Genomic DNA, 243793 nt, shown 5'->3' on the forward strand with positions numbered 1-243793 from the left:
CCACGGCGGCCAATCTCAAGACTAATTAGCCAACTACACTATAGATATTATAGTGCACAAGTGTGTGCGCCAATACAGGTGCACTCTATTCCCTGACCGGAAAGAATTCAGGCACAGGACCAACGGCTTTACTTGATTTCCGAGACACGGGAGTGTCACTTCCAACTTTCAGACTCCAGGCTGCTACTGAGAATTTACTGACAAAAAAAAACCCATTACTTTTTTTATTGGTCCAACCTGGGCATTGAACCCAGGACCTGCGGGTACTTACATCAAGCCACTAGACCAACGAGGCAGTCACTATAAAAAAAGACTATATAAAAACATAAGTAAGATCTGATACACCATATTAGTTATGTGTAGTACCTGGATTCTTAATCGTGGATTGTGTTCATATGCTTAATTTGTACTCATAATTATCATGTTCGGTAGCGAAGGAAAACGTCGTATGGTAACTTGCATGTATTACTAATAATCTACACTAGAACACCCTGGTGGAATAATTTTCAAACCTTATTTAACTAGCAGTGAGACCAATAAATTTTTCACTTTTATTTATAATATGTACCTAAGTTCTAGCAAAAAGGTGCTGTCAAAGAACTTGTAACTGGCCACTTTGCACGTTGAAACAAACGGAGCGAATACAAAATAGGTCGAGACCAAAGGAACAAGTTGCACAGAGAAGACCTATTTCATTACGTCTCTTATCATTATACTGTATCAAAGAGCATACTGAGGGTTACGTGTATTTCAACTCAATAGAATTTTAAATATGACCACACTTTACAAAAAAAGGTTTTATATTTCTTATATTAATGTAAAGACTATATTTATACTACATAATATATATGCCAATATATAACAATAGTCAGAACAGGTCTTGAACACGATAAGATTCCTAAGCATAGCGACACAAAAACGGTGACGTAAAGATGACGGTCTTCAGTTATGAGGTAACAACTCCAGAAGAAGCTGAATATCACTCGATATTATGAAACAAAATTCCTTATTGCGTCCGTGTGTCTGAAAAACTCAAAACTACCGAATGGATTTTCATACGGTTTTCACCAAAAGACGGAGTGATTTACAAGATCTGCACCTAAGATTTATAATTAGTTAATTTAAGGCTCTGTGAACTGTTCTTTGTGCCTGAAATATGACGATAAGTGTTGAAGATGTCGAAAAAAAAAACTTGGACTTTAATGACGTGTGTCGCGTAAACCATTAGTTATATGTATTACTATATAAACATTTTACGTATGGTATACGTATCCTGCCCGTGCGAATTCGGGACCGGTAGACGTGTAAAGACGTGTGAAAAAGCTTTATTTAATACTTTTTAGTGTGTTTCGGCTTAAAAGGTAATTAATAATTAAATATTAAACCAGCGTCATTACAATTATAATGGACTTATCATATTAGATCCCGTGGTAGGTTGCTTAGCTAGTATGGTGTAGAAAATGGTGTACTTCTTGCAAGTGATTATTTCCCATAAGTTAAGTTAATGAATCCCCTTTAATCGTCTGCCTTTTTAAAAGAAAAAAGATTGTTACAATACGGACATTAAATTAGTTAAAAGTTAAAAGCGAAACCACCCCAGTCTCGAAATGTACTACTAAAGAGGTGAATCGAAAAATAAATCTTTAGAAATATATACAATGATAATTAGGTAAAATTACTTCCTGTAAAACCATTCTTTAAGAAAAACAACGAATATTATTATTTCTAATATTAATAAAGTATTAATGATTTTCAATTAAGGTTATATTAAGTAAAAGGAAAATATGTGCGTGGTTGTATTATAGAATCGAATACCTTCCCTGGAATGTTTGATTTTGCAGAGTTGGAATTTACGAGGTATTTATTACATTAACTGTATAAAAATGTGATGAGAAATAAATTTGTTACGATAGTAATAATTTATTTAGTGATAAATAGATTTTGAAATATCGTAATATTTATATGAATTATAAAGTAGTAGTTTAAAAACAAGCAAGAACTGGGGCAGGACGGTTCATTAAAAAGCTTCAAAATATTTAAGCATATTATATAAACAGCGTTGAGTTCATTTTCATTGATTTCTAAGCATTACATAAATACAATAAATTATAATCATGTATTGTGTATTTTATTTGGAAAATAGAGAAAGTACTAAGTTTCTTGGCGGTTTTTCTCAGTTAAATATATGTATGTTCATACCGATACGGTGATATTTTTGGCTTTTAATCAGTAAAATGATTCAAGTCTTCTTGAAGCCTTTCTTCATATTTTTTTAATCAGCAATCGGAAATTAAGAATATACAATATACTGTTTAGTACTTTATATTATGACGTAATTCCCCAAGGTTTTGCCAATGCGCCGTCGCCTCTAAGATATAATTCGTTATAATCATAGTGCACTCTAATTGACTGTCTACCTATTTTTTTTTCTTAATACCATTATACAATAATAGATAAAATAAAATAATATGACTTGTATTGACAAATTATCCAGATATCAAAAGGACTTTCATAGACAATAAGTACATATTATTATTTTAATTAAACGAAACTCTTGCGTTGATTTTCAACGTGAAAGTAGTTGCTAAAAGTTTAAATACATTTTAATGTTCTAGAATATAAATTATGTATTGTATTTATCTTTTTAATATTTGTTAACGGTTATTTGTATCAACAGTTTCCGCTTATCACCGCCACCGTCATGCGGCAGCGTGGCCGAGCGGTCTAAGGCGCTGGTTTTAGGCACCAGTCCGAAAGGGCGTGGGTTCGAATCCCACCGCTGTCAAATATATTTTTTAAAAGTTATCCTAAGAATGTCTATTACTCTATTTATCTTTTAAAAATAGATTTTAAAACGTTAGACATTAAACAAATTTTCATTGTATACTAACAATATTTCAATATTCGAATAGTTTTGGAATTAATGTTTTGGATGTAAATAAAAATGAAATGTGTATAATGCAAAATTGAATATCAATTTTTTTTTTCCTTTTATTTTAGTAAAGAATATTTCGAATACATATGGAAGGGTGATCACTAAAATCATTAGCTTGTAGGTACATAGTTCAATGTCAAACAAAATGTAAATAAACAATACGAACACAGCGCGCACAGTACTCTGGCAGTAGTGATTACAGACAATACACACTCCGCACACTTGTGTTACAGTGCGTACGATTTGTAAAGTAACAGCCGAGACCTCTAGTTTTTTAATCTAATTTTTCTCACACGGGCTGAATCAATAACTATACAAATATTCAGCTTGGAGCTGTTGACTAGACTGAGACGGAGACTAAAACTGAAATTAACCAGAGTGCGCTGACTACCACGCGCCTCGAACTAGCGTTACAAGTGTCATTTTGTTTATTATTCTCTCACTATTTAGTTCATAAAATATAAGGGGGTAAATAAAAATTTTCGTCGCAAAAAATGTCACAATGAATATGAATGCTATAATGACATTGGCTGAGGAAAAAACTGCATTGGCTTTACAAGAAAGAGTCGCTATCAGTGATAAAACCGCCATTGCATACTTTTATTTTCGAGTCGATTTCGATTTACAAGAACATGAAATGAAATGAAATTCACGCTTGTCACGACAATTATCTAAATTTAAAGCCGTTGAAATTGCAAATCGCTTTTTTATAGAATAGGAAGGCGGACGAGCATTTGGACCACCTGATGGTAAGCGGTCACCGAACGCCCTTAGACATTGGCATTGTAAGAAATGTCAACCATCGCTTACATAGCCAATGCGCCATCAACCTTGGGAACTAAGATTTTATGTCCCTTGACTAATGTCGCTACTTATATAATAATAATATGTACTAAAACCATCTCCGAAACACGCTGCAACTTCTAAAAGAAGTTATGTGTATATCGGTTTTATCGTTTTGTCAGTTAGGTATTACAAAAAAAATTCGTCTCATCAGTTATTCATATCCATTGTAACTATCGATACGAATGCTCGCTTTTGTATCATACGATTGTAATGTAATGCTCCATACATTACCATATATATGCTCCTGTATTGCATGTTTTATGCATACACACCATCGAATTCCAATTCTCTACATTACATTAGAATCCATAGGTCATAGGAAATTTAATAGTATGTCGATGTATCCTACCTATCATAACATCTGGAATGCTTTGAATATTTTTGGGGTTTTGTTAATTAAATGGTTTTTATTTAATACAGTTGTATGTCGTTTGGTAAAGCAATGGGTGTATAAAAGTTCTAAGTAACAGGAACCGTTGGAGCGGAAAGTGTTTTTTTTATAGCTAACAAAGATAAACCGCATCATTTAAAAAAAGTTTCTTAACAAAAAATGTATTTAAAATCATTTTAAAGCAAACATTCTGTTAAAATTTTATTATGATAAAAAATATTTACTAAAACACATACCTACTTTGAAGAAATTTAATGAATCACCTAAATGAGTATCTAGAGATACGTAATAATGATGTTGAGTTTTAAATTAGTGCATATTCGCTTTGTCTAATATAATTGCTGACTATATAGTTTAAATATTTCATTTTAGCCTAAGCCTTTAAAAGCTTAAAAATGAAATAAAATCGTCAAAAAGAACTTTGGCACAAGCTACACACTAAAATGAATAAGTCATCTTATAATATGACACCAGAAGCTTTTAAAGAAACTTATGGATATTTTTTACATACTAAACATATTCAATATATATTATTTATATACTATAGAATAACGATTTGGCATTGAAAACTTGAAACAGCATACATTTTAGTTAGTATTATTTTAACAGATACATTTATATTCCCTTACATTAATTTCGGTTTTTTTTTTTATTTCATCGAAATTAGGCGAAAGTCTTACACAATGCAGCCTCGTATTTAGTATATTTCTTAATTTATTAAAGATAATATTTCACTTAACAAATTATATTTTTATAGAATAAAAAAATTAACAAGAATAAACTTTTTGATTCATATAAAAAACAAAGCTGGGTGCTGATCGTATCAACTTAATAATCAGAACATTGATTCATCCACGCATCTCATTACCTACATAGCAAAGTATCGAATTTTGGCTATCCCTGATTGGAATAATCCAGTTACTGAACAAATTGTCATGAAACCTAATGGAACCAATCATCAACCGAATCCACAATATTTCTGAATTAATCGACATACGTAGGTATATCTACATTATTTCATACACTTACAATATAAATATTAAACATACACATTATACAATAATGTAAATCGAAATATTGGAAATAATTTTGTTTTAAGGAGGTTTTAATGCACGTGTAACGTGGCCAGATTGAATGACATTTACAATATAGCCTGTGGTGAAACGTGCTGCGAGAATGAAAATGGCGGCAAGATAAAATACATTATATTATTCATTATTAAGTATTTTTTATTAATTTTAATTGTTCGAAGAACAAATTTAAGTAAAAGAGCAGCTTCAAACATTTTCTTGACGCATAAAAAAGTTTAAACAATTTTTTTTTAATGTTGCGTATTACTAAGCAACGAAATGCTATTATCATGTTGTACATATCGAATAATCTAGAAATGTTGGCAAAATTCAATTTACTTTAACAACATTTTTTATGTAAAACATTTACAAAATTTTTCGCTTATTTTTCTATATTTACATACTCACTTTTCTCAAAGGAACAATAGACCAAATGCTTATAAACTTCGTTTTTATCTACATAATATTTTATTGGCCTAAATATACACAATACTAGCGACTTTTGATAAGTTTTTTGTGCTATTGCAATAGTTTCTGTATTTTTTATATTAAGTTTATAAGTTTCAGATGCCGAGGTCTTGGGTTTAAATTTCTGATCAATAGATCCGGATCTATCAGGACTATGAAAGTTTTTGAGTTTTGCTTGTAAAAAAATTGCATTAAATGGCTTATAAAGTTACAAGCTGATAAAATAAGAATTGTATTTATTATTTAGATATAATGCACAATACACAAGAGTATAAATACTCAACTATAGGTGACTGCTTAATATGAATGCTCCTTTATGAATGGCCACAGAGGCCGAAATCATTCAGGTTATGTGAACTTTTTCAAAAGTTGTATGGGGTACAAAAAATGTACATGTATTTTTTTAAGAAACGCAAATGACTTTTTTCTAAAACATTTTGATATATACAATTCTCCCAAACAAACATAATATCAGCGAACCCATAATAGTTCCATATAATTGCCCGAGAACGCCACGACATCGGACTTTACGGTGCGTTTTTTGTGCGACCTCAAAGTTATTAACTTGTGTCATAAAATATACAATGTATAAAGGCTTGACTGCCTCGTTGGTCTAGTAGCTTGATGTAAGGCCGGAGACCCGGAGATCTTGGGTTCGATTCCCAGGTCGGGCTAATAAAATGATATTGGGTTTTTCTGTCAGGAAATTCTCAATAGCAGCCCGGTGTTTGAAAGTTGGAAGTGTATACACTTCCGTGCCTCGGAAAGCATGTAAAGCCGTTGGTCCTGCGCCTGAACTCTTTCCGGTCGTGTGGGATTGCGGCCCCTCGGATTATGAGAGTTAGGGAATAGGTCTGAAGGACATTATTAATGTATAAAGAACTATAAATGTATACTTATATATTTAATGATGATCAGCAAATTCATACTTATTAATTTTTGATGTTTTAATTTTTAAAAATTACAAAAAAACTTTAAATAAACAAACATAAATTACTTCCTTATAACATAACAATCGGGTAACAAACTAGTGGTAGTAAATAACAGTATTTTTACGAAGAAATGTCGAAGTGGGCGGATATTCGTAAATATAGCTTAACCCTCTCGAGGCCGTAAATTTTCACTCCCTTTGATAAAAGATAGATAACTGGTACTATACTGTATTGGGAATATATTTTTGTCGAGCCAAAGCGTCTTACAATAATAGTTGGTGAGTGACCCACTGCATGAAAGGCTTCATGTTAGGGAAAGATTCGAAATTACTCAACCACGCTTGTCCAGTTAGGGTTCCATAGGTTATAGTCCTTTTATACTAATAAAGATTATCCATGAATATCACTTTCGTATTTTAACTCTCACTACCTAGACCAATTTCGCCCATATTATTTTCCTGGGCCATCGTTCGCGTCCGTGATTAACTGTACTTCAAAATCCAACAAGCTTAAAGTGAACAAAACACTAATTTTCACATCGAGCCAAATTCCAATTTTCCGCGGTTCTGTCACTGCAATATCTATTCATGAGCTTTGGGTGACGTGTTCAACAAAATTGAAAGTACATCAGTGGTGAATCTTATCACAATACGATAAAGTTCATTTTCATATATGCTGAATGAAAATAAATTATTGTCTGTCAGTTTTTCGGTGACCGAGTGTGTGTGGTATTTTTCCTTTTGACGCTTTACGTCAGTTTACGTTTTCATTCGTTATAACTTTATTAAGTATTCATAACGCTATGACTATGGAGTTGGTTAAAGCCGCAGAAAATTCATCCTGCTATTAATTTGTGATGAATAAACTTCACGAAGACACATGTTTCTTACCGTCAAGGTGACTTTTAAAGTTCAAAATGTTTGCTCGTTTTAAGGTTGTGTATTTATAGTTATTAATTATATATTTATGGTAGTAGCCCTTTTAACATTTATCACATATATTGAAAAATAGCATGAAACAAGCCGAAATAGCTTGTGACTATTTCTAACTGAACTGGTGGATTTGTAACAAACTCGAGCCAACGGAGTAACTACTAAACTAAAGTAGGACTTTATTTTAGTCGTTTGTTTGCACTACAAACGACTAAAATAAAGACAAAAAGTTCAGGACCTTTCTCTCCTCTGTTTGTCAACTAATTTCTTTATTTTTTGTTGATAGCTATTGATGTGCTTTAGTGTCATTAAAAAAAGAAATTGGAAATAAGAGTAAAAAAATATATGTTCCAAACATACAAACTCATATAATATGTTTGCCTGTTATTTACAGTAATGATTATATGGTCGAATTTTGACCACTAGGTGAACACATGTATACTCTTGGTACAATTTAAATTATCAATCATGATTAAGAGTAGAAATTACAGCGTATAAAATAGGTTGCATTTAAAAATTTTAATTTGATCGTCAACTAGTTCGAAAAATCTCCACAATACCACGGCTTGTTTTAAAGAAAACAAATTAATCTATCTCCTATAGTTTCAAAGTTTTCTATCATGATCCTTGTCAAACGCCTGTGTACAGACTTTAAGAGTTTTTAACAAGTAATGTACTTTTGCTTAGTTTGCATAGTTAAGATTAAATATATTAAAGATTCGAAAGTCCCCAGTTTAGTTATTTCGTTAAAGAAAGGACGCTAAATAACTTCACGTATTTTTTATATCAACAATATTTTTGTCTGTTTTCAGTATTATTTTAGTTGCACCTTATTATTCTATTATTATATAATTTATGATTTCATAACTCATTTTCATTCAAAAAAATTATTATTCAAAATTACATTCATTTCTGGAGACAATTTTACGCATACTAACTTAAAATAAAAGGAATAGTAGGTACCGACTTCAAAGTTGCACAGATAACTATAAATATTTATCTCTAGATATGGTGGTAGAGCTTTGTGCAAGCTCTTCTGGGTAGGTACCACCCACTCATCAGATATTCTACAGCAAAACACCAGTACTTGGTATTGTTGTGTTCCCGGATCCCTTAATTACAGGCACAAGGGACATAACATCTTAGTTCCCAAGGTTGGTGGCGCATTGGTGATGTAAGCGATGGTTAACATTTCTTACAATGCCAATGTCGATGGGCGTTGGTAATCACTTACCATTAGGTAACCCATATGCTCATCCGCCTACCTATTCTATAAAATGTATATATATATATATATATATATGTTATCAATATAGTGCCTATCAGTGCCTACCTAGAGCTTTTATATCTTACCGCAAACCCAAACCTTCTAAAGCTTATGCATATTTTAATATATCCGAAACTGGTGGTCTGAATTATAAGATAACAAAGGAAAATTTATTCAAAATACAAATACATTATTTATCTAGGCTATTTCAAGTACTTCATTTGAAAGCAAAGCTACCACAGGTTTCGTATATAGATTCTACAGAAAAGAACCGACCAAATATTATTAGTATTATGATTAGGTTAACACGTTTACTTTTTAATATTTTATAAAACATTAAAAATGTTTCAACGGTAAACATTTCATCCTAATTCCCCTTGGAGTGATTCTGTTGCAACAGCTATGCTAAGTTAATTACTTAAGCGTTAACGATTATCATATACTCGAAATAGTATCATTACCTTTTCGAGGTTAGAAGAAGTTAATACTCATGAACTTTATCGCGATGGACATTTTTAACGATGAAAATTTACTATTCGTAACCTTTGGAGCCGAGACGACTTAGTGGTTTAGCACCGCCGGATTTTCATGTGCTTCATTTGTTTTTATAATTTATTTTGTATCTAGGTTACATAAATTTCCGTTAACATATAAATTAACAATATATACATGCATCTAGATTATGATGTAATCTTGTGAAAGTAAAAAATCCTCATAGCCGAGTGAACTCGTCTATTATTTTGTTTGTAAAGGTGTGTATACAAAGCCCAACCTTTCGGCAACCACGACAAAGGAACTTTCCTATAATAATCAAATTTAACTGTTACGTATTTACAAATAAGCAGGATAAGGTTCAAGGGTCTTGTGTTATGTGAAAGGGAATATCGATTTACTCGTTAGTGAAGTACCCATTTTAAACCCTTGTGGGCAGATCGGGGATGAGTTTGTTGTTTTTATAGTTCTGTCAAATGTTTCTGATAATGTTATTTATAGTATATCTCATTATGGTTGAGATAATTCAAAGGTTGGTCTCATGAATCTGGTCTTAGAAAATTTGGTAAATTTTAGCCAATGTTATTGTCTTGGATTTACTTTTGTATAAATTAAGTTCTAATAGGTAACTTTTATGTTATTGCATATATTTCTTTATAATTATGGAATTCAATAATGGAGATATTTACGTCCATTTTCGTTGTTATATTACCCAACAGATTATTTACTGAAAACGTTTTCAAATGCATGTATTTCATCTCTTTATTAAAACAAATCTAGTTTTTATCATAAGCAGCACAAAAATAACCGGGTTATATTTATTCTAACCTATTAAAAACTACCATGAGGGTATAATAAAATGAGCCTGGGAAACTGTTCGTACATAAAATATTAGTGTAAATAACAGGCGTAAATTTTGTCTCGCTCTGATAACGCACAAAGCATAAAACCAAATAAGATGAGCTCCAAAAAGTATATCCTTGAAATATCCATCCACATAATTGGGGAATTGGTTTATGAATGACACGTTCTAAATGCCATGCAGACTTGTGATTTACAACAGAAAACAATCCATACAAATTATTTATACCTACAAACTTATCTGTCGTGCACAGAGCGACAGATTGTCATAATTTTTCGAATGGAGATTGATAGGACGTAGAGTGAATATTCTTTACTTTTTATCTAGGAAATATGAACGGTTGGAAATAGATAGGAATATATAAATGTACTCTATTTATTGTCTAATATTTGAAAGGAAAATTTTCTTAATTCCTACTATTATCGTTGCTTTTAAGGTTTAATTTTAATTGAATTTATTATATCAGCAATCTTTATGTATTGTATGTGTATCCTCCATCGTACGTGACTTTGTTATGTAATGATATGTATGTAATGATCCTTTCTCTCTTCGTACGCCCGAATTCGCAAACTGAAAATACTCGAATTGAGATATACAGTTTCGTAATCGACTATATTTTCTTTTTTATGTTTTTCTTGATTTAGAAAAATAACTTCGAAGTCTAGATTATGTGAAATATTTAAGCAGTTTTTATGTTAATATGCATAATTATCGTAATTTTATTATTCGTGCAAAATGGATATTATTCTCTTTGTTATAATAAAATGAAAAGTCTGTATACCCATCCACCTGATCTCGCCGCTGTGAACCATTTTCTCTCAGAACTCCCTTCAGTAACAGTAACAGCCTGTAAATGTCCCACTGCTAGGCTAAGGCCTCCTCTTTCTTTTTGAGGAGAAGGTTTGGAGCTTATTCCACCACGCTGTTCCAATGCGGGTTGGTGGAATACACATGAGGTATTATTTCGATGAAATTAGACACGTGCAGCTTTCCTCACGATGTTTTCCTTCATCAAAAAGCACGAATAAACAGAAATTAAGCACATGAAAATTCAAAGGTGCTTGCCCGGGTTTGAATCTACGTTCATTTGTAAGGATTTACGCGTTCTTACTACTGGCCATCTCGACTACATCATTACTATAATTATTATTCCTTAATTAAATGTCCAGTCGAACGGCAATACTACACGACCGGAGAGAGCTGGCTTACCATACATGTCGAATCCAATCCAGATATTTTAAAGCGATACTGAGTATATATATTACAGAATATTATATATGAATTATTATATATGTATATATCCATTTAGTAATTGTAAGTTGGTAACTTAGGACTGAACTTTAACTTAAATCCCTGGACAATTTGATCATACAGCCGGATTTAATCATCTCTCTTTAAAAAGTAAATAAATCTAGTATAATTCTCATAACTTTTCAACCCCGTGATCAATTAAAACAATTTTTTTATATTATCAGTAATTACTTGTACTCGCATAACGAATATTTATAAAATTTAACTGATAACACTTATTACGCATAATTAAATGTTTATCATAATTATTAATTGTCGAAAAAAGTTTGATATGAGAGAAAAATAAATACAATTATTTGTGACATTATTTCCTTTAAAATTGATACTGTTCGGTCGAAATATTTCTGATGTGTGTTTTTATTAAAACAAATTGATATTTTTCGATTCGATACATTCGTAGAAAATTAATTCCTGAAATATAATTATAAATTAATTGATAATAAAAATAACTTTATATGTGAAGTAATAATATAACTATTATATTAATAACTATTTGTGATTACAATTATTACATCGATTATAATATGGGTATAACATACGAAGTAATGTAAGTAATTATAACAATACAAATTAGATTATCACAATTTTAGTAGCCTAGTTGAAAGAACACGTGTATATAAACAGAAATATGTGAGTTTAGTATATAAGCAACATTAATAAGGTTGCTTAATTTTTGTTTCTTTCGTCGGTTCTTTTCAGCTTACAGTATTTATTTTTCTTAACGGTGGTAGTTTCTAATTTATATTTATTCTAGTTTCTGATTAAGTATAATGATTATATGAACAAGGGATTTTGATTTGATTTAATTTCTAATTTAGCGGTGAATACCTATAATTTATAATAATTTAGTGGAAGGAATACATAGTGAGAAAAGCTGTTGAATTTAATCAGCCAAATATATTCTTTTTATAGTGTAGGCAGGCAGACGAGCATATGGGCAACCTGATGGTAAGTGATAACCAATGCCCATATACATTGGCATTGTAAGAAATGGTAACCATCGCTTTGCCAATTCGCCACCAACCTTGGGAACTAAGATGCTATGTCCCTTGTGCCTGTAATTACACTGGCTTACTCGCCCTTCAAACCGGAACACAACCAAGAACTGCTGTTTTGCGTTAGAATAGCTGATGAGTGGGTGGTACCGAACCAGACGAACTTGCACAAAGCCCTACAACCAGTAATATCCACTAACAATACATTGGAGCAGCGTGTTAGACTCCAAATCGTTACCTTAAAAGAAGTTCTTAACCCAGCTTTGGGACATTTATAGATGGTTACTTTTTACGTAGCATATACTATTTTAAAACATAAAATGTAACGAAATTTATTACAAGAAAAAACATATCCCAATCGGGCTTAATGCCCTTTTGAAATTAATGATTCTAACCCATTGGGTTCACTGCAGCAATTCTAAATTTGAAATGACCTTAAGAGCGACCTAAAGTTAATATATTAAATGGCAAAGGGTTACTCGTTTTTGTTAAATAACAAACACGATCAAATAATGCGAATACACACTGAGTTTAGTTTAGATTAAATTAAATACGTAATGAGTACATTCATAAAAAGTATATTCCTTGGTTCTACGATGTTTTTTCGGTTTTCATCTGTCACTATAATAATATTGCTGGTGCCTTGCAATAAATCATTTTATACTTAAAATATATATAAAAATATACGTGTAACGGAACTGATTCATAGCGTATTCGCAATGAAAATCTAGCGAATCGTACCAATTTACGTTCCATTAAAATCATGTTCCATCATTGTTTTCCTGTCAATTTTTGGATACGGCACACGGGAAACCAGCCTTTAATATATAACTTGTTTTTGTAATTATGTGTGTGTAAAACATATGTGCATCAACTAAATCCTCATCACTCTCATAAGCCGGTTAGGGTCCGTTCACACAGACCGGCTCGGAGAGGAGAGCAGATTTTTATCACGTTGGAAACAGTGTTTTGAGTGATTGTAGTAAAGTTTATTTTTGCATTTGCACCTTTTTTGTCATTAAAAATGCCTGAACGCGCTTCGTGTGAAGTAATAAAAGGAGCCGACCGGCTCCGCTTGCGTGCTCTTTCTCGCTCGCACCCGCTTTCAGATCTCTTCCAGCCGGTCGATGTGAAATAGTTGGCGGCTCCGCTCCGGCCAATTCCAAGCGTATACGACCCGGTCTGTGTGAAAAGAAAAAAGCAGGCCGATGCTCTCCGAGCCGGTCTGTGTGAACGGACCCTTAGACGGCAAATCTGTCTGACGACAAATTTATTGTCAGAAGAACAATAACTATTTTGTTGACCTTAACAAGGAATTGATCCCAGGACTTCAGTATTTGCAGCTTTTTATGATGTGTACTAAGCCAATAAAGTAATTAAATGATGACATTATCTATTGCAAAAGAAGCTTGACACTTTTCATATTTTTAACACGTATAGATTACAAGCCTAAGCTACGAGTATAAGCCAAATTGTCCACACTCCTGTCAATAAAGTTCCGACATATTTTTCATACATCGTTCAATAATTTATTTTCGTTTCTCTCTTTATTTCTCCAGCAAACTAATGTGTTACGATTTCATTGGAACGTGTAGCCTCTGAACTTCCAAGCACTTGGTATTTTACAAATTCCGTACAACATTTTAGTTTCAAATCGTTGATCGAATCGAAAGTAATTTGTAAATGTGCTTCAAAATGCCCGGCTGACCTAAATCTTAATGCTAGGTATCGCCCAGCAAGTTTAAAGTTATAAGTGTATTTTGAAATAACAAAGTAATACGAATATCCGTTGTTTCTCGACTACTTCGAACAGTTGTTGGCACTTGATCGTAATAACATATATTATGAAGTACTTATACTAGACGGAAAACTTGAATTATATGACTTAGTGACATTTGGTGTGAATGACCTCTTGAACGATTTTTAACCTTAATTAGTGCTGAACGGAGTAACTCTGAAGCTCAGTGTCTGCAGCCTTATTTGTATTTTCTTTAAGTCTGCCTATCAATGTGTTTGCAGCCTTAATTAGATTTTTAATTTTGAATCCGTGTTATGTGGAATTCTTAATTCTTAAAACCTCTGCCATGGCCGTCGGATTGTGGTGAATAAGTGACATCGCCCTCCCGTACTTCTCCATAGTTCCTAGTATGTACTTTAGGGCAATGCCATCCCGGCTTCTCCTCCTGTCGCTTTAATATTCTAGACAAAGTTGAGCACGCACCATAAGATGATATCAACTACATAAGCTTATATACAAAAAATCGTTACACATAAGATTATTTGTATATAAGCTAATGTATTTATTATTGCATATTCTGTCAACTCAGAATATAATTTCATAAGTAAGAAAGAAAATGCCGTAACTTATTATCTCGGCGTTAGGTACTAAGCACAAGATATTACGCTAAATGACAGATAATAATATTATATTAAGGACCATTACACACAGCTGGTTTAGATATGTATAATTGTACGTACGTTTTTCGTCTACTCTATAAATGGTTTGTGTCTCTGTGTATCTCATGTGGAAACTTGTTAAGTTTTCTATTTCCATATTTGTGTTTTCTGACCAGCTTACTAGAGATTCATCGTTGTCTTTTGCATAAATCTTTATAATTATAATAGTAAGCTTTCCAAGGCACGAGTGTTAAAAACAATCAGATAGCTTAATATGGGTAATTACAGAGATTTCCTTCAAGACCTCAAGATCTGCAGTAAACGAACTAGCCAGTAGACCAATGAGGTGAATCCAAATTATTAGAATTTACAATATTTTTAGAATATTATAATGTATATTTTGCTCAATTTCGTGTGTACGTAGCATTACAGCGGTTGTCAAGTCATGTTTAACAACTTTTACTGTATATTAATACAGTGCTACACACTTAAACAATGAGGAAGTAGTATACAATAAATATTATGTTAGATATTATACAATATTGTACGGATGCAGATAATACGGTCCAGGATTGAAATCATGGGTTTGGCATTACAAATAATTGGGTTTAGCGTTAAATATTTTTACAATAGCAACCCAGAGTTACAGATTGGTGGTTAGCCTCAACAGCAAAGTAACAAATGTTGTACCCCTAATCTAGCTCCATTAGTGAAATAAGGCAATAGAGAGTATACCTGCTTGCCCACAGACTTGTGTACCGTATTATCTTTAGCTGGCTTACTGAAATGAAGTTGATAGGATAGTTTTGTGAAATACATAGCATATATTAGTGTGTAATTTTACAATTAAGCAATTATTATTACACGACAAATTCTTCAATTTATATTATGGATAATTGCATATTCTCTATAAAAGATATATCAATGGTATGAATTTCACACGCCTGTTAATGTCCCACTGCTGGGCTAAGGACTCCTCTCCCTTTTGAGGAGACGGTTAAGAGCTTATTCCACCATGCTGCTCCAACGCGGGTTCGTAGAATACACGTGGCAGAATTTCAATGAAATTAGACACAACCAGTTTTCATCACGATGTTTTCCTTCACCGACAAGCACGAGATGAATTATAAACACAAATTTACATATATAAACACACATGTTCTACGAATCACCCATTTAAAGTTTTTCTACATCTGGTACAGTTTTGTCAGCGCTCGTTATAAAATCACCAATAGCCGCGCTGCATATATTCCTGGTAATAACCAACATGACGATCACATAGCTTAACACACGTAAGTTCATCACAAATTAGCGACTATATGGAGTCTAGTTTAAATAAGTTTTAAAAATCACAAGCAATAATAAACATAGCCAGCACGATTTTTTTTATAAGTTGTTAACTTGTAATATTTGTATAAACAATTCAATACAGTAATGGTTTTGTACAAGCCCTTCCAGTTGGTACCACTCATCACTCATCTCTACATAAATAAGCGCTGTAAATAATTGTTAATATTTCTTACAGCACCAATGTCTATAATGTGATGACTGCTTACTATGCATATCTGCCGCCTTCGTATTTTAGATAACAAAAAAAAAATAGTATTATTCCATTTTCAAATATGACAATAATAATCTTAATAGAATGTTACCAATGTTCTTGGAGTCGATAAAATCCATCGATTATCGATAGTTTAACTTCTTAGTTACTCTTGTTCTTTACTCTTGTAAAGCCCCGTGCCACACAATTCATCTTGAAATGACAAGTTTAAAAGGCGTGTTTCACGGGTGTTGAGTTTCGAAGAGGTAAAAACGTATTAATGCGAAATGAAGACGATCCGCTACAATGACTTTCTATAAAAGTGTTCTCTTTGCTTTCGTTATTCACTTTCTTTCATAATCTGCGTGTATATTTGGGTAGGTAGTTTATTTTTTAGTAATTTAAATAAAAATAAAAATTGATTAAATTCAGTTTTCCTTATTATTAAATCTATCGCTTATAAATCTATACATTTTTACTAATAACATATATAAGTACGTAAATACTGTATCAAAATTGCTACAACAAAACAATAAAGTTAAATGTTATCTATGTGATTCTTTTGCAAGCAAAGCCACTGAGTCAATGCGGCTCTTATGCATAGTGACGCTAAGCAAAACTTGTGATAAATCTAATAACAATTCATAATACGTATATTTTCGCAATAAGATGGATTTCTTTTAAATCTCTTTCCGAATCGTTGAAAGTGATAAATTATTCCCAAAGCATTTACGTCTTTAGAGAAATTGACCGTTTATTTAAGTTTGAAATAAATGACGTTTTCAAATATTTATGTTTTATATAAACAGAATTAGTAATAAAGCTTACAATAATAAAAATGAGAAGTGCGCTTCAGGAATCAGGAAAATATTACCGTACCGTAACCATAACAGCCTGTGAATGTCCCACTGCTGGGCTGAAGGCCTCTTCTCCTCTTTTTGAGAGCTTATTCCACCACGCTGCTCCAATGCGGGTTGGTGGAAAACACATGTGGCAGAATTAACAGAAATATATTAAGTAGGTTTTTATTAATTCATATAAGTACATAATATCAGAATTAGTTTCAATTAAAATTATATTGAGAATTATAGATTCTTATAATTTGACAAAATTTTATGGTTACAGCCAGTTATCCAACCGACATTACACGTAATATGGAATCGGTGATATCTTCTAAATTATTCATTCGAATGAATAATTTCCTAGGTAAATAATGTATTATTTGAATAAGATTAACAATGGATTGGTAAAAATGGCTTCGCAAAAAACCTATAACTTTTTTCTAACCTAATCTATAATAGATAAAAATATGTATTATGGAACTATGGAAACCAGAAAACTGTTATACTACTTATCTTTTGTAAATACATACTTATATAGATAATTACACCCAGACTCAGGACAAACAGACAAACATACACTCAAATGTCTGTCCTGGGTGAGAATTGAACCCACAACCATCGGCGTGAAAGGCAAGTATCTACCAACCACGCCAACCGGGTTTTTTTTTTAAATTTATAACAAAAAAATATTTAATAATGAAATATTGAAAATATGATAGCTCCGTTTCTCTATGATGCAAAATTAATTGATTTAAAAGGTCATTAACGCCACTGTTACTTTACTTATAAATATACTGTAACAAGCGTGTTGGAATATTATGAAAAATATAATTTTAAAATGTATCGTTAATTACACGACTAATTAAACGTAAAGCTACAACATTAATATTCGTAATAGTGTCCACGGCTCGCAGAGATAAAACTACATTACATACGAGTACAATACTACTTTATCCACACAGATTAATTATAATTGCACATTTGTTAACTTTTCATTTAGATATAATTTTTGACGTCGTAATAAGTCTTTACTTTTTATAGATTAATGATGTTTGCGTGTGTATGTATTATATTTGTATAAATGTCTTGATTAGCTTATAATCCTAGTTCCGAGGTTCCTATAAAATGATGGTTCAAAAGTGCTTGCGGAAGCCTAAAAATAAAGTATATTTTGGTTTGAGATGCAAATCTCGAATCGGGCTTATAAGAATCTTTTGGGTTTTTCCATTTAATCCAGTAGAAGATGGCAGTGCTTATATACCAGTGATACCGGTGTTCTCTATCCAGTTCCAAAAGTACGTTAAACCGTTGTCGGATTGCCATCCCGACGGATTATGAGGTTGAAAGAATAAAGAGTGCGCACTCTTTATGCATGTGCAGACATTTGTTCACTATCCTGTACCTAAACTTAGCTTGATAAGTATTCAATTTCATAATATATACATAGCTACATGTATAGTTTAGTAACCATACAATATACGATCCTTTTTACAAATATTAACGCTAAAGTAACAAAGATAGCGAACGCAAACAACATATTTCAAACAGTTATATTTACAGAAGCCTACGTCAGCTGAGTCGTTATAACTTCGGTGAAGTTTTCAGCACAATCGCAGGGAGCATTTGCGAAATAAACATTTGAATTTATGTCTCTTACCGCCGAGTTTCCTTCGGACGTTTAAAAATAACTCCCTCGAGTTAGTTTTACGAGCGCACCCGTTTCGTATTTATCGAAGGTAAGGCACCCGATTTTATTACCATATGTACGTTTCACAGCTAATTAAGATTTGCTGCGTTAAGCTATTAGCTTTATACGCCATCGCGCTTGAATCGTATTCGCAAATAATTTATTCAAATTTTGTATAATTTCAATAGTAGCTTATTGATAATTAGACGTAATGTTTCTGTGATGTGAATTGAAGTGATGTAGTATAGTAATTTTGTATGCAGATGTAAATAAAATACAATTAAAAATATTGCTTATTGGTTTTCTTTCAACTGTCATTCTTCTTTACTTGGTAGAGTTATCTGTAAGTCTGAGTAGCTATCAATCACTCTTTACTTATTCTACCACCAAGCGGCATTACTTACTATAGTTGTGTTACTGTTTGCAGAATGAATGAGCCAGTATAATGACAGGCCCAAAGGAACATAATTGCTTACTTCAAAGTAATTTAAGGAATGGTTAATATTTCTTACAGTGCTAATGTAAAGGGTGATAGTAACCGCTTACCATGAGATGGCCCATTTGCCAATACATCTTACTACTAGAAAAAAAAAACCAAAGAAGCAGCTTGTAATTCCAAATAAAATACTTTAACACTATAAAGAAATTCCCGAAGCATTTTATCTATCGACCCGTCTCGTGCTATCCTACTCACAACGTTTATTTTAAAAATAAAAATTACAAATATTCCATCAGACGTAACGAACAAACCACAATTACAATTGAAAACAATTTAAAATATCGATTCCAAATTTAATCAACGCGATCATGCAGAGGCCTCTCATTAATCTACTGAAACAATAATATATTAGCAAACAAATTAACAGAACGCCGCAGCATTCACATTGATCGTACATACGAACTCGATAATACAGCGATGCAAACTTAAAAATTATATGCAATTAGATATTTTTTCGGTATAGCAGGGAAAAGACATTTATTATGTTTTCAAAATAGAATTAAAGTTTTTTTTTTCTAAATGACGCTGTTCTAACAATACTTATTAATTTCGCTTCTAATTTCGTTAAGGGTATGGCTTACGTGCCACCTTGGGTCAGTTTTACCATTATTTTTATATGAATAGAGTATATGTATATAAGTAACGAAGTGAGCCTTATCTTGTCCTTTATGAAACACCACACATTCATCTCAAAACAAAATATGATTAAAAGAGAGAGGCTTATCCTTTATAAACATCACACGTCCATTTCAAAACAAAAAAATAATGTACCTAAACATATTCATTATAATATTATGTCTGAGATTGCATTTATATATATATATATATATATATTTATTTATTTATACCTTTAACTTGTATTTAATGTTTAATGATTTCACTTAGAAATATTTTTAGCAGATGTTTAGCAAAACAATGATTTATCTCTTTCTGTGATCCGTGTTTGAGATTCGAAAGAAGAAGACACAATATCTGGTAACTAATTAACCCCTAAATAACATTTACAGGTAAATATTTAAGTGTATAAACGTGCGGTGACGGCCAACATTGGCCGTTTTTAATTCAATTATCGCCAAGAGAAGAAGTATTCCATAAATATATATTCAAAATCTGTGCAATTTTTGCTAATTGTTTGCTAATTAAATAGCTTTATTTATAATTGTTGTTGGTTAATGCGAAAACGCACAAATTAATTTCAAATTTGCATTCAACTCGACAGTACATCGCTAACTGCGTTTCATTTAATAAAAAACGTTACTTGTATAACTGTAACATTTAATTGGAATTTGCGAAGCATTAAATTCTCTCACGGCAACATGATAAAAAAATACATTTTATTAGTTATTTTGTAGTAGCCGGTAATTTTCTATTAGCTCAAAGATTTCTTAGTTATAGTAGCTAATAATCCAAATCTCCATATGTATAATATTGTTTTGTAAGTTATATAATTAGTTTCAATTGTCAAGTTAACAATGCGAATTTTAATTAAAATTATTAATGATATGTTACGTATAATTATAATTATCTGCAAATAAATATGTATATGTAAAGCATACCATGTGCGCTTTTTTAAATAGAATCAAATATCACCAAATAAATACCAGTTTTGCATAGATTTGCGCAAAGTTTGCTTAACTAAACTTGTGCGTATAGATGATAAGTCGGTTAATATTAAAAAAAAACGAATATACGTTTACTTCTACCGAAACTGCTTGCGTGCGTAAGCTATTAGGTATAAATTAAAGGAAATATTAACAAAGACCCCTTTGTTAGCTAGTTACGACAATATGCATGTCTTATGTCTAGTTTGAAGCAGAATTGAATCACACTCACACAAACATGAATGAAAACATATGTTGAAAATCATAGCACCTTAGAACCAAAGAAGTGGCATAAGCAAGAATAAACAAACAGACATAATGCCCTTTAATTCGTTACTGTTAATTCTTATAAATACAGAAAAATCAAAAGTGGAAATTATTGGAATTAATTGAAAATTACAATACATTCAAACGTTAAACGTTGTTACGTCAAACGATATTCTATAAAAAAAACGTTGACATTTTCAATCATGTCTTTATCTGGGACGTAAATTATATAACATATTATGCAATCATATTATGCATCCACCTGGGCAAATATTATTCAAGATGCAGCGCGGCACGGAATATCTCGCCCGGTTTAAGCCAACCTCAGCTTAATTAGCTAAACACATAAACTAGAATGTAATTTAATTTTCTTGATGTCTTCACTCGTGTTTGAGATAAGTGAAGACGTATTATTTCGTGGCCAATTTTTTTTCATAATCTTATTTTCTTATTACAAATATATGTTCTTATTACAATTATAGGCTACTTACGTACGAACGTTGCTGTGTACATTTATTTTTATGTAGAATATAATAAGTTAGAAATTTACCAACTTTTATTTGGTGATATCCCAAAATGAATTTTCATACGCAAATTTTATATACATTTTTTTCACATAGATATAATTGATGTGATCGAGTTTATTCAGGCGCTCGAAATACTGAATTTTTACGGTTTACGGTTTTAACGAGAAAACTTTTAGTATATAGTATCTACTCGCATGGAGTAGGAAGTTATTATCGATTTCATTTTTCTGATTAAATTGCATTGCATAAAATATTTAAAGCGAAAATTAAAAGCAAGTAAATGTCTCACGGCTGGCCAAATGTCCCTTCTCTTAAAGAGGTTTGGAGACTGTTCCACTACTCTGCTCCAATACATGTGTCTTTTTTGAGGCAGGGCTTTTTGCGAGCCCGTCTGGCTAGGTACCACCAGGTTCCACCAAACAGCAATACCTTGGACCAGTGTTGTTGTGTTCCGGTTATAAAATCTTAGTTTCCAAGGTGGACAGAGCATTGACGATGTAAATAATATTTAATTCTTACAGCGCCACTGCCTTTGCCCTATTTTTTTTTTTATAGAATAGGAAGATGGACGAGCATATGGGCCACCTGATGGTAAGTGGTCACCAAACGCCCTTAGACATTGGCATTGTAAGAAATGTCAACCATCGCTTATAGCCAATGCGCCACCAACCTTGGGAACTAAGATTTTATGTCCCTTGTGTCTGTAATTACACTGGCTCACTCACCCTTCAAACCGGAACACAACAATATCAAGTATTGCTGTTTTGCGGTAGAATATCTGATGTACCTACCCAGTAGGGTGGTGGTACCTACCCAGACGAGCTTGCACAAAGCCCTACCACCAGTAAAACCGTCCTACTTGTTTTATAAAAAAATGTGGGGTACACATGGGGAATAGTTTTATACGATACCTACGGGCTGTTTCTCTACGACTAGTTTTTCTAACCCGACGAGCTACTAAAAATATTTCTAAAAACAAATTTAATTGAATATCTAAATGTAGACATATACATATATAAATGCAAAAGTAAGTTTCTGTCTATTATGCTTTCAAGGTACAGCAAACATTGGCAATAGGACATAAGCATTTTTATACCTGAAAAACTCCCCCCCCCCCAGCATATAAGGCGAAACTGCGGGCAAAAACTAGCTAGCTCTATACACAAAGAAGTCGGTGTTTACAAATAAACTGAATGTATACACGTAAATGAGTTTGAGAGACAGCGGGAAGATCTTTAACAAAGTTTTGAACGACATCTTGTCATTATGTCACTAAGCGAGCGCTGTATAAGTAGTCCTTACAACGTAGGCACGGGATATTATAATATCCTTACATTACAGAGCCCTGGAAACCTTATCACGTCGTCCTAATTACTACGTTGTTGAAACAACATTTCCAGCGTTGAAATGCTTGATTAGTCTAATTTTCATTCGAGTAAAAAATGTTTTTCCTAATGAAACGAAATGTAGTTTCACATAACGATATGATTTTGAAAAAATGTATATTTTTGAAATTTATTTTAATTAAAAATATTATGTATAAAACATTGAAATCATGACCATTACATCTACAGAAAACTATCACAAAATTCTTAATAGCAGAATTTAATTAACAAATCTTAATAAATATTATGTTTCTTACTTCATCTTTATCATCGAAACAAGCTATCAGCAGCTTGCAGCAGCTACAAAGTGGATCGTATAATTAATTCTGTTCGTTAATTGTGAATCTCTTACATATTATATACATACAGTAAATTATCAGTTCCTATTTATAATTTATTATATACCATAAGGTGTATAAGGTTTCTAATATATGTATAAGAAAGGTATATAAATAATATTGTATACCATAAGGTATACAATAAATTATACATAATAAGAGATATTGCAAAATGGAATAAATCTTTGTTTTTGCTGGTATTCCAGAAACGCAAAAAGGAAACGCGGAAGACAGTTTCGAAGGTAGGAAGATGATATAAAAGCAACAACAGGGAATACATGTACCAGGACCGCACTAAATAAAAGAGAATGTAAAGGAATGAAGGAAGGAATTAGCTAACAGACTAAATCGTCGATGGAAACTTACCAGAGTGATAATGTTAGTAATATGTAACAAAAATGTGTTTGAATATAGACTTATTTTTTAAATTTTTATATACCATTATGATATAGTACAAAAAATTCAACTAATAAGTTTCGTACAAGGGACGGTCTTCTAATTAGCAACGTATTCCAGACCATTATTTTATAACTTAATAAAAAATAAAAAAAATAAATGGATCATATATCATCGTAATCTGTCTACGTATTAGCGAAGACGTACGAATTCACGATGACATAAGATCAAGTTTTCCGAACTACGAACAAGTGTCGAGTTGCAATAGGGTTGATGCTTTTGCACTGGTTTAAGAACCATTAAAAAACTTAACGAATTTCTTCTGATTTGACACAGATTATTAAAATATGTTATTGATTTCTTTTTTATAGCTTTCACTATATTTTCTTAGTGTTCGTTTTTATCAATGGTAAACATTAATTACCACTTATATTTTACTAACACTAATTGTTTTCTGTGCGAAAAGTTTTTTTAATATCAAAAACGCCTATGAAAATATTGTCTTGGAATAATCTCTATATATATATATATATATCGCTGTCTGTACATGGAACATATATGAGTAAAACAATAATTGGTAGAATTTTTGTCTATTTGTCTGTTTGTCTGTGCGTTTGTGCACGCTAATCTTAGAAACTGCTTAACGAATTTGGCTGCGGTTTTCACTAATGAATTGTGGTTAACTACTCTTATGGTTAACTTCTCTCTCTAAGTACCACCCACTCATCAGATATTCTACCGCAAAACAACCGTACTTGGTATTTTTTTGTATTTGCAGTGTAATTACAGACACACATCAAGGGATATAACATCTTAGTTCCCAAGGTTGGTGGCGCATTGGCAATGTAAGCGATGATAAATTTTTCTTACAATGCCACTGTCTATGGGCGTCGGTGACCACTTTAACATGATTTGACCCATATGCTAATTCGCCTACCTATTGTATAAAAAAAATGATCAATCATATTTAATAGAATTCAGCTTATGCTGGTATATGTCGGTTCATTCGCCCATGCCCATGATAATCAAAATTGTTCTAAAATAATGCAATATTTGAAAAGTCGATTTTTATAAAATATTGAATCTTATGAAAAATATCGAGATAAGATCATAGACAGTTTTTAGTACTTTTTATAGTTTTGATAATACATATTATTATTACAACGGGTAGTTGAGTAGGTTGTTTGAAAATACTCATACATACGTATTTTCAGTTTGTAAATAACTTTGTAAGCTAAAGTTTATAAGTTAGGTAGATAGTTTGTTTCTTTCATGGTTTCGTTAAATTTATTCTTAGTCAGTTAGTTTGTCAAGTGATTTAGCTTTAAATATATACAATTAGAAAAATTAGAAATTAAAAATAGTTAAAAATAGTACGAATCGTGACCGTGTGGAATGGTGGCAAGAGTGCTAGCAGTATGTCCCCTTTGAATCGCAATTCCAATTTCTCTTCCGATAATAAATAAAGAACACAATTTCCTGTGTCGTATGTCGGAATAGATTAAAGGGAATGATGTTTTTCTCATGTATGATTCCAATTGTATGTTGCCCTGAATAAATACTAATATCCAACAAAAAATAAAACTAAAAATGTTGTATATACTGAAATACTATAAGTCTGCTCTTAGTGATTTTTTTAAATTATACGAGGGTGCAACCGCGGGCACAGTTAGTATAAATTATTGACGTTCAGCTTCTGATAAGATTACTATTTTACATCAAGTATGAATATTATTTAATATATATGCCAGTGTATTCAGTTAACACGAAATCTTATTGAAAATTTAAAAAGGAAATTATCTGTCTATTCGCTAATCTGGATTATTTTAATTTATTTGCTTGTGATATTAAATGTATTGTACTAATATTATCAATACGAAATTTTGTATGATTTATATTTATTATCGAAATGGGCTGAAACGTAATACTTGATTCCAATAAAATTTTCAATAGAAGTCGATACAATAAGTATATTATTAATTATTAATAAAATAAATCAAAATAAAAGTTACACATCAAAAATAAAACATTACAATTACATTTGAATTATTGTTCAAAGTATTACAGTGTATTATATACTGTTCATTGTACATCCCTATTGTTACAAGCTGCAACAAGATAGAGAAGTACACTCTTATTGAGTTTCACAGCGTGTCGCCAGCCTAATGACTCAGTTATATTACATAACAGCTGTCAACGATTACACCATTGTTATCTCTTTCGTATTAAAAGCCGGTACGATCTAGTGTGTATAAGACGTGTAATCGTGTAACCGAAAATAACGAATTGACATTCAGGCATATTGATTTCTTTTTATAAAGGTTATCCGTATTATTATCAGATAAAGTACATAATATATAATGTAGTAAAAACAAAACAATAATTCTTCATAAATTTTTAATATATAAATTTATTTTTTAAACAAATAAATATACAGCAACTCCTTTACGTTGTTGAAGCAGTCATGGACCTCATCTATGGAATTCCCTGCCTCGAGAAATTCGTCAAGCTGAATCTATACATATTTTTAAGAGTCGTTTGCATAATTATTATTTATAAATATAACTATAGCATATTGTATTATTATATGTATGTATGTATAAGTGTATATGTATATATAAGAGTATGCATGTTGGTATATTACATATTTGTATTAAGTTTACAAGTATTCAATAAATTTTAAGTATTAATTTGTTCGCACACAATGCCCGATTAATAAGCCTGGCTAAAAAAACATAAATATTTATCTTTATATAGGTTACCTGGAAGAGATCACTGTAATTTGTTTCTAGTTTTATTGCTTCACTCGTAGCTGTTAACACTACACGTCTTTAAAACAAGCTAGCTAAGCTTGATAAAAAAAGGAATGATTTTAGTTAAATTTATTTGTAATGAAATACAGTATTTTTTAAACAAAATAAATAATGCAGACTGGTCACGGTGACGTCCGTCGTTTGACTCGATACTGTACTATTATATGTGTTAGTTTAATTTTTAAAAAAACGTGGCTGTCACGGGAGAAATTGAAATTAATGGTTACTTTAAGAATTTATAATAAAAGAACGCCAATGAATGAAAAACATGGAGTAATAAAGAACAAAAAAAAATATTTTCGTAAAAAAATAAACATCTTATTATTATAATAACTTAAATCAATGAAGTATATATTATACGCGCCGCGTACACACACACAAGGCTTATACACACTTAATAGGCTTAAAAAAAAAAGCGTCATGCAGTTTGACGACATACGATTTCCATTCCCCAAGGCGTGTTTCTCGCGCTTATATATTATTTAACCTGTATAAAACGATTGGAAGTATTAGATGGATTGATGTAGTCATACTTAATATCAGCAACCCTACCCACGGTCGTAATACCGCCATTCGTAATGGACATCGCGTCCGTACAAGACTGCATACGCTGCGCTCTATGATATCACTACGTGAGGAAAATTCATTAGAACACCATTCGAGTAACGTCTTTGATCAATTTTAATACACTTTTGCATGATCCGAACGTAGGAAACTTTTTAAGTACATTTTCACACGAATTTAAAGTATACGCTAAGCTAAAAATACGCCAATTAATGAATTTCAATAAAATGTTAAGAAATCTTTAACTAATTAGGAGTATTACTCGATATTGGATTCAATAAATGATAAAAAAGTGTAAAGTTATGTTCATTCCATGTACGATAAATAAAAATTCAAGCGTATTTAATTATCTGTGTAACTTGTTTGACGAATAAGAACTTGTTTCCAATCTGTATATATATTATTATACCAATAGTCATGGCGATCACACGGTGAATTCGATGTTCTGTAGCGCTCTCTAGCGGTGAGTTACAACAATGGATCCATGAAAAAATACAAACTACACAAAACAACTTTCATGGTGATCACACGGTTTTGAAGTATATTAATCTCGAATGGAGATACCACCAGCAATCTTCAAAATCAAAACTTTATTTGAGTGCAATCTTTTAAAATATTACGTCAAAAATATTATATTTAATGTCGCTAAATGTAATAATGCCGCTGCACAATATAAGCCTATGCGGTTTCAAGAGTATGCGGAAAGGTAGATGTGACGTCAAAATTCAATTTTATTTTATTTATTTGTATTTAATAGAAACAAACAGTACATAATACATTTTATAAATATCCAACATATTAACAAATCATTACCAACGAAAATTTCCAATGATTGTCTAATTCATAATAGGCGTAGATGCAACGGATAAATTATCAGTCATAATTAAAAGTTAGGTCCAAAAGAGAGAGAGAAAAATGACAAATATTATGGATGATAAATAGAAATAAAAAAAATCTTCTTTCTTTTGACAATTTTTTTAAAGAAACCAAATTATTCATCTTTTTTCAGCGCTATCAACAGCCTGTTCTGATCAGAATCACTTTATTAAGTTCATAATTGATCAACCCATTATCATTAATGGATTAACCCACCGATCTGTACCACGTTCGTGACCCGACGGGCCATATACCTCTACTTCTTAGAGGAAAAGAAAGTGTTACAAAGTTTATTCGAACGTTATAAACTTATTCCTGTTTATCCCCGACGGGATAACGCGATTCTCGTATGTTCTCGAAAATTAATAGAAAGAATTGACATCTCATACTTACTTCTTTACTTCTTTAGTCCCTTATGGACGATCGGAAATTTAAAATAAAGTTCAATGTTTATAGTATGCTATTTTTATTTTTCTTATGCTATTTATAAAATATTTTGATTTTCGAATATTTTTTTTACAACATAGGAAGGCAGACGGTCAAATAGACCACCTGACAGTAAGTGGTTTCCACCACCGACAGACACTATTATTTACAAGTGATCCTTGCTGACTTTTTTATAATATAATCATTATAATATTTTTAAATTTACTTGCTTCAGAGATTTTCTTCTGACGGATAATTCTAATCTTTAAACACACAACAAGCTCAGTTCGAAAGTATAAATGTATTAAGCGCGAGCACCTTCTAATACCTACAATAATGGTTTATTACCAATATCTATTCTTAATATTATAAATCTAGAAAGTTAGTTCATTTGTTTTATAGTATTCGGATTTGAAAAAAATATATTTTCGATAGTTTTTCCATGTATTGATAAAGGTTAAATATTTTATAACATCTATCCAGAAACTATAGGTACATAGCAGTAATGTTTCACGAGGGTGATACTGTGAGTGTATTTTGTTTATAAAAATACTCTAACATACATTCCTGTAGACTATCTTTTTTAAATTAAATATAAATACTATTCAAGTCAAGCTACGAGTAAGTTACCCTAATTTCCTATCATATTTTTTCTTAACACCGTGATAAAACTTATATTATACGTAAGTACTATGTTGGTCGAATAAAAGTATTTACACGAATCGAGATAAACAAACAAATAAAGAAACTATCCTTTTTATACCATTAGTATAATTTATGGATAACACAGTAAATATGTTTACTACGTGTAATAAATAACTAGAGGAGATAACGACCTTATCTTTTTTGTTTGAATTAACTGGCTAAAAAACACGAGAGCTACAATTATTATGATTTTAACTAGAAGTATACTGAAAATGAGAAAATCTCAAGAGAGATTAGCCAACTACACAGGAGATATTATAGTGCACAAGTGTGTGGGCAAACACAAGTGCAATCTCTATTCCCTAACTCTCATAATCCGATGGGACGGCAATCCGACACGACCGGAAAGAGTTCAGGGGCAGGACCAACGGTTTTACGTGCTTTCCGAGGCACGGCTGTGTACACACTTCCAACTTCCAGATTCCGGGCTGCTACTGAGAATCTTCTGATAGAAAAACCCAACAACTTTTTATTGGCCCGACCTGGGAATTAAACCCAGGACCTACGGATCTGCGGCCTTACACCAAACCACTAGACCAACGAGGCAGTCAATACTAATATTATAAATGCGAAAGTAGCTCTGCCTGTCTGTTACCTTTTTACGCCTAAACTAAACATATTATAGTATTCAAATTTGATATTGAGTTAGCCTGATAAATCGACCTAGGCGGGGGTGCGATAAACAGCTCAATTTTCAGTCTTGTTGTAATTTTACTTAACCGAAAGAATTATTAATCTTCGATCTTTAAATACACGAACTAAAACCGTAAAAACGTTGAAAACATTTACATTATTACATTTAACAGAATTTACTCTGTAGTGATGATCCCAGTATCATATATGAACTTTTAATAAATACAGTAACGGAATAAACAAGAAAATAGGAAAAGAAAAATCTTAGGTTGTACCAATATCTAGAAATAAATGAAAAATTAAACCCTGGATAAAATCTGGTATTTTACGACGTATGATAGCTAGAAACAAAATGCACCAACAGTTAGTGTCTGATGCACATAATGAAATTTTAAAAATAGCTTTAGAAGATACCAGAATTATTGAAATAAACCTATTAAAAAAAACAATTTAAAAATTCAAAGAAAATATAAAAAAAACTGTAAAAATATGAAAAACATAACAAATACAACAGAATCTAAAACAGACACGTCAATATTAAACATCCGTCTCTGATGATTCAGTTGAATATATTAACGAGCACTTTACCATACTTACCTTACCTTTACTGGTAATTTAAGTATAAACCTTGTTCGAAAGCTTGAGCACGTTGACAAAAGAGGAAAACCTTTAAACATATATATTGTGTATCTCAGTGAAAAAAGGCAGTAAGTCAAAATAGGGTAATATGTTAGTATTGATATTAACGTTCACTTTGGTGTACCACAGGGTAGTGTTGTGGGGCCGACCTTATTTCATTTGTTCGTTTGCATTTCTAAATTAAATCTAGAAAAAAATATAGCTTAAGCATGTTGTACTACAGGCCAAGGCTTTAGAATCACACCAAGTGATTTATCTGCAAGTAATTCTAGTACATAAAAACTTATGACAGCGATTTTACATACTAGTACTGAGTGCTTATAGCAAAAATTAAGTTCTTTACAAATATCATTAGTATTTTTTGCGTACAAAAATTTGGGGAGAATTATGAGTATGAACCAAACTAATGCCATCTCCAGGCGATGTCATAACTTGAGCATTGTCGAATACGTAGCGAAGTTTAATTAACAGGCGCTAAACAAAACAAGATAATTAACGAAGTTCAGCGCAAAGTTCGCCGCTTTATAGTATAATGGATGAGATTAAAGTTGTTTCTGTTGTATAACCAATACATAAGTTGCCCGCATGAGCTTAAAAATCATCCGCTATCCCTTATTTCATCCCTTTTGGGTGCATATAGTTTTTTTTAAATTAAATATGAATGAATATAAATTTCAGTTTAGAATATTAGCTGTTACTCAAAGCTTAGCTTACGTGATGTCCATTTTTTTTTCTATAAAATAGTTACGGGGACGGGCAAATTGGCTACCAGATGGTCAAAGGTCACCATTGACAATGGAGATGAACAATGGACGACAGTAGAATGGTTAAAATTTACTTAGATGCCAAACTTTAATAAATTGTTACCATTCCTGCCTTGTGGACTAAAATATTATGTCCCATGTGCCTCAGCATCATCATATATTTTTTTTGTTTTTTTTTTTTCGCTGGAAAAACGCATTTACGCGTTTCCCCCACATGAAGTGGTGGGGGGTATGTGGGGCTCGCCGACGCGCCGCGAAGGCGCCGGAATACCCACTAAAAAACCAGCGATACCCACACCGTCTTTTCGGTGGACGCCACGGGATCGCTTGCGCATACTACCGTGACGTTCCGACGGTAGGCCCGCCTCTGCAGGCCTCCAAATTCAGTCAATTCAGTGTCAATAAATACTCCATATAAGTTATCTTTAAATGAATTGAATCTAACAAGTCCTTTTTGACGACGTACTCGGGATTATCCCAGATAAAATACGTACGTGAGAGCTGTACAAATGAAACTTGAAAAGTTTCTTAAACGGTCGTTAAGTTCTAAGGAAACAGTATTATATAGTTGTAACAAGACCTAAAACACTTATTTAAATTCAAAGAACATTTTACTATGAATTAATGTTTTATAAATAATTTTTCACTTTATTGGTTTACTCAAAAATAGTAACATAAAAGCATCTATATTAAAAAGAAATACAGTTATAAATATTTATTTAACAGTTACACAAATAAAAACCAGATTTAATTTCTCATTTAATTTTAGAGACGATAATAATTTCCGTACATAATTAAATCAAATTTTATTATTACTTTAAAGTATCTAGTTTATAAAGGAAATTTTTAAAAAATTATTCATTTATTTACAATTTCACTATTAGTTATTTATTCGCTTAGGTTTGTATTAGAAAAAAGATTATATATTACATTAGTAGATGAAGTTATCCTCTTTCGTTCATACCTTTGAAGGATACTTTTAAATTAAAGTAATTCAACAGAAAGTGCAAATAAAATATACAAATATAATGCTTTTGAGTGAATTTTCTGTTATATTTAATTTTGTTTTATTTTTATTTTTTTTAATTTACTACCAATTGGATGAAAATATAACAGTGATCTCGCTGCGATTACTCATCGGTTTTGCTCATTTCGTATGTTGTATCGTAATGTGTATATATAGTTATAAGGCAAATATCACATCACACCTTCGATAGCTCAGTTGGTAGACCGGTGGACTGTAGAAAGATTAATATTGTAATCCATAGGTCGCTGGATCAAATCCGGCTCGAAGGATCATTTTTACTAAATTATATATAGAAATATTATCTATTTATTGTATAAGTAGATAAAATGATATATCTTCGTTGATCTTTGTCATGATAAATATACATAATATTTTTAAGTTAAGGATAAATGGGAAAATTTTCTTTTATTAATTTATATACTTATTCAGACAAACAGACTACCTCAGTAGAATCATATTAAATCATCCAAGTTAGTCCAGAGTATTTGGTAAATATAAATTTAAAAAAAAAAAAAACACGCGTCGATCACACTCGTCTCTTTTTTTTAAATCAATTAATGATTGCTAAAGACTTTTGTCTTTTTATTATAAAAAAAATATAATAAAAATTATACGAAATAGGAAACAATCATCAAGGACAAGAACCTTTAATGTATTTGTTCATGTATTGTCTAACTTGTATGTTATATATCGTTTAGAGAATTTACACAACCAAGATTTGTTTTAGTTTCTATTTTAGTTATAGTTCGTAACTATCTTTGTCAATGCAAAACAGCTGAAATAAAATACAAGACGTGTCGGTCTGGGCTTGTCGAGATGTTATTTAAAATAAAAAATGTATCTAGACTATGCATCACAAAAACAGGCAACGACGCTTGGTCGTAAGCAGTCACAATCACGTATTGGCTCTCTGAGAAATAATAGCCATTCATTATATCGGTAATATGGCGGTAATATAGGGGAATAAAATATTGTATCTGTTGTGACTGTAATTACAGTGTATTTTTTATTACCCTGTAAACACATACACATAACAAACGATTGATATATGGCATTAAAATAACTGTAATGAGAATGTGTGCTAGTAGCCACCAACCAGCCAGCGGAGCCTCCAAGTAAGTTTGTGTTCTTAAAATTTTAGTAATTAGATTTTTCCTTGAACATTTTCATAGTCAATATTATATTAATTTTATTCTGTATTTGTAATTGTTAATACACTACCTACTACATTAATTGTATCATTCATTCATATTGAATACATTCATATTTAAGCTCGAAATTGGAACAAATATATATATCTTTATTAAAAAAACATTGGTATCAATATATATTATCTTGTACCATTGTACACTATGTATACATATATATTACATAGTATATAACGTCAGAGCGTTTATTTCATTTGAATATGTAGTTATAAGACGGATATCACGTCATACCTTCGATAGCTCAGTTGGTAGAGCGGTGGACTGTAGCTTGTTAATTGTAATCCATAGGTCGCTGGTTCAAATCCGGCTCGAAGGATCATTTTTACTAAATTATATGCAGATATTATTCAGATATAACGTTCTATGTTTATTGATTTTAAACATGATAAAATATATGTATACATACAATTCTCGGTAGTTTTAGTTTTTTTAATTATTAACTATATTTTTTGGCCAACTGATGGTTTTTTTATAGAGTAGGAAGGCGGACGAGCATAGGGGCCGCCTGATGGTAAGTGGCCACCAACGTCCATAGACTTTGGCATTGTAAAAAACGTTAACGTTAACCTTCGCTTACATCACCAATGCGCCACCAACCTTCGGAACTAAGGTGTTATGTCCCTTGTGCCTGTAATTACACTGGCTCACTCACCCTTCAAACCGGAAAACAACAATACCAAATACTGCTGAATATCTGATGAGTGGGTGGTACCTGCCCAGACGAGCTTGCACAAAGCCCTATCACCAAGTATTTAAGCTTTAATAAAATATATTTTTAAGTATTTAACTTACTTGAACACCCATTTTTTAATTCATCTTAAAAAATAAACGTAATTATTTTTTCGAATAACGTCAGCAACTAGACCAACTCAGACAAAACTTTCGTTATAATCTTTTCTCCTATAAATAGAAAATTGTTAACAAAATCGAATAAACACGAAATAAACCCAGAATTAAAATCGAGTGGTTGAATTTAAAAAAGGAGAAAAAAATTAAAATTCATGCCGACATTGGCGTGGATACCATCACACGATATATGGGCTGTATAAAGTACGGGGGACAATCCTCTGTCACTGTTTCATGGTTTACACCCTCGTAAATACAAAGATCATTGGAATTTCTGTTCACAATGAAACTTCAGAATAGATAACACCCAAGTTTTTTTAACGTTCTGAAAGCTCTCTCAAACGTCTACAACCACGTTAACTATAATTAATATTAATATATACTATAATTTTGAGTTGCTATTTAATTTATTTTTTATACACACATACAATTATATGTTTTTCTTTTATGTATCAAGTTTTTTTTAATATTTTGTAACCTATTTGGACTTATTTATTCATCATTGCAAAAAATTAATTGTAACGCAGTTTATTACGAAATAAATAAATATGAAAAACTTATATGCCTTTAAAACTTAATATTTATTTATATAAAAAATAGAAATTATACTAATAAATAGCTCTTCTCTTTCTAAAATATCAAAGCACATATTATAATATTATTATCCAATTTTCAAAATATTTAAATATTGAACTTTTTGCACTATAAATTTACATTAATACGCATTTCATTTTAATCATTTCATAAATAACTCTGTTTTTACTCAAATTGTGATAATTTAAATAAATTATAGTATGATTATTATACACACATTCTATACTTACATATTAAAACAACTAAATGAATATTCGACCACTAATAACTATTTTAAACTGATACGCCTTTTTATATTATTTGTAAACATCCTTAATGAATATATTTTTATTAATAATTAATCTCGACCTCAGTGTTAGAAGAAAATCTAATAGATGTATTCACTAACCCGCATATTAGCATCTTGGTGGAAAAAGTTCCTAACCGTGTCCTCAATCGGACTATAGCTTTTAGCCCAGCAGTGGGACAGACATTTATGGCTTGTTTTGTTTATTTAATATATTTATGACTAATTAATGTAAATTTTAATTTATTGCAAACCATTATGTTTTTCTAAGTTTGTGTAAACAATATATGCAATAATTTATTCTTTGAACGTGCTGTATCCCATTGTTCTTGTGGTTTGGTCAAAGGTACAGAAAAGGACAAATGGTAATCAACACCTCCCCCCTCACACGCGGGCGAAGCTGCAGGCGGAAACTAATATCTTATAAGTACAAAAATTAATGTTCTTTTTTGCGTTGATTAATCCGATAGGGTTAAAACTTTGTACAGTTATCGACCGCTGCCTAAAATTTCTGGTATGGTAGCAAAAACATACGACATAAGACCCGTTTCTTGCAAAAAAAAAATAGTTACGTAAATAATAAAATCGAATAAAGTATTCGAATTTCAAATGTCCGGTACATTCATGAGTAATAAATACTCGAAGGCCTTATTGATACAAAATGTGTCATGTCACATAATTTTAATAAATAGTTACCTACATTTGGAGCATTGATGTTGGTCAAAGCTCAGCAAATACATATATTACCAGGGACGGAATTTATGATCTCGTAAATACGCGACGTGTCACCAGTTGAATTTGGGTACACGTCGGCGTCAATAATTTGCACAATACAACTGTTTGTGATCCACTATTTACTTATCATATATCCGAACATAATTTGAATTTTCCAAAAGAATTACTTCAAATCAATACATAAGAATCTTGATTCTTGAATAGAAATTTTGTTTGAAATTGAATTCGTGATAAGAACTGATAGATGAATCTTGCTAAAAAGAAATAATCACTGTTTCTAAAAGTAACAGAAAATGCACTAAAAAGTTAAATATATTCATTTCAGTTGGTCTCTACATTTCAGCATATAATAGAATAATAAAATTATGCATTAACCTTAAGTAAGCTCTATCAATTTTTTTTTATTTTTTTTATAAAGAACACTCTTCATCGCAAACTTTGTTTCGTTTTTTTTATTGCAACACTTTCTTACTTAAGAGCTGTAGTTTATAGTTTACCGGTTGGCTTCGTGAAAATATTTAAAATAGTAAAATCTAGTTTTGCTGAATCTCTTTGTTTTATTTACCTAAAGGTTTTTCATTAAAATTTTTACCAATGCTTTCACTGATAATGGCATTGGCATTGTGCAAGCCTGTCTGATTTGATAGCACCTGCTCATTAGTTATGTTGCGAAGCAATGATTATGATGAAGATGATGTTTCCTAACTGATTTCGGCCAAGGTGGTCCTTTTTAAAGGACACTAGCTCAGAAAAAAAACTATAGCACACAAGTGTATAAACACAAATACAATCTCAATTCCCTCACCCTCACAACCAAACATATTACAGCTTAACGTGCGTTTCGAAGCAAGGGAGTGTAAACCTTGGCAATTTCTAAGCTCCAGTGTTCAGACTAAAAATCGAATATTTTTTTAATGGAACGATCTAGGGATTAAATCCAGAACCTCGGAATCTGTAGTCTTATATACTAGTCACCAGACAACAAGAGGCAGTTAGAAGCACTTATTCATCTGTTCTGCTCCGCCGAACACCAATAATAATTATGTATTTCCCTCTCCTTTTTTGACGGCGCATGAATGATGTATGGAATGGTAAATCTATCCCACTTACTGTTACAGAGACAATAGTATATATTTAAAGAAAATTATTATATACAAACTTCTTAATTCTGTTATCGACTGCCAGTTGTAAATTGAAAAAACGACGAATACAATATAAATGTAAAAAGACATTTTTAAATAAAGTCTAAAATGTTGTTTTTGGATTTTTTTAGTTGAATAATTATTATTTTAAACAGATAGATAAATATTATAATAGATTAAGATATTATAATAAATTTCGATTCAGAAAAACGCAAGTGAATCTTTATTTATTTATTCCTAAATAAAAGAAAAGATATATATATATAACAAACATTATTATATATATAGACACCTATAACGATACAACTGACCTTTTCATGGGTAAGGTTGAAACTGCTCCAAGCGAGGCGCTAAGGGTTATAATCAGAACATCAAGATTTAAGCAAAAGAGACATCGTGATTTCAAGCAGCTCACTAAACATGACGTTGCGTTGTCTAATTTAATCTTACTCCGCGTAAAACTGACGATGTGAGTTACGCGGCTACCACGCAGTCACAATACAAATAAAAGTAATAAACAATATGTATATGTTTGAATTCGTGAATTCAATTTTATGTCATTATTATTCAATACATTTAATCTCTTAATGAAAATTAATCACATAAAATCATATTATAAATGTTATGATATCTATATTAATATTATAAATACAAAAGTAACTCTGTCTGTCTGTTAGCCTACAGAGCTAAACCACCGAACCGATTATGATGAAATTTATTGTGAATCATGAACCTCAAGGTAAGAGGCTACTTTTTTATACCGCACACTTGACCCCTCATCCCATCCCCTAACACGCATGTGAAAGCTCCATATAAGTTCGTTTGAATAACAACCAGACATACATTCGAATTGTATCAAATTATAATCAAAGCAATTCGTAACTTTGCTTGTTTAACGCTAGCGAGTTGTATTTGTCATTGGTATGAAACGCTTACGATTTATTGAAGTGAACTATTAATTTTTATTGCTGATAAATATATTTTTAAATTGTTTTATCGTTTCAAATAAAGCGCTTTAAATTTAAGCAAAGTGCGAAATGTAGCGCTTATTGCTAGATAATTTCATTTTACTTGTTTTCTTGTAAGTAATAAAAGTAATAGGTATTTTAATTATATATTTGATATTTTATATTTTTGTTTATCACGTGTTTCTATTAGAATGATAAGTAGGTACGCTCATTATAATAGGTATTTCTTACAGTGCAAATGTCTACTACTTCTTACAAGCAATATAATACATGAAATAATGAAACGTTGTAACTATATGTATAAAAAAAATTAAAATTAACTTGTTGAAAACAAGTTTTATGTTTACAAAATCCGAACAAATTTGTAAAAACATGACAAGAATGGAGATCTTATTTTAAACTTATTTTTCAATCTTCTTCACTAACAATTTCAAGCGAAACTTATTCTTCTCAAAGATTTCGTGTCTAACCACCCCGCTGCATCTTATTTACAATGTAAATATCTGAAGTACTAAATCCAAACAAGCTCTGAATCTCCAACGAAGTCATGAAATATAAACTAGTAAAGGATCACAGATCGATGACCTCTGCCTGTCTGGTGTGGAAAAAACACCTTTATGTTACTGTTTTAATTCTCCTTTCAAGGAAATTCTACTTCTATAGGAAAATATCTATTTTTTTGTAAGATTTTGTCGCTCTAGATCTATATACATATGTATCTATATTACAATCATCTCACTTAAACGCTGTGCGTCCGTTTTTGAAACTTATTGAGCTGTTCTGTTATAGTACTACCAACGTTCAATAAAAATAATAATTAAAGAGTCAATAACTAATATACTGAATATTAAGATATCAAATATCTCGTTTTATTCAAACGTTACCCAACAGGTATCAATAAAACGACCCTAAAATTTTAGTCTCATCGTGACCATAACTGTTTAACTACACACATAAAAAATTAAACTCCAGCCAGAAACGCTTTCATAAAACGACACTTGTATATTTACAAAATTCTTGTTTTCCCGCCTCGGTCAGTATTTACGATTCGGCACCCAATAAGTGTGACAATATTTCTTGGCGCGAGAAGCAATCTTTTAGACGCAAGCGGAACCGCCCACGGTTGTTTACGAGCAATAAAAGTGGTCAGTTTTACGTGTTGTACTTCATACTGTAATTCTTCCTCTGGTAAGGTATTAGGCTTATTCGTTTTTAATTGATATAATATTCTGATCTTTGTGTAAACATATGTATCTAAAATTATAGATTTTCTAAGCTAGAAACGACTATATTGACAATATTCTAACTAAAGACATTATTTATTTGCTGATAGGGCTTTGTGCAAGCCCGTTGCGGTCCCCTTCATCAGATATTTCATCTGGTTTGCAGGATGAGTGAGCCAATGTATCTACATGCTCAAAGAACATATCAGCTTAGTTCCCAAGGTTAGTGGCATTGGTGATATAAGGAACGCTAACGTCAATAGGTCAATAATAATAAAAAAAATCTGACTCGTAAGCTTAAAATGGCATGGGTCGGTGCAGTAAGTAAGAAACAATAAATAATGATGTGGCATCGGAGCCCCCATGCGTGATTCAGACAGCCCTGAGGAAGACGACCGCATAATCTTGCGGTGTCGTACCCACTTAGTGATTACGAGACCACCTTTTATACTCCGATCTATTATAGTTCGGTAACTCTATCGACAAAAGCCATTGTGGGTGTATGTGTGTGTGTATTCACACAAGTAATATAAGGTGATGAAAATTACATGGTTTAAGTATTTCAAATAGCATTTCATCCCCAAAAATACTTGATTTATCAACATTAATTAAATGTCTCAATTGGCTAGAGCGTCGCTCGCTTAAATAACAAAAACAGCATAGAAATAACATTCACCCTCTCTAATTGTTATTATAAACAACCGTACGATAAACGTGCTTGGCATCTTACGCTTGTAAAAATACAATAAAATAGTATGTACGTGAACGATATTTTTTTTTCATAGAATAGGTAGGCGGACTAGCATATTGGCCACCTTTTACTATGGTAAGTAGTCACCAACGCCCGTAGACATTGGCATTGTAAGATATATTAACCAACGCTTACATCTCCAATGCGCCACCAACCTTGGGAACTAAGATGTTATGTCCCTTATGCCTGTAATTACACTGGCTCACTCACCCTTCAAACCGGAACACAACAATACCAAGTACTTCTGTTTTGCGGTAGAATATCTGATGAGTGGGTGGTACCTACCCAGACGAACTTGCACAAAGCCCTACCACGAGTAAATAATTACTTAAAAAGTCTACTTACATAAGATAAATGTATATTGTATTTATATTGTATTCACTAGATAGTTAAATACAATATAAATGGTGACTTATAAAACTAGATAAGTTGGTAATTAATAAAATTAAACAAAGAGATCCTTACAATATTGTAATAATTATAATTTATAATAAATATATACAGTACACCAACATTTATTATATTTTATCATTATCATACCAATTAAATATATTCACCGATTAGAGTCATGATTTTGAAGAGGCGAACTTATCAATAAAGCTGATAGTGGTTATTATACACGATATATATTAAAAGTGCTTATACGTTATAATAATAATAACTGATAACATTTTACAAAAGAAAAACAATTACTACAGACTTCGCCTTACGTTTATATCACCGTAACCGTAACAGCCTGTGAATGTCCCACTGCTGGGCTAAAGGCCTCCTCTCCTCTTTTTGAGGAGAAGGTTTGGAGCTTATTCCACCACGCTGCCCCAATGCGGGTTGGTGGAATACACATGTGGCAGAGTTTCAGTGAAATTAGACACATGCAGGTTTCCTCACGATGTTTTCCTTCACCGTAAAGCACGAGATGAATTATAATCACAAATTAAGCACATGAAAATTCAGTGGTGCTTGCCCGGGTTTGAACCCACGATCATTGGTTAAGATTCACATGTTCTTACCACTGGGCCATCTCGGCTCTTTATTTATATTTATATCAATTCAAGTAATATTGTCTAAAAACAAAACGAAATAAGACAACTTTGAACACCATCGAGGGTAACGAAAAAGTAGATAATATTTACCCACTTTATTGACATAATTAAACTTTTAATTGGTTATTTATATATAATACTCTAGAAACATGACGCTTCTCCCAGCACTAAAAGGAAAAGTTTCCTTCAAGCACTGCTCAAAGTTCTGACATCAAGTGGCCCTGAATCAACATGTTCCATTTAAAGAGACAAGGATCAATGTGTACTCTGCCTTATTGAACCTATCCCATTATGTGAATAGCACCTAATATTGATATAAGTGAATTATATACTTGGTTAATAAAATCCTACAAACATTATATTACCAGAAATTTAAAGCTCTTTCTAAAATTCATAGTAATAACAAAAATTTAGATATGTATACATTTATCAGCTCTTGATTAAGTTTTATTTGTCTTTTATTCATTAATACATTTTATTCTAGGAAATGTCAGAATGCCAAGCTCAGCGGATGAGCAATACATCATGTTATAGATATAACCTGTACGAGTACATCGGCAATACTTCATCCTTACTAATATTGTTTGTTTGCTTGTTACACTTTTATCTCTAAACTACTAAATCGATCATCATTAAATTTTAGACACGTTGTTAGCAAATATGGGGGGGAGTTATCGAAGACGCGGCCGAAAAATTGTTAATTTAGTAGAGGACACGAAAACATGTAGCAGAAAAACACGTCAGTTGCAATACAATACAGTGTGTACGTTAATAGTATGTGTTTAATATATACATACATACTTATTGTATTGTTGATCAAAAATGGTTGATTTTTTTATTATTCTGTACTATGTAACACAATCCAAATACGCTAATCTAAATTATGATCTCCGCGGGTTTGAATTTAAGCATAAGGTTTACACATTCAAATGAATAAAAATGTGAAGTCATAATTACTCAATAGAGTTCATATTTCGAATCGAATAAAGAACATTTTAAATTTGAATTCGATATGCAAATTATTACAAAAACAATTTTAGCAGTATAGTATTGACTGAAATTTCCACAGATAAACGAAATAAAACAGAAATTGTAAGATATAAATCAGATATTCTATGAGTTACATTTCAAATTATTGTTTTATATATTAGATTAAATCAAATAGCATACTCGGTACTGTCAAAGAACTCTTGCAACAATTTCCAGAAACTAGATTTCTAAATTCAGTTATCAAGTCACGGAGAGACGGAAAACTTGAATTTTGAAGTGAACTGTGTCTTAAATAAGAATACCCTGATCTAGATTGATCTACTTCGAATTAATTTTTGATTAAATCTGCATTTTGAAACTTCGATTAACTTAAATTAAATAAAAATGACTATTGTTTATGGAATTCTAAATACGAAATATATTTTTTTCTAAGAAAACAATCCTTCTTATTCTGGTCATATTAAAGCTAGCCAAAGTGACGTATTCTGGTCATATTAAAGCTAGCCGAAGTGAGAAAGTGTTATCGTATATAATATATATTGAGGCAGCATATTACATTATACCCGTCATCATGATTAATACAAAAACCAATATCCATGAAATTTTATTTAAATCAATTCAATGGCATTATTTAAACGATCACAGATAAATAAATGTTTTTACGTCCATTAATTGTTTTTTGATCTCTGCATCAATATTATTGAACACCAGAATCATACCTTAAAAATATTTGATAAAACACGTTCCATTAAAGCTTCATATAACATATACATATGTGTAGTGTTTGAAAGCAAGTTTAATTAAAACTTAATTAAGTGTAGTCGCAGTCGAATTTAGTCAGTTATTACGGTCTCCTTTTCCTTTATTTGTAAATTTAAACATGGTTTTGTATGAAGGCAAATGAGATTCCCGGTCTTTGCACGAGTACAACAATTAAGGATTTATTTCAAGATATATTATTTACCCGTGTAACCACAAATATATAGCCTTTACCTATAAACGTTGTTTGGGGAGTGATTAATTTTTTTTTTTTTTTTTTATAGAATAGGAAGGCGGACGAGCATATGGGCCACCTGATGGTAAGTGGTCACCAACGCTCTTAGACATTGGCATTGTAAGAAATGTCAACCATCGCTTACATATCCAATGCGCCACCAACCTTGGGAACTAAGATTTTATGTCCCTTGTGCCTGTAATTACACTGGCTCACTCACCCTTCAAACCGGAACACAACAATATCAAGTATTGCTGTTTTGCGGTAGAATATCTGATGAGTGGGTGGTACCTACCCAGACGAGCTTGCACAAAGCCCTACCACCAGTAAAAAACAATACTATGTAAAATTAAACAATACTATGTCTTCTTCTTTCGAATATTAATTTAATTATGTCAGAGAGAGAGAGAGAGAGAGAGAGAGAGAAATCAGTGGTTAAATAACCCGCTTAACGATTAAGTAAAATAAGTAAATTAAGTAAGATAAGTAAGGCCGTCTTACATACAGATATCGACATCAAAATAATAAAACTTTTATTTTAAGGTAACCATGATAACTTTGTATTATATTATACCATTATTCATACTTTTCTCTTGCATCGTATTGACAGGAAAAAAAATGACTAAGAATGTATATGTATGTATTGCAAAGAAAAATATAAAATGACAAACAGTACCAACCTTAATTTTACATTAATAATACATGAGACACACAATACATTGACTAAAGATAAGGAAGATGTGCTAGAGACGTCCTTATTGCTATGACAGCTAACTGCCTCGTTCGTGTGGTGACTACGTTATAAGGCTGTATATATCGAGACATTGGTTTTAAATCTCGAGTCGGACAGGAAAATAATTAATGTTATTCTGTCAATAAATTTTCAGTGGCAATCTTTAAATACAGAGTTGGCTGTCTTTACTTCCCATTCCTCGGAAAACACGTAAATTCGTTGTTTGAAAGTCTGAATTATTTCCAGTCTTATTAGATATACTATCACTTCGGGTTATAATGCATCTTTGATTAGAAACTCATTTGAGAATGGCTGCCATGCATGTAAGTAGGTCATCTGAAGGTAATTATGTCACCATTCCTTGCTCCAACTCCAATAGAGTTTTTATATCCCTCGTGCTTGTAGTTACGCTGGCACACCCTTCAAACCAGAACACAACAATACTAAGTATTGCTTTATTACGGAAGAATATCTTATGAGCAGGATTTACCCAGACGCGGAGAAGAAAATCACATAATTATTATATGTTTAGTGTATTTGTAAGTCAAATATTCCGACTACGTAAATAGTTCAGATAATATCATTTTAAATAGAAATATACACATTTAAAACTAGAAATATTTAACTATCTTTCGCGCTGTACGAAACATCCCTGAAGCTACAAATTGTTTGATCAGATGCCTTCGTAAGCGTTTCGGGTTATCGCTCGGGGCTTTGACTGTTGACGCGTTAACACTTGGTAGGATAGCTCACCGCGAATTCAAATTTAGATTGTGTTGAGTGTTTCATTAAAAATACTAATATTAAAAACTTTTGAGAGGTAAAAAATTGTTTTGGAGTTCGTATGAGAACATATGTTTTAATTAAAGGCGTAGCTAGATGAAAAATGAATAGGAGGAAATAGGTCACCTCATATGTTCCTTTAACTTTTAACGCGAAATTAAACTGAATAGTAAGTATATAAAAATATTTTTTAAGTATTTATATTTTATTAGAGCAAGAAATTGAACAAAAACACACTGTCCAGATGACGGAACGGTTATGATAATTGTTATTAAAATTATATCTTTCTATTTATTTATCTTAATTTAAGAAAAAAGTTATATTATTAACCCCATGATCATCTAAGTTTCGAAGCTCTGAAGCAATAATTTACTAGCTATATCAATAGCTTTAATATTATCTGTCGAATGCAAATTATATACATGCATATAATATATTTATATTTTAGTTACCATACATAAAATGCTTTGGTGGCATTTCGGTTATCTTATAGGGCTACAAATTCTTCCAAAGTCTAAAGCCCTGGGCCAGACAAATAAACGTTTCATCATTTACAATGGACTCTGTTACTTATACGACGTTTTATGTTCGTATCGTTCAATCGTCTAGAAAGATTTTTTGAATTATGAAATTTTTTTTTTATTTTACAAGTATAAAAGATAACACGAAAAACAATAAAATATCACTTTCGATTTTATCGAACTATGGCAAGCGCAAAATATAACATCTCTATCGCGGAATGTCACCTCGAACCGCCAATACAAATAGACTTTGTATTTTATTTAGTTCGTGACGCGCGTGGCTAAGACACCGATGTATACAGCCCGGGACCCTTTTTAAAATATTGAAAACTCTCTCTCGTATTGAAGTAATCTGGAAAAACCGAGATTCTTCAGAATCGATTTATAAAAGCAAACACTTATTTTTATTAACTTTAAGACCCATATATTTTAAAACAATTTATATAAAACACAATCACTAATTATTGTATTTAGTGTGAGGTCAATCTTATATACGTGAATTAGCAAGAAGGTTATTAGTAATATCGATTTTCAATTATTGTTGAAATTAACTTCTAACTGCCATTTTGTAACCCGGAGCTAATATACCACAAGTATAGCGCTGGTAGTAAGCGCTACTTTGGTGATATATTGCCGTATATATATAAAAAAATGCCAAATTTAAACAATTGGCATTGGCAGTAGTGTTTATAAAATGTTATTGTAACAAACAAAATTGAAGTTTTTTCTTTTCTTCTATTAATTCTAGAATAAAAAAATCTAAATCTAATTATAAATGTCTTATTGGCTAAACTACTTAAATATTTATAAAAATACAATCTCCGAATTTAAAAATTGGCGGTAAACAGAAAATAGATATTCTACCGCAAAACAGCAATACTTGATATTGTTGTGTTCCGGTTTGAAGGGTGAGTGAGCCAGTGTAATTACAGGCACAAGGGACATAAAATCTTGGTTCCCAAGGTTGGTGGCGCATTGGCTATAAGCGATGGTTGTCATTTCTTACAATGCCAATGTCTAAGGGCGTTTGGTGACCACTTACCATCAGGTGGCCCATATGCTCGTCCACCTTCCTATTCTATAAAAAAAAAAAAAAATCTTCGAATAAACTAAAACAGAAAACATTATCACCGTAAAAACAAACACAAATTCCATCGATCCACAATCCTCAAAAACACTACTAATATTATTACAATAAATTACAAGTACTACTAAATAAACTTCAAAAATATAAACAGTTAGAAAGTACTGAGGTCACTCTAAGAATCCATTATTCATTACAGCTTAGAACGGCAATTTTACAAATTATGAATACTGGCCATAAAGACATAACGACAAATATCAAAATAAAAAGTTAGAACCACAGATAATCAAGAAGCACTTTTATAGCAGTCTCGAAAATGCGCGCTCGTAAAAACTGAACGTTCTTAATTCAAATGTATCTATTCCATATTCAAATTAGCTCGCGCTTGAAGTGCTCCGTTCCCGGGTAGGAAACGCTCGATGCATTATTTACGCCATGAATACATATTTCGTGAAGAATAAATATTATTTAAGAGATGTGAAGTTAAAAGGATACTATGCTGCAGAAAGATACATTATATCTTAAGTATTTCCTTCTTTCAAATTTTCCGGTGGTGTAGATGAGCAGAAATTATAGTTATTTATATATAATATTATGTGTGAACTTTAAATTTATATGAGTTGGCATATAAGAGAATGGAATTTTTAATCCAACGTTTTTATTTACTTTAGATATACCGTTTCAAAGTTAACCATTTCTGACGCTAAATATATTTCTTAATATACCTTAAAATTATTACAAAAATCCAACCTAAAAATAAAATTTAAAAATAAAATCCTTACATTTCGAATAAAAGGAAAATTTAATATAAAGATACAAGAACAAAGTTCAATGTGTTTATACAACTTGTTTTATATAACTTGACTGCGGCAAACCGGGAGGGTATTGTGGTTTACACCACTATTGAAACGTACGCCGTAACCGCACACAACTGAGGTTTTCTTTAATCAAGATCTCCTTTAACGTTATAACAGAATGAGACGTTATTTCAAATAATGCTAATTAAAATAACGTTACATACATACCAATATAAGAAAAATAATATTCTACTTCATTTCTGATGATTCTTTTCATAAGGAAAAAAAGAACGGACTCAGTACACGTAAACTTAAGTCAAATGTCTTAGCGTAAGAAACATTACAAAAACGTTGCACTTATTCACACACATTTTTTTTTCTCTCTATTTGAAGTCAAACAGAAGATCTTTGGAATTGAATACTGTTTTTTTTTTATATTTTATTTGCGTGCGACCAAACGGTTAACATGATGTTAAGTGTATGACGCCGCCCGTTGACATTTGCGAAATTATAGAAACTGTCATTGCGTTGTCAACTTTCGATGAATCTGTTTATTTAAGGGCACAGTAGGTGGAAATTAGTCCCATAGCTTGCAGATACGAGAATAACCTGGAAGAACACCAGCTTGTGGCGATAATATTCTCTTCTAAAAACACAATTCCAGTAATATTAATTATTTTTTTAAATGATTACATAAAATAAACTGATATAAAAACAGACTTATATACATTAAATTTAAAATTATAAACAAAATCTCGCAATATGCTTAATTATTTAAAAATGAAAAATCATAAAATCAAATGTCGTAATGAAGTCGCTCACAAAACTACCCTTGAAACAGAAATTCATATTACGTTTAGACATTCTTTTATTATTCTTTACATTTCCATGGAAGGCACACATTCAGCTGGTCTATTATCACGTCGTCTTTCATCGCTATAACAATGTTTTGTTCCTCCTTTAATGCATTTCTCGCGTTTTCCAACAGAAAAAGACACAAAAACATTTGCCCTTAAAATGTCTGAATGCGGCGAATTATGAAAAGTTACCACGGAACTTATTTAGGTAATACTTTGTTAATTTCAAAAGATTTGTAAAGTTAATTAATCAACAATTTATCTTCTCAAATTCTTCTTTGTTCGGAAGAGAATAATTGAACCCTCTCTTATTTGCTTTGCTGAATATTTTAAATTAAAATGTTATGACAGTAGAGTACTCAGTCTCTTAATCGAAAATATTTCGATAAACTTTTATCAATAAGTTTCAGAAATATTGAGTGCCAAGTTATCACGCAGCTGTGCCTATTCGAACTTGGAACATATTTTGTACATTTTAGGCTATTGATATTAATTCTTATAAAATAAAAATAAAACCGTTTTTATCGAAACATTTATTAAATGTTATCCTCAAATTTTCATAATGTATATCGTTGAATTTCTTCCACAGCGCAAACACTATTATTCATAAATTTATTTACACAAAAATAAACAAGAAATATTCATCACTCACGCGTTTATTTCGTGTTTAACGTCTCAACTGTCAAAGCGAGAGTCTGATAACAGTTGTACCGCGGAGTGATCACTTGAACCATGAACGTGCAGCCTTTGTAGCAGTTTTATAAGCCGTGAATATTATTCAAGTTCTTCATTAATATTACTGAGAAAATAATTGTTGTACACGAAATTTGGTCTGTGTGTGACTTTTATTGTATGATATACTAGCTTAGTATATAATTATCCCTTAGACAACTGTAATTGCAAATATTCATACATGAATACACACCCACATACACACACACTCAGCATTCGCGCGCGCTTACGCACACATATTCAATTATATTTGTTAATTATAAGCATCTCTATTTTAGCAATTTATTGTATACTATGTAAAGCTTAGATGATCTATATTTAATTATTGATTGGGTTAGTATGTTCGTCGCGTTATAAAAATTAGGACAATAACAAAAGAAAATCGTACAATCGACATGGGGGGCGCGAGGATGATCCAGTCGGCCACGACATTATTGTGTAACTCAGGTGACACGTTAGAAAGGTTTTAAGATCGCACTTAAAGCCTAAATATAATAGTTAATTAACAGCCTGCTCATGTCCCACTTCTGGTCTAAAGTCTTATGGTTTTTAGAAGAGAATGCTCTTCTCTAGAAGGGCTTTAAATGACTGGCAGGGCGGCATTTCGATAGGCGGGACGAAGATTAGCAACCTTCGATATGCAGATGATACCACTCTAATCGCGTCATCCGAAGAAGAACTTGGCGAACTCTTCAGAAGAGTCCATCACGAAAGCGAGCAAGTTGGCTTAACAGTCAATAGAGCAAAGACTAAAGTTTTAATAGTAGATAGGGCTGGTACACTAACTCGAACCAGAGAACTAAGTGACCTTGAATTTGTCTGAGTTTTTGTATCTCGGCTCTCTACTGACTGACCAAGGAGGCTGTTAAAAGAAGATCCGGTGACGATCTCCAATGGCCAAGTCTACAATGAGCAAATTAACCCGAATATGGCAGAACAGGAAAATATCGAATAAAACGAAAAAACGGCTCGTTCAGACTCTGATATTCTCCATCTTTCTTTATGACTCGGTATCCTGGACAATTCGCTCACTGGAGAGGAAGAAGACCGACGCGTTCGAGATGTGGTGCTGGCGAAGAATGCTACGCATACCATGGACGGCCAAGAAAACCAATGTCTCGATCCTGCAACAACTGCACATAAAAACGAGACTGTCAAGTATTTGCTACCAGCGTGTCCTTCATTATTTTGGTCATATAGCGCGAAGGCAGCCTGATAGCCTCGACAAGCTGATGGTGCTTGGCAAAGTAGAGGGGAAACGACCAAGTGGCCGCTGGCCCACACGGTGGTCTGACTAAGTTACCAACCTCACTGGTCTCCAAGTGACCACAGTCCTGAGGAAAGCTGAGGACAGGAAGGATAGGATAAAATTCACAGAGATCGTGACCCAGGCCCTTCAGAGTGGACGCGACCTTCAGCAATGAAATAAACGACCGAGAAGAAGAAGAAGAAGCTCTTCTCCAATGCTCAGGTAGCAGATTTATCAGACACTTGCAGATTTCTTCCTTTCCCCTACGCCAAGGACGAGATGAAATATACACACAATTTAAGCACATTAAAATTCAGTTGTTGCTCGGGTTTCAACCAATTATCTTCTGTTAAGATTCACGTGTTCAAACCATTGGGCAATTTCGGCTCCATATAAATGCATCTAATTTGACTTGAAAACCAACTTTATACTGATATATATATGAATATATGATATGATAAACAAAAAGAGTTTGCTTATGCTAGTACTCGTACGTTCCAATAACACTTAGCCCAGTGTCGCTAAGCTATCTTCTGAAAAGCAGTGACTGACTGACAATGATGTGAAATATTTAATATAATTGCATACAAGCACCCGTCAGATAGAAAACAGTTAAAGAATTCTAGCTGTTTTACGCAATTGTGAGCAAAAATGCATCAAGGACTTCAGCTATTTTATTATATAAAAGAATTCGTATTTTACGACGCGCTTCTGTCGTGACTTTATTGTTGAGTTATAGCTTTTAATTTTTCAATTACGTCTAGTAATGTTGTGTACAGGGCTGAGTATCACATATTCAGTTTATCATTTTGTCTTATTGTATTCCTATTAGCTTGAAGAGTTATTTTTTATGTTATCGGTAGGCGGACGTGAAAATGGACCACCTGATGTCAGTGGTCACCACCACCTATAAACATTGGCGATGTAAGAAATGTTTACCAATCCTTACATCGCCAATACGTCTCTATAAGTAGTTACAATGGCTCACTCACCCTTCAAACCGGAACACAACAATATCAAGTATTGCTGTTTTGCGGTAGAATATCTGATGAGTGGGTGGTACCTACCCAGACGGGCACAAAGCCTTACCACCTAGAGTCGCTAGGTCTTAGCGGGTAAGTAAGAAGTTCTATCTTTTCCATAATGGCGTGTGTGTAGGAGCCGAAGTCACCCAGTCTGATGGGAGAACCCAGTACCAATTTACTTTTAAATGTAGACCACGTGAGACCGCAATGACAATATAATAAGAGAATGTATTGTGTCATCATGTCATTAAGCGATGTGATGATACGTATACGAGGCCGATTTTGTACATAAAATACTTTATGATAATATGTATTCTTTGATAAAAAGTCAAAATACAATATTTGTTATTAGACTATGCAGACATTAAATATAATTATTACCAAATATATAGCAATTAAATTTCAACTACAGTTTACATACATACATACATACATACATACATACAGTTTACATACATAATCATACATATATATATATATATATGATATATATATGATATACATATATATATATGTATATCATATATAATATATCATATAATATATATATTTCAAATAAGACAAATTCAGTTTCATTTACACTGATATAATACCAGAGATTAGAGACAGCTTAAAGTTTTCTGGATTTACCAGTTCGACTTGAAAATATAATTTTGCATTAAATCGCCCATTTCAAGTGGCCGGAACAATAACTTTGAGTGCGGTTAAAAACGCGCAAGCAGTTTGCATTTAATATAAGATAGAATTTAATGAATGAAATATAATTCTCAATCTTAACAAAAACGTTAATTATATTTTATATTTATCTCTTAGGGTATTTAAGTGTAAATAAGTTATAAATTATTTTGAAACCATCAAAAACAAAAGGAAAACTAAACATTTTATTAAACGACTCCATAATGGCAGCGGTTAATGTCAAGAGGTATTCGCACTTCAGAACAAAGCTCTGAATATACCATGAAGGCTTTTGTTGCTGCGATGTAGTGCCTAGTTAACTGTTGAATGGCTAAGCGCGACTTATTAATGAATGTCAAAGAAACACTTTTTATGAGACTGCCTGCCTCCCTTTGAATGCAAGCGGTAATTCATTCTGTTACTAATTATTAAATTTGTTTGTTTTATTCAGACGCTTTCGAGATTGGATGTATTTTATTTATTTATTTTTGTCAAATTACATGCATATATATTAAATGCCCCTATAAAACACTAATTACCTCTAAATTTACCCATAAACAAATTCAAATCATAAGTTTTTTTATATAGTTTAGGTCAGCTGCCAAGTGCCAAGTACTGCTGTTTTGCGGTAGAATATCTGATGAGTGAGTGGTACCTACCCAAACGAGTTTGCACAAAGCCCTACTAGCAAAAGTACTCCAAACTTGTAATATCTTTCCTGGAACATAGTATTTGATTCTATATTTAGACCCAAGCCCTAATTAATAAATTAAAGATTGTGTTAAAAAAGGCATAAAGAAAATAGCATGAAATTTGTCGTGTTGTTGATTTTGCTTAGCCTAGATAGATATATTCAATTAATTAAATTCTGTTTCTATATAATAAAATATTTTACTTGGTGATAGGGATTTGTGCATGCCCATCTGGGTAGTAGTAAGTACCAAACTCTCATCACATATTTTACCATCAAACAGCAATACTAGGTATTGTTGAACTTCGGTTTCAAGGGTGCGTGAGCCAGTGTAACTACAGGCACAATGGACATATCATCTTCGTTCCCAAGGTTGATGGTGCGTTGAAAATGTAAAGAATGGTTAATATTTCGTACATTGCCATTATCTATGGGCAGGTAGTAAATTTGCCCTTGGGTGGTACCCACCCCGACGCCCTTGCAGAAAGACAGCCTACCAACAAATACAATTTTTTGTTAAGTGCAACAATCGATCGAGCGTGTAAGTGCGTCACACGACATCGGCTGGTCTGTACGGCCGGTTCTAAAAAGTTCGCATTTGATAAATCATTTCTATGTTGTTAACACAATTTGCAGACTGTGCATGCCACAAACATACACAAAACACTCACATTCATTCCATAAGCGTATAAACATTGGCTAACTTACCCCTCCCCCTCCTCTCACACGTGGGCGAAGTCACGGTTTGAATCTAGTAATAAATAAAGCTAGTATTCTAGTCGATGATCAATAGTTTCGCAAGTATTGAATATCTGGTGTGAAACATTGTGCAGGTCTTATCCAGGTCAGCAGGTCAGTTCCGTAGTGTCCGTAATGAAAATGTTTTCATTGAAACGTGTTGTTACCGACCGATGGTTGAAGCAACAAACTTTTGTTTGTTACGGCATTGCGTAATATCTATAAGCTTAAATTATTTACGAGAATTATAGTTATAATAAATCCTTAAATATAAACTAACAAAAAATATGAAGTATAGATAAATAACAGCCTGTATGTGCCCCACAGCTGGGCAAAAATGACAACGTTGCCATTTCATTGGGAAAAGTGGATACACATGTGACATAATTTTGATAAATACATTATTTTTTTATATATTTTATATTTGGTAGGCGGACGGACAACTGGACCACCTGATGGTATTTCTCCACAGCTCCTAGGCATCGGCACTCTAAGAAATATAAACAGTTCCTTACATCGTCGCAAACCTTGAGAACTAAGACGTTATTTCCCTTGTGCCAATAATACTAAGTATTACTATTTAGCGGTAGAATATCTAATGATGTGGCGGTACCTACTCAGACGGGCCTGTACAAAGTCTTACTTCTAAGCGAGTAGAACGTAGTATGAGTACATAACGCTTATATTCCCATATCTACTTATATAAGTAACAACATAACATTTATCTTAAAAAATTTAACATAATACAATTTTGGTAAATTAATTGTTAATATCGCACCTCTCCTCTAAACCCCCCTTGAGATTACAAGTTTGCTTATTGGGCCTCCTATCGGCTCCATCGATTATCCTAACGACTAGAAACTTCAATACTTACACATGGCTTAGTTTAATTAAATTACTCCTCAGTGTTTACTAATTCGGTAAATTAACTCTTTAATAAGTAAGTGACAGCTATTAAATGACAACTGGTTCTGGATAAATCATTATTTCCAACAATAATATCATTTAATAGATATGCTAAGTATAAGTTCAATATATTTAAATTAATATCAATCCTGCATGATAAGCAAATAATAACTTAAATCTAGAAAAAAATTGAAATTTTCTTCCTATCTATTCTATTATTACTTCAATCACAGCATTACTTCAATTAAATCTCTAAAACAATATGATAAAAACAATTACTAATTCAGTTTCTACACTGGCTAATGACTAAATTTATTTGTAAAAACTTTTTATTAGATTTACTGTTCAACGCGTACATACTTTATTGTATTCTAAGATCCTATAATTACCTAGCTCCTAGAATATTTAACATATTGCATGCCAAGCTTAACATTAGGAAATACACAAACAGACAATTAAAGCAATTCATCTTTAAGTACCTTTTGGATTTAAATGACACAAATGTAAACAGTTTATTTACACCTTTAAAATTGAATTAAATGCAACACACATACACACACACAAACACACACACACACACACACACACACACACACACACACACACACACACACACACATATACAAACACACACGTACCAACGCTAACATAAGCATGGACGTCTTATTTACTTTATTTTATATTTTGTATTATTTCTTACATCCCAGCTTATACATTTATTTTTATTTTTTGTTCATATAAACGGGAGTGGAGGCCTGGTGTCTTGTAGAACAGTTTATCTATTGCAAGTACCAGTCTTCACATTAATTAGCTGTTATGTAAATGTTACATTTTACTTTGTAAGCTTTTTGTGAAGAAAATAAATAAATATATTATTATTATTATTATTCTCCGTAGCTTCACTCCCATAAATAGACGACGTGAAAGAGGCCAAGTTCTTATATGGTTCTATAAAAATATGTGAAATGTAAAATAGCACAGCTTTTAAAATATTAATCTATTTACCTGAAGACGCTTCATAAATATATTTTTTTATCATAATTATTATTATATATTATGATTAGAACAATATAAAATATTACAATTCTATGGACTTAAAAAATCAATTGTTATGCCTTTTTTTATTACGCATTTAGTCGCAGTACTAACGTCATTATGTGCTTTTCGATGCACAAAAATCTAAAAACTTCCATATATCGGACTGTACTGCTAAGAAATTTCGATTGAATAACTCAATAAATTTTACAGACCATGGTTTTGTACTACGAACCTCCAACTCTACAGCCATTTAAGCTACTATACCAACGAAGTAATCGACAAGCCAAATAGAAATACTGTTATAAAGGAACAAAGGCCGCCCTAATGTATTCTTAAGCCTTAAAAAATTCCCCGCAAGTAAGCCCCGACGACAGGAACGAAGTATAATTTAACACATTTTCAGAATTCGTAACTAGATATTAGTGAACTTTTTTAGTATATTTTTTGCTTATCCTGACCGTGGAGAAATTAAACTGTGAAGGAACTCAGAATTTTCGTTCTAATAAAAATATTAAATCATTCATTTCAGAAGGGAAATTTAAATCCTGACATCACAATATTACTCTCGAATTAAACAAGAATCTCTTTATCAGCAAGTTTATTTATGGTATCAGAATTTGTCGTAATTTACCATTTTTTTAAAATGGCTTCCTTTCATTTTCTTATTTTGCTAAAAAACGATGCGCTTAATTTTTTATTTTTTCTGGTACCCATAATTTAAAAATAAATAAGCTTATGCTAGGTTATTCGCTATTATTTTCTAAGTTACCATGCTTGGTATGTTCTTTAAAGTTTATTATACTGTGTGACATGTCATCTTCGTCTCTTATAGTGTTAAAACAAAAAAAATAACGAGTGATTTATCACATGAGTGAATTTTGCTTAAATATTATTCTTATTGATTCCTTTAAAATCATTGAGATCAGTGGGGACATAGTTCCACCCAGCTTTTTTTATTTCCGTTATTAGTATAATAATTTGAGATTTGATAGAAATACAAAGTTATAAGAACACGTTAATGTAATATATACATACATACATACTGTAAAATTAATTACGGTTTCATTAATATAAAAACTAAACTTATATATACTTAAACTTACATTCATAGTTAAAAACTTTTTTCGTTTTCTTCCTTAATTATATTTAAAAATATATATTGTCAATAAATCATACGTCAAGATGCCGATCAAAATTTCTGGTGCCTTAAAAAGGATTTTTTCGTTTCGGTAATACTCACCTTTAATATTTTTAATACGATAATGTTTATGCACATAACAATATAAGAGATAGTTTTGTAACTTGTTGTATCTTTGCCCTAATCTCATCTAACATTACTATATACACTGTATAATTACAAAGCATAGTGCGATCATCACGGCCTATTCCTGATGATTTTTTGAGAATACATAAGTTTTGAGAATATATTACTGGTGGTAGAGCTTTGTGCAAGCTCGTCTGGGTAGGTACCACCCACTCATCAGATATTCTACCGCAAAACAGCAGTACTTGGTATTGTTGTGTTCCATTTTAAAGAGTGAGTGAGCCAGAGTAATCAAAGGCACAAGGGTCATAACATCTTAGTTCCCAAGGTTGGTGGCGCATTGGTGATGTAAGCGATGTTAACATTTCTTACAATGCCAATGTCTATGGGCGTTGGTGACCACTTACCATCAGATGGCCCAAATGCTCGTCCGCCTATTTTATAAATTTTTTTATTAAAAAATACATATAAATCAATTGTTAATTAATTTGCCGTGGAGTACCGGCTTAGAATAGTACTCCCCCAATCTCATCCCGTGGGTGTCGTAAGAGGCGACTGAGGGACGGGGAAAAGGGGGGATGGGCAGCAGCGTCCCCCCTCCCATAAACATCTTACCCCCTACTGCGCTCGCCAACACGCCTGCCCAGCGCGGCGAGTATGGGTAAACCCCTCCCTAAATGGCAGATGCGCCCAAAAAAAGGCCCCCAGTTACCGGCAAGCCCGCTAGGCCCGACCAAGGTAGCGGTCGCGGTATCGGCAGGGCAGGGGGTGCTAAGAATCACCGGTTCACGGCAGGCTACCGTATAAAGCGACTGAAAATGGCAACGTATAATGGACGCTCGATGAGGCTGGACCATCACCTCGCCGAATTAGAAGTAGAGTTAAGTCATATAAACTGGCATATACTGGGGTTATCTGAAGTCCGAAGACAGGGGGAGGACACGATAACTCTAGAGTCCGGTAACTTACTCTACTTCCGCGAAGGTGATAACCTCTCCCAGGGTGGTGTCGGTTTTCTAGTCAAAAAGGATCTCATTAGCAGCATTGTGGAAATCAGTAGTGTGTCGAACCGGGTAGCGTACCTTGTCCTAAAACTTTCCGACAGGTACTCCCTGAAGGTTGTACAGGTATATGCGCCAACTTCGACATACTCTGATGATGTGGTCGAAGCGATGTACGAGGACATCGCAAAGGCCCTCAACGACAACTCGAGGGCCCACTACAATGTTGTTATGGGAGACTTTAATGCTAAAGTGGGAGTACAAGATAGCGGTGAATCGAAAGTCGGACCTTACGGCTTGGGCTGCAGAAATCACAGGGGGCAAATGCTGGTAAACTTTCTCGAAGCGCAGGGGCTTTTTTTGATGAATTCTTTCTTTCAAAAGAAGCCTCAGAGGAGGTGGACCTGGCGAAGCCCCGATAACGTGACAAGGAACGAGATAGACTTTATTATTTCGAATAAAAGGCACATATTTAGAGATGTTTCAGTGATCAACAGGTTTAATACCGGAAGTGATCACCGCTTGGTTCGAGGCACTCTAAATATCAACTTAAAAGCCGAAAGATCGAGAATGATGAGGTCTACTCTCCGACCTACCATGCTCCAAGCTGCTCAAGGCTCCGAAAAGTTCCAAATGGAACTTCAAAATCAATTCACCGTGTTGGAAACCATAAACAGCATTGATGAGAGAACCGACACGCTGGTCAAAATACTGCAAAACACATCCCGCAAGTGTTTTCCGCCACAGAGAAGAGACAACGCACCAAAACTCTCTGCTGAGACACTCGAGCTCATGAGAAAACGACGAGAACTACCATCGTTTTTGTCAGATAAGGCCTTAAACCGAACAATAAAAATGCTGACGCGACGCGATCTCCGACGCTCCAATACCCGTGCCATCATGGCTGCGATTGAGCAAAATCGGGGATCGAAAGTGTTCGCTCGCAAGTTTGGGAGGCCGCGTCTGACAAAACGTAAAACTGAAAATGGTGGGGTCGTTACCTCTAGGCCTGAGATTATCGGAGAAGTAGAGAGGTTTTATGGGCAGTTGTTCTCTTCAAGATCGGATAAACCCGTGGGAATCAGTATTGATGGCCAGCGCGCCCCTCTTATGCGCCATTACTCCGAGGAGCTCCCGGTCGTTGACCAAGGAGAGATTAGGGCGGCTCTAGAACAGCTTAAAAACAACAAAGCTCCGGGAGATGACGGAATCACAACAGAGTTGCTTAAGGCAGGCGGGACCCCGGTCCTGAAAGAGCTAGCAAGCCTCTTTAATTCCGTCATCCAACATGGCAAGACCCCGGAAACGTGGAGCGGGAGTGAGGTGGTACTGTTTTTCAAGAAAGGTGATAAAACCCTCTTGAAAAACTACAGACCAATCTCCCTCCTGAGTCACGTGTATAAGCTGTTTTCAAGAGTCGTCACGAACCGTCTCGCCAGACGACTTGACGAGTTCCAGCCCCCAGAGCAAGCCGGCTTTCGATCAGGCTACAGCACCGTGGACCACATCCATACTGTTCGGCAGATTGTGCAGAAGACCGAAGAGTACAATCAGCCGCTGTGTATGGCATTTGTGGACTACGAGAAAGCCTTCGACTCCATCGAAACCTGGGCAGTGCTCGACTCATTGCAGAGATGTCATATCGATTGGAGATATATCGAGGTACTGAGATGTCTGTACAACGCCGCTACAATGACTGTCCACATCCAGGACTGTAAGACGAAGGCGATCCAACTGCGCAGAGGGGTGAGACAGGGGGATGTAATATCCCCGAAACTGTTCACCAACGCGTTGGAAGACGTTTTCAAAACGCTGGATTGGACTAGGTATGGAGTCAATGTAAACGGCGAGTACATCTCACACCTTCGATTTGCCGACGATATCGTCATCATAGCAGAGTCGCTGGAACAACTCACCGAAATGCTGCGTAGCCTAGGCGAGTCTTCCCGGTGTGTCGGTCTCGGTATGAACTTGGACAAGACCAAGGTCATGTTCAATAGGCATGTCGTGCCGGGACCGATATACGTCGAGGGGAAACCTCTCGAAGTTGTTAGTGAATATACCTACCTAGGACAGATAATACAAGTCGGTAGGAACAACTTCGAGAAGGAAGCCGATCGAAGAATTCGCTTGGGATGAGCAGCATTTGGCAACCTTCGTCAAGTCCTCAAGTCGTCTATACCGCAATGTTTGAAGACGAAAGTCTTCAACCAATGCGTCTTACCTGCCATGACATACGGTGCCGAAACGTGGACACTAACTGCGGGACTAGTCCACAAATTCAAAGTCGCTCAGCGTGCTATGGAGCGAGCTATGCTCGGAGTATCTTTGAAGGATAAGATCAGAAATGAGATTATCCGGGAAAGAACCGGAGTCACCGACATAGCTTGCAAAATTAGCAGGCTGAAGTGGCAGTGGGCTGGTCACGTATGTCGTAGGACCGATGGCCGTTGGAGCAGACGAGTCCTAGAGTGGAGACCGCGAATCGGCAAGCGCAGCGTAGGGCGCCCTCCAGCCAGGTGGACCGACGACCTTAAGAAGGTGGCGGGCACCAACTGGATGCGGAAGGCGGAGGACAGGGAGCTTTGGCGCACCTTGGGAGAGGCCTATGTTCAGCAGTGGACAACGATTGGCTGTTGATTGATAATTAATACTAAATTATGGGAAAATAAGTTATATTGACACAATCCTGTTGAATGGTGGCAACAGTAAAAAATCTATATATTGTACTTTATAAGACAAAAGGAAGGGCTTCCACTTATATTGAATAAGTTACCTATATTCTAAGATTGGCGATAAAATATTTGATCTTCCACCCAAGGTACCAGATGGATTGCATATTGGCCTACCACAAAGTATATCTTAATCAAAATCTCCGTTTTTATGTAACTTTCAGTTTCAAAGAGAGAACTTTGACCTGCACAAAATGCTGGCAAGACATTCCACACACTAGTAACGCCGAACACATCAAGTTGGCCAGCGTGCAACTGACGCCTACACTACGACTCCTCTCGTTCCGCGTTTCCAAAAACTACTTATATTTCAGCTTCGCGAGACCAGACACAGATCTTTTGGAGTACACTGAACTTTGTGGTGAAGACGGTGAGTCTATATATATTGTATTACAAAAGATCTTAGTTAATACGCTTTTTAACTAGCCTATATAATATTTCAGATTTATAACAATCTTCCAAATCTAAAACGAATTAAGAGAAACGTAAGAAAGATAATTAATCGTCCGTAATAAAAAACTAATATTCAAAATATGGAATACGATATGATGTACAATAACAGAATATTATACAGCTCTAAACGACCATTAAGATATAAGGAGCTAATTCTTTCAAAGGTGCCAATTAAATGTCTTATGTTTTTGTGAGCGTTAATTGTCGCGCTGTTACTGTCGTCAAGAAAAGTGTTTTTGTAATGCAAATGTGATATTACCCTATGTTAGTAAAAATAAGTATATTGTGTCGTTTTACAATGCAATATTTGAGCAATATTGAGTTTTATTTTTTTCAAACGAGCTCCGCTGAAGCAGGGCGCATTTGCATAAGCACTTTTGTGCTCATATGTACTTTTAGACCGGCTCAGACCTGCATACATTTACGAGTTTTTAGCATGTTGGCAAAAAATATTATTCAAGGTATTAAATTGAATATATGAAACCATAAAGATAGGCGGTAAGTGACATCGGATTCTATTTTTAATATTCAATTTAATGAGCAATTAATCGAACTTCTAACTTGTTGAGTACAACAATCTGTTTCTTATATTTTATAAATTTAAATATTTAACGCGAATGTGATTATTATACATAGTTACTGTTTTATTATAAGAACATTATATTGTTTATTTATTTTTCTGTTTTTTTTTTCACAAAGAATACGCAATTTGCTCCTCTTTGGTTGTTTTGTTTCGTACTGTTTGATTTAATTTTTCTCTTTATTTGATAAAATAAACAAGAAACTAAATAAAATTATATAATAATATATTACATCAACGACATATTCACTATATATTTTTTTTATTATATAGTACAATTCTCTATTACACAAACGTTTGTATATATAACTTAAAGCAATATATTCGAGTACAGATGATTCGATTGAGATGAAATGAATCGAATTGAATTTTTAACTGAAATATAGTGTATTTAAAATATTTTATGTCAGGTATAAGTTTAATTCTCTTTAACGGTTATGTAAATATGTGATTAGTCGACTAAAATATTTTTATTTTAATATCCTATATTACATATATGAAAGCCGAGATGGCCTAGTGGATAGAACGCGTGAATTTTTACCGAATGAATTTTCATGTACTTAATTTGTGTTTATAATTAATCTTGTGCTGACGGTGAAGGAAAACATCGTGAGGAAATCTGCATGTGTCTAATTTCATTGAAATTATGCCACATGTGTATTCCACCAACCCGCATTGGAGCAGCGTGGTGGAATAATCTCTAAACCTTCTCCTCAAAAAGAGGAAAGGAGGTCTTTAGCCCAACAGTGGGACATTCAAAGGCTGTTACTGTATATCACATATAGGAGGACAGAATCACAGGATTTTTTATATAAATAGTGTATCTCCGTTTTTAAAGAAAATCGACTTAATCAATGGCGTTGCAGTCGACATAGAATTTTGTAGTTTGAAAACATAAGAACTTGAAAATAGAATTATATAGTAGGATTGGATGTTTTATTTAAAGCTCTCCGATTTGGACCGAATAGTAAATAATGCGTTGAACATTATCACTCGTGAATCGATTCTGTGTCTTGTTTTCGATAGCAAAATATCAAACAGTCTAATATCGTAACCACCAACTAGCATGATTAAATTAAATTTATCATGATTGTTGTCACCGAGGCTTAGCAACCGAATCGTTGCGGTATAAAATATTCTTTTCTATAAATAAAAAAGCTACCAATCGTTGACTGTATCTCATACACGAGTCAATTGCAAGGCTAGATCACTCCCAACTTTTACGTAAACAATAAGTAAATAATTTATATATTAATTTTCGCTCACTGGTCGAAATTGGACTTTAATAATGATTGAAAAATTCGAAAGCTTCGTAGTTTTGAACAATAATAATATATGTGAACCCACATACATTACGGAACAGTGGGTCGAAATAAAACCCGAAAGATGTATGTCTAAATCATATGGGGAGAAGTGTAAATAAATAATAATAATAAATAGCAAACCCCTTATCATAGAAGCCAATGCCTTTACAAACATTTGAATATCTAAAAAACGAATATAGAGAATTTTTCCATATTAAATAAGTTTTCTAACTAAGCTCATTAAAATTAAAAACACAAATAACAAAAAAGGAGAAATATTATTACATGTTACATTCTGTTTGTGTGTGAGTGAGTGTGTATGTATGTGATTATCTATGTGCATATGTAAGTGTTCTTTTTCCCAGAACTATATAAATATAAACTACTCCGCAATATTGTACATAAAATTTCCAATAAAACACATAAATCAACAATTTATAATCTCTTAGGTTACGTTAGATTACAAGACAAGTTCACAGGTCTGTTAAATGTTGATAAGCTGTTATATGTATAAATCATATCTTATTTTATTCTCATAGAGGCACCTTGACGGAATTTCGGTGACTAGCCATCTGCGCAAGTGATATTATACATAAGTGTGAGACAAATACCCACATTTACATCTACATTTATATCTTTATTCAACCCAGGAATTGAAAGATGAAATACTTCAACCATATAACTACTTAAACAACGAGAGAGTATTTTTATTTTAACAATATGCGGAACTCTTAAATGAAATACAAACAATTCTTTCAAAACAAAGCCAAAACAGTTACGAGAGGAGTAACTTTTTAAAGCAGATTTTTCCAGAAATTAAGCCGCCCTACTTGATCTACGAATGTTAATAAAATTATGATTACGTAGCAAAGTTCAGTGGCTTCATTAACGCTTGCAAGCAGATGTTGTCACCATACATCGTGACTTTCCAGGACATGTCTCGTTACTAAGCTTTCAAGACTCGTCTCCGTGAACATATTTTGTCAGAAAGTTCCTAGTTCTCTTCATCTTTAATCTATAATGCATTATTTATGTATATATATACTGCTTAGCCTAAAGGTTGACTGGTAGAGAATGCCTTTAGGTATTAAGTCCACCTTTTGTCCTACTACACAATGTATGGTGGTCAAAAAAGTATTTAAATAAATAAATAAAAATAAGCTTATTATATTTGTCTTTATGGCATTTCATGCGAAAAATACAACTGTGCTAATTGTTATGATATTCTTAACTATAATATCGTATTATTTAAATGCTTGATTTACTATTTTTGTTCATAATATACAAATATTGAACCACAATAACCCCCGACATAAAGAGAAAGGTTTTATAAGTTTATCGTATAGCGTATCTGTGTATCTGTCTATGGTATCGGAGCATTCAAACAAATAGACCGATTTTGATGCGTTTTTTTTTCTGTTTGATACCTGATGTGATCGATGCTTGTTTTACAATATTACTAGGCTTTTAATGAGTAAAAGGGCCAACAAAAACATTTGGTTTTTTACTTGTAAGTTCTTCTCCACGTTGGAAGCGTTAAGTATTGAAATTTTTAATTTAATTTTAGTCATTGTTTATAAAATATAAACTTTTGATAGACCATTTTTTTAATAAATTAAATCCCTTTAAAACGCAAGACATGGCCAAACAGATAGAAATTGGTTCAAAACGAAAATAATAAAAAGGTTTAGTTATTTCCTAATAATCATTATACTACAGAAACATTTACTGTGTCCATTCGAAGCTTTATGCGTGGCAATACTACACGGAGATAAAAACAGAATAACAGTTAGGGGAAGCTGCCAACAGACGTGATTTTCAAGTTTGCAGACCTGTTGCGTTGGGTCGAACGTATTCTGTGAGATTCTAGAACGCCTCTCGGAAGATTAAAATTATCTTGGCATGCACTCAAAAGCGCTAAGTAGGTTCTAAAAGAATCTTAATAGAATCTTTAGACATTTCTGCATTTATTAAAAATGTACTCGGAATTTTAATACCGTAACAAGTTTTTCAATTAAGCAATGCATAATTTTTCGACGTGACGAAGCTACTATTTAATGCGGACTAGTTACCCGTTCCGTATTTGCAAAGTAGCATTTATTTCACTCATATTTGCGTAATGATATTTTTGTAAAAAAAATATTACGAGATACAGCTATATATACATTTATTGTCTTTTTTTAATAACAGCGGTAGACGGCAAAAATGCCAATTAATATAATAGTAGTATTTGGAATTTTTTATTATTTTACAGAAAATGTGTGGACTATCAGGATTAAAATATAATTTATTTATTATATGTTTTTTTACTTTATATTTATTCCTCAAAAATATACTTATATACTTATTTATTTCCAAAATAATGCAGAAACTAGACTTACAATTAGTGCTCAATTCTCAGCCCGTGAAGTAAAACATAACAGATATTAAATGGATATACCGTAACAGCCTGTGCATGTCCCACTGCTGGGCTAAAGGCCTCTTCTTCCTTTTTGAGGAGAAGGTTTGGAGGTTATACCACGCTGCTCCAATGAGGGTTGGTGCAATACACACGTAGCAGAATTTCAGTGAAATTGGACACATGCAGGTTTCCTCACGATCACGGTTTTCCTTCACCGTAAAGCACGAGATGAATTATAATCACAAATTAAGCACATGTAAATTCAGTGGTGTTTGAACCCACGATCATCGGTAATTCAAACACATTATTGTAAATCTAATTAAATGTTTTTTCAAGCAAAGCTAACATTTCTATTACATTTCCCATCATATAACACATGTTTATTCCCGTTATATTTTACAAATATGTTCATAAATAAATACTTTACTTATAAATCTAATATTTTAGAAGAATATCTTCAGCAATCTCTTATTTCAGAGGACTTATCCGCTTTTCTTATAAATACTCAATAATAAAGTATCCAAACCTTAGAAGACATTACATAGATAACATAAAATATCCACATTTGAAAGTATAGCAATGTCATAAAAAAATAACCTATACTTAAAAACAATCAACAATATTCCTTTTAGTTGCTTTTTTTTATTTAGTCCACAAAACTGACTACAATTATATATAATTATATATAATATCAATCATTACTCTTAAGCCTTCAAGTTTTAAAACGCAGTTGGTTGGTCCTAAATGACTTTTATTCTAGCCTGCAGTTTACTTTACATCCTTAACTGAAAATTTTGTCAATTTATAAATGATCATGATAGTCCCAATGCTGGACTAAAAATCCCATCACGCTGCTTCATTTTGAATTGATTGATACGCACATGCGTACTATACTACATAGTAGATTTTTATCTGTCACATTCAGATTTTCGAACGACATTTTCCTTCATCACCGAAAAAGAGAAGATTGAACCCGCAATCATCGGTTAGCATCCACATGTTCTAACCACTGGGCCGTCGTAGCTCTTGTAAGACATAATGATTATTTCCAAGTTACCTGCGACCATTGTCTTTATCGAGTTGCGTCGAAAATAATGAAATTAAAGAACCTGAAATAAAGCAATAAATAAAGCATGGCTGAAGGAAATCCAAATCATAACGAGGCGGGACGCTGTAATCCTGTAATAACTTCGAGAGAACGCACCACCTGGGTTCTGTAATCAAGAACAAGTTGTATTATGCGGTTATATTGTACATATTTGTGCCATAGAGTTAATATCCGAAGTGGATTATTTTTAATGAATTTGCTATTATTTTACAATTCAAAAAGTGTTTTATGATTCCAATCTAATTAAAAAGCCCTATCCTAAAGCTGTTAAAAAGCAATCGTTTTCATTGTTCATTTGTATATGAAAATAAACTAAATATCTAACACAAATGGGTTAATCTTCATTATAACCACGTTCAAAGAGCACATTATTCCAACTACAATGAAGCAGTAATAAGTCACTTGCAACAGCTATTCTTCAAAGATTGTTAGATACAAGACCTGACCTGGTTTAAAGCACACAGTGTAGCGTGCTTATCTGCCTGATAAATACGGCACCGACACGCGATACCACTGCGCCGAACATCGATCAATTTGTTACTTGTATTTCTCTTCGCTATGCAGTTCCTTCATTTTTATGCGGTCCTGGTACCAAGCTTACAATATGGATATATACTTAAAGATAACATTATACCAAAAAGCATTTATGTATCCCTTTCTCTATAAGCGGGGGAAGGCTACCTGGCTAAATGCCAGACTACCCACTAAACAATTTCCGTCAAGGTAGTCAGTCTCACGAGATCGCTTACGCATAAAAATGTGATTCCCCGACAGCAGACGTGAACCCTGACCACAATTAGCTCTGTTGGAGGCCCATGTCATCAGATGTTTTTTAATTGCTTGTAAATATTTACACATTATTTTTATGTAGGAGCTACTTGAAAAGAGTTAAATGAAAAATATAAAGTACGCTCATTTGTTTTCATTTGTATAGGTGGCAATGCGTAATGAACAATCGAATACAAAATAGATGATAGAATAACCTCACATATTCACATATGTAAGTTAATTCTGTCATAGTAGTAGTAGCCATTTTGTCATCTGTAATTGAACATTGGATTATAGTGCGTATGTTCTCCGTATATATGGATTAACCTCACCAGTTATTCTACCGACAAAGATCGATACATAGTATGATAGCAATACAATAGCTCCGGTTTAATAGGTTAGTAATACTATTTACAGACACAAGAGACGATGGTCTAGAAATAAGTTCCAAGATTAGTGATTCAATTCACATACTATTACGTAAAGTAATTTATTTCACAGATGCAAGGGTATCCCATAGTTAGTGGTATAATGTTATCATGAAGATTTTTTCAATTTTTTATTTGGTCGATATCTGCCAAAGTATTACATACCACTCGATAAACCAATTGCGTAGACATTGATTTACATATATAACAAAAAAAAACATTCCGACAAAGTACTTTAATTAGAAGTCATAAGCCACTGTGTTGTGTAAGAACAATCTTATCTGAAAAAGTAATTTGAAATCAAATAAACATAATTTAGTAACTCAATATAAAAATTTTAATAATTCTAGTTACTTTTCTTTTACCTACTCTGTATTACTCGTTCTAGTGTAAGCCAATTTAACTGCAACTCGAAATTCCACGAAAACGTTTCATAAGCCCTGAACAGAGCTCCCAATAAAGTCGCAGGGGACCGGATAAAAATCCGGTCCCCTATACGTTAGGTTGAAGCACACTGTAGCGTTCAACAAAGTGATGAAACTGATTCTTTCAAAGGCGATTTCCTACGATAGCCGACGAATTTTACGTCCACCCATAAAATCACTGTGCAACTTCTATGGACGTTATAAACAGTTTCCCTCTTAGATACGACATGGACTATTTAAGCCATTTTGAATCTTCCACGCAAAACATAAGGATCATAATCCTGGTTTTTCGTTAAATATTCTAATGTTCGTCTATGGAAGTATTTGGAGATAATACTTGAGCAACTAGTGCTCTGATGTCCTTTTGATTCTTAAACGGCTTAGAGCCTAAGTACACAATGATGGTTCTAGTCTCATATACCCTCTTGCTTTAGGCGACTTAAGCCTTTTTATTTATCAAATATGCTTTTTTATAAAATAGGTAGGACAGACAATTGGGCCACATGATGGTAAGTGGTCACCAGCATCTATAGACAATGGTACAGCGAGAAATATTAACCATTCGTTACGTAGTCTATGCGTCACTAACCTTGGGAACTAAGGTGTTATAGTTACACTGGCTCATTCACCCTTTACACCGGAACTCAATAGTAAATTTCGTTGTTTGGCGATAGAATATCTAATGAGTTGGTGGTATCTACCCAGACGGGAAGAATTGATGTATAACCCAATTTGAAAATCTCATTTAGAAAGATTATAACATTAACTCTTATTACTCTGTTAGTAATAATTATATATAAAAGTCGTCAGAGATTTATGTTACCTGACGTGATATATTACAAAAGTCAATATGTGCTTAAAAAAACCGTATCGTTTTTAATATAAATTTATTTATTTGTAATAAGACACATACAACATACATATAAAGCGTTGAAAAAAAAAATTTATAAAACAATAATAGTATGCATGTCAATTACAAGTGTGCATAACACTTCCAGATTTAATCTAATCAAATTCAAATTAAGAGTAACAAAAAATCATCAGTAATTTTTAAAAATGTCAATAATAAATAATGTCATTGTTATAATAAATAACGAATCGGCGAAATAATTATTAAAATTATTAAAATTAATAATGTCTTGTGGTCTGATTGGACAGAATAATAGAACACCCTCATCTCGAAGGTGACATAAGAGTCGTCTAACAAACTATTTGTGTAGCAAGTGCACATACGTAAAAGCCTATATACTAGAATTTTATGCAGTTCGCTTTTATAATATATGAATTCAAAGTTTTTATTAAATTAAAATATACATACTCAACAGAGATTTCAATAGCAGACAAGTCTTTATATGTTCTAATTCTTATCCACAAAATGACCCATACCCATAATTTTCCTAAATTTATCTGGAGTGTCTACCTTCATCACAGATTTTTATTTTTTTATTTACATATTTATTTTGAACAAATTATACATATCTTAAACAATAAATACGACAGTAACTACATTAGTATAATACTGTGTCGTAGCTACTAACGCCCTCCAATTCGACAGCACATTTATTTATTATTTGTTCGTTATAAACATAACACTCAAATATCATTTAATTTAATAAAATATAATATATAAATATATACATCTAAATATATATATACTATAAGGAAGGGATGGTGTAGGAAGAAATAATAGGTTACTGTTCGAATGAGCTGCATGGTCCTGCCGTTCGAAAATGTGATCTTTAACCGATTTTACCAGTTCAGACCCGAGCAAGCTCATCTGAATTATCATTAGCTCGAATCTCCTTAAAAAAGGTGTGAAGGTCTTAGACCAGCGTTTGGACATTTACAGGCTGGTAACTTAATTTACTCAGGTTACTTAATTTACTGGATTTTTTATCCACTAAAACACTTCTTATGGCCGTCCTCAACATGAATCGGAGAGGCCTTGTACGCAGCTCGTATCTTAGGGGAACAAGAGAGTGAGTGATCGCCCTCACCGTATGCTGGACGATGTCCCTGTTGTGTCATGCGACATGATATCCGGTCTATTTAATCATTGTCGGGCATTGTCTCAATTGACTTTTCAAAATGTCGTTGATGAAACTGTTACTTTGCATAAGATTTACGATATTCGATAATTATAAGCATATTTTTTATAGTGCCGTCTGCTATAAAAATTCTTACTTCAAGTAATTGCTCATGTGTATTTCATGTTATCAGTTTTTGCTCACCGGTTTGACATCTATCATAATCGATTTTGAATCCGATTGGAGTTTAAGATTTATCAGGCTTTTCTCTCTGGAAAATATGGATTCAAGCGTTTCTCCCATATAATGTGGGACTCATATTCACTACAGTAACAGCCTATTAATGTCCCACAGCTGGGCTAAGGCCTCCTCTCCCTTTTGAAGAGAAGGTTGTGGAGCTTATTCCACCACGTTACTCCAATGCGGGTTGGTAGAATACACATGTGGCAGAATTTCAATGAAATTAGACACATGCAGGTTTCCTCACGATGTTTTCCTTCACCGTTAAGCACGAGATGAATTATAATCACAAATTAAGCACATGAAAATACAGTGGTGCTTGCCCGGGTTTGAACCCACGATTATCGGATAAGATTCACGCGTTCTAACCACTGGGACATCTCGGTTTTTATATTCACTAGATGCGTCGTAATATCTACTAAAAAAACTAGCGGTACTTACTCCGTTGGGGGGCGTCACGGGATCACTAAGCAGCCACTAGACCAACGAGTGAGTGTACTCGTACTAGTTGTTAATTTGTATATATTTCCATGACACGTGGTATAAACGTGTAAAATATCAGGTTATATAAAAATCCCTCGTACGGAACGTCGAACAAATCGTTCACCCGGCGAGGGCCTCGCAATTACGAGCGTGACTGCCCTCATAATTGGGTCAGTGTACGCTTTGATGTGAAGGACCGAATTGTACTTTTTACTCCCAAACACCGTTTACTGTGATTGTACTTTTGTTAAAACTTCTTTTGTTAAGAAGGAAAGGCTTCTTATACGCCCTATAATGTTCAACAAACATTCGCTTAATACAATCATACGTCCTGCGCAGTTAGCTAGTCGCCCTTGAAATTGGCTGCCGTGACCGAAATCATCGGTCAGGAGGACATTATCATGGTCTATTAATCAGTTTTTCTCTCATTTTGTAATAGGCTTGATATAATATTAAGAAGTTTCTACATACACATATAACTATACATACATCAGACAACTTTCACTTTTATCACTAAAACGTCTCCAATCTTTTTTATTTTTTATTGTTTACGTTACGTTTAGTAACAATGAAATGAAAAAAACTTCAATCAAAATTAGTGCTTATAGCTTATTCAGATGAATAGTACTATACAAAAATACAACTTGCGTAGTTTTATATAGGTAAATATCTACTTTATCGTTAAAAAAATCGCTCTCTTCGGCGATACATTCTCATTTCTCATTTCAACAGGTAATCAATACTAGTGTTGCTTCAACTTTACAACTAGCTGTTGTTCCAACAAGTCAGTTCCTAGAGATTTTTAATCCTTTGTAGATTTGATTCCCTGCGACATTATTCGCACACGGGTTATTGATCCCAAACTAAGCAGAGTTTGTACTATGGAAACCAGACAACTGATATACTACATATACTACTTTTCTTTTGTAAATACATACATACTTATATAGATACACTCAGACTCAGGACAAACAGATATATTCATGCACACAAATATTTGTCGTGGGTGGGAATCGAATCCACAACCTTCGGGGTGAATGGCAAGTATCTACCATACACGCCAACCAGCCCGTCAGAATATAAATATTTAATAATTCAAAATCAGATTATTATTAATAATAATAACAATGTCCATTTTAAGGATAATACTTAAATACCTATTTACCCGTACAATTAAACGTACGGCTTGTGTTAGCAGTGGGGACAACAGTCTAAGGGGTCACGATTGAAACTGGTATTTTTTCATCGCTACGCGACTTGTAAACCATTGCGCTATTTACGTTCCAGAATTATAATAATGTTTATTGAAATACGCTTTTATAAGCTTTTATGAATCAAAATATTACAGGAGGAAATTCAATGTAATACTGCCATTAGATTTGAATGTAGATTCTACCCAGAACCGGCAAGAATCTCAGTATTTACTCTTTCCTTAACTATTTCAATAACATATTTATTAATTAAATACAATTAGATTTTATTAGATATAGATTAGATTATACAATTAGATTTCCTGCATGAAAACTAATAACTATAATGTTAATTTCACACTCTTTTATATTCAAAATACAATTTAGTGTTTCTTTAAATGACAAAATATTTTTAATAATGTTTGTATAAGCAATATTAAATAGTGTATATGTTTTTATTTAAATATTTACAAAACGTTTCCTTTTTTAAATATTATGACTTCCACTTCCTCACCGTATCTCATAATCTCCAGACGGAATATATACAAAACATACATGGTAATTTATGGAATGCGATATAAGTTACTTTCAGACATAAATATTTAAAAGATCTCGAAAGTCACTTCATCTAACTCAACATAGAGTATAACTAGAATCGTTTCTGTATATTATGTACTAGCTACCCATCCTTTGCAGGCATACAATTAAGTTTTTGACCCATTATTAATCTTAATGTAAGCAATATAAATAATATAATAATAATATCCTGTGACATTTTTCACACACGGCCATCTGATCCCATATTAAACTTGTACAGAGCTTGTACTATGGAAACCAGACAACTGATATACTACATATACTATTTTTCTTTTGTAAATACATACTTATATAGATAATTACATCCAGACTCAGGACAAACAGACATGTTCATGCACACAAATATCTGTCCTGGGTGGGAATCAAAGCCACAACCTTCGGCGTGAAAGGCAAGCATCCACCAACCACGCCAGCCGTCTCGTCAAAATAAAATTATTATAGTGTTATTTATTAATTATTATTTGTGCCTTGAATTTTTTATTCGATAAACTAAAGCGAAGGTGAAACTCCTTTATTTACTGACGTAGCATTCGTGACAAAACGCAAATAGTCTTGCTGACTGAATTTCAGCCACAGCGACTGATTTCAACCTAACCAACCTTCTTACTCGAGTTGCTAATGAGAATTTATTGATTGAGCTTTAGCTAGTCAATCGGATCTGGAACTTCATGATTGAATTTTGGAAAATTTGCAATTGTCCACAATACAATACTATCCAACGTGCAGGTTACACTATGTTAAAAAGGCGGCGTTGACCCTGTGAATAGAACACGTTAACGTTAAGCGATTTTCGCTTAACGTTAACGTGTATATAGGTTATATTTCGAGCAAGCACCACTTTTTCAAGTGCTTTTTTATTTATTTATTCAGAAGGAACTCCAATAGGAGTACACATAAAAATATATTATATAAAAATATTATTTTTTTCTCTATTTAATTTAGGGACTTTTGTTTTACACAGGCTAAAAAAATATAAATATACAAGATTTAAAAAAAAACTGAATGGTCCTCCAATTATAGGAGAACACAACGTGCACAAAAACAGTATCGATACTCACAACATAATAATTAATTAACAAAAAAGATTAAACTAAGTTGACTTAACAAACTGACACAATAATTTAAATTTAAAATTTTTTTTACAAAAAATAAAAAAATAAATAAACAAAGCAAACAACAAACCAAGGAACAATAATGAACTTAATTAAATCTCATGCTCGGTAGTGAAGGAACACATCATGGGAACGCCAAGGTGTCGAATTATGTGTTGTGGAATAAACCCCAAAGAGAATAAGGATACAGTCCTTAACAGGATGGGAGGTCTTCGAGCAGAGTGAAACTTATTGGTTAATACTATATTCTGTATAAATAGTGTTTTTATTTAAAAATGTTATAGTTTTAATGAACTAAATAAAGCCTACAATTATTTTAATATTTATTCCATGCCGTGTGAAAACGTCTTAATTTAAATTTCTAAGCACGATAAATAAGTACGCTAAAACTAAAACTGATATTGGTGTTCTAGAAAGTTTAAGATCCTAAATAATATTAACGATATGCGAAAATACGACCTAATTATTAGGTATTACGGCACAGATTACTATACTGAAATATCAAAATCGAATTTACTTGCTTATGGTACAATAAAATTATTCTGAATATTGAACAAGCGTGACTTGAATAAATATAACATTTTGCCGATATTTCAACGAAACATTAAAATAAAGGATTTAAATGTATAGTATAAAATCTGCTTAATAGTTTCGGATTATTTGCCTTTATGTGGAGTTCATTTCTTATATTGTATAAGAAAGATATTATATTATGTAGACGTAAAAAAAACATCATCATATTATAATAAAAGAATTTACTAATACTCCATTACGAAATCTAATAAAATAACATACGAGCACTATTAACAACTGACTCGTTGGTCTAGTGGGTAGATATAAGACCGCAGGTCCCGAGGTCCTGGATTCGAACCCCGGATTGGGCCAGTAAAAAGTTATTGGATTTTTCTGTTAAAGATTTTCAAAAGCAGCCCAAAGTCTGGAAGACTCCCGTGGTTCGGAAAGCACATAAAACAGCTGTTCCTGCGCTTGAGCTCTTTCCGGTCGTCGGAGTGCCGTCCAATTGAATTATGAGAGTGAGGAAACAGAGAGTGCACAGTGTATGTGCAAACACTTGTGCACTGTAATATGTAATATTCTGCGCACTCGGTTTATTTCTCTTGAGATTTACCGCCTGACGTCGGTCGGGGGACGTCATTATCATAAAATCTTATAATGAATGTCCTTTAAATTTATTACTATGGCATCAATTGGAAAGGGCAGTACTCAGTAGAATTACTACACCACTGAATACTGAAAATGAAGTTTTATACGTGTCTTCATTATTCGTTAAAGACATTTTAATATCCGAAAATTTCTTCGCGACCCAACCTCATAAGAAATAAAAATATTTCACTTGGTGGTAAATTTGCGCAAGCTCATCTGAGTAGGCAACACTCACTCATCAGATATTCAACCGCCAAACAGCAACACTTAGTAATATTATTATTATGTTCCGACTTGAAGGGTGAGTGAGCCAGTGCATCTACAGGCACTAGGGACATATCGTCATAGTTCCCAAGGTTGGTGGTGCATTGGCGATGTAAGCAACGGTGTATATTTCTTACAACGCCAATGTCTATATGTCTATGGGTGGTGATGACCAGGTAGCCTACCTATTTTATATAAAAAAAACATTTGTTGCCTGATTCCTTCAAAATCCAATATTAAAAATATTAGAATACAAACAGAATGACGCAAACAGTTTCTATCAAATATTTCGTAAACATGTAAGTTAACGTAAGTATGAAACGTCATTTATATTATAAACGAATATATGTTACACACATTGACGTTGCCTAACAATGTGACCCTCGCATTTAAAGTAAACAAACGACCTCGTAGACTATAGACCACCTGTCGCCTTCCCGCCGTATAAAGCGCTTCAAGCACAAAGAAATAAACATATCCTCTTCAAATACACGACAAAATAAAATTCATATCCTAATCAAACAATATTCACAAATATCAAAAAATATATATTCATAATTCGAGTTAGAATCGATGTATCGTTTGATATCAATGATAATATAACGATAAAATTAACAAAACTAAAACTCCACATTCAAAGCTCTTTAAGGTTACAAAATGTGTCTATTGCCTGAATAGTTTATACCTAACCAGCGTATATACACGACGTAATATAAAATAATAATTTTTTGGTTGTTTCTCTTTTATTAATTTAAATATCTCTTGGTACAATATGAAATAGTAAATATTAAACTTAAAGCGTTATTTACACCAAAATATAAAGATATACATTTTTATTTAGAACGAATTTATTTACTGGTCATCTCGAAATCCTTTCGGACATAGGCTATTGTAAGTCATGCCCTGTTAATATGTAACCAACCACATAGTTCTTGCGGATTTCTCAAGAACTGTCAAGATAATCCAGAGAGACTTATAACGAAAAAAACATGGCTATCACAGAAAGTCCGAAATATGTGTATTTATTTACAAGAATATACTATATAGCAAATACATATATATATACATGTGTATTGTATATGCGCCACATACAAGCAAAGAAAGTAAAGCGCGGCGGCGGAAGCATGAGCGAGCGTCAACCGTTTACCAACGTCAAGACATATAAGTCGGTCTTATCCCCAAAAGGAGACAATAGATGATTCACATTAAAATTACAAAAATGTGATATATATCCAGCTTTTAAACTCAGGTGGTATCCCCATGGGTCGTAAAGGATAATATTTCTAAACGGAAAAGGGGTCATGTTGAAGTATGCATAAAATCCGCATAAAATATAAACATAGAATAGAAGATTAACAGTTAAGGAAACGTAAAAAGTCCCTCAGCCTTTCCTCCATTTTACCTCAATTGAAAAAGGTCACGTACATCGCGTATCGGATGTATTTTCCTCAAACAATAATTGATTTAGATCTTTCCGCTAATGTCGCCGTTTGTTAAAGCCGGTAAATATGATAGACGAGATGATAATACTTTATTATAATTAAAATACTTTATTATAATACTTTATTATAATTAAATTACTTTATTATAATTAAAATTTAAAAAATTTTTTACAAAAAATAAAAAAATATTTTGTATTAAATGATTCTAATTATAAAAATTGTGTGAGCGCCAAGGTACTTATGAGAATTGATGTGAAAATAACAAATCCCACGCGACATCATTTGACGCCCGTTAAGAAGTTTACAGATCAGAAATTTTAATTGGCGACTTTATGCCTAATTATACGTTTATTAAGGTTTTTTTATGATTTCTTCATCAAACAATTTTTACAAGAAAACTTTACGAAAATAATTGACGGTCTTATAATTTTAAAAATAACGACTCATAAACGACTTGGATGTTTCGTTTTTATTATATCCAAATCTAAATTTATATCCAATTTTATTATATCGCCGAAGGAATTTATTAAAATAAAGTTTTTCACATTTCTCGGTCTTTATAAGTACAAATACTGCTTCGTTTGTCTAGTAGCTAGTGGTAGCTTACATTTGGTTGCAGATCCAGGGATTTCCAGGGTTCAAATCACATTTAATATTATCTAGTATAATAACGATTGAGATTTTTTCTCATCCTGATGTGTGATTATTAAAATCAAGAAAAAATTAATAATATTGATAACACTTGATAATGAGATAGAAATATTTATCATATACCTAGAAATTTAGTTCGCCAGCGTCAGTACAACAGATTTAGTACCGTTGTTAAGTTGCATGCATGTTGCTTGTTTAACGTCATTCATTAAATGATATATTAAAAACTTATATAATACTAAAACGCTAACAGGAAATTAATAAATAACAAACAAGAAAATGACTATTAAACAAACTATAATCAATCAACTTATACTCGTACTGCTGTAGTTATTGTGTGACACACACCTTCATACGATCGCTTGAAACTAAAGTGACCTAGTAACGACACAAAATTATTTATTATATTTTTTATTAATAATAAAGCAAGGGCAAATAGACGCGGCTGCGGTGCAGCGCCGGTGCGGCTCGTTTGCGATGACATAAAATATCACTAGAAAACTTGCACGCTGCATGTCGTATAATATTCTACCACATGTGTATCTACCAACCAGAAGTGAAGCAATGTGGTGTGGAATAAACTCTAAGCATTGTCTATAGACGGAATGTTACTATAACAATTAAAATATTTTATATCAATTTTATACAAAATGAAAATGAGGTGTTTCAATTAATTATGCAATTTCTATGATAAATCGGGACGTCCCGCGTATCGGGAACGGGACACCTGGTAACAATAACTCTTACCTACAAAGCCACGCTTCGAATGAATGATTACATTTGCCGCCATTAAAAGTATGTAAACTAATAAAATTATGCGGCACAATGATCGATGGAATAAAGAAAGTCAGCGAAAAGCATTTCCTTGTTTTAACTGTAACAGGCAACAGTCAATTTGGAAAACTGGAGTACATATGCATCGTTTGAAATCTATGATACTATAATGATTAAATTATCAAAACTACAAATTCCACTTTCAATGCTCTTTAAGGTTTCTGAACGTGTCTATTGACTGAATAGTTTCCCAAACCATCCTGTATACACGATCTAATATAACACAATAATTATTCGTCGTTTCACTTTTATTAATATATTTATTTCTATGAGACCGAAAAAACTCTTGATACATAATAAAATTGTAATCATAAAACCTAAAACGTTATTTATACCAGACTTTAAAGGTTGTACATTTTTATTTAGCACAGCACTCTTCATCTCGAATTACAGTTACACTCATATTTAAATAATGAAGTACAATTACACTTATCTATACATATAATTAATTAAATTAATTAATGGAATTCCTTACCAGCTCACGTGTTCCCCTCCTCTTGCAACCCGGGTTCCTTCAAACGAAGCGTGAAGAGGCATCTTGCGGGCCGGCAAGGCGGGGACGGCTAGTACAGAACATTCTTTCCGACTGTACTGGCCGTCGTCGCGTTTGGACTCTACTACCACTTACCATCAGGTGGAGTAGAGTCATTTGCCATCCCGGCGCATATAAAAAATAAATAAATAATAAATCTGTAACTGATCGCTGTCTGTACATGGAAGATATGTGAGTAAAATTATTACCGGGGCCTTTATCAACGCAATAGAACCCAAAACAATGATTGCTAGAATTTTTGTCTGTTTGTCTGTTTATCTGGTTGTGCGTTTCTGCACGCTAATCTTAGGAACGGCTAAACGGATTTGAGTGCCGTTTTCACTAATATATTATGGCTAACTTCACTTAAAATTTAGTGTTAGTTTTATCTCAATCGGTTTATAAATAATAAAGTTATGTCAGTTTAAGGAATCACGTCGAACATATATTTGACACAATTGCTATAAAATAATTTCCAATGTAAGTTAAACTCAGATCTATATGATTAATCATATTAAATAAGGTTCAGCCTAGCTGGTATATGTCGGTTAACTCGCCTATGCGTGGATATATGACTATCTTTTAAGGTTGACTATAACCTTTTGTAATCAAATTTGTTCTAAAATAATGCATTATTTGCAAAGTTGTTTTTATAAAACGTTAATTCTTATGAAAGATATCGAGATAAGACCATAGACAGTTTTTAGTACTTTTTATAGTGTTGACATATTATTATAACAGGTAGTTGAGTAGGTTGTTTGAATTTTCGTTTTAGTTTTAAAAGGGCACAATTTTTTTTATCTGTGAAGGTATCGTTTGCAGTCACAATAAATAAAGCATAGGTTAGCAAGTATGTCGGAATAGATTTAAGGGAATGATAATTTTCACATATATGATTGCAATTCTATGTTGCCCTATCTGGGTGCGTTGAAAACTGAACGAATACCAATATCCATGAAAATAAAACTAAAAATGTTCTATATATTGAAATATTAAGTCTGCTGTTTGTGATTTTTTAAAGTTATAAGCAGGTGAAACCGCAGGCACATTTAGTACTTAAATAAGTTTATTTAAATATGATTGCAACTGTATTCCCGTTTCGCGGTTATCGCTTCGCCGTTGATCAGATTTTAATTAATATTAATTCATACGAATTTATTCAGTACACTACTTCTATAATCAAATTAACGGTGCCATTCTCTATCAATACTTTTATACGATTGATTATGTTATGCAACACATACATGCAATTATGCCATGATTTGATGTGTATTGGTGTGTTATAAAAAGTTTTTATGATGATAATGATGATGAGCATTAACCATCACATGTCCGATAGACCTCACAGATGACCCCGCATATAACACAGAAACCATTATTTTAAAAATTACAATTTAAATAAATTACATTTCAGTTACTTTTGCTAAAATGCAAAAAAATCAATCCGTTGTTATCTTTACTGAGTGTCAATCACCACGTGATATCTTTTTTAAGTTATTTTTTTAATAATATCTAAACGTTCAATATGAATTTTAAAATAAATTTTCTTTTGTAATATATATCGTCTAAATTATATATTTATATTGATATATCTTTCCTAATATAATAAATACGGTAGTGCGTTTGTTTACGCTATCACGTCTTACCTATTCAACCCCTCAAACGCGGGCGAAGACGCGGGCTACAACTAATAATTTATAAATTACTTTATTTTGTGTTGTTGTTTGTTTGCCTAAACGTGCGAATCTCAGGATCTAACTTCCGATTTAATAAACAAAACTTTATACGTTAAATAGCCGATAGGTATAATATCGAGTACATTTATTAAGAAAGATTATATATAATTAGATTACGGGATGGATGCGGACTGCCCAAGATCGAGATGGTTGGCGTTTCTATGTGAGAGACTTTCGTCCAGCAATGAACGGCAAAAGGCTTAAAAAAATAATATATATATATATAAACTAATATTTGAGTCAAAATGGGCGGAGAAGTAACATTCAACTCGAATTAATTCGCACGGCAGATGCATTTTAAAACATTTATAAAAAGCTGCTTTAACGTACTGTGTATTGCTTTACTTCATCTAATAGAATATAAAATACAATAAAATAAAAGCGGCAGACTTTTAGACATAAATAATTTAGTTATTTATGCGTCACTCGTATTCCACATGGGACTGATCGTCCATTACAAAACACCGAAAAGCGCTCCAATAAACGTAAAAACAGATTACAATATTATTTCAAAAAAATATATGAGTGAATATATTTCATAAATAATTTAAAAATATTAGATGTTACAATGTCACATATACATAAACTTTAAACTTTTTCAATGTGAATTATATATTGTGTTATTTGATAGAACCCAGCAGATACGATTAGGTTCCAGGATATTTTTATAACAAAATAAAATTTCTATTTCACCCATACGAAATTGAGACGAGCGGACGGGATATATTTTATTTAGGTTTTAACAGACCATTACCTATTACTATTACATAACCATTTTTATTTTATAGATATTTTGACATAGTTGCATCTGCCAGAATCGTGATTAAATTTTTATGTGACCCTGAGAGTGAAACAAATACCCATTTCCAATTCAGTCCGAATTTGTAAGCTGTACTTCGTGTACGTGACGCTGCAACCGCACCGGCGCCGCGTCTGAACCGCGAATTCCATTGAATAGTACAGCAGACATCACAGTGCATTAGAGGAATAAAAGCGTATCCGTGGATGGTGCGGGGGTGGTCTAGACTTAGGTATAAAATATAGTTATTGGTGTCCAAGCTTGCTTCATACCAAATTTCATCAAAAACAGTGATGCATGTGGCTTAGTCATGAAAGCGTAACAAACACACAGACAGAGTATTTTTCGTATTAATAAATATAGTAAATAAAAAAGGTTATACTCTTTAATATCTGGTCCAGTCAACTAAGAAAGTATATTTTTGATAAACAGTTTTGTAGTTTTTCAAAATATATTTTTAAGACCAAAAACGAAATGTTATCTTAAAGAAACAAATTGAAATCTTACAAACGAAGTAGCACAGACGTAACAATGAATGCTCCGTGGAGTGCGCACTCGACGTTAGTTCTTAACGAATTTCGTTGTTCTTGTACGTATAAATATTTATATTATATTTGAGATCACAGTATAATTTAAGTGAGTTTATATTTTGATTAATGACAAAAAGCGTTTTCTAAAATTTTTTTTTTTTTTTTTTTACATTTTATATAATCTAATTTAAATAGTAGATAGTGACGAAATAGAACATATTTTATGAATATTTATAACCGCTGGCTAACTTACGATTCAAAGCGTTGATGTTGATTTATACAACTCAACGGAAGTATAATATATGTTCTATTTATGAAAAAAATGAAAAATGAAAAAATAGTTTATGCTTTATCAAGTTGTACATAGAAATAAAGGTTGGGACCCTCTAGTGAGTATAATTTAATACTCGTGACAGAAGGACCCGCTCTTCCATAACATACAATTCTGTCCATGTTCTTAAAAAGAATAAACAATATCTTACTACATATATACTAAAACTCACAATCAGTAGGTAAACTAACATTATATCAAAATGAATTTTACTTGTGTGTTTGTGTGTGTGTGTGTGTGTGTGTGTGTATGTGTGTATGTGTGTGTGTATGTGTAGGTGGGTGTATGTGTAGATTACAGTAGATTAGATTATGTTATATGTATTTATAATATTTATGTTTATGATACACGCCTAAAATAAACATTGTGGAAAACACATATGTAACAATGTGCCATAATATTCTAGCAGCAGCAAAATAAAAAATATAATATCGTGCATTAATACTAACCTTTTATTTGTAAATATTGTTGTCTGAGATCTTAAGTCGTAAGTCCAAGCAATTAAGAATGTCGGTTGCTTAGAGATCAATAATGAATTGTTCTCCCTTTGCTGTTCATTATACAATAAACAGTAATTATTGAAATAGATCAAAGTATAACATTGTATCGCAGCGTGTTTGATCCGATATAAATCAAGTACCTCACAGACCCTAAAGAGCTTAACTTTATTAGAATTTCCTTTAAAAGTTAAAGGGAAAATGCTTAATAAATATGAAGGTAATATCGATATGAAAGGCTCCAATTAGCTAAAGGCTCAATAACGTAGAGTGGCCTCGTAATAAAAAGGGCCTCGAGCACCTACACTTTTTATCTATAATATAAGCAACGTACTACATGTGAATTCGGGAAATCCTCAGAGTTTAACGAAGTTCTTATCATAGCAAGTTATTAAATTAAAAACAGAACGGAATTGAATACAATTTTATTTAACCAAATCTATGAATTTGTAGGATTCTGCAGTGTCATTGACCTGGCTGTCGTGACTTTGCTCAATGTTTGAATACGGTTCCCGAAATTGTTATCGATCGATTTTTTACTAAGCTGCATATCTATCTCTGGCTTGTGGATGCCGAAAAACTTTAAGCAGGACTAACGATAGTCAATGGACAACTGTTTTATTTTTTCCCAATTTCATATACACATCATTTATTTTATGAAACTACATATATACTATATACTGCAGGAATATTAAATAAAGCCGAAATAAACCGTTTCTCACACTTCGGTGGAAGCTGTTTTATCTAAACATTACGCCTCAAGCATCAAATTTCACGATGAAAAAAAAAACAATGTAAAGGTTGGTGACCTTTAATCGCCATTTGAAGTTTACAGAAAAGCCACAAACAAATGTTAGAAAATAAATACATAAACAAAACAAAACTAATCAGTAAATTAACATGCAAAGTTCGTTTGGTAAAACGACGCTGTCTACCAAAAGTTTTCAATTTTTATTTTCCATGTTCGTTAAAGTGGTTGAATTTATTCATCTCACGTACGCCAGAGGTGGGCTCGTAATGTTTGACTTAGTTTCACTTCAGCTAAATCCGATTTGCGGCGCTCGTAACACACGAACTCACTGGTGACTTTCAAATTACAAATCTTGTCGCATGAAAAATGTATCATCGCTGTTCTGTTCCAGTCGATTCAGCTGATATCGGATGTTGTTCAATCTCCTTTCACATCGGTACCATTAAATGGAAAACTATTTTAAAGTCGTTTTAAATTGAGCTGACGCAGTACTAACGCGCGTTTATCTATTGTGTATTGAAGGTTGCTATTTCGATATATAAGCATCGGAATCCATTCATATACTACTTATAGGCAAAGTTATTTTCCTTTCCTTTTCCTTTTCCATCACGTTCATTCGTTATGATTTGGTGGATCTCCAGTATGTGTTGCTCCACTAAAAAGCCTACAGCATTTTGTCCTCAAAGAATAATCCACACGATGAGTATAGTTTAGTAGAACATAATGAGTTTTAAATGTATAAAAAAATACCGTAAAGAATTCTCCACGTCCAATTTGAGTTTGTAAGAATGGCAATATGTAGCAGCTGTAGTACAGCGCTACCATCCGCTTGCAATAGAAACAAACTGTGTATGAAGCAAACGTTATACTTATCACATTTTAAAATTATACATAAAAAACTTAAATAAAACGAAAGTGTCTGTCTGTGTTTTCAAAATAACAGCCTCTGTTTGAGTTAATAGCTATTCGTGAGTTGCCAAAAACAAAACAACCTTCTTTTTATTTTATACTTCCGCTGATACCTAATAATTTTAATATTATATATATAATTCGAATAGACATTATATATATTAAATTATTTTGAAGAATTGTCGTCTTAAGAAATGGATAATATAAAACCCAATTTCCATAAAATATATAGGTAACATCCTTCATGATGAGTAGTCAAACGGGTTGAAGTATAAGGTTCAATCTCTAACAGATATACCAACATATAATTGTATTTACTTCGCAGTTTACTTTAATTTAAATTTTAATACGAAACCTCTGTGGGAGGTACTAGTCAATATTTATCTGAATAACGTTATTGATTGATTGAATTCGTTTGTTGAATTTAAAATATTCACGTGACCAAAGTTTAACGAAATAACGACTACAGAAATCGTTTGAAATCGAATTAAATGCAGTTACTAAGCCCGCTGGTGTGACTGTGCCAGGATATCGCATTAGGAAGGACAGACGTTTGCGCGTTCAGTATTGAAACATTTATTCATTTTGCATCATTGAATTAATGAGTCAATAACAGAATGAAAGTATGTGACAAGTATAAACAGTAATATCATTACAATGTTTTTAAAATAGATACAGATATAGAAATATAGTCATGTAGACTATAATTAATTACGTTACGTATTATTATTTCGAATATATTCGTATTTTTTAAATTTGAAACAAAAATAGTAAAATTTAATGAAGTAAGAATCCACACCTGACGCAAAGCTGCCCATAACACAGCGACGTTTTCACGCTGTACGGCAATGGACAACCCTTGCGCCAAGACCCAGAGTGACTATTAGTAATGATGGTAACTAGTAAGTAAGTAGTGATAACACTGGTTCGTATGTATCGAGAACCGACAAAAAAATTAACATTAATCTATGTAATATGTAATATATATATAACATAAAAATATTTTGAACTTCCAATATGAAAATCAATAAAAATAATTAATGGAGTATATGTATGTTTGTAATATGATACACAAATATTCAAATATTTACATTCATTTAAACAAAAAAACATTTTTCGACCAAACCCATGAAAATGTTATGACTCAAAATGGCTTGCAATTACCCGTCCGCTTATAAAAATACCATCCAAAATTATTATAAGGGAATTCTAAAATTGTTTTTAAAGAATCCATGTTGGATATTATGAAAGTTACTCATGATGTTACCGGGTCGAGGGTGGATAGCTCTTAGTAAAATATTAATTTAAACAACTCGCTTTTGTCTGTCGAGTTATTGCTCGGCGACATGATACATTTCAATTATTAAAACGCTAATTTATACTTAGACGACTTCCAAAATCATATGAATATTCTGTTCAAGCTTGAAACCTTAGTTACTCTAAGTTTAAACTAGTACCTAACTTATAGGAGGCATATGTTAATATTATATTTGTTACGACAGACAGACAATGTAATAACTTCGACACCCGTGTTCGCTATTGTGCATTAAATTTTGATGATTTGATTAAGTAGTTCCTGCAGCTTTGTCTGAAGCTAGCTTACTCCTACACCCATTAGGGTAAGGGGTGGTAGGAAGGTGCTGTATTATATCAACTGGCAGAAAAATATTTTAAAGATATATAAATGTCTAATAATGCAGTGATAATCCTTCTGGCTCATTTCGACCACGGTGACCACTTTTTAGGGACACTGACAACTGTACAAAACATAATATTATAGTTTGTCGCAGGTTTGGTTTGCCCAAAAACACGTGCACTCTCTATACCCTAACTTTCATAGTCCAGTGAGGGGTAATCCAATACGCATAAAATACATATTTATTTATTTATATCCAGAAGCTTGAATATAAAATTACATGCCTTCTAACTTTATAAATGAGGGGTTTCCATACAATCTTTCATCCCTTATTTTAATCCTTTAAGGGTGTAATTTCCAGAAATCCTTCTTTAGTGGGTGTTTACATCATAAAATGTATCAAATGTATCAAAATTTCAAGTTTCTAACCCCTGTTTAGGCTCTGCGTTGATGAATCAGTCAGGAAAAGTCATTATAATGTATATAGATATAACAACAAAAATACGTATGTTTTATAACTTTTGATAGACTCAACCGATTTTGATGAAATAAAGATTAAACGAAACCTCGATATACTTCTCGTAATAATTTAGTTATTTCAATTTGTAATTTTTAGCCGTTTCCGAGATTAGCCTGGACAAACAGACAGACAGACAAAAAAAAAGAAATGATTGTTTTGGTTTCGGTAAATCGCCATATTAACTTTAAAAGAGACAGTTATTTTGAAATCGAAGACACTTCAATTTTATTTATATGTATAGATGTATAGATTTATAGCCGAGATGGTCTAGTGGTTAGAACGCGAGAACCTTAACCGATGATCGCGGGTTCAAGCCCAGGCAAGCACCACGGGATTTTCAAGTGCTTAATTTGTGTTTATAATTCATCTCGTGCTTCACGGTGAAGGAAAACATAGTGAGGAAACCTGCATGTGTCTAATTTCATTGAAATTATGCCACATGTGTTCTACAAACCCGCATTGGAGCAGCATGGTGGAATAAGCTTCTCCTCTAAAAAAGGAGAGGAGGCCTTAGCCCAGCAGTGGGATATTAACAGGCTGTTACTGTTTATGTATAGATTAATAAATCAATTGAATTAAAAGTTTTAGTATCGGCAAACACTTTTTATCTGTACCGTTGCTTGGTGCTGAGCACAGATTGATCCCGTAGCGCTTACAGTCACATCAGTATGTGCATAGCATTTCCATAATGAACTAAGCGCCGAGTCAACTCAATCCAAACTTACGAAAGCGTTTAGAGATTTTACGCTGACTTTTTACACTTTTTTTCGACGTTACAAGAAACTGTTCCTGTAATGAATCCAAGATGGGACGGTATGACAAACTTTCTAGAAAATATCGTCCCCTACTTAACATCTTTCTCAATCAGCTTTATTTAGTATAATATACTTGTATAATATGGTTCTAAGATCGTGTTGTTTATATACTACCTACTCGTTTGATATTCTCAACCAAAATCAAAGTATGGATTACATCATCAAAATAGCAATACTTGGAGAGATTGGGTCGTGATGGAAGCGCTTGGGGGTATGATGGGAGGAGTAAAGAAGCTACATCCATAATAGAAATCAAGCTTATGCTGTGATATAATAAGAAATTACAGTAACAAAACAGGAATAATTGTTATCGCAGTGTTTCAATCATAAGAGACAACAGTTTATTTTGCTCTGTATGTTGATGGCATAAATATAGTAATTATTTTTAAATACTTCACGTATGAAGTACCGTACCCGTAACCGTAACCGTAGTTCAGCTTAATCTGCTTGCCTTTAAATAAAATAAAAAATGTCAAATATTTGTTCCATTATTACTCATAGATTTAAGTTTATTTTGAGCTTTTTTATATGATATAGGTGGCAGGTGGTAGGCGGACCAGAAAATGGGCCACCTGATGGTAAGTGGTGACCATCGTCCATAGACATAGGCGCTGTAGGAAATGTTAATCTTTTCTCTCATCGTCTATGTGGCTCTAACCTTTTTCTCTAACATCCGAGGACTCCACGCTAACCTCAACGCTGTCCACCACCAACTCGAGACAGCACGGCCAGCAATGTTGTTTCTCACGGAGACGCAAATACTCCGCCCTGCCGACACCAGCTACCTTAACTATCCCGGCTACATCCTTGAAGAATCTTTTAAAGCGAAAGCCGGAGTATGCTTGTTCGTCAGGGCGGATGTTTGTTGTCACCGATTGCGCTGCTTGGAGGACCCCTCCTTCTCCATGTTGGTGGTACGTGTGGACCTGGTTCGTCAGAGTCGAGTCTACGTGTGCCTCTACAGATCCCACAATGGTGCCTTGGAGACAAGCCGATTATTTGACCATCTTTCTTTGCCGCACTACCAAAGAATGGAATTCCTTACCAGCTCACGTGTTCCCCTCCTCTTACAACCCGGGTTCCTTCAAACGAGGCGTGAAAAGGTATCTTGCGGGCCCGCAAGGCGGGGACGGCTAGTACAGAACATTCTTCCCGACTATACTGGCCGTCGTCGCGTTTGGACTCTGCTACCACTTACCATCAGGAGGAGTAGAGACATTTGCCATCCCGGGGCATATAAAAAAAAAAAAAAGATCTAAGATACGATATAATTTATGCCGGTAGTAACACTCACCATTCAAACCGGAATACAACAATCGTTGGTATTACTGTTTGGCGGTAAAAATGTCATAAGTGGGTACTTACCCAGACGGGCTTACATAAAGCCCAAGTAATCTTTCAGTAACGTGGGCCGCATGATTAATTGTAGTTGAATATTGCTCATGGTTCTAAGTACACTATGTAGCGGTGCTTTTCTGTAAGAAGTCGCTTCGTAGTTCACTCGTGAAATGTGTAAAGCTGACAGACGATTATTTTGAAGCGTGTATTTGTATTTGTGTTTTCAATTGCTATAGTTATATCAGTTCTGTCTTCGACTCGAATTTCAAGTTAATATTTCAACGTAAAACGTTGAAATGAATGTGTTGTTTATTTTGATAAAGATTAATAATATTTAGTGACAAACTAAACTAGTCGTTAACTCAATTAATTAATTAATCATTGTATCTTGTAAGTTTTTACATCATTGTTGATGTAAAAAGAATCATTTTTAATATTGTAACTTCTAATTAAAATAAATGAAAACAGATTTAATTGTTTTTAGAAATTCAACCCCAAACGGGAGAAATGGGGTTGAAACATTAATATAAAAATGAAAAAAAAAAAAATCCGAATTGCTTGAAATTTACTATTTGTTTTTCTTGATTGAATTGATATACACATATTTCATACTTTTCATAAATTCCACCCGAACGGGGTGGCAATTTGTTTTGTTTTTTTAAGGGTTAGAACGGTCGTATGTACATATTCGTTTACAAACTTCATTCACATACCTCAAAATGTGCAAATAACGAAATGCAAAATACACAATGTCTTAATATCAATATCTTCTAGGGCGGTGGAAGTAATAATTTTTTTAAGCGAACTTCAACATGTTAGTGAAATTTGTATAAAGAAAACGTGTTCCAGTATAGAGATGTGCACCACTTAATTGATAGTCTCGAAGTTTTAACTCAGGATGACCCTCAATTCCTAGAGATATATTTTAGGATGTACTCGAAGAGAGGTAGTTTTCATTCCAAGAATACCGTCACATCATAACATTTGAATTTAAAAGAATATAGTTCCTTCTTAAAGTGTGTTTCCCCATGACATTCAAAATTCCCATTGCCTGTCGTTTAACATAGCCGGCGCTGATTTTAGTAGGAACTGTTAATCTGATGAGTGGGTGGTATCTACCCAGACGGGCTTGCACAAAGCCCTACCACCGTTTACAAAGAGGTGCTTCGATTATTAATTATAAATGAAGTTTTCAGTAAGTTTTGTTTAACCGGAGTTTGATAAAATAAAAATAAAAATTGGTACGCTTGCTCATTTACAGTAATAATAATAATAGTAAAAATAATAATAACAATAATAGTAAAAGTCATAATAGCTATATCCAACAGCGTGGATAGAAGTGGGGTATGTAAGCAACAGAATCGTAGATCGGAAGTATTGTATAAAATAAATTTTTCTTCAAGCCATTTAAGTCACTATAAAATATATTAAGTGAAACTACAGGGCTTCACAATAAGTTCACTGGTGATTATTAAAAGCATTGTCATCAATCTAAAAATTAAAAAAACCTTCTCTTTTTACTAAACAGAATGACATTTCATGCTTCTTGCTTTAAAATCATACACATCCAAACAATCATTTATCGTTTCCTTATACTTAAGCGCGAGCGAAGCCGCGGGCTAAAGCTAGTTGCTAAATATAACCTTAGCTAGGTTATTCAAGTTTACGGTAGCATGCTAAAACGATCCCGTGGCGCTCCTCGTTAAGACGGAAAAAAATAAAAAAGGTTATTCAAGTCCTTCATTGTTTAATATATATTAATAAGAAATATCACTTAATACGTAATTTATATTTAGTGTTTTTATATTTATTTTACAATTTAATACATGCAAAACCACTCTATAAGTTATTTTAAAGTGAAGAACACAATATTTCATGGAATACAAAATGTAATATGAATTTTAAGCTCGTTCTACGCTTAATAAATACTTAGAGGATAATAAAAGCTGATGGATAGACAGTATAACGGGAGGCTTTAATAATAAACGGTTTTACTCTTTTATATATAATGTTTATCCAATATCTCATGTACTGAGGACGTTTTAAAATAATGAAATTGATGATATATTGACATGACTGGAGGTCGTCATGCGACTTTTTTTTAATTTCATTATAGCAGGTAGGACAGGCGTATGTGCTACGAGTAAATGATCAACAGTCACTATAAAAAATATATATATATATGGCTCTTGTGCCTGTAATAATCTTATCCAAATCACTCTTCTACTGGATTATACAATTACAAATATTGATGTTAAAATCTCAACTGAAAATTACGGGTTCATTCAGAACCTCATTCAGAGTTTTCATATACTTATTTTGTGTTTTATAAGATATTATAAGTTTTAAAATAAAATAAAATTATAAAACAAAATTTTATAAATATATATAATATATATAAAGTTTAGTTTATATAGTAATATATATAAAAAGTTTATATATATATAAACTAGAAAGTGTGGGATGAAATTATGCCACCATATGTATTCACCGCGAACCAGAACAGTGTGATTGTATAACTTCAAGTCAATTCCTCAATAAAACGACGAGAAGCCTTAGCCCAGCAGTGGAAAAGATAGAAAATTTAGATTTTAGCGATTTGTTAAATAGCAGCTTTGTAGACAAATTTACGATTCACAAAGGAACTACTTGTGTATTTAAGATTATTTTTATTCTTTAAATTAAGGGATTTTAATTTTATTAAAAATATTTAAGCATCTATTTGTATTCGATATATACGCAAAAATAAAACACAGGCACTCGCGTAAAAAAACATTTGTTTACACATATGTGTAAAAAACAGATGCATAAAATTGTAATATGCATAATCGTTGTGAACATTTATAGCCAAAATGTTCCCAACGATTATTCTCATAAAAATATTCCATGAACACTTCACTGTCACTGATTTATTAAATATGTTCAAAATACAAACTATCCATAAAACAATAAAATGTACTTCATGAAAATAAATTACCAATGAATTTAAATACAGATAATAAAAATATTAAATAAGAGTCGAAATTTTTTATTATATTATAATATTCGACATATATATGATGTTGTATATTTATATATGTAAAATATTCAAATGTGTTTATATATGATTAATTGTTGTTATATTATTTATTTTAATATTTACTGGTGGTAGAGCTTTGTGCAAGATCGTCTGGGTAGGTACCACCCACTCATCAGATATTCTACCGCAAAACAGTACTTGGTATTGTTGTGTTTCGGTTGTAATTACACTGACTCACGCACCCAGCGTGAGCCAGTGTAATTACAGGCACAAGAGACATAACATCTTAGTTCCTAAGGTTGGTGGCGCATTGGCGATGTAAGCGATGGTTAACATTTCTTACAATGTCAATGTCCAAAGGGCGTTGGTGACCATTTATCATCAAGTGGCCCATAGGCTCGTCCGCCTACCTATGTATATATATTATGAAAAAATGTATAATACATACATATTTATACATTTTTATTGCAACACATGTCTACCACTTTCACAGCACAATTTATATTATCTGGAAGAAATCGCTAGTAAGCGATAAGGCCGCCTTGTTGTACAAACAAGTATTTTTTATGTATTCTTACGTACTTCTGTATTTCTTTTTTTTGTGTGTAGTGTACAATTAAAAGAGTATGTAATATTCCTGCGTGTCCAATTTGCGAGTCGTCCTTAAGAATGGCCGATCAAATCTTCAATAGGATATCAAATAAATTTATTGCTATTTCGAAAAAGAAAACATTCCAATCTCATTGATATGGCTTTACCGAAAATTCGAACCCATAAATTCAACTGTCTCACGTAGCGATGTAATAGTAATAACGTGAACCAAAATTACACGTAACCCTGCGAGATCTAGGCAACCTAATTTCAAAGATGACTCTGTGCAGTCCCGACTGAATAATTCATCGCTAACTCGATAGTTCTAGATAGTTAAACTAGTTTTACTGTTAGTCAAAATAGAACAGTAACACTCGTGCAAAAGTTACAAAGATGGCAAAACTGAATACATAATGCAGAAATATTGGGCGATACTTTCGTTATAACTTTTTCAATCATATAATTATAATTTCAATCAACCGCTTAGTAATAAGACTCCGCTTCATTCTTTTTTTTTTATATAGAATAGGAAAGCGGACGAGCATATGGCCCACCTGATGGTAAGTGGTCACCAAACGCCCTTAGACATTGGCCTTGTAAGAAATGTTAACCATCGCTTACATCACCAATGCGCCACCAACCTTGGGAGCTAAGATGTTATGTCCCTTGTGCCTGTAATTACACTGGCTCACTCACCCTTCAAACCGGAACACAACAATACCAAGTATTGCTGTTTTGCGGTAGAATATCTGATGAGTGGTTGGTACCTACCCAGACGAGCTTGCACTAAGCTCTACCACCAGTATTCAAATACTTTACTTGGTGGGCTTTGTGCAAGCCCGTCTGTCTAGGTAGGTTCCTAACAGCAATAATTAGTATGTTTGTGTACGGTTTTAAGGATGTTTGAGCCAATGTAACTAAAGGGATAAAACATCCTTGTTCCCAAGGTTGGTGGTGCATTTGCGATGTAAGTAATGGTTAATTTTTTGTACAGCGTCAATGTATATGGTTGATGGACTATAAAACAGATCATTAGTCCGTCAGCCTTCCTATTTTATAAAACACAACATGTCTGACGTTACAGCCACAGATAAGCTTTGCCTTTTCAAGCACTGATGATAGAGCTTTGTGCAAGCTCGTCTGGGTGGGTGCCACGCACTTATAAGATATTCTCAGCAGTACTTGGTATTGTTGTGTTCCAGTTTGATGGTTACCACGGTTCGTGGCTTACAATGCCAATGTCTATGGACGTTGGTGACCACTTACCATCAGGTGGCCGAGTACCTCGTCCGCCTACCTATACTATATAAAAAAAGAACTTAATTCCAAAAAGTAACATATGTGGAATGTCTGAAAAGTAGTATTTGCGAAGCAATGCTGGAATGAAATCATAAATAAAACGAATAACGTCTTATAATTCATAGGAAAGTTATATCCCAGCATGGAACCACCATTTCGTTGATATATCACGTGAAATTTTATTACATTGCGAATTTTTTTTTTCAATAAATTCTTCCGAAAACTGATTATTGTCAATATGTTATTCGGATGACTAATACGCAGGGTCCTATGGTCAGAATACCTTCAGATATAATAATTCTTTACTCCGAAAATATTATCAAAGAAAAGATATTTAAAAAAAATGTTTGCTGGCAGTTTGTAGCAGTAATTTTGTTTTTAATTAAGAATATTCTAAGCTAATACGATTTATTAAAATAAGGAAGCTTCCAAATTAATTATTCAATTTTCTACTGAAATTAAGTAATAGAAATGTGTATACAAAAATTTAATTTATCATACTTGATTACACTACAAAGAAAAGTCTCAGTCATCGCAGATATGTTTTCAAGGCTTTCTATCGTGCCCAAGGAAAAATGCAGTCTATTTAGATTTTCAAAACGTAAGTTCGAAATCTTTTAGTATTTTCCTCCGCAATCTCTTCATATTTTTCTTTTCTATGTAGTACATTTTTGTGTAGATCTAGATTTGTCCGTGTTTGCTTAAGAATTTTTGCACATATATTTTAAGAAGCGTGACAGACTTTTAAAATATTATAGCAAGAATTTAATATTCTCAGTACAAATCTAAACCTTAAAACATAACTACTAAAGAATGAGAGGAAAGAAGTAAATTTTTGAATTAAATTAATTTTATCATCCATAAAATTTATTATAGAGCCAAAATGGCTCAGTGGTTTGCTGGCTGAAACAATCAAACAGGCAAACTCCACTGAATTATCATGTATTTAATTTGTTTATTATATAAACAAACTACTTCTGATTGTATTCCACTTATCTCTTTTATAATAACGATTCCAACTTTTTATTTAAAACTTTTAAAATAAATATTCCAATACACAAATTGCCTCGTCCGTAACACAAACATCCTCCAATTTACGTATTTCCGCGGCACGGTGAGGTAAATTTTTCATTCGAAATTTAAAATGATAGGTAAACGATACCTCCAAACTGTGTTTGAATTTTATATATATCAATTTTATATTTTTAAAATAAATATAGCTGGTTACGATTATTATTTTTTTATTTATTATCGATATCTGCCGAAGACATAAGACATTGTAAGATGAAAATGTATGATTACAGCTTCCTATTCTGAGTATAAATCAAACACATGATCATAAATAGTTGCGCAAGAAATTAATCAATCAATCGTGAGCATCTTACTGATATTTTTTTGCTTTTTATATTTATTTTATTAACGAATCTGTTATATTTATTTTACTTCTTATTTATTTATTGATTTTCTTTAATTTAAAATTCTTTCAAGAACCATCAATTATACGTTTTATTTTTAAGGTTAATAGTTTTAGCTAAGTTTTCTTTTTAGTATTTTATAAAATGTTCTTTGTATTATGTTTTTTAAAATATTATACAACTAAATTAAAAGTTAGATTATATTGTTACTTGACCGAAATAAATTTTATAAATAAATAATATCCTGGGACATATTCACATACGGCCATCTGATCCCAAACTAAGCAGAGCTTGTACTATGGAAACCAGACAACTGATATACTACTTTTCTTTTATAAATATATACGTATATAGATAATTACACCCAGACAAACAGACACATTCATGCACACAAATGTCTGTCCTGGGTGAGAATCAAACCCACAATCTTCGGCGTGAAAGGCAAGTATCTACCAAATACGACAACCGGCCCGTCGAAAAATATATATAAAAATATCATCTTTTAAAAAAATCGTATTATCAAGTGACTGAATAATAATCGCTGTATACAGTTCATACTATGTATGAACTGTATCAACGACCATATACACCATGTACCAAGGGACCGTCCAGTGATTGGAATACATCACACGAGGCCACTTCACATATGAATTTACATAAGCTAACGAGTTATTTGTTTAAGCTAACAATGTTACGGGAATTTGATTTTTAATGACTTTGTAATATTATATATGTTTATCCTATATCTTTCAAAAATCTTAATTTATTAGGCATAAATTAAGGAATAGTTTTGTTTGTCCATAAAACAAATTATAAGATTATATACTGCAATATTTTGACAGCGGATAGATTACAACGAAATTAACAACTCCACGAATTATTTTGAAAGAGACGTCAAAATAATTCTCCTAAACATTAGGAGGATTGTATCGAAATAAGTCCTACACGAATGATAACTGGACAAACATATGTTTCATATGAAATCGTGCGATTCTGTAAAGAATCAATCCATTACTCACCCGTGAAATGTTGTCAACCGACTTATGGTGATATACTATTTTGATGCGTTTGTTATTGAAATTTTGTAATTATTACGACCAATGTCGCACAATGTCGTTACTGGTGGTAGGGCTTTGTGCAAGCTCGTGGGTAGGTACCACTCACTCATCAGATATTCTACCGCAAAACAGCAATACTTGATATTGTTGTGTTCCGGTTTGAAGGGTGAGTGAGCCAGTGTAATTACAGGCACAAGGGACATAAAATCTTAGTTCCCAAGGTTGGTCGCGCATTGGCTATGTAAGCGATGGTTGATATTTCTTACAATGCCAATGTCTAAGGGCGTTTGATGACCACTTAGCATCAGGTGGCCCATATGCTCGTCTGCCTTCCTATTCTATAAAAAAAAAACACTTTCTGTAATTTCACTGCCGTGAATTTCGAGTTCGTTCTTACAGAATCAAATTCATTCATACCGATTCTTGAAAGGGTCATTTGGTAAGTTCGGTCGAGTTCTATAATATTCGAAAGTTTTTCTATTGTCATACAAATCATCAGACACGATTTTGATTATATAGATATAACTATTTGATATCTCATATCAATACTCTAGTTTCGCCTTTTGGCTTTTCTCTGTAACTATATTTACTCTCTTCGTTAGGTGTGGTTGGCTGTGTGTTATCTTCTAAAACCCAGTAGTCAAAAAACATATACCTACCTACCTACCTAATTTTCTTTATTGAAACGCTTATTATCTGTTATCTTTATACCCGTTTCTTCGTTATTCGCAGCATTTCGATCCGTAAGATAACCTGTGCTAGCGTTTAAAAACTACCTATCAAAATTGATGTAAAATTGTAATACATATTAAATTTACATGCCGAACCGATGATAACTTTACATTTAATTCATTAACTTGACTATTCAAATGTGCTCTTACTAATCAACTTGAATGAATAATATTTTAGATTAAATGATGTTTCAAAGACAATTTTACTAACCGCAAGCAAATTCAATCGCTTCTTGAATATAGTAACCGAGCATAACATAGCAAAGGCAATCTATTATAACATAGTTGCCCCATTATAGTTAGGTCAATCTACGGAGACGCACCCCACTATTACAGCTGATTATCAGCTGCGCATTTGACCTGTAGAGATTGGAAAAATAGATTGGGGCGCGTTATTGTAGATTTAACTATATATATATATCTACAATATATATATATATATATATTGTGGATGGAAAGTTCGAAAATGATGAAACATGTCGAAATTGTTATGATACCCTTTTTAAACAAGAAAGTTCAACGTTAACAATCTGTTACAAAAAGAATAATTTAGAATATATGAATAATTTATTACTCAATGTACATATATATATATATATATATATGTCCATTGAGTTATATATATATATATATATATATATATATATATATTGTAGATTTAACTATATATATATATATATATATATATATATATATATATATATATAACTATTATATATATATATATAACTCAATGGACATATATATATATATATATGTACATTGAGTAATAAATTATTCATATATTCTAAATTATTCTTTTTGTAACAGATTGTTAACGTTGAACTTTCTTGTTTAAAAAGGGTATCATAACAATTTCGACATGTTTCATCATTTTCGAACTATCCATGTTTTGCCTTCATCGCCGTTTATAAGATAAACTTGAGAAACAAGGAAACATTTTTAGTTTGGAATTTAAATCTTCGTTCCTTCCAAGTTTAAAACAAATGCAGCTGGCTGATATTAAATAGAAAATACAAAAGAAGATTTTAATAAAATTATTTTCTAATTTTTCAGTCTGACGTGGCGGCAGGTGTGGGAGATATTGCTGCTGACGGAATGAATCGATCCCTCGAGTTTCTTAGTTATGAGTGTTACCAAGTTTTCTGTTAGCAATTTTCTAATATTCACCTTGTAATATGTTAGTACCTTGTAAAGAACTGTATACATATTTGTTGTTAATATTCTCGTACTTGGAAAAGAAAGACATAGCGAAAACATATATAGCTTTCCATACAACATATATGCCTTTTGTCCAGTGGCGAGATCGTAACAGGCTATTATACCTTACTAATATTATAAATATATTGTCTATTTGTTATTCGATCACGACTAAACGATTGGACGGATAACATCGTCCGTTTACGGAAGATATTCAACTTTAATAAAATCATATTCATGTCTTGAAGATAAAATAGGACGAATAAGAATATACAGGAAGCTCCTGCATCTTTGAAACGTTTTATTTTCTTGTATCCTATATTATTACTTGCTATCTAAACTCAATCTTCTAATTTCTACTTCCATTCCTTTACGGATATATATAAATGGTAAGCAGTTATGCTGTGGAAATAACTTATGAATTTTATTTTTTCTACTCAGTCCTTAATTTTATCATTTTAGAAGAAATTTATGATAATATGAATATATAAGTTATTAAATAAATAATTAGGCAAGCTAGGTAAATTTTAAAAAGTCAATAATGTGAAACAATTCTGCCAGCTTAACATACATAAGTACATACAAACACACTTACTACTTGCACATAATCCGCTAAAACCATGCCCTTCTATTTGGCTTTGCCAGTCTGCGAGTTATTGTTCGGAAATTCTCTGCTAAAGCTCCTTCGCTGGAGAACTATTTCTTGTATTTTCGATATACTTTAACAAAGTTCCACTCCATTTCCATGACGCGTGGATTATAGTTAGTTCATATATATAAAGGGTTAACAGAAGGTAATAAAACAACGCTTTAGTATAAATCAGATTGCTTTAATTTTAGTTTTATACAAATCGAATACTACTTACTCAATTTAACGAATAAATGTATTACCCGTTGAGTTTTTAATAATCTTTACAAATTTACCTTTGTGTTTTTATAATGACGACTATTATAAAAAACCTCCATAGGGGCTTTCATTTAAAAACTTACATTACTCTCGGTAGTATTTTTTATCTTACCTGCAGTCATATATTTTTTTTAATTAATTTTAATTAATTTATTTTCGACTATGGATAAGCCACAGGAACACAATGTGGAGTATTATGTGAAGGCATAGAAAAATAAATAATGCGATGTGTGATTGTAATCATGATAATCGAAATTGATTGTTTTAATGTATTTAATGTTTCGTAGTCATCCACTTGATTATTAAAAAAAAATTAACATCTTATAATCTGTCTAAGTCATTGTAATATTTTACTTTTTTTTAAATACCTGGGGTCAACAATACTCAGACATACGACTTGGATGACTACAAAAAAGCTGAATAGATTAAAATAAGGAATATACTATTTTATGTAGCTTTGCGTGTAGGTGTTTGGTAACTTTGAAATTTTCTGTCATGTATTTTTTTTCACATATCTCTTCAAGTCCCAATTTTAATTATTTTGAGAGACCTAAAATTATGACTTATGAAAGACCGAAACCATATGAAAAATCAACCTGAATTCGTCGAAATGGTTCAGTTAACGAAACCATTTGCTTAAATTGAATTGAAATTGTAAACTTGGCATCAGCTTGGAATAGCCAATACCATATGAACTGTTTATCCAATATCTTATCTCGTTCTAATCGTAATTGCATCCTCGCTTTTGTTCCAATATCTGCGACATTTGCTTTGGATCTTAATTTAGCTTCGAACATTTTATCTATTGTCTATTCTTTAATTAATCCTTGTGAGTTGATTTAAGACTCAATCAATGAAGTTCCTTTTTATGACGATTTTTCTAGTCATTTAAGTCCACATATATGTATGACATTATAATATATTAACTAAATGAATGCTACTTAATATTAAAATCGACAACGTATTTTTTTATTATCTATTCTTGACAAAAGAAATAGAACTGTCAATTTGATGGTAAGTGGTCCCCCATAGTCTTAAGCATTATAAAAGATCTCATTTTCCACACCAGTGGTAATATTATTTACCACGAAATAATTTTTATAATAATATATTCAAATGGTAAGCGTGTTATGTTATAATTTTTTTTTACTTCAAAGTTACCTTTAAACCTTTTTAATTTTTTTGTTTTGATGTTCAATATTTACGATCGCTACGTGTATTTAAATATATGTATGAACAATATAACGAAATATTAGTCGATAATTTCGCTTTGATGAGATACGAATCTTATATTTTATAATAAAGATTCAATCATGAAATCTTAGACTACAGGTATCAGAGATACAGAAATAGTGATAAATATACATGAAAGTCAAAAATACCTGTTTTATAATTAAAGCATTTAGTTTCGGTTGTGCAATATGCATATATAGTTCTGTTTGTGTAGTTTTTTTTTAATTTATAATCTGTACTTTTAATTGCCTAAATAAAAGTCTGCGAAGGTTCTATCAAATGTTTTTTTTAAAGATTAATAAAAGGTTATTGATTAAAGGTTATTGATTAGTTGAATTTTTTATTTTAAAATACTACACAAACAATACCATGTCACGCATATATTGTTAAATATTAAACATAATTTTACACCAAAATGTGTTTCAAATTTAGATACGTTCAAGAATTTTGGTACAAGTGCATGAAATTGTTACGTGTAGAAGTAAAAATATTTAAATTTATGATGAAGAAATGTTCCATTAATAAGTACAGGCAGCATAAATTGCGAAAATTATTTTAAATATCCGTCAAGCGATCTTAGAATATTATCAAATGTCGTATTTATCTAAATTGGTGATTATACAAAATATTTAAAATATACTTCAATATGGCAGCTTTTTTTACTTATTTTATCTAAATGATCAACCCACAAACGTGCTCGACACTAACTTCTTTTTTGGTATAGCGTTTTTTTTTCATTACTTTTAAAAAACAAATTGCATATGGCCAGTGTTAATATTTTGTATTAAAATGTCTTTCGCATCACAGTTATTTGACAGATCTGTAAATAAATGGCATAATGAATGTAATGTTGATATTATTACTATTTTTTCAATGAGCATTAAAGCAAAAGCATTTTTTAATATGTAAAGTAAAGCACTGCAGATGAAAGAGTGTTGTAATGCATCAGTTCATTTTTAACGTTTACATCCCGCCCGGTCCCGAGCAGGCGTTTGAGTTATTCTTTTTATTTTATACGTAGATTCAATTCTACATTTTTTTAAATGTATAGTTTATCAAACATAGAATCGCAACCTACGGGCTTTTAAAACCTTTTCACAACCTCTTAATTATTTATTTTTTTTAAATAAACTAAGCTTTTAAAATCGGCTGAATGATCCCGTAGGTGCGGCCCAATGTGGTTACAACGTTAACTTTAAATTATATTAACAAATACACTATTTCGTTTTTATTAGTTTTTACAATAAAATTTTCAACGTTAATTTTATAATTTATAATCCTAAAAACCAACTTAATTCAATTTTATAAATCCTAAACTTTGGCACTCACAAATCTAATTTATATATATATCGATTATTATTTTTCATCGCTTGCGAAGGTCAGTATAATTTATTAATACTGTTATATTTACTGATACAAAGGTCATGAGAATTCTCAATTACAATATAACAATGTTTAAGTAATTAGAAATTAATTTTTATATACAAAGAAATCAGCAAAATTGATATAATCTGAGCACCATACTGTATATGATAAAAGTAATATTTAATAATGACATAACTAATTAACAAACATTATAATATTTTAAAAAAAAACATTCTACTTTTGAAGCAATCAAATTTTTCGAAATTGGAATAACATTCGAAACAGAATAGAAAGAAGCGAATTCAATTGCAGCAAAAACACAATATATTTTTTTATAAAATAGTAATACTTGATTTTAATAAATACAATGATACGATTTATTTAATTTTATATAAACCACTAGAGTTAGTGAGCTTCCTTATAGTAACACGGTAGCCTTAATTAGTAAGAGACACGACATTGACTAGGCTATCACGACATCTATAAGAGCGAAATTGAGGAACGGACATAGATAAAGACGTGAATAAATGTCATAATTACATAATTTATCTAAATTACAATAGTCGCTATTACTACAGTAAGTGCTAAAGGATTTTTCACCCGAATCAAAGATAGCACCGTCACTCAACACATTGAAGACACAATAGCTAATATTCACGTCTCAAAATACTGGTGAATGACAATGACGCTATCTTCTGGGTATTCGCCTACATATTTAGAACGTTGCTTCGCATTTCAATTTTCATTGCTATTAAGAACCTAAATCGCGGTACGTTAAATTACCCGCATTTTATATACATATTTTCGTATAAAATCATACACACGATACATTATAATAATCAGCAGCGTGTTACATTGCAACTATTATCAAGGGTCATCTATTCAACCAAACGTATCTAGTATTATCATTTAAACAATATTCAATTACATAACTGATCCTAAATATTTATTCGCATCAACACACGTCGTACCAAAATTAAGATGACTCTTCTCATCTACAACTTAAATTAATACATAATTATATTTATTTCACGTTTCAATTTAAGTAGTTTTTTTAATTTAAAATTATTTAATACGCGTATCTACTTTATATTCTACCGTTACTTTGGTTCCTTTTACTTATTTAATCTGGTTCAATTCCACAAACGTTACCAATTCCCGATATCGTACGGTATCTAAACCGATAATCCAAGTATCAACGACCGATCCCAATGATATTACAAAACAAAATAACCTGATAACGTGACCCAATACTTGTATCTATTATGATTCTAATATAGTTTACGTTATGTACATTACTTAACTTCCTACGGTAATGTCATTGATAGTGATCCCTCATTTGCTAAAAGGATTCGTCTCATCTCGGATTTCTTATTACTCTTCAAAAATGTAGTTACTCGCTTTGATGTTAAATCTCTGAAATAATTTTATTCAGAATGAAATCTAATAAAAATTATCATGTATCAAAATCACCTAAGTACAGTAGATATATTTCTTATGTATCAAAAGATATCAATACTTTAAATAATATGTGGATTGTTGTATATAATGAACCAAAGTAAGTCTGATTCACGCTTGCCATTTAAAATATTTTTAACTAAACATTTTAGTCATATATTTAACCGTATTTATTAGAAATATAATTATATATTTAACAAATTATACGTCAACATTTACATGTACCCCCTATTCAACATCACAATTCTTTTATAAATATTAATGCTGGACTTAACTAAGCTAAATGTAACGTTTTAAAGTTTTCACCGTTTACCGTCTTTCGACTTAGTTTAAGAGACGTGTGCGTTTGAACCACGTATCAATGTAATTAATTATATTACTATACATAATTATAATTACATTTTTATAACTAAATTAGTTCTCTCGTAGTTGCATTAAGGGACTAGGTTAGCGTTGTTCACTGTACGATGATATGCGGTGCCGACAGCAACACGGCCACCGTCGCGATGATCGTAAATAACGTGAACACGAACAAACAGAACCTGTAGATCATATTAATTATCTATAATATCTTTAATTGGTTGAATTGTATATAATTTTTCTTTCTTTCTTACTCTATTAGGACTTTAACCAATTAATTTATTTATATTTAAATTTACCTGTCCACAACCATCGCTGCGAATTTCCAATCGCTAATGAGTTCTGCTTCTTCGTCTGCTTTTTTCATCCTTGCCGTGATGAACTGCAACTCCCTTAAGATTAAGTGTAGTTCTCGATGGTGGCTCCCGAGACCACCACCGACGTCTTCCATGGTCGATGGTCGGACGAACGAACGACGAAAATCCGTTCTAAATATTGAACATCTGTTAAAAAGAGTCAATTGCTAGAATTCGAATGATAAAAATAATTTATTAATGTGCTACAATCATAAGGGAACATAATGCATTGTCAACTTCCCATATTTAGTAACACATTAAAAAATGTAATTTCATTCAAATTTCTTTCAAGTATCTCCCATCTTCTGTAAAATCCATCAACTACATAACACACACTTTTTACTGGTGGCTTTGTGCAAGTTCGTCTGGGTAGGTATCACCCACTCATCAGATATTCTACCTAATACTAGGGACATACTATCTTATTTCCCAAGGTTGGTGGTGCATTGGCGATGTAAGTGATGGTTAACATTTCTTACAATGCCAATGTCTATATGCGTTGGTGACCACTCATCAGGTGGCCCATGTGCTCGTCCACCTATCTGTACTATAAAAAAATTTAAAAAACACAAACCAAATGCAATAGCATTTAAATTATAGCTAGCTAGCTAGTAGTGCTTAGACTTAAACTATCTTACCCCGGTCCTAAGTTCCCTGTAGATGCAGTACTGTTTGGTGGTGGTGGTACATGTCTAAAGTCATCATCTATATCCAATACGTTGGCTAGTAGAGATTTGGACGAACGCTCTTTTAACTCTAACTCTCTCATTCTATTTGACATCATTATCGTCTTCCGTGTTATTTTCTTCCCTGGTCTCGACATGCGCAAGATCCAAGGCAGCCATTGTAGGAACACTGTTTTTATCTAAACAAAGAAATGTTCTCACTTTATTTTTTTAATACAAAGCTTTGTAGTCAGTGTACTAAGTGTTTTTTCAAAATATTCCCATTGAGTAAGTTATCGTCAACTACTAATGACCTTATAAATTTGCGAAAACGATAAATTATTAGGATTTTTTTTTGTTGTAAATGAATCTAAAATAACCGATGAATTCATTATTATGACATATTACAATTTTGATTTCAAACACACACTCCTACGTGGTATTGGCCAATTAATTTTTCTATTTGTGGCTAGAACTAAGACGTCCAAAATGCTACACAGACAGTGTTTACATTGAGATATATTTCCCGAAGGTTGCCTTACCCATTGAGGCATTTCATGTATATCCGCTGTTCGATGGTGGTAATTTAAAACGACGACAGTTAGCACCACAGACGAAGCCACCATAAACATGATGCAATTGAAGTAAGTCCCTGTTATTCAGAAGATTATAATTTACAATACAGATATTAAATAATAATGCTTTATTTTTTTTATTTGTCTTTTTTTATTTTTTATGGAATTATATATACAACTTGTTTTATTTACACACACATTTAATAAACGTTTTAAAGTAGAAAGGAATAAAAAATATAAAAGTAAGGAGAAAATTAAGTACATTTAAATTAAGTGGTTTTATATTTCATTAAGTTTGTATTTATATGTTTTTTTCTCAAATGTGAATAAGGGAAGAATCATACTTTCTATATTTAAACAACTAAAATAAATTGTGTGCACACTAACATGCTCTAAAATATTCATCAAATTATATTTTGTTTATTTACATCTATTTTATATGCAAAACAAAAATTAAAGGTGCGTGCTGAAAAATTAAAAATATATTTAAATTTTAATATTAAATAATTTAATATATTTCAAATTTAATAAAAACTATTATAAAATCATTTAACAATAACATCATTAGACTAAACAACAGATATTCAACGAATCGTTACTTTTATAAAAAAATATAAGTATATAAATAATTCTGCTTTATATAAGAGAAAAGAATTAATGATATTATTGCAAAACGGACACAAAATAAATATATAAGACGTACGTTACAAAGATACTTGGAGGCTGGATCCTCGCTAACGAAATGTTTTCAGCTCACTTTTATCTAAAAGCAACTCTATATGTATTAAATAATAGAGATCATTTTCAAAAATCAAGGAGAGTTGTGCATTATGTAATTTTGTTATGTTACACAATTAGAACATGCTCCAAATAGCGTTATTAATAACCTAGTTACAATCGTTTTATGTGAATAAAAACAAAAGGAAATGGTGTCAATTGTGGAGAGAGAAGAGCAAAATGGAAAAATCATTTTAATACATTACAAGAAGTTAATCAAGATTAGAGGCCAGTTTGAAAGTACCTTGAGATTTTTAGTAGTTTGAAAGATATAGCTGAATTTAAACAAACATAGCTGTGTAGCCGCCATACTCATTCCGAGCATTAGCAACTCAAAGCACATTAATTCCATCTTGAATTTTCTAAAATGCAATTAAAAGTAAAAAAGGTTAAGGCTCTATACTTTTTAGATAGATTTCATTCAAGCAGACTATTTAGATCGTTGTTAACATTTTTCGATTCAGGAATGAGTAGAGGAAATGTTATGATTAATTATATTATGATGAAGTTATTTAAAATAAATTGACAAACAATTCCTCTGAACCCATTCCCCATTTTAGAAGATCTATTCACATGTTAATTTTTATTTATTAGATTTTATTTTATTTTAAATTTTATCACTAGCAAACACGAATTTCTCACCTATTAGGGGGATCGCCTCAGAGGTTTTAGTGATGACGTGCCCCACCAATAGAGAGAAAACAGTTTGCGACAGGAGAATTGTAACACCTGGAAAGACCAATACAATTCCATGATAAATGTCTAAATATAACTGTTTCGTAACCCATATAATTTAACATCTCATTCCATATCGAATGACACTTTGTATCGGCTTTTGAAAAACACCTGTTCGTGGGCTGTGTCGGTAAAAAGGTTACAAGTGAAATAATAAACAAAATAGAACGAAGTAGTCATGCAGATACTGTTTTAGGTAGTTTTATTTAGTTTTTATTTTAATATTTATATTAGAAATTTTAGTTTATGCAAAATTGATAAATATATTCGAATGAATCACATCAGACCACCCTCCAAGTATCTAAAAATACAATTAAAGGATCGGCAATCGGAGTATAATCGATTTTCAAATAAAAAAATAAACAAATAACACAACACAAATAATGGAACCATGGAATCGATTACGTATATTAATAAATAATGTAAATATAACAATGACTTACCTTATATTCATACATAAACATATGTATTTCTTTTCAACATGCCATGCATTTGCTTTTCATTATGCATCGTAGAAAAATAGATATTTATGCACCACATTAAAATATAATTTATTTTTAATAGATTAAAATAATCATTAATCAAAAGTATTTATTATTTAATTCAATATGCAATATTTATTTATCTTAGTGCGGAATCGATTCCAAGATTTATTATTTATTTCAACACACATTACAAATAACATCATAGAACTTTTAGCTACAATGAGATGAGTGGCTGTATTCAGATTTATTCAAAACAGTAAAGTGGTATTATTAATTGACAGGCAAAAGCATAATTTTTTTATAATTTTATTAAAACAAAACTTGTTAAAACATAGAAATTTGTGATTATTTGTGAATAAAAGGATATTTTCAATTATTTCATTCTACTTTTTAGTGTACATAATTTACTCCTTGTAATGTTTTAAAATAATATGTTTAGTATATCAATTTAAATAGGATAAAAAAATATATTGAAAGAATTGAACAAAAATAAAGTCGTAAAAAGTTTAAATGAAAAAAAAATCGGAGCCATGGTTGTGAACAGAAGTAAACAGGGGACGTTGAGGTGGGAATTCGAGTTTTGGCCTGGACAGTGTACCTAACAGGGGAATTGCGTCGGAGACCTGCGGCAGGGTCTCAGCAACCAGGTTGAGGAACACCGTCAGCGATAGAAGAATAGTGACTCCTGAAATCAAAAGCATAGTTAACCCTACAAAGTAGTTTCGAGTTGATCCGTTACTGCCTTCGTTTTAACAAAACCCGTGTGTAACACAACTCTCCAGTGCGCGCTATTATAGTCAAACTTTACAACTAACCATCTATCCCTTGAGACCCTATCAAAATTCGTCAATGATCGTGATGAAACTAAGCGTAGTTGCATACTTACTTTTTGATAAATCTGAAATCTGGGTTGGGCTGGGAAACATCTAACATAAACAGTCATCGCAAAGTTCTAGAAACATTCAATATTTAGGCATACACTACTAAATATGTTTCATGTGATTGGGACTCCATATTCTTATATAGATTAGTAAAAAATATTTCCAAAAGTCAGATGACACCAAAAATGGATAACATGTATTAAAACGGGCCGAGAGAAGGGCCCTGCGGGGTTACAAACATATAATCTAGAAAGAGCATGCGCACATTCGCCTCCTACAGCGCGATACCTATCAGAGGTACTGCATCCGACGTAGAAGGCAAACTTTCAGCCACCAGGTTGAGAAACACAGTCAAGGACAACAATATTGTCACACCTGTTATTCAATAACACATCATCTTATTCGACAAAACAGACATTGATATTGAGTAAATGTCTTAGAAAAGTATTTATTCTTATTTTATATATAACATTGTATGCATTGTATAATTTCATTAATGATTACTGCATCAACATCCGTTAAGAAAAAAATAAAACTGGTAATTTTATAGTCATTATTTTCAAATTTTACTCACCAAGTGTCAGTTTTTCCCCGGAGTCAGGTGGCAGGGTGAACCCGAGAAGGGCCATAGAGGATATCAATACACAAGGGACTATCAAATTGAAGAAATAGTATAGCGTTCGCCTTCTTATCATAATTGTAAACGTCACGTCCACATACGGTTCTGGACAGCAAGCGTATGTTATTGTATTCTTCTTCCCTGGCATACCTGAGAAAATGACCTTTCTTAATAAAATTTACTATATATTAAATTCAAATGACATTATAAAAATTATACACTCAGCTTTACGTCCTAAAAGTAATCAGTTGACGTTTAAAATCTTACCTATTAAATACCATTCTCCATTCGTTATAAAATCAGATAAGTCACCGCCTGCCTCATCTTTTAACACCAGATCCAGCTGTTAGTGCAGATTAATATTAGTAGAGGTCAATAAACTTAAAAAGTTCAAAACTACGATAAGAATACTACTAACTAAAATACATGCACAATCTGCAATTGTATTTTATTAAACATTACAATATAAATACAATGAAAATAAACTTAATTTGGAAAATACTGGGATTGTAAATGATTTAGCAAGAGATCATAACATGCTTATAATTCTATTATCGTCCTACTAACTGCCAAACGGATTTACGCAAAACTAAATATATAAATAAATAGTCAAGAAGACAATATCTATAAATTTATAGTACTGTAAATAAAAACTAAGTTATTACTTTTACATGGATATACACAGGCGTTATTTTTTATTGTTTGAACAAAAAGTAGACAGATGAAATTACGACATGCCTAAAAATAATTTAAATATTTATATATATAAAAAATAAGTACAAATAGGTTAAAAAAAACATTACTTTAAATCGTGAATAACGTGAGATTGATTGTCTTTGAGACAATCAATCTCACGTTATTTATTAAAGAAATGGTTTTTATTATAATAAAACTTATGTTACTATGCGTATCCGAATGGCAGAATAAGAACAGATCGGTACATATTTTATTAGGAAGTGCTTTGTGTTCTTCTTTTTGTTTGCATCATGCAAAATAGTACATACAAAACTTTTAGGATACATAGTATCCGTCTGGTTTATCACATGATTCCCTTAATGGTCAACTATACCTAATTTTACCTAATCTAATCTAAGTAGACTCTTATATTATAATTTAAATTTTTATCTTAAATATTTGCAAAACTAAATTTTGATAAGGTTTAATTTCATTTACTATTATATTTATTTATTTTTATGTATCTATCAATAAAATTAAAACAATTAAATATAAATGTAAGAATGTTTAACCTGACTTCTTATATTTATTTCCAAAAGTATTGCAATCTAATACTTTAGATGCTCTCTTATTTAAACATTGAATTAAATATTAAAATATATGCAATATGATGAATTATTTTAAATCCATTAACTAATTCTGACAATTATAATCATGGCAATAAAATGAAGATCCTATATTTCGCTGTACCTGATTGCCGTCGTAAGTCCAGCTACCGAACTTCATGTCGCAATGTTGGTCATCGAAGGGAAACCAGGTGATGTCTATCTTGCATGTGCTCTTGAAAATGCCCGGGGGTACGTACAGGCAACTGCCGTTGTTTCTGACCACCACGTTGGTCTGGTACGTCCCATCAAAACCCTCGTCAGCACTATACCAATGAGAAAATCGTAAACGTTTAACTGCAGTTCATTCTTGATCAACCCGTCCGAAACATTATAACAGCCTCGACCAAATTGTGATCCATATTTTAATACTTCACAGAAGAATAAATATCGATTTCGCTCCATTCGAATTTCACAACAATAATAAAAGCTAGACGCAAAATCAAAGACCCAGGTTAATAAATCTAAATCCCGAGTGGATAAAACTAATGAATTTCCACTGAATAATTTAAACAAATTTACCGATCCGTATCATGTCCTAAATTGTTAACCTAAAAAAGCTTTTTTAATCAATAGGAGAACGCTTTTAATTTGCGTAAAACGTTCCGCTGAGAAGTCATTAAAATTTATTACGCTTCAAAATTTTAAAGCTACAGTTAATATATTACGATATTTCATACAACAGTGTGCAGACGATAAATAAAATTGTAAATTTATCCTGAAATTCGAGATTCAAACATCAAAGCATTACAAATAAAATGCACCAGAGAAAGAATAAAATTGTACCAAAAGAAATGAAAATGTTAATTAGAGAAAGCTTTTGAGAAAATAACAGTGTTTTTATTTAAAATTTAATAATTTTACATTGTTTATTTAAAAGCTGTGACGGAAGCGAGTTTTATTTATGCGTTTACGTATTATATTAGTGCTAAGGTTTTATCTGGGACGTTTTAGGAGAGGCCGTCAATAGTAAAAGAACTGTACAAAGAAAATTTCTTTTATCGTTAACGGCACTATATTTCATCCCATCGCTTATGCAGATCGAAGTCAATATTATTTCTTTCAAGCAAGAAATGAAAAACTGACGTTAAGTCATTTATTTAAATAGTTATTGCATCTGATAAGCGAAACGATGATTGTGGCGTGTCAAATCAGCGACTAGATGCCCATGTACGTTTATATGTTCATTTTCAAGTGTGGCAACAGGCAGTAGGAGGTTCATCAATACGACGAACGATTGTTACAAGAGTACCAATCGCAACAATCGGGCAACCTCCTACTGAATTGTCACTAAGTCTGAAATATTTTTTATAAATATTATATTTAACATAAAATTTAAGGTGAAATAAAATAAATAATAAAGCAAGCTAAAATACATACTTTACCGTGCATATTTGAATAATACTTACACGCATTATTTCAATCCATTTTAATTCATTTATATTTTATTACCAAATTAATCATTATACTTCGTGCATATAAACTGTATAAAAAAATGTGTACTTATTCATTACAGTTTGTATATAAAATGTGTTGTTTTAAATCTATCCTCTTTATATTTTACACATAAAAGTGCTTCCCTTTTATCGTGCACTTATACTTAATTAAGAGCCAGTGCAGTGCATTTGGAGGTAAAATCTTGGTTGTTTCCGACGAGCGATATAACGGAGAACAAGAACTATTTAGAACACGGTTAAACTGTTATTTGTCTGAAATACAACCTAGGGAGCGTCTGACTTTAGTTGGAATGTAGATTCAGATTATATTGTGATGTTCACTACCGAACAAAACAAGTTGAACTTTGTAAGATGGATATTTAAATGGTCTCCTCTGGTTCATAGATTTCATGTTGAATTTCAACAGCAGTGAAATTAAAATCTTTGTATCTTGAGCATTTTATTAATATCTATATTAATTTAATAAGATTGAAATTAAGTCTACGAAAATATTCGAATAATTAATTATTACACATATGTTTTATTTGCGATTAAATGTTGTTAAGGATTAAATTAATTTTATTTTATACGATGTTCGAATACACTCCAAGAATGAGAATCTTCACAAAAAGTTAAGTGAAAACTAAACCAAGCGAGAAGCCTGACACTTTATCACCGAGTAACCTGAATCGAAACGAGCTAGATTGGAAAATAAAAGATACTTTCAGGAAATGAAAGGAACTGCTGTTTTATTATTAACGAATAAATAAGAATTATAAATGCTCCAAGTCTATGTCAAATGTTTATTTAAACGGGTCATTTGTTAGTTTCAAACGCAGTATTAAAAATTGCTGCGTTTTTATATTAAATCAATGTTTTTGGAGATGATGTTTTAATATAAATAGCGTTTTTTGATTTATCCGACTATTAATTTTTTTTTATTTGTCCCTTAAATTTAAGCGAATTCGAATCGAATTTGTTTTGTTTCACAAATTTTATTCTGGAGAGGTACCTGGAATTAGAACCCACCCATCATATATTAAATAACACCTCCCCCAAGTTTCTTAAATAAAAGATAGCGTAAATACAAATTGTAATTAACTTTTATTCTCAGATTCCTTCGCACTTAATTTTCTTTCGCAAAAACACAGAACGTTAAATCATTTTTATTATTCACGAAAATGAATTTTTAAATTTATTTTATAGTGGACGAATCACCATGAAGGTTTTACTTTTTCTTTAGGCAATTTGCAATTTTACTTATTTCATAATAAATAAATAAATCTCTTAATGCGATTGGATCAAAAAACATCAAATACTTGGCAGCGATCCAAAATGGCACTACAGAAGCGTTTGATAAGGGAGGCTTTTAAATCACTTACAGGTTTCAGTTATAAAGGCCGTGTTTACTGTCTCCACGATGTTTTGCTATCGTCGGTTTCACTGGCCGTCTATCATACAGCAACGTAACACGATCGAATCTTATTTATCACACTCTTATCTAGATTACTTGTTTGGTTTTAATCTTAATAAATATTGAAAATATAACGTAGGATATGCAGTAGATTTTACTTTGATAAATAATAACTATTAGTTTTAAGATATAAGTATATTTCTGCTTATTTTATTATTATTAATCAAACTACGTTTAATTTAAAAATTATTGTAGAAATATACACAATAACCTTTTTATTTAGAAAGCTTTTCCAGCGCTGTATACGACATTAAGCAGTTGGTAAAATAGCATTAGCTACAAAGGAGCATATAAAATATATTCTTTCAGTAGTGGACGTTGTGATATGCGGTCCACCTGAATGCGGATTTGTTGGCAGCCTGCCAGTTTAGCATGGCACACATAGTGGTTCGACAATCGCATGTAAATTTCAATCTTAACAGTCCGAATTTAAAGTATATAATGCTATAAAAACATCGATGTGACCGAACGTACGAGTCATGAATTCTACATCCGCCTCTGGAGACTTCTGTTGTCATGAATTTGCACCGATTTTGGGCTCTGTCACATTAATAATGCATTTGACTAGTTCTTTTATAGATTTCTGGACTGAATAAAACTGTAAAGGATGTTTAATGTGTTCAGAATATAAACGTACGTTTTATACGGGGTATGTAGTAAATAATAATTGTTACACCTTGAAAAATTAAAATTTCAATTAACATAAAATAGACGATTTACTAGTGATAGAGCTTTGCGCAAGCTCGTCCGGGTTGGTACCACCCACTCATCAGATATTCTACCGAAAAACATCAGTACTTGGTATGGTTGTGTTCTAGTTTGAAGGGTGAGTGAGTCAGTGTAATTACAGACACATGGGACATAACATCTTAGTTCCCAAGGTTGTTGATGAAAAAATTAAGTCGATTCCGAAAACAACAAACAAATAAATCAATTTTTGTTTCTAAAGGTTATATACGTATTACAAAACTGACAGACTTTCGCGCAAGCTCGTCTATGCGATTTCCTTTTAGACCCAGATATGATGTTTGGTAACCACCTTGTAACAATGACAACCTTAAAGGAAGATAATGCAAGGTTGTTAACTTATCAGATATCACGGATTAAACACATCGTGATGTGACGTCTGTTTGCAAACAATATCCACAATAAAGTGAACGTGGAAGTAATACTGTACAAAGCACATCAACCCGTCCTCAGCTCACGAGCATGAAATCTGGCGCGCGGCCAGACGACATTGATAAAGAACTGTTAACATTTAACATTCAATTTCAAGAAATTTAACGGAGACTCAACGATCCTATTTATTATAACGATAATTTTAAAAGCCCCTTTTTAGTATTTGTACATTGAAATAATTAATTTTTATTTTTTTATTAATTTCATACACCAATTTTCCTGAAATAATATATTTTCATGTTATTCAAAGGTAAACGTTAAGCGGACCAGCTGACGGTAAGTGGTCTTCACCGCCCATAGACATTATCTATGTAAGAAATATTAACCATCGCTTACATTGCCAATGCATCACCAACTTTGGGTACTCAGAAATCCTTTGAGGCTGCAGTAAAACAGGCTCGCTGACCCTTTAAACTGGAACGTAACAATACTTTTAAATTTACTGGTGGTAGAGCTTTGTGCAAGCTCGCCTGGGTAGGTACCACCCACTCATCAGATATTCTACCGCAAAACAGCAGTACTTGTTATTGTTGTGTTCCGGTTTGAAGGGTGAGTGAGCCAGTGTAATTACAGGCACAAGGGACATAAAATCTTAGTTCCCAAGGTTGGTGGCGCATTGGCTATATAAGCGATGGTTGACATTACTTACAATGCCAATGTCTAAGAGCGTTTGGTGACCACTTACCATCAGGTGGCCCATATGCTCGTCCGCCTTCCTATTCTATAAAAAAAAAAAAAAAAAACTAAGTATTTCTATTTAGCTGTAGAATATCTGATGAGTGCATGGTACCCAGACGAGCTTGCACGAAGCGCTTCTGAAAATTTAGTAGTCCTTCGGTGAAGCATTTCTATTGTCTTGATTTACCTTATTTGTAACGTTTGTTTTTTTTTATAAGTCAAGTTAATTACAAATACTATTGGGACTAGATTATTTAATAATTATTTTAATATTTTTTTTTTTTTTATAGCATAGGAAGGTGGACAAGCATATGGGCCACCTGATGGTAAGTGGTCACCAAACGCCCTTAGACATTGGCATTGTAAGAAATGTCAACCATCGCTTACATAGCCAATGCGCGACCAACCTTGGGAACTAAGATTTTATGTCCCTTGTGCCTGTAATTACACTGGCTCACTCACCCTTCAAACCGGAACACAACAATATCAAGTATTGCTGTTTTGCGGTAGAATATCTGATGAGTGGGTGGTACCTACCCAGACGGGCTTGCACAAAGCCCTACCACCAGTAGACCATATTTCTAATGAGATATCATTACTCCAGAGACATGACTATAATCACCAAACCATTGGCACGATTCGCACATTACTATATCGTTACACATGTATACATGTTGAATCAAAGTATATTAAATTGATAAATGATAAACAAATATTGGTATGAAATATGTCCACTATATTTACATATATGCTTATTAATTCAAAGCCTAAAATCCGTATTCAATACATAATATTTATTTTTAAATTTTACTTATGTATTGTCAAAAAAATCTACTACCGATTCAGAAAAAACCTCAGACCTGAGGCGAAAGGAACTCAGCAAATTAACAATAGTGGTAGGCTTTGTTAACGCTACTACTACTAAAGATCGCTGTTTTTCGATTTGAAAGGTCAGTGAGCCATTATAATTACCGAAACGTGGGACATAATCCCTTCTGTGAAAAAATATTCCCTTAGTACAAATAGATATCAGACGCTGCGTCAGACGGTCGTAAAACTATTACACGAACGAGTTTCTTCTATGTTTTAATATTGAATAAAATTCAAAAGGAAATTTTAATATCACTATAATTAGATTTTCAAAATTCACTTCCGTATTTACATAGTTATTATAGACGGTCCATTTGACGATCTTGTAATGAATGTTGGTAATTTTCTAGCGCACCTTTCAACACGTTTCTAGCGTTAAATTCTAGTACTTTTAAACACGTTGAACGGTAATGGCGAAGACGAAGTTTTCGTATCGTATTTGCATTTAGAGCGCGCTGGCCGGCTGATAGTCTATAGGTATCTGTTGAGAACATAAATTATTAAATATATTTTTAGTTTCGCCTTCATTTCTTGATATATTTTTTATTTCTAAGTTGATGTCAAATATATCGACTGCAGTGCAACTAAGATAACATTTTATGCTTTTACTTCGTTTGCTTGAAAAAAAGTATAAAAAAACCGAATTTATATAACCAGCTACGCGCTCCGGCTTCGCGTCTAAAATATATTGATCGTTTATATTGAATGACAAACATGTACAGTTTTTTTTGAGCCAGTTACATTTGCGGTTTTGCAATATATAGATGGTCTTAATTACATTACAATTGAGTAAATCGTTTAATGTAATCAAAATGTGTAAAATTCTTGGACAAAATGTCCTAGAAATACCAACCACATACTCGGTGACGTATGACTAATTCATCGTTAATACAATACTTGTAGATATTACAAATAGTGTTATTATTATTCAAAATAGAACACTTAGTAGATTTGACCAGGTTCTTCATAGACTTTTATAGACATTTTATAATAATACAAGTTAATTAAAACCTAAATGCAATTAACTCATTCACTGGACTATAATGGTAATTGTAATATATATTCTATCTTAAAATTATATACTTTATTTTAATTTTAGTAAATTCAAAAATTTAACTTCGTAATAGAGTTTTAGGGTAAATATAACAAAACATATTTTAATATTATGCTACGCAATGTAAGACTAATTTTCTTTTGAAATTGAGTAAAATACAAATCCGCCCCTTTTAAATATTCCCATGGTACTTAGGTAGCTTATTTTTCCTCATTTAATTTAAAAAGTAAATTAATTTACCAAGTACTTCAACATCTTCGTAGATGTTTGACAGTGAACGCCATAACACTATCTTTGGTTAAACGATATTTCGTGTAACTTGGCGTCGTTTCAAATACATTAACTCAAAGTAACTAGACTCATTCATATTCTTGAATTTAATTACGTAGCGAAGTTTCTCTTTAAGATGAAATTTTAACTGAATAACAGAAAAATGTTTAACGTTAGTTTTGTTGAACGAATATATTTTTTTCCTATTTTTATAGATGTAGATGAGTAACACTGGCTTTTATTATAACATGGAATTTATTATTGCAAGACTAGAAAATAAGCAACCTCATGGCAATTGACCTTGAGTTGTTGGCTATAAAATAAAATAAATTGGATATAAAGTTTCCTTTGTGCCTGTTATTACATTAGCACACTTAACCTTCAATCTGGAATACTACAATACAAAGCATTGATGTTTTGCTGTAGAATAATCACAATGTCCTACATCTAGTGTGACTTGATTTTAGCAAATATTAACACGATAAATTAAAGTAACAATCACATACTACGTTTTCATTTAATATTTTACGTTAATAATTAATTGAGACTTTATGTAAGCACTCGTTTAATACGTACATTAAACTGTAAATACTGTATAAGAAGAATAAAATCAAGATTTTTTAAATATTGACAAATGGCCCACCTGATAATAAGTCATCACGATTCATAAACGCTTAGAGATATTTACCATTATTTACGTAGTCAATGTGTCATCAACATTGGCAACGATGTTATGTCTCTTGTATTATGTAATAACACCAATACATTAATACTAAATATTGCTGTTTAGTGGTAGAATATGTGATGGGTCTACTGGATCGTATCTACCGTAATGGGCTTGCAAAAAGCCTTATCACCAAGTGAAGTACCTCAGAAACCAAATATAGTATCGCTTGAAGCGACTAATCCTGTCTTAATCATTTTGATTTAAATATACTTTATTGTAAATAATAGATATGTTGTATGTAATTTTAAGATTTGTTTTTAATAATCTTGCAGAAAATAAAATAGAAATAAACATCTTAACATTGATTTTTATTCTGTGGAAGCGCCAGTCACACACAGCACACTATAAAATCAATGTTACCAACCTTTAAAAAAATTGTGCATTCAGTTGTCAATTAAATATAATCAACTAAAGAAAATTACCTATACTCGAAGTATATTTTCCCCTGAAAGAGAAATATTAGCATCATACTATCTCATAGCATGTCTCATGCAAGTTCTCACCTATTATACATAAGAACGTCTGGTTTCCAAAGCTTGTTCGGTGTGATGCGAAGATCTTTAACGCCTCCATAATCGCTGTCATTCCACCTTAGGTTGTAATCATTCCATTCCTGTCACACATACAAATCAGTTTATATGAAAGAAAGAGACATTATGTTATGAAGAAGATGATTCGCGCGCATTATTGTGAGTAATGTAAAAAAATAATGTGCGCTTTTTATTAGGTTTTAAATGTACAAACTAAATTGAAAGATGTGTTTTTAAAGTGCAGTTTAAAGTGCACGAATAGAAATTAAAATTAAGTTTGCACATTTTCAATTGAAATTAATGTAATGAGAATATTCTATTTTAGATCTGTGTACGCAATTTTTTTAACATTTTTCTTAATAAACCAATCAAATTTGTACTACAAATCTATCTATTTTATATATTATACAAATAATAAAATAAAATATTCATAACTCTTAAGCATTCCACTCACGCATCCACGATCCTTTATCTTTGAACAATAAAACTAACAACAATAAGTTTCAAAATTGCGTCCAACTAATCAACAAACACCATACGGGCTAGGACGGCATTTGAAATACGGCGCAAACAATAAGCGACCCTACAATCTGGGCGTCCACTTATATATATTACAAGATAGCGCACAATCGCACTGTGACGAATTATAGATACAGTATTATTAAAACGTTTGATAAAAAATAATCTTTCAAATGTGTTTCATAAACTATTTAGTTGAAGTATTAACAAATTTCAATTCAAATTTCAGTACTCTATAAAATATATGTTTTATAAAATGTTACAAGTATGGAGTCCTAATAAAACTAAATTATGTTAGAATATACTATATAAAACATTAGAATAAATTAATGTTAGTTACGAAAAGTGACAGATAAATCAATTAAAATTGTTTCACTGAAGTAGACTCTTCAATAATCGAATTTAAAAATATATTTTCTTTTAAAGAAACCATTACAAAGGTCAATAGCCAATATGTTAACAAAATTTAATAAAATCTTAAATCGAATCATATTTATTATATAAAATTATCCAATCAAAGGTGGTTTCACGGCCTTATTTCGAATGAAACACAGCACCCACAAATTCCGGTCCCTCACCACTTATATTACAAAAGTTGCCGTAACTTGGCAATATCAGACAGATCAGTTGTACGTCGTACGCTCGATCAAAGACTTGTTACAACACGGGAGGAATCTGTTAATAACATACAAGAGAATATCGTAGCAGTTATATTTATTTATTCATTTTAAATAAGATAAAAATGCAAATTTTTGCTTTGATTATTCAGAAAAAAAAGTTATCGCAGATATGTGTAAACATAATTAAGAAAAGTAATTGCCTGTAATTACGACTAGGTTTGCAATTGAGACTCTCTTCAAAATTTGGATATTATTTTACTATGCTACTCCAATGCGGCTTAGTGGAGATATGTAGCATTTAATGCAACGGTTTCCACAATACGTTTTCTCATGTAAAGTATTAAGCACATAAAACTCACTGGTGCTTGCCCAATTTGAGCCGGAAATTTTCATTAAAGATTTTCTTGTCTGTTGTCCAGTAGTCTTGATCTATCTCGGCTATGGTTGTGAGTCTAGAATTTATCCAGAAATAATTCTAAAAATAATTTCTTATGAAAAGAATACTAATCAGTGGGGACCTCATTTTTTTAACGCAATTTCTTTATTATTTATGTATGATTGTTTATATCAAATATTTTTAACTAAAACGGTTAGGTATTGTGAGCAAGTTCATTTTCCCCGGTAATGACGACACACCTAGTATTCTTCTATTTAAATTATAAACCATTCCATAGTTCATATTGTTACTAATGGTATTACTTTATCAATAAGTGTTCGAATGATAAGCAATTTGTTTTCAAGAAATATTTTAATTATTGATTAAGATTTGAAAGTGCGTTTGTAGTATAATTTTAAATAAATATATACCGCTTATAAAATAATTTGATACAACAATTAGAATACGTTAATTATCTAACTGGAAGTACTATACACTTTCTATTTATACATACGTACGTTATACGTGTTCCTTTTTATAAATAAGCACATTAATATCTGCTTAAATTTGACGTCCAAACTTCGCTGTCATTAATTAAAACAAGATGGTGCCTGTATTTGACAGGTATTGTACAAAAGCCATTAAACGTCAAAAAAACTGACTTGTAAATTTAACCATAAAACGTAAATGAAATTGATTTGATTTGTTAAATATTATCAAATATACCACCAAATTAATTACGACAAGCAAGACGCGTTTTCAATATTAAAATCACAAGCACTACATTAGTGTTAGGGGATTTGTGGAACCTTTTTTAATGAATACCATTCAATATTCCGCCGTTTAACCAACGCTTGGATTGACTTTGTTTTTGTCGAGGATAAATTCGGAGTAAATATTTATACAAGGTAAATAAATTTGTTAACAATCTAAGCTGTGTTATGTAATTCAAGTACTTACAAATATTAATACAATGAAAAAAAAAATTATTCTAGTCTTGTCACTTCTATATATTATGTTATCTAGATTATATAGTGTAATGTAATCTTAATATAAACGATATTTTGCCGCCATAACCCATACGATTAGAACGAGACATAAGTACATATTTCTCGTAGGGAACGAAAAAGATGCACTTTTAGTACTTTTAAGGCAATGAAAAGTATTTATTAAAATAGTAAAAGCTATTATTAAAATGAAAATTTAATTTATCGTTGCCCATAAAAGGTATTTATTAAATTAATAAGTTCGATAATGAATCATATTATATTTCTAACAACAATTAAATATAAAAAAATAAACTAATTTACAAGCTATAATTAAAGACGGCACTAATAAATAAAAAAAAAAAACAACACAGTAAATTGAATCGGTAAGTTATAAAAGAGCTGTCAATAAAATTAGGAAGTAAAGACTAAGCTACACGTGCACAGATCATGCGAGTAACGTTCTCCACACAGTAAACAAAAGCAAGTTATCAAGAAGATTTCGACCGCTCTCAAAGATTTTTTTTTTTAAGATTTTGGAACTACTTAGTTTGGGTAAACTGAGCTGCCATATTGGTAAATGCTAGTATATTTTTTTAACGCCCGCGTAACGTACTTTTAACATTTTCTTATATAATAACATCAAAAGTTAATCACTTAAAAGTACGTTATCAAAGCTTTATTAGTCACTTTATTTAAAGGAAAATTGAAATATAAAATAATACAACGGAAAATTAATACTATTACATTCCGTTGGGAAATGAAAGTTAAAGAAAAAACAAAAATAAATACATAATCGAGTTTCAAACGATTTTTGTTTATATTTATTATTTAACTTAACAACTACGAGAAACGATCTGTAAAAATTTGGAAAAAAAACTTTTGAAAAAAATGGTTGCCCGATGGCATAATTCTCTGAATTCAATGGATTTCCTTTAGCATGGCCATGCAATACGCAGAGCATGATTTACTACAATTCCCTTGTAGCAAAATGAAATAACAGCGGGTATTAGGTGTGTGCATAGTAGATTTACAGTGAAATTCACATATTCCATTACAATAATGTGCATAAAATACGCTTGTTCCAATTCGTACCAAAACTAAAATATTTAAAATGAAATAAACTCCCGCGTCTTGCACCAATAAATATTATAATCGATTCGTTATTATTTATTATATTATATGTATTAAATGCATTGCGGATTACGCGGCAGCTTTTGCAGTAAAAAAACAAACCGCCATTACAAACCAACTTTGTAAATTGAAATCAAAACATCTTACAAAGTTATTATATTAAATTCTACAAGGTATATTTCATCTATGTTTTAAATAATTAATAAATTCATTGATTATTTGAAAACAAATAAAGTTGCTGATATTACACCTAATTTTGAATAAAAATTATGTCACTACGGAATACCAATTTGTTGTACCATTATCACATTAACTTACCTGAAAGAAAACATTCTTACAAAACGTATCGCCTAAGTAGAAACTAAAGTATACAGTTACTTAAAGAATTGTCAAGATGCTATTCAACAAATGACAGTCTCATGATGGGATGCATAACAGGGACTACCACTAAGCTACTTATACGAGCTGCACATCAGCGCAATGATCAGGGTTTTAGAAAAAAAACACTAAACAATGTTCAAACAGTTGAAAATATATCAAAACTGCCGCATACGCCACAATGCAATGCAATTTTCAATACAGACAGTGGAAGAAAAATCAACGATAGAATCAACGTAAACAAAGAATCGAGAAAAAATAAAACAAAGAAAAAGGATATGAACATAACTTTAAGAAATTTTATCAAGTGTTAATTTAGGTTCATTTGTTTAATCACACTTACCAATGACAGCCATATATTGGTTATAAGTAGTTGATTCTTCTCGTCCTATTTGGTTAGACGATGTCAACATAAACAGAGAGAAAGGACGCAGTCAGTATAATGTTCTAGACAGCGGTGACTCGGGGCCACGATACAGAGGATACGGGCGGCGCGCGAGGGACGGCATGCGCGGAGCCCCTCGCGCTTCGCCCCACACACAATCTAATATTAGGCGAAATGACGAGTACAACAATTTAACACCGACTCTCCATGCGACATTACTGCCGCGATGGCGGCACCCTCTAGCCGCTCCCGCCTCCTGTAACCGTTATTTTTAAACTGTGCTTCAGCGTTAAGCCAAAATTATTATTCGATGTGCGACCCAAGTTTACTGTGCTTTAGCGTGGTAAAAGATTAAGAAAAACTTATTTGTGACTTTAATTTAAACTTTACCGTTGATTGATTGCAAGGGCGGGACGGCGAAGGCACCGGGCCCGGCTCCTACCACTTACCAAGTTAAGCCAGACGTTCGTAGTCAGGATTTGATTTTTCTCATCCTTATTTTGTAAAACGAACGCACGGCGTCGCAAGAAAGGAACGAAAAAACACATTTATCATCCAAATACCCAGATTGGCTACAATTCATTATTAAAAATCTTACCAGCCAACTTGGCAACCTTCCTGTTATCTTTTTTAAAATACCATTTAAATTTTATAACACAATATATATAAATATGCATATAACATTAGGAATTCCAAAATATAAATTCAGTTTGAAAAAAGTCCGAAAACGATGGTTTCGTAGTCAAATATGATTGAGTTGGTCATAAATAAAAATCTCAGCAACAAACCGCTCACATAAATAACTCGCATAATGCTGCGGCCAACGAATAATAGCGTCACGTGTTTTTACGAAATAATAAATGACGAATTGTATCGCAAATGGGCTGGCAATTTTGCAAATGCATTGCAAATTTCCGTCCAATTGGCCAAAATATTTCTGAGGGGCAATGAAAAGATTCGTTGATAGAGTTTTCCTTCAGTCGTTTCCGGAATGCTGAGTACTTAAATAATGATTAAGTTACTGACCTACAAATAACCTTATTTAGTATTACGTAATTTTGTTACATTTTTTGTTTTTTATACTTTATAAAATGTAACGTATGGGCAGACGTTATTTTTATATGCGTAAGTATATAATTATTTTCAGTTACATTTGTCATGTGTTGATATTATAATAGAAGGTCAAAAAACAAAAAAAAATAACAAAAAAAATATAAAAAATAAATGTAATCGTTTCGTTTCAAGTTTATTTATTTTGTGGTGTTATATATTCACGAATATAAGAATATATTAATTTACATAATTGATGATACAACAGCGTGTTGACACAAACAAGTTGAAAAGTGGATTACGTGTCCCGAAAGCTACGGAACATGATAAAGTTTTTCTTTCAATACGATTTACATTTTCTGGCACGGCACCAAGAAGCGAACTTTGATACCATATTGGAATTCAGTGTTTCCATACACCATTCTTATATCTTCGACTCCTTTATCTAAGTGCCGTAATTTTCATTCAATTACGCTAATAGCTACTCCATTAAGGTAAAATCAGTTACATTTTTAATAATTTCAAATCTCATTTCAAGGAATAGGTCTTAATTTTATTTTAAATGCTTTTGTTTAAAATATAAAATATTTTATTAATCGCATTTAGATTACTAAGATATTTTTTAATAAGAAACTGTTGGGACGTGAAATAATTTGTGAAAAGATGACTGAGGCCAATATTGTCTGTATGCGTATTGGAACATTTAAAAAAATAAAAGGGTAATAACGCTAATAAATAATAATTATTACAAATGTAACAGAGATAGACATATAACATACTATACCAAAAAATGTAGCCATGTAACTCAAAAAGGCAAGGATGATAGAGTAAGAGATAAAACACGAACTCAAATTTTACTCTAATCATGTTTATGGATGACTCGAGTTCGCCCTACGTTATAAAAAATACAGTAAAAACTATATTTCCAAAAATAAAAAGGCTCGCCTATATCATACATGGGCTGATGTACTTTTAGAAAAATCTTTTCACTTTGATAATTTTTTTATATATCTTAAAAAATATAAACATAATGTAGACCAGACAAATCCAACACGTCTTCCTAAAACAACACGATTAAATTAAATTTTATAAGAATAAAAAAAATATTGCAACAAGATTTTCGGATTACAGCCAAGCTTCCGATTGAATAGATAGTGGACAATGAGAAAATGAAGCTGCATCTTACGATATTGCTCGAGTCAAAGCGGACACGAGGTATAAAGGAGGGATTAGTGCGATGAAGACTTCTACAATGACTCACGGTTGTAGTTGTAAGTGTAGTATAAAATGAGACAAGTGCTGAATAGGAAAATAGGAAACAAGTTTTTGTTAAGCATTGTTGAAAGAAGGAGTTGGAGAAATTAATCGCTCATTTTTTCTAATAATGGAAGATTGGTTTGGTATGACAATTCAGCATTTATTTTAGTATCTTTTTTTATAAAATACCGGACGAGCAATTGGGCCACCTGATGGTAAGTGATCGCCACCGTGCATAAATATTATCATTTCAAAATTTTGAGGGTAATCTAAGAGACAAAATCATACGTATAAAATGTTATAATATAGACAAAAAATTGGTATTAATTTAAAACCTTTTATAAAAGATTTGCAAAGTGAACAATCACCACACTAACGGTACAGACTTTTTCCGTGTCTACATTTTATAAACTGTCTCTCGAGATACACACGGACGAATCTAATGACACTGAAGTTGACCAAATTGGCGGAGATTTGTACCCTATTTCCAACACACCTATATCTTTATATATTTAAATAGATGTTTTTTTGTTTATGTCGTATACGTTTTTTAAACATTATCAGAAACAATAGCATTTGACAGAAAACATAATATAACGTTACTGAACTTACAAGAAAGTTTTATAACTGGCGATGCAATTAAACTTTTCAACGAAGCAAGTACCAAGATTTCGACACTTGTAACAAAAGTGTGTCAACAAAGAACTAACCAGACTGCAAATGGAATCCGAAATTCAGTTAGCTTCACGAGAGCGAACTCACAAAGTTACACTGAAACATTAAAGAAGTCAGCGAATACAACCTGCGGCGTTACGGAAGAATCCTTTGTTCCTGAAGCTAGGAGACGTCAAAACTGAACCAGTCCAAACCGGTTTATTTCAAGTCTGTATTTTAAATCGTATTTTTGAATTTATTACGTAATACTTGAAATGAAGCTACCTTAATATATATATATATATCCCATTGATTAGCATAGCAGACTTTATCAGACATATTTAGACAGTAACATAGATACACAAAAGAGAAATGCAATTACTTTCTAGTTTTACCTGTGACCGTCTGAGAATCATTTAATGTCAACTTGTAAAAATGTTATTAAATTCTGCTGCGGAGATTAAGCCTTTATAGCTTGTATAACACTTTGAGCTGTGTTCAACAGTGTCTATGGATCTAGCATTCAGGAAGTTGGCGATAGACCAGGCCAGTTTAAATCACTTATAGCAAACCGGCTTCTGTTTTTGTTAAATACATACTGCAACTAGATCAAAAGGAGTTTCTAAACTGTAACAGTAATAAAATTATTTTTATTCATTATTATATTTATATTGGTATTTTTCTTTTTTATTTCTGTATATGTATATAAATATATTACATTCCTATCACTATAATGTGATAATTTCAGCGATTGGTTGGAACCGGTTTAAAAATTCAGTTGCAATAATTAGCCCAAACACTTTAACAGATAGTATAAACTATAAACCTTAAATAAAAAAAAGATTGTAATAAACGACTAAATATATACATATATACAACCTATTTTCCTATAAGTTGATGATAAATTGAGTAAGCAGGATACTCAACTGATTCCAGATGATGCTGCAGCGTCAAGTGAGGGTTACCATATTACTATTATATTATTGAAGTCAGTCAATACGTTAAGAAGCTACAACGGCACAGACAGACATACAGATACAAATACACACGTTGAACGTATATTATCTATTTGCATTGAAGTTTACTAAAGTTAAACAAGAACTAAATATATATAATACCAATACCAATACTTTGTAATTGTTAAAATTTTCTTCTTTGTTATCAGTTATAATATTACTCTCTGAAGAAACATTATTTTATTTTAAAAGAATAATGCTTTCTAACGATATGAAACATACGGATCTTATATCAAATAACCGTATTTTGTACTGATTCTTTACAGTTCGTTTTTCGTTCTATTGAATTTCGTGGCAGAGGCAAAGATATCGGACGTCTGTCAGTTCATGTGAAAAAGGTTTCCCGCTTTCTATAAAAAATAAAAATCTGCTAACACATTCGACTCTATTTTATACGTTTAGTTTTAGGACAATAGCGTAAAGAAATCTTATTTAATTCCGAATGCAAATAATATAAAACGGTTTTGAAATAAGACTAATATTAATGTTTTAATCATAAACAAGTGTATAAATTGATATAACGTAACTGTAGCGAAATAAAGAAACGAAAAATTCCAAAAAAAAAATCAGTTAATGTACGGATGCAAAAGTCTGGGTCACATTATTATTTAAAAAAAACTTAATCAGTTAAAACTCCGTAAATATCCTATTACCTGGTCTACGCATACATTTACATAACTTAAACATTTTCGTCTGACGTAATATGTTATGACAAGATTTTACACAATGATTATTATGGAAAACACGCAGATTTATAAGCTATAAAGAGACAATGGGTATTATTATATTTATATTTGTATATGTCGTATTTACTAACTAATCAAACTAATCAGACATTGATTGGATTGTAGAATTATATAATATTGTGAATTAATTATTTATATAATATAGATAAAAAGGCAGCATGAAGGTTTTTAAATAGTCAGTGAATTGAAAAGGAATAGCTTATCTTCAGTTATACATACTTATATTTTATGAGCCGTCTTAAACTTATTTTATTATTATTACACTACCCTGGAGTAATATAAGATATATGTTATTTTAAAATAAATAAGCTGCCAGCACGTAATCCTAATATTAGTAATTCAATTCCGAAGAAAAAGGATATTTTCCACGCGGTTGAAACTTCGAGGCGCGGATAACATCTTATATAATAAGAATGCTTTGGTCAGACACAACAGTTACTATCTGCTTTTCCAATATAAATTAAAAGTACAGAAGAAATATTACTATTTCCTAAACATTAAATTTACAGTACACAATAAATCGAAATTAATTTTCGGACTCTTTTTTCACATTATTCCCTTAAAAATTCACTGTTTCCATTTTAAATGTATCCCTATAGCGATACGTTGTTCATATATTATAGAATAAGTTTTCAGTGCGCGAAAATTAAATTGAGTGTCACGAAGGTTGGGGTAGCGACACTTTCAGGCATGTAGAAATTAACGATAATATTCTATTTGCGTTACTTCAACCACGCAACGTTAACATCTCTACCCTCTAAAATACACTCCGTTTTGTTTCTAGAAACTCTGTGCCTAAACTATTGGACTAAATCTAAGTTGACCGGCATGTTTGCAACACTTTGAGGCATATAGAACAATAAAAGCAACGATATAACGCGCGCAATTTACATTTCTAGCCTTAGACACACAATTTTTGTCTGTTTGTTTGCGCGTTTGTGCACGCTAATCTTAGAAACGGCTTAACGGATTTGAGTGCGGTTTTCACTAATTTATTGTGGCTAAGTTCACTTAAAATTTAATGTTTGTTTTATTTCAATCGGTTTTTAAATAATAAAATTATTTCAATTTAAAGAATCACGTCGAACATTTATACAATATAATTGCTATAAAATAACTGTGCTCCTAATGTAAGTTGAACTCAGATCTATAAGATCAATTATATTAAATAGGGTAACAGCTTATGCTGGTAATTGTCGGTTAACTCGCCCATGCATATGTATACTATATCTTAGATCTTACGCGTATTTTATATCTTTTAAGTTTGACTATAACCTTTTGTCTGGTAATCAAATTTGTTATAATATAATGCACGGTAATAGTAACCGTAACAGCCTATTAATGTCCCACTGAGTAGGTTGTTTGAAAATAGTCATACCAATATACGTATTTATTTTCGGTTTGTAAATAACTTTCTAAGTTTAAGTTTATAGGTTAGGTAGATATTTCGTTTCGTTGCCGCATATTTTTTTTTCATGGTTTTGTTAAATTTATACTTAGTCAGTTAGTTCAGTTAGTCGGTTAGTTGATAATAGATATTTATTAAAAAAAACAGATTTACGTTTATATTTAAAAGGAAACTCATTCCTGTGAAGGTATCGTTTGCAGTCACAATAAATAAAGCACAGACATTATATTTAAGACACTAGACATTCAAGTATGTCGGAATAGATTTAAGGGAATGATGTTTTTCTCGTGTATGATTCCAATTATATGTTGGCCTCTACGCCGACAGTCACAATCAACAAACTAAAGATTGTCTGCTCATAGACCCTAACAACCTGAGATTCTGGAGTCCGAAATACGATGCGCTTTACGTAAACGAAAGAACAATAAAGCAGCCGGTAGAGACAAAGTTTACGCTTAAGAACTAAAACAAATTGGGGATAAATGTATTAAGATACTACTAGACCTGTGCAACCAGGTGGAGAACAGGTCAATGGCCAAATGACTGGAAAGAGTCTCTTTATCCCTCTCCACAAGAATGGGTCTACTCGTTCGTGCAGCAACTACCGCACAGTGGCACTTACATCTCATGCCAGCAAGATAATGCTCTACGTCATTAACGAGAGATTAAAGATCTTCCTTCAGTGGCAAATACCTGAGGAACAGGCTAGTTTTGTTAGAAGTCGAGGTACCAGATCGTCAACGTTAGGCAGCTAATAGAGAAAAGCCGCGAATTTTCAAGCAATACTTCATTGACTACTCCAAGGCTTTTGACTGCGTACACTGGGACTGTCTCTGGAAAATCTTACTAGAGATGGGAGTTCCTGAGCACCTGTCAGTATTAATTGCTAACCTGTACAAAGATGGTGAAACTGTTGTGAAAGACAATGACGCGATCTTGGGTCTTTTCAAACCGGAGAAAGGGGTACGACAAGGCTGCATCCTATCCCCCACCTTTTTTAACATCTACGGGAAGTTCATCATGAGAAGGGCTTCAGATGACGGGCAGGGCGGCATCTCTCGATAGGCGGGACGAAGGTTAACAACGTCACCCGAAGAAGAACTTGGCGAACTCTGAAGAGTCCAATACGAAAGCGAGCAGGTTGGTTTGTAACAGTCAATAGAGCAAAGACTAAAGTCTTAATAGTAGATAGGGCTGGTACACTAACTCGAACCGGAGACCTAAATGACCTTGAATTTGTCTCTGAGTTTTTCTATCTCGGCTCACTACTGACCGACTAAGGAGGCTGTGAAAAGGAGATCCGGTGACTCAGAATCCTGGACAATTTGCTAACTGGAGAGGAAGAAGATCGGCGCAGTCGAGTTGTGGTGCTGGCGAATAATGCTGCGCATTCCGTGGACGGCCAAGAGAACCAATGTCTCGATCCTGCAACAACTGCACAAAAAAACGAGATTGTCAGGTATTTGCTACCAGCGTGTCGTTCGTTATTTTGGTCATATAGCGAGAAGGCAGCCTGACAGCCTAGACAAGCTGATGGTGCTTGGCAAAGTAGAAGGGAAACGACCAAGTGGCTGCTACCCCACCCGGTGGTCGGACCAAGTTACCAACCTCACTGGTCTCAAGTGATCACAGCCCTGAGGAAAGCTGAGGACAGGAAGGACTGGAGAAAATTCACAGAGATCGTAACCTAGACCCTAGATCAGAGTGAACACGACCTTCAGCAATGAAGTAAACGACCGAGAAGAAGAATTATGTAGCCCTATCTAGATTCGTGTGCGAAAAACGACTAAGTAACAATATCCCGCGAAACTAAAAATATTATAAGTCTGCTCTTAGTGATCTTTTTAAGTTATACGCGGGTGAAACCGCGTGCACAGCTAGTAATAAATATATACTTTATTTATATATTTTTTATTTAATTTCGATTTTAAATGTCCATGTAAGCTATTGTCTATGCGTCTCTACTAAACGATGAAGTTTACTCTCGGATTAGAACACAGATTAAAAATAAATAATAAAATGAAAACATTAACATAATTCAACAATTGCCTTTTGATCTTAGATAGTGATATGTAAATAACGTCTGCCCGCAACAATGAATGATGTGAAATAAAATAATAAAAATGATCAGTAACGAATATGACATGTTTTTTTAGTTCAATTTCATTACAAATTGTAAAAACTTATTAAAAAACTATATAACAGTACAAAAACATTCTCAAAAACAAATATTAATATTGGGAAGAATAGGCCTTACACTAAACAAATTAAACCATTTCACGCTGAACCTGAAATTCTATTTGAAGTGAAACATCTTTGGGTGGGATAAGTGTAAAATTTGGCTGAAACGTTTCTATCGCAAAAAGGTTTCCTGTCACGTATACTGATTTGCTAATATTTATTATCCTTTATTTTGATAATTTTCTACATTTTGTAATGAAATATCCTTCAACGCTATTATGTAAGGTTAACTGCACTTATAAGTTACTGACGTCACAAGTTAGCAAGTCACTAAAGTTACTTAGAGCGAACCCTCCTAGACCGCAGCTACCAGACGGCCGTCATCCGTCCGTGCATCCGACATACTTGGTGATTTTCACACGCAAATCATAAGCTAACTCCAACCGGCTAACTTGTCTGACCATCTTGACAAGACAGTTTCGAGACCCCTTCTCCTCTATATTTGGAAGGGATCATAAGTATCATGTACACCATGTAACAACATCTAGTATTAAATACACAGTAAATATTTGTATATTAACTATTCTGGTTTCACATACAATATCTATTGAGGAGTGATGATGAAAAATACATAAACTTGTCGAGAATTCCTCGATAAACAGAGTAAGTGAAATAGAATTACTTAATGAAAAAACCATTAAATAACTTATTAAAAGAAATATCTGGCTCTATTCACACATATCTACATATATACTTCATTATAAAACAATTACAACATACGCTATTTTTTGACAGTTTAATTTTGTAGGGCTATTCTGTCAAAACAAATTAATATTTTTTTAGTTATAAACGTTCGCAAAATTAAATTTTGAGATGAATTTAATTTTCTTCGCGATTCTGTCGAGTATCGCCAACAAGACCTTCGCCGGCCGTCGCAAAACGACAAAGTAAGATACACAATGCAGGCGCAATTTTAATTTTGCGAAACATTAATCAAAGTCCCCAGCTTCGTCTACGTTCCTTTAAATTTTCTAGACACGTGACAAAAGTAATTACTTTTAAAACAAAAAAAAGAATAGTTATCATCTAAACCAAGTGATTCTCAACCACTGGGCCGCGGCACTTTTGTGTGCCGCGAAATTCCTAATATGCTGCCAAATTTTAGGCATAATCATGTATATATTATTAAATAATATGATTTAAAAATAAAAGTCCTTTTTACAGGAATAGATATTTAAATCCATAAAATTTGATTGGGTTCGTAATCTATTTTACGCAGTGTGTATAGGTAAGTAAATAATTCTTTAACATATAATTTTAATCAAATTATTTTTTTTGTGCGCTGCTAAATTTTCAAATCTAAGTGTGCCGCAACAAAAAAAATGTTAAGTATCACTGATCTAAATATTAATATTTATATCCATAAAATATATTCAGGTCTTTTAACATCATATCGCCAGAACGAACTAGTCATCGCTTCGAGCATTTTTATCCCTTTACAAATATTTTTTTACATCAAAGTAATTCATTTTAAATAAAGAAGATGCACACCTAAGGAATTATAGCCAGATTTTATTTTGGCGCCCAAAAGCGATGTGTACTGAATATTACGACCATGTTAAATAATTACAAAACTGTAAACAAGACTTTATATTAAAACGATTATTTTTATTTAATTAACTGTTAAATTAGACTTATTACCGTTATTCAACCATTCCCTATAAAAAATACTAAAATTATAATTGAAATTATTATATTAATATCAGTAATTTCTAAAAATCAACAAACTTGCTTTAGTTAGTACACTGTAAACATTATTATGAATAAATTGTTAAATTAGACGTATTGTCAAATTGGTATCAATATTATAGTTAATTCTTCAAAAATATATTCATAATAATAAAACCTACCACGTCAATGATCTGTTGCAGCGTGAGTCCAAACTTAACCTCAAGCGGTTCACTCTCGTTGGCTACCGGCCGCTCCAATGTATTGTAGGAGTTGAGAAGACTGTTCAGAAGACGCTTCTCGTGCGGTCCTTGCTCCGATACTGTTAAAAAAAAGCATAATTAGCTGTGTGTGAATATAAAAACTATACATATTAACAAATAGCTGGTGCCCGCGAGTCGTCCGCGTGAAATTCGATTTTATTACGATTAAAAAAATAGCATTTCCGTATTTCTCTAATTTATTACCCACACTCGTTTTTTGATAAATGTATTCAATGTACAGATGCACGCTTTCTAGTGCTTTATTATATGTATAGATTTTATGTCTTCTAATAAATATAAGAAGTAGTAAAATGATATTAGTACCACATGACAACTGTTGCGTATCTTTTGAAGTTAATTATTATTAGAACACTAATTCAAATCTAGTACAGGAATCGAATTTAATATTGAAATTTTAATACAATGAAAGTAAATTCTTTTGAAAGATATAATTAAAACAAGAAATATATGAAATTTTAAAAGAAGACATGGAAAAATAAATAAAAATATTAATTTAAAATAAATTAAGAAACTCTTTGATATAACTAAAACAAAATGATAATATAAACAAATATTTAGATATTAGAAAAATAAGCTCGATATTGAACTAACTTGTCAAACCCAAAACGTTGAACATAATCTAACCGAATTTTAACAGACAATAGAAACGACAACATGGTGAATTCAAATGAAAAATTCCTGTATTTTAAAAAGCTTTATCTAGAACTGCGATCTTTTCTGTGTCTATTTTTTCTCTCTGCATTTCTTTTGTTCACGCGTTTGTACTTGCTAATTGGACCCGCCTTCCACTCACTTTTATTGGACGTGACCGATGTAAACTCCATGTTTGCTTGTAGAAAACGAATATTAGATCCCTTTGATGAATATTTCAGTTTTTAAAGCTTTAAGGTTGTTTTGCTACATTTTATTTGCGTTGGACACCACTGCCTTTTCGTATACGCGTCGTTTATATAATTCATAGGGTCGGTAACTTAGCGCCGGCTTCACAAATGACCGCTGGAGCTCTAGCTACTACCCGCAACAAATTGCGCAAATCCTTGTTGGATACTCGAAGCGACCCGCTTCGAAGAGTTACGACTGGATAAAACCTTTAGCCACGCACCTGAACCTCTCGAAATGGTAAATTTATGACCACACCTAAGCTAAAGACAAAAAGCGCAATTTCGTTTGAGCAGTCCTCAGAAATTCACTAGAGTCCGGCTTGAAGGACCAGCAATAAACACTCATTTTAGAGGCTTAGATCGCTCTTGTGAACGTGATATACGAAGGTGCGAACGCGACAGGTATAAATCGTGTACGGGCGGATTAGTTCGCGTGAGGGAGATGGAATACGCGAAGCCGTTAAACCAGGTGATTCATATCCTTGGGAATTCAAGGGTACAATGGGCCGTTTTACGTGTAATAGTTTCAGGATGCCTTAACGATTTTAATTAAAAGACATGTTCGTTTAAGTACTTTGATCATTGTGTTCAAATTTATTGGACAATTCCGCGTCCCATTCATCATGTTGTTATTATTAAGGAAAATGGGATAGTTAACCTTTCCTATGTTTAAATTAATGGATTTAGTCTAAAATAATTAAAATCTTACCATTATATCCACTTTGTTTTCCAGTTATAACTTACATGATTGTATTACAATTCAAGATTGCGTAATTCAATATTTTGACTAAAAGGTCTATAATTGTAAGAACATTGTTATTAAAATTCGGCGTTTCGATGAGATCAGATAAAAAAAATATATTGAAATTATTAAAATAAAATTCACACTAACGTACTATTTTATTTAAAAAAATGATAAATAACAAAAGGTTTATAATATAATGAAGTTATATTTAGGTTAAGTTTATTTTTTATTATTATTTGGGTCATTGATATTGATAATTATATATTTATATATAAAAATTAAGGCAGCTAAGATACGGTTTTATATTACTTATAATTTGAATAATTTTTAAGCACGTTTAATATAAGTTCTAGCGTATCCTTGTATTAAATCAAAAAAGTTATTCGTAACAATTCATAGTAACACAATAGCTTTCCCAGTTTATTGCTCACTGGGACGCAATAACGGCACGGTCCCGACTAATCTAGTGCTCAAGCGACTGCAACAGCTAGAACCAAACCAAATAAAAAAAGTTGAAAACTTCATCATTTGCTTTTTGAAATTAGGAAATTAAAATACGTAATTCGTAATTACTTTGGAAACTTTATGGTTTCGCATTCATTTTATTCATATTAACAAGTTTCAATATTTTTTTTAATAAATTTTAAATAACTTTTATAAATTTCATACCAATGTATATTAAATTCTGCAAAAAGGTTCTTAATGTAAGTTTCAATATCTATTAAGCAAAAACAAAATGTTATTTCATACCTTATATTATTAAGCTATTGGATTTTTATGTTGTGTATTATCTTTATTTTATTTTTATCATCTTCATCATAAACAGTGTGTCCCACTTCTCGGTAAAATCAAAACTACCCGAATAATTATATAACATTCTTTTTTAATTAATTCAATGGATTTATACTTAGACGGAATACATCAAAGTACTGATAGTATTAATCTATGCGCTAAGTAACCCGTCGTCAGCTTTCACGTTACCCAGCGGTCCTTATCAACGCCTTATTATTACTCTGCCGGTCTCTATTTATTCTACTCCGTCAAGAACAACACGGCTAAAAAAATCCTTATAACTTAGCATGAAAAATAACTTTAAAAAAAGCTGAATAAGTACGACATAGATAAACATAATCACATATTTAAATGTGTCAATGTGAGAAAGAGACAATTACATACATACCATCGTGATAATTTATAATGCTACGTTCCGCGTGGAACCACAGAAGTGACATGAACCAGGGCACAGACGGCATTACAAAATCCGTTTAACTCCACAAAGGGTTAATTAAAATATCAGTCGACTTCAAACGATCCGCCAATATTGTTAGATTGTTGCCAATTTGTTACACCCGTTAATTAAAAAAAAAATATACACCTTAATTTTCCATTTTGATCACGAAGGAGATGAATTAATAAATCTCTGTTCTTACTTTTGCGCCTGTCGCGCTTGGTCATAACCGACAACCTGACTGAGTAACAGACAATTAAATACAATATGGACTATTAACTAAGGTGAAAGTTTAAAATATTATATAAACATTATTATCATAATCCTTTAGTATTGTATTACAAGTATTATTAATTGTAATTAATAATACAATTGAAATTAGTTTAAGAATTTCACAACTATACTAATGAATTTTGCTTAAATGTGACCAAACCGGATGCACTCCCAAACAAAATTTTTTACTCCAAATCTAATTACTATAAATGACGGAGTTGTGAGGTATGAAAAATAGTACAACAGAATTGAGAACCTTATCCTTTTTTTAAGTCAATTAGAACCAATTCAAAGACTGAAGAACAACTGACAATACTTGAGCTTACTAAAACGCATTACGAACGAAAACAAATCAAATGATTATTTATTCAAGGTCGTTATCAATATAGCTTGTGTAGAAATATTCGAAGAATTATAATTGGTAACTTTAACATATAACTTTTCCGATAAATCCCATACCGATGACAACTATAAATTTACTGTAGTAAGGTGCATATACAATAATAAATAAAACAATTAAATAAATTTTTAAGTCTATAATTTTTTGTAAAGTTAATTTAATAATTATGAAATTTTTAAATATAATTATATCGCACAACACACGAAAGAAAACCATTAAATTACATTTGATTTTAAGCAATCGCAAAATATAAAAATCAACTATTATTCTTTTGCTTACAAATTTTAAAGAATTTTAATTTTGAAGACAAGATATAGTAACATACAATTAAAGCTAATATAATTCTAATACTTTTTTGTTTAAATTTCGTCCGCAGTTTTCAAAACAATTGTGATTTTGATAGAATAATATTTAAATGAAATTGCTTATCCACTTTCATAACTAGACGCTTTATATTTTGAAGTCTCAGTGCTACGGACTCCCCTGCAATTCGACGGATTACGTCACGCTGTGCTTGTCGCCCTTTGATGTCATAAATTGAATGCGAAAGAAATTTTTAAAATTTTCGGTTTAAAATTCCGAGTCTGCGTCATGAAAGATATATAAACTTTTCATACAAAATGTTTTTCATTATATATTTTTATCAAAACTTCATTTGTAAATATAACTATGTATACATGTCCTTATGAGTTTACGCAATAAATTGTATGTGATAAATTGTACAAGTTCTAAGTTAAAAATATTAATTTATACTGAAATTACTAAAATAAACTAAATTTTTAATTTAATTAAAAAATATGTTGTTGTTATATTTTATCTACCAACATTTAAATATGTGTAATACGATCACAAATAAAAAAGCTACGATTGAAAATATAACTCTTCCAACTTTAATCATATTTTTTTAAATGAATGTAGGTATATATCTTAAAAAACATTTCTCTATAAATCTCCGTTTAAAAAAACGACACGCTACGAGACCCTATAAGTTTGTTAGACTTGTCGGTCTGTTGGCTCGCTTTTAAATTGAATACTCTCGCAGCTTGACAGATATAACACGTAGAATTGCAGTTAAGATTTATTATGGAATATTTATGAAAGTATAGCTTTCTATGGCAGCTATGAAGTCGGACGAGCAAAATTGCGCACCAGTAATTGACACTGCTAACCACAATATTGATGTTATGCAACATTGGGCTTAATATCTTAGTATCTAAAATAGAAAATCACAAACAAAATATTTAGGTAAAATTTAGAATTTAATCGATTCTAGAGCATTGAATTCTCAAAGTTCGCGGAGCTCTCAAAGTTTGCGTAAAACCTTTTATACGATAAAGCTCAGACTTCGGCCGAGGTAGCTCGCTCTTGGGTTGTTGACTCAATAAGTTGTTTCGAGATATTATTAAATAGAGATCTTCAGAAAGAATAGTGCTCTTGATATTTCGTGGTTTCTCTAACGTGGATAAGGAGGTAAAGTTTGTTGACTCATAGACAAAGGTTCTGAAAAATACCTTCATTATAACATTAGAGCAATTCAGCAAGAACACATCCGACACTCAACTCAGAACAAGATCATGAAATGTAGGGCATATACAAGATTGATTTTAATAATCATAATTCATAACATGTACACCATACATGTTTTAATTAAGAGTTCCACAAGTCGGTTTTCAAAATTTTAGGAGTGAAATACGAAGTGAGTTGTTATAAAATAGCACTGCTATTGGTGATCGTTGTATCGAACATGAAAAGAAAAGAAAACTAAGACGCTCTTAATACGAATAATATAATTGTTCAGTCGTATATAAAAAAGAAGTTCCAACTTTTAACTAATAAAATACGCAAGATTTTTACATTTCGAAATTTTTAGTTTAAAGCTATGTGTCTTTGTCCTTTAGCGCTGTAAAACGATATTCTATATTGCTTTCGCCAACTAGTTTTCATAGAACATTAAATATTAAAATCGATTCGTAGTCATAAATACGATAAACATCAATTTATTATGTATAGAACTCGGATGTAATGAACTGTTACAAAATATCGACAAAGTTGGCGCAGCGAGCGTGTTAATTGAATCTTCATGTCACCAGCAGTAATTACATGGACTTTTATATCCCACGTTATATCGTCCCATATGGATAGTCCGGGGTATTCATAATGGTATAATTTTAAATATTACTTACTCATAATTAAAGCGATGAGTGACCGCGAAAATCCATTATGAACTAATTGACATTATAACGATGCCCGTGTATTGATATTTTTTTCGAATGGCATATATCACATGACTAGTGAGAATTATTAAATTTATGTGTTTTTTAATCATCATCATCGGTGATCATTTTGATAGTTCATTCAGGTAGGTACCTAAAATCATATACGTTGGAGGCATGCCCCGCGTGGAGTGCGAAGAGGGAGATCCTGGTCCGTGAAGTCGGACAAGACCTATGCCTGCGAGCAATCGTGTCTGCGATGCTTTGCAGGGAATCGGCGTGGAGGGTCGTAGCCTCCTTCTGTGAGACCGACATGGTCCAGAAGGAGACGGTGGAGCGGGAACGGGAAAGGGCCGATCTTGCTCGGTGGAGACGACGACGGCGCGGATGCGTTATAGCAACACGATCCCGCAGCCTCTCCGATCCGTGATGGGGAAGGCTATCGCAGTGGTTTTAGTGCGTAAGAATCCCACATAACCCGGTCGGAAGTATAAACACGAATTAACCACATATATTCAAATTGGCCATTCAGGCTCGGCTGTTACAAGTAACTATGACTAAGCAAGCGAATGATTTGTTTAATAACCAAACTTAGACCAACTCTCGACTCAATAGATTTATGAGATCATATAATATTATCAGCAAGAATTTAAGTTCAGTATTCAGCAACCGTCATTAAAAAACAACTGTAATCAAAAGTAAAAGTTCTTTTTGGCGTTGCACACTTTATTAAATATCATGTAAATGATTTACTAAAGGTTTAATAAAGCGCCAAAGGTTGTCTGGAAGATATCACTCCTTTAGCGATAAGACCGCATTTTTACATACCATTACTTGTTTATAACTATGTTTTTTTATAGTATAGGTAGGCGGACGAGCATATGTGCCACCTGATGGTAAGTGGTCACCAACGCCCATAGACATAGAATTGTAAGAAATGTTAACGATCGCTTACATCGCCAATGCGCCACCAACCTGAAGAACTAAGATGTTATTTACATTGTGCCTGTAATTACACTGGCTCACTTACCCTTTAAACCGGAATACAACAATACCAAGTACTGCTGTTTTGCGGTAGAATATCTGATGAGTGGGTGACTACCCAGACGAGCTTGCACAAAGCCCTACCAAACTGTTACTCTTCTGTTGTACAATAAAGCATATTCTATATACTTTGTTTTTATGTATATTATTAGAATACGAAGAAAAACAAAATTATTTTACCAAATAAACTATTTTTTATTTATTGACGTTTTTTTTATATATTCTTTCAAGAAACATCAATATCGATATTACACATCTACCAAGCGTCCCATGATTTTCGTTTTTTTTAATATTTTTTTTTATATTTATTTTTGTTATCATATTATTATCACCGTTAATTAAGATACCACCGAATTTCATTGATTATTTAATTTACGTGTATTTTAACCGATTTCAAAAAAAATAAGGTTCAACACGGTTATATTTCTTAAAATGGTTACCTCAGAACTCCTTCTTTTTTGATAATTCACTTTTTTTTTAAAGGATATACTTTCCATTTGGACCCATATAAACATGAAGAAAAAATACCACCCCTAAGGATAAAAAAATAGAGTGAATTTTATTTGAAGTCGTTTTTTTAAACAGATAATTTTGTTAATTATCATTATATATATATATATAAACATTTTTATATACGTATGTTTAATTCAAAATGACAAACCTAGTCTACTACCTGATGATAGATGACGAGCCGGTTGGCGTGGTTGGTAGAACACTTGCCTTTCACGCCGAAGGTTGTGGGTTCGATTCCCACCCAGGACAACCATTTGTGTGCATGAACATATCTGTTTGTCCTGAGTCTGGGTGTAATTATCTATATAAGTATGTATTTACAAAAAGAAAAGTAGTATATGTAGTATATCAGTTGTCTGGTTTCCACAGCACAAGCTTTGTACAAGCTTAATTTGGGATCAGATGGCCGTGTGTGAAAAATGTCCCAGGATATTATTATTATTATTATTATTACCTAGTGTAACTGTTGCTCACGCTAAATTAGGGAGTTGTTTGTATTTTATTAAAAGGAGCGGTCGGCAAAATCTACAATAAAAGAAGCTTGAGTAAGGGGGCCAAGCCCCGCGGCCCGTACACCACTCTGCCCCGAGGGCAACATGAGAAAACTCTACCAGGCTTTTTTTACTTTTATTTAAAAGTAACTTACCTCTCGCCGCTTACGTTAAATTTTGTACTTGGAAATTATTCATTGATAAAAAAAAACTTATGGTAGTAAAGCAATTTAATTTATAACAGATTGTAGAATATAAACGCGTGTATTCCATGTTTTAAAGTTTTTATTATTATTTAAATAAATATTAGTTTCTGTCATCTTTATACATTTATCCTGAAAACAGTTATCTAGTTAATTGAAGCCAGATGCTATCATCTGAAATAGGCTTCAATTTCACTGTGCATAATTGATTTTTCTCAATAAAGTTTGATTAACATTTGTTGATTATTATCATTTACACGCCAATCCGTTATTTGTAGTCTTCTGATGCGTAAGTAGAAAATCAATGGTCACTTCTGAATTAAGCCTGGTAGACAAATCTGCGTATCTATACGTAAGCAAAACGAAGCGTTTTTTTAAATATAGAAACTAAGGATAAACTAACTAAATTTTATTTTAAATAAATTATTAGTTACGTTAAAGCAAAATTAATAATTCGCAGCGATACCTAAATACACAGACGTTATACCAATTCTAGGAACTCCAAAACTTTAACATTGACAGACAATTTGACAAAAATTACAACATCGACACTAATACCGTATATTTGTACAAGTCACAATAAAACCGCTGAATTAATTATAATAAAACGCAGTATGACGTATTACTTATATACAATACATTGGTTGAGAAATAAAATAACCTAAAAATTCAATACAAAATAGACCAACTAGCACAAGATCATATATAAGAGAATATTTAACATTTTAACACATATAAAAAGTCAACGTGGAAATCAATGAAATTAGCACCCTAGTTATATTCGAGAGGCTGATTCCGCCCCTACCGTCGCCATGGTAACGGCTCAATGCCCCAATTCCCCGGGAAAAACGCTCTGCAACGTGAACCTTTATTTTAATTCTTTTATATCCCGCTTTGAAGTCTCGTAACAGGATCGCCTTCGTTGAAATTCTATAACAATCCTTGCTGAGATTTTTATAGAATTGTGGCAAAGGAACTGTTTGATGTCATTTAATTTTTTTTAAATAGTCACTTGCTAATTACAGAAGATAATTGTATTAACTTTCATTTAATTAATATACATTAATTGCTAAAACTATAACACTGCTTACTTTAAGTACTTATACGCATATACTTTGTAAATTTACATAAGAACGGACGCAGTGACGATTTGAAACGTCATTCACGATTTCGATACAAACTCTGAAGCCATTTGTTTATTCTTCTATTTGACGAAAAAATACGTTATCATTAAACCGATTTTGCTAAATTTTATTTACGAGCTGTGCTTGAAACACCTTTTAAATAGAGATTTGATTGTTGTTAAAAGTATGAATCAGTTGTGTATAAAATAATTAAAACCAAAATACAGACAGATTACAGAAATATAATTATTCTTAAATGATGCATGACCTTGAAACCCTCGACGTCTTTAAGCGGTACGGTGATGATGATGACGCAGCGTAAGCATTGTACATTTAATATTTACAAACAATATGCAAAATATGAAAATATCCGTATGGTATAATAGGACATAATTCGATGATAGGGATATGGGATAAACACCTCCTTACTTTTTCAAGTGTTTATGGAAATCGGCGTAAATATGTCACTCGTATGAAATGGATTTAGGTACTAGAAAACAACGTTATGATATTTAAAATTTCAATTCTACTACTTTTGTTACTACTTTTGTTAAATAATATAATAATAATAATTATTATTTATTGAGAAAAAGGTGGACAAAAAGCCAGGTGGACCGACGACCTTAAGAAGGTGGCGGGCACCAACTGGATGCGGAAGGCGGAGGACAGGGAGCTTTGGCGCACCTTGGGAGAGGCCTATGTTCAGCAGTGGATAACGATTGGCTGTTGATTGATTGATTGAGAAAAAACATAGCCTTATGTGTTATTCTATTTAAACAAAGTTTTTTTATATATATATGCGCCGGGATGGCAAATGACTCTACTCCACCTGATGGTAAGTGGTAGTAGAGTCCAAACGCGACGACGGCCAGCACAGTCGGGAAGAATGTTCTGTACTAGCCGTCCCCGCCTTGCCGGCCCGCAAGATGCCTCTTCACGCCTCGTTTGAAGGAACCCGGGTTGTAAGAGGAGGGGAACACGTGAGCTGGTAACGAATTCCATTTTTTGGTAGTGCGACAAAGAAAGGAGTTGCCAAATTTCTTTGTGCCCGATGGAATTGATGTCACAGTTAGGCGGTGACATCGAGAACCAGCTCGCGTGGACTTAAGAAGGAAGGGGGAAGCAGGTTTTTATATAACTAAGTAAAGAAAGAAAGAAATAAAAATAAAATCACAATTATAATATAAAAACTAGGTACATAATATGTGGTAGGCTAATTATAGTTTATACTCAAAAAAGACTTCCAAACTAGGCGATAACCTGTATCTTGGAAGTCAAATTTCAATTAATTTGAACACAAACTCATATTTATTTTGTATTTTTAAACTATGTGCTATAATTAATCAAACGTGTACTTTATTTACACTTGTTGAATACATAGTATAACACGATATAAAACATTAGTGGTCTAGTATATGAAACGCCACATTCTATAACTAGAATGTATAGTATAGTAACAGCCTGTTAATGTCCCACTGCTGGGCTAAGGCCTCCCCTCCCTTTTGAGAAGAAGGTTTGGAGCTTATTCCACCACGCTGCTCCAATGCGGGTTGGTAGAATACACATGTGGCATAATTTCAATGAAATTAGGCACATGCAGGTTTCCTCACGATGTTTTCCTTCACCGTCAAGCACGAGATGAATTATAAACACAAATTAAGCACATGAAAATTCAGTGGTGCTTGCCCGGGTTTGAACCCGCGAGGCCATCTCGGCTTAACTAGAATAACTAGAATGTGGGTAAGTAAAAATAAACATCGATATACCTACCGAATCGTACTATTTCATGCACACTTATCCATACCATGAACGCTAACAACGCTTTTATTTGACTGCTTGTGGCGTTATAAGCGCTTTTATTGGAGTTCTTATTAATGTAGGGACATGAGGATAATATGAAATAAATACCAACTAATATGTTCTAAGGTGTTAACGGCAATGAATGTACAATATCTGACAAATAAACGCAATAAATATACGAGGAAAACTAAGCTGTTACTAAAAAATATTGAAATGCAAATTCCTTTCATTTGCCTTACCCCAATTTAAAACTAGGAGCTCGAGATCTGTAGCCTTATAATAATTAGTCAGTATACCAGTACTAGTGTAACAGTCAGTTTTCGTCACATTTTCGAAATTACCGTACACATTAACATCTCTAAAAATGTTGGTGTGATATTTTGTAAACTTATATTACCTTTTATATGCACTAATAAACATTTTTCTCTGTGAAGCTATTGTATAACTATAAAATACATAATTTTATCCGTTTTTATTTACTTACTACAATGGAAGAAATTGCATAATTAATTTTTATAACACATTTTTACAATGACTTGAGTAATTTCATTTTAATTTATATTATTACTTCGATATTTGACACGAACAATAAAGTGATGTTCGATTTCTAGACAATGTATTGAAATTACTCGTTCTGACAATTTCACAACTGACGTCTTAAAGCTTCGACTAAATAGTATAAAGCATACATTATATTTTTGAAGCTGAATTGTATTGAGATCTTAACTTCACGAAAAAAATATTTAGTATTTTTTACGCTAATTTTTAACGTAACATAAAGTATAATTGTCAGTAAATTAAATCTTATTATGATTTATCATAATTTGTGATTATGATTCATCTCGTACTTGACGGTGAAAGAAAACATCGTGATGAAACATGCATGTGTGTAATTTCACTGAAATTCTACCACATATGTATACACCCGTATTGGAGCAGCGTGGTGGAATAAACTTCAAAACCTTCTCCTCAAAAAGGAAGAGGAGGCCATAGCCCAGCAGTGGGACATTCACGGGCTGTTACTGATGATTTATAATAATTATATAACGTTACGTCACTAATGTTGTTCACTATAAAAATGCCAGGTGATCACCTGAACCTGTCGGTTACGAATATCGTTTTCTTTCCAAGACGCGAACCAAAGAAAATCTCGACTGCAACCAAGTGAAGTCTCTGGTCCTCAAGCTGACGAGTTGTTTATTTTACATTAAAAAAAATCATTGTATATAAAGTCATATTAGATACCTGTAAATTTTGCTAGAGGATGGTAGATTAGATAACATATGAAATAGTTAAACTTTATAACATGCCGCTGACATGTTAGAAAAAAACCCCTGAAACTTGCATATACAAGAACTTATGTCAAGCTGATTTGAAACCTTGATAATTATTTATTTATCTTATTAAATATAGGTAGGCGGATAGGTAAATGGGCCGTCTGGTCATTGGTCTATAGATATTGGCATTGTAAAAAATATTTGACATACCATAAATCGTCAATACCACCAACCCCTACACGTTATACTGGCTCACCAAAACTTCAAAACGGTACACAATATTTTAGTACAGCTGTTTGGCGGTAGAATACGTGATGACTGAGTGGTACAAAACCAAACGGGCTCGCATAAAGCCCTACACCCAATAAATAAAAGGTAAAATACACATGCGATATCCATGCCACTCACATCAGCACTGTATAGATGATTTTTATTAAAAGTACTCAACGTCACATTTTACTTTACAGCAGTTAATTGAAGGACCGTATAAGCGAGGTTTTCCTTTTATATTTTTAGTTTCGTAAACACAGCTCTTCAACTGAAATCAATTAAATCATATCAATAATTAAATATATATATAAATTTATTAAGGTAAGCTCTTACAATAATTTGAAACGTAGTTATATCGAGAAAGAGCTCGTGGTAGGGCTTTGTGCAAGCTCGTCAGGGTAGGTACCACCCACTCATCAGACATAAAATCTTAGTTCCCAAGGTTGGTGGCGCATTGGCTATGTAAGCGATGGTTGACATTTCTTAGAATGCCAATGTCTAAGGGCGTTTGGTGACCACTTACCATCAGGTGGCCCATATGCTCGTCCGCTTTACTATTCTATAAAAAAACCCGTATAAGGTTAATAGTTACTCTTTCGCATCATTAATAATTTCATACTATCATTTAATATATTAGTATTATTATATATATATAAATCTGTAATCGCCGTAGACTTGCCATGTAAACGATACGTCATAGTAGCCTTACTTTTTTTCTTTTACCCACCTACAACAATGTTAAATTATAACAAACTAGTTTTAGAATTTACTAATACCCACCCACTTGTTCCATAATTTTTTGTATTTACTTATATGATTAACGTGTATTTCTCCTATTAAGTGAATTGTATTCTTTTTTGAGAAATAAATATCTTAAACCATTGTATTGCCGTGGAGTACCGGCTTAGAATAGTACTCCCCCAATCTCATCCCGTGGGTGTCGTAAGAGGCGACTGAGGGACGGGGAAAAGGGGGGATGGGCAGCAGCGTCCCCCCTCCCATAAACATCTTACCCCCTACTGCGCTCGCCAACACGCCTGCCCAGCGCGGCGAGTATGGGCAAACCCCTCCCTAAATGGCAGATGCGCCCAAAAAAAAGGCCCCCAGTTACCGGCAAGCCCGCTAGGCCCGACCAAGGTAGCGGTCGCGGTATCGGCAGGGCAGGGGGTGCTAAGAATCACCGGTTCACGGCAGGCTACCGTATAAAACGACTGAAAATGGCAACGTATAATGGACGCTCGATGAGGCTGGACCATCACCTCGCCGAATTAGAAGTAGAGTTAAGTCATATAAACTGGCATATACTGGGGTTATCTGAAGTCCGAAGACAGGGGGAGGACACGATAACTCTAGAGTCCGGTAACTTACTCTACTTCCGCGAAGGTGATAACCTCTCCCAGGGTGGTGTCGGTTTTCTAGTCAAAAAGGATCTCATTAGCAGCATTGTGGAAATCAGTAGTGTGTCGAACCGGGTAGCGTACCTTGTCCTAAAACTTTCCGACAGGTACTCCCTGAAGGTTGTACAGGTATATGCGCCAACTTCGACATACTCTGATGATGTGGTCGAAGCGATGTACGAGGACATCGCAAAGGCCCTCAACGACACCTCGAGGGCCCACTACAATGTTGTTATGGGAGACTTTAATGCTAAAGTGGGAGTACAAGATAGCGGTGAATCGAAAGTCGGACCTTACGGCTTGGGCTGCAGAAATCACAGGGGGCAAATGCTGGTAAACTTTCTCGAAGCGCAGGGGCTTTTTTTGATGAATTCTTTCTTTCAAAAGAAGCCTCAGAGGAGGTGGACCTGGCGAAGCCCCGATAACGTGACAAGGAACGAGATAGACTTTATCATCTCGAATAAAAGGCACATATTTAGAGATGTTTCAGTGATTAACAGGTTTAATACCGGAAGTGATCACCGCTTGGTTCGAGGCACTCTAAATATCAACTTAAAAGCCGAAAGATCGAGAATGATGAGGTCTACTCTCCGACCTACCATGCTCCAAGCTGCTCAAGGCTCCGAAAAGTTCCAAATGGAACTTCAAAATCAATTCACCGCGTTGGAAACCATAAGCAGCATTGATGAGAGAACCGACACGCTGGTCAAAATACTGCAAAACACATCCCGCAAGTGTTTTCCGCCACAGAGAAGAGACAACGCACCAAAACTCTCTGCTGAGACACTCGAGCTCATGAGAAAACGACGAGAACTACCATCGTTTTTGTCAGATAAGGCCTTAAACCGAACAATAAAAACGCTGACGCGACGCGATCTCCGACGCTCCAATACCCGTGCCATCAAGGCTGCGATTGAGCAAAATCGGGGATCGAAAGTGTTCGCTCGCAAGTTTGGGAGGCCGCGTCTGACAAAACTTAAAACTGAAAATGGTGGGGTCGTTACCTCTAGGCCTGAGATTATCGGAGAAGTAGAGAGGTTTTATGGGCAGTTGTTCTCTTCAAGATCGGATAAACCCATGGGAATCAGTATTGATGACCAGCGCGCCCCTCTTATGCGCCATTACTCCGAGGAGCTCCCGGTCGTTGACCAAGGAGAGATTAGGGCGGCTCTAGAACAGCTTAAAAACAACAAATCTCCGGGAGATGACGGAATCACAACAGAGTTGCTTAAGGCAGGCGGGACTCCGGTCCTGAAAGAGCTAGCAAGCCTCTTTAATTCCGTCATCCAACATGGCAAGACCCCGGAAACGTGGAGCGGGAGTGAGGTGGTACTGTTTTTCAAGAAAGGTGATAAAACCCTCTTGAAAAACTACAGACCAATCTCCCTCCTGAGTCACGTGTATAAGCTGTTCTCAAGAGTCGTCACGAACCGTCTCGCCAGACGACTTGACGAGTTCCAGCCCCCAGAGCAAGCCGGCTTTCGATCAGGCTACAGCACCGTGGACCACATCCATACTGTTCGGCAGATTGTGCAGAAGACCGAAGAGTACAATCAGCCGCTGTGTATGGCATTTGTGGACTACGAGAAAGCCTTCGACTCCATCGAAACCTGGGCAGTGCTCGACTCATTGCAGAGATGTCATATCGATTGGAGATATATCGAGGTACTGAGATGTCTGTACAACGCCGCTACAATGACTGTCCACATCCAGGACTGTAAGACGAAGGCGATCCAATTGCGCAGAGGGGTGAGACAGGGGGATGTAATATCCCCGAAACTGTTCACCAACGCGTTGGAAGACGTTTTCAAAACGCTGGATTGGACTAGGTATGGAGTCAATGTAAACGGCGAGTACATCTCACACCTTCGATTTGCCGACGATATCGTCATCATAGCAGAGTCGCTGGAACAACTCACCGAAATGCTGCGTAGCCTAGGCGAGTCTTCCCGGTGTGTCGGTCTCGGCATGAACTTGGACAAGACCAAGGTCATGTTCAATAGGCATGTCGTGCCGGGACCGATATACGTCGAGGGGAAACCTCTCGAAGTTGTTAGTGAATATACCTACCTAGGACAGATAATACAAGTCGGTAGGAACAACTTCGAGAAGGAAGCCGATCGAAGAATTCGCTTGGGATGGGCAGCATTTGGCAACCTTCGTCAAGTCCTCAAGTCGTCTATACCGCAATGTTTGAAGACGAAAGTCTTCAACCAATGCGTCTTACCTGCCATGACATACGGTGCCGAAACGTGGACACTAACTGCGGGACTAGTCCACAAATTCAAAGTCGCTCAGCGTGCTATGGAGCGAGCTATGCTCGGAGTATCTTTGAAGGATAAGATCAGAAATGAGATTATCCGGAAAAGAACCGGAGTCACCGACATAGCTTGCAAAATTAGCAGGCTGAAGTGGCAGTGGGCTGGTCACGTATGTCGTAGGACCGATGGCCGTTGGAGCAGACGAGTCCTAGAGTGGAGACCGCGAATCGGCAAGCGCAGCGTAGGGCGCCCTCCAGCCAGGTGGACCGACGACCTTAAGAAGGTGGCGGGCACCAACTGGATGCGGAAGGCGGAGGACAGGGAGCTTTGGCGCACCTTGGGAGAGGCCTATGTTCAGCAGTGGACAACGATTGGCTGTTGATTGATAGTATTGCATTTCGCGCGCCTATGTTGACCGTTTCGACTAAATACTTATACTTATGAAATGTAAAGTCGGTTTCTTTTACGGAGAATTATAATATTTATGTGTCGCTGCAGATATTTTTGATACTTTTTAATAAAACAAATTATTTACTAATAATTTGATTAAATACGTATTTTTTTGAATTTCATATTTGACTGTAGTTATACAATAAAGCTATTTTGTAAGAAATTGAAAACTCACCCCAGAACACGATCGTGAATTGTCAGAAAGTGAAATACGACATTGACTTAAATAAACATACGGCCTTACTTATAAACGATATTCAGTGGGTATTAGTAAAACAAAGTCTGTCTTCTTATTTCGAATGACAAATCAATAATGACAGAAAGAGTCTGAGTTAACCTATCAAACACTAAGCAATGTTTACAAGTGAGGCCGATGATGTTTTAATAAACAGTAATGTTTTGTTGTTGCCGAGCCGAGATGGCCCAGCGGTTAGAACGCGTGAATCTTAATCGATGATCGTGGGTTCAAACCCAGGCAATTACCATTGAGTTTTCATGTTCTTAATATGTGTTTATAAATCATCTCGTGCTTGAAGATAAAGGAATACGTGAGAAAACCTGCATGTGTCTAATTTCAATGAAATTCAGCCACATGTGTATTCCACCAACCCGCATTGGACCAGCGTGGCGGAATAAGCTCCATACCTTCTCTTCAAGGAGAAGAGGCCTTAGTCCCGCAGTGGGACATTCACAGACTGGTACTGTAATTTTTTTGTTAATAAATAAAATAAATAAATAAAGGGTTCATGAATTCAATGAAAAAAATGGAAACGACCACTTGCAATTTACAATTGGATATGCAGGAATAGTAGATACTCTTTTAATTGCACACTACACACAAAAAAAAAGAAATACAGAAGTAGGTAAGCATATATAAAAAATGCTTGTTTTTACAACAAGGCGGCCTTATCGCTTACTAGCGATTTCTTTCAGATAATATTAGGGATAGAATTGTGCTGTGAAAGTGATAGACATGTGTTGTAATAAAAATATATAAATATGTACGTATTACACATTTTTTTTTTATAATATAGGTAGGTGGAAGAGCCTATGGGCCACCTGATGATAAATGGTCACCAACGCCCATAGACATTGGCATGGTAAGAAATGTTAACCATCACTTACATCGCCAATGTACCAACCTTGGGAACTAAGATGTTATGTTTCTTGTGCCTGTGATTACACTGGCTCACACACCAATCCAACCGGAACACAACAATATCAAGTACTATTGTTTTGCGGTAGAATATCTGATGAGTGGGTGGTACCTACCCAGTCGAGCTTGCACAAAGCCCTGCCACCAGTGAACAAGTATACGTATGTTAACATAAAAGTAATTCAAAATATCCCAATACATTAGAATAGAAGAGGCTTAAAATAGTTTTAATTTTTACAAAACATTAAGTGAAAAGTAACGAATAGATTCTAATGAAAGTTGCCTTGAAAGCTTATATCGGGTTATTGACCCGAGGTCAATATAATATCCTGGAATCTTTTTATCCCGAAATGAAAACGAAATGGAATGAAAGTTGCCGAGGCATAACAAGGTTTAAGGTTTTATTATCTGTTATCTGCGAGTGCTCTTGCCACAGAATGGATTATAAGAGCTCGGTTGCATCAAACTTAATCTAATTGAATGCAAATTGACAATGAAAAAAATATACTATATATATTCATGTTGAAAAGTTTTAAACTAAAATAAAATCAATTTTCTTTTTGGTGTGAAACTATTATTACTTTTTTTCGATTTTTTTTAGTTCTTATTGTTTTTAGTTCTTATTATATATCGTTTGCTTATTATAAAATATTGATGCTTATTGTACATGACGATGAAATCATCCATTTAACATAAAATCATCACATCATTATGAATAGCTATTATATAAGTCCAAACTCGAAAATCGACGTTCGACTCAATTGTAAAATCTCCGCAAGTGATATTATAGTTTTTCTTATGAAAGCTGCTGTTTAGTTAAACACAGATTACTCTCTTTCTTTCATTAAAGATTTTACATTCGACAAAAGAACACCATTATTTAACTTGTCACTTGCTAAACGAAGTTTATAATTATTGAATAATACATTTTTACTTCTTAAATTCTAATTATACTTTTACTTTTTAAATTGTAATCAAAAAAAATATTTTTAAATCATCAAAACACAGACGATGCAGTTTAAATTTTTTAACATTTTATAATTATTATATTAACTATTTAATGATAATCACATTTCAACTTGCCGATAGAGGCTTCGAAATTCCGCACGAATATTCTAGTGCTGTATAGTACAAACAAACTGGAAGCAACTTTGTTTTTTGTATAACTAACCTGTCACCGACACGCTAACTAGGTAGCTTTTATTTAACTATTCATCCTCTACAGATAAAATATCCATGTTATCTTGTAACTAAATCAAACTTTTATATTTATATTTCAGTATAAAATTTAGAAACAGTTTAGTTTCGTATAAAAAAAATTGGTCCTTCGAGCCGGGTACAGATGAGTATCTTGTAACTCGTTGTAGCATTATTAGCGTACAATATGATAGGTTACAATAACTTTAAAAATAAGATTTATTAAGATGCTTCTCGTCAGCCAAGTAAAATGACCAACGAAACGTTTAACAATAAATTGGCAGTTTAAAGACCAAATCATCTATTTAACATTATATTTCTAGTCTTGTCTCTTAGAACTTACGAAATAAACTACATGGATATTTGTTTCAGGGAGCGCTTAAATCGGTAAAAAATAACTTAGAAAACAAAGAATGACACAATAACATTAAAATCATCACATTGTTTTAAAATAAAACAGACAAACACACAACAGTCAGACGCTGACACAAAATTTGAACTTTCGAAATTCGGAAACAATTACAATTAAATAACAATTAGGAAAAGTAAAATTTATAATAATCAACGGAAACTTTTTAATTACTTTGTTTAAAACATAACACTCGTAGCAATTAGAAAAATAATATCAGGTAAGAATTGGTTTTTAATTGAGTTATTAAAGGAACTAGAAATTCTATCCTACTCTTACATCAAAACCTGTATGGAATATATACTAACAATTATTTTCATTATGTATACAAATACCTTTATTTTACTCGAATAAAATACATAATCCATATCTTAGTAGTACGTTTTTTCCGTAAAATGTTTTACGAATATACAAGTAACACATCCAATTCATCCAAACATCATGATAATGAAGTGACCATTTGTCCAAAAACTAGCCTACCGTTACATTATTTTGGGGCTTAAAATAACCTGAACACAGATACTAGATAGATGATAATCCAAGTGGGTTACGATAATCCACGGTAGTGTTGCTCTAATTTAAATTTATTAGTTTCATAATAAAGGAAGTAAGTTTATCATTCTAATGTACTGACATTTCATGTGCTTGTTTGTGAAGACATCGTGATGAAACCTGGATGTTTCGAGTTAAATTCAGCCACGAGTGAATTCACCGACGCTCATTGAAGCAGCGTGGCTGAATAAACCTCTAACCTTCTCGAAAAGAGATTATAGTATAAATGCTTAAATTACAATTATATTGAACTCAAAGAAAATTAGTCTTTCAAGAGCTTTTTATGAAGCTAGCTTTCGAGTAAATATCTAGCGATTATTTTTAAATTCTTACGAGAATTAAAAGCGTTTTCAATTCTCTTTCCATAGTTTTATTTTATGAAAATACTTTTAATGTCAAACTGGCAGGCAATTCGCTGCTGCACTAAATGGTCACGAATTCGAAGTGCTACAGTATAAATATACGCCATAGAGTACTTGTTGTGGTCTAGATATTTATTTTTACATTATGTATTTATTGAATCCTGGCATCGTATTGTCTACTCGAAGCCGTTGAATTTCAAGTGTTAATTACATATCTTTAACCAAAAAAATATCTATTAGATTCCACTACTGGTGGTAGGGCTTTGTGCAAGCTGGTCTGGGTAGGTACCACTCCCTCATCAGATATTCTACCGCAAAACAGCAATACTTGATAGTGTTGTGTTCTGGTTTGAAGCGTGAGTGAGCCAGTGTAATTACAGGCACAAGGGACATAAAATCTTAGTTTCCAAGGTTGGTGGCTATGTAAGCGATGGTTGACATTTCTTACAATGCCAATGTCTAAGGGCGTTCGGTGACCACTTACCATCAGGAGGCCAATATGCTCGTCCGCCTTCCTATTCTATAAAAAAAATATCGTACGTTTGCTGTTATCCCACTTATCAAGTCAACGTTTACACGACACCCAAGAGTTGATTCGGTGACTCTATTCTTCATTGTCGGGACCACACAACGTCTTTCACATTATAATATTAATAATATCACCGACTTTTTCAGCGTTGATATTATAACTAGAATTGTATGTAAGACAAATTTTTTTATGAACAATAACCGTTGCTTAGGAATTTATTAAACAAATATTAAAGCAATGTTTCATACAAATATCTTGGGACTATTTTTCCTTTATATATATACTTTAACAAGTCCGTTTATCTAGCTCAGCAAACGTCCAGGTCGTAATGCGAAGGCTGCCGTTTTATTTATGATAAATGCTTCCATTATAGCACTCACCGAGTCCAGTACTCGACCTAAAGTTAGCAATACATCACAAATATATCGCTATATAGCGCAATTTCACCAAGCTATTAACGTAACGCACATCTATTTATATAAACTATAAAAGTAATTTATTATCTGGAAGTATATTGTGATAATATTGGATTAAATATTAGGGTTAATAAGAAAGGTAATATAAATAATTATATCAAACTAACTAAGCAATTGGGTTAAAAAAGTCGAGCAAATTGTAATGAAAATAAAATAACGAATATATTAATATATTTTAAATAGCACAAAAGATTAAGTACTTTGTCTTTTCGTGTTCATTTTCTTCTGAACTCATTTAACTCGCTCAACACAATATATGATTGAAGAAAGATTTCTAACAAAGAATTTCAACTTTTAAATCAAATTATTAAATTTTAATCATTTTATACAACGTAAAGCCTGAGCCGGTTGGCGTGGTTGGTGGATGCTTGCCTTCCACGCCGAAGGTTGTGGTTACGATTCCCACCCAGGACAGATATTTCTGTGCATGAACATGCCTGTTTGTCCTGAGTCTGGGTGTAATTATCTATATATAAGTATGTATTTACTAAAATAAAATTGTATATGTAGTATATCGGATTTCTGGTTTCCATAGTACAAGCTCTGTACAAGCTTAATTTGGGATCAGATGGCCGTGTGTAAAATGTCCCAGGATATTACATAAAAATAATTTCTGGCAAGCACTTGCAATCATTTTAAGATAAAATTAAATGTAAAACTAATACCTATTGGTAATATTGATTATACCATATTATATTTTTAAGTTTTTATCACACGATCTTATGCCTGACATTCTTTTTACTAATAAAATGAATTGTACCATTCATATATAGCGGATATATAACATACATATTTGATTGCCCCGTTGGTCTAGTGGCTTGATGTAAGGCCGCAGACATGGAGGTCCTGGGTTCAATTCCCAGGTCAGTTATTGAATTTGTTTTATTGAATTCTTGAGGAAAATTTATTGAGTTTTTCTGTTAGAAAATTCTCAGAAGCCCGGAGTCTGGAAGTTGGAAATGTGTACACTCCCGTGACTCGGAAAGCACGTAAAGCCGTTGTTCCTGCGCCTGAATTCTTTCCGGTCGTGTCGGATTGCCGTCCGATTGGATTATGAGAGTTAGGGAACAGAGAGTACACCTGTGTTTGCGTACACATTTCTGCACTATAATATCTTCTGCGCAGTTGGGTAATCTCTCTTGAAATTGGTCGCCGTGGCCGAAATCGGCCTGAAGGACATTATTATTAACATACATATATTCTGTTCGATTAAAATGTATATATTGCTCGACTGAAATATTTTAATAACTTATGTACATCTGTTAAGTCAGTAGTTACTGTTTTATACTAATTACAAATGTACGATATCATATAAAATATTATAAGTAAAACGTAAATGTTTTCCGAAATTTATTTTGCCGTATCAAATGGTTAAAATGTATCTTACAAATTAAAGATCCTGAAATGTAACTGGCTAGATGTCTGAGTAAGCTACCATTAAACATCTGTTGCTAGGGTCAGTCTTACACTCAATAAATAGCATCACGTAGCGCTACTTGACTTTAAGATTGGTAAAACTTATATTTTATTTCTCTTAGAGCGTCTCCGTGACCTACAGTTAGGATCCACATGTACTGTTGTAAATACCAAAGTCATTTCGATACTTTTAAGATTTGTTTTTATTATTAATAGTTTTTTAACAAAATTAAATGTTTAGTAAATACATAAATATATGTCATTTACGCGATATGCTTATTTTTTTTTAAATTAGACAACATTGCAAGCAAATGTTTTATCAGTAAAAAATAATTAGCTATTCTAACGATTACATATAACCTACGAATATTGACATTTTTGTACAAAAATTATAACGCATCAATTAATGTTTATGTATGTTTCAAATATTCCAAAATTATAGTCAATTCTGTCCGAATTCCTTTACACGTGTTACGTTAACCGTGGCGCGATGCTCGCTACTAGTTTGATAAACAATTTTATATTTTTTACTGCCCTACGAAAAATCAAATCAAACGCCTTTGTCACACATGTTCCTGTGAACTGAGAAATATTCGAATCGAACTTTTAGCCGATAGTTTTTTTTATATAACGCCTTTGAATTTAGATGTCTGCTTTTATAACTTACTAGCAGAGATGGGCTCGTGCAATTTTGATTTATACAAATATGAATGCATGTATAATACAGTTTACAATATTAGTTGATCTTTATGTCTATGAATCAACAGTAACAGCCTGTTAATGTCCCACTGCTGGGCTAAGGTCTCCTGTCCCTTTTTGAGGAGAAGATTTGGAGCTTATTTAACCACGCTGAATGAATCAAGATGAGTGATCAAGCAATCAAGATGATGATATGAATCAAGCAAACATGATTATTAAGTATATTTATAATTTACTAGTTTTCGACCGCGACTTCGCCCACATGTTAGGAGGGACATAGATATTAGGTATAAGAATCAGTCTATATACTTCTTTAACTTACTTCATACCAAATTTCATCAAAATCAATTCAGTGGTTTATCTATAGCGTGATAGAGAGACAGACAGATAAAAAAAAACATTCAAATCGAAGTATGTATAATTCTACCGCAAACCGGGAAAATACTCACTAAATTCCACAAAGTATATAAATAAAGTATGTTAATAAAATACATTTAAATTTATATATGCCTGAATCAACAAAGACAAACTCCAATTTTTTATCATTATACAATCTTGTATTGAATAATATGGCTCCATTAAAGATTTTAAAGCATAAAATTTAAGTATTATTTAGTCCAAGAAGCTATTTCAATTCCAAGTAGTTACCTGCTATATACTACACAGACTTATAAACTTAGTTAGTCGTGAATACAGTTTTAACATTGGATACGCGAAGTTTGTGAAGCTACACTGAGATATTATATGGAGTATAGAGTAAAACATTTTTTTTTTTAATTTAAAAACTACGTAGTACGTACAAATATGAAAGTGTGTTTATGGATTGGTCCATCTTCACACACACAGATTGCTAGTTTATTATAACTTATTTATCATTGATAAATATTGTTTTAGAAAAAATTGTGACATTCTAAATGAGAGATGTTATTTTGTAAAGCCTAATGAAAGACTACTTGACCAAAATACATAAAAAAAATACCTCAAGATGTAGTGCTTTCGAAAATGTTAGTATGTTTATCTTTATATACATAAGTAGCTGCACTTCACAGTTTCACACATTTTAAATTAGAACTATTGACGTAAATAGGTTAGCTTTACTTATAAATATTGTTAAGGTAAACAATGCTGTCTTCTTCTTTCAAATGTCAAATCAATAATGACAAAAAGAGCGAAATCAATATATAACTAAACATCTACTAATCAACGTGTAAGAAGTAAGGCCAGCTATATTAATTGTTTGACTGACGTTACGCAATCTAGTCACAATAGAAAATAGCGATTCCATTTTGTAACACCGCCACGTGCCAATATTGCACATTGACGCCTGTGTTCGGAATCAACTTTTTTATTTATTTTGAACGAGACGAGCCTGTATTATTATACAGCAGGACTCTTTGTTTGTTACTGCTGATCTCAAAAAACATTCTGTTATCATGCTACTTTTTTTTATAGCGTTTCGAAAAATTGGTTAAGCACTATACTTTCGACTAAGTATTAATATGGTGGCAACATAAAGGAGAGCATAGCTAAGAAAATATATTATTATAAATAAGAAATAAAATAAAGATTTATGTATTATATAATAAAAATTATATAAGTATTTGAATTTGGTTCGACATATCCTAAATAATAAAACAATTAATTACAAATAGAAAAGTCTGAAGACGTTTATAAGAACACATATTTACTCAAGAATAGATTTGATTGCAATTTCTAAATTTCTAAATAATATGATTCCTAAAAATGACGTCACATATAATTATTTTTCAAATATGTCGTAGTGTTCGGGAAACAAATCAAAATAAATTTCATGGAAACGTCATGGTTAATTAGCGAATGAATTGACAGATGACGGTCGATACAAGATTCGTTTAGCGTGCCACAGAATCAAAAATATTTTATACAAAAGATTTCAACTGTGTAATGCGTCGAAGCGAAAAAATATTTTTTTTTAATTTTTTTGAAGGTACATAAAGCGACATGAGTCAATATTGCCTGTGGAACTAAAGGTCGATGGTCAAATTTTATATTATCTGTGGTTATAAGAAGATTTTACAGGTGAATATACTCCAGTATTACAGTGACTTTGGTGGTAGGTCTTCATAAACGCCCATCTGGGTAAGAAACACCCACTCATCATATATTCTACCGCCAAAACATTGCCATTATTATTGCTGTATTCCGATTAGAAGGGTGTGTGAGCCAGTGTAACAACAGGAACAAGGAAAAACAACATAATTATGGGATAACACTTTAGTCCCTATGGTTGGTGACGAATTGGCGTTGTAGGTAATGGTTAATATTTTTAAAGCGCAAATGTCTATGGGTGGTAACCAGCAGGTGTCGCCTATAGATTTTATAAAAAAATGTAATGTAATACTGTTGTAACGTATTGGTGACGTAATATTCAATAATGATACGCTTTCAAATATTTTTATTATTCTATTCATGCTTGTGGTAATGGAAAATGTTATAAGAAAACCTGCATGTGTCGATTCTGCCACATGTGTATCCTAAAACTAGCAAGCGTGTGTGAATTAAAAATTAGCAAAATTGGCAATAAAGTTTCCTTCTTTTTTCTTTCATAATCTTTCCTTTCTCTTACTCCTTAGGAGGATACGAAGCCTCTGCCAACCAGAGACATTTTCGGGCTACTATTTAAAAGCTTTTTCTGTGTTAAGTGATATTAGTAATAATACCACTAACAACCTATATTCATTTCTCTAGCCGTCTCATATTATTTTATATATATTTGTAATTCTTCCATTTGCCGAATACCGACTAAATCCGGTACAAATTTCCGTGACTAAAACCCTTCATGAATCATATAAGCACGATTTACGGAATACAAGTAAGATGCGTCGAAGCGTAATCGTGCCTTATCGCCTTGATAGAAACGTATCAACACACAATACAATAATTCATCACGCTCGTTCGTTCATACGCATTAATATGATAAACTGTTTTATTAATCAATAGTGGCCTAACTACAATGGCCATGTAAATTATTCACTTAAATTCATCAAGAGCGAAACGTTTGTGTTTAATTTCAACAATAAACTGTTGTTGTAACTTAATAATTATTATTTTAGAATGTATTATATAATACCGAAGCTTTTATTTTTAAAGCAATACAAAATAATATTTTATTACATTTTCTGTGTCTACTTATGTATACTTAATTTTGTGGTTAGGTGTTGGCCATGCATAGTATCTAATATATATATATATATATATATATATATATATATATATATATATATATATATGTAGGGTTATTATGATAAGGTTATAGCTTTATATAACGCGTAACAAGAAATATTTTTAGTCATATTAGATTTCGAATTGTGAGTTGTATTGCTGTATTCAAAATTCGATTCTATCCTGATAACTATTTCAAGCTAATCTAAACTGAAAACTAATCTAAAGCAGATGCTTTAAAAATAAAAAAAATATACATTTTTTATTCATAAAAAACTCAATTAGTTTTACTTGAATTATAGCTTCTTAATCTATAATATATTGGGTTAAAATATCTTAATAAATATAGATATAAAGATAAAAACTTCATTGCAGTCAATTGCAGAAATAATATAAAACCAAGAGAAAAAAAAATAAAAATTTTACGTTAGAGCGGCCTTATCACTTTATCTCTTTTAGTGTTGTGCACAAACCTCGGGAATATTGAGATAAAACTTAAAAGGGGTTGCTTTTACTTATAAAAATATTTTACCGGTGACGACGAAGTTTTTTAATCGCATCGAATACCTTACTTAGCAACATATTAAGGCTATACTGCGCTCGTTTACAGAATAGAGATTAGCCTGACTGCGATAAAAGGAAAACTGGTTGATTAGATAAGACCTCGAATCGTGTCGGGAACTTACATGCTTAAGTAACAATTAGTTTACTTTTTATTATTACAAAGAAATCTTTACTAATGTTTTAAATGAGAAATTGAATTTGTTTTTTGTTGCGCTTTCACGAGGTATAGAAAAGAAAATAACACAAAATCGATTTAAAGACTTTTTTTAAGGTAATTTAACTAGTAAAAACATATTTTACAAGTACAAACAAATATAAATTTTATTATGCCAATGACATTATTTATTATTTAATTTTAACATTTTTAAAAATTACTGATGATTTTTTGTTACTCTTAATTTGAATTTGATTAGATTGAATCTGGAAGTGCAATGCACACTTGTAATTGACATGCATATTAGATATACTAGTATTGTTTTAAAAATTAATTTTTTCAATGCTTTATATGTATATTGTATGTGTGCTATTAAAAAAAATAGTTTTGTCATAAGTTCAAAATTACAGCTCAGTAATCGGTAGGTAAGAACACACAAACCTTTTGACCATAAATTGACATGATTGAGTTTGAGTTGATAAAAACGTAATCGTAATAAATTAAATGTGTTATTATTAAGCATTCTACTTTCTCACGGCCTGACTTATTAACATAATCAAAGACGGCCTTATTATAAACGGCCTTATTTAAACACAGATTTTCTCTTTCTGTCATTATTGATTTGACAATTGAAAGAAGAAGACAACAAACAACATTGTTTGTTCAAATAATCACCCGCTAAATAACGTTTATAATTAAGGATGTAATAACGCTTTTATCTTGATTAATTGAATTTTGACTTGATTTTGATTATGGCATGATGACAAAACCATACGATGGTTGGGCTCTATGCAAATACTACCGCCTAGCATTAATAATATAACAATATCAGTCAGTGTTGCTATGTCTGGCTTGACAAAACGTTTGAAATACCTTAGACCCCGTAGTGAAATATTATTATTATTGAGAAAAGTTGTTTATAATTCTGGTATTACCAGTGAGTATGAACAATATATGAACAATCTATGAAGGAGACTATCTTTTGGCTCATTTGGCTATCATTCATCAATAAAAAAAACGAATAGGCGATATATTGGCGACTATATTGTTACACAAAATATTCCGCCCTATATATTTTCTCTAATGAAGATATATGATTTTTTCTCCAAGTCATAGATTAGGGAGTCTGAAATGACATTGATTGGTTCTCGTCGACGATGTCTATTGTTCTGATAACGATGTGGGATTCGATCAATGCATGGTGTTCTATCATTCAGAGAATTATGATTGCTATTATCTATGTCATTTCATCATATATTTTTTGTATCCACCTTACCCGCATTGGTACAATGTGACGGATTAAGCTCCTATTTTCATTGAATGGAGACGAGACCTGAATCTCAGTGGAACATTAACTGTAAAATAAAATTTGAAGTCAAAAATATATAAATATAAAACCAACTCACCCACTAAATATTTTATTTTACATAAACAAAAACAAACAAGTGCATCGCAACCCATTTAAAATCAATTTGACACTACAAATATAGCTTTTTCTTCATAAAAAAAGTACATAAGGTAACAAAATCCGGTAAAAATTCTCGATTCAATATTCCAAGTCTATGTTTACGTTTCTTTCATGTCGCTATTCTCATTTCAGAGAATGCTCATCCCGCAGACGATGTAATAAAGTCATTCCGATATCTACGGGGAAACAAAAAAAATGGATAGAACGAAAACGCTCACGAAATGCGGAAAACGCGCAAAAAGAATTATTAAGCGCTCAGAGTTGACGCCATTTGTGTGCGACAGTCGGAAGTTTTTGGGTAAAGTCAATTGCCTTTCTTTCTTTCTATAGGCTATGTTAGTAGGTGATAAAATGTGCTATTTCTTTCTAATTTTTAAGGATAGTATACGTACAAATGCGGCTCATCACACCTTTTATCGTCTATGTGCCCCCAACCATGCGTTTCTTCATCTAAACCAGCATTTTTTTAACAATTCTGATCATAAAGTAAATTAATATGAACATTTTCATGAGAGCGGCCATCCGCATAGTGCGGGGATATCGCACGATATCGATACGAGGATACGAGGCGGCAACCGTCCTAGCGCGTTTTCCGCCCTTGGATATTCTGGCAGATATGGATGCGAGGGTCTATCACCAGACATTCAGAATAGTGGAAACGCGCCCCTCCGAGTGCGCTCGAGGCGTTGAAGCGACGGGAACACCGGAGGGCTCTTGCGATGTGGCGCGACAATCTCTGCGAAGAACGGTACGCGCGCAAACGCGTCGTTGAAGCAATCCTGCAAACCTTCGAAGCCTGGATGAGACGAAAGCGACGAGTCACCTTCCGACTTACGCAGGTTATGACCGGTCACGGTGGTTTTGGAGAATAGCTGTGTAAGATCGGACACGAATCGTCGGCGATGTGCCACCACTGCGGTGCGGACTGGGACACCGCTCAGCATACGCTGGAGGCGTGCCCCGCGTGGAATGCGGAGAGGAAGATCCTGGTCCGCATAGTCGGACGAGACCTGTCCCTGCAAGCAGTCGTGTCGGCGATGCTCCGCAGGGAATTGGCGTGGAGGGCCGTAGCCTCCTTCTGTGTGTAGACCGTCGTGGTCCAGAAGAAGAGGGCGGAGCGGGAACGGAAAAGGGCCGATCCTGCTCGGAGGAGACGACGTCGGCGTCGTCTCGACCTTCTCACAACCCCGACGCCCGGGGCATAAAAGATAGGGCGTAACTTCGGGGCCGTGAATGGAGAGGGCCTCGCGTGTCTTATTTCAGACCCGTGCCGAGGACGGCCATCGCAGTGGTTTTAGTGGGTAAGAATCCCACATAACCCAGTTCCCCCTCCATGGAAGCTAGATACCTTTTTGAAGGTATCCACTACGTAAAAAAAAGATAACTTAATGAGAGGAACCTACGAGCAGGAATATTGTATACATATTTTAACGCTATGACGAAACAAGTGTAATCAAGCGACCACAAAATGTATTGATGCAGTTATTTTCCTTAGTCGCACAGGTGTGACCAAAGCTTCAAGATGTTAGTCGAGGGACTCTCTTATTTGGAATGTGTGCTCGACCCTTAACACTTTTTTTATGATACCCTTGTATTTTTATGTTTTCCTCATCGCCGTTACGCCTGTATTACGTTTACAAGCTAAAGAAAACGTCACTTTTGACAGATTCTCATACATTAAGTAAAAACGGTTCTTGTATATCTGCGTTTTATGTTCTTTGTATTATATAAACACACTTTGAATATATTTATATAAGCATACAGCATTAATTCGAGATTCAGCGTAACAAATATATTTTTACGTATAAGGTGAAAAAAATTTAATTGACTATAATTACAAAAAAAAAATTATTTTGATATTCGTTAATAAAATATTGCATTTATACATTTATCATTTTAATATCATTAAATATTTAATACATATGCGTATTAATACTAATAACATAAACTTGATGAATCTCGAGAAATATCCATGAAGACGAAGTGAACAAAACATCAATTATAAACAGAAACAAAAGTTTCCTACCACGAACTTAAACCCGTGATCTTAGGTTAAAATTTTTATATCCCCACTATACCACACTATACCGTATACACTACAAATTTTGTTACGTTTTGTTTTTATGAATGAGCGAGCAGGACGACTGATAGATACACTTACCGAATCTCTTTACTTATATTTCTTTTGAAATTAAAAGGGCACCTTTTTGTTAGCATTTTTTTTTTATAGAATAGGAAGGCGGACGAGCATATGGGCCACCTGATGGTAAGTGGTCACCAACGCTCTTAGACATTAGCATTGTAAGAAATGTCAACCATCGCTTACATATCCAATGCGCCACCAACCTTGGGAACTAAGATTTTATGTCCCTTGTGCCTGTAATTACACTGGCTCACTCACCCTTCAAACCGGAACACAACAATATCAAGTATTGCTGTTTTGCGGTAGAATATCTGATGAGTGGGTGGTACCTACCCAGACGAGCTTGCACAAAGCCCTACCACCAGCATATACAAAGCTCACTTACAGTATCTATTCAGAATATTTTTCCATTACCAATACCGATTATTGGTAATCATTGTTATAATAACATTATTTATAAGCAATTAAAAATGGATGTGATTGACGATATTCAACTTGATAGCAATAGTAGTAGATGGATCTAGATGAACGCTAGACTAATTAAGTAGATTATATTTTAAGACTAGTTTTCGCCTGCGTGTAAAAAAAGGCGAATTTCGATATAAAAGTCGCCTACGTCACTGGAATTCAATTTCTCTTCATGCCAAATTTTATCAAAATCGATTCAAAGAGTTAGGCGTGAAAATGTATCATACAGACAAACAGGGTTACTTTATGATATTGGTAACGATAATATGAAAGCATTGTTTTATTCGTTGATTTCCATACAGGATATATATATATATTTTATTGGTTTCAATCTATAGGCTATTTTGAAAGAGCAAATTCGAAACTCACGCCAGAAATCGGTCATGAAATATTAGAAAATGATATGCGACAATGATCATAATAATAAAAAATAAAAAATACACGCATCAAAATAATATATTACCATAAGTCGATTGTCAACATATTGTATAACCAGCCCTTAACAGAACAAGCATTAAGCTTAATTAGAAAGGAAATTAAAAATATTAGTAATTCGTTGAAAATGGGCAGCGGAATCTAAATACAACCCTATGCCAATAATAATAGAGCCGTATATTACCTAATTCTAATGTTAATTGTACGAATTTGAAATAGTTGCTTGTTAATGTCACTGTACATTGTCTTTTCATACCGTTCGGCTTATGTTTAAACGATGTGACATAGTATAAATGGAACATCAACAAAATAAATGAGTCTACCAACATAACATGACGTCGCTAAAAATGTGCAATTTACCTGATGTAATTTGTTACCTCGTCACGCTTTAATATTGTACAGAAACATCTTTGTATCCACGTTACATAGTATATATTTTCATTTACTGATTAACTGATTGCATCGTTTTTCTAGTAGCTTTGTAGGCTGCAGATTCGAGAGTTCTAGATTCAAACCCCGGTCGGATCATTAAAAATACCGACACGGAGTCTGGAAGTTGATAGTGTGTGTCAGTCAATCAGCCATATTACGTTTTACTTATTATAGAATATATGATTCTGTAAATATGTATGTTGTCTAAAATTATAATAATATTAATTATACTTTTCTATTATTAGTAGTAAAATATTGAAAAAAATTATTTATTAAGATTAAAAATATTTTATGCCTTTATCCTTGAAAGAACATACAATAACGTATGTATATATATCGCGTATTCACGATTGGACAGTAATTATTTATTAATCTTTTAAATTAATAATATATATAAAACATTATTATTATTATTATTAATCCTTTATTGTACACACTTTACAAACATTTAGTTACATATAATAGCTAGTAGAATATAAAGTATGCAAAGACGGCCTTATCACTTATAGTGATCTCTTCCAGGCAACCTCAGTACAGATGTGTACATCTCGTATCATTAAAGAAAATCCGATTATGTTCTACAATTTTAAGCTCTTATTATTAAATCGAAATGTTAAAATGACTAGAATCCGCATTAAATATATGTTTCTATTCATTGTTTTCAAAAAAAATCGTCAAAAGTATTTTCAAGATGTTGTAACTTACATTGGTTACAAATAAAGTGAGTCCCCCAATCCGATCTGTGTTTCCACAGCTTAGGGAGCCGTTCCTGAAGTTATCGAAACCCTTGACGAGGATATAGCGAGCGATGTCTGGTGAGTTGATAACAAGAGCTGGTTTCCAAAATAACCAAATTCCTATTTATGGGTACTTGAATCGTTCAAATATCCGACGTACCCTAGACCCTACAATATTAATGATTATTCATTTAAAAGATTAATAAATAATTACTGTCCAATCGTGAACACGGGATGGTGTCGAAAATGCTAGTAACGTTTCTCCATTGAATCGAAATTTCAATTCTCTGACGAGAAATATGAACCACCCTTCCTGTCACCAGCGAAGGCAATAAGATGGGAAGTTATTTTATATTAACCTTAATGGTTATTTCGTGTCGCATCTCTGCCTTAAAATATATAATACATTATTGAAAAAAAAAGTGCTTTGGTATATAAGCTTCAATATTTGATATAAGTGCAATGTAATGTGGTACAATGAAATAAAAAATGAATTCAATATTTATATACCTGTCATTAATGATTAAATAATAGGCACACAATTCCAGGTCAGTGAAGAAGTCTAATTTAAAAAACCATAACTGCCAGGCACATAAAAATAACGTGGTGGAAAAACAACTCTGTGGAAATTTGAATATTTTAGAAAAAAAAAGAACAATACTTATGGTGTGACACATGTTTTATTAGTTTTGGATTATTATCCTTATTTGTTTTCACAATTAGCAGTTCGAGCCGAACCCGAGTTTAATAGATATTAAAAGGAAAACTACGCCAGTTGTAGATACTTTATCACTCGGTTCTACGTTAAGTGCCAACTCGAATATGCCGCTATATAATTTAAGCGAAAATCTGAAAATGCCGCACGAAAATATTTCACTTTCCGTTAAATATTTTCACAAAAGTTTTTTAAAAATATTTTCGTGATAAAATCTGTTGAAACTGAATATAAACGCGCGGACACACTTCGCGAAGGTGGGGATCCGAGTTAAAGTTTACACTTATATTTTTTTAAATACTCCTCGTAATTCATTAAGGCTTATTTATATTTTATCGTTAAATTATCTTGTTTTGATCCAAAATTAAATAGAAAAACCATTTATTCTTTTGTTTTTTTTTTCATTTGATCGAAAATTTAGAGACCTGTCAAACTGTCATAATATGTATAACCGCTATTAATGTAACATGTATGATATATAATGTAATATTTTCAGTATTCTTATTTATAGATTTCGTTTTTGTTACGTTTTAATATAGTTACGATATTTGTTATCTTTGAATGTTTATACAATATGTTATTTATATTAAATATATATTGAGTAAAATTTTACACAATTATTTATATTTATATTTTGTTTTATTTAGCACCCGGACTGCAAGATACAATAAATAGTAGTATATTAAGCTAATACAGTATTTTTTTCTTTTCCCCATATCAATAATACAGGCTTTTGTAAAGAGAACTTTAAAAGAACATTCAGAATCAAATAGTTTAAACAAAAACTATTCGTTGCCTAAATCAAAATTAAATCAAAATATTTATTTATAGCCAAGTATAAAAAAATCGACGCGACATAGTTATAACTTGGCTTTATTAAAATATTTTGTTAGTCGAATTAGATTACGTCATTAAGGTAGGTAGCCTACCCGTTGCTTTACTAAACAGCCATGCATCAAGGAAGAAACAATTTGGAAATTTTATAAGTAAAATTTCGTACCGTTTAGGGGAACGAATTTCGCAATTAAGAACTCTCTGATAAATGGTGCTTGAAATATGGAAGGAGGAAAAATACGTACTAGACATTAATGGGGTAGAAAATTTTGTATGCATAAATTAATGTGAAGTTAAAAAGATTTTAATAGTAAAACATAATCGACCCGGAAAATACCACAGTTTTTTCATCAATTTCAATCTCATGGATGTGATCAATTCGTATTAATGAGTCGGCAGAAACATATGCGTATTGGAATTCCACGAACCCGAAATGGGATAGCTAAGTGAAGTATGCTCCAATCATTCTGCTTAAAGAAAATATATACCCAGCTGTGGGACAGGCTATTAGATTATGTTTAAAAAAAATTTTAACCGGATAACGTATTCAAAATAAAAACATTTTGAAAAACAAATCGATTTTTAAAAAATGTTATTGTTTGGATTATAAAACTTTAGGTGACGAATGGATTGTGTACTTTTTCGTTTTTTAAATATATTTTTACAAACGTAAATTAGACACATTCCTGCTGCTGTAGTCACGGAATCAGTAATGGTTTATGTTAAAAACTTTTACTTAAATATTATAAACGTATGAAGACAAAATAACACTTGAAAAATATTAAATTACTATAAAATAAAAGTCATTAACCAACAATTCTATCTCATCCTGAAAACAGTCGAGTTATCAGGCCTTTCCAATATTGACAAGAATTTCTTAATAAATTTAATTCCGTAATCTCTTCAAGTCGAGAGGCTGGAATTGGCTTAATTGCTTTTGTTGATTTCGACAGGCTTAAAATCTTTCTAAACTTTAGTTGAAACGTAATATTTTATGGAAATAACGGTTTTATAGAAACAGTATTTTTTACATCGAAACAAACTTCTTGAATTATTTCCATAAAAAAGTACCTTTTTAATAATAAATTCATTCTTATTGTTTTTATAATTATTTTTTAATGTCTATGGAATTAATTTTGTTTTACCATTTACAGAAGGCAAGACAAAGCTATTATTTTTTGTGATTTACATAGAAGTGTTCTATAGTAAAGGACATTCGTCGTAGTGTGTAAAATAATGATTAATTTTAAATACACAATATAAAAAAAAACATTGGACGTATAAGATTCTCGCTCGTTTTACAATTACTTATATTGAAAATACTTTATACATGCCATACGCTATTTTTCTTACACCATTGTATGCCAAATTCAAAGAACGTGAGCAATACGACACGAACGCTAACATTTTTATAACTACAGTCGTATTTATTCACTTCTATGTGTCCTTTGTACCACGTAGAAAATGGCTCTTGTCAGCTACATCGCGTAGCAGCGTAGCGTGGTTACGTGCTACAGTCGAAGCAAATCTTTCACGCGTAGCAGACAACGCGACGCTACTACTACTAGGCTTAGTTTGTAATATTTCTTTACAAAATGGTTTTAGTTAAACTCCTTTAATAAAATAAAAATTGTAACAATAATTTCATTGTCAGTTAGAACAAAGGCTTGTTATATACAATTATTCATTTAATCGCGAAAAATTATTCACGAAAATAATTTAGATAAACAAAATAAAATAAAATTTCACCCTATTTTGCATAAAAGAATTCCATCTCGCTGTTCCAAGATATACAGCGCCGCGAGTTATTTACGCGACATAAAAACCATGATCTAGATTTGGTTACCTCCGCGATTGCCTCAGCGAGTATCCGAACGCATCCGACGCCATTTTATGGGCCATAACTAAGTAATATGGCGGATGGCGGGAAAATATTTCATAGCGTCGCTTAGGATTTATTGTGTAAGATGACTTTATAAAAAAAAATATACAGAGATGTTACTTAACACCGTAAATTTATTTTAATGGATCAAAGAAAGGGTTTTTCGTTTATATATTATATGAACAAAAATATTATATGGATACAGATGATAAAATATTAGCATATAGGTTAATTTCTTTACATATACTAGTTACTAGTTGCAGATTTGATCTTTTATTTCTACGGATCATGAAAAAATTATCAGTCATGAGAAATATTAGGTATTATAATTTAGACGAACAGAAAAATGTTATATAAAAAAAATAAAGATATATTGTTTAAAAATATAGTCCTCTTATATAAATATAATCGGAACGCCTTCTCGATCAGATTGTTCGTCGCGATGTCTTTGAAAGCCTCCCCCTGGGACCTTGAGGAACACGTTTCTCAGTTCGCAGCTGATGTTTCTTTTTCATCCAATATTTTATTTATATAAAGCCTTGGAAGAAACAAGCGTACAATACAAAATATATAAGATTAAAAATGTTTTGATTTTTAATATCCACTTGATAACTAAACTGTATAATAAAACATTAACAGCGAGTACATTGATAGATAAATATTCCACTGAACAAAGGCCTCCTATTTTGGGAAGACTTTTTTGAAGTTTATTCACCAGATTTTTATCCAACAAAAGCAGATTTTCTCATAATGTTAGCCTTCACCGCCGAACACAACACATTAAGCTCGAAGCAAATTTAGAGATACTTGCCCGAATTTCAATCCGCAATCTTCGGTTAAGATTTGCATGCTATAACTACTGGACAACCCATTCCAAACTTATAAAATATTAACCGCTTTTGACGAATGTGATTACATTATTTTAATTTTAGTGTACATTCTTATGTTTTATAAAAATAACAAAGTTCTATTACATAATATCATAAGCTAAGTGTCATTAAATATTGTATTTGTACAATCGTATATATTATCTAACCTCTTATTAGTATAAATACTATCGAATGTAAATAATAAATGTATCAATTTGGTCTCAAAACGAATAAAGTACCAAACTTTGGCTTTCCATATGCTTAGTAAGGTGCGAGCGAGACGGGATTAGAATGAGTGAAACAGTAAATGGCCCTTGACTTGGCTACATTGTTATCTTGTATAATTGAAATATCATACCTAGCCTTTCATCTAAGTAGAATTCAACAAGACATCAATGTGTTCTTTCTTCATACTTTTTAAATGTAATATTTATTATAAAAATAAAATAGTAAAAAATGTAATGTATTATATAATAATAGAAAATTAGATAGAAAATAGAAGTAGGGAGATGAAGACTCAGAAAAAAACCTTGGTATATTATAAGTACCACCTTCACTTTGAAGGCGAATAATTTAACAATTTAAACAAATTAATAAATATAAACAGATGTATATACACATAATATATATACCATTATACAATATATAATATATTATTATTATATTGGTGGAAGCTTTTGAGTAACATAGTTTAAGTATCAAAGCATTACCGTCCTTTGTTGTTTTAGTAGTCGAACAGTCAGTTATTAACACGTTAACACGTAAATTACTGAGAGCCTAAGAGGTTTCTGTTCAGGCGAGTATCTGAATGGCCATATTGTTTTGCTCACTTAATCCCCAGCTAAGGGTCGTATGACTTCTATGTGATGATTAATGGAGTCGTTAAAATCATTGAACCTTTTTGCTGAAGAAAACATACCTAATAAACTCATGCCTAATACTGTTATAAAAAAGAAAAAAAATATATTCATCCATAACGTTATTTATATTATTTAAACGTAGGTAATAATAATAAATAAAACGTTTTATTCCGTGCATGATTATGCACATTGTAAAGCCTAGAGTTAAAAAAAATTGTTGATTTTCATGCAAAATTAAAACTATTAAGCTTTAGGCCCTTTTATAAACTTTATTTAGTTAAACACAGATTTCTCTCTTTCCGTCACCCTAATGTACCATTTGCAAAAAGACATAGCTTTATTTAACTAATCACCCTTGTACAACACTAATAGATAAAGCCGTAATTGTTTAAAATTAATTCATTTGTTTGTTATTTCATTGTTAAAAAATAGTCACTACTAAATTCCATGTACATTCTAGACCGGCGTTTAATGGATAAGAGGTTATAACAATTCAAAAGTATGTATATTCACATAATATTTTGCCTAAAATTACTCAAATACGGTAAAATCGTACCTTGTATGAAAATAGCCATCTTGCATTTGCTAACACTAGTTTCACATATTATTACACAAAGTTACCTTAATTATACGTACGTAGCGTTTCTCTGCACATCTGAGGGCTAACTGTCGTTTGCTTTGAATGCACTTAAGCAATTAAACGAAGCGAAAGCATATGCAACTGTAACTTTGATAAATCTAAGATTAAATATGCGACCAAGCAAGACAACCTTAAAAGGATACTTTGCAAATGCTATTTCGTACGTACTATAATATACCTGGCTGATATATAACCGTATTCCGGCTGAATCCGCTTCACTGACTTCGATAGTATATTCGATCCTTTGTTCGATGTTAATACAGTACTGAATATATTAACGTACGGCTTAACAAGATGGACTTTATTAATGTTATTTAATATATTCGAAATTTATTTTATGCTACATCCAGAGACATAAAACATAAATGTAAATTTTTTAAGCAACGATTGTTTTTTAAGGATTTATCGTTTTTCCATTATTATTTATGCAAAAAAACAAAATATTTTATTTAAAACCCGTTAATGGACTCGTCTATACACACTAGCTTCAGTCCGCGGCTTCTCCCGCGTTTGAGGGGAGCGGGTCAAGTTTATCTGGTCTGTGTCATGGTATAAGCTTTATTGTAAATTTCATTCAAATCCATTCAGATTTTTTGGCGTGATTGAGTAACAAGCACCAAAACATACATAGATATTTGATATGTCTCCGTTAAATATCATAGAAGAACGTCGATTTTCGCCGTCCGTTTGTTCGCTTCTTCTAAGATGAAAACTGCATCGAAGCCCTTATTATTATTTACATTATTTATTCGGAAACGTTTTAGTACAATATATATACTTATTTTGACAATAGCAGCATTGATATTTGTCAAATCGTTACAAATATTTAATTTACGACTATTATTAATAACTAGACAACCCTTTAAGCTTTTTCAATCAATCAACAGCCAATCGTTGTCCACTGCTGAACATAGGCCTCTCCCAAGGTGCGCCAAAGCTCCCTATCCTCCGCCTTCCGCATCCAGTTGGTGCCCGCCACCTTCTTAAGGTCGTCGGTCCACCTGGCTGGAGGGCGCCCTACGCTGCGCTTGCCGATTCGCGGTCTCCACTCTAGGACTCGTCTGCTCCAACGGCCATCGGTCCTACGACATACGTGACCAGCCCACTGCCACTTCAGCCTGCTAATTTTGCAAGCTATGTCGGTGACTCCGGTTCTTTTCCGGATAATCTCATTTCTGATCTTATCCTTCAAAGATACTCCGAGCATAGCTCGCTCCATAGCACGCTGAGCGACTTTGAATTTGTGGACTAATCCCGCAGTTAGTGTCCACGTTTCGGCACCGTATGTCATGGCAGGTAAGACGCATTGGTTGAAGACTTTCGTCTTCAAACATTGCGGTATAGACGACTTGAGGACTTGACGAAGGTTGCCAAATGCTGCCCATCCCAAGCGAATTCTTCGATCGGCTTCCTTCTCGAAGTTGAGCAGTTAAGCTTTTTAGCTTCATCTTAATCCAACATCGTTAAAAAGTTGTCATTATGGTACTTTCTATTTATTCTAGAATGTGAACGAGATTGGAACACAGATAATCTAGTGGATATAAGACGTGGAACTTAATAGAACATAACGCGTTAGAGTTTGTACAAGTCTTTTGAATTTTCATGTACTTATGTTTACAGCCCTCTGCGATCAAGGAAACATACGGTGAAAATAACAATAGTCATAAAATAAATAAGTACCACGACTTATTTATAAACCTCCAACCATTAGTCGAGAAGCGTGACGGAACGAGTTCTAAAGCCTACTTTTTAATTAGAGAGGAGACATCAGCGCAAAAGCTTTATAAGTAATGTTAAATACTTAATAAACATGTTTGTAGACGCAAAACGAATGATGAAAAAGTAGAAATAAAGTTTCGTAAGTAAAGAACTAATTATAATGTTTTATTGGATTTAAAATGAGAGTCTGTTTTTAATTTCAGATTCGGTATTTCTCATCTCGTACTCGCTAATTCCCTTTTCAAGTGTATTAGCAGATATAGCTCTGTGATTACGGCACGTGAATCTTACCGACGATTGCGGGTTCAAACCCGAGTCACCAGTCATATCTGTATTTAATCTGTGTTTATAATTAATCTCGTGCTCGGCAATGAAAATAACATCCTGAGGAAACCCGCATGTATCGAATGAAAATCTGCCTCATCTGCCTTCAGCAGCTTGATGAAGAAAAACAAAAAAGAAAGAAAAGCTTGAAGGGGAAGAACCGTTAGCCTAGAAGTGGAATATTTGGTTTTATTACTTTTATGTAGGGAGAGATTAAAATGTGTAATCATTCTATATATTTGCACCGGAGCTGAATTTAAAAAATGCATAAGACCAAGAGTTATTAATTTTGAATTCTCCTTGGGTACTTACCTCTTAGTGGATATACTTAACAATCCAAACGCCTAAACGCTTGTAAAGGTTTATGCTCACATTTAAAATGCATGTGCGTCTGTTTCCGAGTGCACCGGGTATGAATTATTCAATTCTGCACAAGTACCAGGTCTACTGTAAATGGCGAGGTGTGGGTCGATGTTTATCTCGACACAAGCAAACATTCACTCTGTATTTAAGCACTTGAGTGATAAAATATTTATATTAAATTGCTACAATGATTTAAAGTCAACAGAACGTTTAAATCCATATAATCTAAGCGTTCTGTTATTGTACTACATATTATCTGATTAAAGTTGTGACCACATTGCCTATTGATAGTACACGAGCCAAGAATCTTGAGTTCTTATTCATTGTTCCTGTGACCACACTGACAATCTCCCATTAAAACTGGAATAACTGTCACTATAAAGTAATGGAGTTTACCAATATAATAATCTGTGGTAGCTTCTTAGAACTCCAGTGAATACTACCAAGTAATTGCTACCAACCGTAGCCTCGAACAAACCTAATATTCTCGCCCTTTTAAGCATATCGTACCATTAACAGTTAGAATACTTACATTAAGTGTTTTATAATATGAACATAAACTTTTTTATAATATGATATTAAAAAAATATTTTTTAATATTAATATAAAACAACCTTAAATATTAAAACTAAAATAGCAACACTTTCACATTGCCATCTTTGCAACAGTTTTGTGAACCAGCTTTTCTATTACGAAGCGAATTATATTCGTTATACGCAAATCTCGCAAAAAAATATTAATATATAATACTTTGGTTATATTCCAGTAACTTTAAGTAATTCGTATAATTATGTAGACAAAACTCTAAACGAAACAAAACGTAATAAGATTTCCCATGTAAAATCCGTCATTACATTTAACGATGTAATTTTGCCACAATGCGCATATGACACACGTGTGCGAAATGGCGGCGAATGAATTACAATATAAATATTTTGTTATGCTCTGTTATGCTGATGACACAACGCGAAATGTACTATTTAAATTATCTGTGGCCATATGTGCCTTAAGCGAGTAAATTGTACCTTTGTAATGAGTTTTTTTTTAAATTACTGCTTTATATTTTCCACTGCTAATGTTACCTAACCAAGCCACTAAAGTATTTTTTGTATATAGATAATATAAGAATTCATGAATATCATTTGGAATCGTTTCATTTAATTAAAAAATTAGTGAGGGTACGTGGGTCTTTTCACAATACCAACTTACCCTTGAAGTCTTTAGAAATAAAATTTAAACTTTTACACAGTTCTATTATTTAAAAGCACCGTAAGAGTGAAGGGGTTATTGAAATATTTGTTAAAATTTAGATTACCCTAAATTCATAACAATTACCAGTGAATCATAAATTAACTTCTGTATTGGTTTATATATGTCAACGTCCATTCCGGTTTGAAGGATGAGTAAGCCAGCGTGATTACAGGCACAAGGGACATAACATCTTAGTCCCCAAAGTTGGTGGCGCATTGGCGATGTAAGCGGTGGTTAACATTCTGTACAATGCCAATGTCTATGGACGTTAGTGACCACTTAGCATCAGGTGGCCCACATACCCGTCCTACCTATACTATAAAAAAATTGTAAGCTAAAAATAATTTATTTAATAAAACACCTCCCAAAATCACCTCCCAAAGGGGCTAGAATGGTTTCTAAGTGCACTACTGTTATGGTTTTTTAATAGTGTCTGTAATATTTTTTAACTAGCACGGAACAAATTATTCGCCAAGAGGGCATCCGCAGAATAGCTTACACAAAAACACTTAAGAAAAATTTGATGAGTGCTGAAAGTAATTTACGAAAACATATAATAATAATTAATAAGTAATTATACTAAATTAAGTAGTTACAAATGCAATAGGAACATTTGCTTTATATAAATGTAACTGGCAATAAGAAGTGGGTTTTCTTTTATTCTTACTTTTTTTCTATTTATCATAAAGGCTTCGTGTACATAAAATCCTACTAACATAATTTTTGGAAATGTAATAGAAGCCACCGGAATGTATTTGTTGCAAGTAAATTCAGTGATCACTTAAGACTAACACACGATCACGTAATCACGTTCAATTAACTTGGAATATGTTGTTAGATGATATGACTAAGGTCTTAAGGTCCAGACCGATTTCGGCCACTGCGACCAATCTCAAGAGAGATTAGCCAACTGCGCAGGAGATATTATAGTGCACAAGTGTGTGCGCTAATCTGATAATCCGATAGGACGGCAATCCGCCACGACCGGAAGGAGTTTAGGCGCGGGACTAACAGCTTTACGTACTTTCCGAAGCACGGGAGTGTACACACTTAGAATTTTCTGACTGAAAAACTCAATAACTATTTATTGGCTCGATCCTGGGAATTGAACCCAGGTCCTTCGGGTCTAAAGTCTCAGTAAGAAGATATGACTATACGTTTATTCAAATATTACAAGATCAAAAGGCAGCTTTAATATTTTTCCACTCTCGACTCATCTTCATATGAAAAAATCCTATACCTAATCTCTGGAAGGTTAACACGAACGTTTTGAAGTATATGATACAGTTTTCATGCAAAAAATGCGTCCATTAAAATTTTATACAGCGCTTTATCAGTTTTTACAATCACTTAGCGTTTATGGCAACATTATATGTTAACGTTTTTAGCTATAAAACGATAATATTGATTTTCAACTAAAGAGCACAGAAGTCAGTCAGCGTGGTTTGATATTTTATCGATGGAATTACGCTTTTCCCAAGTCTGAGTTCCATTGTTATTTTTGTTTTAATAAATATCGGGAAGTCAGAAATAATAATCACACAAAAATTATCTAATAAGCGATTACATAATAAAATTCAGACATGCAGACAGACAATGTGAAAATCGGATGGATCAGTGAATAAAACACGTGGATTTTAACCGAAAATCAACATGATGATGAAAATCATCATGATGAACAAAAGTGAGAAAGAAATACAGATTTTTTTATTTGCACAAGTTGTATTCATTCATGTTCTACTTGGTTAGAATAAAAACGGTAAGAAAACCTGCATTAAATTATGCATCTATATTTCATCCATGTACACTTATTTCAGCAGCGTTATGGAATATATGCACCTGCATACGAATTGGACATTTATTTTCTAATAAACCTTTTAATTCCTAATATTTGAACCAAAATATTTTTTTTATAATTTTAAAATTTAATTTAATTTTAAAAAAATATGGACATATTAAGTAACTGTTTTATTTTTTATTTTTTTTATTATTATTTATATTTATTTAATTAATTTATATAGTAAGTAGTTATTTATTATATTTTTGTATTTTATAAAAATGTCTGTAACATTTTTATAAAATACAAAAATAAAATAAATAACTACTTAAAATAGTAACTGTTACATTTCTATAATGAATAATAAACACGAACTCTTAGAATAAAGAACTAAAGTGCTTCTATCACAGTGAGGGTGCTAATACTCCTTTTGAAACAAAGACTAGTGATGGACCTACATATAATAATAGTAAATATCGATATCACAAATCCATTGAAATTGATTTTATTAATAGTATTTAGTGAAACGGTAATTTTTTAATAAATATATAACCTAATAAGATTTGAGTATATTTCTATTTTAAACGTTGATCGAAAAATTACCGTTTGTATGTCTTACTAAAGGCTCTTTAGTCCTGTTCTTATGACGTCATCAACGTGCCAATAAGAAATATACACCGTTTTTCCAGGTTCAGATAAGCTAGATTTAAGTTTATGTGATTACTAATACAAAACATTATAATTAAAATTCAATACCTATTACATTACATATAAATAACTAAATCAAAAATATTACGAACAGTAGGTACACAATCAATACATATGACCCCGTTACATTTTCTATATATAAAATAACATTACATAAAATGACATAACAAGATAAAATTTAAGATAAACGTTATGTTGCTCCAAAGTAAATTTGTGAGCAACGATAGAACCAATGAAAATGTCAAAAGAAATATAATAAGCAATTCGTATCCTACAAAATGGCAGATAGCTCAAACGACGTACACTCGAGTAAAAGTTCGAACAATATAATCATGACAATAATATTATCAGGCAGCGTGCCAGTTAAAACTCCGGTATACGGGATCCGGGGATTCACGGGATTGTAAGCTCGGCACAGCACTATTATCGAGTCGACAGCTTTCGAACGTTCGAAGTGTTCTCATGTCAAGAGTCTCAGTGCGCATAAGCCAAGTATTATTTCCAGCCCATTGCAGGCTTTTCTTAATTATGTATTTATTTCGACATATCTCGTGCAACTAGTAGACGTTATTATACCACTTGGTTATATTGAAAGAATGTTCCAGATCTCGAAAGTGTGACGTAATAGGCGTATTTGGTTCATCACTTATGTCTTTATGGATTCTTAAAGTTCCGAATACTTACACATTATATTTTATAAATATCCCACGCTGTAATAAATTGATAAGTGTTTCACCCACAATGTGTTATTTAGGTCACATTATACAGACACTTCAGCAAAATGTCTATATCATATAAATATTTACCATAAATATTAGAAACAATGCTAGTTTTTTATTGTATTAATATTATACAAGAATTATTGTTATTAGGGAGCCAGTGGAATTACAGATATAAATAATATGAGAACTTAGATACCAAGTCGGTAAGAATATATAATATATCATTCATTATAGAAATAACTCATTTTCTCATCCATGATTTCAACAGAGACTAATGCAGAACCAACATAACGATTGAATCCAAAAAACTTCGCAACCTAACCTTTTTCTAACCAAAGTTAAAAATGCTTTTCACTATTTCTTAAAACTGGATATAACTAGATTTAGCCAAACATAACTGACACCTGTCTTATTTTAAAAACACAATTAAAAATTTATCTGACTTTACCTAAGATGCGCGCACATAAAAACATCACTCAACACATTTATAAGTAGAAATATGAAAACGCAAGAGCTGTCTCGTGTATAAAGCTTATCTTCGTAATCAAAACTTTTGTTGAAACCTCACTGGAACACTTACAATTTGCTCCACCCATTTAAACCTTTACGGAGGCATCGCGTTATAGCATCCGCGTTTAAGTTGTCTACAAAAATCCCAATGAGGCCTTTTACGAGATCTCGTAAAAACCTAAAAAGCCGATGTCGAAAAGCTAAGAACGTTAAAGACACAACTTGAATCGGTTAGGAAACAAACCCGTATTTGTTATTCAAAATGACTTGACAGTCGACAGTTGTAACATCTAAAGTTTACAAATACAATGTACGAAATGGCTCTAAACGACACATCACTGATTATTTTCCTTTTTTTTAATACTAAAAATATTACCTTCATACTTCCGGTGGAAATCACTAAATTGAATTCTATAAAATTTTGCATAGTAATGTCTTAAATCCAATGTCTATTTATATGATAATTTTTATGCCGAAAAAATAAAATATTCCATGATATCATCAAACGCTGTACCCAACCTATATCCGACTTTTACGCAAGTAAATCGCAGGCTTATTTTACTTTCTGTAACCATAACGGTATGGATAATTTTATCATTTGAATATTTATTTCTGTTTAAAATAATTATGTATAATGAAATATTTATATTAACTATGTAATAAAAATTTATAATTTCAAAAATGCTACGATTACTCGTATGGCTCTGCAGACATATTTAAATAACAAAATTAATATAATATTAAATATGAAAATACATAATTATTTTATACCTCTATTAAAATCACAAAAAGTGCAACTAAAACTCTAGAATTTTTGCTTTTCGTTAGCTGTTGCTGTTTACCAGCTACGCATTATGTTGATTTTCCACGCAAATTTTTAAAAGGTCGCGTGTATCTGGTCTTACGACCGGAAAATATGGACCGGACATTCAAGTGGATGTGCTCGTCTAAATAAAAAATCAGTGGCCATGAAAACTCCGCCTTCCAAAATTAGCTAAGATTAACTCATCTGCCCTATTCCTTCATTATTAGATTTTAGAAACAAAAACGTTATATAAAAAAGAATTCAGAATTAAAAATAAAAGTCTAATTGCGTTAAGCTAAAATGTTCTGAAATTACTACGTTTCATTTAGAGTAATTTAGAGTAACTAAGACTTTTAAGAATGATATATATAGAATGTTAATTTAAAACAATAATAGAAAAACTTTATATCATGTTTGAAAGAAAATTCAAATATCAATTATGTTGATGTCTCTCGGGATAGGTAACATTTTTCCGGATCAGCATCGACCGTTTATGTTGCGAATATTTTAAATGTTAATCTTCAGCTTTTCTGGGACGAATCTCAACAGTTGAAATACTTTTAGTGAAATATGTTAAGCGACCTATAATAATGACTAACCGACTTAAGTCGGTGTCTTATATGTATACAATTGTATGATAAAATAATTATTTTCTTATTGTATCTTGTATCTCCACAAAAATTTGTTTCCGTGACATTTTTGAGGTGCTTTTTTTAACTATATTAATTGTATGTTGATTTGAGACTGAGAAATCATAAAACAAGTGTTCACGCAGTGGTCGACATTCGACTATAATCAAAACTTAAAGAAAACATATTAATTTGCATGTTTCGAACATTTTTTTTCTACTCTTTATTTCCTTTTTTCATTACTAAGACTAAGCCGTTACGTCAATAAGTTCCAAACAAAAAACAGAGTTGAAAAAGGTAACGAATTGTTTTTTCTTTACCTACTTATATATAGCTATACAATTTGTAACCTAATAATATGAGAATAATATTGCAAGAGTTTTCTGCCTTTATTACATCGTATAGTACAGTAATAGCTTATAAATGTTCCTGCTGACCAACGGCCTCCTTTTCTATCAAGTTATAGTTTGTAGCTTATTTTAGTTCGTTTACGGGTTAGTGGATATATATATGACAAAATTTAATTCGTTACATGTAAGTCTCACAATGTTTCGTTTACCGAATACGCAAAATAATAAAAATAAATAAAGTACTACGCTTTTTTTCAGCTTATCGTCGTCCACTGCTGGACGAAAGCCTCCCCCATAAAACGCCAACCTAACCGATCTTGAGCAGCCCGCATCCATCCCGTACCTGCCACCTTTAATAAATCGTCGGTCCACCTTGCCGCAGGACGTCCTACACTACGTTTGCCTAAGCGTGGTCTCCACTCTAACATGTGCCGGCTCCATCGGCCATCAATGCGCCTGGAGACATTAGCCACTTTCACTTCAGCGAGCTTACTCTACGCGTGATGTCTGTGACTTTAGTTCTCTACAGGTACTTTTATATATATAGCAGCGTGTTACAGTAAGCTCCAAATCTTCTCCTCCAAAAAAGGAGAGCAAGCCCAGCAGTGAGATATGTACAGGATGTTAAAATATGTAAATCTTTAAATTGTGATCACAAAGTGGAGACTAGTAGCCATAAGTTTGGTATTTGCCCCTTTGTCTTCAACCTACCGATGAGAGAAAAATTTTACTGTCTCATTGGTCTAGCTTACAAGGCTATAGGTCTTCAGTCATGGAATTGTCACTCACTCAAGGATAGGAAGTTGGTAGTGCTACAATCTCGTGTATCTGAAAGTATATAAAGCTGTTAGTCCGATAGTGTTGGATTGCCATCTCATAGTGTTATGTTCCTAGTATTTTAGATTGGCGTTCGTAGCCAAAAGTCGAAAATTACTATAATATATATAATATCTTGAGACTTCATTCGGTCAAATATTATAATATAACGAATTTTTGACTAGATTATATAGTAATAGTATAGTAACAGCCTGTGAATGTCCCACTGCTGGGCTAAGGCCTCCTCTCCCTTTTTGAGTAGAAGGTTAGGAGCTTATTCCACCACGCTGCTCCAATGCGGGTTGGTGGAATAAGATTTTTTGACTAGATTACAATATTTAAATACAAAGTTTTTTCAAGTACACATATATTTATACAATTTTAGACAATAAAACATAGCTACCATCAATTCGAAATATGGTTTACCCGAACCGGCACGAAACTCTGCAGATCCTTTTTATATTCATTTTACTAAGATGGTTTCTTACATATATATAAGTTGCACGTTAATTAAAGTGGCAAATAACAATTGATATTTAATTATCTACCGGTATTCAGGATGAAAGCAACTAAAGGCCAAAATACCCTTGCATAATTATTCCTTATTCAAGAATACAAGTTTACTCCCGACTATACTATTAGAGTTAACAAACAGAACCGAACAAAGACACTGAAAACAGTACCAATGTCTAAATGAAATTCAAAGTCATTGACCGCACCGTTTTCCGTAGGGATTATCACTGTCAATTATTAAGGCTTGCTTCTCAAAGTTTGCATAATAAGTAAATAGTTACTTACGGAGATATTATGCAAACAAGAGAGAGAAACGTAACTACGTTTACTTGTTGAGAATATGCTGAATGGAATAACGAACATGGTAATTTAATTGATGGATTGGATTTGTTTGGGCTATAAATGTGTGTGTGTGTTGCTGTAAATAACAGCCCCTGAATGTCCCATTGCTGGGCTAAAGGCCTCCTCTCCCTTTTTGAGGCGAAGGTTTGGAGCTTGTTCCACCGCGCTGCTCCAATGCGTGTTGGTGGAATACACATGTGTCAGAATTTTAGTGAAATTAGTCACATGCAGGTTTCCTCACGATGTTTTCCTTCACCGTCAAGCACGAGATGAATTATAATCACAAATTAAGCACATAAAAATTCAGTGGTGCATGTCCGGGCTTGAGCCCACGATCATCGGTTAAGATTCACGCGTTCTTACCACGGGGCCATCTCGGCTCATTAAGTATATAGGTAATCATTATAAATTGTTGTCCAATATATGTGACGTACTGAAAAATACCATCATATTTCGGATCACAGGTGTGAATGTAATATCTAATATCTCAAGACATGTCGCCACGCAACGTTACAAATAAGGCTGTGCTCACGGGTGACATCAAACGTCAATGTAACGAAACAAACTATATTATAGAAACTACTTAATTATTACAAAAACAGACGAATCGCTCTTGTATATGTTAATTTTAAATTACTTTTATCATAATCTCAACAGTGATTATGTATTTTATATTCATACAGTAAACCACCAATCCGCATTGGAGTAGCGTGGTGTAATAAGCTCAAAAAACCTTCCCAAAAAAGGGAGAGGTGGCCTTAGTCCAGCAGTAGGACATTCACAGGCTGTTTATATTCATATCAAAAATATATTCCTAAAAATAATAAATCGAAGATCAAATAGAATCCCACTACAGAAACAACATATTTGATTGACAGCAATAACTTTTCCTCAAAGGAAAAATGTGATAAGATTTTTATCTTTGTAATATTGCGTTATACTAAGGTAGGTATGTACATACAGTTCGAATAATACCTCATACTAAGGGTGATTTGCAATTGTAAATTGAGGCCGAGTGATCCGCCGCATACTCGAGATCGAATGGGAAATGGAAATGAACCATTAGGATCCTAAGATCATTCGTTGAGGTTATTTTAATGAGCAGATAGGGAGAATATACTCAGCCAAATCAGTGGTGATGATTATAAGGACATTTCTTATTAAAAATGTTGACTATATATATATATTTACTGGGTAGGTACCACCCACTCATCAGATATTCTACCGTAAAACATCAATACTTGGTATTGTTGTGTTCCGATTTGAAGGGTGAGTGAGCCAATGTAATTACAGGCACAAGGGACATAAAATCTTACTTCCCAAGGTACATACAGGCACATTGACGATGTAAGCGATGGTTAACATTTCTTACAGTGCCAATGCGTTGGTGACCACTCACCATCAGATGGCCGATATGTTCGTCCGCCTATCTATTCTACAAAAAAAAATCTTTTCAATTAGAACATTTGCGATATCTTTGAAAATCACATATTAAATTTCACATTTCACGTTCAAATGCCAAATTTAACGTTTCATAACTTCAGTAATAAAATGTTTAAACGAAATGCAGATAAAAACTTTTAGCATCAGTGTTACCCCTTTTAAGGTAAAGTTTTAATAATTTTAGAACTTTAAGCAAAATATTGCATATGATATTTTCGAAAATATCTCTTTAGCGAATGCCAACTGCATGACCTTATCTCCCCTGGCTATATTATGAAAACAATCAAAATAAAGCAAAGTAAACAGAATATATTAGTCGTAGTATTATATTAAGATTATATGACTACCTCGTTGGTCCAGTGGCTATATGTAAGGCCGCAGACTCGAAGGTCCTGGGTTCAATTCCTAGGTCGGGTCAATAAAAAGTTATTGGGTTTTTCTGTCAGAAAATTATCAGTAGCAGCCCGGAGTTTGGAAGTTGGAAGTGTATACACTCCTGTGCCTCGGAAAGAACGTAAAGCCGTTGGTCCTGCGCCTGAACTCCTTCCGGTCGTGTCCGATTGCCGTCCCATCGGATTAGGAGAGTTAGGAAATAGAGAGTGCACCTGTGTTTGCGCACACACTTGTGCTCTATAATATTTCCTGCGCAGTTGACTAATCTCTCTTGAGATTGGCCGCCGTGGCCGAAATCGGTCTGGAGGACATTATTATTATTATTATTAAGTTTATATTATACGTAAAATGTTTTACGTATAAATCGTGTTAATATACAAGTACTTACATACACGTACTTCTATATATATAGAATGAAGAGACAATTAATTACGTTCATTCGCTTAATTATTCAGTTTCTAGTAACAAAATTCAAAACGTACTTTTGAAAAATAAATGCAATATATTTTTACTCCCTATATAAATATATAATGGAATTGAAACAATGACAATTACAAAGTACAAACAAACGTAATCACAATATACTTCATTTCTAAGCCGCGCTTACATCATGGGTCGGGGAAGGAAATGTGTGTATCCATAAAATTAGACAATAAATAACAAAATCAATACTTCGCTCGCAGCGGGAAGAGAAGTTAATTAAAATTTATGATCGTGTTATCTTTTACTACCAAACTCTTGGCGCTTAATTACAGAGAACAAGGTATACATACGATACCGGGGTACTTCTTAATTAATTAAAAGTTTATCAATTAAGATAATTTAAGCAATTATTATCTTTAAACATTTTGTTCAGTAACTTTATGATTAGATTAGGTCAGTCCCTTTTTTCACGAATGACCTTTTATAGATTTACATATGTAAGTGTGTATTTTGGTTTTTGTCACACAATCACATCACAAGTAATAATTTGAGATACCATAGGGTTGCCAGTCGTCGCTTATAAATGAAACAATTTAGAAAAATCTATATAAATCGGAACTGTTGTAGAATGAGATACTTTATACTTTTTAATATTGAAAAGTTGCGAATAAAAAGTCTATTATTAATATAATTATAAAAAGTTGATTTACGCCGAGCGAAACTAACTTATAACAACTAGTATACATAATAGTAATAAAATATCTAGAGAAAACAATAACAAAACTTTTAACGAATGGTAGTTAATATCTTAATCAACAAATCCAGACAATTCAAAACATTCTTCACGATCAGACGTCAATAGAAATATACATAGGTAAAAATCAATAGAATCGTCTAAGCTCATGAACTTTACGATATTTCCAAACATTCTTTTCAACTTTTGATGTCGTAAGTTTCATATTATCCGAATATCAAGCTCCTACAAATTGAACTATATGTCTACTCGCTAGAGCTCTTTGTATCGAATTTACCGTGTATAGGCAAGTAGTACCGCTTTTCTAGCATTCGGCACTATCAAAAGGGTGACTATAAAGTCGGTGCTACATATGTGACATAATTTAAGAAATTTCAACAAAGTAAAATATATGAAAAAAATACAAATATTTAAGTATCTCGTGTCTGGACAGCGCACTTGCAAAGAGTCTTGCATAATCCATAACGTTACTGTCGTTATCGATAGAAAGCAAATGTATTTGTAATAATACTAAACAACAGAACCGATTATAATGACATCGTACATAAAGAGAAACCTTAATAAGGACAAAACTATGGGATTCACATGAAAAATCGACATTAATGGATTTGCGGGGTACAGCGAGTATAAAAAAAACGTATTGGTGCTAACCCGGAGTTTAATTCAAAACATATACATAAAAAATTTAAGAACCTACGGAGCTATTTCGGCGACAACATAGCATACCTTTCAAACATACCCGTTTTAGTTAAACAAGAGTCGAACGTATATATTTTATGTACAAACATGATGCCACAGATGTTACTATGCATGTAATATTAGAATTTCGTCGCTATTCGAAATTGTCGCTTTTTGGTAGTATCGACGTGTTTAGAGCAACACGTTCGCGACCTCTGGTTTTATATTAAAATCTGTTGCCCTGTTCATAGAATAAATGTTTAATAAAAATGCGGCTTGCGTGTGTTGAATGTATTCATATATATTTCATTAAATATACGCGTACTAAACAAAATAGATAACGTATAAAGATATACATTTACAATAACAGGAGAGGGCAAAGTTGTCCTATCCCGTTAGCGTAAACCATTTTTATTTGATATACTCGTACCATCACGCTTTTCCGCTAAAAGTTCAATGTTTTTCTTAATCTGGAAATTAACCGTGAAAACATAGTCATTCTTTTACGGATTGTACCCAACGATCTTCCTTTACATCATATATGTTATACATAGCTAATAAATAACTATATTTCAGGCATATTTCTGCCGTACGATGCAGATTTCAGGGTTCCATTGTGATGCAAATAACATGAAACAAAGTTATTTGAGGGGACGTCTAGCAAGTATTTTGCATTGGTTACCATATCTCAACGACTTATTGAAAGAAATAGAGTAAAATAAACAGAAGTTTTGAAACATTTTTGGTTTCATAAACGTTGTTCTCAAATATTACATTTGGTAATATTGCACATTTACTTGGCGGTAGGACTTTATGTCAGCCTATCTGGATAGGTACCTATTATCCACTAATCAGATATTCTACCGCCAACCAGCAATAATTGGTATTTTTGTATCCAGCTTAAAGGGTAAGTGATCCAGTGTAACTACAAACACAAGGGATATAACATCTTAGTCCCAAGATTAATGGCGCATTGACGGCGTAAGAGGTAGTTAATATTTCTTAAGTTAGTTACCACTTACTCTACTAAAAACTCTCACGCTTACCTCCCAATACCTTAAGAGATAAAATTATATATTATCTCTTAAGTTATTGTGAGATAAGAGACGGGCCGGTTGGCGTGGTTGGTAGATACTTGCCTTTCACACCGAAGGTTGTGGGTTCGATTCCCACCCAGGACAGACATTTCTGTGCATGTACATGTCTATTTGTCCTGAGTCTAAGTATAATTATATATGTAAGTATGTTTTTACAAAATAAAAGTAGTATATGTAGTATATCGGTGGTCTGGTCTCCATAGTATAAGCTGTAATACTGCTTAGTTTGGGATCAGATGGCCGTCTGTGAATAATGTCCCAGGATATTATTAATTACAACACAACGCAAACGTTGTAATTCAGTTATTTTGCTTAATTATATAATAACAAATCTATTCTCCACGTAAATAGCAAGGTTGTGTTATTGAAATAAATTAAAAATGTACAAGTCAATCGAAATATAAATAAATTTCCGATGTAACAGTAGGTAATTTCTTTGTTTTTTACTTTTAACATATTGTATTTTTTACTTTTAACATTTGTGTTTCCACTCAGTGCACATCGAATTAAATTAACTCTAAGCCAGCATCCACACAGTGCAACACTTCGTTCGTATAATCTTTATTGCCTTAAATGGAAACACAGTTCTCAACATTCACTTCTACTTAACACGTTTAAGCTAATTACAGAAACTTTTATCATTAACTCGTTTTGAATACACAACAGCTATTAATTTTTCCTTTGAGACTCAGCTTCGCTGTTTACACTTTAAATATTTGTGTTGTATTTATTAATAAATATAAACATTAAGCTTTGTTCCATCAAAGGGATTCTTTAACCAATGAAGTAGTAATATAAAACGAATAGACTGATCCTTTATTATATATTATTTAATAAATTATTCGAGCGTAAGAATTCAAATATGAGTGTATCACAAATGCTCGTATGATCATCACACAAATAGTGTATTTGTTGTTGATTTCCATTTAATTTTAAGCGTATTTGAAACTGAGGCAATTATTATTAACGCAATAAATTGTAAAGAAACATAGAAAAAATGTTGTTGTGAATTTTTTTTTTTAATATATTTAAAGAAGTAGATGCACAAATAGACCTGTTAGTGCCAATTGATCGTGGCCGTAAAAATATGCTAGTTTTTTTTTTGTTTTTATAAAATGAAATACACGGAACCGATCCCGAATATACATAAGAAAGGAGCGAGCGAATAATGATGAGTTAATTAAGATGCACCTCTGTGACCGCACCTCGACAGATGAATTGATTGCATATGGATTTTTATCCCTCGATAAAAGAGATGTGTGAACTGGACTTCAAATAATTTAATAAACTAGTGTTCGCTCATAGAATAATCTTGAAACATTAATTCATCTATATATAGAAGAATAACTGACTAATATCAAGGTACAGCTCAAATTAATGGGACTATTACCGTGAAAATTTGCATACGGGTTCTTTTTACACAGCGGGTTAGCACTAAGTAAAGATTTTTACAGATTTAACCCCTGAGGTGATGAAAGTTTGTATTAAGCTCCTTTATTTTTGAAGAAAGAGCTATGGAAATTATGTTTAGCAATTCTGAATTATAAAGCAAACGAAGCTACGTGTACATAATAAAGTATTTATGTTTGGGCGCGTCGTTACGCCATTGTTCTTACAATACCTTGTGTAATGGTAATTCGAGATGAGTTAGTCAAAGGAAAACATTCTGTTAATTAATGAAATAAACCATAGATAATAATGATTACAATGGCAAAGGGAAAGATCGCGTGATGCGTAATTATCGTGCCATATTATTTAGCTATGAAAGATGAGAGGAATTGAACACGCAAAATAACAATAATACATGAAATACGAAGATAATGATCATTTTTTGCTTTGATCATTTCTTAGTCTTATGTATAATCTTATCCTATCTAAAGCTCGTATCATATTTCACATTTTGTGATAAAGTGGCGTAGCTATGCCTATACAACCAATGAGGTTGTCCTTAGTTCAAGGGGGTCCTTGTTTCAAATTTTTTAAGGCCCCTGGTGAATACTTTCATTGCATTGCGCGAAAAGAATAATTACGCAATGGCACTGATGCGACACGATCAGTTCCAGATTCGTTAATCTAATTCAAATGTAGTTAAATTTGTTAAATGAAAAACCTATAATCGCTCACGAATACTCTTTAACGGCCAGGTCCGTTGGTGATTGTCGAATTTTCCATACGACAATATTTTTACATACTAGGCTGGTAAAACTCCAGTTACTTCAAAATTAGGATAAATCAAACACGCAATACAGTTGAAGTAAAGTAAAATACTAATTGCCGTGGAGTACCGGCTTAGAATAGTACTCCCCCAATGACATCCCGTGGGTGTCGTAAGAGGCGACTGAGGGACGGGGAAAAGGGGGGATGGGCAGCAGCGTCCCCCCTCCCATAAACATCTTACCCCCTACTGCGCTCGCCAACACGCCTGCCCAGCGCGGCGAGTATGGGCAAACCCCTCCCTTAATGGCAGATGCGCCCAAAAAAAGGCCCCCAGTTACCGGCAAGCCCGCTAGGCCCGACCAAGGTAGCGGTCGCGGTATCGGCAGGGCAGGGGGTGCTAAGAATCACCGGTTCACGGCAGGCTACCGTATAAAACGACTGAAAATGGCAACGTATAATGGACGCTCGATGAGGCTGGACCATCACCTCGCCGAATTAGAAGTAGAGTTAAGTCATATAAACTGGCATATACTGGGGTTATCTGAAGTCCGAAGACAGGGGGAGGACACGATAACTATAGAGTCCGGTAACTTACTCTACTTCCGCGAAGGTGATAACCTCTCCCAGGGTGGTGTCGGTTTTCTAGTCAAAAAGGATCTCATTAGCAGCATTGTGGAAATCAGTAGTGTGTCGAACCGGGTAGCGTACCTTGTCCTAAAACTTTCCGACAGGTACTCCCTGAAGGTTGTACAGGTATATGCGCCAACTTCGACATACTCTGATGATGTGGTCGAAGCGATGTACGAGGACATCGCAAAGGCCCTCAACGACACCTCGAGGGCCCACTACAATGTTGTTATGGGAGACTTTAATGCTAAAGTGGGAGTACAAGATAGCGGTGAATCGAAAGTCGGACCTTACGGCTTGGGCTGCAGAAATCACAGGGGGCAAATGCTGGTAAACTTTCTCGAAGCGCAGGGGCTTTTTTTGATGAATTCTTTCTTTCAAAAAAAGCCTCAGAGGAGGTGGACCTGGCGAAGCCCCGATAACGTGACAAGGAACGAGATAGACTTTATCATTTCGAATAAAAGGCACATATTTAGAGATGTTTCAGTGATCAACAGGTTTAATACCGGAAGTGATCACCGCTTGGTTCGAGGCACTCTAAATATCAACTTAAAAGCCGAAAGATCGAGAATGATGAGGTCTACTCTCCGACCTACCATGCTCCAAGCTGCTCAAGGCTCCGAAAAGTTCCAAATGGAACTTCAAAATCAATTCACCGCGTTGGAAACCATAAGCAGCATTGATGAGAGAACCGACACGCTGGTCAAAATACTGCAAAACACATCCCGCAAGTGTTTTCCGCCACAGAGAAGAGACAACGCACCAAAACTCTCTGCTGAGACACTCGAGCTCATGAGAAAACGACGAGAACTACCATCGTTTTTGTCAGATAAGGCCTTAAACCGAACAATAAAAACGCTGACGCGACGCGATCTCCGACGCTCCAATACCCGTGCCATCAAGGCTGCGATTGAGCAAAATCGGGGATCGAAAGTGTTCGCTCGCAAGTTTGGGAGGCCGCGTCTGACAAAACTTAAAACTGAAAATGGTGGGGTCGTTACCTCTAGGTCTGAGATTGTCGGAGAAGTAGAGAGGTTTTATGGGCAGTTGTTCTCTTCAAGATCGGATAAACCCGTGGGAATCAGTATTGATGACCAGCGCGCCCCTCTTATGCGCCATTACTCTGAGGAGCTCCCGGTCGTTGACCAAGGAGAGATTAGGGCGGCTCTAGAACAGCTTAAAAACAACAAATCTCCGGGAGATGACGGAATCACAACAGAGTTGCTTAAGGCAGGCGGGACTCCGGTCCTGAAAGAGCTAGCAAGCCTCTTTAATTCCGTCATCCAACATGGCAAGACCCCGGAAACGTGGAGCGGGAGTGAGGTGGTACTGTTTTTCAAGAAAGGTGATAAAACCCTCTTGAAAAACTACAGACCAATCTCCCTCCTGAGTCACGTGTATAAGCTGTTCTCAAGAGTCGTCACGAACCGTCTCGCCAGACGACTTGACGAGTTCCAGCCCCCAGAGCAAGCCGGCTTTCGATCAGGCTACAGCACCGTGGACCACATCCATACTGTTCGGCAGATTGTGCAGAAGACCGAAGAGTACAATCAGCCGCTGTGTATGGCATTCGTGGACTACGAGAAAGCCTTCGACTCCATCGAAACCTGGGCAGTGCTCGACTCATTGCAGAGATGTCATATCGATTGGAGATATGTCGAGGTACTGAGATGTCTGTACAACGCCGCTACAATGACTGTCCACATCCAGGACTGTAAGACGAAGGCGATCCAACTGCGCAGAGGGGTGAGACAGGGGGATGTAATATCCCCGAAACTGTTCACCAACGCGTTGGAAGACGTTTTCAAAACGCTGGATTGGACTATGTATGGAGTCAATGTAAACGGCGAGTACATCTCACACCTTCGATTTGCCGACGATATCGTCATCATAGCAGAGTCGCTGGAACAACTCACCGAAATGCTGCGTAGCCTAGGCGAGTCTTCCCGGTGTGTCGGTCTCGGTATGAACTTGGACAAGACCAAGGTCATGTTCAATAGGCATGTCGTGCCGGGACCGATATACGTCGAGGGGAAACCTCTCGAAGTTGTTAGTGAATATACCTACCTAGGACAGATAATACAAGTCGGTAGGAACAACTTCGAGAAGGAAGCCGATCGAAGAATTCGCTTGGGATGGGCAGCATTTGGCAACCTTCGTCAAGTCCTCAAGTCGTCTATACCGCAATGTTTGAAGACGAAAGTCTTCAACCAATGCGTCTTACCTGCCATGACATACGGTGCCGAAACGTGGACACTAACTGCGGGACTAGTCCACAAATTCAAAGTCGCTCAGCGTGCTATGGAGCGAGCTATGCTCGGAGTATCTTTGAAGGATAAGATCAGAAATGAGATTATCCGGAAAAGAACCGGAGTCACCGACATAGCTTGCAAAATTAGCAGGCTGAAGTGGCAGTGGGCTGGTCACGTATGTCGTAGGACCGATGGCCGTTGGAGCAGACGAGTCCTAGAGTGGAGACCGCGAATCGGCAAGCGCAGCGTAGGGCGCCCTCCAGCCAGGTGGACCGACGACCTTAAGAAGGTGGCGGGCACCAACTGGATGCGGAAGGCGGAGGCCTATGTTCAGCAGTGGACAACGATTGGCTGTTGATTTTTTGATTTTGAAAATACTAAGTATTTTTTTATTAAAATTCAAAGCTAATTAGGTAATAAAAGTTTTTTATTATTTAGAAAAATATACAAAACACAAAATATCGTGTATTATATCTTAAGAAAATGGATCAATTCATACTTTTGATTATAAACTTTCAACCGCGACGCGTATCACATTATTCCCCAAACACTTTGGGATCAAAAGTCGGAAATATCGCGAATAAAAAATACTTTGTGACGAAAAAAAAAACAATTTTATCACGAACAATAAACCTTTTAGAAAAGGCAAGTACATTTAACACCGTCGCAATCTCTTGCATTGTTTGAAAATAAAAATGTTTTCGTACCGTCCTATCCGCTATAAATCATTCCACTACAATTAAAGTTCCATTTCGAAGCGATTGTGCTGTAATTCAAAGAGATCTTAGGGAGGCTTAAATCATATCGGTTTAATGAAAGCAATAAAGACGAGAAGAACAATTATAACAAAACTTATAAATGTTTAATCTTTCGGACAAGGGATGGCGCAAACGTTATCATTTGTTTTTTTTTCTATAAGAGCGGATGAAGTTCTAACGCCCAGGCCTATGGCCAATATTATTATACTTCGGACATATATATTATCACTTAAAATAATCAAGAACCCTTTTTTATGAATTTTTCATCTGTCGTCTATTCCTTTTAGTTCCACCAAAATAAGTATCAATACCTTATCATTACTATAAAAAAGTTACCTCATTACCCTGTGTCTAGCCGATTATTTGATTTACGTGTTAACCAAATAAGTTTTATACGGCAGTGACTTTTAAATGATTATTTTAATACTATATTAAATAATTGTTATTATAATATATATTTGGTCTCCCAATATAATAATAATAAATAGTTACACCAATCTGTATATAGATTTAGAATTTGTAGAGATGTTGTTCACAGTAGCTCTGGCTTGCAACTGTATTTTTAAATCGCTAACATTCACAGAATTTTAATTTTGATAAGCGCTGTATGATATAAAACTAGTGTATTCATTTTACATGGTTTAACCGAAATCTTTTCTTGCTGGAAATTTGCCAGCTAACACCGGCTCACTTATAGTCTGCACAGTGAAACTGACAGGAGTACTATATCCTATGTTAGTAAACTATTATTTCATGTATATTATACGATGTATAAAGATTGTTTTTTTGTTTATATATTTGATGTTAATATATACATAAATGCCATAATGCAATAAATAGCTTATACATGTTATAGCCACTCAATAATATATTTATAGCTTAAAACATTTTTATACTTTAATACCGTTTTAAAAATAACTACCGAAATTAAATGAATAATACACGAAACCTTGAACTAATGTTAACTTATTTAAAAGTTATTCTCGAAGGGAATTAATTATACCTGCAAAGTAAATATTCATCATAAATAATTTATCTTCCGTTTTTGAACATCTTATGTTTTTTACTTTTCACGGAACTACTTTCGGTGACGAAGGTTATCATGACTAAACTTAAGGTAAACGTTCTCTCGCGCGGGAACCATTCTCTCTCCCGGTCACTAAAACTTTGTGAATTTTAAATTAAATTTAAGATTAACCTCTTCGCTTTCCTCCAAGTTCATAAATACCAAACTAAAATAATTCGAATGAAAATTTCAGTCGCCGGAGATTGTCTGAACCTAGCCTAAGCGTTTAATTAATTCTCTAAGCTGATGCCATTAATGAGGAGAGTGCTCAAATATTTATGTTACTAGCAAGTGTTTTTAAAGAACAATTTCATGTATTTAATATAAATTGAATTAATGAAGGTTCAAAACTATCAAACGTTTTGTGAATTTACGTATTATAATTGTATATTATATATATTTTTTTTAGTTGTCTATCCGAGTGAAATATTTTTTTATTCGGTTAAAATTTGATAATTAAATGAATTAAGATGTAAGAAAATGTTTTTTTGTACGTTTGTTCTCTATGCATTGTAAGGCCATTCTGATGAAACTTTGATGAATTGTATTGCGTACGCCCAAGAAAGTTCCTGATCCGAAAACGATCTTCGGTTTTTTTGTAAGTCTATCCCTCAATAAAAACGTTTTATGTGGACCCTTATTCAACCAGTGCGAAGCAAGAACGGATTGCTAGTGTGATATAAGCTAACATACTCATTGACTACATTTTTACTAGTGGTAGGCTTAGTGCAAGTTCGTCTCGGTAGGTACCACCCACTCATCGTATATTCTACAACAAAACTGCAAAACAGCAGTACTTGATATTGTTGTATTCCGGTTTGAAGGGTGAGTGAGCCACTGTAATAACAGGCACAAGGGACATAACATCTTAGTTCCCAAGGTAGTTGGCGCATTGGCGATATAAGCGATGTTAACATTTCTTACAATGTCAATGTCTATGGGCGTTGGTGACCACTTACCATCAGATGGCGCATATGCTCGTCCACCTATCTATACTATAAAAAAATAGTCATTGACTTAAGATAAATGTGTTACCAATTAACATCTTATGTCAAAGAACGAAGTTTGATTTCAAATAAAACATTTCTCATCCGACTAAACCATATACGCTTAAATAGGATCGGCAGTTATGTGTTGAAAAAACGTGTTGTACGTTTGATATCTTACTTCATTATCCTTACTAACATTATAAACGCGATAGTGAGTTTATTTATTTGTTACACATTCACGTTTGAAGCACTCATATGTTTATCATGGAATTTTGCACACACGTTTTGAGGGATAGTGAAAAGGATATGACGTACCTAGAACAGCCCCCTCCTCTCATACGCGGGTGGAAACTAGTAATATAATAAGCAATAGCTCTTAAATGTCCGACTGTTACGCAAATACCTCTCATTCTCTTAGTAGAAAATGCCAACCCAGCAACTGGCCTAGCATTAGTTTAGGGTTTTTTTTATATTTACACGGGAAAATATTAATATTTCTTTTTATTAATATTCGATTTTTTTTTTGTTAATTGCACTTCAACGCAAAATGATGTGGATTGTATACAAGCACAAATGATATAATTTGTAAATTAAAGTACAAAAAAGATAAGGCAATTTTCACACAAGAAAGACTCTTTATCTTTTGTTTAGTAAATAATTTAATAGAGAAACTAGGTCATTTATTTACAATTGAATACAAGGGTATTTGGACATTGACACGATTCCCGGGAGACGACGAAAATGTTTCATTTAAATAGCTCAAATACATAATTGTGATTCCAGTGTTCAAAATATCATTTATATAAAATTAACATGGACAATTTAATTGCCTCGTCGGTCTGCTGGCAAGCCTTTAAGGCTGCAGATCTCGAGGTTCTGAGTTCAGGACTGGGTCTGACAAATAAAAAAGTTATCGGGACTATCAGTGTGAAAGTTAAAACTCTTTCGGAACCGTCGGATTTGATTTCCTCTCGCATTATGAGCAAACCGAACTCGGTGATGAGCTCATCATCACACGATATTGCTATCTCATTCATGTATTGAGATAACTTTTATCCAGACGGATCATTCAGTCCTGTCAATTAGTTTAGAGATTGTGTTCAAGAGAATCCGGCGCCATTGTCTTTTATAAATAATTGATGTTCAAATATTAATTTAAATTCGTTCGAAATTTAAATAACATGTTACTATTAACACACACACACGCCTACCAGTTACCATGTATAATTTATTTTGAACTGAGCTCTTTTCAAAATGACGTACATTAGTCGCCAAAAATGTCATATCCCTGCACCACAGATAGTAGTAGAACATTAATTATCGTTGATGGAGTAAAAATTCCATACCAGAAAGCAGGGTACATATGATTCAACGTATTCAGTGCAGCCTTACGCCTTCCGCTGCCGCTTCCTGAGGATGTACCGACATGAGCAAGCCTGTGTCGAGTTATTTAACGCTACATAAAAGCGTGTAATAAAACTTAATAGCAAAAAATAGGACTTTAAAAAGCCGTGTCAAGGGTATTTCCTCATAAATACTTTTTAGTTAAAACAAGTACCTACTTGAAAAAGGGATGCCAATTTTGTAGATACCCCAAATTTATCTTTGTTCAGGAGCGCCTAGGGAGTGGGAGGGAGTGGGAGGGCGGACTATAATCGTAAATCGGTTTTTAAATACGGCACGTTTAAAAATAACAACTATCAAAATAAATTAGATTTTTATAAGACCAAAGGCTACAATTAAAATAATAGTTACCGTACCGTAACAGCCTGTGAATGTCCCACTGCTGGGCTAAAGGCCTCCTCTCCTCTTTTTTGAGGAGAAGGTTTGGAGCTTATTCCACCACGCTGCTCCAATGCGGGTTGGTAGAATTCACATGTGGCAGAATTTCAGTGAAATTAGACACATGCAGGTTTCCTCACGATGTTTTCCTTCACCGTAAAGCACGAGATGAATTATAATCACAAATTAAGCACATGAAAATTCAGTGGTGCTTGCCCGGGTTTGAACCCACGATCATCGGTTAAGATTCACGCGTTCTTACCACAGGGCCATCTCGGCTTTTTTTTTTTTTAAAAAAAAAAAAAGCCGAGATAAAAAAAAAGATAAAAAAAGCCGAGATAAAAATAATAGTTATATTTTTTTTAATTATAAATAAAGTGTGACAAAGTCACGAGCAAGAACGAAACAAAGTTAATAACGGGACGTCATTTCCATACAAACAAGATGTAGAGAAAGAATGTAGTGGCTAGCAAACAATGCTGTTAAAATGCCTACATAATGAGTTTCACAACGTGTGTACCTTTAAAAATAAACATTTACCTTACAACTGCATCACGTGAAAAGTTGAATGAACAAAAATAAATACTAGTTACGTCTTAGTATGGAAATTAATTTAATATGTAACTTTTGCGTAAGGAACTTCCATATCATATGTTGATTTATTTTTGTTTAAAAAAGTTTTATTTAAAGAAGATTTTCTATTTTTAAATTTTGACTTTTATTTACCTTTTACGTAATTAATGAGTCCGGACTTGCTAGTTATATGTATAGTGTTTATTTTTAATTTACAATATTGTATTAAGTTTAAAAAAATGTTTAATAAAATATTTGCGTGTATTAAGATTTGTACATTTATGTTATGTTAACTTTATAATAAAAAAGAAATCGCCTCTTAAAATCCAAAATCCACAGTCTAATATATACTTTGTTTTACTTCATGTTATCTTAAACGAACCAGACAAAAGGTTGATAACTGATAGCCTGTTAAGCGAATCTTTCACTGAAGACAGAGCGCCTTACATCACTGTCTCGCTTACTCACGTGATGTTGATATTGATGTTACTTCAACTATCTTACTTTGGCGTCAATATTAGTAATTAAAATGAAAGTCAATAAGATATACAATATCCCAAAGTGATGTAAATACGTCATAAATATACAAAAAAAAAATTTTTTGTTTAGTATCACGCTATTTCTTTAGTGAACGGTCAGCCTACACTTTATTGAATCCTGAATCCGTCCCTAATCCCAGGCCCCGGGAGACAAAGATGGCGGCCAGAAAGGAGCACGGCTTTATCAGCGGTACACTTTGAAAATAACATAAATTAAACGTAATAGCTGGGTGGATTTGACGGGAGTTTATAAAGTGCGGGATATCATATGTAGACATTTAACGTATTTGAAATGAATAAAGCCATGTGAATTTATTGCATGATAATCCACACCCTTTCATTCCACACTTACAGAATCAATATACCAACAGAGGCGATACCAATATTTTGAAGCGCAAAATACTTTTTTTTAAATGAAAGAAATACTAATATTAATTATTATTATTTACTTTACAAAATTTTTAATAAGTTTAGAATTATACGTAATTTTTTTGAGTGTTAAAATTCTGATGCAAAAATATTTCAAGACACCACGCCCATTTAAAAAGAATAAAGACGTCATATATTATATATGACGGTCCGAATTCAGTTTACACTGAAATTAACATTTAAATCTAAGCTTAAAGAAATTGACAAATACTTGGTTTTTAAAAACTAATTAAAAAAAGGTTAATTATACCAAGTATGAGAGTTAAAACTATATGTAGTAAATCTACATATCATAATAATATCATGAATGAAATGTAATGTATCTAATATTTCAAGTTTTCTTTAAAAACAAACAAATATGTATAAACATAAAACAAGCAGTTTATAACTAATCTCTCTGAAAATAAAAATATTTCCAGCTTAAAGCATGCTTCAAGAAAAATATTTGTGTAGCGTAAAATTGCCATAGTTTTTCAACTAACAAATTGAGAATAATTTCATGACGCATTTTGTTTTGAAAGAGTTTTATATATGAGTTAATATAAGCTTGAATTGTCAACATAGTTTCTATATTATAAAGTGTAAATGTTCAGTACGTTAATAAAGTTTTATAAAACCATTTTTTTTTTCATTTTGAAAAAAATAATATTGTGTAACATAATTTAGACATTACACGAACTTTCCTGTAAGCGAAGTTCTATACGAACTATGATGATGACCCTGCCCTGACAGCTTCTTATCATACCTGATGGAAAGTGAGATACAGTCTAAGATGGAGCGCGCTTGCCTATTGTAGTGCACAAGTGTGTGCGCTAACACAGCTGCACTCTCTATTCCTTAAATCTCATAATCCGATGGCATGAAAAATCGACACGCCCGCAAAGAGTTCGGATACAGGACCAACGGCTTAATATGCTTTCCGAGACACGAGAGTATATAAAGTTCCAACTTCCAGAGTCCGAGCTGCTACTCTTTGGCAGAAAAACCTCACTAACTTTTTATCGTCTCGACCTGGTGTTTGAACCCAGGACCTAGGAATGTGCTGCCTTATTATAAATAAAATTCGTTAACCACGACACCAACGAGGCAGTAAATTAGTACATATATATATATATATATAGTGTGTACATGTATATATATATATATATATATGTACATATTTTTAAAATATATTTGAAATTAATATATACATAAAGGTAAATCGATTTGAAGAAATTTTGGGTCTGCAAATACTTACATGCGGCATAAAATCACAAGCCTCGTTTGTGTCGGGTAAAAAATATGCGATAGAAATAACGCTGTGATTGAAAAAAATGGAATCTAAGAAATTATTTACGAGAATGAGTGAATTATTTACATCAGAATAAATTTAAAATTTATTCACGAGTAGATTTCAATAGAACAGGATAATAAATCTTGTCTAGACAAAGGATTGAATGAAGTGTCGCGAGCGAGCGTCGTGAACGTAAAACACGTGGATATACTTATTTCGTAATGGCTTACATTCTGACATCGTGTTCATTTTGCTCAGGTAACAAACAATTTCAAAGATATTCGTTTTTCTAGCTATTTAATCTATATATTATAAAAAAAGCACTCGCCTCATCTGTCTATGTAGATTATCTCTAGATTATATTTTACGCAAATTGCCCAACGCTACTATGATATTGAGCGATTATTTTTAGCAATAAACATAACATATGTGGAGTTCTTGGTTTAAATACTTCTGTAAAAAATTCTGTGAGACTATTTATTTAACTACTTAATCTCAGATGAAGCCGAGGACATGTCTCCAGTTAATGGTAAAAATATTTGTGTATATAAGTGATTTTAAACGAAAAGTCGAAATCAACGTCTCAGTTAACGGCTGTATAAAAAAAGTAAATTCACGAAGTATTCACAAGCGTTGTTCTATTGTCCGTATCTTTTTTTCGTCTATGTAAAACTTTCTTCTAAAACGGGCATTTGGAGCACGAGCCATGTGTAGATATTAATCGTCCTCATTCTCAGAAGAAACCTCAAATCTTGATCTTTACAAGATGTGAAGTAAACCGTACATGTTAAGAAAAAGCGAAGGTGTCCTATTCAAGTCCATTCATCCATCTAGTTTCCGCTGATAATGTGTATGAACATTATGGTGAAAGAGTGTTTATTGTAATAAATGATTTGCGGATTATTTATATACATTAAGTCCTGACAGTTTAGTGGCTAGAATACGGAAATCTAACCAAAGGTTAGGGATCTTAATCCGGGCAAACACCACTGAGTTTATAATTCAACTTGTGGTGAAAGAAAATATCGTGAGGAAACCTCGGTCATATGATTTTTTTTCACATGTGATACACCCTCACTGGAATACCGTGGTGGAAAAAGCCCCAAACCTTCTATTCAAGTGGAGAAGTAGCAGTGGGACATTTACAGGCTTTTACTAAATAACGATACATGTCAAATGTGGTCTTTGAAGTCATAATATATGTATAGATAGCGTCCTGTCACATCAAATTTATAAAATAAAATATAAGACAATAGCAAACACAAATGCACTTAACATAAGTTTCTCAAGACCGGAGTAACTTAGGAAACAGACTACGGACTACTACTAAAGCAAATGAATGTTTATTACACGAACTCCAATTCAACAGTAAATACACATGACAAACAAACTGAGATTGTGATCCGACTGGAACAACTTAATATGGACAATTCCATCGTATACTCAAAACATCGTTCTTATCAAGATTTTTTTTTAGTTAATCGTTGAAAATATCATCAATTTGTATTAAATATCATCAGTCTATCAGAGCACGAGTCAAGAATTTTACTTACACTTTACGTAACCTTAAATTGAATTGATTGAAAGTTATAAATATTTTTAACTTACTGATTACTAAAATGCTGTTAGCAAGTTGCTGTAACAGCTACGTCTACACGAACGGAAAATAGACCATTATGCTAGCAGCATTGCCCTGGTGATAGCATTTTCCTGGTTTAGCAATCGATTGCAAACATAATACTAAGCAGATATTTTACCACTTTTTAACACAAAATTAACTGATATAATAAATTTATATATATATAAATGGATATATATGTTATATGTTTGAGACTTCATTGTTTGACCGAATACTTGCAAGCCAGCACATATATGTATTTATCTTTAAATAACTACGTAATATAAACGTTCATATCATACTCGTATATAACTATTAGTTTATACGGCACACGGCAGTCAAGCTCAGTCGTCATGTTTTTTGCCACATCTTTAACAATTATCATCATATTTTAACCAATTTAAACAAACCCTTAACTAATTATGCCCTTCTTCATGAGTCACTCTATTTATTGATGAAAACCGTATGTAATTGTTCGATAGTTTTGAGTTTATCACGTTCAGAGAGACAGACAGACAGAGAAACGCGGCGGAAACTTTGTTTTTAATATGAAGTGATTAGGAAGGTATTTATGCTCGTCTTTGTTGCAAGTCTTCGCTATATGGCTCTTTAGCACATTTCTATGAATCGCTTCATATCAAGTATCCGTAATGAAATCTAATTCAATAAGACAAATATCTCTCGCTGATTGGTAGTTGAGTAAAAAATCCTAAATCTAGGGTAAATCATCAATGAACAGGATTTATATAAAACCATCCAACATAGTTCTGATTTCAATCTAATAATCCTGCAATTTCATTGATTTGCGTAAAAAGATCCAGAGATGAGCGTTTAGTTGAAATTAAATGTTTTAAATGGGACGCACTTAACCGAAACTAAATGCCGAAAATGTCCCCAGCATAACATAAGTAGCCGTCACGAGCAAGCGACCTTTACGAAATCCTCAGATATATTTTAAGCTTTAATAAAAGTCGAACTCACATTTCCTAAACTATACAGACGTTTAAAGATTTCTAGTCATAAAAATGGTGATCAGTTCTCTGGAAATATTTTATATCTATAAAGATTTTTCAGTCAGTGGTAAGGCTCCAACCTACTTTGCATAAACTAGCTTTCCCGTTAATTTACCAATCCTCTACTCCATTCCTATATGGAAAGATTGAACAGTATTATTACAGTTATGAAAAACATAACTATGGTAATGTAAGCAATAGCTCTTACAATGTCAAACTACAACCTATAAAGGCACACTCTATCAGATTGTCAGTAGCCATTTCTGTTATGGAAACAGCACTAGAAAAATCTATCCTTTTTGCGTATCTTGTCGCCATTGTCAATGATTCCTTAACATTTAATTTTTTATTTGATAGTGTACTTTTTCATAGTTTGAGATTTTATTTAGTGTATAAGAGATCAGCATAAAGATTAACAATTTTATCATTTAATATCAATGTAATCTTAACTTATTCTATCCAAATATTTTTCACTAAATTAAAGATTAATAATTACACTTTTAAATTACCTTGATACTATGAGATTTGCTCATAAATCGTTATATTTAACTGGATAATTGTTCGAAAGCAGTTCCGCATTTCCTGAATCCTCTGGTAAAGTAGAAGCTCAGTAATTGAATGTCCGCCTCACGGGACCCAATGCAGGCTTTAATATAAGATTGAATGGTGCACATCTACGAATTGTGGTAATTAAAAACGCCGGTTTTTACATTTTACATTTCTCGTGTTAGTTAGTTTTAGAGCAAATTTTAATTATGTTGATGGTAACTATTTAATAAAGGTGTGTTATCATAATAACTATATTAATTTTTTTAATATTTAATGTTTTTTTTTTTAATTAAAGAGAGTAAGCAGTAAGTAAACTTCGTATCTTTTAGTTTTCCTTATTTCAATTACTTGGTAGAATATCTGGCATACCGAGAACGCTAATTGAAAGCCTTTAAAACCGACCGCAGACTTTACGGTCCCTCGAATGGTGAGACATTCATGTAGCATGTGGCATGTGACAGAACTTACTGATTTAAATTTTCTTCTAAATTTAATAAATATACATGCTAAAATTTTAAAATATTTACGTAGGCCTTGAAATTTGACTTATATCGCGCCCAAAGTCAAAAATGAATGTTAACTTCAATAAAATTTCATAAACTTTGAATTAATATTTAAAATAATTCGGCGCTAAAGGTAAATCTTTTTGACGTTTAAATTGAGAAATTTCAATCCAAATGACTTCAAAATAACATTGAGCGTTTTTAATTCACTAATGAGGTGCACTAAAGCCGAGTAATGCTTAATTCCGGTTTCATATTTCCTTTGGGAAGCCTAAGAAGTTGACGCCGTCAAAGAGGAAAAAATTCTTTGTGGATACCGTGAAGCTGTAATTTGTAGGACATTTTAGCTTATCTCAGAGACGTTGCAAGAAAATACTAATTATAATCCTCGCGGCAATTAAAGACAGTTCGAGTAATTAGACCCAGCTTTTGTATTTCATTCATTAATTTTAGATTACCGAATATCGATTAAAACGGGAATCGATAACAGGCTTTAAGCAAATTTGGCAATGAATGGAGATATTTTTCAAAGTGTAAATCATGAATAGGCCTTTCATTTGATTTTCAATCAGTGTGTATCAATTATCGTTACTAAAATATATTTATTTATTAATATGTGTGTATATTAGCGTCGATTTCAAGTAACCATTTAACGTGTATTATATTACATGGTTGCTCGTAATTTAGAAATTGTTGCTCCCTTAACGCATCTCTGACCAATAGTTGTGCGGTAGCTTATTTTCGTTTATATTTTAATTTTAGTTTTTGGAGTGCAATATTGGATTTAATAACTTATTTTTTATAATTGTATCTAACTGTCATACTCTTTGTAGACATTTGACAACATGTATGCAAATTTTTTTAAGTAGTTAAGGTGTGTAAACGTAACAAACAAACTTTCGCATTTATAATATTAGTAACGATGTTGCTATATAGCTCCAAGATTCTTTCTAAATTTCACTTAATCTTCTATTCGATTCTAAAATAAATATTTCGTACAAAAAAATCCTTACAAACATTGTGACTATTTAAAATTAAACAAAGCAACACCGCGTTTTGTTTTTAAGCGTTTTCACAGCTTGTTGCACAGCGACTTATCGCTTGAACTGTACCGCTCTGTTTTTCATTTAAAAACAATTCTGTGCCATTATTTTTGATATCATCCCAATTTAATAAAACTTAACTAAGTGTACACCAGACTCGATGTATCATTGAATTTTTCTCAAGTATTTTGTCACAGAGGTGTCTTATCTAACAATATAAGTATATCGAATTTTGTTGGAAATCTAGAAGTTTACTGTACAATACAAATACTAAAATTAACTTGATAATAAATCTAAATACAAAAATATATATTGTTTTATCTAGTTGGCAAATAAGCCACAAAATCTACAGAATATAACATTTGCATTTACGTTTTTATTTTCCAATTGAATTATTCCGCAATATTAAATGCTGAAACAAAACCAATATTAGCTGTGACTAAAAATCAGGTCATAAAGTTGCAAAAAAAAATTGTTTCCAGTGAATTGGTAAGTCAATACCAATTAGTGTGATTCCAGCGTAAACAGTGGATTGAATAATTCGCGTCGATGTTGTTTGGCTTGCTTAAATTCACCGCAAGTTAATCCGCGGTCTGTTTTTAATTCGCGGCTCTCAGTTGCTTAACAAATTTTTTTATCGTTCAAGTCCATTCAGGCTATTCATATAATATTCAATACGTTCGCAGGAAAACTAAAATACTGACTAAAGGTTTAGTGAATTCGTATGAAATTTTAAAACTTTGTACCTTTTTACGTTTTATATTTTTGATTTGTAAGAAAAATTGTATCCACATTGTAAAAAATATTTATTTGTTAAAAATGATAAAGCAGCTTGATAGCATTATATGAATATTACATATTTGGATAAAAAAATAAGACTTTATTATCGTTTAGTCAAGCAATGTCTAAAAATATTTAAAAAAAATACTGCACACATACAAGCAATTATTTCATCGAGCATAAGAACGGTAACGAAGGGTTCTTATGTAGATAAACACGGCCTTAATTACTTTTAGGTTTTGAGCTAAACAACGTTTACATTACGATGGGAACAATTTATTGAGAAGAGGTCTGCCGGAGCTCCGAGCTCACCCTGCAGCTACTTCGATTTGTGTCGAAAACGGCCATCACAGTGACTTTAGCCGGTTAGAATAAGACCTTATAAGACGGTTTCCCCCCAAGAATTTCCGCTTCGTGAAAACAAAATGATAAAACAATCCGGAATGTATACTATAATTATTATTATGTATAATTTTTGATAGTATAAGAATACCCCAGTAAAACAATCCTTCACAATAACTTTTAACACTTTATTCTCTTTCACACGTAACTTGTAATATAATATAATACTAATTAATATTTTACAATTCTATTACAAATTTTCATTGGAATTTGTACCATGTCTGACAACGATCAAGAGTAAATTTTTGCGTGTTTAATTTTTTATATCACGTAGCTTTTTTTCTGCTCAAGAATTTCCAACCAGTGTCAATTTACTTAAAAATATTACCATTGTTTTCTAAAACCTCAAAATAATTATTAAAAAACAGTGAACCTTACAATCGGTAGAAGAAATATTTTGTCATTGTATTATTTAATGTAAAATAATATATCTATAAATATAATAATCAATGAAATAACAGCTAAAATTTAATAATTTATAAAAACAATATAAAAACGAAAAATATAAATTATATTATTAGGTAGGACATTGTGACCTTATAAAATTGGCTCGAATAGTCAATATGACTATTCTTAATGTCTATTTATAAAACTTGTTTGACAATCATATCCAATCAACTAAGCTGCTTTGGATGAATTTAAGATGAAAAAAACTTAATTATGATTAGATATTCTTATTTTTATCGGCTTAAATATACTTGGAATCGAATTTTTTTATCATTTTACTTTCAGTCAGAACGTGTTGTAGAAAAATATAATTATAAACTGAATGATATATTTTTATTGTATCGAACAACAAAATTTATTTCAAATGGATAATCCAAGCACTCTGAAATCATAAAATAGTCCGAAGTCATTATAACATCTATTTCGTTTATATACGAACGGTCTTGTGACGTCAGCCTGACTACCAGATTTATTAAATAAATTAATGTTTTAGGGTACAAAGGCTCAACAGAAACTATAAGTGAGCGAACCCCTATTTAGTTATAATGACATACAAAATTCAGTCTAAGTCAGTTTGGTATTAAAAAAACTAATCTTGTAAATTATTAATGATTGCTATTTGTTTTGGGTTTTTATTTTGGATTATTGTAATTTTTTTTCTAAAACTTCTAGCGGGGTCTCCTCCATTTTATCGTGAATAGATTGAAATACGCTTATTAAATTTAGTACTTAAACTAAGTAAAAATATCATATACCATATTCCTTTCGAAAAAGGAATAAAGATTTCCTAACTTTATTATGTACTACAAGCATTTTTTGATTAATATAACATTTAATACAACACTATTCCACTTAACTACTAATATCCACTTCAATTTTACTTCCAGAGTTTTGATGACACAATACCGTTTTTTCGCGAATCCATAAGAACTATCAAAGATTATTTAAGATCTCGACCAATGAAATCGCGTCAATTCGATGTCAAAATTGTTTATTCGTCCTTACTCCTCTTGTGGAATAAACAAATAGCAGTTTTTTCGACTTATTCAAAAGTGAATTAAAAAGACAAATTAAGCACATGAAAATTCAATGAGTATTCTCCGATTTTGAGGCAACGATTAAGATTCCACTACTAGAACGCCTCGGCTGTTTTTCTTCATAGTAAAATAATTTATTATTTCATTATATGTTCAAATTGTATGCTGAATTATATAACATATTCACAGACTAAATAGAGGGAGAGAACTAACAGAATTACGTACAGTCATTGCCCGCCCTATCATGGTGAGTGGCCAACCCAATTTCCTAATTACATCGGCATAATTATTTATTGAACGGCAATGGGTATCGAAACGAAATAGAAGACAAATTAGATAAAGTTAAACAGTTTCCCCATTCGGGAAAAAATATTTTTATTTTATAGATGATTTATTATATATATATATAATAAATCATCTATAAAATATATATATATATATATATATAGTTAAATAGAAAAAGAGATTGTTTGCCTAAATGGTTTTAAGATCTCTATCACAGTAATTATACCACACTAATATTAAGATTATTAAAAACAAGCTGTTAATTTTTTTATTTCAAAACATTGAATAAGTGCTATTTCACTAGTTACAAATCGAAATGTTAGATTACTTCCATTTTCTTTTATATAATAATCAACATTCAATTCAATTGGTAAAGTCAATCTTTATCAATGGATCTAAAAATTTGGTAAATTAGAAATTCCTAAATGAATTTTCCAGAGGCACCATAACAAATAAAAATTCTACTATAAACAAGCTACAATAAAACTATTAAAATTTATTGAATGAGCCAGTTTAACAGCAGACACAAGGGATATAAGGGATGATTAGTATTTCTTAACGCGCCAATGTCTATGGGCGGGGGTGATCACTCACCGGTGGCTCAGTAGCACATTGCATACATGTATACGAATTATACTGCACATTATGTGCACATTAAACTGTTTAAAATATTATTTACAGGAAATTGTTTAAAAAAAAAAAAAGACGTTGAAAATAAAAATAGCGAGTATCATAGCTACGGTAGTTGTTATGAGAGCTTATGTAGTCGTTAAATATAATTTTTTACTCTAAGCAATGAGTACACTTTTGTTTATGGCACTTTGAATAAAGCTTTTAACACGTCATTATATACTTACTGCGTTTTATATATGACATATTTAAGCGATAAAGAGATTTTTTGTGTAAAAGTCGACACTCGAGTTTACAGACCTTTACGGAACATGATATTTCACTTACAAGTTAAAACAAGCACATTACTTTTTAAACGTATTTCTGTTTATACATCTGTCTTGTTTGCATTATGTATGAACTTAAGCACGGTCTACATTTCCAAAGCTACTTAACTTATTTTTTAAATCTTTTACATCAAAAATTAATTGTCAGACTGGATTTACACTTTTATTATTTTTCTTTTTAAGCTATATGTGTGTAAGAGTGTGTCTGCTAATCTTATTTATTTTACCTTTGTCCTGTATAATAGAAGACACGTAAGATATTAATAAGTTACCAAATTTAAACATATATTTACTTTGTATACACTGGCTGAAAAGTTTTTGAGTTCTCATGAGAAATATGCTTATGAATCTATTAATATACTCATTTAAATATTAACAAATGCGCGATAGTTAAGCTTAAATAGCTTCAAAATTAAACATAAAAATATGATTCAGATTTTTAAAAGGAAATCACGTACAATTATATCTTGTTTGAGCAAATTATAGCCACTTTTAGGTAGAATTAACTTTATTTCCATGTAGATACTTGTACTAAATATGTATACTGTCACTATAATGTCACAGAGTAGATAAAAAAATAGTTTTAGGTATTCTAGTGTTGCAAGGCGTGAATTCAAATATAACTTACATTCAACATATGTATAATTTCAACTGAACTTGTATTTATCATTAAATAATAATATTGAATGGTTTCGGACAAATCTATATCGCATATGAACAGCTAATGCTAAGCCCGATACAATAAGCTTACACAAAGGCTAGAAACAAAGCCGTCACCGACACTTAAAGCAGCTTAGACCAAATAAGATTATTAATCTGTTTATTCACTAAAGGCAAACTTCCTCTTAGATACAGAGCCAAATCATAATGAAGAAACACTAAACGTTCGTGTATTTCATAGCACTCTAATCCGTCCCGATATTATATTTAATATCTGACGATAATCGCTGACACTTAATTATATCACTCATCTGTCCACATTACTGAGTCAATATTCCGAAATGAAAAAAACACATCTTTGATCTACTACCATGATAACACTGGTGATCTTCCTATTAGCAGACAATGTAGTTGGATTTAAGGATATTGTATGTATGTATGTACCGCAAATCATTAAAGAGATATTATGATATCATAATATGAATACATGTTCAAAATCGCATGAAAAAAGGGACAAAAGATATAATTTAATTATTTAAAAAATAGACATACATATGCAATGTCATACCCAACTTTGAAAGTTGCAGCGATTGCCGTATACGGCCTGTTATACATTAGAAGTAACACTTGAATGACAGTGTATTTTTTATTGTATTATCTATTGTGGGCATTTTTGAATTTTTTTATATCAACATCTCTGGAAGTATTCTAAATAACGTGTAATCCCTTGACTCTCATAACATTATGTTTGCTTGTGATAGGGTAGAAAATTTTAAAAAATTGCAATAATATAAACTAATCATAGTACATATGATATACAAAGATATACAACATGAAAAATGGCAAAGTGATAAATATTGGTATAAAACCATTTAACTTGGCGACTTGAATAACGTTTTTTGAAGCATTTTAAGGCAAAGACGAATATTCTAATTTGACTTATACATCGTAGCAATATATATTTACGAATATCCATCCCTAACAGCAGGAGCGGTCGGCTACCACCGGCAATGACTAGAGCTACCGTAGAGAATAACGTTGATTTTATTACGTACGAAAACACATTTATATAATCTACTGGTGGTAGGGCTTTGTGCAAGCTCGTCTGGGTAGGTACCACCCACTCATCAGATATTCTACCGCAAAACAGCAATACTTGATATTGTTGTGTTCCGGTTTGAAGGGTGAGTGAGCCAGTGTAATTACAGGCACAAGGGACATAAAATCTTAGTTCTTAAAGTTTATGGCGCATTGGCTATAAGCGATGGTTGACGTTTCTTACAATGCCAATGTCTAAGGGCGTTTGGTGACCACTTACCATCAGGTGGCTCATATGCTCGTCCACCTTCCTATTCTATAATATATATATATATATATATATATATATATATATATATATATATATATATATATAAATATAAAAAGATTTTGGATAAACACTGTCTTGTCTAGTTAAAGTGCAACAAAAGTCGATTGTAGTTAAGTTAGGATTCGTACATTATTAAATAAGTGACTCACACAAAGAGAACTTTTCTAAGGACTTTTCTTGAGCTTTTGTATCGTAACTTAATCTTAATAAATAGACGTATGGTTTCGTGAACATACTTATCTCACCTTAACAAATTTGCACAAAATATTAAATTAATTATGTAACTAAACCTTTTATCAAGAGTAGTTTCTGGTAAAAAAACTTTATTTTATAATTAACAAGTTAAACAATCCACAAAATTCTATAGTTGATTCATTTGTGTATATGTTTACACTGTGCCTATGAATACTAATTTATACAGTTATAATTTATACCAGTATTAAACGAAAATTACCATAATTGTGCATTTATCGAAATGTTATTTAACATTAATATTAATTTTAAAAAGAACTGCGTCTGCCGTAATAGTTTTGTAAATAAAAAAAGTTATTGTATAAATAAAGTAAATAACGCTAAAATGTCTATGACAAATACGGGATTGTCAATGGAACGATTGTACGGATTATTACGTTCAAAATAACACGAGCGTGTTGAGCTCGGCTGTACACTAATGGCACAAAAATGATAGATGCTCTGCCAACACTATACCAGAAAGACCTGCTATAAATCTTTCCGAGAGGTATATTATATACATATCCTTATAGATATTTTGAAATGAGAACCTCGTGATGGTTTTTTCTATTTTCATTATTGAAGAAAACAATTTTTAAGTAATTTACTAAACATACATATAATTTCTAATGCAATACTATTATTAATATATTTAGAATACAGGCTACAGCGCTTTTTGTAGACTTATTTTCGCTAGTGGTAGCAGAACTATGAAACAATGGAAATACGATAAACTTCGCGTCGGAAAAAATTTTTTGTACAGCTGCAAACCAAAATACAAAGAGACGGATGAATTTCCAAAAACATACAGGTTTCAGTAACCGCTTGCAGCGAACCATTCCCGGAAACGTAAAATTGAAAATATTTTTATAAAACAGGCACTACTCTTAATATTACCGTTAAAATAACAACGGATTGCCTGCTGTGGAATTATTACCATTTTGTTTAAACTCCCTCGTTGATAAGTTGTTCAAAAATATAAGGTACTGTACGATTATAGCGTTACAAGTATTATGCTTTAAGAAAACAGTATTTTAATAGATTAATCGTTCCGGGTGATAAAACGAGGAGCAGGTCACACAGAGATCAGAATAGAAAAAAAAAACAATTTATAAAATTATCAACAGACCAGGTATCATGTATTAATATGAGTATTGGGCTGAGTCATAAAAAGAGAATGCAATCTGCTGAGATGCGAATAAAATGCTTGTACGGATTGAGTGATCGTAAACATGCAGGATTCATGCGTGATGAAGTACGTAAGAGGAAAGCTGAAAGGAAACAGATTATCGAGATGTGGACAATTAATGCAGTGGGCATGATGAATGTCATCTTACAAGAGTAGGTATAAATATGAATGGTTATCAAGAAGAACCTTAAAAAATTGGATGGACTGTGTGAGGATGTTGTCTGCAAGAAGGTAGTAACTGAATATACTCACTGAGCTGATCCCAAATGATTGAAATAAAACAATAAAAAAATTAGCTGCAGAGAGCCAAAAATCTCATTCTCGATGTGCTGACGATAAAAGGGAAAAAATATAAAATCGATTATCGATCGTAGTACCTTACTCGACAAAACGAATTAAAGTTAAAATGGAATTCACCCTGTCTGCCTTCATAATGTATGCCATCTTTATTACTCCGTATAAGATCAATTTGGAAAGTTTTTAGCTTTTCACGCAGTTGGGATCAAAGAGATTCATGTTATTGACACTTACCCAAATAGATATTTGAAACTTCGAGAAAAACAAGCACGAGTTTTATATTTACGTGATCCAAAAATTGTTAAATTTCGGACGAGAGAAATAAACCGTTGAGGTGCCTTAGTTGAATAGCGCCTTAGTTAGTTGAGTGATATGATGAGTTACTTGCCTTATCCTTAAAGGGTTTTATCTATCTTAGCAGTCTGTATCTTCATCTGTTCCTGTCACAAATCTATAGTTTCAATTACTCTCAACATGGCTAGCGGGCTACCTTTACCTTTGGTTTTATCCTTCAATAATATAAATAGACAAAGAATATAACATAATTAGCACATTTTTTTTAATTAGTGCTTTTTAATGAAAATAAAGAACTATTTAGTAGTAAACACTATTTCTGTATTTTCTCGTTAATATAATATTTTTATATATTTTTTTTTCTTTATCAAATATTTTCGCGTTTACTATACTGGTAACGAATATTATACTATATTTTTACGTATTTATGATATTTAATATAAAATATACGAAACATACATCACGAAACATTCTATTTTTGAATATTAAAATTATAAGAATTAAAGAGATTTTTTTTTTAAATATATATCAAGAGTATTATTTTATTGTTATATAGTGTTACCAAATAGGCAAAGTTCTGTAGCAATACGTGTTTTATATATGTTTCTTCATTTACTTTCCGCTGTATTATAAAAATGTACATTATTATAATTTGACTAGTTGGTAAATTAATTACAAATCTTACTCATATCTATACCTATGTATCATCATAGCAGCAAGAACAATTCTGAACAAAGAAAATTGTGATAAGCAACGCCTTTATTAGAATCGTACCTTTATGATAGTCATAAATAATAAAGACGTTGTCAAAAGTAAAATATAATAAAGGTACCCAGAATTTTCTAATAGAATATTAACATTTATCTAATTAATTAAAGCCCTTCAACTTTAGGTGTACACATACAGTGCTTAAGTTTATATCAAATATTAACAATTTATTCATGTGTAAGGGTTACAAAAGTATCATCACCACCATATCATGATGACCAGTTATTGAGCTATTTTCTGTTCCATCGAATCAAAAAAAGCTCAACTGACTTATAATCAATTTAGGAGATGAAAAATTTAATGTCATAATTAATGAATTGAACTTTAAAATAAAATATATCGGAGGTACTTTCAAGATGAGCATTTATTATTCCGTTTTTCGTGACTTTATAAGTTATTATTACATACATTTTTGTTTAATAAAGAGTATCACGATATCATATTAAAATTTAGTTTTATCGTAACAATAGAAAGAAAGGTGTTAGATGAACAATGGCAGTTATTTTAATCTATATAAGATTTTTATCTCTGTCGATTAGATGAGACATAATTATATTCTTCTATGTATATACGACGACAGGTAATATCATCCTATCGGTGCATCCTATCGGTGGTCGCTCATCAATCACGACGCCGAAGTTTACCTGACCTCGAAGCTCGTGGACCTCGAAATCTTACCAAATCCGAATAAAACATCCAGATCACTCACAACACCTTGCTTATTGGAATCGATTGATAAACAAACGCGGGGGCGCGGCAGACGCCTGTTGCGCGGACGAGGGCAACACGAGGGCGGACTCACCGGATATCAGGGCGAGCAGCGCCAAGGCCGCCAGCATAGGGGCCATGGCGGCGACGCGCGGGCATACCACACCCGCGCCCGCTGCGCTAGCACGCCGGGGCGCTCATGCGGCCTCCTTAAACGTACGGCGGCCGGCCCGAGCGGCGCTCGGCGCGGGACTGGGCTCGCCCGCCGCCTTCACCCCCCGAAGCACCCCTGCCTTCCCGACCCCCTCAACCCCGCCCGGCTGCGCAGCCTTCAGGTGCGCGCGACGCCGACCTGAGCCCTGCCCCTTGAAAAATCCTCCGATCTCAGATTAGGGCATTGTGTGGACCGACGACGTTGACTGTAAATGTTGATGTACAGGATGTTAGCGAAATAGGGCAGCGAGGCAAGGTCACTGCAGCCCTGGCCAAGAGCCCTGTAACCTTTATGCCCCTTTACAGCTCTTATGGCGAATACAATATTAATCAAAGTCCATCGTGGGTCTGCGGAGTTAATTTATCAAGATAAATAGTCAACGGCTTGGAAAATTTCAATCGATTTAAATAATAATGTTGTTTGCGGACAATTAGTGTTTTGAAGAGTATATTCTAGTTTATATTACAGCAATATTAATTAGCACATATTTATGAAATTTACATAAATATTTAATTTATATATAACATTTTTGGCAACAATTTCAATTCTTAAGTAAGAGCTCAAGTACCTACTACTTTTGTTTCAACACACGATTCAACAGCGCGCTGGAGTGAGTACACATCGTTACGATATATGCAACCTACATGTTCCATGTAGACACACAGGTAATTGTGTCGGCGAACCCGTTGTAGAGTAGATAATGTGTTTTTGAACACCGATCCTGTTACATGAGGTAGCATAGAAAAGAAACCTTTTATCAACTGCGAGAGTTTTCAAAAGCTGCCAGCATTAGCGTTTTACGTAAAACACTAAAGTCTACGAGTAGCTTTATAAATTAAATTACGACTTTTAAGAATTTTTTAAACCGATCATCTTGATAATCTTTTTTGTCTCGACGCTGACAAAATATTTTTAAAATGTTCAACTAATTAGTCTACGAGGACTTGAATCCAGACAATTATTCTATTTATCACAAGGTTTTGTTTTACAAATTTAGCAAAATAAAAAGACAAATATATATTCAATTATCAATTACTTTACGTATCGCATGTTTGATCGATTGTTTCAATTTACTGAAAGAAATCCGACAACAATTTCCCTGTTTCTTTTTTCTCGTTCATATTTCTTATAAATTATGAAATAATTTTATCTTCGTTTCTTTTTTACATATGTATAACATTTTGTGAAGTTAAATCATACATAACTATGGTAATTTAGGAGGACCTAAAATTATTTACGAGGATAACTTTTACAGATATTTTTTCAGTGCCGGCGTTAGGGGGGGGGGGGGGGGCGCTAGGGCGACGGCTCGGGGCGCCAAACTAAAAAAAAATATGTGAAAATTTAAAAAAGGAGCTTTCTGCGTCCACGTCGTTATCTCTGGATTACGATAAAAGGAAAATGAAATTCCCTGGATCAGCAAAAAATTAACACTCAATTATGATTTTCTTAAGTGGGCACCACAAAATTTTTGCCCGGGGTATCAATGGCCCTAACGCGCTGTATTTTTTTAGTTATTTTATAACAGTAAATAATATTTAAACATCAAACCCTACTTACGTTTTGTCAGAATAACGGATAGAGAAAATTTAACTGATTCATATTTGCCACACAAATTCACATGATCATTTTTGTAGAAACTGAAATCAGTGATAACAGCTGGTCTGTGATGACTGTCTGTTAGTTTTTGCACAAAACGAGTCAAAAGTATGTTTTGCTATTCGTCAGATGACAGGAAACTAATGGACTCGACTGCTAGGGCGGATCTAGCTGAAGCATAATACATCTGTATAGCGCTTGTAGTTCATTGGGTCAATGCACTTAAGGTAGGGAGGTAAAAATAGATTGCTATATAACGCAAAACAGCAATACTTGATATTGTTGTGTTCCGGTTTGAAGGATGAGTGAGCCAGTGTAATTACAGGCACAAGGGACATAACATCTTAGTTCCCGAGGTTGGTGGCGCATTGGCGATGTAAGCGATGGTTAACATTTCTTACAATGCCAAAGTCTATAGGCGTTGGTGACCACTCACCATCAGGTGGACCATATGCTCGTCCGCCTACCTATACTATAAAAAAAACCTTAATTTCTAGACAATGGATCAATACTTGGAAGTATAAACATATAAACAACTACTTAAGTTATAAAAATATTTGTTATAGATGCTACTATGCTATGCTGTTTGTATTTATATTATCTATGTTTGACAAACTAGCATTATATTATTTATATTTATAATTATTAATAGTAAATGTGTTATTTAAGAAATAGTAGTTAGTTATTACTCTATATTTCGAACCAAAAATTATTTATGTCTAATAGAACCGAATGTTAATTTTGTAATAGGGCAAACATAGGGTTTTTAATCTGTGGAATAAAATACGAACTTAAATATGTTAATTGCTAAAGTAGAGGGATTTTAAATATTCATATATATATATGAATCACGCCTTAGTCTTTTTAAATTTTTTCATACACTCATAATGATGCATATCAAGATATTATTAAAGAAAAGGCTACGATAACATTTGTTTTATCAAATTAAAATACTCAGAAATGTTATAACGTTTCAATTCAACATCAAATAGAAGATTTTTCTTTCGAGTACGTTTTTAAAGGCACTTTCGAATTGTCAATCTGTCATGTCGAGATCACCATCATTCATCCTGCGACAAAATCAAGACACTTAAATCACGCTTCATTATCCTTAATATAAACTTTGTACGTAATAAATATAATTTTTCATTGCTTATTTTGTATGTTAACATTTTTTAAATCAGGAAATGTAATAATAACAATTATAATATTATGGCCGAAGCCGAAATGGGCCAGTGGTTAGAACGCGTGAATCTTAACCGATGATGGTGGGTTCAAACCCGCGCAAGCACCACTGAATTGTCATGTGCTTGAATTGTGCTTATAATGTGTGTTCCACCAAACCGCATCTCTCCTTTCTCCTCAAAAACGGAGAGTAGACCTTTGCCCAGCAGATTCACATTTACATTCACATAATTTATTTATGAACATCGATAGGTAAGTAAGTGTAACGCTTCTATACTGAATAATTTTTTTGACTTTGACTGTGTTTGTAATAAAATATAAAATATTTAATCAAAACTTACGTGTGTAAAAAATAGTAGATGAAAAAAATTAATTATTCAAAAGTACCTACTTGCTAATTTGCTTGCATGTTGTTTACCTAAATTAATAAACATATATTTTAAATACTTTATAAGGAGAATATATAAAACGAATGTTATGTTATATACAATACTAATTAGCTACATTTAAAGTCTATTTTCTAGTACCGATTTAAGAAAACTTATTATATTTAAATATATGCCTTATCCTCTAAGGATTGATTGTTTTCTTCTTCTGAAATTATTTTACTAATGACCATACAATTGAAGTAAATCATTAAAATCTATTCACAATCGGCGAATGTTATTGTAGCATAAAATGTAAGCCATTTTGATAACCTTTCCTTTTTGAAATAAGATATAATATTAAAGCAAAAGCATATGCTCTTTCTAATACAAACCTCAGACATACAATCGTTATATTCATATTCGACTCATTATAATATCACTAATATTGTCTTACTGTCTGAACGCGATAAATTTATAAACTACCGAACGGAATTTCATACTGTTTTCACCAAAGAACGGAGTGATTAATTCTTATTAATCTATATATCTATATAGTTTAAGTGTGTATAATTCATTATGGTTTATTTGTAACTTTGCTGACCTTTAAGGATGATTGTAGAAAATGTCAACAATCATGCCGACCAGAAGATTTACTAGTTTCGCCGCATAAACCAAAAGTTTGCATATCTATTATATATATATAAACGTTTATTTAGAACCTTATCCTACCCAAACGCAACAATTAATATCTATATTTTATTTTGTTTAAATATTGTAACATAATGTAAAACACGATTTCATGCAATTTAATATTACTTCACAAAACGTTAAAAAAGATACAAGAATGAATGAAATCGACTCGAAAATATATTTACTTAGCTGTTCGCATTCGAGTAACACAAAGCACTCATAAAATGTAGAAATGTAGCGAAAACTGCGCAACGTTGGATACGTTCCTGTATCTGTATATATATTCTCGTGTTATGTGAATATTGTTTGTGGAATTCGTTATGAATCTCCTGTAAAAAGGTTTCATATTCGTAAGGAATGGGTACGAATTAAGTTGCGCTTAATTTTAAATGGTGTCCTTGTACTATAAACATATTGCCAATCTTATCATCTGTAAGAACATGATCGAAGCTAATTAGAAGCAAGGATAGGCACCACCAGGCAAATCCAGTGTCCTATTGAAATAAAGAAAACTATTATTATTAATCAATTAGTTTTCAACCAACTTAGGTAAACATTTTAACAATTTCAGTCTCGGGCATGAATAAAATCTTTGCTATGCCAAAATTTTATATAAAACTTTTCTAAGTAATTACTAAACTAAATTATAAAAGTATATATTTACAGTAACAGCCCGTTAATGTCCCACTGCTGGGCTAAGGCCTCCTATCCCTTTTGAGGAAAAATATATTTATATATACCTAAATAAAAAAACCTCTAACACAAATAATATCATAAATAGTAAAAAGTTTTCAACACAAACATACAATATTTTAATGACATACAGGCGAACTCATACTTTATTCATGATTGCTATTTGTCAGTTCAATTGTCTTACACAACATCAGTAATAGTTACTAAAGATAAGGACAAAACATTTTCACTATATGTACCTAAATATTTCAAATAATGCGTATCTAAAACACTTAAATCAATAGAACATTGTTTTACCGACATACAAAGATCATCCGTTCATACGTAATACGGAAAATTTGATACGAAATTCCGTCGATCGGCACTTATCGATCTCTAATAGGCTGTAGACTTTTAAAATATAAACATATTTACTTTGTTCTGATGGAAAGGTGACTAAACTAGAGCAACTACTGGTGGTAGGGCTTTGTGCAAGCTCGTCTGGGTAGGTACCACCCACTCATCAGATATTCTACCGCAAAACAGCAATACTTGATATTGTTGTGTTCCGGTTTGAAGGGTGAGTGAGCCAGTGTAATTACAGGCACAAGGGACATAAAATCTTAGTTCCCAAGGTTGGTGGCGCATTGGATATGTAAGCGATGGTTGACATTTCTTACAATGCCAATGTCTAAGAGCGTTGGTGACCACTTACCATCAGGTGGCCCATATGCTCGTCCGCCTTCCTATTCTATAAAAAAAAAAGCAATTAAAAGCACAAAGTAATCACATTAAAGGTTAACTCTTCGCATGATAAATGGTAAACTTGATAACTTCAAACCGCACATTGACTAACCTTTCCTACCATTAATACAAATAAGATACACTTGAAAACCTTCTTAATACACAAGCATTTATTTCGTGGCTCTTTTTTATAAATTACAATATTTATTATAGTAAATTGTTAGTTACAGTTTTAAAATTCAGTTTATTCAGTTTGAAATATGAGTACTCATAGTAAAAGGTGCAGTGAAAAAAAAGTTTTTGAAAATAACACTAAAGTGACATCGGCAGATTACGTGTAAACAATATTGTAAATTGAAATAAAAAAAACGCCGCTAACTTGTCTATACAAATTGCATACAATTTTCTAATTGTTCCTGTATTACGCATTATAATCAGTTCTTGAGTCTGGGTGGACAGACTTCGGTCACCGCCTTCTCAAACTCGTTTCCCTATCCAGGCGTCATCCTGTGGTGGGACCGAGGGCCTTGCCTTCACCGGCCGGGCCAAGAGGAGACAATCTCAATAAAAAACAACCGGTGGGTCGCCCAAAGCGACGGCCGCAGGCGAGGTCACGGTGGTGAGCTAACGCGTTCCCGTAACTCCGCCACCATGCGGTGAGGCGGAAACGAGGAGGTTTTAGTAAGTAGGACGGTGGCCTTCTGACCCGTGAGTCCCACATACCTATCCCGGCCGTGTTCGGGCGGGAGGCGTAAATGCCTTTCCTCCTCGAAAAAAAAAAAAAAGGCTATAGCTACTTATACGTTGGAAGTGTGCTCCGCGTGAAGAGCCGAGATCCTGGTCCGTGAAGTCGGACAAGACCTGTCCCTGCGAGCAATCGAGTCGGCGATTTTCCACAGGGAATCTGCATGGAGGGTCTTAGCCTCCTACTGTGAGATCGTCATGGTCCAGAAGGAGACGGTGGAGCGGGAGCGCGAAATGGCCGATCCTGCTCGGCGGAAACGACGTCGGCGTCGTCTCGGCCCTCCCACAGCCCCGACTCCCGGGGCTTAAAAGATAGGGCGTAACCCTGGGGCCATCGATGCGTGAGGTGGGTCACGTGTCCTAATTCAGACGGCCCTAAGGAGGACGGCAGCCGTGGTTGCCTCGCGCGGCCGTACGCACTAGCGAGGAAAGCGAGGGAGCAAGATCACCTTCGCCCCCTAAGAAGAGCTCCACCGAGCCACGAGCGGAGCACAGCACGTGAGGCCGTGGATGTGTTATATCATCACGATCCCGCAGCTTCTCCGATCCGTGCCGAGGAAGACCATCGCCGTAGTGTTAGTGGGTAAGAATCGCACATAACCCTGTCCCCCCCCATGGGTGCCGGATACCTTTCTGAAGGTTTCCACTGCGTGAAAAAAAGGCTATAGTTACTTTATTAAAAAAAATCTAGTGGACCATGAAGTTATGTGAAATGTACAAGTAATAAGCAATGATTATGATTGCCAAATAAAAGAACATAATTCAAATTTTCTTCTAACTTGTATTTATTTTACAATATTCCACACAATTTAAAAATTTGTTTTATTTTCTGAGACATTATTATTAACTATTTGAAAGAAATTTTTTTAGTGAAAACACAATACGTTCCTGATATAAGCATGTAACTTTCATAACATAGAGATATTTAAACAGCAAAAAGGAAATGATTTATTTATTTTATTTTTTATTTATATACAAGTTTTGTTTACAAATCTTTCACAAGCTCTGAATTCTAAACCAGCTTTTGCTTTGTATTGGAAGTCAGTTCCTTCCCAGATTTTAGCTGCAATAATAAGTTTCTTATTACACTAAACAAAAAAAATACTTTTTTAATTATCAATGAAAGCTATGTATGTACCTATTTAATTTTATGTGAGCATGCTTATGTGTGCGTGTGTAAGAATATGTCTGGATATGTGTGTTTGTGTGTAAGGTAGCGTGCTATGTGTGTATATAAGTACCTATTTCCTTAAATCATAATGCATTTAATTAATGCCCAGAGCACAGTCATGCTGTAAACTCAACAAATAAAACAAGCTCATATCTGCTGGTTCTCTTTATAAAAGCACATAATGTAACATTTTATTTAAACCTAGTTTAATATAGTTTTATTTGAATTCCCTGAGCCGTGCCGCCGGCGGCCTCGCTTGCCTTACTTGAAACTTGATAACGTTTCTTCTCGAAAGCCTATGTCATTCAAATGTTTTATGCTTCATTTCTCTTACATAGTGAAAATATCTCCACCACGCTGCTCCGCTGCGGCACATGTGCCATAATTTCATACGTCACATACACATTTCAATATAAATGTAACTCGTAAAAATTCGCGGATAAATGCCGGAATTTGAACCACGGTTACGCGTCGGTTGAGGTTCTGCTCAGACGCATTAAATTCATATCATAATTCATTTAATAGCTACTAGGACCTTGTCTGTTATTTTGTAAAACAATTACATCATGCATTATTAATAGTTATATGTTAACCTAAACCCAACATCAGTGTAATCCATAGTCTACATTTTACATGTAACTTAGTACACAATAATTCAAACTCAAACAGCACTAAAACCAAAGCTACAATAGCAGTAATACTTCATGCGTTCAATGTTCATTGTTGGACGAGCCGATTCGAAACAACAGTTTCGGTGGATATTAATGATTCATTCAAACTACTTAGGAGTACAATGATTTCGTTCGCCAACCTTTGAATTATGATATTGCCTGAACTAAACAAGTAAGTAATTTTGGAACCGCACCTTTCGAAACCTTCATTGTGTTTACGGTGGCTTATCAAAGTAATTTGCGACAACGGTGCCCTAATATTTTAATTTACATACAATACTACGTTAAAACGGCCCTAACATTTAGAATGAAGGCGTGAATTAGTTAAATTGTTAATGCATTAGAAAGTGTTAATACTACTATAGTTTAGTGTGATTTGCATTGATATTTAGCTTTATAGTCCCTTATCGCGTATATTAAAATATATCTTTTAATTAATTAAAATATAACAATGATATCTCGTATAAGCTCTATTTAAGTTACGCATTTAATCGCAATAATTGTAATCAGTCATGATTGTTATTAGTTTATTATATTTGTAACATTTAGTTACAAATATAAACATATTCTGAAAAAAATAGATATAAGATTATACAGCAGAAGATGGTCGACTAAGTACTCTTATAGTGTTACGACACTCTCGGGCGCAGCTCGCAATTTTTATCTGTTGCGTCTCTCGTGCACAGCAAATGCGTAACAGTCGAACTTTTGATATATAATTAAATATGTTCTTCTTTTTTTATTTTAAGCTTAAAGATAATTTATTAAGATTTCTTAGATTCTTCTGTCCTGGTTGACAGTGCTTTTTTTAAATATGAATGTAACGCTAAATCCTCTTTCGCCATTGCTATTTAATGTGGTTAGATCACACATATGCAAGCTCGTAAATAATATATTTATCTCGCAGTACGCCGATGACTTTGTCTTATACTCAATATGTGATAATGCACAACGAGGTAGTGAATCATTATAAGCTGCATTAAATTTGGTATCCAGACTTTTAATCAACATAGGTTTAAATATTTCAATTTAGGTTAGGCTAATAAAAGTAAAGTAGTTATTTTTAAATCTGGCTATAAACAAGATAATATAGACTTAAGGATTGATGGAATATCATTACTTGTAGTGGACACATATAAATATGGTTAGATCTTACAATTTAGGTAGGGTTATGGTTAGATCGATCTTTGAGATGGTCTAAACACTTAAACGAACTTAAAGATAAATGTTTAAAATATATTAATGTCTTTAAAGTATTAGCAGGGTCGCGATGGGGAATTCACCCTACCCACTTAAGACGGCTTTATCTTTCACTTATTCGTAGCAAGTTGGATTATGCATGCTTTCTATATGATAATAGCCTAAACACACATTTAAGGAAAATAGATATTGTTCAAAATTGCTGTATGCGAATTATTGGGGGTTTTATAAAGAGTACAGCTATACATGTTATGATATATGATTGCCAAATTAAACATGACCGAATCAAAAAATAAAACAGTCCTGAGAAGAACCGGCGAAACAAAACCCGCGGTTTTTTTGGTCATATTTGGTAATTGTTTACAAGTCTTTAATAATATTATAAATGCGAAAGTAAGTTTGTTTGTTTACTTGTTTGCTTCTTAAGCTTTCGTCTTAACTACTCAACCGATCATCATGGAAATGTGCATAACGTTGTCAGGAGTACAGAAAAGAACATAGGGTACCCAACACCTTCCACGCGGACGAAGCCAGCGGTGGAAGCTAGTTTTCAGTATAACAACGAAAACGCCGGGAGGTGGGAGCAAATAGCCAGGGGGCAATCGTTTCAATCCCAAAGTATGGTATATTCCACGAACTCACTAATCGTATAATAACCGTTAACCTTTTCTCAAGCTAGCGTTCCTTTTCTTTTTTTTAAATAGCTCACAGAAACATTTCGAACGCTTTCTGGAAAACTATACATGCTTAGCGATTGATAGGGATAGCATTAAAATACTTGTAATTTTTAAACCGTACTGTATTGTCCCATTTTCAAATACGCGCTACGCTGCAAACTATATCTATCTATATAATAAAAATACTCATTCATCGATATATTTCATCGGTCGAAATACCAATCATATCAACCACACTCTGAAAGATACACACACTCACTCAAAAAAGAGTAACTACACAACCAAACACATCTATACCCTATGCCAACCGAAGGAGTAAAAATAAACAAACCTAAGATTTATATATTCCATACCATTTACTAATAGTTCTACTTTTTTCATGATATCGGGTAAATTCGATTTCAAAGTCGTATATTTGTCTTTACTCCTCTTGTAGTTGGCTGAATAGGCTAGAAAACATTGCTGCACTGCCTACTTGCATGCACTTTTTATAGTTTTTTTTTTTTTATTATTTACATAATATTTTTTTTCAATTTAGTTTCCATATTCAGCTTCATGTATGTTATTTTTTTTAGAGTTTTAGTGTCTCCTCTTTTCCCTTGTATCGTAATCGTGTGTTGATACTTCTGTTTACTATTATTTTATATATGTATTCAATCGAAAACAGTAATTGGCACTATTTTGAAAATATTGTATTTTTAATGTCAACCCTTTTTTTTGTAAACTGATGGTGGCTTACTTAAAGATTCAATTAAAAACTACCTTACTTGGTCGTTTTAACTTGATTTGATGGAAAAGGTTTGTTATATTCATTCCTTTATTTTATGATTATATAAAAAATAGTTTATTTAAAGCAAAATATAAATCACACACTTAATACAATAGCTAGGTTGTTTACTGAAACGATATCATTATTGTATCATATTTCCGGTGGCATCCACACTATGCAAGCTTGTGTACTGGATACCTTGTTACGATTTACAAAGTGTTTCACATAACGTTAGTGGTATGTCCTTAAAACAAGTATGTAAACAATGAACAAAAAAATGTAAGTAGATTATGCAAGAATAAATATAAGTAATAAAATTATGCAAAACCAAAATTTGAACAATGTAAAAGCTAAAAAGGGGCTCTTTAACTGGTTAGTCACATTTTCGTATGTATATATATTTTAATGTATTTTATTTTATAACTTTTTTTTATTTATTCTTGGGTAGTTTATATAAAAGTGAAATTAATGGATTAACACGTTTTGCAATGCTTTTAAATTTTAACATATTATAATAATCCTCACTCCTCAGAGCTAATAACAGTTGTGAGTCAAATTAAATCGTTTCTTTGAATAACGTTTTGTTATTAAAAAAAACTTAATAATAATATTAAAAAATGAATATATGATTTCCTTAAAATATCAATTTATTTATCTATTTTATCATTCCTCGTAACCAGTACAAAATTACAGCAATAGATATTACAATTTTGTATGTTCAATTTATTATATTATTTTATTATAAATATAAATAAGTATGTGAAATTAGTTAAGAGTAATAACACATGTCACTTTCTTTAAAAACTAAACAATATTTTTTATTATTAGTAGGCTGTAGAATGTACTGTGTACCTACTGTTGTATGCTATTTTTACCACCGATAAAAAAAAAAACAAATGTCAATGTCAAATAGACGTAAGTTTTGAAAGAATGAGCGTTTTGTTTGGCAAATCTTAAAATAACAAGGAGTTATACTAATTTTGTCAATATGAATCAAACTATTAACGTAGATCAACTGAACTCGGCATTAACTTCGCTGAGAACTCTTCGTTCCAGCGTTAGTCACGTATTTGAAACATTATCAAATGGACTTCGAGCCGATCACGGCGAAGACGGCAAAGACAAGTTTTTGGTAGAGCTGCAAGAACTTTTAAGTAATGTAAATATAAATTTACGAGACTTAGAACAAACTGTTAACGGGCTACCTATACCTACAGCACCGTTCAACCTTGGTAACACGACATTTTTGAGCCAAGAAACAACACAAGATCGACAAGCATTATACACTCAACTAGTTAACAGTTACAAATGGACGGACAAAATTCACGAATACAGCTCCTTCGCGCATACACTGCTGAGTCAGAACTCCTTGAAACGATCATACATCAACTCTGGAAGTACCAAACGTCGTGGTAAATTGCAAAGTAACCACAATGTAGCACCCCTACAAGTAGACAATGTAATAAATAATATAGATAGATCATACAACGATATGAAAATCACTATTTCACGACCTTTTGCAAGCAATGCTGTCGTCCAGATAAATTTAAGTCATGTTCTAAAGGCCGTTGTTGCATTCAAAAGCTTGCTAATGGAATGGGTGATGGTGAAAGGTTATGGCGAGACTCTTGATTTGTGGACGGAGTCACGACACCATGTTTTCCGAAAAGTTACTGAAAATGCTCATGCTGCCATGTTGCACTTTTATTCACCAACTTTGCCGGAGTTAGCAGTGAGGTCATTTATGACGTGGCTCCACAGCTATGTTAACCTGTTCAGTGAGCCATGTAAACGTTGTGGATGCCACCTTCATCACACTTCCATGTTACCCCCAGCCTGGCGTGACTTCCGCACACTTGAACCTTTTCATGATGAGTGCAAGCAATAGTTAATGTGGTATTGAAGTGGAAAGCTTGAAGCACTGGTATGATACTTGTGTTGCAGCTTTCTCCTTCAATATCTCAAGTTAAAAAGAAACAGTTACTGTGAGTTGTGTTATATGAAAAAACAAGAACTAAAAATCATTTGAGACTTCAAAATCTTTAATAAGTTATGAGTAAAATCTAAGTAATGAGAAAAGCACAGAACTATTATATTTGTTGTATAGTTATTGAGGGTATTGATAGTATTTTACTATAATATAATAATCAAAATAAATGTTTAAAGTTTAAGCTTAATTAATATGACAAATTACATTATAGAGATTTCTTCAGATTTCTACAATTGTATTTTTATAGTTATAATATTAAAAGAAATTATAGGGTGTAAATAAAACTACATCATTTAACCATTGTATAGTTATCTAAAAATATAAGAACATTAACTATGTAAAAGGCTGACACATTGCAATAGTATGATCAACACTACAATCTACTGACAACACATGTGCGCCAATACTTATTTTCAAAGGAAAATGTTGGTCCTTCCCATGCCCTAGGCCTAAACAGCCATGTCTGTTTCTACCCCACATGTAAAGATCTCCATTGTTGGTTACCGCTGCCAAATGTCCAATACCACATGCAACTTTTGTCACCATTTGTTCGGGGTTAAACTCATTCCTCCCAAACAATGGTGATGGTATTTGCTTGGGCTCGTTAGCGTGCTGTACATTGGGTCCTAGTCCTAACAAACCAAACCCCCATACAAAGACATCACCATGTTCTGTAAAAAAAAAAAAACAATAATTAAATAATACAAAAATATTACAAAATCAAATTTATCATTGGTAGTAAAGTAGTTTTGATTTTTATTTTGTTACTTATTCTAAACAAATTATTTGTATTACAAGAAACTGTGTAATTTTTATTCATTTGCTACATTTTTCTAACATGTATTGTTATATACTTATACTTCCAATTACTTACCATTACAAATGAGACAAAAAGAACCACCAGCTGCTACATCTACAATCTTCCCTAAGCCTTTTGTAAATTTTACTAAAGCATATGACATGTTTACTTGTTGCTGATTTGTAGCCATTGGCACCTGTCCATATTCTGAATTTCCCCAACCGAAAAGTTCGCCATTATCTGTGAAAAAAAATTGTCACATGGTCTTAATTACTAACATCCTTATTTATACACATTATTTAGAAAGTGCTTAGTGAATTATATTATAATATATAATAGTTGACTTTCTGTCTTCATTCATCTCCTTAAAATATTCATAGGTAAAACTGGAGTATCTGTTAAACTGGCAACTTACCATTTAATGCAAGCACACAGTCAGCAGTTGAAGCAACTTTGACAATCTTTTCACTAGTGATGTCTCCCTTAACAGCAGCTGGGTAACCTTGATTTTCATATGTACCAAGGCCCGTCTGACCATCAGCTCCCCACCCGCATGAGTATACCTTTCCTGATTCTGTGATGAAGAGACTGAAATTTATAAAAATTTTTTGGTTATGATTTACATTTAATCCTATTGCAATGTTTCAACTGGATCATGTTATAATTGCTTCTTTGTAATTATTACTTAAAAAATAATTATTAAGAACACATTAAGTCATCAAGTGTTACATTAATTTAAATCTGAAACAACCCTAACATATTATAGTAAAATTTCTAAATGTATAATTATTGTTTGGTCTTCTTTACTTTACCTATGATCTTGTCCACAGCAAATGTCAACAATTTTTTCCTTTCCTAGGCTTTTTATGTTATGGGAAGCCATACTGCCTCTGTATTCCTCATTAGCATTTATTTTTCTACCACACTGACCATATGCATTGTTACCTAATGTATAAACACCTTCATTATCAGTCAGTATAAGAGTATGTGCCCTACCCGCTGCTAGTCCTGTGATCTATAAGATAAAATTGATTTAAGGGTAATATACAACTTGTTGTCTTCAGAATAAAAAAAAATAGAATTTATACATAAAATTACATTAAATAAATTAATGTATAATTCATGTTTTAATGAAAAACCTTTGCATGTTAATAATCATACACCAGTCTATATAAATATATCATATGAATTAATTGTATATAGGAAGCGACTGATTTACCTAAAATCTTATCTCTTACCTTAGTCTCTAATGTATTATATGGTATGTAAATAGGTGCAGGACTTAGCAACATTTCCAGAGGTCGACCAATCCTAGGTGCATGATAGCCAATCTGTGAATCTGTATTGATACCAGTTCCAAAAACTTTGTGCTGCTCACTTGTTTTAACTGCTGCCACTGTGAAGCCATAGCCACATGCTACTTTTGTAACCTGATGTATGAATGGTGTATTAATTTTTAATTATAATTAATTGTAGAAGTAAACAGAGAATAAAATACCCCTTTAAAAGTATATTATTTAACTTTAATAATTATGAATACCTTCAAAGATGTTAAACATAAATAGAGTGTGTTAGAGTTAACTGGTATAACTTGTACTGGTACTTTTTTAGCGGTCATTTGTGTAAATTCAATACATCTTCACTTAGTTAATAGTTATTTGATGTATATAATATGTTAAAAATATCCTTTAACACTGCAATTATTATGTATGTTATTTTCAACAAATTCTATTGCAATAGACTTTAGCTTCAACTGTCCATCAAACTATTCTTGTCATATATTTTTTATATTTATACAATAATACTCACATCAAACCTTTCACAAAAGCTAGATCTCTTTGGATATGAGACAAAAGTGAAGTCATTTCTGTAAGATTTCTTCCCTGACTTCTTGCTCCTTGGCATGTGTATGCCGAGGGCACCAGTTTCTGCTAATCCCCATATATATACCCTTCTATCAGAACTCTTACTAACAGGATATTGAAAAACTAAAAAAAAATTTGCAGAATTCTTCATTAAAATGAGTAAAATGTGATTGTAGTGCTTTCATTTAAAGTTGAATATTTATCATTATGATTAAAATAACCTATAAATAAATATTAAAAGAAATAGTCATATAAAATTAATAATTTTCATTTTAATTATCTTGAAATATAAAAAAAGATTAATGTTTTTACTTGGTAACTTTTCCTCTTCTCCGGGATCGTGTATTTTCTTTTTAGTAGTGGCACTACGCCTAATTAAGAAACTAGGATATCTTCGCTGCCCAAACAATTTAATTGCATTCATTTTTTCATATTAGTATTAACTATTAGTTATCTAATTGCAATTTACTAAGTGTTTTAAAATTGTAAATACAATTTCGCTCTCGTATTTTTTACATTTAAAATAATTCTGACACATGGATAAGAGTTGCAAGTTTCTAAAATAATAAAATTTTAATCGTAAAGACGACCACTGGCTTGCAAAATGTGTTCTTTTTAAATGTATAATACCATTGATAATTTCAGTCTGTTCCAAATTTTTAAAATTCTGTTAAAATAAGACATAATAGTAAACAATAACAAAGTCGTATATTTGTTCGGGATGGATGCGGACTGCCCAAGATCGGGATGGTTGGCGTTCTATGGGGGAGGCTTTCGTCCAGCAGTGGACGGCAAAAGGCTGAAAAAAAAAATATTTGTGTAGGTATACGTGTCGTATATATTTATACATATGTATGCTTCGGATTTTTTACTTTGAAATAAATAATGTTGACCGCTCAATACAATTATTACAATTTTAATTTACATTACATCTAATATTTTTTTTATTTGTTAAGAAGTCCAAAATAATCGAGCTATTGTTCAAAAAATATATATATTTAATATGTCAACATGTCAACTATCAACTGCAAGGGCGGAATTTGGTAGTCACTTTTAATTCACTACCAGTTACTAGTTTTAGCGGTAAAAATTAAAAGAAAAAATATTATTAATACATAAAACTGTATTTTGACTAAATCGATTAGGATTTTTTTCTTATCTATAATTTTACGTATAAATTCAAATTGGAGACATTTTTATTTGCCATTTTACAAGATAAATAGCTAATAAGCTACTATCAGCTCGAATGCGTATTCTACAGGTCCCTGTCAAAATTGTCTAAATAAGCACAACTACAATATAAGGACAACGGCAAGATTTTATTTGGTAAAATGTGTCCAGATATTTAAATAGGTATCAACCAATTTAACAAGCAGCTTCTGATATTATAATAAAATGTTTAACTATTAGGGTTTATATTTAAAATATCAAGACCATTAAACACATAATATTATATATTAAACATAGTGACTACAATAAAACAAATCTATTTTATTTTAGACAGTAAATTGGCGCGAAATTGGGTGTTTTGGAATAGGGCTTTGATGAGACTCCTCAGTTCTTCGACTTCAAAGTTTACTGCCAGAGGGCCTGTTCCATCTTTCCAGTGGTTTTCTATATCCTTTAGTGAGCCGCCAAGAACGAAAATTAATTCTTGCAATTTAACCCACGATTTAACATACTTCTCAACATCTGACGAATTCTGAAAAAGAAAATGACGTAAGGTAAATTTATAGTGATACCATTAAAATATCCTGTATATACTTAGATATACTAATATTATAAAGAGGTAAGTTTTTTTGGAATCAGTTCTGGTTTCACGCAAAAACAAATAATTCTATTGGATATATATCGTTTTTTTAATATTATTGCTGTTATTAGTTAGTTTTATATTATTGTTGTTAAAATGTTTTCTATATTTAATGAATGCTCCAATATTATACAAAAACGTCAGCGAAAGCATAATTTTAGACATTTAAAAATCCCACGTGACAAAATACGGGGATCGTGTTGTACGATGCATTAGGACACGGGCGGGCGCATAGATCTATTGGCGAATGACAAAATTTCAATATTTCATTGATCAAACATTAGCAGAGGATAAATTCCTTACCCTTCCCGTGCGAAATGGGGACGGGTAGCAATTTATAATTAAAATTACTTTTTTAGCTCAGATAAAAATATTGAATACTTTGTATTTTAATAATTTTTTTGAAAATATACATTTCTAGCTAACTTACTTGAAACATCTGTGGCGTCTTTTGGACCACTAGTGTGTACATTTCAGTCAACTGAGTGGCCATCTCCATAGATATGTCTTCAACGGTACACACTCGATGTATAAGTTCGTCGACGAACATGTTTACTAGTGTTGCCATTAATCTACAAAAAAAGTATTTCTTAAACTTAAGATTTAAAATCAATTTAGAGTATTCTTCAGTTAGCCAATTCAATTCAATTTTTTCTTATATATTGTTATAATTATTGTTCACTTCCCTTTGTAAGGTAAATAAAAATATTAATTAGTTCTTCCAAGCTTCGACTTCCATCATCATTAAGTTTTCATTTTTCATTCTTAGTTTAAAATATTTTACCTCGTAAACACATTGGAAGGAAAAACACCGATCCAGACGTTCTTTAATAATTGAAGCTGCCTAAGACATTGCCGGACCGCTGCTTCTGCATTTTCACCTAATACGTCTTTGACAACGATGCAATTCAAATCTGAAATAACAAACAATATATATTTAAAATCATAATTATATTAAATTTACGATCTTTTTTGGGCTAAGTTTTATTAAGAGTACGAGATTTAATATCCTGAAATAAGATAAAAATGAAATTCGCGCATATCATAAAAAAAGCCCTTGCTTGTGATGTTAAATATTTGTTTATATATTTTTCTACTCTACAGATTTAGTCATGTCCCTCATTTGTTTATGCACTATTTAAAAATTATATTTCGTGTATAAAATACGTACCTGAAGAACGAATATTATCCAGTATTTGTTTCCTCTGTTGCTGCATGTGCATAGCGAGATGTTTGTAGCCCAACATCCTAAGTTTCGGGACCAAGTCTACGAATCCAATTGCGTATCCTAATTCGTGACCTTCCATCGAACATACCCATTTATCACCTAAGGTTTGTAGATTGTGCGCGAGGTACATACAGTTGTTATGGAATAGAGCTAAAAGATAAAATTATTAAATATTAATAACAAAACAACCAATATTAATTATTATTACAAAGCTGCACAAAAAAGTAAAATAGGCATATTTTGTGTTGTCGCTTATCAATATCGACAAAAGGTGTCATCAACATACCGACGTATTGCGGGATTGTCTGCAAATAATTTTCATGGGCGTAAGGAACAACCGCATCGTAAAGTTCGAATATAAATCTTACAGTGTAATACATTTTTTTAGCTACAATTCCCCTGCATTGCACAGCTTGCTCCATTATAACGTAGACTAAATCTAGCAGTTCTTGTGCGGTTTTTGATATCATACATCTTGGAAAATAGAAAAGGCTGTGTGGTAATGTCTTTCCAAATATTTCAAGGGCTTCCGCTGTGTAGCTATCCTCCGTAAAGTTTTCTAAGGGCGTAGATTCTTCTGGTATCTTTTCAACGCCTATAGACATTGTTACACTTAAATCCTTGAGCATAATTGCCCTCGCTGTTTCCAAAAAGTGTACACTTGATTTGTATGCAAACAAAACGTCAATATCATCCATATATTTCAAAAGTGTTATTCCTGTTTCAGGAAAGACTTTTATATTTATTAGAAAATTTTGAAAGTTTTGTATTTCCGTTGTTATTTTGGCATAATTTTGAAGGTCGTTCATGTTATTTGGTACAGTCTCAACTAAACAATGTCTTATCATCATATCGCAAAAGTCTGTTTTTAACAAGCACCCCAGTGTATCCATAATAGATTTGTCCTCTAAATATTTTTGATTGAATTTGTTGTTGAGAAAAAGAAACAATAACCTTATGTTTGAAATTGGAACGAGGTAATGTGGTGATTGATTTTGTTTATGGTGTATCGTCACTGTTGCCGTGTTTTCTGTTTCTGCATGAAATGAGCTGTCATTTTTTAACATACCTAACAAAACTTCTTTCTTTAGATACTCAGCGAATTCTGAAATTTTATAAATCAATTTGTCACTTTTATCTAGAGCAATTAGAATGTCTTTAGTGATCTCAGAATTGTCTAATTTAATGTTGAAATTAATAACTGTTTTACGAGCTCCAGGCTTGCAATTATATGATATCATTCGAGTCCATTCTTGATTCAAATCATGCAAAAGATTGTCTAAGATTAATTTAGCTGTATTTTTCGTATTTACATAAACCTCCAATTGTTTAAAACCATCTGCAGTTCCTTCTATGAACTCAAGTAAGTCGTAAACTGCTTCTACGGCTTTGGAATAGCTTTGTGCTTCTCTGCCTTCATAAAAGTCTCTTAGATAATCACTACATTTAATAATGTCAACAACGATATTCATAGCATACTTAACAGATTGTAATTCTTTGGCAATTTGGTCATGATTTTCAATAGACTTGAGAATTTCGGCCATTGTTTCAAATTCAATTTCTTTTTTACATGTTTCCATCTCGTGAACTAAAGCTTTACTCTCGGCGCATAACTCAACACCTTCGTTTAATAAAGCCGCTACGTCATAATCACAATTATCTATATATGTTCTTATATCTTCTTTTAGTTGATCTATTTCTTTAACTATTAGCGGCATTTTTTCTTGTGGTGTCCAAGTTGTTTCATCTTTGCTAATAATTTTTTTTATTATACTTTCGACGTCATATTTTGTCGTATTAACACTTTCTTTTTGATCTATCTTTTTTAATAGGGAGTTCTGGTTTTCGGTCATTTTTGGGAGATTTATTGTTTGAATTTCGTTGAGTGCTACGTGTTGTATAGGACCTATTGGAACTCACAGCATGTCTAAGAGTATTGACTAGAAATCGTTTATTAGTTTTTTGCTGTGGTGCTTTTATCCAACCTGAGGGACCAACTATTTCAGCTCTTGCAGCACCTTGAACTGCTTCCCTTAAGAGTTCTTCTACTGCTAACCTGATGAGTATAATATAATAATTTAAAGTTGATTTAAACATAAAATAACAGGATTATCATTCTCAATAATCATAATATTTTAATTAGTAGTAATTCATTTTGTTTTTTTTTTTTTATTGAGTTAAGTGGAAATCAAGTTTGAATTTAATTATTAGAAATCATTTTATTCAGAACAACAACACTGCTATCCACTAGAACTATAGATAAATTTAATATGGTACAGAAATTATTACCCCTACGAATTCTTCTTCTTCATTTTGTTATTGATATCTTATCAAAGAAACTGCAGCTACAGATGCAATACTATGAAGCAAAATATAATATTTTATGTTATACATGCATAATATATTACGCCTTTACAGAGCTGGGAACTAATTCGGCCAACCTCTAACTTGAGGCACACAATCATAAGTCAGTCTAACAATATAGTAGTCTAGTGATGTAGTGGCATTAATAAATTCTTTAAATTTTGTATTAATTAGATATATAATAAATAAATTTCTAATCTAAGTTCAACATATTTTTTTTTTTTTATTTTATAATGGAATAATTACTTTTGATACAACTGATTTGGACTCAGGTGTATGTTAATTTAGTTATTTAGTAAAGGAGAAATATCTCAGATTATAAAACGAAAGGCAGATCGACTGTATGGAACATTACGGTACAGTACAGTACTCTCGGAAATATGAACTCATAGTCTTTTTTTAATATGTCAAAATATTTTCATTAGTTACCGAAGACATGAAACACAAAACCTTAAAAAATATTGCTCGGTCTTATCAGGTTATATTGAAATCTTTATCAAGGAAGTTGGTTAAATTAAATAAGAACAAAAATTATAGGAATAAAATTTTTATATATATATTTAAATATTTTTTTATTAATTTATTATCAATATTACGGTCCTCCAATAGGCAATAGGTACTGCCGAATGCCTAATTGACTCCGAAACCGAAACAGCCTGTGAATGTCCCTCTGCTGGGCTAAAGGCCTCCTCTCCTCATTTTGAGGAGAAGGTTTGGAGCTTATTCCACCACGCTGCTCCAATGCGGGTTGGTGGATTGACTAATTGACTCATTTCTCTATTATTTTTATAAAATATCTATAGCATTATTTTTTTTATATTAACAAAAAAACATGTTTCAATAAATAAAAAAACTTTCAATATACTCATAGCTTAAATGTTTAATATAAGATTCAAAAAATTTATAATATTATGAGATTTTAATATTAAAACAATAAGATTTAATAAAAAAAATTGTGGAATTATTTTCATTACCATGGCACCCTACATGCTCACTGGTGTACATATTTCTACAGCGCTGTCACAGTCACATGTTGGATTTCTAGTGGCACAATATTTGTTCCATCTGCCTTTTGTTTTATTATCTGTGTTAATTATATTACGTAGTTTATTTTGTAAAGATAATTTGTTTTCTAATTATACAGTTTGTTATTTCCACATGGAAATTCTTTAGTTAAGTTCATCCTGACTGTTTTGCGTGGACAACTTGTCTACACACTGCCCTATAGGAATTTTAAAAAAACAGCTTCTACAGTTTTACTGATAACTTTATAAATAAATATGTTTTACTAGTTGTTAGCAGATTTTGTGGAGTCTCTTTAACAACACAAAACTATCGTTTTTTTATTTGTTCATCGTGTACATATCAACAATGTTAAACTATAAATAAAAATTTTAACGCACGACATTCAAACTTCAAACAAAATTGGGTAGTAAAAAATATCAGGGCAAGAGAATCACTTAATTTAGTGAAAAGATACTGTATAATATGGTAATTATGACAATAATTATAACAATGATCAATAAACTATTTTATACTACCACAAGAAACAAACTGTTTATACTAAAAATAATAGATCTCAGTAAAACAATTCATGAAAATGTATTAAAAATTAAGCGTACTTCTCTAGAGCCTCGTCGTCTAGTGGTTCTTTAGCGGGTTCTTTATTAACATCTTCGTTATTTGTCATAGTTTAACTAATTTTATAGCTCACTAATTACCTTTTGAGTAATTAAATAACACCAATTCAATTGAAGCGAGACATTCTTTGATTCATTTATTTTCATCAAAAATACGAATTCAATACAATCCCCAAGAAAATTGACAACTACCATTTGAAACGTTCAAAATAATAGGTGAAATGACGATCAATAATAGCCTTAAAATACGTTTTTATGAGTAATCCTAATATTTTAAGTTATTTATGAATAAAGTTAGGGTTAATATTAAAAATTAACAAAGATAAGTTAAGCCAATTTTAAAGAAAACTACGATCTACGAACTTCTTAGGTGAATGTACCTTTATCAGTATCATTTTATATTTTTTAATATCTGGCAATGATTTGAACGCGTGGAGTGAAACGTCAGCCACGTACATTGAACAGTTGTCAATATTCGTAACATTTCATTATTGCCGACGCTGGAAAGTTGTATTAATTTTTCATTTTATTAGTTGACTATAAGGTAATACAAACAAAAATTTATACATCTTTAACCTTTTTGAATAAGTAATTATTTCAATATATTTCTAAGATGAAACACAGAGGTTTTCATTCATATTTCTTACCTTGTTCTTTTCGACATTTCTTTATGAACAGTTTTATAATTAAACTTTAATTTTTCAGATACAATGGCTACAAAATTACTAACGTTGATTGTGATCATTGCTGCGGCTGTGACAGCAGATGAAGAACCATCGCTCGCAAAGCTTCTTATCTCAAAACAAGTATTAAACAAATACTTAGTAGAGAATATGGATATTTTAATAAAATACACATTATTTAACGTGGGAACAGCGCCAGCTGTGGATGTGAAACTCGTTGACAATGGATTCCACCCAGAAGTATTCTCGGTAGTTGGAGGACAACTAACTGCCCAGATCGACAGGATAGCTCCACAGACCAATGTGTCTCATGTAGTCACAGTAAGATCTAACAGATATGGATACTTCAATTTCACAGCAGCTGAGGTCACATACAAGCCCAGTGAGGATGCTGCTGAGGTACAGTTATTTTTTTGTTCAATCATATTAAACAGTTAAGTGAAAGTGCAAAAGTAAATTGGCAAACACGATTATCTGGGGCTTAAATAACATTCCGTCACATTATGTATAATTGTATTTGACAAGGAACAAATATTTAATATTATTTGTTAACATATTTATTTTTTGAACACTACCATTATTAGAATTTAGTTTTGTTAAAATATGTCATGAAAATTAAGTAAACTATTTTTATTATGTGAATAATGAAATAAAAGAAGTTGAATACAAACTCAATACAAAATACAATTGGTTTAAAAACAACAAATTTTTATATAAATAAACACAAATATTGATTTGAGTTTAATTTCCTATTTAATTTAATAGTTTTTATTCAATATGTAAAATGTGTATATTTTTTCAGGTCCAGTATGCAATCAGCAGTGCTCCAGGAGAGGGAACAATTGTTGCTTTCAAGGATTACGACCGTAAATTCTCCTCCCACATTTTAGACTGGACCGCCTTCGCTGTTATGACTCTGCCTTCCCTTGCAATTCCATTCGGTCTCTGGTTCTCATCAAAGAGCAAATATGAGAAGCTGTCAAAACCCAAAAAGACTCATTAGTTAGGTTAGTAGCTTAGTAAAAAATTCATTGGTAATGTTGTTTGTTTTATTAAACCTCAAAGAAATAGTCTTGTACAGAGTATCAACTATCACCAAAATAAAGAATGTATAGTAAACGTAACATTTCTATTTCACAAAATAGTTTTTTGAATATTTAGATTAAGTAAAACAATGAAGCGTTTTCATGTTCTCATAAATTTCATCCATATCATTTTTATTTGTTATTAATTTATATGAACAATAAAAAGAATAATTTATAAGAAGTTGTATATTATTTTATTTGTATTAAAATATTAAATTAAATAATAAAAGTATTACTATTAAGAAAACACGTACAGATACTATTAGTGTCCACTGAGGAATTACAAAAAATATTGTATCAGTTACTTATGTTTAATTTATTCATATTGAGATTTTTAAAACTTTAAGATTATCTTATCAGAAATTTTCTTCTATTTGAGAATCTTGTTGCTATTTTCCATTACCTATCTGAGTTTTTGAGAAATTAAAAAACTTACAAAGGGGTAAGTTAAGTTTAAGAATCTTTTTTAGGTATTGATATTTTTGTTTATTTGATACTTGTAAATTATTACTTCTTTAAAAAAAAAAAAAACCTTTACTTGTAAATTTTTGTAGATGTTATCATAAATATAATGAGGCATTGCCCATTAGCACTTTTTAGAAGAAATCAACTAGCTTATACCGACATCATTAACCACCAACTTATTTAAATTAGTTTGTTCTAAATGATGTCGCAAGAAATATCAATCGTTCGGCTCAATTTGTTTCTAAAATTAGGTTCCAAGTGTAATTATACATTTTAGTCAATTGCAATTGAATTTTAATAAATAAAATTGTTAATTAAAGCAATTTTCTTGAATACTCATTCTTCTGTTTCTAAAAAAGACTCAGGAAGATTATTTAAAACAAAATTAACTTGTCAGGGCTGGGCTCCATTTGAATTATTTATTTTATAGAATAGGAAGGCGGACGAGCATATGGACCACCTGATGGTAAATGTCACCAAACGCCCTTAGACATTGGCATTGTAAGAAATGTAAACCATTGCTTACATAGCCAATGCGCCACCAACCTTGGGAACTAAGATTTTATGTCCCCTGCGCCTGTAATTACACTGGCTCACTCACCCTTCAAACCGGAACACAACAATATCAAGTATTGCTGTTTTGCAGTAGAATATTTGATGAGTGGGTGGTACCTACCCAGACGAGCTTGTACAAAGTCCTACCACCAGCATTACCTTGTAATTGAAATACATATTAAGTATTTGTATTTCAATTACTCCCTAAAAATGTAATTTGTTCTAGTAAATGGCTCTTGTATCTTTTTAACATAAGCAAAATGTAAGTTTTATTATCAATCATTCAAATTAAAGTCATTCTTGTAATCAAAGATATTAAAAAGATGTGGTCCATTTTTTTTAATGATTTGTCATATTCCTAACAGTTCTTGGAGAGACACTAGGAGTATTACAGTAACAGAAACAGCCTATGAATGTCCCGCTGTTGGGCTAAGGCCTCCACTCCCTTTTTGAGGAGAAGCTTATTCCACCACGTTGCTCCAATGCGGGTTGGTGAAATACACATGTGGCAGAATTTCAGTGAAATTAGACACATGCAGGTTTCCTCACGATGTTTTCCTTCACCGTACCGTAGCACGAGATGAATTATAATCACAAATTTAGCATATGAAAATTCAGTGGTGCTTGCTTGGGTTTAAACCCACGATCATCGGTTAAGATTCACGCGTTCTTACCACTGGGCCAGCTCGGCTCGACTAGGAGTATTAATTGCAATAAAATTGTATGAATGTATTTTGTAATTTATTTATTGCAGATGCGAAAACAAAAACAACTGCGATTGTATCCAAGCATTTTTTTTTTAATTCTTGTTGTCTTTGTTATTTGAATACAAATTATTGTTTCTATTTGTATTTTAATGTTTATGTTTAATCAGAATAGGGCCATTGATCTTCGGAACCATGAGATAAAATCGTAGGTATATAGACCTGCAGATATCAGCAACTGACACAATGTATTTTCTAGAGACACAGAATGTATGAGCATTTGTATTAGACCAAGTACGAATTTAATTAAAATAGGGTGACAAATACCCTACAATACTGAGTGTATTGTAAGACTCTTAAACTGTATTTACTATTTTTTAATTGGATTATTTTCTTCTGTTGATGTTTTCTTCCTCAAATACAACGAAATAATAGTTAATCAAGTAGGTACATGAAACCAAGTCTTTTTTCCATAGATGAAGTTTGTGGCTCTTCAAATGTTATTTGATACAAACCAATCAAATAAAACCCAAACCTTTTTGGATATCCGACACATGCAGATTTCCTCATGACGTTTTCGTTCCCGTTGCGTACCTATAAGATGAATTATAAACACTAATAATGCACATGAAAGCTCAGTTGTTCTTGGCCGAATTTGAACTCGCGACCATCTGTTTAGATCAGCGTTACTCAACCTTTTCCTTATAGGGGCCATAAGCACGTGTTAGTCATGGTGTCGCGGGCCGCAAAAAAAAAATATTTATCATAGATATTCATTGCGAGAGTCCCCATTTTATTTCAACCTAGCTAAAACGTTATTAAATATTTTAAAACGAATGCCATAAAGTGCCAATGAACATTGCGTTTGCATATTGTAGTGTAGTATATAAGCAGCTGACACATGGTATTGAGAGCAGTAATAAATTTATCTTCAAACCTTAAACATCTACTTTATTTACCTAGTCCCGTCCTTACATGGCGACCCTGCCATTTAAGGTTCGGTTTCGGGTTCTAACGAAGTGCAGTATAACAATATAATGTCGCTCTGTGTAATATTGGACATTCGTGTATTTAATTGTTCGAACGTTAGTAGCGTCATAATACAAAATGGGCAAAGAATAAAGTAAAGAACAAATTGTGATTGCACAAAATGCCGCAGGAGGCGTGAATTCGGCCGACGTGGAACTAATACACCAAAATCAGAAAGTGACAAATATAATTTTGGGTATTTTTCTTTTACTTTTAATTTTGGGGGCAAAGTTTGCCATATATAAATTATATAAACGCTGCCACATAAACTGGATGCGTCAGGAGATGGCCAGGAGCGCTTTCAGACGTTCGAGGCGGGGACCAGAGACTGGAGAAAGAAATCAGGAACGTGTCGTTTAGCCTGGAGACGCATCAATAGATGCTTATAAAAAAAATAGGAGTGTAAAAGTGTGAAAAATATATAAAAGGAGAAGTGAAATAGTGTCATCAGCAAAGGTGTTATGGTATTATAGACAATAGATATATTCATATTTTATCATTATTTTTAAGTGTATATTTTTAAGCCGTTTCTTAAGATTTAAATGGATCATATATTAGATATAAAACATCAAATTGAAAATATAAAAATAAATTTAATTAAACTAAGTAAAGGGAAAAGAACTAAAAAGTTGTTAGAACAGAAATATTTAGAGGCAAAAAGTTTATATGACGAATATATAAAATATCGTGACGAGTTAAACTTTAATGCATCTAAAGGGTATATAAAAAAGGAAGAGATAAATTACTTATTAGTTGCTTGCGAAGAAATTGAATCGTTTTATCAAAAAAGTCAAACAACTTGTTTAGTTAGTGACCAAGATTTTAGCACCATGACTGACTTTGACATGAAAACTGCTACTTCTCTTCTACCTATTATGACAGGAGATGAAGAAGTTACTAAAAAATTAATAGATTGTATCGAATTCTATAGCCAAACCATTAGGAAAGAACATGAACAGTTACTTATTTCTTTTGTCCTTAAAACTCGTTTAACTAAAAATGCCAAATTACGTTTATTATCTAACTATGAATCTTCCACAGAACTTATTGCCGACATGAAAAATAATCTGTTGACTAAGCAGTCAGCCACGGCACTACAAATAGAAATGTTAAAATCTAGACAAGGTTCGCAGAGTATTGAGGAATTTGGTAAGAAACTTGAGGATTTATTTGTTGAATTGACTATTTCCCAAGCTAACGGTGACGATAACGCGTTTAAAATATTGAGACCCGTAAACGAAAAATTAGCAATACAGCGATTCACCGAAGGTTTAAAGAACAGTCGATTAAGCACTATTTTAGCGGCCCGCAACTACTCAGAGCTGAAAGATGTTATAAGAGCAGCCAAAGACGAGGAACTGTCGCGTCAAGGCTCTTTTACATCAGCTGAAACAATTTTCACGACTCAACATCGAGGTAAGTACCAACCATCTTATAGGGGGCATAGTAGAGGTCGAGTATTAAACAACGCACGCCAACATTACACGCCAAATAGTTCATTTAGGCCGATGCCGAATCAAACATCTAGTTTATACCACCGAGGAAACAATAGAGGATCCACAAGTAATTCTCGAGGACGCGGACATAATTTTGAACGTGCAGTATCGCGAGGTAGAAATAATAACGGTAGAAAACAGCATGGGTATCTTATGAATCAATCCCAAAACGATATACAGGTTACTACTTCGGAAAATAACCAAAACTTAGAGTTTTTTCGATCCTAACTTTATTCTAGCATGCAATACATATAATAATTTCGTAGAGTTTACAATATTAGGTACCAAATATAGAATGCTAGTTGACACGGGCGCCTCGATGTCAGTGATTAAATACGATGTAATAAGAGATAGGAATATTCCAATACATCCAAAACGCGTAGCCGTAAATGGTATTGGTGGCACCTCGTACACCGAGGGCTATGTTTACATACCGTTTACCTTATGTGGAATAGAATTCAAACATAAGTTTTATGTCTTAAAGAATTTGCCTTGTATTCAAGATGGTTTAATCGGACAAGAATTTTTAACTAATTATAATTGTGTATTAAATTACGAAAATAATACATTTACTTTAAATAGCTTCGACAAACCAATTACGCTCTCCTTAGGTTTAGGAAAATTAGGTAAAAATACATTTATAAAGGTACCTCCGAGGTGTGAAAAGTTTTTTCAAGTTGATTCTTATTTGAATGAATCGTGTGTTATATTTCCCAGAGAATTGTGTGAAGGTGTATTTATCGCTGGAAGTATCTGTCAACCGAAAGAGGGAAAAATATTTATTCAAATTTTAAATACTCGCGAAACAGAAATTAATCTTAGTTATTTTAGGCCTGAAATTGATTTATTATCGAATTATAATATTTGTTCGTTTAACAAAGAAAATTTGGACGGAAAAAGAGTTCGGAAATTATTATCATTAATTAAATTGAATCATTTGAACAAAGAAGAAAGCATTAGTATACAAAGTATTTGTGCGAAATATGCTGACGTATTTTTCTTGCCAGGAGACAAGTTAGGTACGTGTAATCTTTACGAACAAAATATACAACTAAAAGCTAATACGAATCCGGTCTATACTAAACAATATAGATTACCGTTTTCTCAACGTGATGAAATAGAAAAACAAGTTCAAAAAATGTTGGCCAATGATATTATCGAACCCGCTAACAGCGAATGGTCTAGCCCAGTACTATTAGTACCTAAAAAATCAGAAGATAATAATAAAAGCTGGCGTTTAGTGATAGATTTTCGGAAATTAAATGATTGTATAATGCATGACAAATTTCCCCTTCCGAATATAAGTGATATATTAGACTTACTTTCAGGAGCTATTTATTTTTCTCAATTAGATTTAACACAAGCTTATTATCAAACGAAGCTAAATGCTGACAGTAGGAAATATACCGCATTCACAACACCGTCTGGCCAGTATCAAATGACCCGTATGCCTATGGGTTTGAAAACCAGTCCTGGTTCATTTTCACGCTTAATGACAGTAGCAATGTCGGGACTTAATTACGATAAATGTTTTGTATATTTGGATAATTTAATTTGTTTCGGAAGAAATTTAGATAGTCATAATAAAAATTTGTTAGATATTTTAACAAGGCTTAGAAAAGTTAATTTAAAATTAAATCCTGATAAGTGCGATTTTCTTCGAAAAGAAATTTTATACCTCGGACACGTGGTATCAGCGGACGGCATTAAACCAGATCCAGAAAAAATTAAGGCGTTAATTAATTATCCGGTTCCTAAAAACGTAGACGAGCTCAAACGATTTGTAGCCTTTGCGAACTATTATCGAAAGTTTATTCCGAATTTCGCCCAAATCTGTATTCCATTAAATGATTTATGTCGTAAAAATGTAATATTTAATTGGGATAAAAACTGTCAAAAATCATTTAGTACTTTAAAAGAAATGTTAATGAGCCCTCCAATATTACAATATCCTATTTTCGATTATAATAACACATTTATACTACAGACAGACGCCTCAGGGTATGCAATAAGTTCGATTTTATGTAATGCTGATCGTAGACCAATAGCTTACGCCAGTCGTAGTTTAAATAAAGCTGAACGTAGGTATCCAACGATTGAGAAAGAGCTTTTAGCGATTGTTTGGTCTGTTAAATATTTTAGACCGTATCTCTATGGACGAAAGTTCATTATAGAAACGGATCATAGACCCTTAATATTTTTATACAATATGACAGATCCTTCCAGTAGATTGTTAAAATTTCGGCTAATACTTGAAGAGTATGATTTTAAGGTTACTTATGTGAAAGGGTGTGATAATGTAGCTGCAGATGCATTGTCACGCATAGAAATTAGTAGTGAAGAATTAAAGGCGATGAATGATCATATTTTGTCAGTACTTACAAGGGCACAAAAGAAGAAGCTTGATGAAAAACCTTGTAATTCTACTTCGGTTTCTAATATTTCTTCTGACGATTGGACTGATCACCCAAGAGTTGTAGAGATGTTAAA

At 32.7% G+C, this 243793-nt stretch overlaps 5 protein-coding genes and 3 non-coding genes across 11 annotated transcripts; 5 read left to right on the forward strand and 3 right to left on the reverse strand.

Annotated features, from left to right (window-relative positions):
* The first annotated feature begins 2705 nt into the window (after positions 1 to 2705).
* Trnal-uag (transfer RNA leucine (anticodon UAG)) lies at positions 2706 to 2785 on the forward strand. Its single transcript has one exon. It is a non-coding gene; the product is annotated as a tRNA-Leu (tRNA).
* A 29822-nt stretch (positions 2786 to 32607) lies between these two features.
* Positions 32608 to 32696, forward strand: Trnay-gua (transfer RNA tyrosine (anticodon GUA)). Its single transcript is given in 2 exon segments — positions 32608 to 32644; positions 32661 to 32696. It is a non-coding gene; the product is annotated as a tRNA-Tyr (tRNA).
* Positions 32697 to 33865: 1169 nt separating this feature from the next.
* Trnay-gua (transfer RNA tyrosine (anticodon GUA)) lies at positions 33866 to 33951 on the forward strand. The gene is given in 2 exon segments: positions 33866 to 33902; positions 33916 to 33951. It is a non-coding gene; the product is annotated as a tRNA-Tyr (tRNA).
* A 67070-nt stretch (positions 33952 to 101021) lies between these two features.
* On the reverse strand, positions 101022 to 213044 carry LOC126770129 (neuronal acetylcholine receptor subunit alpha-7). The gene is made up of 12 exons (XM_050489298.1): positions 212981 to 213044; positions 131806 to 131945; positions 121542 to 121586; positions 117159 to 117268; positions 109053 to 109233; positions 107895 to 107970; positions 107583 to 107777; positions 106726 to 106812; positions 104098 to 104207; positions 103529 to 103755; positions 102834 to 103037; positions 101022 to 102716 (listed from the first exon to the last, which is right to left on the reverse strand). The coding sequence occupies exons 1-12, from the start codon at positions 213024 to 213026 to the stop codon at positions 102632 to 102634; spliced, it is 1506 nt and encodes a 501-aa protein (XP_050345255.1). The 5' UTR covers positions 213027 to 213044; the 3' UTR covers positions 101022 to 102631.
* Positions 213045 to 224527: 11483 nt separating this feature from the next.
* LOC126770383 (mediator of RNA polymerase II transcription subunit 27) lies at positions 224528 to 225918 on the forward strand. The gene has a single exon (XM_050489784.1). The coding sequence runs from the start codon at positions 224579 to 224581 to the stop codon at positions 225476 to 225478; it is 900 nt and encodes a 299-aa protein (XP_050345741.1). The 5' UTR covers positions 224528 to 224578; the 3' UTR covers positions 225479 to 225918.
* Positions 225873 to 228782, reverse strand: LOC126770227 (RCC1-like G exchanging factor-like protein). The gene is made up of 7 exons (XM_050489506.1): positions 228557 to 228782; positions 228189 to 228367; positions 227618 to 227809; positions 227192 to 227394; positions 226795 to 226967; positions 226455 to 226619; positions 225873 to 226251 (listed from the first exon to the last, which is right to left on the reverse strand). The coding sequence occupies exons 1-7, from the start codon at positions 228666 to 228668 to the stop codon at positions 225914 to 225916; spliced, it is 1362 nt and encodes a 453-aa protein (XP_050345463.1). The 5' UTR covers positions 228669 to 228782; the 3' UTR covers positions 225873 to 225913.
* Positions 228783 to 229680: 898 nt separating this feature from the next.
* LOC126769973 (centromere/kinetochore protein zw10 homolog) lies at positions 229681 to 235468 on the reverse strand. 3 transcript variants are annotated; one of them, XM_050489047.1, is made up of 7 exons: positions 235269 to 235461; positions 233572 to 233641; positions 231569 to 233338; positions 231226 to 231432; positions 230839 to 230968; positions 230485 to 230626; positions 229681 to 229946 (listed from the first exon to the last, which is right to left on the reverse strand). In XM_050489047.1, exons 3-7 carry the CDS (start codon positions 233133 to 233135, stop codon positions 229731 to 229733), a joined length of 2262 nt encoding a protein of 753 aa, XP_050345004.1. In that variant the 5' UTR covers positions 233136 to 233338; positions 233572 to 233641; positions 235269 to 235461; the 3' UTR covers positions 229681 to 229730. The 3 variants fall into 3 exon arrangements, with proteins under 3 accessions (XP_050345004.1, XP_050345013.1, XP_050345022.1); XM_050489056.1 differs by lacking the exon at positions 233572 to 233641 and having other exon boundaries at positions 235269 to 235468; XM_050489065.1 differs by lacking the exon at positions 233572 to 233641 and having other exon boundaries at positions 235368 to 235461.
* A 236-nt stretch (positions 235469 to 235704) lies between these two features.
* On the forward strand, positions 235705 to 237235 carry LOC126770531 (translocon-associated protein subunit beta). 2 transcript variants are annotated; one of them, XR_007669462.1, is made up of 4 exons: positions 235705 to 235830; positions 235992 to 236368; positions 236772 to 237039; positions 237076 to 237235. XR_007669462.1 is itself a non-coding variant. In XM_050489966.1 (3 exons), exons 2-3 carry the CDS (start codon positions 235997 to 235999, stop codon positions 236970 to 236972), a joined length of 573 nt encoding a protein of 190 aa, XP_050345923.1. In that variant the 5' UTR covers positions 235705 to 235830; positions 235992 to 235996; the 3' UTR covers positions 236973 to 237235. The 2 variants fall into 2 exon arrangements, 1 of the variants encoding a protein (XP_050345923.1); XM_050489966.1 differs by having other exon boundaries at positions 236772 to 237235.
* The last annotated feature ends 6558 nt before the right edge of the window (positions 237236 to 243793 follow it).

Source organism: Nymphalis io, chromosome 1 (genome assembly GCF_905147045.1).
Source record: "Nymphalis io chromosome 1, ilAglIoxx1.1, whole genome shotgun sequence".
NCBI classification, from domain to species: Eukaryota; Metazoa; Arthropoda; class Insecta; order Lepidoptera; family Nymphalidae; genus Nymphalis; species Nymphalis io.

Coding starts and splice junctions, on each gene's coding strand:
- LOC126770129 (XM_050489298.1), bottom strand. CDS start 213,026: ATGGCCCCTATGCTGGCGGCCTTGGCGCTGCTCGCCCTGATATCCG. Junction 107,778..107,894: donor TGGAGAATGGTATTTAATAG/GTAAGATTTTAA, acceptor TCATTTTCTCAG/GTATGCCAGGGAAGAAGAAT. Junction 102,717..102,833: donor GCAGCGATGGTTGTGGACAG/GTAAATTTAAAT, acceptor TATGATCTACAG/GTTCTGTTTGTTCGTGTTCA.
- LOC126770383 (XM_050489784.1), top strand. CDS start 224,579: ATGAATCAAACTATTAACGTAGATCAACTGAACTCGGCATTAACTTCG.
- LOC126770227 (XM_050489506.1), bottom strand. CDS start 228,668: ATGAATGCAATTAAATTGTTTGGGCAGCGAAGATATCCTAGTTTCTTA. Junction 227,810..228,188: donor GCTTTTGTGAAAGGTTTGAT/GTGAGTATTATT, acceptor TTCATACATCAG/GTTACAAAAGTAGCATGTGG. Junction 227,395..227,617: donor ATAATACATTAGAGACTAAG/GTAAGAGATAAG, acceptor TTTATCTTATAG/ATCACAGGACTAGCAGCGGG.
- LOC126769973 (XM_050489056.1), bottom strand. CDS start 233,135: ATGACCGAAAACCAGAACTCCCTATTAAAAAAGATAGATCAAAAAGAA. Junction 231,433..231,568: donor GACAATCCCGCAATACGTCG/GTATGTTGATGA, acceptor TTTATCTTTTAG/CTCTATTCCATAACAACTGT. Junction 230,969..231,225: donor GGATAATATTCGTTCTTCAG/GTACGTATTTTA, acceptor TTGTTATTTCAG/ATTTGAATTGCATCGTTGTC.
- LOC126770531 (XM_050489966.1), top strand. CDS start 235,997: ATGGCTACAAAATTACTAACGTTGATTGTGATCATTGCTGCGGCTGTG. Junction 236,369..236,771: donor CCAGTGAGGATGCTGCTGAG/GTACAGTTATTT, acceptor ATATTTTTTCAG/GTCCAGTATGCAATCAGCAG.